This window comes from Microcebus murinus, chromosome 18 (assembly GCF_040939455.1).
Source record: "Microcebus murinus isolate Inina chromosome 18, M.murinus_Inina_mat1.0, whole genome shotgun sequence".
In the NCBI taxonomy this organism is placed as follows: Eukaryota; Metazoa; Chordata; class Mammalia; order Primates; family Cheirogaleidae; genus Microcebus; species Microcebus murinus.
Window position 1 is genome coordinate 45,280,980 of NC_134121.1, and position 283,908 is coordinate 45,564,887.

General features: G+C 47.5%; 8 protein-coding genes, 1 non-coding gene and 1 pseudogene across 26 annotated transcripts; 5 read left to right on the forward strand and 5 right to left on the reverse strand.

Annotated features, from left to right (window-relative positions):
- Positions 1-5,284: 5,284 nt before the first annotated feature.
- On the reverse strand, positions 5,285-19,576 carry SLC4A1 (solute carrier family 4 member 1 (Diego blood group)). The gene is made up of 20 exons (XM_012786713.3): positions 19,435-19,576; positions 16,519-16,601; positions 16,292-16,394; positions 15,264-15,325; positions 14,312-14,492; positions 14,081-14,216; positions 13,514-13,637; positions 13,268-13,352; positions 12,917-13,101; positions 12,171-12,381; positions 11,736-11,948; positions 11,420-11,568; positions 11,115-11,309; positions 9,813-9,986; positions 9,278-9,367; positions 8,608-8,774; positions 7,545-7,798; positions 6,475-6,644; positions 6,205-6,378; positions 5,285-5,601 (listed from the first exon to the last, which is right to left on the reverse strand). The coding sequence occupies exons 2-20, from the start codon at positions 16,531-16,533 to the stop codon at positions 5,521-5,523; spliced, it is 2,769 nt and encodes a 922-aa protein (XP_012642167.2). The 5' UTR covers positions 16,534-16,601; positions 19,435-19,576; the 3' UTR covers positions 5,285-5,520.
- A 26,010-nt stretch (positions 19,577-45,586) lies between these two features.
- RUNDC3A (RUN domain containing 3A) lies at positions 45,587-54,968 on the forward strand. Of its 7 annotated transcripts, none has more exons than XM_012786719.2 (11): positions 45,587-45,941; positions 49,583-49,698; positions 50,063-50,211; positions 50,379-50,464; positions 51,424-51,513; positions 51,618-51,698; positions 51,827-51,992; positions 52,084-52,241; positions 52,975-53,112; positions 53,226-53,332; positions 53,754-54,133. In XM_012786719.2, exons 1-11 carry the CDS (start codon positions 45,835-45,837, stop codon positions 53,771-53,773), a joined length of 1,218 nt encoding a protein of 405 aa, XP_012642173.1. In that variant the 5' UTR covers positions 45,587-45,834; the 3' UTR covers positions 53,774-54,133. The 7 variants fall into 7 exon arrangements, with proteins under 7 accessions (XP_012642173.1, XP_012642174.1, XP_075850726.1 ...); XM_012786720.2 differs by having other exon boundaries at positions 50,078-50,211; XM_012786717.2 differs by lacking the exon at positions 53,754-54,133 and adding an exon at positions 54,372-54,968 and having other exon boundaries at positions 45,589-45,941.
- Positions 54,969-55,690: 722 nt separating this feature from the next.
- Positions 55,691-60,786, reverse strand: SLC25A39 (solute carrier family 25 member 39). Of its 3 annotated transcripts, none has more exons than XM_012786723.3 (12): positions 60,367-60,786; positions 58,879-58,978; positions 58,697-58,756; positions 58,528-58,572; positions 58,158-58,291; positions 57,741-57,808; positions 57,487-57,611; positions 57,148-57,321; positions 56,748-56,857; positions 56,430-56,511; positions 56,260-56,340; positions 55,691-56,183 (listed from the first exon to the last, which is right to left on the reverse strand). In XM_012786723.3, the coding sequence occupies exons 2-12, from the start codon at positions 58,961-58,963 to the stop codon at positions 56,068-56,070; spliced, it is 1,080 nt and encodes a 359-aa protein (XP_012642177.1). In that variant the 5' UTR covers positions 58,964-58,978; positions 60,367-60,786; the 3' UTR covers positions 55,691-56,067. The 3 variants fall into 3 exon arrangements, with proteins under 3 accessions (XP_012642177.1, XP_012642179.1, XP_012642175.1); XM_012786725.3 differs by lacking the exon at positions 60,367-60,786 and adding an exon at positions 59,845-59,996 and having other exon boundaries at positions 58,158-58,267; XM_012786721.3 differs by lacking the exon at positions 60,367-60,786 and adding an exon at positions 59,845-59,996.
- Positions 60,787-75,912: 15,126 nt separating this feature from the next.
- On the forward strand, positions 75,913-82,765 carry GRN (granulin precursor). Of its 2 annotated transcripts, none has more exons than XM_012786727.2 (13): positions 75,913-76,055; positions 78,817-78,961; positions 79,076-79,201; positions 79,317-79,425; positions 79,843-79,955; positions 80,053-80,188; positions 80,305-80,429; positions 80,665-80,788; positions 81,044-81,141; positions 81,228-81,473; positions 81,689-81,904; positions 81,995-82,225; positions 82,314-82,765. In XM_012786727.2, exons 2-13 carry the CDS (start codon positions 78,824-78,826, stop codon positions 82,449-82,451), a joined length of 1,800 nt encoding a protein of 599 aa, XP_012642181.2. In that variant the 5' UTR covers positions 75,913-76,055; positions 78,817-78,823; the 3' UTR covers positions 82,452-82,765. The 2 variants fall into 2 exon arrangements, with proteins under 2 accessions (XP_012642181.2, XP_012642182.2); XM_012786728.3 differs by lacking the exon at positions 75,913-76,055 and adding an exon at positions 76,193-76,210.
- A 103-nt stretch (positions 82,766-82,868) lies between these two features.
- FAM171A2 (family with sequence similarity 171 member A2) lies at positions 82,869-92,695 on the reverse strand. Its single transcript, XM_020280981.2, has 8 exons — positions 92,440-92,695; positions 88,943-89,170; positions 88,629-88,721; positions 86,105-86,263; positions 85,832-86,011; positions 85,617-85,733; positions 85,371-85,497; positions 82,869-84,860 (listed from the first exon to the last, which is right to left on the reverse strand). Exons 1-8 carry the CDS (start codon positions 92,555-92,557, stop codon positions 83,402-83,404), a joined length of 2,481 nt encoding a protein of 826 aa, XP_020136570.1. The 5' UTR covers positions 92,558-92,695; the 3' UTR covers positions 82,869-83,401.
- A 3,195-nt stretch (positions 92,696-95,890) lies between these two features.
- Positions 95,891-110,313, reverse strand: ITGA2B (integrin subunit alpha 2b). Its single transcript, XM_012786729.2, has 30 exons — positions 110,043-110,313; positions 107,844-107,965; positions 107,658-107,755; positions 107,389-107,554; positions 107,072-107,121; positions 106,950-106,995; positions 106,728-106,856; positions 106,307-106,354; positions 106,107-106,150; positions 105,892-105,945; positions 105,699-105,751; positions 105,287-105,498; positions 102,723-102,905; positions 102,415-102,460; positions 102,205-102,309; positions 102,065-102,120; positions 101,820-101,971; positions 101,525-101,650; positions 101,054-101,121; positions 100,772-100,919; positions 99,599-99,691; positions 99,235-99,314; positions 98,849-98,929; positions 98,625-98,724; positions 98,370-98,522; positions 98,127-98,252; positions 97,636-97,749; positions 97,287-97,388; positions 96,970-97,086; positions 95,891-96,243 (listed from the first exon to the last, which is right to left on the reverse strand). The coding sequence occupies exons 1-30, from the start codon at positions 110,228-110,230 to the stop codon at positions 96,184-96,186; spliced, it is 3,120 nt and encodes a 1,039-aa protein (XP_012642183.2). The 5' UTR covers positions 110,231-110,313; the 3' UTR covers positions 95,891-96,183.
- Positions 109,478-109,545, forward strand: LOC142862237 (uncharacterized; annotated as a pseudogene).
- Positions 110,314-115,205: 4,892 nt separating the features above from the next.
- Positions 115,206-211,574, reverse strand: GPATCH8 (G-patch domain containing 8). Of its 9 annotated transcripts, none has more exons than XM_075994616.1 (10): positions 211,295-211,351; positions 187,051-187,125; positions 180,221-180,238; positions 177,766-177,838; positions 157,659-157,688; positions 155,535-155,602; positions 154,778-154,864; positions 142,663-142,806; positions 126,208-126,338; positions 115,216-121,492 (listed from the first exon to the last, which is right to left on the reverse strand). In XM_075994616.1, the coding sequence occupies exons 6-10, from the start codon at positions 155,559-155,561 to the stop codon at positions 117,616-117,618; spliced, it is 4,266 nt and encodes a 1,421-aa protein (XP_075850731.1). In that variant the 5' UTR covers positions 155,562-155,602; positions 157,659-157,688; positions 177,766-177,838; positions 180,221-180,238; positions 187,051-187,125; positions 211,295-211,351; the 3' UTR covers positions 115,216-117,615. The 9 variants fall into 9 exon arrangements, with proteins under 9 accessions (XP_075850733.1, XP_012642190.2, XP_012642191.2 ...); XM_075994615.1 differs by having other exon boundaries at positions 157,644-157,688; XM_012786733.2 differs by lacking the exon at positions 211,295-211,351 and adding an exon at positions 185,996-186,030 and having other exon boundaries at positions 157,644-157,688; positions 187,051-187,131.
- On the forward strand, positions 144,088-144,194 carry LOC142862245 (U6 spliceosomal RNA). The gene has a single exon (XR_012913321.1). It is a non-coding gene; the product is annotated as a U6 spliceosomal RNA (small nuclear RNA).
- A 36,902-nt stretch (positions 211,575-248,476) lies between the features above and the next one.
- Positions 248,477-250,593, forward strand: FZD2 (frizzled class receptor 2). Its single transcript, XM_012786648.3, has one exon. The coding sequence runs from the start codon at positions 248,801-248,803 to the stop codon at positions 250,496-250,498; it is 1,698 nt and encodes a 565-aa protein (XP_012642102.1). The 5' UTR covers positions 248,477-248,800; the 3' UTR covers positions 250,499-250,593.
- Positions 250,594-283,908: the final 33,315 nt, after the last annotated feature.

The window sequence follows — 283,908 nt, forward strand, 5'->3', positions numbered from 1 at the left end:
TTGATCCACAATAAAATTTAAAACACCAGTGACATATATTTTCATTAAGAATCTGTTCAGGTGGGGCGAGGTGGCTCACACCTGTAATCCTAGCACTCTGAGAGGCCAAAGCTGGAGGATCGTTTGAGCTCAGGAGTTCAAGACCAGCCTGAGCAAGAGCAAGACCCTGTCTCTACTAAAAATAGAAAGAAATTAATTGGCCAACTAAAAATATATAGAAAAAATTAGCTGGGCATGGTGGCACATGCTTGTAGTCCCAGGTACTCAGGAGGCTGAGGCAGAAGGATCGCTTGAGCCCAGGAGATTGAGGTTGCTGTGAGCTAGGCTGATAAGGCACTCTAGCCCAGGCAACAAAGTGAGACTCTGTCTCAAGAAAAAAAAAATCATAATAATCTGTTCAGAGAAAGAGATACAAAGTAAACAACTTAGAGTGGTTGCCTGCAGAGAGGGAAGAAAATAGCATGGATGAAAGAGAAGGAAGAAAGGAAGGAATGGAGGGAGGACAGGAAACAAGGAAGGTCAATGATAACTTGCCCTGATTTCGGTAGGAAGATTCACTTAATCTTCCGCATTTAAAGTCTGCAAGAATCATGCCTATAATCCTAGCACTTTGGGAGGCCAAGGCGGATGGATTGCTCAAGGTCAGGAGTTCAAAACCAGCTTGAGTGAGACCTGGTCTCTACTAAAAATAGAAATAAATTAATTGACCAACTAAAAATATACATACAAAAAATTAGCTGGGCATGGTGGCACATGCCTGTATTCCCAGCTACTCATGAGGCTGAGGCAGTAGGATCGCTTGAGCCCAGGAGATTGAGGTTGCTGTGAGCTAGGCTAATGCCAGGGCACTCACTCTAGCCTGGACAACAAAGTGAGACTGTCTCAAAAACAAAAAAACAAAAAAAAAGGAAACAAAAAAACCCAAATAAAGTCTGCAAGAAGGAGAAGAAAAAATTTGATATCCCCTATAAATCTACCACAGTGGCATCTTCATTTTTTTCTAAGCCTTGAACCCTCATTCCTGTACAAACTACTGTGTAAGTTCCAGTGTACCTGTCACCATGAGGGATACATCCCTTTGTTCCTTGCTTAAGAAATAGGAATGCTGGCACAGTGGTGCACGCCTGTAATCTCGGTGCTTTAGGAGGCCAAGGTGGGAGGATCACTTGAGGCCAAGAGTTTGAGGCCAGCCTGGGCAACATAGCGAGACCCACCTGTAGCCTTAGCTACTAGAGAAGCTGAGGTGGGAAACTCCCTTGAGGCCAGGAGTTCAGGTTCCAGGCTGCAGTGAGCTATGAAGGTGCCACTGTACTCTAGGCTGGGGGACAGAGTGAGACCCCCTTTGAAATAAATAAATAAATAAGAAACAGAAATGAATTTTTGCCTACTAAAAGGATAGGACCTCTAGACATAGGATATCATTTTATCCTCTCAGTAACATTGTCAGGTAAGTATCATTATCTTCATTTTACGGATGCATTTAGCCTCAGAGATTAGGTTATTTTTCCAACTCCTACTAAATCAGAAACCTGGTGTTCCAAACCCCTTGGCCTCAAAGGCCTCGGATCATGTGATATCATCAAATTGATCCAATAGCTTCATCGTAATTATTCTTTTTAAGGCCTGCCTAGGGGTCCATTAGATTGATGTAGGGTAATTTACTGTAATTTACTAACTGCTGTCCTATTTCTGAGTATTTGGGCTCTTTCTAATTTTTTGCTTTCATAGACAGCCCTGCGAAGTATCTTCAGGTACAGAGCTTTTTGATTCTGTTGAATTATTCCCTTACCACGGTGGGGTTACTCCGAGTTCACACACACAAGTGTGGACCTTATTACAGCAGCTCATTCACGTTGAGATCGTTTTCAGTAAAGGGTTGAATGGGTTTGCAGGATGTAAAACTCAGAGATTGCCAGGGAGCCTGTGAGTTGGGGGATTGGGGGAGGGGCAGGAAGCCAAGGGGAGTGAGGCCTCAGGCCAGGCAGGAAGTGGATTCATGAGGGCTTCACATGTCCCTACAGCCTTTCTTGTAGACTGTGGTCCAGCAGCCCCCTCTATGCCCTGTTACACCGCCCCCACCACTCCATCAAGAAGGCCCCAGAATCTTCTGTAAGTGGGTGGGAGGAGTGGGACTGGGGGGCAGAGGTCTGAGGTCTGCACCTGCTCGCCCGTCCTCCCCAGCTGGTTCATGCGGGCACATCACCTGGGGGTCCACTCAGAACGCAGATTCTTATTTCTCAGTTCTGGGGCTGGGCCTGGATTCCGCCTGCTGCTGCTGGTCCTCCAGCCCCACTGAGTAGCAATCTCCAAGGATTCTGGCCAGGGTTTTGTGGCCTCCCCTGCTGCCTAGAGCTCCTGGTACTGTCTCAGAATTGGGATAAAAACTTGGAGAAGGGGCTTAAGCCTTGGCAGGGGCGGAAAGTTGTTTCTCGAATTGAGGCAGCACTTATTCCCTAAGTCCGGATGTGATCAGCCGGATCTGCAAGAAAGAACTGGCTTCGCAGAAAACTGAGGCCCAGAGAGGGGACCTGCCTGCCGAGGGCCGCCCAGCCTGGCTCTGGGAGGGGGCTAGGAACCCTCTCAGCTGAGCCCTCTGCAGGTCTGTCTCATAGCCTGACTTCTGGGTGCATGATGGCGAGAAAGGGGGCCTGGCAAGCCCTGGGGACAGAGCCTGGGGACTGTGGGGACCGGCAGCTGCTGTGTGTGGGAGGCAGAACTGGGTGTAGAAGGCAGACACTGGGCCTGCTCTCCCTGGGGCAGAGGTATCTCTCCCTCTGGCACTCTGGCCGCTGCCTCGGCCTGGGAGGGGTCAGCCGGGGACAGGCAGTGAGTAAATATAGACCCAGGGAAGGAAGCTGGGCAGCCCAGCCCGGGGCTGACCTCTCGCTGGAGGTCAGGGGAGGGCGGGCAGGGATTACGTCTAGTCCTAGCACCCCCCTCTCGGGGTGGGCGACACCTGGCACGGGCACAGCAGCTCTCTAGAATTGCTGGAAGTGGGTGGGGGCACGAGGACAGAGCCTCCAGCGGGGATCGGGGTGAGGGCAAGTAGAAAGCTGATCAAGAGACTCTGTTCCTGTGTGACCCATTGCAAGTCTCGTTCCCTCTCTGGGCCTCCTGTTTTCTTCTTTGGTGATCTCTGTCAAAGGTGCTGTCCCACTTTTAATTCAGGATAAGGGGCTGACTGGTTCAAAGGGACTTGTTGGTCCACAGGTACAAGGGGAAGGGGACAAGGTCCCCTTACAGCCCCTACCCACCCCCATGGATCTTGCTTATTCAGGAAAGGAGGGATTCTCAGTGTACTCTCCCACCCAGTCTCTGGGTGCCGGCCCCCCAGCTGGGGCTCAGGGCCACCCCCAGCCTGGCTGTCCTTGCTACGTGGCTGCAGCCCTCCACCTGCCCCACACCAGGCGAATCATGTCCATCTAGTCCAGCCAAGACCCCTGGGCCCCCCAACTCTGGGAAAGGGAATTCAAGCAAGGCAGCCACTCCAACACAGACATGTTTATTGGCAAAACCTGTTCCCAAGTGTGGATGGGAAGGGCACTAGCAGAGTGAGAGATTTTTTTTTTTTTTATTCTTAGCAATGTTCAAGGAGCAGGGGTGTGTGTGTGTGTGTGTGTGTGTGTGTGTGTGTGTGTGTGTGTTGTTATTCCGATCAGAATAACAAGACCAGCAGCTCCCCCTCTGAAGCAGGCTCTGCACAAGCCAGGGCCTGACTTGCACTGTATCATTTAGTCCTTATAAGACTAAACCTTACAAGGTAGGTACCATTATCATTCCCATTTCACAGATGAGGAAACTGAGTCATAGAATGGTGAAGTGGTGAGAGGTGGGTATCAGTTTTCAGGGATTACCCCCCAGGAGCCTTCCATTGACTGAGCTAGCTAGGGAGTTACTAACAGTGACACCCCATGTTGGGCTGGCACCCCCTCCGCTAAGAGTCTGTGGCCCCTCAGTTGCTGGAGCCCACAGCCTCCTCTCTTTTCTGTCACTCCCTGATTCTCTTTTCTTTTTTTTGAGACAAAGTCTCACTTTGTTGCCCCGGCTAGAGTGCCATGGCATCAGCCTAGCTCACAGTAACCTCAGACTCCTGGGCTCAAGCAATCCTCCTGCCTCAGCCTCCCGAGTAGCTGGGACTACGGGCATGTGCCACCATGCCTGGCTAATTTTTTCTATATATTTTTAGTTGTCTGACTAATTTCTATTTTTAGTAGAGACAGGGTCTCGCTCTTGCTCAGGCTGGTCTCGAACTCCTGAGCTCAAACGATCCTCCCACCTCAGCCTCCCAGAGTGCTAGGATTACAGGGGTGAGCCACTGCGCCCGGCCCCACTCCCTGATTCTCATTACCCTCCCCCCACCACTTCCAGTTCTTTCAACTCTTTTTATATTTTTGTTTTATAAAAAAATAGATTGGCCCATGTTCTGGAGAGCCCACTGTCTCCTACCCCCATTGGTTGAATCTGGGTTTTCCCCAAGATTCAGTTTAGATGGCGTCAGGGACACTGAGTCTCAAATGGGGGGCCTGGGTGTGTGTGTGTGAAGCCAAAGTATGAAGAAAGCTCTTAGAAAATACACAATAAATTATGAATACAAACCTCCCCCTCCCCCTCCCTGTCTCAGCCCTCCCTTCCTGCCCTCCTCCCACCCCCCATCTAAATCTAGAACAGACTGTGCCTTGCCCCCAGCCCCCACCCCAGGGCAGGGTCTTGTCTCAGTCCCCTCTGTGTCCACAAGGTCCAGGGCCCTCAGTAAATGTTTATGGAATGAATGAATGAGTGAATTAATGAGCACTTGGAGGGAAGGAGCAGGCACTTAGAAGCCCTGAGTCCCGGCCCATTTGGATCCTCACCTCTACCTATCCCTCCCCGGACACCTCTCTCTGGCCCCAGAAAAGGGGAAGTAGGGGTTGGGAGAAGCTGGGGAAGGAGTAGTCAGCAGGGTCACTTCTGGGAAGGGAAGGTGGGTGACTGACAGAACAGAGCTCTGGCCTGAAAGTCAGAAGGCCTGGTTCAAATTCCAGCTGCACTGCTCAGGAGCTATGTGACCTTGGACAGGTCAAGGAATGATGACTACCGTCCTGTAACATGGGTATTACTATCAATATGCCCATTTTACAGAAGGGGAAGTAGAGGCTAAAAAGGTCAAGGGACTTGCCCAAGGTCACACAACAAGCACCACCACCCCTACCTCCCCCCTTGGCTTTTGCCCCTGTCTGTGCCATGAAGAGGTGGGGGTCAGATCTAAGTCTTCCAGCTAAGGGACCCCTATGGCAGCGTGGCAACAGGAGGGACAGTGGAGCCGATCCCCTCATGTGGGTCTTGTCAGCCATCTCCAGCCAGGAAAGCCAGTCTGCCCTTTGTGGAAGGTTCCCTGGACACCCCTTCCTTCCCCACCAACAGCCCTGGGGTCTCAGCTGCTGCCCCAGGAGGGGCCTGGAGTCCATGAGATGCCCATGAACTTCAGCTTCTCCTGGGAGGGTGTGGAAGCAGCATAGGGGGTCTGGGGCCTGGGCCTGCCCCTCACACGGGCATAGGCACTTGGTCGTATTCATCCAGACCTTCCTCCTCGTCAAAGGTCACCTTGGCATCATCTGCGTCCAGCTGCAGTGGGGGGAGGCAGGAAGGAGAGCGGTGAGAGGCCCGGGGGCCCGATGAGCCCTCCCGGGTGCTTCGAGGCACCTCTGGACATGGGAGAGGGTCTATTCTCTTTGAACCTTGGGCAAGTCTTGTTCTGTCCCCCCCCAGCCTCTAGGATTGGTCTAGAGGAATGGCTGTCAAAGGGGGAGGGGCCCTCGGGGACCTGGCACCCCAGCAGGGGAGGGCCCGCAGAGGGTGAGCAGGGGACCCCTTCCCGAGGCCAGCCCCACAGTGGCCTGTATCACGTCATGGAAGAATTCTATGAGAGGAGTGACTCTGTCCCAAATGATTTGGGGACCACAGGACTAGCCGCTCAGGGGTCGGGACACCTCCCGTGGCACACACAGCCTGTGTGCCTCTGAACGCTTTCTCCAGCCCTGTCATCCTGCCTCCCTTTACAGGCGAGCAAAACGGAGCTGCAGAGAGGTGAGGCCGCTTGCTCTGGACGTGGCAGGCTGGGACCCAGACACGAGCCCATACCCATGGTGCCGTCCTGCCTGCCCTAGTTCTGAGACGCATCCCGCATGCTACCCCGGCTCCTGTGCCCCGGGCCCGGCAGCCACTTACACACTGCAGCTCCAGGTTCTTGAAGATAAGTGGCAGCAGGAAGCGCCGCAGGGGCACAGTGAGGATGAGGACGAAGGGCAGGGCGAGTGAGGCGGGTGTGGACTTCACTACCCACAGCACCGCCAGGCAGATGATCTGGATGCCCGTGAACAGGTGCATGCGCCAGGTCACCACCTGCAGGCGGAGGCTGGGGTCAGTGCCCGCCCACCCCAGCACCCACCCACCCCACCCTAACCCCAGCCCGGCCGGGCGGCCAGGAGGGCCCTGTACCCGCTTGACGTAGGGCACATCCGGGTGGTACTTGGGTGGCTTGAGCAGAAGCAAGATGCGGTCAAAGAGCTGGATGCCGCTGAGGGATGTGACACCCATGTAGAGGAAGATGCCGAACAGCACAGCCAGGGGGATGCGCGACAGGATGGGCTCCATGAGGATGGACAGGCCTGCGGGGGGGCACACACACTCTCATCCCCGGGCGCCCAGTGGCCCTGCGCCAACGGGGCCAGGCCCCCGTCTGGGGCTGGGAATAAACAACAGGTGCCACATGGAGGCTTTTCTATGGGCCCTGTTAATAGGCATTATCCCCATTTTACAGATGAGGAAACAGGCTCAGAGAGGTGAACAACTCACCTAAGGCCACACAGCTAGCAGGGAGTCCAACTCCTGCCTGCCTGACTTAAGCCCACTCCCTTAACCTAGTGGGGGTCACAGAGCTCAGAGAAACACCTTCACCCTCACCCCAGCCCAGAACGCCCCTGTCACCCTCCAAACCCTAACCCTCCTCCAAGTCAACTTTACCTCCTTTCAGAAACTTCCCCAACCCGCCATCAGCGAGCACGGCACTGCCCACCCTAAGCCCGGCTGGACTCTCAGCTGCTCCAGAACAGGGATCAGCCCCACGACCCTCCTTCTGTCTTCTGCCCTGAGCCCCCCCGACTGTGCTGGAACATCGCACCTTGCATCAGCCATAGAGCAGCTGAGCTGTGAGAGAACTGGGGATATCTAGTGACCCCTATAACCATGCAGACAGGGAAACTGAGACCCGGAGACAAGGAGGGATACTGAGTTAGCAGCAGGGCAGGCTGGAACCCACAGTCCACTGCCCTTCTGTTGGACAAGCTCAGAAGGCAGGGTCTGGCCTGGAGATGGCCCCAGGGGTAGGGGACCCCCTTCCTCCCTGTTCAGATGCCATCCCAGTGCCTTGTGGATGCCAGGGGATGTGGGCAGTGGGTGTGTGGGGACCTGGCTGCAGCGTGGGCAGGGCTGGGGGCACTGGACCCTAAGGGCAGGATGGGGTGGGGGTGGGGCAGGAGGAGGGGGGAGGGGAGATAGCACTCACTCACCCACAAGCACAGAGACCAGGAGTCCGCTGATCCGTTGCTCCTTGACCTCCTGGATCTGGGCCGAAGCCCCTGGGGTGCTGGCCTTGCCCATGACCGTGAGGGCGTTGGCGTGGGTGACAGAACGCACCGTGGTGGCGCTGAGCCAGGGCATCCCAAAGAGGGCGGCCACCCCGCCCATGCCCACAACCAGCAGCAGGTCCATGTGGAAGCCGGAGCCCTTGACCATCTTGCGCTCAGGTTTGCTGATTATCAGCCTGGGGGAGGGGGGAGGTCAGGGGTCAGCCGGGCTCTCCCCCACCCCACCCCTCCGTCCCCTCCTTCTTCTCCACACTTGGGTGCCTCCAACCTTGGTTCTGTCTTCTGTGCCTTTCCCTCTGTGAGCTCTTGCTCCCCGCCCTCCCGCCCGGTGTGAGAACGCAGACTCTAAGAGCACGAATGTCTGCAGGATGTCGCAGCCGGAGTCACACAGGCTCACACTGCTTAAGCTCCTCGGCCTTCGCTTCTGCCCCTTCCAAGATCCAGCTCCTAATTTTATACTTTTCACTTTGCATTCTGTTTTTATTTTGCTTTGTTTTCTTTTCAGACAGGGTCTTGCTTTGTGACCCAAGCTGGAGTGCAGTGGCATGATCATAGTTCACCGTAACCTCAAATTCCTAGGCTCAAGTGATCCTCCTGCCTCAGCCTCCCAAGTAGTTGGGACCACAGGCATGTGCTGCCATACCTGGCTAATTTTTAAATTTTCTGTGGAGATGAAGTTTCTCTACATTGCCTAGGTTGGTCTTGAATTCCTGGGCTCAGGTGATCCTCCCGTCTTGGCCTCCTAAAGTGCTGGGATTACTGGCATAAGCCACTCCCAGCCTCATTTTGCATCCTTTTTCTTAAAAAGAGCTCTCCAAGTTCTATAACTTCAGGTCCCACAAAACGGACCTGGCCCTGAGCACTCATCCTTCCTGCTAGGCCACATGCCGCTGAGACTAGCTTGCAGTGCTCATCTTTTCCGGCCGGAGCCCCCCCTATTCCCTGCCTCTGACCCTCCTGCCCGGGCCCCCACCCTGTCTCTCACGTGGTGATCTGGGACTCGAGGAATATGAGGATGAAGACCAGCAGCGCAGGCAGGGCGGAGGCGAACATCATCCAGATGGGGAAGGGAGAAAACAAGCCCAGGGGGTGGATGACCCAGCCCCGGGCGGAGGAGTTGGACACCTGGAGGCCGTCGGGCACTGAGAGTTTCTGTGGGAGGGGCAGCTGGTGAGAACATCAGGGGCAGGGGGAGCCAGGATCCCGGGCATCAGGGGGTTGGGTGCGGGGCACTTGTTGGGCACCTGCTCTGAACCCAATCACTGCACTAATGCCTTTACACCGTCTGCTCGTTCCCAACTTTATGGATGAGGAAACCAGATCAGAGAGGTTATGCAGCTTGCCCTACACTGCACAGCTGTTTGGTGATATTCATGCCCAAATCTGTCTGACTCCAAAGCAGACTTTTTTCTACTGCCCTAGTTTAAGGCATAAAGGGGGCAACTGACCCAACCCCTTGCTTTGACCAGAGGGGTCCCGTGGGGCTGTGAGAAGAATATAGGGCTCTATAGGGCTCTCAGGGGAGGAAGGGAGGAGGTAGAGGTAGCCTAGCTGGCTTCAGGTTGGGGAACGCTATTCTGGGGAGGGGGCATGCTGGGGGAAGAAAATGAGGACCTGGGGGTTTCATGGGTGTGAGCGCTGGGAGGAGGGCTCACCTGGGTGTAGGTGTGCTCAATGAAGAAATCCACCAGAACCATGATCAGGATGGAGATGGGGACCCCGAAGTCCCCAATGACCCGACGCAGCTGGAGGGAAGCAAAGGGACCAGTGGTCGGTGGTTTCTCCCACCTCTTCCTCCCCCTCCTCACCCCTGCCCCACATCCACCCAGGGGCCCCGCTCTTCCCCGGGGGACACACTGGCATCCAGTGCCCTACCCTGCACCTTGACTGCACCTGCCTCCTTTCTTCTTCCCATGGCCCCGCCCCAGCCCTGGCCCCACAGCTTCTCCACCCCCTCCCAAGAACTGTCCTTCATTCCCCGCTGGGTTCTCAGCCTGAGCAAGCCAAGGAAGGGAGACAGCCTTGCATACAGAGAGAAACCCTGTGTAGGGAGAGAGCCAGGGAGGCTTGGGATTGGGAATGGAAATCTGGGAAAAGAAGGGGAACTGAGGGCACTGGGAAAGCTGGGGTGAGGTATTTGGGCTGAGATAGGGCAGGGTAGGCAAGGATGGGTGGGGAGGGTGTGCCGACCTTGCCAGGGAAGTAGGAGCTGTTCTTGAACTTGCGCAGCATCATGGCAAATAAGAAGGTGCCGGCCATGAGCACAAGGGAGAGGAGGGCTGTGTTGGGCAGGGGGCCCTGAGGTTTGGGCTTCATCGGCACATTGGAGTCATAATTCCCCTGCAGTGGGTGGTCCTGGAAAATCTGAAGCAGAAAACCAAGGCATCTTGTTTCCTCCCAGCCTTGGCGTGGGCTGGAAAGTGTCAGCTAAATCTACCCAGCACTGCCATTCCTGCCATCCTTCCTCCACCCATCCAACCATCATCCACCCATCCAACCATCATCCATCAATCATCCATCCATCATCCATCCATCCAACCATCATCCATCCATCATCCATCCATCCAACCATCATCCATCCAACCATCATCCACCCATCCACCCATCTTCCATCAATCATTTATCCATCATCCATCCAACCATCATCCACCCATCATCCATCCATCCAACCATCATCCACCCATCCATCCAACCAACCATCTTCCTCAACTGACATGGTAACTGAGGAGCAATGGGATTCTACAGAGTGGTTTTCAGGTGTAAAGACCAGGTTAGACTTGGGTGGGGCAGCCCACAGAGGCAATCAGTGTGTGTGTGTGTGTGTGTGTGTGTGTGTGTGTGTGTGTACATTCACACCAGGGCTGGGAGACAAGAGAAGCCTGGAGGATAGGAAACAATCGCCAGGGAAGTTTCTAAAAAGGGCTTAAAAGATCTGGACACAGAAAGCCCCACCAACCAACAGAATCAGGGAAGACACACAGCCTTCCAGCCTTCCTCCATATGAAAGGCAGACACCGAGGCAAGCACAGCTTAAGATGACATAAGCTAAAGGGGCAGGGTCCTGGGTCCGCAGGCCCTGCGGTTCTTGAGGACAAGTGCGGGAGAGGGAGTGAGGGGCTTCAGAGCCTCCCGAACCCACTGCCCTCGCTGTGCATGCACCGTCCCATGCCCATTAGTCACATGGCATGCGGTCATGAGCTGGCTGTGTGTGCACAGGCGCCCTCTCACGCTGCATAGTCAGGGCAAGAGTCCTGGGCCACAGGCAGCAGGCGTTGACACGTACAACACAGTCAACACAGTAGCACAGTCCTGTGTGCAGACATGTGACAACACACAGACACGTGTTCCCACTGTCATACGCACAAACACACGGTTACATGCACAGGTGGCCACAAGGCTGCACAAATGCCGTGCAGATGTGTGCAAGGACGTACAGTCACATGGTCTCATACAGAGTCTCACACGTGCAGTCGCGGCCCCCTGGGCCCCCACCTTGATCAGCTTGGAGAAGGTCTCATAGATGAAGATGAGAGAGATGAGGATGGAAAAGATCTCCTGGGTATAGCGGGAGATGAAGCGGACCAGGAAGCTGCCCTCGAAGGCCACCACCAGCACCACCAGCAGGATGAGCCAGAAGCCAATCCAGGCGCGGCCCACGATGTACTCCAGGTTGTTGCTCTCACAGAACTGCGGGGCGTGCAGGGGGAGTCAGGTCAGTCAGGGCCTCAGGCACCAGGCAGGTGGGGCCAGGGGTCAGTTACAGGGTCAGGGGCAGAGGGGGCCCAGGCCAGAGCTACCGAGAAGAAGGCTTCCTCGAACACCAGCAGGGGGCCTGAGAAGCCAACCACGAGCAGGGGCTGAGCCCCCAGCAGAGCGAAGAGAATGCCCTGCACCGCAGTCGAGATGAGCAGTTCCGACACCCCCATCTGGTTCCTGGTCTTCTCTCCTGTGGGTAGAGATCACAGTGGGGTCAAGGGCAGGAGATCATTTCCGGGGCCAATAGAGCAAGTCATGGGTAGGCGGTTGCAGGGGTCCAAAGGTCAGAAGTCCGGGCCCGAGGCAGAGGCCAGAGAGTCAGAAGTGAGAGTTAGGGGGACAGGTGTTGGCACTGACCCAAGAGGCCACCAAAGGTGATGGCAGGTGACAGGGCAGCAAAGTAGATGAAGATGACGGCAGCCAGGACCTGGGGGCTCAGTGCATCTGTGATGTCACTCAGGTAAAGGGGGTAGCGGCGCCGGACGTCACGCACCAGGCCTCCAAAGAGCCGCCCTGTCCGCTGCAGGGGGTCATCTGGGCCTCCAGGGCCCCCTGAGTCCTCAGCCAAGACTGTGGTGGAGGACAAGAGCATGGTCAGGGAGGGCAGCAGGGGGAGGCATGGGAGAGGGGAGTGGAGGGGGCGAGGGGGATTGTCTGATGGGAATAGGTGGCCGAGGAGGCTGGCATAGGGGGTGGTGATACAGGGGCACTTGGTGGGACAGCAGAGGCTGCGCTGGGTGTCTGAGGGTCTGTGGGGTCAGAGAGCCTTGGCTGGGCAGGGCAGGTACCTACCTAGGCCCTTATAGAAGCTGGGGTCTGGCTTGGCAGGGCTGGGTTGGTAGCGCTTCCGGAGCAGTGCCTGCTGCACAGGCACCAGACTCAGCAGGGCCTGCTCGGAGGGCATGTCCGTGGGGGGCAGCACCAGGCTGCTGTCCAGAAAGCCCTCCAGGGAGTGCACCAGATCCCCCCGGCTCTTGGCCAGGTAGGCATCTATGCGGAACACCTGGCGGCAGGAGAGAGGGTCAGGCTGCCTGGACCTGCTCAGCGGAAGGACCCAGGCATCTGCAGCCAGGGTCTGCAGGGACCAGACCCCTCTCGTCCAGCTCCCATTGCTGGGCACTGGGCTTCCTGCCCCTCTCCCACCCTGCTCCCAACTAAGCAAGGGCTCTGGGGAGACAGACGGGGGCCCTGGGTGGAGAAAGAAGGAGCTAAAGCTAACCAGGTGGGTCGGGAACACATGGAACGAGAACGACTAGGCCAGACCAAGCCGGACCTAAGCAGGTAGAACCAGGTCAGAGTGGGCCAGACTAGAGCAGCCAGGCCACAGCCAACCAGACTAAACCAGGCCACTCAGGCAGCAGAGGCCACACGACACACACCTGGGCTGCCCCTGGCCAGGTGGGACAGAAGCAGCTGAATTAGACTGAATGAGTCAAACTAGTGAACCTAAAGTGACCCGGGCTGGTCCAGAACAGAAAATGGGTGTCAACCACCACCCAGCCCCTGGGCTCCCCCAGCCCTCGTGGACCCCTCCTCACCCTCTCTGACATGAGGGTGGCAGCAGCCCGGCCGAGCTGGGTGTAGTCGGTGTGGGGCGCCTCCGGTCCCAGCAACACGAAGAGGAAGCGAACGGGCACCTGCAGCTGCACGGCCTCCTCCAGCTGCGCGGCCTCCCGCAGCCGCACGAAGCCCAGCACGGGCCGCTCCAGGAAGGCGGCGCGGCCTGTGGACGGGGACAAGGGGGTCAGGCCAGGCCGGGGGCGCCTGGGGGCAGTGAACTCAGGAGAGGGGCTGCGGGGGTCCAGGCTCAAGGAAGGGTGGGCTAGGCCAGGACCCGAGGCAGAAGCGGGGAGTGTGGAGGGATGAGGGGTAGAGACACCAGCTCTTACCCACGAGCACCAGGGTGGCCTCTGCATCCGGGGGAATCGCTTTCAGAATTTCAGATGGTGAGTGCCCACCAGGGCCCCCCTCTCCCTGTGGGAAGGAGCGTGGTGAGGGGGTCCCCAGGCCCCTCCGGACCCGGACCCGGGGGACCTGAGCATCCAGCCCCCTCTGCCCCTCCCCATTCTCACTTCTAACCACATTCAGACTGGAGACTTTCTGGCTCTCCCTACACACCCCTGTCGCGGCCTCACCTGCTGGCAGAAGAGCTGCGTTTCCAGCGAGGGCTGTTGCAGGAGCAGTGGCTGCGACACGTCCCCAGAGCGTTCCAGGACCGCAGGCTTCACACCCCCCAGGCTCTCCAGGTCTCCGGCATAGCTGAGGGACATGCAGGGGACGTGGGCTGAGCAAGCTGTTCAGGCTGGGCTATCAGTGGTGTGAGGGATCAAGGGTGGACATCAAGTGGGACTTCCCAGACCAGACCAGAGTGACCCAGGGGTGGAAGAATCAGAGCTCAAAGGACATTGTGGATATAAGTGGCCTCTATCGTGGGTGGCCTCCTTCTGGAATGACTAGGTGGGATCAAGAATGGATGGAGGAAAGGGCCTCGCGGGTCTGCCTTCCTGGGGACCAGCGGCTCCTGACTGTGAGCATGAAACATGGCCACCCTTTCTGAGGTGTCAGAGGTGGGCTCTGTAGTGGAGGGAAAGTGGGCCCCTGCCCCGATGGGCCAGCTGGACCCTGGGGGAGACCTTGGGCCAGGTGGGCTGGAGGGATGGGCCTGCTGGGTGTGGAATTCAGGCCCTGGCAGGCAGGGGCACCTGCGTTTGAGCAGCAGGGTCCTGAGCAGCCTCTCTCGGTCCTGAGGCCGGATCTGGTCCTCAAAGATAAACCTGTCCAGCAGTTCGTTGGCCACTCCAGCCAGAGAGGTCTCTGGCAGGTCCAGGAGGACAGTACCTGCAGGCAGTGGAGGGGTTAGTGGGGTGGCTGGACCACAGCCTCCACCAACAAAGCTCACATGCAGGGGTCCCAGAGGGGCCCAAGGGACTCACCCTTGGCAAAGACTCTCTGCAGCTCCAGGAGGCTCCAGAAGGTGAGGTAAGACAGGTGTGGGCGGCCCCAGGCCCCATCCTCACCCAGGTTCTCCTCCAGTCGCATCCAGTGTGCCACCTCCATCCATTGCAGCTCCTGGTTCTTCCTGTCCATCACCAACTCCTGCAGCTTCACGTAGACCTGTGGCCCCACCGGCCTGAGTTAGTCCCCAGGCGGGGCCGTGGGGGGACTGGAGGCCCAGGGCACAGTGGGCGTCAGCAGCCCTGGAGAGAGGCTTATAGGAGGCCCAGGGCCCTGGAGGGCCAGGGGCAGACCTTGAACTCAGAACATGGGAGAAGCTCGAGGGTCCCAGCATCCTGCCCAGGCCCTCAGCCCCTTTCAGAAGGCATTTGGAGAACCACTGGACCAAAAGGGGCGCAGCAGTGGCCACTGTGAGGGCAGAAAGGCATGGGAAGCTCAGGCCTGGTGGCCGAGGCTAGAGGGGCCTGGGGCATCATCAGGTCAGTCTCCTGCCTCCAAGATCGTTGAGTGGATGTGTGTCTCAGCATGTCCTGGGGCCAGGTGGCCACTCCCAGGGCCATAATTGAGGGCCAGCCCAAATTCCTAACCAGCTAGACAGGCTGGCGCCCAGCAGGGATCTGGGGGCCGGGCAGAGGAGAGCATGTATTGAATGCTGTGCATCCGCAGTGAGCACCTGACAGCCCAGCCAGGGCCTGGGGGCCTGCGACTCAGCCCTCAGCAGTCGGTTATCTCTGCCCAGGGACCTCCCCCAGGGGGCCCAGGTCTCCCTGTCAGTGGAGGTGTCCTCTTCCCTCCCACCTGTTTCCTGGGACCCCCGTTCTGTCAGTTCGAGAGACCTCCCCCAGCCTGCCTCTGCCCCGTTGCTCCTCCCTTCCCCTGGTGGGATGGTAGGTCCCAGAGGCAGCGTGGGAGAGAGAATCGGGTCCTCACCTCGCTCGTGCCTGGCTGTGATGTCGTGGCGTAGTCTGGGGCTGTCAGCTCAGTGAGGTCAGCTGAAAACCCAGCGGCTGGTTAGTGTCGTCCCCAACGATGCCCCTTGAGGCCCTTCTGCAACCGTCCACTCTGAGCCCCAGACGTGGCTTCCCACACCTGTCCTAACCCCAGCCTGGCACCCCCTAGCTGAGCCTCACCACCCCACCTGAGCCTTGTAGAGGACCCCTGAGATGCAGCTCAGGAGGCCTGGCCCCTCCTCAGTGATGCATGGAAGGGACCTCTCGAGGTGACTTGTGAGTCCTGAATGGCAACTTTCAGGACCCTCCTAGAAATGCCTCCTTCCCCTGCCACCTCTGGGGCCAGACTCCCTTCCCTCGCCCACCTGCCCACATGCCTCAACAAGCCCACCAGCCCGCCAGCTTCTCCCCGCCTGCAAGCTGAGCTCGGGCACCAGGGTGGGGGCAGCCTCTTATATCCCCCTCCCACCCCCAGTCCTCATTTCCCAGAGGGGCCTCTAAACTTCAATACCAATCACCAGCACTTAAGTCCTGTTGACAGTAAACAGGTCCCTGCCTGGGGCTCCCCACCTAAGACCTTGGACAGGCCAAAAAAGGTGGTGCCAGTTCCTGATGCCTTTCTGCCCAGGGGGGGTCCCCACAGCCCCTCATTCTCAGGACCTCTGGCCCCCAAGAGCAGGCCCAGTGTCTAGCCTGGAAGCTGGCATTAGGTGGGCACAGGTGGCATGTGTGCTTACGCCCTGGTCCCAGACGGGCCTGGTTGCCGTCTCACACATGGAAGGGGCACTGCGATGGGTGACTGCCCTGCCCCCGCCCAGTCACCTCCTGTGATCATTTCAAACAAAACGCTGTTTATCCTTCAATCAGCCAGAATTGTGGGGAGAACTGGCCAAGGGGCTGTGGACGGCTGGGGGGAGGATTGTGGAGAAGGGGAGAGGTCACGTTCCCCTGTGACCCTGTCCAGGACTCAGCAGCTCATCCCAGCAGAGGGAGGGAGATGGGGCTCACCTGCAGGCTCCGCCTCTTGGGGCGCCTCTTGGGGCGCAGAGATGCTTGGTTCTTCATATTCCCCCAGCTCCATAATATCCTCCAGCACCTCTTCGTAATCCTCCTGTGGGAAGCAGCCATCAAGGCTGGCTGTGAGGGGCTCTCCAAGTCCCCGTAAAGGTAGAAGGCCAGGGCCAGGTCCCCAGAGCCTCTAGGTAGGAGCATTGCAGATGCCAGGAAAGACCCACCTGCAAATCGGCCATGGTGCTGCCTTGAGTGTCCAGTCGTCCACGGCGATCCAAGCCCCCAGCATAACCCACACCGTGGGTCCCTGCAGAGAGGGGCACAGGCTGAGTGAGGCCCTCCCTGACCACTGTAATGCTCACTGACCCAGACTGTCATTTTCTGGTGACTGACTTGTATACTCACTGTCTGAGGGCACCTCTGGAAGGGAGGCCACATGAGCGCAAAGACCCTGCAGGTCTTTTTTTTTTTTTTCTATTCTTAAACCAGAAGACTCTGCAGATCTTAGTCCCCATGGAATCCCCTGCTCCCAGCAAAGTGGTTGCCACATGGTAGTTGCTCAATAAATATTTGTGGAATGACTGTAAGAATGGCTCCCTAAGGACTCCCAGTTGCAAACCTGGGCTCAGGGACTGGGGTGACAGGGTGACCAGGACCCAGCCAGAAGGCCACTGAGCCCTGGGCCTCAGTTTTCTCAGGCATGTCTCCAGCAGAGAGGAAGGTGTGCCTGCCCCAGGAATGGGAGGACAGGCCCAAGGGGAGGACAGGGATCTCTAAGGTGGCCCTAGTCTGGAGAGGGGGCTTCCTTTCCTCCCTCCCTGCCTGCAGCACAGGGCATTGTGGTGACAGGGACTTGGGTAGGGTTGACAAACGTGCCAGGGGACTGAGCTGAACAAGGCACGTTCCTCCTCTCAGGAAGCTTCCAGTCCATGAACCTGGGGCAACCTAAGTGTTCCCAGAAGTGACATGTTCCTCAAACACAAGTTATAAGGCTGAATGTGCTGAATGCTGAGGACCTGCGTGGCAGGAGGAAGAGCAGGACCTGGTGGGGCAGGGACCGGCTGGAGTGAGCCTGGAGGAGGGGTGGCTGGAGCTGGGCCTGGATGCACAGGTGGGCTGTGCAGGGCGGGGCTGGGGCCTGTGCTGGGCACAGGGAGCATGTGCAGCAAGGAGGGGCAGAGGCCTTCTTTCTGAGGAATGGGTAGTCCTGCAGTCCTTGGAGACAGGGAGAGGGGCATGACCCAGCCCCACCAGACTGGAAAAGGGAGGCAGGGCAAGTGACAGCCAGGCACTGGGGGGCAGGGCAAGTGACAGCCAGGGGAGGGTCCCAGAGCCTAAGGATGAGGCTGCCCCTACTGCAGGGCTTTTCCCTTGAGGACCGCGGCCACACATCTCTTTCTCTTTTCCGCCTCTCCTCCCTCCCTTCTCCCACCTTTAGTCTCTTTCCTCCTCTGTATTTGCCCATGTGCCCTCCTGGGCTTCTGAAGCTGAGTGGCCTCAAGGGTGTCTGAACGTCAGGTGCTGAAAGTCCCACCCAGGGAGCCGGGGTTGTGGCCTTGGTTTCCCATCTGGGGGCTGGGATGGTCAGAGGGGCCCTCCCGAGCTAGAGAATGCGGAGATCCCGGCTGCCACTCTGCCACTGGCTGGCCACATGCCATGGGCAGCTCTCAGCCTCTAGGCCTTAGTCATTCCATCTGTAATATGGGAGGGCCGTCCTGCCGGGGTTCTCAGACCCCAGTGAGAGAGAAGAGGGGAAAACGGAGGTGCCTTGAGTTCAGCCAGGGACTTACGGGGTGCACCCAAGACTCAGATTGCTGCCCCCACAAGCCCAGTCTGCCCCCCAGCTGCAGGCCTTGCTCTGCCTGGCACTGATAAGGGCCGATGGCTGCCCTGTGTTTGGAAGCCCACCAAACATCTGGCCCGCCAGCCAGCCAGGGCTGGGCCAGATAAGGGTAAGTGTGACATCTGGAGCCCAGGAGGTGGGGCACAGCCAGGGAGAGGCTGGGGGGTGACCAGATGACAGGGACAGCTCCACCCCTGTGTAATCACCACACTGCACAGAAAGCTGTCCTGCCTTATCTCTTACAATCCCCAAACACGCTGTGAAGTGAGTAATGCCATTAGCCCGTTTCACAGACGTGAAAGCTGAGGTTCCTAGAAGTTTACCTGTTTCTGTCGCCCAGCAGGTGGGCAGCAGAGGCAGGACTAAACCCCAGCCAGCCTGACTCCAGCGCTTCTGGAAGCACTACGCAGAATTGCCTCCCAGAAAAGAAACCAACTGCTAGTGGCTTAGAGTTAGTGGTTAACTAGCATGGACTCTGCAGTCCGTCTGCCTGGGTTCAAACCCCAGTCCCGCCATTCACTAACTGTGCGACTTTGGGCGAGTGACTCAAGCTCTCTGTGCCTGGATTTGCTCATCTGTCAAATGGGAATGATCAGACTAATTTACCTCCCTCATAGACCTGCAGTGAGCATTAAGGAAGTTGTATATAGGAGGCACTTACAACAGCCCCCAGCACTTAATGAGCTCTATGTAAATGTTTGCTGTCATTGTCCCTGACACTGGGGTCAAGGTCAGGTTTGCTATCTTCATTCCCTTCCCATTTGCCTTTGGTTCCCATGGAATTAGCCTGGGCTGAGTGTTTTAAGATACTCAGGTAGTGGGAGGCTCCACATTCCCCCACAAACACTCCCCAGGCTGGGGACAGTGCCAGGTCCCCCATGTAGACCCCTGAAATTGTCCCAGATGGGAAGCAGCGTCAGCTGACATCTGGCTTCCTAGGTGGGAGATAAGGTGGCCTGGGGACCCCCATCGCCAAGAAAGGAAGGGTCTTGGGTGGGTAAGCAGAATCCAGGCTGACAAGGGCTTGCCCCTGGAGGGGAGCAGGTTGGCCTCCTCACACACCAGCTGTGCGTCTCTGCTGCCATGAGCTGCCGGCCACCCTACTCTTCCCGGCTGCAGGTGCCAATGGGCCTGTGCCCTTTTGGGGTAACACACACGGTAACATTCTCACCCCACCCACCTGCACCCCCTTGGAGGTCGGCGGTGCCCACCTGGGCAGAGATTCAGGCTGGGCACCTGCAGAAACCCTCAGGGCAGGCGCCAAAGGACCACCCCAGCCCCTCCCTGCCCTGCTCACCTGCTTCTGAGTCTCAGGGTCCCTCGGCGCAGTCCTGCAGCCACAGGTGCCTTCTGCGACCAGCTGAGTTCACACCAACCAGCTGAGCTCACACCGGCTCTGACAGCACCAGCGCCCCAGGGGCAGCTTGCAAACCCCTGACTCATGCTCCCGCCTCCTATCTGCCCGCCCCATGGGACTGGGAGCCCCTGCCCACCCCCCGCTCCGCTCCCACCGGGTGCCCGGTAAACACAGTTATCTCTCACCCACATCTGGACAGCTGTGAGTCTGGCACACCCCACCCTGGCCTGGCCAGCCCCAAGGCCCCCTAGGGTTTTCCTGGGTCTTCCTTCGAGGATGAAGGTTTGATGGCTGGGTTCTCAGGGCTCCCGGTCCCCGGCAGGAAGGCACAGCTTCCGGAGGTCCCTGTCCTGCCTCTGTCCATCCTCCGCTCTGGCCCCAGGTGCCAGGGCAGCTTCTCGTCTCTCCTCTCCTTGCATTTGCCCTTAGGACTTGCTCCTCCTCTGCAGCCTTCCCTACAGGGACCTGCTCTGTGCACACACGGCCCAGGCAGTCCCTCTCCTCCTTGCCCCAGACCAGAGCACCCTAGCCACCCTCTCCCCAAGATCCCAGCCATCTCCGAAGAGCTGGCCCCCGGGTGCTAAGACGCTGACACTCAGTCAACCCGAAACAATGTCAGGTCAACAAAAACAATCATCCCCACACCGAGCTCTGGAGCTCACAAAGCCCCAATGTCTGGGCACACTGGCTCCTCTGTGGCAGCCCGGCCCAGGCCCCCAGGCCAGAGCAGCCGTATTCTCGGCCCCCGCCATGCCTCTCCCCCCCACCCAGTGGGACAGTCTCTCTGCTCCTGGGGGGTGGCCAGGGACTGGTCACCTGCTTCTAGGCTCTGGTTGCTAAAGAGACAGAGACTGGGCCGGGCGCGGTGGCTCAAGCCTGTAATCCTAGCACTCTGGGAGGCCGAGGCGGGCGGATTGCTCGAGGTCAGGAGTTCGAAACCAGCCTGAGCAAGAGCAAGACCCCGTCTCTACTATAAATAGAAAGAAATTAATTGGCCAACTAATATATATATATATATAATTAGCCGGGCATGGTGGCGCATGCCTGTAGTCCCAGCTACTCGGGAGGCTGAGGCAGAAGGATTGCTTGAGCCCAGGAGTTTGAGGTTGCTGTGAGCTAGGCTGACGCCACGGCACTCACTCTAGCCTGTGCAACAAAGTGAGACTCTGTCTCAAAAAAAAAAAAATAAATAAAAATAAAGAGACAGAGACTGAAAGATGAGTTCAGATCAGCACGAATGAAGAGAGGTTTTAGAGCAGACAAAAAGCATGTTGTGGACATCGCTCTGAGCTCAGAGAGAGGAACCTGCCCCAGCCCCGCTCCGGCACTGCCTGGCTGTGGGAACCTGGGCAAGTCCCTGGCCCTGTCTGAGCTTCCGTTTCCTCATCAATAAAGTGAGAGTGATGGGTGCCGTGGCCACCAGCCTTAAGTCCAGACTTAAGCAATAGAAGCTCGGGAAGCTCGGGGGCAGGGACGGAGAGATTGGCGTGGCTTGCAATTCCGCAGCCATTTACTGGTCTCCACCACAAGCCTGCGCTGCGCCGTGTCCTGCAGAGAGGACAGGGCAGGGCCTCTGTCCCAGGGACTGTGCCGGGCCCCTCACCTGGTGCTCACACTTAATCCTCACAAACCCCCATTTCACAGAGGAGGAAACTGAAGCAGCAGAGAGGTGAAGAGGCTTCCCAGGTGAAAAGAATGCCCATGAGCCGGGCGTGGTGGCATGAACCTGTAGTCCCAGCTACTCAGGAGGCCGAGGTGGGAGGATCATTATTGAGCCCAGGAGTTCATGACCAGCTGGGCTGGACAACATAGCTAGACCCCATCTCTAAAAACAAATATTGAAAATAAGAATGCCCAGTGAACCAGCACCTGCTCCATGCAGGGCACTGGGCCAAGCCCTCATGTGCATCATGTCGCTGTGCTCTCCAAGCCCCTCTGAGGCTGGCACTGTTTGTTATTGTTCATTCACCTCTTACAGATGACTTGCCCAAGGGCTCTGGGCCAATGAAGCCGAAGCTGGCATTCAGGCTGGCAAACTGCCAGGCTGGCAATACTGCATCCTGCCTGCCCCAAGCCTCTCCTGCCACCTGGGCCTTCATGCTAGTCAAGGACAGAGAGAGGCTCTGGCCAAGGGGGCTGGGCGGTGCCACCTCCCACTTCAGCTGGTGGGATCTGTCCCAAACTCTGGGGCCACACTGGGCTGGCTTCCTGTGGCCCCTGGCAGGGAGTGCCAAGTGAAGGCCCTGCCTTCCTGCCCCAGCCCAGCAGGCCCAGTCCCCTCTGCCTGTCCCCAGTCGAGAGTGCAGGGGAGCAATGGGGCACCTCTCCTGGGGGCCAGAAAGGACTGGCGGCTGGCTGGGGGACAAGAAGAGGAACACCTGTCTTAGGATTGCTGTGCAGGCACTGCCCCCTGCCAGCCCACCAGACACTCAGGCAGAGGCACAGCCACTTGGCGACTGGTCCTTTCCGCTCATACCACATGTTCTAGGTCATTCTCATTGCCCTGACTGAGTGTGGCTGTTTCTTCCCCAAGTGTGCCCAGCATCACATTTACATTTGTTTGTGCTTTTCTGGGAAGATGTGGGCTCCTGTCACTTGGACTGGGGTCAGTCCAATTCATCTGAAGGCCCCACGTGCCTGGCACTAGGCCTGGATAGGGAAGCAGGGAGGGAGGGACACTTGTCTCCTTTTAGCCCCTGGCTGGATGGAGATGGTCAGAAAGACTGGCATTTGGGGGACTTGAGCAGGGCCCCAGGACACTTTGAGAGGGTGTCTAGACTGGCCCTCCAGGGTCACACCCCCCCCCCCCAGCCCGGCCTCCCCTCCCCCTGGAGTCCTGCCACACGCACTCCGTACTCCGCCATTGCCTAAGACTAAGGGAGGAGCCTAGCGGGTTCCCTTCCAAGGTCATGGCTGTCCTTGTCTGGGTTTATGCTCACAGAAGTTTGCAGAAAGAGCCCGATGTCACAGATGTCAGCGGGAGTGGTGTGAGCCGAGGGCCGACCCCCTGGGGTGCTGTTCCAGACCACAGGGCCCCGGCCGTGGGTGGGGGCAGGTTGTCCCAGGGGAAGACGCTGTGGGCAGAAGGTGGATTTCTTTCGAAGGGACAAGACTTTCTCATTTTTTTGGTGGTCCTGGATGCAGTCAGCCCCCAAGGGAGAAGTGAGCAGGGAGAAGGGGGAAAGAGTAGAACAAGGAGTTCCGTCTGCCTGCGGTCTTTACAAGCCCTGTTCCCTCATCCTGAGACAACTTTCCTTCCACACTTGCTGGACCAAAGCTTCGCCCTTCAAGGCTCGCTGCTCGCATTCCTGATGCTGTGGCACCTCCCCTGCCTCGCAAAACTCCCCCCTGCACATTGAGAGGCCTCAGCCCAGAGCACGCCTGTGTCATTGCCCCCTGAGTCCTGCCAGGATGGTCCACAGTCCTGTCTCTCCTCCACAGACCCTGGTCCTGAGGACAGGGACCACTGCTCAGGCCCTCACGCCTGGCCCAGGGCTCTGCCTGCAGCTGACGGTTCGTACGCGCCTGCTGCCTTCACTGGAATCGACGCCAAAATCCATCCCTCACCCCTCTGACAAAAGTATCTGTGAGAAAACTAATATTTGAGCAAGGCCCTGTGAGTGACACATTAACAGTCTTATTTAATTTTAATCATTTCCCTAAACATGAGGAGCAAAGAAACAAACTCTGGGCCTCCTCCAGACCTCCCCACTCACTGGTTCTTCAAACCCCCAAACTGAGCTGCTTCCTTGAACTCCTAACCTCAAGCGATCCTCCCACCTAGGCCTCCCAGAGTGCTAGGATTACAGGCGTGAGCCACCGCGCCCGGCCTTGAGCTGCTTCCTTGATTCTTCTCCTTCCCTCACTCCCCCACCCCGGCTCCTGCTACCCGGTGTCTCTCAACGGTCCCATCCTCAGTTCTCCACCTCCACTGCCCACCCCCAGACCCACAGGGTCCTCCTCTGGTACCCCAGGAGTCTCTGGCCTGGCCTTCCCGCTTCACTGTGGCCCCTTACGGCGCAGGTGCCACACAGCAGTCAGATGATGAATGGAATCCGAAGCATAAATCAGGTTATATCACCACCATGTGTAAAATCCTTCATGGCTTCCCCACATGTGGGTAATGTCCATTCCCTCCTCTAGGCTTCTTACCACTCAGGTCTCAGGTCAAATGTTACCCCTGCAAAAGGCCCTTAGAGGGCCCGGTGCAGTGGCTCACACTTGTAATCCTAGCACTCTGGGAGGCCGAGGCCGGCAGATCATTTGAGTTTGGAGTTGGAAGCCAACCTGAGCAAGAGCCAGACCCCGTCTCTACTATAAATAGAAAGAAATTAATTGGCCAACGAAAAATATATAGAAAAAATTAGCCAGGCATGGTGGTGCATGCCTGTAGTCCCAGATACTTGGGGGGCTGAGGCAGAAGGATTGCTTGAGCCCAGGAGATTGAGGTTGCTGTGAGCTAGGCTGGCGCCATGGTACTCACTCTAGCCCAGGCAACAGAGCAAGACTCTGTCTCAAAAAAAAAAAAAAAAAAAAGGCTCTTAGAGGCCTTCTTTAACCACCCAATTAGACATAATCCCCAGCCACTCTATCACTGTGTCTAAGAATATCAGGATGGGCCGTGTGTGTGAGAAAACCCAAAATCTTAGTCGCTTAAGCAATATAGAAGTTTATTTCTCTTGCATGTAAATGTCTGAAGGTAGGAAGTCCCAGGCTGCCATGGTGTTCCACAGTGTCAGGGACTCCAACCGGGTACCTTTTATCTTGTAGCATCTGCAGCAGGTGGCAAAATGGTCCAAAATGGTTGCTTGAGCTTCAGCCATCACCTCTGCATTCCAGCCATCACCTCCTCCTCCAGGAAACAGGAGGAGATATGTGCCCCCTTCTTCCAGAGATTGCTTCTGCATACATCCCATTTGTCTGGACTTAGTTACTTGGCTACACTTATCATCAAGGGAGCCTGGGAAATGTAGTCTCTTTTTTTTTTTTTGAGACAGAGTCTCACTTTGTTGCCCAGTCTAGAATGCTGTGGCGTCAACCTAGCTCACAGCAACCTCAAACGCCTCATGGGCTCAAGTGATCCTCTTGCCTCAGCCTCCCGAGTAGCTGGGACTATAGGCATGTGCCACCATGCCCAGCTAATTTTTTATATACCCTTTTTTAGTTGTCCAGCTAATTTCTTTCTATTTTTTCTGTAGAGATGGGGTCTCACTCTTGCTCAGGCTGGTCTCCAACTCCTGAGCTCAAATGATCCACCTGCTTCGGCCTCCCAGAGTTCTAGGATTACAGGCATGAGCCACCGCGCCCGGCCACCTGGAATCTCTTAATGCCATTTCTCTGGGAAATTCCACCCCAAGTTCTCATTAATGTCATTCCTAGAGCCTCTAATGGGATCAACATAATACATGGTTGTTTGGGAAAAATTTCTGTAACCTTACTGCAAATCAATGGATGAGGATGTCCCATAGAATCCATGAAATAAATCCTGCTGGAATGAAGCACTGGATGAGGTCTGGAACTTCAGATGAACTGATCATTTTCTTTCAAACAAGAGAACTATCTAACTCATCAGGTGTCTCTCTTTACCTTGGCTGCTAGGAAACCTAGAGTTTGAATTCATCACCCAGAGGCAGCCCCAACTTCAGATGAAGTGCTGTAGTGAACAGAATACACATAATTTGGATCCAGAGAGCCTAAACTTGAGTCTCAGCCAATGTTCCTGTCAGCGAGACAGTCAAACTTCCCTGGACCTTAGAACACTCCCAAGTCACCTCTATCTTCCCGCCTGCCCTGGCCTGGCCTGCATTTCCTCATCCTTTTCAGTACCACCTCATCCATCACTAACCCCACTGTGGAGCCTCTGTCCCCAGGGGGTAAAGCACAGCTCACAGTTGTGGGGAGCTAGAGCCACTCTAGGATGGCTCACAAGTCCCCAGAGACCCAGGGGCTTCAAAATGAATGAGTCAACTAGAAGTTTCTTTCTTTTTTCTTTTCTTTATTATTATTATTATTATTATTTTTGAGACAGTCACACTCTGTTGCCCAGGTTGGAATGCAGTGGTGTTATCATAGCTCACTGTAACCTCCAACTCCTGGCTCAAGTTATCTGCATATGTAGGACTACAGGTACCAGGCCACCACACCTGGCTAATTATTAAAAATTTGTTGGCTGGGCAACGGTCACTCACGCCTGTAATCCTAGCACTCTGGGAGGCCAAGGCGGGAGGACAGCTCAAGGTCAGGAGTTCGAGACCAGCCTGAGCAAGAGGGAGACCCCCGTCTCTACTAAAAATGGAAAGAAATTAATTGGCCAACTAAAAATATAGAAAAAATTAGCTGGGCATGGTGGCACATGCCTACATTCCCAGCTACTTGGGAGGCTAAGGCAGAAGGATTGCTTGAGTCCAGAAGTTTGAGGTTGCTGTGAGCTGGGCTGATGCCATGGCACTCTAGCTGGGGTAACTGAGCAAGACTCTGTCTCAAAAAAAAAAAAAATTTGTTGTAGAGACAGAGTCTCTCTAAATTGCCCAGTCTGGTCTTTTTTTTTTTTTTTTTTTTTTGAGACAGAGTCACACTTTGTTGTCCAGGCTAGAGTGAGTGCCATGGCATCAGCCTAGCTCACAGCAACCTCAAACTCCTGGGCTCAAGCAATCCTCCTGCCTCAGCCTCCCGAGTAGCTGGGACTACAGGCATGTGCCACCACGCCCGGCTAATTTTTCTATATATATTAGTTGGCCAATTAATTTCTTCCTATTTATAGTAGAGACGGGATCTGGCTCTTGCTCAGGTTGGTTTCGAACTCCAAACTCAAAGGATCCGCTGGCCTCAGCCTCCCAGAGTGCTAGGATTACAGGCGTGACCCACCGCGCCCGGCCCCCAGTCTGGTCTTGAATTCCTGGCTCACGAGATCCTCCCATCTCAGTCTTCCAAAGTTCTGGGATTACAGGCATGAGTCACTGTACTGGGTTCAACCAGGAAGTTTCTGTTCCTTCACTTATTTATTCACCTACTCACACAAGGGTCATCAAAGAGAGTTTAGTCGTGGAAAAAGCCCCATCCCAGAGAGAGAGCCTGAAATCTGGGCTCTCTCCAGCTGTCTCTTCCCAATTAATTACCAACCTCTGACTCTTCGCTTCCTCATGGGTATAAAAAGACACTTTGCACAAAGACGGTCCTCAATAAGGTATGCTGTTTTTACTTAGCAGCCCGTTCTCAGTGAATCCTCATAATACTCGAAGAAAGTGGCACACAGAGAAGTGAAGTAACTTCTCCAAGATCACACAGCTCATAAGCAGTAGAGCTGGAACTGGATTTGCAAGCTGAATGCTAATAGAATTGGGATGGGGGGAAGGGAGGGAAAACCCTCCAGGAAATGGCTCTGCTCAGTAGGTGAGAGTTCAAGGTCAAACTGGCCAGAGAGAGCCAAGCACAGGTGGGGCAGCAGCGGACCGGAAATGGGGAATCGCTGTGCACTGTACCGACCCTGGCCTGGAGGGCTGGCCGGGCAAGGCAAGGCCCTCGGTTCCAGCACCGACTGACCACCTGGGAGTCGGAGGCTGAAGACTCCAGCTCTGCCCACTTAGGGCCCAAGAGTGGGGAGGACCGCCCCAGAAGGACCTGCAGGCGAGGCACAGACCTGAGGGGGAAAGCGGGGAGGATCTGTGGGTGGGGCGTGGGGGGAGGAGAACCTGGTGGGGTTCAGGAGCTGCTTATGGAGAGGACTCATATACCTGGGGGAGCTGTGCGTGGGGAGCCCTGTGCAGGACGGATGGCTCCCTGTTCCTTCCCCCACGGGGCGGGGAGGGTAGGGCACCTAGGGGCACCAGGGGCCCACTGACCCTGCACGCCTGGCTCCCTCCCACCCGGACCCTCCCAGTACCGGTGCAGCCTCTGGATAAAGTCCAAATTCCTCCCCTTGACCTGGCCCTGCCGCCTTCCCCAGCTCCAGGGGCTGTGAACTTGCTCTGGTCCCCAGCCTGCCCGCTGGTCCTCCTCTTCCCTTCATTCACCTCGTTAACTTTATTTTGTTTAATTCTTTTTTTTTTTCCCTTGAGACAGAGTCTCGCTTTGTTGCCCAGGCTAGAGTGAGTGCCATGGCGTCAGCCTAGCTCACAGCTACCTCAAACTCCTGGGCTCAAGCAATCCTACTGCCTCAGCCTCCCGAGTAGCTGGGACTACAGGCATGCACCACCATGCCTGGCTAATTTTTTCCTCTATATATTTGTTGGCCAATTAATTTCTTTCTATTTATAGTAGAGACGAGGTCTCGCTCTTGCTCAGGCTGATTTCGAACTCCTAACCTGGAGCAATCCGCCTGTCTTGGCCTCCCAGAGTGCTAGGATTACAGGCGTGAGCCACCGTGCCTGGACTCACCTTGTTAACTTTAAAGTGGAGCTTAGTCCCTTCTACAGTCCAGCCCCCTCCCCTTCTGGGCCCTCCCCTCTGCTGAAGCCTGTTGGGGACACCCACCCCGCCTTCCTCCCCTTCCTCTGGATCCTGAGGGCGGCCTGTGACTCAGTCCCCTCTGCTCAGGGTGGGGAGCTACTGTGTCCCTAGTGCATCTAGAAGGACACACTCTGCCCCCTCATGCTGTGAGAAGGGAACCCCAGCATTAAGCAGCACCCCCAATGCACTTTAAAAAAAAAACAACAAAACAACCAAGCACTGTGAACATATGTATCACTGCAGCTGTGACTGCGCAGCAGACCTTACCAGCCATAAGCGACCAGACCACCTGCACAGGCTGCGCTGGGTGGCTGGGGGAGGGGCGGGGAGGCGGGGCAGAGGGGAGATTGTGGGAGAATCTGTGTCTGGTGTCTCTGTGTTCCCTCAGAGTGTCCGTAAGGCAAGACGGTTGCTAGTGCTGCCCACGAGGGCAGAGGAAGGAGCTGTGGGTGATGGGCTTCCGTCTTCTCTCTGCCTTCCCTGTCTTGCCCGCCTGGTCTCCCTGAGGAATATTCTGGATTTCCTCTGCACACACCCTTCAGGGCAGGTAGGTCCCCACAGCAGTCCAGGCCTCCTGTCCCAGCCCGTCAGGGCCCCTTCCTTGCTGGGAAAGCTCTCCTTCTGACCTTCCTGGAGGAGGGGACAGCTGGTTACCCCAGAAAAGGGCCAAGCCCTGCCTCCAGGGCAGCCCCTTCCTTGGGGACAAGCTCCAGCCCTCCTCAGCCCCTCCTATCTGCTGAGCCAGATGTTTGGGGCTTCACGTGACAGCTGATGGCAGGGCCTGTCGCAGGGCCAGGGCCTGTGGGTGTGTCCAGCACTGTGTGCATGGGCTGGAGGGGTGGGTCTGGCATCTTACTAGCTGAGTGACCTTGACCAAGCCCCCAGACAACTCTGAAGTCTCAGGTTCTTCATCTGTCGCCTCCCGGAGAGGCCGTGCGGTGGGATGACATTGCGCAGGTAGCCCTCAGCACGGCGCAGGCACGCGGTTAAGCTCGATCAATGGCAGCTGTTGCCACTTTTAGGAGAAAAGCCCCAATCAGCACGGGTGTCCTGTGGGAGCCCTCCATTTACTGCACCCTGAGACCAGTGGCCCTGCCACCTCTGCCACATTCCCAGCAAGGGGGTAGAGCCTATAGATAGGCTGGCTCTGGGTCCAAAACCCCCAACCCTGGCTTCGCTTCCTTTGTGGCCTGTCCCAAAAATGGGACCTTGTGCTGCCCATCCTCCAGCCCAGCCGGAAGGCTGAGCTCTGAGAAGGCCTCCATTCCTCCTGCATGCCTCAGTCTCCCTGTGTGTGGGGAACCAATAAGACTCGAGCAGACTCAGCTCAGTGACTCTTTCCCCCCCAACAGCCTGGAGCCCCCAAGCCCAAGCTCCCCCTCCCTCCAGCTCCTTGGTTTTTTGTTTTGTTTTCTGAGACAGTGTCTCCCTCTTTCTTTCCTTCTTTCTTTTTTTTTTTTTTTGAGACAGAGTCTCACTTTGTTGCCCAGGTTAGAGTGAGTGCCGTGGCGTCAGCCTAGCTCACAGCAACCTCAAACTCCTGGGCTCAAGGGATCCTCCTGCCTCAGCCTCTCAAGCAGCTGGGACTACAGGCACATGCCTGGTTAATTTTTTCTATATATATTAGTTGGCCAATTAATTTCTTTCTATTTTTAGTAGAGACAGCGTCTTGCTCTTGCTCAGGCTGGTTTTGAACTCCTGACCTGGAGCAATCCGCCTGGCTTGGCCTCCCAGAGTGCTAGGATTACAGACGTGAGCCACCTCGCCCAGCCAGTGTCTTGCTCTTTTACTGGTCAGAGCACAGTGGCGTCATCATAGCTCACAGCAACCTCAAACTCCTGGGCTCCAGTGGTCCTCCTGCCTCAGCCTCCCAGGTAGCTGGGACTACAGGTGTTCACCACCACGCCAGGCTAATTTTTCTATTTTTAGTAAAGACAGGGTCTCGCTCTTGCTCAGAATGGTGTCAAGTCCTGCCTCTGCCTCCCAGAGTGCTAGGATTATAGACATGAGCCCCTGAGCCACTGGCCTCCTTGTTTCTTTTTGAACAGGGCAGCGAATCAGAATCCAGAGCCTCAACTTGTCCCTGCACTGGTTAATTTCATTGGTTCCCAGCCATCTGTGCTGCAGGGAGCCTGGGTGGGTGGCGTGGGGCGTAGGCAGCCCGGTCTGTTTTACCCAGGCCCCTATCACAGAACCAGGCACTGTCAGCTGAGAGACTTGGGAGGGGACAACATTAACCTATCTTGCTTTGGAAAAAAAAAATACTGGGTCTGATATCAGCCTGGGAGAGGAGGGGAGGAGGTTTCCAGACTGTGTCTCAGTTTAAACTTTGGAAACGAGGAATGGGGTTTCCCAGCCTCCACTTTGAGAAGGGGGGTTAGTTTATTTATTCATCCAGAGAGTTAATCCACAAACATTTATTTTGCACCTGCAATATGTCAGGGACTATGCTGGGCACCTGTGGATACACAAGCCTGAAACCCAGGGTAAGCGGGCTGAGCCTCTGAGTCAGGGGAGAGTAAAACCCCCAGGCCTGGGTCTGTGCAGAGAAACACAACAGCCTGTTGCCTGTGGGAGCCTCCCATCATTTTGGCCGGCAAAGCTCAGGAGTGAGCAGGAATTTCCTCCTGTGATTTAGCAGAGAAGTAGCCAGGTGGACTGGAAGCACGGTAGCAGGTGTGTCAATGAAGGAATAAGCCGGCAGCTTGGTGGCTCCTGCCATCCCTTCTCCATCTCAGACAGGAAGGCCTTGGAGGGCAGGTACCAAGAAGGACCGCCAGTAGCTGCAGTGTGTCATCCTCTGCCTCATCTGCCCAGCAGACGCCAGACCTTGCAGGACCCCACGGGGGTGTCCACTCACACCAGGACTCCTCACCAGGAGAGACACCACTCGGACTAAACACGGCCCCACACCCAGATGTTGCCTCTAATATATTCCCACTCAAAGGAAAAAGATTCCCAGGATTTTAATGGATTCTGTCCCGGGGTAGGATAAAGAAAGGATGGGCCGTGAGTGTCTGGTTGATCCCAGGAAGCATGAAAACTTTTGAGGATGTCAGGCGGGCAATGCTGAGAAGTCAGCTGTCAGGCAGAGACGGTTTGAGCACCAAGAACAGAAAGAGAATCAGGCTGACCTGAAATGAGCCAGGCGTGGAAAGCTTCGGGGCCACACGGACAGGAGGGCCGGAGGGTCAAAACGTGCTTGTAACCACAGCCAAGCGTCTGCAGGAGCATGGCCATGGGGACAGGAAATGAAGGCCAAAGAACAAGCAGGGACTGAAGAGATGTTTCTGCAGGATGACATTAAGCTCCTACTCCTCCATTTGTACTTTAAAGTGAGTTTAGATTATTGGAAATTCAGCACCGCAAAGAAGCCCTCAGCCGCCAGATAACCAGATTTAATATGGTTCGAATGATTTTATTGGTATATGTTTGGCCAATTGTTTAAGGTGTTTAGTGTTCAGAAAAACCAGCCATCATTGAATTGAATTGAATTCATTATTGAATTGAAGCAAAGTTGGCAGGGCCTAGATGACTGAGTTCCAATCCCAACTCTATCCCAGCTCTATCGCCTGTGTGACTTCAGGCAAGTTATTCCACCTCTCTGGGCTTTAGTCGCCTCAGCTGAAAACTGGGAGCCAGGTAATAATAATAGCTAGGGTAGTTCTGAGGATTAAATGAAGAATGCAGTCCGCAGTCTGTCCCTCCGGAGCTATCTTCTCCCTCCACTCCACATACCCACACAGCTTGGCCCTCCTCCAAGGTGCGCTGTCCCAGCCAATGACACCCCGTCCACCTGCTGCTCAAGCGGGAGTCCTGGGAACGACCTCTAAACTTCCACCTCATCTGGCCAATCACCAAGGAGCCTGCCGTTGGCTTCTCCGCAACTGGATGACCTTCTAAAGGCCACATGGGAGCCTGTCACCTCTGGCTAATATCCATCTGCTAACATTCAAATCCAGTAGCTTCATTCTTCCTTCTCATTCCCTGCCCCCTTCACATATACACCGAACTACATGTGGATCCTGCATGATTAGCACTCAGTAGGCACTCGATAAATGTTTGTTGAATGTGCATGCTGAAAGGTGATGATAAGAAGATTGGAAAACATATACCGCACAGTTCCCAATGGCAAAAGCTGGAAAAATTATAGACTTCAGAATAAAATAACCCTACTGTAGTCCCCTCTTATTTTCAGGGGATATATTCCAAGACCCCCAGTAGATGGTACTGACCCCTATTAATACTATGTTTTTTCACATACATATATACCTATGATAAAATTTAATTTATAAATCAGGCACAGTAAGAGATTGACAATAATAACTAATAAAATAGAACAATTATAACAATATATGATAATAAAAGTTACATGAATGTGGTCTCTCCCTCACACACACACACTCAAAATATTTGTACTCACCTATTATCTGACCATGGTTGACCGAAGGTAACTGAAACCCTGGTTAAATTAACCTTAACCACTGTATAAAACTCTCATAAGGGCCAGGCATGGTGGCTCACGCCTATAATCCTAGCACTCTGGGAGGCCGAGGCAGGAGGATTGCTTGAGCCCAGGAGTTTGAGGTTGCCGTGAGCTAGGCTGATGCCATGGCACTCTATGGAAATACTTCATAGCCTCAAGGGAGGAAAGATTTCTTTTCTTTTTATCTTTTTTTTTTTTTTTTTTTTTGAGATGGAGTCTTGGTCTGTCACCTGGGCTAGAATGTCATGACATCAGCCTAGCTCACAGCAACCTCAGACTCCTGGGCTCAAGTGATTCTCCTGCCTCAGCCTCCCGAGTAGCTAGGTTTACAGGTGCCTGCCAACATGCCTGGCGAATTTTGCTATTTTTAGTAGAGATGGAGTTTCACTCTTGCTCAGGCTGGTCTTGAACACTTGATCTCAAGGAATCCTCCTGCCTTGGCCATCCAGAGCGCTAGGATTACAGCTACTCAGGAGTTTGAGGTTGCTGTGAGCTAGGCTGATGCCACAGCACTCTAGCCCAGACTCTGTCTCAAGAAAGAAACAGAGACAGAGAGAGAGAGAGAGAAAGAGAAAGAAAGAAAGAAGAAAGAAAGAGAAAGAAATAACATCTTTATCGCGATATTAATAATTCACATACTGTAAAATTCACCCATTTAACGGTGTACAATTCAGTGGCTTTTAGTATTCACAATGTTTTGAAACCATCGCAGTCTCAGTTTAGAACATTTCCATCACACGGAAAAGAAAGTCCACACACATTAGCAGTCACTCCTCATTTCTCTCACCCCAAGACCTAGGCAACCACTTATTTACTTTCTGCCCCCATAGATTTGCCTATTCTGGACATTTCCTGTAAGTGTAATCATACCCTATAGGGTTTTTTTGTGTGTGTGTGACCAGCTTCTTTCGCTTAGCGTGATGTTTTTCAGGTATTCCCATGTTGTAGCATGTGTCAGTCCTTCATTCCCTTTTATTGCTAAATAATAATCCATTGTACATTCTATTTATCCATTCGTTAGCTTTTAGGTTGTTTCTACTTTTTGGCTGTGGTGACTACCACTGCTATGAACCGAACGCTTCTTGTACCATATGTAAACTGGTACGATGTTACTTACTGATGACAGTAAGTTAAAGATATTTTCCCAGTGGGGTGTTCCTGCAGGGTTTGAACCCTAGATTTCCATACCCACCGAGTGCTGCCCACTCAGTTACCATCAGGCATGGGATCAACAAGGGGGTCCCCTGAGCCTGGATTTATTCTTCTCTGCCCCCATGACATAGCACAACCCTATATCCTCATGATATCAGGGTCTATTACCCCTGCTGTCTTTGTCTGCTGGTCCTGCTGCCACATGGAGCTCAGAGTGATCATGAGAGAGGCATAGCTTTAGGTTGAGTATAATAGAATCCTTATTGGCTGGGCGAGGTGGCTCACGCCTGTAATCCTAGCAATCTGGGAGGCCGAGGCAGGTGGATCACTCAAGGTCAGAAGTTCGAGCAAGACCCCGTCTCTACTATAAATAGAAAGAAATTAATTGGTCAACTAATATATATAGAAAAAATGAGCTTGGCATGGTGGCGCATGCCTGTAGTCCCAGCTACTTGGGAGACTAAGGCAGGAGGATTGCTTGAGCCCAGGAAATTGAGGTTGCTGTGAGCTAGGCTGACGCCACAGCACTCACTCTAGCCTGAGCAACAAAGCGAGACTCTGTCTCAAAAAAAAAAAAAAAACAAAACAAAACACAAAAAATGAATCCTTATTGAGTGGCCTAGTAAGAGCATTCCCTCCACCCACCTATTACACCTGTGAATAGTCATTGTATTCCAGCCTGGGCAACATAGCAAGACCCCATCTCTTAAAAAAATAAAGTACGAGAATGAAACACAAATTCCACAGGACATCGCTGGGAATAGTGGTGAAGGGGACCACTCCAACTTCTACTCTTTTGTTGATAGAGTCGTGTATTCTAGCTATTGTGGACATAGAACCATATAATGATCATTGGTTCAAAGTAGACACTGTATCTTTAAGGACATCACCTAAACTCCAAGCCAGCAGATTCTGGGTGTTGTCGGATATGGTAAGACAGTGTATCTTGTGGTCTTGTGCCCATTGTCACATCTCCTTTATTATAAAGTGATTCCCTTTGTCCAAAGTGATGTTATGCGGGGCGAGGTGGCTCACGCCTATAATCCCAGCACTTTGAGAGGCCACGGCAGGGGGATTGCTTGAGCTCAGGAGTTTGGAGTTGAGATCAGCCTGAGCGAGACCCCATCTCTACAAAAAATTTAAAAAATTAGTCTGGTGCAGTCACATACACCTGTAGTCCTAGCTACTTGGGAGGCTGAGGCGGAGGATGGCTTGAACCCAGGACATGGAGGTTGTACTGAGCTATGATGATGCCATTGCACTCTAGTCTGGGCAACAGAGTGAGACTTTGTCTCAAAAAACAAAAAAGAAGAGAAAATCAGAAAACGAAGGTGATGTGATTCAGGATCTCACATTGATCAATCAGACACTCTGTGAACTCTTGGGTGGTAGGTAGTGGCGTTAGCTCGGATACCGTAGACAGGAAAGGCAAACACATGTCCAGATTACATATGAATCCCAGAAGGACAAATCAGCTCCTGTCCAGAGTGGAAGGGGACTGAACTTGGTTGGTCTCCTTGAAAACTGGGCTCAGAGGAGTCTCTGAGGCTCGCGGGTTGGACACTGAGCAGCAGCAGTGCTAGAGCAGCTTTCATGAGAGGACACCCTGCTGCTGAACTCGGGCATCACCCCAGTCCTCCATACCAGAGCTGCTCTGTTCACAGGCACGGTGAGTAATCGCTGGGTGGCTGAGAGTAGAAGCTGGATGGCAGCTCTTGGCCAAGCTGTCTTGCCCACCTGGTTGCTTGGTCCCTCTTCTGCCAAGAATGCCCAGCTCATGATGGGCACCTCTGAGCAGCTGCCCGGGGGTCAGGTCTCAGTAGCACATGAAATTTTAAAAGTTTGAATAATCCTCTGCTGCAGATGACATGGCCTTGCTCCAGAACATTTTGGGCTTGCCAGAGACTCTCCAGAGCATCCTATGAATCACAGATAGATGGCATCTGCTGGGTTACATGGGCCCAAGTGGCAGGGGAGTTTGCATTTTGGCCGGGACCTGAAAAACCTCCCGTTTTGGGCCCCAGTCAAAACCAGCAGCCTTCTGAATTACCTGGTAAGTTGGAATGGTATTTCCAAGTTTGGCATTTATTATCTCCAGTTTCTGAAGGGGCCTGCCAGGCTCTGGGTGTCTCTCTTAGTGGTAGCAGGTACGTGGTGGTGCCAGCCCGTGGACCCCTACACATTTCACAAAGATCCTTGTGTCTCCATAGGATTTATCCTCCACCCTCCGGCAAGCGAATATCTTGCTGCTTCCTGCTCACCAGAATTACTCAGTGTCATCAATATAGGAGACAGTGTAATGTTCTATGGAATACCAAGATGATCAAGGTCCCTTTGGAGTCTTGTTACAGAAAGCAGGAGAGTTTATACAGCCCTGGGGACAGACTGTGAATGTGTACTGCTGTCTCTCCTGAGCATAAGGGAACCGCTTCTAATCTTCCTTCCTTCACCAAATTAACAGCCTCATGCTAAATGGCAGGGGCTGTGTCGATCTGTTCTAAGGAAGCTAGCACATCTGGCCCAGCCTTCAATTGGGGCGACACTTGGTTATGTTCACCCGCATCTGCAATGATCCATCTGGATTTTGCAAGAGCCAGATTGGTGAGTTAAATGGAGATATCAAGGGACCACTGCTCCTGTGTCCTTTGTGAGTGACTATAATCACTGGCATTCTGCCTGGCATGGGGAATCACTTCTGATTTACTATCTTGGTGGAGGTGAGAGGCAGTTTCCACTTGACTGAATGGCTCTTATTTTAGGAAACTGGCGTGAGAGTTCTGCTAGCTGCTAAGTATATCTATTCCACTTACGTACTCAGGGACCAGGGAAATAACTACCAGGTGGGTCTGAGGCCAGGTCTCCTTCCATCACCTGGCTTCTGTATGTCCCTTTCTTTCTTTCTTTCTTTCTTTCTTTCTTTCTTTCTTTCTTTCTTTCTTTCTTTCTTTCTTTCTTTCTTTCTTTCTTTCTTTCTTTCTTTCTTTCTCTCTCTCTCTCTCTCTCTCTCTCTCTCTCTCTCTTTCTTTCTTTCTTTCTTTGAGACAGAGTTTCACTCTGTTTCCCTGAGTAGAGTGTCAGCCTAGATCGCAGCAAACTCAAACTCCTGGGCTCCAGTGATCCTCCTGCCTCAGCTTCCCAAGTAGCTGGGACTACAGGCACATGACACCATGCCCAGCTAATTTTTCTCTGTTTTTTCTTTTTCTTTTCTTTTCTTTTTTTGAGACTTGAGTCTCGTTTTGTTGCCCAAGCTAGAGTGCTGTGGCATCAGCCTAGCTCACAGCAACCTCAAACTCCTGGGCTCAAGTAATCCTACTGTTTCAGCCTCCCAAGTAGCTGGGACTACAGGCCACCATGCCCGGTTAATTTTTTCTATATACATTAGTTGGCCAATTAATTTCTTTCTATTTATAGAAGAGACGGGGATCTCGCTCTTGCTCAGGCTGGTTTTGAACTCCCGACCTTCAGCAATCCGCCCGCCTAGGCCTCCCAGAGTGAGTGCTAGGATTATAGGCGTGAGCCACCTCGCCCGGCCCCAGCTAATTTTTCTATTTTTATTTTTTTTGAGACAGAGTCTCACTTCTGTTGCCCAGGCTAGAGTGCCGTGGTGTCAGCTTAGCTCACAGCAACCTCAAACTTCTGGGCTCAAGCGATCCTCCTGCCTCAGCCTCCCGAGTAGCAGGGACCACAGGCATGTGCCACCATGCCTGGCTAATTTTTTCTATATATTTTTAGTTGGCCAATTAATTTCTTTCTATTTTTAGTAGAGACGGGGTCTCGCTCTTGCTCAGGCTGGTCTTGAACTCCTGACCTCGAGCAATCCACCCGCCTCGGCCTCCCAGAGTGCTAGGATTACAGGCGTGAGCCACCGCGCCCGGCCTAATTTTTCTATTTTTAGTAGAGACAGAGTCTCACTCTTGCTTAGGCTGGTCTTGAACTGCTGACCTCAAGCAATCTTCCTACCTCGGCCTTCCAGAGTACTAGGATTACAGGCATGAGCCAGCGTGCCCGACCTGTCCCACTTTAATATATGTCCATGATGGCAAGTTGGTCTCCTTAAGGATAAGTGGCAGCTTAGACTCTGTATCCAAAGTCTTGAAAGATCTGTGTATTCCCCTTTCCCCAGTGCACAGTTGCTCTGATAAACAGTTGTAAGCACCTTTAGGGGAAGAATGGGATAATTCCTATAATATAAACTTGGTGTAGCATTGCAAGATTCTTCCTGAGGGAACTGGCCTCCCCTTCAATCCACTGGCTCCATATCTGAAAAATGTTTTGTGTCTGGAAACTGGGTGAGGGGTCATAATTTTCCTTTGCAGTGGCTGACATCAGCCTCTGCTTTCTCATTCTTGCTTGTTTTTGTTTATATGTCAATAAATACCCTCCTTAGCTATCTAGGAACATCATGGTCTCTTGGTCATCACAATAAATCTCTGCTACCATTCTGGTCTTTCTGTACATATGGTAATCATGTCTGCCTAGCCTCTGACAACCAAGAGCTGCCACTTGGCCTCTGCTCTGGACTCCTGTCACACCCACTGACTCCAGGAAGCCTTGTTCCACAGCAGCTTCTACTACCATGAACTATGATCTGCAGAGGACAGCCACCACTGAGCTGCAAATGTCAGTGGCCTTCCACCAGCTAGTACATTTCTTACCACTTTATAGAAGAGAGTATTTATGGGCCCTCATGAAGAACACAGCAGGCTGGAGGATCTCTGGCCTTATATAATAATAATTCTATTCTGGCATGTCCACCTCACTGAACCTTTCCCCAGTATTCTCCCAAGGAAGTTTCAATATCTCTACCTCATTTGCTGTAACCCATAGTTTTTCCTAAACTTGGAGAACTATCCCAGAGGCATATTGCCACTAGCTTCAGGTGTCCTTGCCAAGCCTTTAAAATGTTAAATCCAGGCGGGGCACAGTGGCTCATGCCTGTAATCCTAGCATTCTGGGAGTCGAGGTGGGCAGATTGCTCAAGGTCAGGAGCTCGAAACCAGCCTGAGTAAGAGCGAGACCCCATCTCTACTAAAAATAGAAAGAAATTAATTGGTCAACTAAAAATATATAGAAAAAATTAGCCGGACATGGTGGTGCATGCCTGTGGTCCCAGCTGCTTGGAAGGCTGAGGCAGGAGGATTGCTTGAGCCTGGGAATTTTTTTTTTTGAGACAGAGTCTTGCTCTGTTACCCGGCTAGAGTGCTGTGGCATCAGCCTAGCTCACAGCAACTTCAAACTCCTGGGCTCAAGCAATCCTTCTGCCTCAGCCTCCTGAGTAGCTGGGACTACAGGCATGGGCCACCATGCCCAGCTAAAAAAAAAAAAAAAAAAATATATATATATATATATATATTTGGCCAATTAATTTCTTTCTATTTTTATAATAGAGACAGGGTCTCGCTCTTGCTCAGGCTGGTTTTGAACTCCTGATCTTGAGCAATCCGCCTGCTTCAGCCTCCCAGAGTGCTAGGATTATAGGCATGAGCCACGGCATCTGGCTGAGCCCTGGAATTTGAGGTTGCTGTGAGCTAGGCTGACACCACAGCACTCTACTCAGGGAAACAGAGTGAGATTCTGTCTCAAAAAAAAAAAAAAAATTAAATTCTCAGTCATGGGATAGTATCCTATATGGATAAACTCTCCCTTATTCATCCTTATATTCCACCCCCTGACCCTAGTCCAATACCCTCAAGGTCCATGCCCAAGCACATTCCCCTAGTGTCTGCTAGCAAATGTTAGCCAGCTCCTGCAGCTGTTTTGGTGAATGATCCCTGTGTTCCTGTAGCTGGGAAAGTACTTCCCCACTTGGTCTATGATGAGACTTGACCATAGGTATTGGTCTGGAATCACGAAGGGGAGTCAGGGTCAAGTCCTGAAGAGGCGAGTATTACCCTATGCAGTGTCAGCCTCAGACGAGGACTTTCACATTACCCAGGCAGGCGGAGGCCGCTCTCTTCCACCAAGGGTGAGAGGCCAGTTTTGCTGGCCCAAAGGATTCAGGATCATCTCAGGGGTCCAGAAAAGATGTCCCCATATCAGTTCTCAGGGTCCTACTCCTTTTCTATCAGGACCCTGACCTGCTAAGGCTTTAAATATATAACCCTGCTACTCTTACAATCAGATTATGGGACTGATTTTCAGCACAGTCTGCCCTGTGTGGGCTGCGGGAGATAACAGTTTCCTTAAACGCTGCCATGGGGGCCTTCTGGCTTTTACGCTCTTCCTTGAGTGGGTAGTTGGCTTATATGACTCCTTTTTTCCTTTAGCACTTTGATAGCATTTAACAGCAACCAACCAAATCCACAATCCCTATGGTTACCATGTTCCTCTTATATCTCAAATACTAGAGCTATTGCATAGGTCTTGTGTCCCTGTATACCATCCTCACTCACCGTGGTGAGAGTTTCGGTGACCATGACGGTGCAGCACTCCAGCGGGTGCTAGCGCTCCACGTACCTCGGCAACCGAATCTCTGCTGCCATGTGGGTGATGAATGATCCAATGCCAGAACCCTGTCCTGGGGGTCCGCTTCCTAGGACCACTGTGGATACCGGCTGCATTGATTTCTGTTCCCCTCCAGAAGTAGAATTTGAGCCAAGGATTCAAAGGCAAGTGTTTTTTTGTTTTGTTTTGTTTTTTTGAGAAGTGGTGCTAGGAACCATCAGTAAGTGAGAAAGTGAAACAGGAAGGCAGGGAGGCTCATAAAGGGTGTGTTATCAAGCAAGCTGAGAATATAGGTTCTGTCCAGTGCAGATGTAGTGAAAAAAAAAAAAAAAAAGAATGTGGACAACCAGAGCTTAGTCCTGTGGGGGAGCTCAGGATTATTATTATTAATGTAATAATAATAATGTGAGCTGCAAAACCATCTAGACGGAAAAGTGAGGGAGCTGGGGTATTTATCCACCACCCCTCATCAGTTATTGGCTGAGGGTTGCTAAGGATGGGAATGTAATCCCCCAGAGCTTTCAGACTCCCTGGCAGGCTCCAGTGCCCAGAGTCCTCAGGTAGAGTTGCTGGTTCTGGTACTTAGAAGTTCACCCAGTGTACCCAAGAGCTCAGGGAATATGGGAGGGTCATTGACAACAGTTATATCACGGGAGGAATCCTGTCACCGGGAGATTCAAGAATGATTCCACTAAGACAGAAGGTAAGACTCACACTTGGGCTAAGGGCAAAGTAGGGGGTTTACTTTCTGGGGTGACTGATTCAGAAAACCAAGGAGAAGTCGGATCACTACCAAAAAATGAAGGCAGGGAGGACTATGTCCAGAACCCAGAGGAGTCTCTCGTGTGTCTCTTCCTAATTCCAGGTCCAATGGTAAAAGTTAAAGAAAAATGATAACAACGCAGCCAGGAGTGGTGGCTCACACCTGTAATCCTAGCACTCTGGAGGCCAAGGCAGGACTGCTTCAGTTCAGGAGTTTGAGACCAGCCTGAGCAAGAATGAGACCTTATCTCTACTAAAAATAGAAAGAAATTAGCCAGGCAACTAAAAATAGAAAAAATTAGCTGGGTGTGATGGTACGCACCTGTAATTCCAGTTACTCTGGAGGCTGAGCCAGGAGGATCACTGGATCCCAGGAGTTTGAGGTTGCTGTGAGCTAAGCTGATGCCACAGCAATCTTGCCTGTGTCAACAGAGTGAGATTCTATCTAAAAAAAAAAAAAAAAATTATAACAATCCAATCCTGAGGATTCAGATTCTTCAAGAATGAAGGTTCACTTTGGTCACCTGACCTGTTTTAAAAAAACAAAACCCAAAAACAAATCCAGGTGCTGGCCAAGAGCAAAGCAAAAGGAAATGAGCTGTTGTAAAGCTTTGTGTTTGGCAGAACAAAAAACAAAATAAAAGATAAGGAAGAAAAAGGAAAAAAATAATAATAATAAAAAAGGAAATGAGCAATAGAAGAGAAAAGTTATAAATACCAGCCTCTGGTCAGTATTAGAAATAAAGATTGTAGAAGCTATGGGTCTGCCTGTCCATTCACTCAGCAAAAAAAAAAAAAAGAAAAAAAAAAAAAAAAAAGAAGCTATGGGTATTTCTTTTGCTTCTTTTATATTATAAATGCTCTCTAAATATTAATTTCCTCTACTCTTATTATTTTATATGAGGGTTGTTGTTGGTAGTGAATTTTATAATTTAATCTTTAGGTTACTCTAGGGGAAATAGGGCTGAACAGGAAGTATTAATATAACACAAAGAAGCTGGACATAGTGAGACCCCATCTTTAAAAAAATAAGAAAAATTAGCCAGTCATGGTGGTGGGCACCTATAGTCCCAGCTACTCAGGAGGCTGAGGCAGGAGGATTGTTTGAACCCAAGAGTTCGAGGCTGAAGGCTTTGAGCTATGATGTCACCACTGTACTACAGCCTGAGCAACAGGGCCCCACCTTTGGGCTCCTAGGGTGTGTTAATCCCTTTTACTCCCTCACCCTTGCTGATTCCTGTAGTTACTAGTTCTGCATTGTCTCCTAGTTTTCCTTCTCTTTTTGCCTTTTCTGTTCTCCAACTCTTATGTAACCAATTTCCTGTGTTAAATCCCCTCCATTTGAAATATATAATGTGGTTATGTATGTTTCTTGACTGAGCCCTTTCTGATACACAAAATTACATCAATGGTAGAATAGATAAATTGTGGTATAGACATACATTGGAATAGTATGCAAGGAACATGAATCTCTCAATGATAATACTGAGATAAGCAAGTCATATCTGAATTCACAGTAAGACTCCATTTCTGTAAAGTGTAAGCAGTGACAACACTAAAGTATATTCTTATTAATCCACACATAGGTGATAAAAATATAAATAAAAGCAAAAAAATGATTCTCACAAAAATCAGAATATGAAAAGGAACAAAGCTGGAGGACTCATACTTTCTGATTTTGAAACTTACTACAAAGCTACAGTTATCAAAATAGTGTGGTACTGGCATAAAGACAGACATATAGACCAATGGAACAGAATAGAAAGCTCAGAAGTAAACTCCCACATATATGATCAAACTATTTTTAAATTTTTTTATTTGATTTGATTTAGAGATGAGTTCTTGCTTTGTTGCCCAGGATGGACTTGAACTCCTGGGCTCAAGCAATCCTTCTTCCCATGTAGTGGGGACTACAAGCAGGTGCCGCCACACCCAGCCAATGATCAAATGATTTATGACAATAGTGCCTAGAACATTCAAGGGGGAAAGGCCAGGGTTTTCTTTAATTGTTTTTGTTTTAAGCAAATTATGTCAGGAAAATTGGATATCCACATGTACAAGGATGAAGTTGGCCCCATTTATAAAGAACCCAGATTTATTTCTTACAGTTATGGAGGCTTACAGTCCAAGGTCAAGGGGCCCAGATCTGGCAAGGACCTTCTTTCTACATTATCCCATGGTGGAAGGCTTCTGGGTAAGACAGCACCAAGGAGAGAGAGGGAGGCCAGAACTTATATTTTCATTAGAAACCCAATACCAAGGCCGGGCGAGGGGGCTCATGCCTGTAATCCTAGCACTCTGGGAGGCCGAGGTGGGCGGATTGCTCCAGGTCAGGAGTTTGAAACCAGCCTGAGCAAGAGCAAGACCCTGTCTCTACTATAAATAGAAAGAAATTAATTGGCCGACTAATATATATAGAAAAAATTAGCTAGGCATGGTGGCACATGCCTGTAGTCCCAGCTGCTTGGGAGGCTGAGGCAGAAGGATTGCTTGAGCCCAGGAGACTGAGGTTGCTGTGAGTGAGGCTGATGCCATGGCACTCACTCTAGCCTGGGCAACAAAGCGAGACTCTGTCTCAAATAAATAAATAATAAATAAATAAATAAATAAATAAATAAATAAATAAATAAATAAATAGAAAGAAATTAGCCTGGCCAGGTGCAGTGGCTCAAGCCAGTAATCCTAGCACTCTAGGAGGCCGAGGCTGGCGGATCGCTCAAGGTCAGGAGTTCGAAACCAGCCTGCGCAAGAGTGAGACCCCCCATCTCTACTAAAAATAGAAAGAAATTAATTAGATAACTAAAAATGCATATAGAAAAAATTAGCCGGGCATAGTGGCGCATGCCTGTAGTCCCAGCTACTCAGGAGGCTGAGACAGAAGGATTGCTTGAGCCCAGGAGTTTGAGGGTGCTGTGAGCTAGGCTGATGCCACGGCACTCTAGCGCGGGCAAGGGAGCGAGACTCTGTCTCAAAAAAAAACAAAAGCAAAATGTGGTATACCCATGCAAGGAAATATTACTCAGTCTTTAAAAGGAGGGAAATTCTGTAATATGCTACAGCATGGATGAAACTTGAGGACACGACACCAAGTGAAATAAGCCAGTCACAAATAAATAAATACTGTATGATTCCACTTACATGAAGTACTTTGAGTAGTTAAAATCATAGAGACAGAAAGTAGAATAGCGGTATCCAGGGACTGGGGGAAGGAGGAGTTACTCTTTAATGGGTGTAATTTCAGTTTCACAGGACAGAGAGTTGTGGAGATGGCTGGTGGTGATGGTTGCACAACATTATGAATGAATATAATACCATTGCATTGCACACTTAAAAAAGGTTAGAATGGTGAATGTTATGTTATGTGCATCTTACCACAATAAAAAACTGAAAACAACAACAACAAAATAACTCCCCCAAAACATCATAAGCACCCCACAGTCTGGAGTCAGGAAGATGATAAGAGGGACTTCTGTAGGTGAGGCAAGGGGAAGGAGACAGAGGGACCAAAAAGACCAAGACTGAGTCCCAGAGCTAAGAATTGAAGCTGAGGCTTGAGATTCCATGCTGGGAGGCATGGTGGCTCATCATCCTGCATTTGTGCTAACAGAGGGTCCCTGCCTGCTGGCATATTCAGACACACTTCTGAATCAGTGTGGAGACACTGGCTGTCCATGAGCACAGCAGAAGGTGAACTGAGTAGGCAGGAGGGTTGGAGAATAGCTATGAGCTGAGCCCTGGGATGAGCATTCCTGAGGGCAGATGGAGAAATTGAGTAGAGCCCCTTTAATCAGCACAGAAAGGCTTTCTGCGGGAGCTGGGGACTTCAATGAGGGAAAGGGGATCCAGCTGAGAATCCTGGAACAGGTTGAATAAAGGAACGGATCAGGAGGGAGCTAGGATGTGAGAGAGCAATAAGGAGGCCAAGGGCATCAGGAAGCCAAACTGTGCCTCCACTCCCCCCACCTCCACGTAAAATCTGCAACCAGTTTTGCAGGGCGCTCCTGGCCTTGCCCAGGATCAAAGACCCCATTCAGAGAGCATTGATGGCACCACGCAGCAATGGTGGCAGCCAAGGGGTTAACCTTAGGCAAGCTGGCCCTGGGGTGGTATGAGGGGTTGGCTGCCACCCCCTCCAGTTGCCTTGGCACCACCGTGGGCATCAGCTCTACCGCAGGGAACCTCCACAGAGTCCAGAGCCCTTAGCTGCCAGCCTGCTCCCCACTCTGGCCTGAGCGGTTCCAGGCACGGGGTTCCTATGGCTTGTCCTGCATTCCCATCCTCTACCCCAGGAGAGGCTGCCCGCCTCTGGCTGGTGCAGACAAGTCAAGCCCGGGCACAGACCCACAGATACGCAGTCACTCGACTGCTCCTTAGCCTCCTGGGTTAACAGCCTAGGGCCACCCGCGCTCCCGGAACGCAGCCCCCGCCTCGCTGGGAACCCCGCGGCGGCACGGGTGGGCGTGGGGGCGGGGCTGGGGCGAGGGTACGCGAGGTGAGGATCTCGGTTCCTGGGCAGCAGGGGGAGATGGGAGACAGACACCGACCACGGTCAGAAACGAGGGACTAGAAGGGTCGGAGCTCAGAGACGCCAGGCGAGGAATCCCGGCCTTGAGCGTGGGGGTGGAGCGCAGGCCCCCTCTTCCTCCTTCCAATCTCTGCGTCCCGGGGGACCCCCTCCGCCCTCTCTAGGGCCTCAGCCCGTCCCCCTCCCCCCAAACCCTGCACCCTCTGCGGATTGGTCCCCGGCCTGCTGGGGGGCGGGGCCCGAGGGCCCTGACGTCACTGGCCGAGGGGGGCGGGCGGCTGGGGGAGGGGGTGACGGGCCCCGGCTCAGCACCTCGGAGAGCTCCCTCCCCGGCCTTGTTTTGCTCGGGAATAGCCGCCCGGGCCGAGAGCAGGGGCCGGACACTGGGCGCAGAGGCAGGGGGATGGCCGTGATGGGGCTCAGGGGCCCTGGCGGGCAGAGGGCCCAGTCGTGATCCGGCGAGGGGTCCTGGGCGCCGGACGGGGTGGGGGGCAGCGGGCGGCGGCAGTTGTGGCCGCACATCTGGATGGAAGCGAGCTTTGTCCAGACCACCATGGCTCTGGGGCTGTCCTCCAAGAAAGCGTCTTCCCGCAACGTGGCCGTGGAGCGTAGGAACCTGATCACCGTGTGCAGGTGGGCGCCGCCGGCGGGCGGGGGATGGGTGGTCGGGAGAGGGCTTAGAGCGGGCTGCAGAAGCCTGGACTGAGCGTCCCCTTGGGAGCATCCACGGCCGCTGCGGAGCAAAGGGTTAAGAGGAGTGCGTCCACTGCCCCTCCTAGGCCCAGAACCCGGAGGGGGTTTGGAAGTCTGGTCCCTACCCTTCTAGGCCAGGCCCGGCCTATGCCGGGCCTGGGGCCTGGGGGTGAGGGCTGTCTAATTGGCACTGCAGCTTCCTGTGAGAACCAGGAAGTGACATGTGTGAGGGGGAGGGGTGGGGATGGTTGTCTCCCTTGCTGGGACAGGGTGGCAGGGTGGGCAGCAGGGAACCCATGAGGGGGACTGAATGCCCTCCAAGAGTACCCTCATTGCCACCCTGTCAGCCTGGCCTCTCCAGGATGGGCTTTCCTGGGACTTCATTCCCTGATTGAATCCCAGAGCAGGGATGGGCAGGGTCAACTGGGCATGTGGGCAAAGCCCCTGAGTCTCAGTCCCTCCCACTGCACATGCTGTGGGAGGGACTGAGAGCTTGGGGCTCCTGGGTTTCAGGAGAGGAGATTGGGAGGGCAGGGCCATTGGTCCCTGAGGGTGGAACTGTTGCAGGTTTGGGAGATTCTCCCACTTTCTTAGGGCCCAGGAAGTGGTTTTTCCCGCTTCAACCCTGCAGTGACTCACCCTCCCTGCCCTGCCCTGCCCAGGAAATGGCCAGGTGCTCAGCCACTGTTTCTGCAGCCCCTCCTCCACCCCATCCCCATTCACCTCTCCCACTGGGATCCCCAAGCCAGTTGCCTTCTCCACCTGCAACCCCCTGCCCTCATGCCCACAGGGTGTTGCCCTCTGAAGGCAGGTGCTCCTGGGGGCAGGGCTCAGTCGTCTTCCCTTGCCAGCCCCACCTGCCTGCACACAGGCCTCAGCCTTGCTCTTCCATGAATCAGTGCCCACCTGATGCCCTGGCTCCCATCCCTCCTTCTGGGGTCCTGGGCACACACAAGACCATACTGCGTCTTTCTCACAGCATGATGTCCTTAGTGCCTAGCACAGTGCTGTGCACACAGGCCTCCTTAAAAATGCTGGAACGTATGGAAGGAGTGAGTGCAGCAATGGCTCAACCCAAAGTGCAGGCCACTGTTCTACTCTCATCCCCCCAGGCCCTGCTGGTGTGGTGCAAAACAAAGATTTCAATCTCTGGGGCCAGATGGTCCTCGGTTGAAGCTCTTATTTCATTAGTTATAAGCTTCACAACCTTGGGGAAATCTCCTAACCACTTGGGACCCTGGGTGCCCCATCATCCCCATTTTGGATGTGGCAGCCACACCAAAGAATGGTGATGGCATAATCCATGCAGGAGCAGCCCAGTGTCGTTGCACAGAAACAGCCCTGTCCTGACGACACTCTTCCTGTCCCTCTCTTCTCTCTTCACTCACTAGGTTCCTGTCCTTTCTCTTGCCTGCCAGGATAGCTGAGACCCTTGAGTACGTGGGGGAAGGAGGGGACTCTCCTTGGCCAAGGCTGGAGAAGCAGAGATTCTGGGAGACTGGAGGGGGTTAGAGCTGGGGCGTGAAGGATAGAGTTTTGGGGGATCAGGGACATGACAGAGGCTCAGAAACCCCTTAGGCCCCTGCTGCCTCATCACTGTCACGTGGTTTGCCTACAGCTCCCAGAACAGTTCCCTTTAGCAGGCCATGGGTTCCCCTGGGCCCTGGCCTCCCTGTCTCCATGGTAACCTGCAGCAGCCGCTGCACTTCCTCACAGGGAGCACACCATGGGGTTCCGGGGGTGATGACCAGCTCTGCAGCACCCTGAGGACAGATACCAGATGGCTGCCACACTGAACCCAACCCTGGCCCCCATGGAGACCTGACCCAGATGACCAGGAGCAACTATCCAGTTGGTGGGGGCGCATAGTGAGGCCCAGATAATGCCCCAAACACAGGCTCCCTCCCGGCAGGGCCAGCTTCCCACGCAGGGCCCAGCACCTCACCACCCCTGCCCAGTAACCCATGTACCCCCACCTTCTCCCAGCCCTGCCTGGGATCTGAACCAAAGTTTAATGAGGCAGGTGTTACTGTGTTATTGTTTCTGTTTGCACTTGGGAAGAGTGGCCTCGGAGAGGGGACCAAGGCCATGTGAGTGTCACAAGGAAGCAGGATTTGAATCCAGCAGGCTGCCTCCCCCTAGTGCAACTCCAAGACTACCTAGCTCTGATCTCAGGCCAGACCAACTCTGGGGGGACAGACAGGCTCCACTGCACCACTGGCTTGATGACCTCAGAGGCCAGTGCTCCAGGGCTAGAGCCTTCTGGAGTGAAGCACAAAGGGTGGAGAAGCAGGGGCTGAGGGCCTCCCTAATAGTGACAGCCACTAGGATGCCACGAGATGTAGCAGGAAGAGCAAGGGCATTGGAATCAGACACACCTGCTTGACCCCTCATGAGCTGTGTGACTCTGAACAGATTGGTTAACCTCTTGGACTCAGTTTCTTTATCTGTAAAATGGGGATGAGGGTGCTAACAAGAGGTCCTACCTTCAAGGGCTGTGGTGATGATGGGTGAGGTGACACATGCAAAGTATGGTGCTTGGCATATCACAGGGCTTGATGAACACAGGAAGAAAAAAAGACAGTTCCAAGCAGCTGTCATATCCCTGGACACCCTGCCTCTGCTCTGCCACCCACAACAGGACAATAATGGGATGTTAGAGGCTGTGTCCTCATCGCTGCCCCCGCCCACTGCAGGGATGGCCGGTGGAGATTGCAGGGGTAGAGACTGCAGAGGGAGCCTGAGGCTTTGACAGCACTGTGGAGAGGCAGGGGCACCTTGGCTCCAGTCCCCCAGCTCCACTGGCTTGCCTGGGCTCCCTGAGAAGCCAGTGTCTGAGCCCCCAAACCCCTTCCAGGGATCTGCTGTCCATGTCCCCTCCCTGCACCTCCCCCTGCCCCCCACCCAGCTCTGCACTGCCTGTTCTGGGCAGCTGGTGTGTGGGAGGCTGAGCCAGGAAGGAAAAGGGGGAAGGGGACACCCGTATGCTGGGAGCCCACCTGGCCATCCACGCATACCCACACTCCATTGTGCATGGTGCCAGCTCACATGCCCTGGCACAGGTGACCCCTGTCCCCAAAATGGACTGAAGGTTGTTCTGGCAATAGCAGAAGACAGCTCAGGGCAGGAGCACAAACTGGCTTCTAACTCCTACTTGACTCCCAACACACACACACACACACAGGCACGCACGCACGGCGAATTCAACTCCAAAGGGTGGTGGAGGAGGAAGGGGCTCTTGGTGCATCATCTTCCCACCTATTGTGTCATCCCCTCTCATTCCTTGCTCCCGAAGTTTCCTTTCTGTCTCCTTTCCTGTCACCCACTTTGTCAATCAGTCTCCCACCTGTTACCCTCCCTCCCCACCTGCCACCCTCTCATGCCACATGATATGGCACCTCCATGGTCACTGTCATCTCACCTGTCTCTTCCTCTCTCCCCTCTGCCTCCCTACCACATCCAAACCCTTCCCGACACTTCTCTGCCCATTGCTTCCTCTCTCTGCCTGGCACCCTTCCCCTATCACCATCACCCTGTCTCCTCACCTGGCACCCCACTGTCCGTCTCCCTGCCCCACCCAGGTTCTCTGTGAAAACACTGCTGGAGAAGTACACAGCGGAGCCCATCGATGACTCATCTGAGGAGTTTGTTAATTTCGCAGCCATTTTAGAGCAGATCCTCAGCCACCGTTTCAAAGGTGGGCTCGGGATCCTGCCCTGCATTGCCTAGCTGTTCCGCCTCTCACCTTTAGCTACCAGCTGCCCCTGATGTACTCCATGGATTTCTGAACCCCATCGTTGACCCTGGCCCCCAATCTGGGCCATGCACAGACACTCATGCACAGAGCTGGGAAGTGGGGAGAGGTCTTCTGCCCACAGCCCCATCAATGGGCCTGCAGCTACCTGCTGGCATGCCCTTTGCATACATGCATGTATGTGCACATGCATTTGGGGGAGGCACTGTGTGTGTGTCTGCTTATCCTTATGCATGTGAGTACCCCGTAGCATGGGCCCTCTCCAGACTCCCTGGTCTTGCTGAGCCCTCTCCCTGCCCTGGCTCAGCCTGTGCCCCAGCAGGTCCAGTGAGCTGGTTCAGCTCAGACGGGCAGCGGGGCTTCTGGGACTATATCCGGCTGGCCTGCAGCAAAGTGCCCAACAACTGCGTGAGCAGCATTGAGAACATGGAGAACATCAGCACAGCCCGAGCCAAGGTGAGGGGCCCTGAGCGTGCAGGGAAGTGGGGAGAGGGGCCCTGCCTGCTCCTTGGTCCTTATCCCCTGCCCACAGCACTGGGGAGAAGGCTACACAAGAGGGTACACCCGATGCTGGACACGTGGATCCCTCTGGGGCAGCAAGCAAAGGTAAGCATGCCTTCCAGGGCAGGGCATGGATCCGAGTGGCACTGATGGAGAAGCGCATGTCCGAATACATCACCACAGCTCTGCGGGACACCCGGACCACCAGGTCAGACCTCTCAGGCAACTCAGACCAGAGGCCCCAGAATGCACGTTTATTGCCTAAACAGCTGATCCTTAAGTTCCTGCGGCAACTTCAGTACCTAGACTACAAGTCCCAGCATACAGTGCTAGTTTCCCTCTTCCAGCCTGGTCTAAAGTCCCGGAAATACACTTTTAGCACCACCACCATCACTTCCAAGTTCGATCCTATGGCCCATTACCCACCGTCATTGCCCCGCCCCAGCCCTGTCATGCATAACTCTGCCCTTGGACAACCTCTGGAGGAGCCTCAACCACGTGCCCTTTCACTTGTGGGCTTTGTTCCATGACTCCCAACACACAGTCCTACTGGCTCTCCAAACAGTGGCAGCAGGTCTGTACTTGCTACCCACGGACCAGAGTCCCAACGTGCAGGATTCAGTCCCAGGGCTGTGAGTTCACAAGGAGGCTTGGTCCCTGGGGCAAAGGGGTCCCAAGGCAGAATGTGGCAGTGTGGGAAGATGTGTTTGAAGCTGTCTGGGCACAGTGGGGGACAATACCTCCTGCTCCTAAGTGGCCACACCCAGTCCGATGTTTTCACTTGCATTCTATCCCCAGTCTATGCATTTCAGAGTTCACATCGACATAGTTTTGGAGCACCTATTGTATGCCAAGCACTAATGACTAAGACTCAGTTTTGTGATTTCAATGATCTGGATGACCCAGTACTTGGTGCAGAGAGGGTAGCTCAGAGGATTGGGGGAGTCTCTTCTCAGGAAATGCCCATGCTGGTGTAGGTGGGGACCAAGCTCTAGCCCCAGTGAGCCCCAGCCTGAGAGGGTGAGACAAGATCCACTCCTGAGTGGGATGGGGAGGGAGCTACCTCCTTCCTGCAGGACAGGTTTGTAGTAAGAGCCCAAGAGAAGTCCGGTGGGTGGGGGCTCCCTAGGAGATGCTGCACCCTGTGTCCTTCCCCTGGTCCCACAGACGGTTCTATGACTCTGGAGCCATCATGCTGCGGGAAGAAGCCACGGTCCTCACTGGGATGCTGATCGGACTGAGCGCCATCGACTTCAGGTGGGGTCTGCCTTGTGGTGGTGGTGGAGGGGGCTGCCTCCCGCACAATATCCACACCCCCATCCCCTCACACCGCCCCCAACCCTGTGGCTCCTCTGCCCCAGCTTCTGTCTAAAGGGTGAAGTCCTGGACGGGAAGACCCCCGTGGTCATCGATTACACGCCCTATCTAAAGTTCACCCAGAGGTGAGCAGCCCGATTATTGGGGTGGGTGCGCAGAGCAGGCACGGGGACATCTTGGTTCCACTGCCGAGGGGGCTGGCGTGGGCGCGCGGCGGGCGGGGGCGGGCCGTGCCCACTGGTCCCTCCCCCAGCTACGACTACCTGACGGACGAGGAGGAGCGGCACAGCGCCGAGAGCAGCACGAGCGAGGACAACTCGCCCGAGCACCCGTACCTGCCGCTCGTCACCGACGAGGACAGCTGGTACAGCAAGTGGCACAAGATGGAGCAGAAGTTCCGCATCGTCTATGCGCAGAAGGTGCGCGGCGGGGGCGGGCGGGGCGGGGGACAGGGCCCCGCGGGCCGCAGCCGGGACTGGCCCGGCTTGGGGCTGAGCCGGCGCCCCGCAGGGCTACCTGGAGGAGCTGGTGCGTCTGCGCGAGTCGCAGCTGAAGGACCTGGAGGCGGAGAACCGGCGGCTGCAGCTGCAGCTGGAGGAGGCGGCAGCGCAGAACCAGCGTGAGAAGCGGGAGCTGGAAGGCGTGATCCTGGAGCTGCAGGAGCAGCTGTGAGCGCCGCCGCCTGCCCTGCCCCTGCCCCGCCACCCCGACCACGTCACCCCGCTGCACCCCTTCATAGCCCCCATCGACTCTCGTATCGCCTTTCCTCGGATCTGGCCAGCCCCACCCCAAGATCCCCGCAATGACCTTCTAATATTGTCCTCAACATAAGATCCAGTGACTTCCAACAGCGCCACCTTCACCCTCAATTTACCGGCACCGGCCAGAGTGGCCATCCAACATTACTGCAGGGACCCAGCATTACTCACAAGGACCTCTGCTGTTACTCAGTGACCTTCAGCGTGACTGCGCCCTTCCCACTGCTCGGCACCCCTCCGATCTGCATCACAGGCCCTTGTCATCATCCACAGTGACCCCCGACCCAACCCTACCGATCCCTGTAACATTTCTTCCCTACACCTTTTGGTCACTCTGACTTTCCATCATGACCCCCCAAGACTCCAGGGATTCCACGCTTTTCTCCACTGATGCCCCATCACCCCAACTGACTCATACAGCACTCCATTACTCCCTCTAGCTGTGGGTGTTAGCGCCCATCACCCCTCCACCCCAGGGTCACGTCCATTGCCTTCCAGGACCTGCCGCACCGACCCCAACATGGTATCCCCACTTTTGCTATTCAGGTTTCTTTTCTAGGCCCTTCTCCACCCCTTGTTGAATCTCCCTTCCCCACGTGTCCTCCCACTCCCAGCAAGGCCTGACCCCTCCTCCCCCTCCCAGGACAGGTCTGATCCCCGGTGACCACGCCCCCCTGGCCCAGGGTTGCAAGGAGCTCACCACGCCCCTGGTCAACCAATGGCCTTCGCTGGGAACGCTCAATGGGGCGGAGGGTGCCAGCAACTCCAAGCTCTACCGGAGGTAAGTTCCAGCCAGGCCAGCCTCCGGCCTGAGTGCCAGTACCCCCGGGGAAGAAGGGCAACGCGACGTGGCGGCTGGCCCCTGCCGAACACCAGCTCTCTGCTCTGCTGCAGACACAGCTTCATGAGCTCGGAGCCGCTGTCAGCTGAAGCTAGTCTGAGTTCCGACTCCCAGCGCCTGGGAGAGGGCAAGCGGGATGAGGAGCCCTGGGGCCCCATCGGTGAGCGCCCCCAACCCGTCACCCAGCACCCTTCCAGGAAGGGCTGAGGCAAAGCCTTGGAACCAGGCTCTGTCCAGTTCCCTCATTCGCTCAGCCCTTTCTGAGAGCTTAGCACAGCAATTAAGAGCTTGGATTGGGATGTCAGGCAGAACCCATTGCAAATCCTGGCTGTGCCTCCCTGGCTATGTGAGCTCCACCAATCATTTCACCTTGCTGAGTCCATTTGCATCTGTAAAATGGGGGTGTCGATCAAAATAATCACCAGTGTCAGCATATGGTGAGGGTGCGATGGCTTTTTGGTGTCGTGACATCCTGAAGGGGCTCACAAACTGCGGGATTCCTCAGCCTGACTCGCTCTTGTCTCATGCACACTGTGTACTACTTGCCTGACCATTGTTTCCCCCTTTTCTTTGGCTGCCAGGAAGCTCAGAGCCAAATTAGTGGCTCCCTTCGAGCGAATGCCCAGGACTTCAACGCATGCATTTTGTGTTGACCTCACCCCTGGCTTCATCTTGGTTTTACCCATCCTAGTTTTCCCTGTGCCTGGATTTCCTGTCTTCTCTTTTTTATAACCAACCACACTGTATCGGATGACCCTAGATCTTCTCTAAGACAAGGCAGGCTGTGGACTTGTAACCCTGTCACACTGTGTTTGTGATTGTCTGTGTGTCTGTCTCCCCACCAGACTGTGAGCTCCGTGAGGGCAGGGACTGTGTCTCGTCCGTTCTCTGTATCCCCAGTGCTTGGAACAGAGCAAGTGCTCACTGCGTGTTTAATAAATGGACAAAGAGAGAGGATGAACCTCAGGGGGAGACAGAGACATAAACTGACGATTACAATACAGTGTCCCCAGCACTGTGCATGGCATGGGCAGGTGCTTAATTAAGGTCTAATTGAACATGGCAAATGCTCCAGAAGATATCAAGAAAGTCGGGGGAGGGGGGCGGGACACGAGGGCTGCCCCTCCTCTGCCCACCCCCTTCCCAACTCACACACATGCAGTCCCGTTGGCCCGGCCTCACCCACCCTCTCTCCCCAGGGAAGGACCCCACGCCCTCCATGCTGGGCCTCTGCGGCTCCCTGGCCTCCATCCCCAGCTGCAAGTCCCTGGCGAGCTTCAAATCCAACGAGTGCCTGGTGAGCGACAGTCCCGAGGGCAGCCCAGCACTGAGCCCCAGCTGAGGAACGGCATGGGCAGTGCCAGCCCCACCTGCCAGGGGCCATGGACATCTGCCACTTTTCTTCAAGTCCCCCAATCCAGGCCACCCTTCCAGAGAACGCTGCCCACCCAGCCAGGGATCTCTGGGGGAAGACAACCCCCTCCTCTTGCCTGTCTTAGCTTCTTGCAGAGGAGGCAGGGGCTGCAGCTGCAACAGGAAGTCAAGGGTACCAAGGTCATAGGAGTCCCCTGGGGAAGCCTGTTCCATTCTTCCAGTGACCCTATGCCTGGCCAGCTCCCTTCTGGACTCCCCTTCGCTCATCTCCCCGGCCCTCCTTAGGAGCTGGCGGCCCAGCCTCCTTTGCAGCCCCACGCCCCATGCCTTTCCTATTCTATGTGTCCCCTGGAGTCACTCCTTTCCCAGCGCCTGGGGCAGGGTGTCTGAGGGGATCAGATGAATAAAAACCAGAGGACTGAGGGCAGCCTCATCTGTGGGCAGCTGGATGGGGCCTGACCCACAACCAACGGCAGAAAGAACTAGCGCCGGCCCTGTGGGAGCAGGCGGGCCATAGCGCAAGGAGTGGTGGCTTTCGTACGAAGTGTCCCAAGTATTAGGTCTGCTCAGGGCTGGACCGAGACACATAAGCACCCATCAACCTGACATTCTTTAATAACTTGCTCAGACCCAGGCTGAGAGGAGGCTGAGCACCCCAGGGGAAGGATGGAGATGTGCTCTGGTGGGGCCCCATCCTTGACACTAGCCTGAGCAATTCAGCTTTGGCCCAAACTTGCAGACCCCACTCGACCCCGCCCACGTGCTCCCTGACACACAGCTGATGAGATGCTGGAACTCTGCTCCCCACCATCTCCAACAACCCTTGGGCCTCCCAAGGGTGCCTCTGCCAGCCTCACCTCCAGCCCAGTCACTCACCATCCCTGAGATGCCACCAGCCATAAGGCCAACTGTCAGGCCAGAGCCTGGCAGGTAAGCTACCCTTCTTCCTTTGCTGACACTGAAGTGTAAGTGGACCTTGCTAAGTTGGAGAGGTCCTCTTTGTGGGTGTCACCCCGGCAGCCACAGCCAGCCCAGGGCTCCTCCCAGGCCATCTCTTGCAATGAAGGGCCCACTTCCCCCACGCCCCCCTCCAAGGCGCACTTTCCCCAGCCACCCCAGGCCTCCACAGTCACAGGCACCAGGCACAAGTTCATCATCTTTAGACTTAAGGAATTAACAGGGGTGAGAGAGACTAAGCCAGGCCCAGGGTTTCTGGGCTCCTGGCGACAGGCCCAGCTACAGCAAACACAAAGGGAAACACAAAGCAGGGGTGTGGGGGACAGACAGCAGATTTGGTCTTGAACTTGGAGAGGGGGAAAGTGGTGATCCTCAGGAGTGGGGAGAAAGCTGTGTCTGAGGATGGCTTGGGCGGCCCCTAGGGCAGCCCTATCCCCCGGGGCTTGTCACCAAGAGAGAAGGGAAACAGCCCTCCCCTCCATGCTGAGGAAAAGGCACTTGGCTCAGTCTCCTCTTCCTGCTCGCCCTATCCGTGGAAAGACAGGGTCCTTGCTTCACTCCCCTTCAGCGGCCCAGGGGCCGGTCCTGGTTGAGCCTCTGGAAGAAGCTTTTGCCAAACTCGTAAGTGCTGATCATGATGGCGCAGGAGGGGGCGGCCTTGATGATCCTGGGGAGGAAGCCTGCGGCAGGAGGGGGCCAGGTCAGCGTCCACCCACCCAGGGCAGGACACACAGGTGCTTGCACACACACACTCACCTGCAAAGAGTCCCCTGGTGCCTGACTCAGCCCGGATCCTTCGCAGCAGCAGCCAGGTGGAGTCCACGTGCAGGGGTGTCACTGCAAACGCGAGGCGGCTCAGGCTCAGCAGACCCCACTTCACCTCGCTCACGCCCTGCCCACCCCACCCCTGCCAGGCCAGCCCTCACCTCTCACAGCCTCCATCGCTCCCAGTGCGACCTGGCGTTGGGTCTTCACCACGTCAAAGGGTAAAGTCAGCACCGCAGCTACCTGGGGGGGGGGTGGGGAAGGGCTCGATCCAGTCCCAGAACCCCCAGCCCCTGCATCCCAGGGGTTTCTGGGGCTGGGAGGGACAAGGGCCTCACAGGGTCTGGCAAAGAGAGCAAGCGTGCTCCCGCACACACAGCTTGTGCGCTACTATGTAGGGACTCGCCTCCCGGTATCTCCAACAACCCTCAGGCCCCCAGGACACCTCCAATAGCCTCACCTCCAGCCCAGTCACTCACCGTCCCTGAAATGCCGCCAGCCACAAAGCTGATGCCCACTGATGTCTGGTCCTTCGGCCTGAGCCCACTCAGCCAGCTCTTCACCAGCTCATAGTTGAACCAGTACAGGGCTGGGGGGCATACGCTCATTAGAGATGGGGGCAGGGAGGGAGGTGGGCCTCAGACCCCCCATCTTGCACTCCCTCCCAGTCACAAGGCTGTCTGCTATGTGCCAGGCCCTGTAACAGGTCCCTGTAGAGTTAGCTCACAGAAACCTGGGAAGATACTTTCCCATTTCACATATGAGAAAACTAAGGCTCAGAAAAGTGACTTCACGATCAGCAGTAACAAAGCAGGGACTTGGCAGTAGACCCTTGTGCATCATCACCCTTACCCTATCCCCTGCCCCCCAGGTGCCTACCTGAGAAGGGCACATCTCGAAGGGCAGTGGGACCCCAGCCCAGCCACAGTGAGCGCCAGCCTCCCTGAGCCACTGCAGCACGGACGCAGGCACCCAGCTCCCGGTATGACACATGCTGTGCCTGCAGCTTTGTGCGCATAAGCTCCAGGGGACTGATCACAGTCACAGTGCCCACTGCAGGGGGGATAATGGGGAGAGGTCAGGTCACAGGCCCTATGTGGCATCACCCAGCTGCTGCCCCAGGATCTGGGGGCCTGGAATACCCCCTCCCCCGCAGCCTGGCAGAGGCTGGGGCACAGGTGGGGACAGACGAGATGAAGGGCCCAGGGCTGTGCTCACGGCGGGCAAGTGCCCCAGCCACCATGGGTGCGTAGAGGTCAGAGATCAGGGCTCGAGCACACAGGAAAGCCTTGAGTTGGTCGTAGGCAGTGAAGTAGATGGCGGTAGCTGGCACAGTCATCACCCTGGGGATGTGGACAGTGGTTAGCTAGGACTCCTAAGGGAGTCTTATGCATCCCTGCCCAGCCAGCCAGTGGTGAGCAAGGGATCAGCGGGGACCAGGGGAGGACAATGCGCAGGACTAGGCTACTCACAGGGTGGCTGGGAGGCCGCTCCACAGGGTCCTGGTGCCCTCATGCCTCACAATCTTCACAAAGGCATCCTGGCCAAGCGGGGACGCCAGTCCAGGGGGAGGAAGATGGACATGAAGGAAGCCTGTGATGGGGCTGGCCCAAACTGGGCCTTTGCCTGATATTCTCAGCCTCTGCCCACAGCCCTGGGTCCTGCTGAGAGGCGGTCAGCCCCTCAGGCCTCCACATATGCAGTTCCCCAGTCAGGTGAACTCCTATTCACCCTTCAAAACCTCTTGGAGCCACTACCTTCTCTGTGAAGCCTTTACCAAACTGAATGGGCTACCTCCACATGCCTCGCACTACCCATTCTTTCCTGGGTCTGCTGCCTGGCCAGACTGAACCCCTGGGCAATGCTGTGGTCCCACAGCTGCTCCTCACCACGGTGCCAGTGAAGCGGGTAGGGTCCTGAAACCAGGTGGCACAGCGGGAACCATTTGGGCACAGGTACAGGGGCTCGAAGACACCATTGCAGTACAAAAGACACTTCCCTGTAGATCGGAGAGAAGAGGGCACTGGGGAAAGGCAGGGGGTATTAGGATGACAAGTCCCTGGAACCTTGCAGGGAGGTGGGGAGCCCCTACCCTGGAAGGCCAGCAGAGGCTGAGATCCCTGTGTGGACACTCTGCTGGCTGAGGTGACCTGGAAGTAGGTGCTGGTCCATGGTTATGGGACCCACTGGTGCCCTGGGGACACGGGGACTCTTCCTCCCCTGCACCCTCCCAGGCTTCCTATAGCTTGGGGCACTCACATTTGGCATAGGAGAGGTTCCAGAGTCTAGAGGAAGACACCAGCTCTAAAATATAAAGCAACCCCTCAAGTTAGGAGAGCCCCCCCACCCACCCCAGGAACCCCATCTCTGGGAGAGCCTTCTTTTGCCCAGGCACCACCTCCCATTGGCTCCAGGGTCAGGTACTCACCACTGGCCACTGATGGACGCTGAGACTGCAAGCGGACCTTCACCACATCGAGGGGTGTCACTGCAAGAGGAGGCAGGTCTACTCAGGACCCCACCTGTGACCCCTCCCCCAGGACCAAGCTGCCTCCAATGTCTGGTCTGCCCAATACCCAGCTGCCCGCATCCCACCTCCCCAGGTCTTACTGAAAAGGGAGGTGACCACAGCCCCAGCGCCTGAGGCCACCATATGTTGGAGGGGGCTGATGCCCCCGGGGTCCTGGTCAGCCATCTTGTAGTTTCAGTCCTGAAAACCAAACCTCAGTCAAATGGAGCACCAGCTCACAAAACAGAACTCAGCAGGAGCTGGGCCAGAAAGGAGGCACAGGCGCGGGACTTTAACCTCCCCCGCCCCCATCACTCACCAAGCATGAATTACCTCAATACCCTGACTAGGGCTTTCTAAAGTTAGCATCAGCCCCACTTTGCCAACCGGGAAACTAAGGCTCAGAGAGAGCAAGTGACCTGCCCAAGGTCACTCCGGGAGCAGTTTGGAAGGAAGCTAGCACAGCCATCCTTTGGCTAATGGTAATGATGGCCCAAGGCTGTTCCCTCAGCCCCATTACGTGCGCTAACGCTGCACCGCCTAAGCGCAGATCCGGGCTTCCGCCCTTCGGTCCAAATATCGAAACACCTGAGCCACCGCGCCCTCCACTCCAGCACCAGGCCCCGCGGCGGGCACGTGGAACCCCGAGGGCGGGCGTGGAGAGGTGGGACCGGGCCTCGAGGGAAACGGGTAAATGGATCTGATCAAGAAGGGCCCATCGCCCCCTCGGGCCTGCCGGCCGGGGTGCCCGGCGCTCCCCCGCACCCCACCTCGCGAGGCCACACGGGTCAGGCCCCGGCCTGGCTGGGAAGGAGTCCTTCTGCCCTCTGCCGCAAGTACAGGCCCGGGGCTCAGCCGGGAGGCTGGGGAGCAGGATCGGGGAAAAGGGATCTCTCCTCGACCCCCGGTGACACTCCCTGCCCCGGACCCGCCGCCGGGTGAGACAAACTACGTTGGCCTGACGGCCTGCGACTCTAGGCCCCCAGCCCCGGCTCCTGGGATCCCCGAGAGACCCTACTCCCGCCTCCGCCCTCAGCCAGCCCCAGACCCGGCCTCGCCCCGCCTACTTGGTTCTAGGCCGGTGTTCGCGCGGCGCGGCACCAGGGGCCGGGCCGGCCCATAGCCGCTCCGCGGCCGGTGCAGGCTCCGCGCGCTCGCCCAGCACCGAGGCCGACTCGGAAAGCCGCTGAGTCGGCCCCGCCCCCAGACCCCGCCGCACGGCCCCGCCCCCTGGAGGGCCGACCAGCTGCACGCCCGGAGAGCCGCAAGCTCCGCCCGCTCGCGACCTCGGCCCGGAACCCCCGTGCTCCCGCCCCTGCTCCCGCCGGCGCTCCTCGAGAGCTGCGGGCCAAGGTCGCGGTCTCCGCGTCGCGCTTGACCGGGCAGCGGCACTGCACTTGGCCGCGTATTCTCAGCAGCCCCACGCCCGACACCCGGCTGAGCGCCGCCGCGGGAGTCCCACTGCCCCTGCGAACGCTCGGGACGGCGAAAGTAACCGCGTCCCTCTGCCCAGCGCGCGCTGCGCGGCGGCGGCGGCGACCACGAGGCTTCAAGGCGAAGAAGATCAGGCAGCCGCGGCGCAAGTCTACCTGCCGGGCTGCCCGTCGAGGAGTCGCGGCCGCGCGGAGATTGGCCGGGCGGGATTCGCACCATCCCCGCTTGCAGGCGAGGGACGAGCCGCAGCTCAAAGCCAGTTCGCGCAGCGGCGGGCCCGGGGGCGCCTCGTGGCCCTCGGGCACGTTGCACCCGCGCTGCGTGGGGAGACAGGAAGCGACAGTGTTGCGTGGGCCATTCTCACGTCGTTGTCTCTTCCGAGTTCCAAAACTCCGGGTGGCTATTCACATGTGTTGCCTCATCTCACAGAAAGGAAGACAGGCCTGAAGCGACGAGCTTGGGATTCGGACCGGCCGCTGCTTTCACCCCCGCAGACTGCCTCCCAGGGCGGCGTTTCCGAACCCGCTTCTCGGGGGATGCGTTCCTCCCCGGGTCAGCCTCGCCCGGGAGACCCCACCGCCCGCCTCGCCTTTAAAACTTTAGCGCCGTCGGGAATATTTGTGCCAACACAGAAAACACGAACACGGGGTGCTAGCCTGCGTCTTTAAGAAGGGGTAGGCCGTGGCTTTTACGTCACTGTTTTCCCCGCCCCTCAGGCCCCAACTGGTTCTGTCCGGTGCTGGAGGCTCCCAGGCTGCCGGCTTAGCACGTGGATGCCGACAGGCCAACTATTAGCTTTCCCTGGGAAATGGCGGTAGTGCTCCTCACGGCTTGGCAACGCCAGCTTTGGGAAATGGGAGAGCGATCTGTGTGGCCTGTGAAGTGGTGCTGGTCAAAAGAGCGCTTTCCATTCCCTTCCATCCTTAAGCTGAGTTCAGAAATGGCACAAAATAATTTTTAAGGAAAGAACTCAGACCCCATTAAGGTTCTTTATCACCTCAAAGTTTTTGTTTACCTGGCACTTTCACAGCGAACAGCCAAGAGATTATTCTCCCCATTTTAAAGAGGAGGAAACTGAGGTTCTTGTGTATCACGACTTTCCTAGTGTGGAGTAAAACCCAGTTTGTCCCCAAACAGTCTCCTATTTTACAGCCGAGAAAAGGGGGGCCCCCAGAGGTCAATTGCACCAAGATCACCCAAATGAAAGAGCCAGAATTTGAACCCTCACCTGCCTGACCCAGACAGGTTCCCACCCTGTCCCCTTATCAATTGACACTCCGCTGCAGCAGCACCACTTGCATGCCACAAGAATAGAGGACATGGGAGGCAGGGACCTGGCTTCCCACCTTAGCTGCCACCTGCTAGCAGGTATCTTAAGGACTCCAAGCCTTGGCTTCATCATTTATAAAATGAGCCAAACTGGCTACAGAGCTCTGCTTTGCTAGGAGAGTGTGGATTAATGTCCCTCCCTGGAAGGTAGCTTTGGGCAATAACTATCAAAATTCTAAATCTAAACCCAGCCAGGCCACTTCTACGAATTTCTCTAGTCGCCTGCTCCCACAAGTGCAAAATGACATATGAACTCGGCCTTCGTCATTGCAGCCTTGTTTGTAACAACAGAATGCTCCTCAAAAGGGAACTGTTAATATCTACAATATCTCCTCATGAGGAGTACCACACGTGCTAGTAAGGGCTGCAGATCTCTACATCACAATGTAAAACAATCTCAAAGACAGTTAAACAGCAGGCCCTGAGAGGGAGCCCCACAGTCGCTCTGAACAGAAGCATTACACCCTCTAGGGGACATTTTTGAAATATTTGAGGCCATTGCCATTCCTGGTTGTCACAAGATTGGAGCTTCTGGCATCTGATGGATGACAGGTCAGGGATGCTAAGTGTTCAACAAGGACTTTCCAAAACAAGAATACCTCTCAGCTCTTCTCTTTCTGGACAATCACTTGCATGAGAAACTGTTTCATAATTGTCAGACCTGGAAGGTAGATCTATTTTACTCACATCTTTTTGTGAACAGTTTTAATATGGTGTACATTGAATTTTCCAGAAATAAAACCACCATGCAATCCTCAGGAAGTTTAGGCTTGGTCTTCATGAGACTTTTACCAAGGGCCAGGCATGGTGGCGCATGCCTGTAGTCCCAGCTACTTGGGAGGCTGAGGCAAGAGGATCACTTGAGCCCAGGAGTTGGAGGTGGCAGTGAGCTGTGGTGATGCCACTGCACTCTAGTTGCGGGGCAACAGAATGAGACTCTGTTTCAAAAAAAAACAAAGAACTTTACCAAGGATCATTTACCATTTCAGGAAATCTGGTCCTGGTGACCACTTGGCCTGTGTGAAGTGAGTCACTGACACAACACCCCAGTCACAGAGATCGTGTGTGTTTGTCAACTTACATTCTCATGTGTAGTCGAGCCTGATCTTCTACATGCAGAGATACATTATTTTATTATAAATTACTTTCTTTTTTTTTGAGACAGAGTCTCCCTTTGTTGCCCAGGCTAGAGTGAATGCCGTGGCGTCAGCCTAGCTCACAGCAACCTCAATCTCCTGGGCTCAAGCAATCTGCCTGCCTCGGCCTCCCAGAGTGCTGGGATTATAGGCGTGAGCCACTGCGCCCGGCCATAAATTACTTTCTTTTATTTTTCCTCTATCTTACAGCTTGGCCTTTCTACGGGTTTCTAAAAATCTTGTATGTAGTAAAATTATGTTATGATTATACTACGAATGTCATTTCTGTTTATTTATTTATTTGAGATGGAGTCTTGCTCTGTCACCTGGGCTAGAGTGCCATGGCATCAGCCTAGCTCACAGCAACCTCAAACTCCTGGGCTCAAGCAATCCTCCTGCCTCAGCCTCCTGAGTAGCTGGAACTACAGGCATGCACCACCACGTCCGGCCAATTTTTCTATTTTTAGTAGAGACAGGATCTCGCTGTTGCTCAGGCTGGTCCTGAGCTCCTGAGCTCAAGCAATCCTCCCGCCTTGGCCTCCCAGAGTGCTAGGATTACAGGTATTAGCCACCGAGCCCAGCCTGAATATCATTTCTGAATCTTAAAAGAGAGCTACAAAGCAGGTATTACCAAAAGCAGACTTTGAATCTGATTTTGTTAAGAACTTCGCAAAGAACCCCATGAGCCACCAAGCACCACACAATCCTGTGCGTTGGCATTGGCTGCCGGGGCTGCAGTTCCGGCTACCCAGTGTGACCCAAGCTGTCTGGAGTAAGCTGGCCACCAGACCAGTGTGCCAAAGGAGGAGCATTTGTTAGTTGGGCACACACCAAAGGCCAGGTCCATATGCGTTGCTCTCTTTTTTTTGTTGTGGAATTGGGTATTTCTCTTTCTTTTAAATTTTTGAGTGCTTGTTGTGAGCCAAATGCCACTGTAGGCACCTGGACACAGCAGGGAATAGGCTACAAAAGGTCCCTGCTCACACTTTCTAGTGCAGGAGACAAAAAAGAAACCGAGTAAATAAATAAGACAATTGCAGACAGCCGGGGCACCTGGAAGGGCAAAAAACAACAGGGTCATGTGACATAGAGTGCCTGGGCCAGACTAGAAATAGGGGAACCCAGGGGCTCAGGGAACATCCACAGAAATACACCCATGGTGGGGGCCAACAGAGGGTGGAGCAGGCTGGGGCGGAGGGAGGCATGCAGATGAGACATTGGAATGTCACATTAACTTAAATTGACAAACACAGGCTCTGGGTCACACCTGGATTCAGCCCAGCCATGTGACCTCAGGAAGGTTGCTTAACTTCCCTGAATCTTAGTTCTTTCATTATAAAACAGGAATGGTAATTGTAGCTACGTCAGAGGGTTGTGTTAAAGATTAAAGAGAAACTTAAAGATTAAACAAGAACCTGGCATATTATAAATCTCAACAAGCACTAGCAGGACCTACTTTTAATTTTATTGATTTATTTTGTAGAGACAGGTCTCCTATGTTGCCCAGGCTGGTCTCGAACTCCTGGCCTCTAGCCATCCTTCCGCCTTGGCCTCCCAAAGTGCTAGGATTACAGGCATGAGCCACTATACCTGGCAAGGACCTACTTTTTAAAAACACTGGGATCAAGTATGCCAGCAATTATCATAGCATAAGAGATTGAATTAAAGTCCCCTGGTACACACTGGAGTCCAGGTTTCTGTGCTAACTCACCTAGTCTTTCTGGGCCTCAGTTTATCCATCTGTAAACTGAAAACAATGATTCTCATGGCCTGATTCCTTCCTGGGACTGCTGAGGTTGAGAAGGTGGTTGGTGACTGGGAAAGGGGTCCCGGGTGGGCAGTTCCTTCCTCCCCTGGGCCCTCTTTGCAGCTTTCTCCTCTCTGGTCCTCTCTGTGCTCCTGCAGAGACTCTGACCTGACCTCTCTTAGCTGCTTGGGGAGGACAATTTCCTCACTGGGCCCTGGCCCATTGCTTCAGAGTCAGGTCACCATGTTAACAAGAGGAACTCCTTTGATGTTCTAGAAGGAATCCCTCCTGTTTTTAATGTGCCAGTTTACAAGATTTCTTCACATCCGTCATCCTATTTGAATCTCATATGACTGGGTAGAGGGCATGCAGGGGTCACTGTGTACTCATTTTAGAGATGAGGAAACCGAACCTTGGAGGAGTTAGTGGCCTGCACAAGTCACTTGGAGTAGATATCTCCTGGCTCCCAGGGGGCCTAACCAGAGGGGCTGGGGGCGCTGAGGGGAGCTGGGAGGGTTGGGAGGGAGGAGCAAGCAGTGAGCAGAGCTGCTGACAGCGTCCAGTGGGGCTGGTGACAAAAGCTCTGGGATCTGATTGCCTCGGACTCAGACGCCGACACCACACTGCCTAGCTGGCGACGCTGGATAAACCTCAGCATCTCGCGCATGGGTGGAACGGAGGCACGCAGAGCAGTCCTGACTGGCTCTCGCACTCCCGCCTCTGGCTCCCTAAGCTCACCAGCGCCCAGCCCTAACCGTCAGTGGGAGCCGACAGTGCCCACAACCCGAACTGTGCACGTGCTGCCCTGGACAGCAGCTGGGCGCTGCCTCCTAGAGTCCCCAAGCCCTGCAGGGACCACTTGGAGGCATAACTACCCCCAACCACACTCAAGTTCAGAAAAAGGCACAGAGTGGGGAGGGGTACTCGACATACCCACAGGGACGCAGGACACTGGCCGGAACACCAAAGGGGGCCTAACCCCTCTCGGGTCTTCCAGGCGTAGTGGCCAGCCCCTCCCAGGAGAAGGACACGGTGTTCTTAGATGTGGGTCCGGGGGGTGTCTGATGGAGGAACCGGGAAGGGGATGGGACCTCAGTCTCTGTCGTCTTTGTTTTGGTTGGGTTTTTTTCCTTTCCTTGCTAATGGGATCAGATTTTATATCATTAATTTTGTGAAATTTAACCAGAAAATGAATTCCTTTGTCCTAAATAAATGGAATTTGCTTGTCAAAATTCTTTCACACATAGGAGTGATAGAGAAGGACATGACAGTTTATTGAGAAACAACCGTGTGCCAGGCGCTTCATGTAGATGACTTACCACATTCGGTCCTCCAGAACGCCCTGGGTGTAGGTGCCCCATGTCACAGACGAAGGCACTGAGGGTCAAGGAAGTAAGCCACAGTCACCCAGCTGGCAAGAGGCAGGGCTAGAATTCGAGCACAGCAGGCGGTGAAGACGCCTTGGCTGCTCTGATCCCAGCCCACCGTCTGGGCCTGAGAGAAAAAGCTGACTCTTGTCCTCTGGCACCTGCCACCTGCCTGCCTGGGGAGAAAGATGAGAGGACAAGGGTGCTGCTTCTTCGTGTTAGAATTCAATTAAAATGTATTTGCATATGACATTTTGTTTAAAATAGTCACGGAATGAAAAAAACAGATGAAACAGGAGAGTGACCTGCCCACTGTCACTGGGCAAGTTCATGGCCTATACTTGGATGGAACATGGGTCTCCTGACTTCAGCTAGTTCCTCTGTCCCCAAATACCCTGCCACAGCCTCTAACCCGGGCACTGGCCTGTGGCTGCCTCCCCTCCCCCACCCCTCCCCCCAGCTCTGGTGTCCCTTTTTCCTCCCAAAAAGGGACACTCTGCCCTGAAATGGAGCATCCCCACCCCACCCCCACCTGTGCATTGGAACAGGTCCGGAAGGACACCCTGTCTGCTCCTGCCATCTCTGCCCCTTTGGCCTGTGGGGAGCTGGCCAGAAAGATGGAACTCCGGGGAGCAGGGGGTCATGTCCAGCGTGGGGGCTTCTGGAGACCTGGGCACAAGTCTCAGCTACTGCTTGAACTGAAAAACGCCTGCTGCTTTTAAAGCATTTTCAGTTGACAAAGCATTTTCCTATCCCTAATCCCTTTTGATCTTTATAATGAGGAAGGGACTCCCCGGGAATCTGCATTGCATTTAAAATTGGAGAGACAGAGATTGAGAGTGACCTGAGCCTACAGCCAGGACAGGCTGTATAATTTGCAGTGTCCAGTGCAAATGAAAGCATGGGGTCCTTTGTTAAAAAATTATCAAGAATTTCAAGACAGGCCGGGCACGGTGGCTCACGCCTGTAATCCTAGCACTCTGGGAGGCCGAGGCGGGCAGATCACTCGAGGTTAGGAGTTCGAAACCAGCCTGAGCAAGAGTGAGACCCCGTCTCAAAAGAAATTGATTGGCCAACTAAAATATAGAGAAAAAATTAGCCGGGCATGGTGGCGCATGTCTGTAGTCCCAGCTACTCAGGAGGCTGAGGCAGCAGGATTGCCTGAGCCCAGGAGTTTGAGGTTGCTGTGAGCGAGGCTGACGCCATGGCACTCACTCTAGCCTGGGCAACAAAGTGAGACTCTGTCTCAAAATAAAAGAATTTCAAGACAGCATTAAACAAACCACAGGCCTATTCGAAGCACGGGGCCCTGGTCACATGCCCATGAAGCCAGCCCTGCCAAGACCCAGAGCTCTGGCGTGGGCATTTTACTGCTTATAAACCCTCCAGCTTTGGCCTGAGCCTCCCTGAGCCTTGGTTTCCACTCCTGTGATGTGTGGAGTGCTGAGCACAATCTCCCTTCCAGGGGAGCTTTCCAGAACAGTTTAAAGCTCCCATCCCCTAGGTCTCCCCAAGTACCCTCTCCCCAAACCAGCCCTCCCAGCCTGGCTTCCTGGACTTGGCCCTCTCCCCTCCTCCACCCTTCAGAAGTCCAGAAAGGATGGGTGACTGTGTGACTCTGGACTCATCCAGTCTCCTGTGTCAAGCTAGGGTCGCGGGGTATGACTCAGCCTGTTCCTCATGGCTCCCTGGGACAGAGCTGGAGGCCAAGCCTGCAGGCACGCCTGTCGGGTGCCAGAGGATGAGAGCAGGTGGCTCAGGAACTGGGGCAACAATTGCTCACACCAGCATGACTCAAGAGGCCAGGGGAAAGAAGGGGTGGGGGCAGGGAAGCAGCTGTTTCTGTGCCCTCCCTCCAGCCTTGGCCTTGCAGGGTTGCCAGATTTAGCAAAGAGACAAGATGCCCAGGTAAGTTTGATTTTAGATGCACGATGAAGAATGTTTAAGTGTAAGTATGTCTCAAATATTGCATGGGACAGACTTACACTGAAAAAATGCACTTTTAATCTGAAATTCAAATTTAACTGGGCATTCTATATCTGGCAACTCAAGATCCTGAGAGTGGGGAAGCCCCCGCCCTGGGGCAGCTGTGGCTCCTCTATGGGGGTGGAATAGTGATTCCGAATGCAGAAAACCCTGAAGGGGCAAATGGAAGAACGAGAGAGGGTGAAAGACGGGGTAGGGGGACGGAGAGAAGCTGGCCAGGCCTTCGCCCAACGCTCACCTTGCAGAGTAGCGAGGGGCTGACCTGGAGGAAACTCTTATCCAAGGGACACACCAAACAGGAAGGAGGTGTGATTTCACCCACAGGGCCCTGTCCACTCCAGGGCTCTGTGTGACCTCCTGTCACTTATGATGCCTCAATTCGGGGTAGGGCTGGCAGCTGGGGCCCAGTATAGCTGGGGCTGCAGCAGGAATAGAAACAGACCAGGAAGTGCATATTTATAACTTAAACAAGGGGAAAGAAAGAAGAAGAAGAAAAAAGCAGAAGCCACAAAGGAAAAGATTGACCAATAGATTTCAGATGACATAACAACACAAAAGGCAACAGATTGGGAGAAAATGTCTGTAATATATATTAAAAATGTAATACCTAGAATATATAAACAGCTCTGACAGTTCAATAAGAAAGAGACAAACACTGCAGAAAAATGAGCAGAGGATAATGCAATGGTTAATTTTGTAAGTCTGGTTGGCTGGTGTTTCTGGATGAGATTCGGTTTACATCAGTGAACTTTGGGAAAGGAAATTGCCCTCCATGATGTGGATGGGCCTCACCCAATCAGTTAAAGGCCTGAATAAACAAATAAGCAAACAAACAAAAAAACACCGGCCTCCCCAAGCAAGAGGAATTCCCACCAGCGGACTGTTGGCCTTCAGACTTCAACTGCACCACTGGCCTCCTGAATCTCAAGATGGCCAGCCCACACTGAGGAATTAGGATGGTTATTATAAGAAAAACAGATGATAACAGAAGATAATGAGTATTGGTGAAGATAAGGAGAAATTCAAACCCATCTGCATGGCTGGTGGGAATGGAAAATAGTGCAGCTGCCTTGGAAAATGGTCTGGTAGTTGCTCGAAAGGTTAAACATAGAACTACCATATAACCCAGTAACTCTACTCTGAGGAGGAAATGAAAACATATGTTCACACAAAAACTAGTATAAGAATGTTCCCAGCAGCATTATTCATATAGGCAAACTATAAACAATTGACTAGATCAAGCAGAAGAAAAAATTTCTGGACTTGAAGACAAGTCTTTTGAAATAACACAGGCAGCCAAAACACAAATAAATAAAAATAAAAGAAAGAAAGAAAAAACAATAAAACAGAAGGAAGAAAGCCTATAGGATTTATGGGACACCAGTAAGTGAACAAATATTCGTATTACCTGCGATCCAGAAGGAGAAGAGGAGAAAGGAAAAGATATTTGCAAATCTGGATTCATCCCTTCTGGTATAGAGAGGAGGTTAGTTAGAGTTGGAATGGCCCTTCCAGGAACAATTGCTACTCAGAGAATATCAGACAAAGTTGAAGAACAGAACCTACTCAAGTAAGAAATGGGATGGGCGTGGTGGCTCACGCCTGTAATCCTAGCACTCTGGGAGGCCAAGGCGGGTGGATTGCTGGAGGTCAGGAGTTCAAAACCAGCCCGAGCAAGAGCAAGACCTCATCTCTACTATAAATAGAAAGAAATTAATTGGCCAACTAATATATATAGAAAAAAAAATTAGCCAGGCATGGTGGCACATGCCTGTAGTCCCAGCTACTCGGGAGGCTGAGGCAGGAGGATCACTTGAGCCCAGGAGATTGAGGTTGCTGTGAGCTAGGCTGACGCCATGGCACTCATTCTAGCCTGGGCAACAAAGTGAGCCTCTGTCTCAAAAAAAAAAAAAAAAAAAAAAAAAAAGAGTTAATGGGAACACCTCAGTGGACATATAGGAATAACATTAATTGGGTTTCAGGCAGGTGGGAGGGGGCAGGAGGGGATGGGTATATACAAACACAATGAATGAGATATGCAACGTTTGGGGGATGGTCATGCTTGAGGCTCTGACTCGAGGGGGGGCATGGGCAATATACGTAACCTTAACACTTGTACCCCCATAATACGCTAAAATAATAATAAAAAAAGAGTTAATGGGAAATCCTGAACCTAAAAAAAGTGAAAACATCCAAAATGTCCATTGACTGATGAATGATTAACATGTTATGCTTTAGCCATACAATGGAATATCGTTTGGCAGTGAAAAGAAATGACATACCTGGTATGAGATAAACTTGGAAAAAATGCAAAGTGAAATAAGCCAGTCACAGAAGATCACATTTTATAAAATTCCATTTATATGACATGTCCAAAATAGGCAAATCTATAGAGATAGAAAGCAGATAAGTGATTGACTAGAGCCGGAGAGGGCATGGAATAGGAAGTGACTCCTAAAGCCTTCTGGGGTGATGACAAAATGTTGTTAAATTGATTGTAGTGATGGTTGCACAACTCTGTTAATATATTAAGAACCATTGCATCACACACTTTAAAAGGGTGAATTTTATGGTATATGAGTCCTATCTCAATAAAGAAGTTATTATTAAAAAAATAAGGAAAGAAACTGGAAGGATTAGTCATGCTGACATGGAATGGTCTCCAAAGCGCATCATGAAGTGAAGTGTAAGGCGCAAACTGTAAAACATCACGTGCAGCATCCCATTTTTGTGTAAAGCATCCCATTTTTGTATTTGAGGCGGGGTCTCGCTGTTGCTGGGGCTGGAGTGCAGTGGCCTGATCGTAGCTCACTGTAACCTCACACACCTGGGCTGCCCTCTCCACACTGGAGCCAAAGTGGCCAGTAGAGGGTCAGGGGCATGGTGCCTACCTTGGCCTCAGGCTAAAGGCATTCAGGGAAGGAGGTGAGGCAGCAGCCTGGGCAGAGGTGGTTGCAGGTTAGGCCCTCACAGCTGGCCCCGGCAGCTGGGCGCAGGGCACCAGCAGGCAGGAGGGAGAGCAGCAGGGTTTGCAGCGGTGGCCAGCGATGCTTTTCCCAGGGACCGAGGAACCTCAGATGCAAATGCAAGGGTTGCAGGCAGTGATTTAGTTCCTTGTGAGCAAACCGGAAAGGGAGAGGGGTCAAGGTACTAACTGCCAGGCTGGGCAGGGGTGAGGCCTTGTGGGGAAAGCAGGATGAATCCTGGAAACCACAGGCCTGTCCAAAGGGAAGGGGACTGACTCAGGGAAGGGGACAAATAGGTACTGACCCCTTGATGTCATATCTCCTTATAACCCTGGGAATTTGCCTCTCTTTGGTACTCCTGTTCACAATAGGATAATTTGTCCTTATTTTTTTGTTTGTTTGTTTTGTTTATTTTTTGAGACAGAGTCTCGCTTTGTTGCCCAGGCTAGAGTGAGTGCCGTGGCGTCAGCCTAGCTCACAGCAACCTCAATCTCCTGGGCTCAAGCGATCCTGCTGCCTCAGCCGCCTGAGTAGCTGGGACTATAGGCATGCACCACCATAAGAGGGTAATTTTTTCTATATATTTTTAGTTGGCCAATTAATTTATTTCTATTTTTGGTAGAGATGTGGCTCTCACTCTTGCTCATACTGATTTTGAACTCTTGACCTTGAACAATCCACCCGTCTCAGCCTCCCAGAGTGCTAGGATTACAGGCATGATCCACCATGCCCAGCCTATACTTTGTCCTTGAGAACAAAAAGCAGTGGAAGGCCAGGCGAGGTGGCTCACGCCTGTAATCCTAGCACTCTGGGAGGCCGAGGCTGGTGGATTGCTCGAGGTCAGGAGTTCCAAACCAGCCTGAGCAAGAGCCAGACCCCATCTCTACTAAAAATAGAAATAAATTAATTGGCCAACTAATATATATAGAAAAAATTAGCTGGGCATGGTGGCGCATGCCTGTAGTCCCAGCTACTCGGGAGGCTGAGGCAGAAGGATTGCTTGAGCCAGGAGTTTGAGGTTGCTGTGGGCTAGGCTGACGCCACGACACTCACTCTAGCCTGAACAACAAAGCAAGAGTGTCTGAAAAATAAAAAAAATCAGTGGAAAAGATTCTTGAATTAGAGAGTTTAAGGACACTAGAAATACTCTTTTTTTTTTTTTTTTTTTTTTTGCCCAGCCTAGTGGTGTCAACATAGCTCACTGAAACCTCAAACTCCTAGGCTCCCGTGATCCTCCTGTCTCAGCCTCCTGAACAGGTCGAACTACAGACATGTGCGACCCCGCCTGGCTAATTTTTCTATTTTTTTTGTAGAGACGAGATCTCGATCATGCTCAGGTTATGGATGTATTCTTGAGGACCTTGGGAGATGTTCCACAGTCCTCAGGGGAACTGGATCCTCACTGCTGACGTGCCCCAGCTTTGTTACATCCATGTGACAAGCTCTTTTGGTAAATGTATGTCACACGTCCTTGCCATGGTAATCCAAGTAGCTGCATGATTCGAACGTTTCTGAATGCTCAGGTTCATATCTTTTTTTTTTTTTTTTTGAGACAGAGTCTCGCTTTGTTGCCTAGGCTAGAGTGAGTGCCATGGCGTCAGCCTAGCTCACAGCAACCTCAAACTTCTGGGCTCAAGCGATCCTCCTGCCTCAGCCTCCCGAGTAGCTGGGACTACAGGCATGAGCCACCATTCCCGGCTAATTTTTTTATATATATTAGTTGGCCAATTAGTTTCTTTCTATTTATAGTAGAGACGGGGTCTTGCTCTTGCTCAGGGCTGGTTTTGAACTCCCGACCTCGAGCAATCCACCCGCCTCAGCCTCCCAGAGAGCTAGGATTACAGGCGTGAGCCACCGCGCCCGGCTCATATCTTGACTATTAGTTTCTGTCCTTTAGGCACCCAGGACTGTTTGCCTCTATAGTTAATGTCCCTAGGATACTAGCCTTTAAAGCTCTTTACTCTGCTTTTTGCTATTTCTTTTTTCATTCAATGCTTTTAATCCTGGCTAAACTCAAAGTGACTGCTTCTGGAAACTTGAATGCACACACCCCCTAGTCTTCCTATAATCTACTGTTGCTGAGAAATCAGATAACAACAGTTAGTAAAAGTATATGAAATAAGAGAAAAAAGGCTCTGTGCAAGAAAAACTTTGAGCTCTCTCACAGAAGTTTGTGATCCTTAAGAAAAGAATAGAGTTTCCCAACCCCAGCACTATCAACATTTTGGGCAGAATAATTCTTTGTTGTGGGAGGTTGTCTGTGCATTGTAGGATGTTTATCAGGATGGTGGTCTCTACTCACCAGATGCCAGTACCCCTTCTCCCCAAGTGTGACAATTCAGAATGTTTCCAGACATTGCCAAATGTCACTGGTGGGCAAAATTGTCCCTGTGTGAGAATCACTGCTTCGAAGTTCAGACTTTGTGGTCCCTGTTTCAGTTAGTTTAGGGATTTTTTTCCTGCTCGTATTTTTCTCTGGTTTTGTGTAGTTGTGATTAAGTTCATTTATTGATTTGCCTAACATTTCATGAAAATCGCTCGCGTGTGTGTTGCAATAGAAGCATAGGCTATACTCCCTAGCCTCTGAATACACAGGAAGGAAAATAAGCACAAATGTGTCACCAGGGCACACGTTTGTCCTAGACCCTCTGCAGGCGCCTCATCCACTCTCTGGACGCTCTCTAGCACCAGGTTAAGGGCGCCTGCCACAGGACCCCATGCTCAGCCACTCCTTCCCCGCTCCTGCCTGGCCTCAGCTCAAGCTCCTGGTGCAGCCTGCAGGGCTCTCCTCCCGCTCCGTGTAAGCGAACGCTGCCCTTCCTCCGCCGCCCAGCACCAGGCTTTCCCTGGACCTCTCCTCCCTCTTGGCCCATCTCCCATCACCAGTCTCTGCCTGGCCCAGGCCCTTTGGCACTGAGCAGTCTGGCTCTTGTCACTGGCTAATCTGGTCTGTGTGTACATTTTCTCTCCTCACCCACCATACCAATTCCTCGAAGGCAAGGCCGACTGAGACAAGGAAGCCACTTCCGCTGTCAGCTCCCACCCAGACCAGCCTGTGCCAGGTACCCAGCAGCTCCTCAAGCCCACTGGCATTGAATGTGGCATTCAATCCCTGCCAAGGCTTCCCTTCCCATCTGGTTTCCTAGGGCTCTTTCCAACAACCCCTTCCCACCTGCCAGTTTAAACCCTTCCAGACTGTCGGCTCAAGGAGGTGTTCCCAAGGTGGAATGAAATTTCTTCCTCACCTGCAGCCAATCTTCCGCCTGGCCCTACACACGTCTACAGCACCTGGCAAATGACTTTGTACCTTAAATTAGATTTAGTCTGAGTTTGTCCCTCTTCCTGCCATGAGTACCTTGAGGAAAGGGCTTGGGGAACCATTATCATTTTTTTTTTTTTTTGAGACAGAGTCTTGCTCTGTTGCCCAGGCTAGAGTGCCATGGCATCAGCCTAGCTCACAGCAATCTCAATCTCCTGGACTCAAGCGATCCTCCTGCCTCAGCCTCCCAAGTAGCTGGGACTACAGGCATGTGCCACCATGCCTGGCTAATATTTTCTATCTATTTTTAGTTGCCCAGCTAATGTCTTTCTATTTTTAGTAGAGACAGTGTCTCACTCTTGCTCAAGGTGGTCTTGAACTCCTGAGCTCAAAGGATCCGCCCTGCTCGGTCTCCCGGAGTGCTAGGATTACAGATGTGAGCCACCACGCCTGGCCTTTTTAATTAATTAATTAATTTATTATTTTTTTAAGAGACAGAGTTTCGGCTGGGTGTGGTGACTCATGCCTGTAATCCTAGCACTCTGGGAGGCTGAGCAGGGCAGATCCTTTGAGCTCTGAGCTCAGGAATTCAAGACCAGCCTGAGCAAGAGTGAGACCCTGTCTCTACTAAAAAATATATATAGAAATAAATTAGCTGGACAACTATATATATATATATATATATATATTAGCCAGGCATGGTGGCGCATGCCTGTAGTCCCAGCTACTCAGGAGGCTGAGGCAGGAGGATCGCTTGAGCCCAGGAGTTTGAGGTTGCTATGAGCTAGGCTGATGCCACGGCACTCTAACCTGGGCAACAGGTGAGACTCTGTCTCAAAAAATAAATAAATAAAAAAGGGACAGAGTTTCACTCTGTCCCAAACTGGATTGCAGTGGTGTGATCACAGCTCACTGTAGCCGAACTCCTAGCTCCAGCAATCCTCCTGCCTTAGCCAGGACTGCAGGCATGCACCATCAGTAGCCAGGACTACAGGCATGCACCATCATGCCCAGCTAATTTTTAAACTTTTTTTTTAGAGGCAGGTTTCCCTATGTTGCTCAGGCTGGTTTTGAATTCCTGGCCTCAAGCGATCCTCCCTCACCGGCCTCCCAAAGTGCTGGGAGTACAGGCGTGAGCCCCCGCGCCCGCCTAGGGACTGTTTATCTTTGTCCTCACAGACACCCTCAACTCCTTCTGGGGCTGCCTAGCATTTCATCCAAGGATGCTGAATAGAATAGAAAAGGATGCACAAGCTGGGCGCGGTGGCTCACGCCTGTAATCCTAGCACTCTGGGAGACGGAGGTGGGTGGATTACTCAAGGTTAGGAGTTCAAAACCAGCCTGAACAAGAGCGAGACCCCAGTCTCTACTATAAATAAAAAGAAATTAATTGGCCAACTAATATATATATAGAAAAAATTAGCCGGGCATGGTGGCACATGCCTGTAGTCCCAGGTACTCGGGAGGCTGAGGCAATAGGATTGCTTGAGGCCAGGAGTTTGAGGTTTCTGTGAACTAGGCTGACGCCACGGCACTCACTCTAGCGTGGGCAACAAAGCGAGACTCTGTCGCAAAAAAAAAAATAAAATAAAAAGGATGCACAAATATCCCAAATCCAGAAGCAGACATCCTGGAAACGCCTTTGACCTAACTCCCTAGAAGGAGCAGTCCCCTGGGGTGTCAATGTCCCCAGACACGCGCCGTGATCTCTAGCAAACTCTCCCAGGCTCCCGCAGGATTAGGGGAAAACGTCAAGGCAAGCACCTGCCGCCTGCTGATGCGGACCGTGGTGTCACATGATTCTCTAATCACATGATCCCTAGAAACCGGGTGTAGGGAGAGAGAGGAAGCGGGGGAGGAGAGTGAATAGAGTAGGGAAAAGAAACACAGCATTCCTGGATGGCCCCGCCTCCATGTCGATGAGTAACCAACGGGAGCGCGGCAGCCTGGGCCCCCGGCCAATGGCAACTGAGGTGGGCGGGCCATCGCACCCAGGGTCCGTAGTCCGGGAGCTGGCCTCCGGCTGCTGCCCAGGGAGCCCGGACCCGACGCAGGTAGGAGTGCGGCCGCGCAGACCTTCCGCCCGCCCCTGCCCAGGGGCCCGGCCAGGGCCGTGTGGGCTTGACGTTCCTCTGGAGTCTCAGCTGGGAGACACGAGAAGACCCGCTTACAGAAACTCCTTTGGGGGCTTCTGATGCACTGGAGGGAGGTGTGTGGGGGGAATCAGCACTAATTGCAGTGACCCCCATTAGAAGGGGGCTCTCTCCCCAGCATCCCGGGAGACTGAGCCCGCTCCCCTAAAGCAGGGACCACCCATTCCTGAGCCAGCTTCTCCCCCTGTCGGCAGGTGCCGGCTTTTCCCCTGTGGCGTTGTGGTGGGTGGTCCCTGCGGCGCTTGGAGCCGGAGAGGCGCCAGCCCCTGGTCGGGGAGCTCGGAGGGGCTGGGAGCGGGACTCGAGACCTTGGCTTCCCAAAGGTGGTAGGGACTTGGGAGTGGTGACTGAAGCCCTTCGGTGTGTCTGGGTTTTCCTTCGTAGGGGGTGGGACGAGCTGACTTCCGCCTCTCCCCGCCACTTTTTCCTGCTCTTTCGCAGCCGAGTTGGCTCCCCTTTGGGGAATTTCCTCTCCCCTTGGCATTCGGAGTTTGGGGGCTGCCACCTAGTGGAAGCGTCTGACGGAGCAGGGTCTTGAAGAGGCTCGGGTTCCCCTGGGTTGTTTTGGCAGTGTCGGGTATGGGTGATGAGAGGCTGTAGCTCCCAACCCTGCGGAGAGGAATCGACCCCCTCTGCCCCACGTCCTGTGTGCGCGTGCGTGTATTCAGTAGACACACGCTCTACTCCTAGCCTCAGGATAAACAGGGAACTCACCGGAGTGTCAATGCTCCTGTGCAGACAGGCACTGCTTCCCAACAAGCTAGGGCAGCGCGATGGCCTGCTGAGGGTTGAGGCTGAACGCCCAGGAAGCAGGGGGGCCAGCTGGAGCCCGCTGTGGTGGCCTCTTGGGGATGTTCTTTGAGTTAGGGGAGGGGGCACTTGAAGAAAGCCATCGAAGGAGAGGGGATCTGGGTGAGTGGGGGGCGGGGTGGATTTCCTGCATCTGCTCCCCAGCAGTGTCCACACAGACAAGGAGCAGTTTCTGAGGCCCTTAACATCCATCGCTGGCAATTCTAGGACTAGGACCCAAGTGCAATTTCCAGGCAATCCCTGCACCCCCATTTCTGTCCTGACTGTTGCATCTAGCCCCCTGGGGTTTGGGGCCCATTCCTAGGCACTGCCCAGGGTGCCACTTGCGAGATGAACCCAGGTCCAATGTGCTCTGGAGACATCAAAGCCGGTCTCTGTGCCTTTTTTGGTTGTTGTTATTGTTAGAGACAGGGTCTCCCTTTGTTGCCCAGGCTGGAGTGTAGTGGTGTGATCACAGCTCACTGCAGCCTCCAACTCTTGGGCTCAAGAGATGGTCTTGTCTCAGCCTCCCAAGTAGCTAGGGCTACAGGCAGGTTCTACCATGCTGGGCTAAGTTTTTTTTTTTTTTTTTTTTTTTTTTGGGCTAAGTTTTGTTTTAAATGAAATGGGATCTGGTATGTTGCTCAGAACCCAGGGATACAGAGGAAGGCTGACTGTACTTAGTATCTCTGAGCTTCAGTGTCCTTGAAAAGTAAGGGAAGTGATTGAGGTGGCATGCACCTGTATTCCCAGCTACTAGGGGCGCTGAGGCGGGAGGGTCACTTGAGCCCAGGAGTTCAAGTCCAGCCTGGACAACATAGGCCCCCATCTCTAAAAATAAAAGTAAAGGTAATAATTACTACATTGGATAGTTGTTGCAAAGAAATAAAATAATGGAGAGTGTTGTCACTGGCTCCCAAGAGGTTCATGAAACATTACTGTTTTTGCTCCTCCAGGCAGGGTAACACCTCTAGGGCTGCCCTTTGAGCTACTGAGCTTGGGGGAAGGAGTATGGAGGAAGTGAGAGGCTGTGTTCCTCCTGCTGACTCAGATGGGCAGCCCAGTAGGCAGATGTGGTTCCTCCACATGTAGCTGATTTTCACTTCTAGGGTAGAGGGAGAAGCGGGGTGGGTGGTGGTGGTATATTTGGGGAGTCTGAAAGGGCCCTGATGGTGTTGGGGACCCTCAGAATACAGGTGTCTTAAAGCCTGACCCAGCCTCTGTGTCCTCTTCCCTAGACAACAAGGAGGGGACAGTTGTGGGCAGGTGGTGATTGGCCTCTGGGGAAGGCAGCCCAGATTCCACTGGCCACCATACTTCCTTTTTCACAACTTTCTCAATGCTGTGGTTTCCCATGTCATCACAGGGCTGCTCCCCCTGCCAAGGCCTTAGTGGGGCTCAGGTATGAGCACAGTGTCAGGTGAGGGCCATCTGGAGGGGCTGGCTACTCCCTCCCTGTACCCCAGCCCTGCCCTTTCCCATGGCTACTGATGTCTTTCCCCTACCCCTGGAGGTGGCCTACCTCCCCATAGATCAGACCCACAAAAATCACATCTCCCTGACTGTCACAGGCCTACATCTATCTACACACTCGCTCAGAGAGACTTGGGTGCCAGGCCATGTGTTGGGAACTCAGACCCACACATACACGCATGCCAGTATTCATGCTCATGGTGTGCACGTGCAGGTGCATGTGTGACACACAGGGAGGACACGGTAGAAAGCTTTCAACCTCCACAGCGTTCTGCCTGCCTGAAGAGGTTCAGGTAGTCCTGGGCCTGGACATTGGCCCAGGGCTATGTGATTGAGTGGCCTCAGAATTGAGGACAGCATGGGCTTAAGCTAGTTGCCAGATGATCCTTGGTTTTTGCAGGTGGACCATGTGGACCCTAGTGAGCTGGGTGGCCCTAGTGGCAGGGCTGGTGGCTGGAACACAGTGCCCAGATGGTCAGCTCTGCCCTGTGGCCTGCTGCCTGGACCCAGGAGGAGCCAGCTACAGCTGCTGCAATCCAGTTCTGGTGAGCGCCCTTCACCCCAGGCAAGAGCTGGCAGACTCAGTTTTCCCAAAGGGTCATCTTGGACTGGTCAGAGGTGGCGGCCAGGCACAGGCCTTTTCTGCCCTTTCTTCCCAGGATCCACGGCCCATGGCACTGAGCAGGCGTCTGGGCATACCCTGCCAGACTGATGCCCATTGCTCTGCTGGCTACTCCTGCCTTCGCACTGTCTTGGGGACTTCCAGTTGCTGCCCATTCTCAAAGGTGAGGGTGCCATTAGTTTGATGGAAGGGCTCAGGTCTGCATTTGCACTTTTCCTGCACTCCCCTAGCCCCAGGGAAAAGTGCCTCACTGATGCAGGCTTCTCTGTGTCCCACAGGCCGTGTCTTGCGCGGATGGTCACCACTGCTGCCCACGGGGCTTCCACTGCAGTGCTGATGGCCGATCCTGCTTCCGAAGAGCGGGTGTGGCAGGGTCACAGGTGGAGGGTAGGTGGATGGGCACCATGTGCAGCCTGGTGCATCCAGGACCCCAGCCAGCCAGGTGGCCCCAATTCCAGCTCTGGTGCCCTCATTCATGTGGCATCTGTACTAACCAACCACCTATTCTGGACAGAGGGGCAGCTCTGGGGATAGTAGGGGATAGAAGAGAATGCAGGACTCCAGGCCAGGTCCAGGGATTGCGGGATTGGAGGAGGTTGACCCACTGTCCAGTCTTGCTGAGGCAGGGACCAGTGTGTGAGGAGGGTGGCTTTAGGGGTGCCTGGGAGATCACCAAGCTCTAGTACCACCCCACCCCCTGCAGCTAGGCCTGCAGGCCCTGGTACACCTGCTCCGTGAGTGATGGGGGATGACCTTCACCGGCTGGGTTGGTGAAATCCCGATCCTGCATCATCCTGTCCACAGATAACAACCCCCTGGGTGCTGTCCAGTGCCCCGGGAACCAATTCGAATGCCCCAACTCCTCTACGTGCTGCCTTATGGTTGATGGCTCCTGGGGATGCTGCCCCATGCCCCAGGTACAGGTCTGGGGAGATGGGGGCATGTGGAAGGTGGCAGCGGCAGAGCTAGGGGCTGGGGCTGGGAAGGGACTGAGTCAAGATCATCTCTTCCTAGGCTTCTTGCTGCAAAGACAGGGTGCACTGCTGTCCCCATGGTGCCTCCTGTGACCTGGTTAATGCCCACTGCATCACACCTGAGGGCACCCACCCCCTGGCAAAGAAGATCCCTGCACAGAGGACTAACCGGGCAGGTGAGGAGGGAGAGCGGGGGCTGGGAGCCAGAGCGAGGCCTTATCTGACTCCAGCTGGGAGAAGTCCCCCCACCCCCACCCTGGTGGCTGCCCCTCATGCCTCACTCCTCTTCCAGTGGCTTTGTCTACCTCGGTCATGTCTAACTCGGTCCTGTGCCCCGATGGTCGGTCCCAGTGCCCTGATGGTTCTACCTGCTGTGAGCTGCCCAGTGGGAAGTATGGCTGCTGCCCAATGCCCAACGTGAGTGAGGGGCTGGAGCCAGCTTGGCTGTGTGCCCTCAGCCACCTGGCCTGGCACACGCCTTGCAGGGGCTCCAGGGGCTGGGGCGGGCTGGCTGGTTGCTGGGAGCCTGGCTGACTCAGGACTCATGCCACCCCCTAGTGGGGAATTGGGGCAGTGCCAGCCGTCAGCCTGTCTGCTCCCTGCACACAACTGAGACTGGAAGTCACAAAGACCCGCCCTTGTTCCCACGCAGGCCATCTGCTGCTCTGACCACCTGCACTGCTGTCCTCAGGACACTGTGTGTGACCTGAGCCAGAGTAAGTGCATCTCCAAGGAGAACACTACGGACCTCCTCACCAAGCTGCCAGCACACACAGGTACCGGGGGCAGGCCACAGACCTCATTCCACCTGCACCCCAAGGAGGGGCTGGCCGCCACACTGTTCTGGGCACAGGTCTGGGGGTGGGGCTCCCTTTCCTCCCCCTAGGTCTGACATCAGGCTAACTGTAGGGTGGCATCAGTGGTAACCTCCATCCTCACCACCTGTTTCCAGCTGTGGAGCTGGCAAAGGGTGGGTAGCCCTGAGGGTCTCTGGTGTCACTGCTGACCTGTCCTCTTTGCCTCGCTCACAGTGCAGGAAGTGAAGTGTGACATGGAGGTGAGCTGCCCAGATGGCTACACCTGCTGCCGCCTACAGACAGGGGCCTGGGGCTGTTGCCCTTTTACCCAGGTACCCAGGAATGGGCGTGGGTAGACGAGCAGAGGTGGCAACCAGCTAGGGCCCTGTGCCCACTGTCCCTTCTCCATCCATCCCAGGCTGTGTGCTGTGAGGACCACATACACTGCTGCCCAGAGGGGTTTAGGTGTGACACAGAGAAGGGCACCTGTGAACTGGGGCGCTACCAGTTGCCCTGGATGGAGAAGGCCCCTGCCTACCACAGCCTGCCAGACCTACAAGCCATGAAGAGTGATGTCCACTGTGATAACTTCACCAGCTGTCCCTCTGCCAGTACCTGCTGCAAACTCCTGTCTGGGCAGTGGGGCTGCTGTCCTGTCCCAAAGGTGCATGAGTAAGGGGACAGCACTGGGGGGGCAGTGGCTTGGCCTGGGCTGGTGGGTGGCCAGACTCCTACCGCTTTGTTCCTCTGTGCTCTGCCTGGGTGATAGGTGACACCCAGCTCTGTGAGCTGTGAGCAGGAGAGGCGGGCTGGGGTAGCTTGGGGCTCAGCACTGCGCCCTACATAGTAGTAGACCACCCCTTCTTGCCCTCCCCCCAGGCTGTCTGCTGTGTGGACCATCAGCACTGCTGTCCCCAGGGCTACACGTGCACGGCCAAGGGGCAGTGTCAGAGGGGGAACAGGATAGTGGCTGGATTGGAGAAGACACCTGCCCGCCCCAGAGACATTGGCTGTGACCAGCACACCAGCTGCCCCGTGGGGCAGACCTGCTGCCCAAGCCTGAGAGGGGGCTGGGCCTGCTGCCAGTTGCCCCATGTGAGTGCCTGCTCCCCCTGGCCCCCCCTGCATAAGGGAGCTAAGTCCAGCAGGACAGGAGCGTAAGCGTAATGTCATCCCCCCACCCAGGCTGTGTGCTGCGAGGATCGCCAGCATTGCTGCCCGGCTGGGTACACCTGCAACGTGAAGGCCCGGTCCTGTGAGAAGGAAGTAGCCTCTGCCCAGCCCACTGCCCGCCTGGCCCAGGGGCCTCGAGTGGGTGTGAGGGACGTGGAGTGCGGGGCAGGGCACTTCTGCCACGATAACCAGACCTGCTGCCGAGACAGCCGAGGGGGCTGGGCCTGCTGTCCCTACAGCCAGGTCAGTGTCACCCCCCACCCTTGGGCTGGTCATGGCTGTGGGCCAGGTCCTGCCTTGTCCAACCCTCTCACCCCCTCTGACCATGCAGGGCACGTGTTGTGCGGATCAGCGTCACTGCTGTCCTGCTGGCTTCCGCTGTGGGGCCAGGGGCACCAAGTGTTTTCGCAGGGGGACCCTGCGCTGGGACACCCCCTTGAGGAACCCAGCCCCGAGACAGCTGCTGTGAGGGACAGGACTGAAGACACTCCACAGCCCTCGGGACCCTGCTCAGCGGGTGCCCACTGCTCAGGCCTCCCAGCACCTGTCCCCACCCACATCCTCCCACCCACCATGCTGAGTCCTTCCAGCACATGGGGGGTGGGGCCTCACTCTAAGGCCTTCCCTATCAGAAGGGGGGCTGTGGCGAAAGCCACGTTACAAGCTGCCGTGCCCTCCCCCAATTTCTGTGGACCCTGTGGCCAGGTGCTGTTCCCTATCCACAGGAGTGTGTGTGTGTGTGTGTGTGTGTGTGCGCCCAATAAAGTTTGTACACTTTCTTAACAGTGTCTGATTTGGCCACCCTGCCTGCCCTCTCCAGGGGCCCCCTGAGCAGGGGTCCTCATCCAGTGCCAACATCCCCCCACCCCACAGAAGGACACACGTGTCAACCTCACCAGTTTTATATTTGCTGTTGCTCACGACGGCCCCATCACATTACCCCCTAGTCCCCAGAGCTGCTCCAGCCACCAGCCCTGTGACATCGTAGCCCAGAGGTGGGCTAGTCAGCAAGCAGCACCCCCTCCCCTCCCAGGGGTCCACAGGGAACGCCCCCTCCCTTCCCAGCCCTTACACTAGCAGCTCAGGCTGGGCCGCCCCTCTGCTTCCCCACAATAGAGCTTTCTATGTACAGCCACGTCTATACAGGCACTGCTTCCCCCCCAGCCCTCCTCCCCAGCACCTCCCAGTGGGGGGCCGGACCCTCCCTCCCCTGGCTTGGAGGCAGACACAGGGTCCCTTCCCAAGACATTACCCAGCACATACCACAGACCGGCTCCGCAGGCCCCCGGGCACCTTTCCGCCGGAGGTGGGGCTAAGAGCGAGGGCCCCCGCAGGCCCCTGGGGAGCGCACCCTGGGCACCGGCCCGGGTGGAAGGGGCGGGGGCAGAGCCCGAGGCGGCTCCAGGCCCGGCGGTGACACTACTTGACGTTGAACACCATGAGCGGCCGCTCCTCCCGCCGCTGCCATGGGCTCTTCTTGTCGCCCGCCTCGTCGCCCACCTCCGCCCCCAGCTCGTCCTCCGGGCTGGTGAGTGAGTCGCGTCGAAGCTCGCTGGCGCTGCTGCGGGAGCTGTCCCCGCGGCTGCGGCCCCGCCCCCGGGGCACCGTGGCCGCCCGGCCCTCGGGCGCCGCCACCTCGTCCAGCAGCGGCGTCAGCGAGTTGTCCTCCGGGGAGCAGAGGCCGGTGCGGCTCTCGCTGCTGCTCGGCTCGGTGTCCTCGCTGAGCGCCAGGCGCGGGGGCGCGGGCGGCGGCGGGGCGGCGGGCGGGATGCGCTCCCGCTCCTCCCGCGGGGGCCGGCGGCGCGCGGGCCGCGCCTCGTGCACGTCGACGCCCGAGTCCAGGCTGGCGTCGGTGCTGCGGCCCCCGCCGCCCGCCTGCAGGTCGATGTAGGAGTGGCGCACTTGCGAGTTGGAGCGCCCGTCGAGGGACACGAACCAGGCGCGCGGGTGGGGCTTCACGCCCAGTTCCAGCAGCTTCTTCTCGGTCAGCGCCTGCAGCTCCCCGTTGAGCTGCGCCATGGTGGACTCGTTGAACAGCACCGGGATGGTCACGGAGCCGCTGACGGGCGCCGAGCGCCCGCCCCCCCAGCCCTCGCCGCCGCCACCCACGCCGCCCTCGCCCCCCGCGCCCGAGTGGCCCTGCATCAGCGGGCGCTGGGGGTCGGGCTGGGGAAAAGGGCGCGCGGGGCCGGGGGCCGCGCCCTCGGGCGGGGCAGGCTCGTCGCCTACGCCCGCGGCGCCCGCCTCGCCGCCGAGGCGCACGTAGTGCGCGGGGATCACCAGGGTGGGCATCACGTTGCGGTAGACATTGTCCTTGAGGTGGTCGATGGAGCCGCAGAAGATGAGCTGCCCCGCCTGGCTGAGCGACGGCGGCCGCGCCAGCTGGTCCACCGACTGCGACAGCAGGAAGTCGGGGGTCTTGCTCTCGGCCGCCCCCTTGTGGCCCAGGTAGTGATCGAAGGGCGGCGGCGGCGAGGGCGGCTCGTGCAGGAAGGCCGCGGCCCCCGAGGGCCCCCGCCGGTACTCCTCCAGGCCCGGCTCCAGCCCGCCAGGACCCTCGACCGAGCGGGCGCCCTTGAGAGCGGCACCCTCGCCCCCGCGGGCACCCGAAGGCTCGGCTGCCGGGCGGCTGGCAGAGCGCGGCTTGGCGCGGAAAAAGTCGTCCCGGGAGGCAGCCAAGTCCCGGGAGCTGGAGAAGGCCGAGTGGAGGGGGCCTGGAGGCGGAGCCTCGGGGTCCCCCGACGGGGCGGGCTCCAGGGGTCCCCCACAGATGAGGTGGAGCTGGGACATCGAAGTGGCCTGATCTCGTTTGTTACCGTCGGAGGGTCCGGAGAGCTGCAGCTTGCGGTGCTGTTGCCGGGGCTTTAGGCAGCGCCTCCTAGGGAGGAGGGAGCAGACGGGGATCCTCAGGAAAAGGGGAGGCCCAGAGTTGCTCCCTAACAACTTGCAAGGTGAGGGAGGGGCGCAGTTGGAGGGCTGGGGAGAATGCCTGGGCCCATTCAGCAGCTGTGCACGTTTGTGTTCCCCTGGGGTGAACTGTGCGCTCCTCTGCCAGTGGGAGGTGCCGCAAGAACCTGGAAAGAGCACCTCAGCCAGCAGGGTGTCTGGCCTGGGGTCTCCTGGCAGCGAGAGCGGGGCTGGAAGGAGCAGCCACAGCTCACCACAGGAGGCGCTGGCCTGCAGGTCCTGCCTCCTGCCCGCCCCCGCCCCCCACTCCACTGCCCCTCCTAAGCCACCAGTCTTTCAGGGCTTTGCATGTGCATATGAAGTCCTTTCCGTTCAACATTTGAGGACCAGAGTTGTGTTTTATGCACGTGTGGGGCCCAGTGCCCAGCGCAGGACCAGGCACAGTGCGGCCCCAGTGCGCAGAGAGGAGCTGGGTGCTCACCGGCAGTAGTAGATGAGCAGACACAGCAGGATGAGCAGCAGCAGGGCCAGGGCTGCCAGGATGGTGAGCAGGAAGATGGTGTGGTAGGTGCCAATGTCCTGGATGCCCGATGTGATGGTGACCAGCCCTGTGCCAGGCGAGGGCTTAGCATTCAGGTGTGGACACTCTTCCTGCCTTTGAGGAGGAGTGCACTCTCCCGCCTCCCTCTCCCCCACTCCCCCACCCCCACTGACCCACTGCTCTCACCAGCTGTGGGGGAGGCCATGGCAGCCACCCAGTACCCCAGCTGGGGGGAGACGAAGGTCCAGTAGAGCTGCCGGCCTTCCTTCCGGATCACGCCAGTGCCATTGCGTACCCACAGCCCTGGGAGAGGCAGCGGTTGGATCAAACTCAATGTCCTTCCCATCTCAGTCCCACTTTCCTCCCCCAGCTCCAGCCCCGCAACCCCTGGAGGCACTTACCACTCTTGGGGTCGAACCTCCAGGCTGGAATACTGGTGCCCACAGCAAGGGCACGTGCCTCTGAGGGCACAGGCAGGGACAGGTGAATGGGACCTGAGAGCGGCACCTCTGTCCCATTACCTGTTAGCAGGTGCACACTCACAGCAGCCAAGGGCATCAGCTCCAGCCAGGAGCCATTGCCTGAGGGAAGATGACACAAAGGCTGAGGGCTAATCCTGGGGCAGTGGCAAGGGGTTTCGGGGAGACCGCTTCCATGCCAGGCATCCGGCATACCTGAGCTGGACGCCTCGGTGCCCAGGAAGGCAGGGAAAGCCCGCATTTCCTGCTGGGTGCTGGCAGGTGTGAGCAAGGCCCAGAGCTGGCTGTAGGTGGAGCTGACAGGTAGGCGGGCAGCCCGGCGCTGGAACTGCACCCAGGGCTGGGAGCGGGCACCTGGATGGAGAGAGGGGGTGCAGTAGCCTGGCCAGGGACAAGGTTTCCCAGGCACCAGAGCAGAAAGCCAGTATCCAAGGAGATGGGGAGCCATTGGGTCAGGCCAGTTGGGAAGGCCAGGGAGGGTGATCCCCTGGGGAGAGACCTGGGCAATCATAGAATGTTAACCTGGCAGGGACATGGACCGGGAATTGCTGTGTGACCCTCAGCAAGTTACTCGCTCTCTTGGAAACACTTTTTCCTTAAAAACCTATAAAATGCTGAGGTTCGGATCATCAGGCAATTGTATTGTCTACAGCGCAGCATGCACTGGGTCAGATACCAGGATGCAAAGATGAGTAAGACAGCTCCCTGCCTTCAAGTTCACAGTCTAGCGTGGTGCCATCCCTTCCAGTACGTACTAGAACTCGCTGCTATGCTGGGAATGTTCTTGTACTGCCCATTACGGTACCCGCTAGGCACATGTGGCCGTGAAACATTTGTGGCTGGTGTGACTGAAGAACTGGATTTATTAATATTATTAATTTTTAAGAATTTAATGAATTTTTAATTTAAATCATTTCAATTTAAACAGACACATGTAGCTAGTGGCTACTGCATTAGAAGCTTAGGTCATATGCACATGTGCACATGTGTTGGGGTGGAAGGGACAAACATGTAAACAGAATTCCAATGCAGTACGGCCATAGCTAACATTTATGAAGCTTTAACAGGGGTCCTCAAACTTTTTAAACAGGGGGCCAGTTCACTGTCCCTCAGACCGTTGGGGGGCCGTTGGAGAGTGCGGCACACATTCCACACATGTGCACTGTGGGCCCGGGACGAGTCGGCTGCTAAGCAGGACAGGCAGCAGCGGCAAAAACACCTGGCGGGCCGGATAAATGTCCTCGGCGGGCCACATGTGGCCCACGGGCCGTAGTGTGAGGACTCCTGGTTTAAGATATACTGGACGCTGTTACCTATATTAACTCTTATAATTAGGACAATAGCCCCTGAAGTAGGTGCCTTTATTATTATTAACCCCATTGTATAGGTGCAGAAATGGAGGCAGAAGTTCAGTAACTTGCCCAAGGTCACAACCTCAAGCCTGGATTAAAGCCCAGCCTCTCGCCCACCCTTCCATCCGGCCTCGCAGTTAAAACAGAGGGACGCAGGGGCCTGGGGGAGCTTGGCCACCAGCTCGGGGAAGCCCCCATGGAGTCTCGCAGGATGAGTAAGACTCAGCCAGGAAAGGGAGAAAGGTCCAGAGGCCTGGGGCAGCGGCTGTCCAGGAACTGCAGAGGCAGGTGACCAGAGTGCAGGGCCAGCGTGCAGCTGCTGTCCGGTCCCTGAGGGCCCTGCCAGCTCTGGAAAGGGGCCTGCACTTTGTACTGAGGGCTTTAAGCTAGCAGATAACCTGTCTATTGGGCATTTTAGAAACCTTCAGGGACATTTAGAAGCCTCTGGAGCAGAGTGATGAAGATGAGCACACAAGAGCTTGGTGACAAGGGCTCCAGCTGAGAATATAAACTGGGAAGGGGTTTCTCCCACTCCAAACCCCACTGTGGCTCTCTAGCATTAGCCGGGTGGAGTCTGGCTCACTCACTGTCCCCTTCTGCCCTTCACCTCGATGGCTCCCCCAGGCCTTCCTCTCCGGGGAAGATACCTTTGCTCCCCCTTCACTCCCGCGTCCACACGGTCTCACTGTTCCCTTCAGCAAGCTCTCACCGGCCTGGCTACGCTTGCAGGGTAGGGTTGTCTCAGCACTGAAAGCAGCTGCCCTCTACTCCACTGCCCTGCCTGCTCTGTAACCACTTCAGGGTTTGCAGTGATCTGTCTGCCTGCTTGTCTGAGAACTCCACGAGGCAGGGAGCAGGTCTTCGTCACTACCGCTCCTCGGCACTGGCCACGATGCCTGGCACAGTGTAAGTGCTCAAGCAAGTACTAGTTACTGAGACTGAAAGCTTGTGGGTGGACAAGGACCACTGTGGGATTGCTGTGCCTTGTACTTATAGGGGTAGAGCACCTGTGGCCTTCAAACATAGCCAGGCACACAGCAGGTGCACAACTAACCCATGTAGATCCACTAAGGATAAGGGTGGCAGGGAGGTAGGAATAGAGGGAGAATAGAAACCACGAGAAGCCCCAATAACTATAAACATTTATTGAACACCTTCTATGCTGTTTTTATTTTCCATGTTTGATGTTATTTCATCTTTACCTTAATTTGATCCTTCCACATGTTACAAATGAACAAGTTATGGTTCGGAGAGGTTAAGTGACTTGCTCAAGGGCACCCAGCTAATATGTAAAGTAGCAGAAGTCTCCATACCCAGGTCGGGGGAAGGAAGAGGCGCTGGGGTGGGATCGGGAGAAGGAGCCTTACCAGGAGAGCCTAGGAGGATGTGCACAAGGTCCTCATAGAGGATGAGGGTGGCCGGCCGCTCAGGGAGTAGGTAGAGGCTGACGGATGCATACACTGCAGGAGGGGTGGCCTGTCAGCTCCAGAAAAAGCCACCCCCCACCAGGCGCCCCCTCCATCTGAGTCCCAGTGGCTTCACCCTCCCTCAGCCCCCTCTGCGTACCCCAGCCCAGAAGCAGCTGCTGGACAGCCTGCCCCTCCGCCCCCAAGGACTATTTTGGGAAGGGGCTGACGCAGGGTCAGCTGCTGTCCCCCCCCCAACCTGCCCCTGCACTCACAGGGCAGCTTGTCAACACGCCAGGGCACAGAGTTGGTGAGGAAGCCAGGGCGGGCAGCAGTGACCAGCACCCAGGTGCCCAGGCGGTAACTGAGGGGCAGAGTGGCCACGCCCTCTGAGTCTGTGGTGCCAGCCGCCAGCAGAGTCCGGTTCCCAAACACGTCCACTGAGGCCCGGGCCAGAGGCACCAGCTCCCCGCTCACATACACCTGCACCTTGATCAGGATCTCTGTGGGCAAGATGGAGTGAGGGGAGTGAAGAGGGAGGGGGAAGAGAACAGGAGGAGCCCCAAGATCAGAGGAAGGGGTCTTGGTTGGGAAGGGCTTTGGGTTGAGGCTAAAGAAGGTATGGTAAGAGCCAGTAACTATAGAGCTTAAACCTCACATTGGCCCGTGAGGTAGGTGGGACCATTACTGTATTTCATCAAGTCTAACACATGCACTTTGTCACATTTGAACATTTCTGAACTCAGCCTATGTCTATGCTTGATGATGTCATAATTACAATTGGCAGCATTTTTTCCTTTCATACTGGTACATGAGATAATGGTGCATCGTACAGTCAATGGTGTATTAGATTTGATAAAATATGCCTTTAGCCCATTTTACAGTTAAGAAAACTGAGGCTCAAAAGTTTAGATACTTGCATTACAGTTAAGTGGGAGATCTGGGATCTGAACCTGGCAGTCTGCCTCTAGAACATAAATTCTTAACCAGTGGATCCTACAAGACCAGTGTCAGGAGAGGAGAAGGAAGGGAGGGCTGAGAAAGGATGAACAAGTGGAGAAGCAGAGATCTGCAGGGGGAGAGGAGGGAGGTCAAGACCCAGCAGTTTGGAAAGGAGGGTGGAGGCTAGTTTAGAGTTTGGGTTCTCAGGGAAAAGTTGAGAAGGGGATACTAGGGAACTGGTCATTCCCATGATTCATCCTCTTCCCAGAATCCTTTGCACAAGACTGTGTCCCTTCAGACTTAGGGCTACTCACTCCAACCCTGTGCCCAAACAAGTACCCCCTGCCCCTCCCTCTCACATGCACAGCCTGCCCCCTCCCAGCTGGTCCGCTACAGTCAGTCACCATGGCAACGCCCTCATTCCTCCCAGGAGATCAGGCAGGGAGCTGGGGCCCTGGCAAGGGGAAGGAGATGGGGTGGGGCGACCCAGGCCTGAGGGAAGCTGGTGTGGAGGGGCCAGGAAGGGAAGTCCAAGCCTTTTGCTTTCCAGGGGAGCCTCTACCCTAGCCCCAGGACAGTCCAGCCAGGCTATCCTGCAGGTGTCCTGGGCTCAGCGGGGTGATAGGGGAGAGACAAGGCCTTCCCCAGGGAGCCTCTGTGACCCCTTCCCACATAGCATGGCCCCTCCCTCAAGAAACAGCTCACTCCTACCTTGCTGCTAATAGTGGGTGTCATGCCTGGAAAGGAACAGAGGCCCAGGAGGCAGGTGGGGAGTGGGCTGGGTGCTGGATGCAAACCTAGGGGAGCCTGGGTAGACAAGGAAGAGTCTAGAGCTGAGAGCAGCAGGGCACAGGGAGGTCAGGGGGCTCTGTGGAGACTTCGGGAAGGGGAAGGCCTTAGAGTAGAGCTTGACACTCAACAGTGACAGGTGTCTTATCTCTGGCTTCCAACCAGGGGCCAGCACCACGCCTGCCCCTGGCATCCCATCCAGCTGTTCCCCTGAGCCCACCACCCCCTCCCCTCCCAGGCAAGAGCCCAGCCCTGCTGGCTGGGTGCATGCACTTGGCCTACTCTCTGGCTCTCCAAGGAGCTGGCGGCCTCCCCCCTCCACCACCACCCAGTAGGAATTCTGAGAAGCTAGAAGGGCCTGGCCAATCCCCACCCCTAGCCTAGGCTAGGAGCAGCTGGACAGAGCAGCTGGGAAGAGGGGACCCAGAGGTCTGAAATACTGTCATTTGTGGGAATGCCTTGGGTTCAAGAGCCAAAGCCTCAGAAGAGGGAAGGGGCAGGGAAAAAAAAACAAAAAACAGGGGTGGGCAGGTAAGGCCTCAGTGCCAAGCTTAGGTGCCCTAGCAGTTCCCTTCTCCCCTCCCCTCAACCTGGGCTCCCAGCCAGCTGCCTGAGAGAGCCCCTATCCCGGCTCTATTCCAGCCAATTCCCCGGGCCCTCTCCCTGGGGTGCAGGGACTTGAGGGAGGAGCTTCCTGGGAAACTAGGGCCTCTTCCTATGAAGCAAAGCCTTTCTCCTCCCCCGGGGAGCAGGGTAGACTGAGGCACCGGGAGACCATTCCCATCCCTCAAAGCCTGGCATTCCACACAGTAGCCCTGCCTGCTCTGGGGCTTCAGCCCTGCCTCATTCCAGGAGGAAATCCCACCTCCCCCCTTCATCCGGACCCCACTTCCCTCATCCAGACCCCGCCACCCTGCTTTTCCTGCCAGCTCCTTGGTGGTGGTAGGGGCTGGAGAGGTGTGGAGAACACTGGGCAGGCAGGGAAGGCGAGAGCAGTCGCCAGGGTGGCAGGGCAGGAGGCTGGGAAGTGGGCGCAGGGCTGTTGTGGGTGGGAGCCCCTGAGCGGCCACGCCAGGGTGTGGGGTGTGGGGTGTGGGGCGTGGAGCCCCGGTCTTGCTCTCCCGCTGCGGGAGCCCGCCCCACCCCCACCTAACACACCCACCTGGGCCCGGTGAGGCGCTGGGAGGGTCTCCACTGCAAAGGAGAGGTGACATGAGGAGGGGGTGGTCTGGGGGTGGGCAGGCTACAGGAATGGCAGAAGGCTTGCTGGACGCGAACCCAGGCACCTGCCCTCCCAGCCGGCACTGCCCGTAGCCAGCCAGCTCAGCATGGCTCCGCGACCACAGCCCTGCCATGCGCCTTGAGCTGGGAATCACAATGTACCCCTTTTCTCAGAGCCCCCTAACTGCAGGCCCTTCTCCATCATGGGCTGATCAGCGTTTATTTGGTGCACCCCAAATTCTAAACCCGGGGGCAGGCTGGGGGCTGTGAGCCCACAGGGCGAAGAACCCCATTAGAGCAGTCAATCCCGCCCACAGCCTCACCCACTCCCCCTTCTCCCCTCCCCCCTTCAAACCCAGCTCTAGGCGCCCAGCCCCCGTCCCGGCCTAGGGTGGCAGCCGATGCCCGCGCCCCCACCCAGCAGGGGTCGGGAGCGAGGGACCCGCAGGGGGCTGCGGAGCCGGCGCCCGCCCCAGCCCGCCCCTGGGCGGGTGTCTTCGGTAGACAATGGCTCGGGCAGCAGCGCCTCGCGGACCAGGAGGGAGGAAAACAAGTCGGGAGGGGGCGGCGGCGGCGGCGGCGAGCCTGTGGACCCCCGCCCTGCCATTGTGTCTCCCCGAGACCCCCACTCCGGACGGCCTCCGTCTCCCCCATTCCTCTGTCCCCCACAATCGCCGACCCCAGGTCGCCTAGCTTCCCCCACCCAAATCCAGGCAGCAGAATACCCCCAATTCACGAGCGCCGCGAAAAGGGGGCTGGCAGACGGGGGTCTGACCAGGGCGCAGGCCCGTGATCGCGGCCCCTCCCGGCGAAGACTCACCCTGCGGGCTGGGGGGCTCCGGCGGCGACTTGCCGGGAGCCCGGGAGGCGCCGCCGAGCAGCAGCCCCAGCAGCGGCAGCAGCCGCGCGAGGACGCTGGGGCCACTCGGCGGCGGCATCGCGGGGCTCGGCCCGGCCCTAGCGGTCCATGGCTGCCGCCCAGCCCCGCTCGGCCGGCCCGGCTCGGCCCCAGCTCTGCGCCGCCCGCGCTGCTCCGGCTCGCGCTCCGGCTGCGGCGCCCGCTCAGCGCGATTGTCTCCGCCGGAGCCGCCGCCAGCGCCCCCTGCAGGCGGCGCGCCACACCGCGGGCCCCCCGGCGCCGCCCCCTCTCGGCCCCGCGCCGCCCGCCGCCCGCAGACCCTCAGCGCTGCCCACCGCCGGCCCACCGCGCAGCCACCACCCCGCGCTCTCGACGGCGAGCTGCAGGGGACCGCAGTGATTAGGGTCCCATCGCAAGGGTTCTTGGGGAGTTCGAGAACCCCCGAAATTTGGTGCAAAATTCGGAGGAAGGATGATGCTAAACAACACACTCTCAGAAAGGTACAATCACGAGGGTCTCAAAGTGTAAGAACCTCCTGTTCTAAGGCCCCCGCTCCGCACACTCACGCAGTGCTAGGGCGCTAGCTGCGCAGCCCACTTCTGAGCCTCTTACGAAGCCAGGGGCAAGCACTGAGCATTGTGGTCCTCAGTCTTCCTTTTTCTTTTTTAGATAGTCTTGCTCTGTCACTTGGGCTACAGTGCCTTGGCCGTCAGCCTAGCTCACAGCAACCTCAAACTCCTCCTGCCGCAGCCTCCCGAGTAGCTGGGACTACAGGCATGCGCCACCATGCCCGGTTAATTTTTTTTTTTTTCTATTTTTAGTAGAGATGGGATCTCGCTCTTGCTCAGGCTGATCTAGAACTCCTGAGCTCAAGGGATCCTCCCCCCTCGGCCTCCCAGAGTGCTAGGATTACAGGCTTGAGCCACGGTGCCCAGCCCTCAATCTTCCTTTAAAATGGGAGTTGTAATACTCTCTACCGAGTAGGGCGGTTGTAACATGAAAGGAGACGATGATGTAAAGGGTCTAGCACAGCCTGACGAGCAGGGGTGCGTAAATGGCGCTGTTGTGGGTCCAGGGAAGGTGAGGGCTCACCTCTGCCCAGGTACTCAGGTCCATTGCTGGGCAGGAGTAAACGTTAGGAAGCTTTTCTGGAGGTGGAAGCAGCCTTTCTCTCCTGCGGAGAATAACCATTTGGTCCAGCTGGTTCTGGCTTTCTGAATGACAAATGAGGGCTCTTCCTTTTTCCTCAGCCATTGAACCCACAAGACAGCAGCTGGCCTGCCCTGCCCCACACCAAGCTCTCTTTCCTTCCAGTTCAATATTTCTGGCTGTGGTATCACTCAGTTTCCACGTGGCCAAATCCTCATCTAATCTGGTATCCCTCTCCTGGCTCTCTCTGGCTTGTTACCCTCTCTCGCAGTGTGATGCCCAGGAGGGGACTGGACACTTAGGGCAGGTAGGGACCTTATCCCCAGAGAGCAGCAGGCTTCCCTCCTGGTTGGGTCCACTGGTTGTGTCTTCTGACCTTGTTATTTATAAGCATGTAGACAAAACAAAACCACCATTCTCTCCCTCTCCCTCTCTCTCTCTCTTCTTCCTTCCTTTCTTTCCTTCCTTTTTTCTTTTTCTGTTTCTTCCTTCCTTCCTTTATCCCTTCCTTCCTCCTTCCCTTTCTCTGTTTCTTTTTAACAGAAATTTCCATCTAATCAGACTTCCCAGTCCTATTATTGTGTAACAAATTTTTTGGAAGCTCAGCACAGGACTTAGCACTCATCCCTGGTGAATTTCATCTTGTTGGTTTCAACCCAACTTTACAATCTGTCAAGGCTGCCTTGAATCTGCTTCAGTCACCCATTGTATTGGAGCTGGCTCCCCGAGGCAGCCATCTGCAGGGTGAAGTGGCTTCCTCTGCCTCCATTCGAAGGGCTCATGACTTTGCCAGGCAGCCCAGGGCCAGGGTGGAGCTTTGGGACACCCCCATAGAGATCTCCTTCAGCTTTATGGGACTTGTTCAGGTCTAAATCTGAGTCTTTATGATCCAGCTCACATTTCTTCTGTCTTGTCTAAAAGGACAAATGCCAAATGCTTTGCTGGATCAAAACAAGTGGTCTGGGGCCATCCAATTGCAATGACAGAAGGGGGAGGGGATTTGGCTGGTGCTTAAGGATCATGGCTTAATTTTTTCTTAAATGCTCACGTGTCACCCAGCTAGAAACCTGTTCTGAAACTTGCCATGCATGGATGTCAAATTATTCTTTTCAGAATTTACCATTTATCCCTTTAGGCAAAATGAAATACCAGCAGCTCTTGTGAGGTAAGCCTGTTCATCAGTGGCTTCCCCAGCACTTAGCATCAAGTCCAAAGTCCTCTCCAAGGTCACAGGGTGTGCCTGTCTGCCCCCCACCTCATCTCCCGCACCCCTCAGCAACCCACCTCCAGCCACATGGGCTTCCTTGTTGCTGAGTAAACACACTAAGCCTGCACCTTCCTCAGCCTCTCCGATGTCTGCTCCTTCTGCCCCAAACACTTTATCCATGCAGCCTCGGGCCAGTCCCTCATTCTCGCTCACCCCATCAGGGAGGCCTTCCCTGACCACACTACCTAAATATCAACCGCCTCCCTACACCCACGGACATCCTTTCACCATCTCCTTACCTGTATTTTCACTCACAGCACTGACCAACACTTATTTATTTACTTTTGACCTCCATTTGCATGTAAGTTCCATGAGGACAGGGACTTCACTTTGTTCACTTCAATCCCAGCTCTGGAATAGTACCAGGCACAAGGCGGGTGCTCACTAAATATTAATTGAACACATGAATCAACAAATCCCTCAGGAATACAGGGGACCTCGCCACCTCTGTCCCCGACTCCAGTCGCCCCAGTTGGAGGGTTGTCTTCCATTCCTCACCCTCTCTCCTGGCTGAAGACCTTTCTTGGTGGGGAAGCAGGAAGAGCAGGGTAGCCAGGGAGCAATGTCTGCTCCCCTCTCCCGTGTCACACTGCCTTCCTCAGGCTAAGGGCTTAGCCAGCCTCCCTCTGCCCCTTCTCACTCCAAACACAGCTTTCAAGGCATTTTTTGGTAGGAAGGCAGGGAGAGCATGTTATTTCCCCAAGCCTCAGGTCATTATGAAGTTTACCTCTTCAAAATCATTAATATATATACATATATATATATAATTATAATTCAAGCTGCCTACCAGGGACCCCACCTTCTCTGATGCTCCCACCCCCATCCTACCCATCCTCAGACACACCCACTCCCCAACCCTCCCATCCCACCCCTGCCCCATCTCTCCTGGAGGCCATGCCCCCTGTCTCCTTCATTTCTGTCATACCTGCCCTCCCAACCCCACCATGCTCTACTCCCTGACACTCCCCAAAGGTGGTGATTTGCAACCTTTGCCCTGGCAGAGACCCTCTCTGCTCACACTTCCACCAGCCTAGGTTCCCCCTTCTCCCCTGGCCTTAAAGGAAGACAGCATGCTGGGGTTTGGGACTTAGCCTCTTTATTAGGCTAAGGAAAGGGGGTGGAAAGGGGGAAAGGGGGTGGCCCAGTGTGTTGGGAGGGGAAGAACACCAGCAGGGCCCAATGGAACAGCTCCGACCCATGGGTATGAGAGCTCCAAGGCAACTCAGTGGAGAAGGGGCACGGCAGGCACCACACCCAGCCTTCCCGCTAGAACAGAGCGGGCTGTGCTGTCACTCCTCCTCTTCATCTTCTTCTTCCAGGGGTGGCTGATTCCGCTTGAAGAAGCCAAGCTGGGGGTGCACAGAGGCCAGGGTCAGTGTATAGAGATGATCCTTAGGCCCCCAAGCGTCGGTAAGGAAGTATGCTAGAAGCCAGCCAGCTATGAGGTCCTCTCCCTGGACCAGCACAGAACACAGACCCCACTGTGTGCACAAATAGAGGCCTTTCGCCATTTAGGGAGAATGCATGTAACAAATAGTTGATTTTCCTTTTTCAATTTTTGGCTTTTCTCCCCTGAATTTTTCTTAAATACTGAAGTTTGTGTCTATAAGACTCAAGCACATTATGATATGTGTTTGGCTATTATAGGTCTAATGTGTGGTTTTCCCTAAAAGCACCATGTCGTCCCAGGGCATGGACACTTGTCTCCAGGTGCAGAGGAGTGGCTGACCCTCCAGGGCCTCTAAGGAGGAAGGAGCAGGGTCTGGACTAGTCCTTGGGTCTCCTGCCTCACTCGAGGGCAAGGACAGAGCTGTGAGAAGGTGAACTCTGTCCTCCTCAGCCAGCAACTCCTGAAGGCAAGACTCATTCCCTGTGACTGTTTGGGGGGGCTAAAGGCCTTAGGATTCCAGGTGCCACCCTTCCAGGGCTTTGTGCCTGGAAGAGGTCCCCTGGAGAATGACATTCTAATAGTGGAGACACAGACCTTCAGCTACCATCTCTCTCTGCCCCCCTGTGAGGTAGGGCAGGGCCAAGCCTGTGCCCGCCTGGGGACCCCACCCTCCTTCATGCCTCACCTTCCACATGGCCAGGACCAGGAGGGTGAGCAGCAGCAGGCCGCCCAGCGCGCCCACCAGCACCCACCAGATTGGAACAGGCCTTTCCTCAGGCACCCGAAGCAGCTTTGTCCGCACCTGGGGGCAAACCCACGTGTCTCCTCAGTCATCTTGACACCTGCCTTTCACAAAGACTTAAACCTGGGGCTGGTGACCCCACGACCCCCCATACCACCTCTTAGACCCAGGGAGGCCCCGCCCCCATCCCTGCTGGGCACTGCCGCAGGAAGACCAGTGGGTCCTGCAGGACTCATCTCTGCTCCGCCCTCCACTCTCACCACGGCTTCCCCGCTGGGCAGGCTGAGCGCGGGCACCGCGTAGGGAAGGGAGGAGACGTTGAACCAAGCGTGGGACTGTAGCTCAAACTGATCCAGGGGCCTCTGCATGGGGTGGGGGTGAAAGCTATTTACACCCACGGGAGACCTATTAGTTGCGGGAGTCCAAGCCCCAGACAGCCCGCTGCCCCCTCCCCTGCCCCTGACTAATCCCGCCTGCTGGAGACCTCCTTCGTCAGTCTTGACTTAGCTCCTTTTCCGCCCCCTGAAGCCCCGTCTCTCCCCTGAGCAAACTCTGTCCCGCCTCGGAAGGCCCCGCCCCGGCCCCGCCCGCCCCGCCCCGCCCCCCCACCTGGCGGAGGCTGGGCAGCCACAGGAAGGCCAGCACGGTGACCATGGCCCGCTGCCCGCGCGCCATCTCCTGCAGCTCACACTGCACCACCGTACAGGGCGCCGAGTCGCAGCTCTGAGGGGACGAGTCATCAGTCCTCAGCCCCTCCTGGTCCATCATCACCCCCTCACCCCAAGGACCCAACACAGAGGGAGCCAGGGAGGTTGGGAGGCTGGGCTTGCTCACATACTCCCAGAGATGCGGGGACAGGGCTGGAAGAAGTGGGTCATCCTACAGCGTTCGATACCCAGATTTTTTGTAGCCTTGCCTTGGCATTTTTTTTTCATTTTCTTTAATGCACTGGAAAGCTTCAAAAGGCCAAGTGCCTCTCATCCCGCCCTAGCTACGAGTCAGCATACCCCTTCCTATTCACCTGGAGTGCTTGGGTGGCCCACCTGAGGCTCGCATCACACTCTGGGCCCCTCTAGCTGGAGAACACACAGCCTGCTCACCACGAGAACCAGGTCCTGAAGCTTCGAGGGCTGCTTGGGCCCTGGGGGTACGGCGTGTCTGCGGTCCCGCCGGTGATGCCCAGGGTGGCTGGGGGAAGGGCTGGGGGTGGGCAGCCTCCAGTCCAGCTGGGGAGGCAAAGCAGCACTCAGGCCCGGTGGTCTGTCCATCTACCCCATCCAGAGGTGCCCCAGTGGTGGGTTGGGGGCCTCCCCAATAGCTCTTTCTCCCACCCAGGCTCTCACCTTGAGAGGGTTGGGGGAGGGCTGTGGGGAGCACTCAAGGCCCCCCTGCGGCTGTATGTCCAGGATGTAGAGCAGGTCAGAGGGCTGAGACTGGCTGGGGAGGTGGATGCTGAGGCGGAGGCCACTCACAGTCCCAGGGCCATTGTTGTGGAGCTGGGGGTGGGGGGGATGGCAGGACGGCAGGGGGCTCCACATCCAGCCCACAGCTCTTAAGACCCTCTCACCTCATCCCTAGACCCAGAGGCTTCTCCCTACCTCATAGGTGTGCTCCACTTTGGGGCCCAGGCTGTCCGAGCTGTCCTGCTCCCTGTCACCTTCTTCTGCCGCCACCACCAGGGAGGCTGGAAAGGAGTTCCTACAGGTGCCCAAGCCCCCCAGAGAGAGTGTGATCCCCTGACTGGCCTTTGGAGGGCCCCCCAGAGCCCCATGAACTTTAGAGCCCTGCCTGCCATCTCCCTTTTCCAGCCCTGGCCTCTCACCCTCGCAGTTCCACTTGGGCCTCTGCCCGGATCGGCACATTCAGCTGCACAGTCTCGCTGTTTGGATTCTGGCTGTTTTTGCTAGAGGGGAGGGGGTTCAGAGAAGCAGGTCAGTGACACCAGCCCAGTGACTCTCTGGGGTGAGGCCAAAATTTTAGATGGCTCAGGGAGAGCTAATTCCACAAACAGCATGCCACACTGGAGTTAGATCTGGGAAAGAACTTCCTCTAGGTCTCCAAGACTCAGACACAAGTCTCTGAGGAACAAAGGGAACAGGGAGGTCTGAAGACCAGGATCTCAGAAGACCCTTCTGTGCAGAAGGGGCCTGAGGGTCTCTGCATCAAGGTCATGTATGGGATGGGGGTGGGTAGGAGTGCTCCCAGTACCTCCTGATCTGCAGCTGGAAGGACACATAATCTCCAGCCTCTTCCAGGTTCCCCACGCTCACCAACATCGTGATTCCTATCTGGGAGACAGGGAGAGCCAAAGTCACTGCGCACATGCCCACGCTGGGCAGCCCTGCCCTGAAAGTGGCATCTAGTCCGCACCCTCCAAAGTCACCGTTATTATCTCTGTTTTACCTAGAAGCCCATTCAGAGGGGGAAAGTCACTCACCCAAGAGCACGCTGCTGGGGAGCGTGATGACAGGATTCCAGCCCAGAGCTATCTGACTCTCAAACCCAGCCCCTAAAACCTGGCTGTCCACCAGTCCCTGGTGGAGACCCAGCACCCAGGACTCAGTGGCCTCACCCGGGCGTTCTTCTTCATGGGGTTGCCCAGCTCACACAGCACCACCTTGGTCTCATTCTCCTTCTTCTGGTTACAGGTGAGCCTCTCAAAGCCCTTCAGGGAGGCAGTTCCGAGAAAGAAGTTGGTTACGGATCATCCTGTATATACTTAAGCTCCCTTGGAAAGTCTGGAAAAGACTTGTGTGCCAGGGTGCGAGGGAGGGTTTCCTGGGGTGAAATTTCAAGGGACTGTTACGTTCTGTTATATGTATTGCTGTAGCACTTTATTATTTTTTTTATGAATTTTCATTTTGGAAATAAAAAAAACATAAAACATTACATAGGGTATGACTCCATTGATCAAATAAAAAATAAATATAGGCTGGGCATGGTGGCTCACGCCTGTAATCCTAGCACTCTGGGAGGCCCAGGCGGGTGGATCGTTTGAGCTTAGGAGTTTGAGACCAGCCTGAGCAAGAGCAAGACCCCGTCTCTTTAAAAAAGAAAGAAAGAAAGAAAGAAATAATAAATATATACCTATGTGAGTGCCTGTCAATGTTGGGAAAAAAGACTAGAAGGAAATCCATCTAATGTTTATTTTATTTTATTTTATTTTATTTTATTTTATTTTATTTTATTTTTGAGACAGAGTCTCACTCTGTTGCCAGAGCTAGAGTGCTGTGGCGTCAGCCTAGCTCACAGCAACCTCAAACTCCTGGGCTCAAGCAATCCTCCTGCCTCAGCCTCCCGAGTAGCTGGGACTACAGGCATGCGCCACCATGCCCGGCTAATTTTTTCTATATATATTTTTAGTTGGCCAATTAATTTCTTTCTATTTTTAGTAGAGACAGGGTCTTGTTCCTGTTTCGAACTCCTGACCTTGAGTGATCCTCCCATCTTGGCCTCCCAGGGTGCTAGGATTACATGTGTGAGCCACTGCGCCGGCCATGAAATCCATCCAATGTTAACAGAGGTTCCTGTTAACATTTGGTTCTCGAGCCATTTTGAGGGGTTTTATAATAGGGCTCATGAATTTTGTGCCATTAGCAAGTATTCGTCTTCCAAATTAAAAAGAAAACTTACATCTTTTATAGCAAAGCACAAGAGAAGGAAGGGGGAGCTCTCAGGGGGGAGATGAGAGTCAAGGCTCTGGGTCCCCCAGGTCCCCGGCAATGCTGGCAGGGTGTGGCCTCACCTCCACGTTGCTCAGGGCCTGCATGTAGTGGGCCCCGGCGGGCAGGCGGGTGGCCAGCTCCGCCTCGTAGGCCCCCTCGCCCTTGTTGGCTGCATCCATCTGCAGCTCGAGCACATTATCTGCCCCAACTAGGAGCGGGGAGCCCGTCCTGTAGGGGGAAAAGGTGAAGCCAGGGAGACTGGGTCCAGGCCCAGGGGCTGGGAGGAGGGGAGGGGACCCAGGTGGGGAGCGGGTATCACTGGGGCAGAGAGGGCCAGGGGAGAGCAGGGTGGGAGGCCTCACACGTTGGCATTGAGCTGAAGCTGGGGCACACACACATTGTCTTCCCCACAGTCCAGGACGATGCGGGTCTAGAGGGGACACAGCAGGGTGTGCAGGTGAGCTGGGAGCATGTGAAGTTGGGGGGTCACATCAGGGTTAGGAAAACAACATTGGGCTTGGGGTTCACATCAGGGTTTAGGGACTAAGAAGATCTGAGGATGAAAGGGAGTTTGGAGATGACGTCAGGGCTTTGGGGTTTATAGAAAGGTTTAGGACAATGTCAGTTTTGTTGGTGATATCAGGGCTTATGGATTTACATCAGAGTTTAGGGGATATTGAGATTTTGCAGTTTTCATTAGGGTTTAGAGTGACATCAGATACTAGAGGTGACATCAAGGTTTTGGGGTTCATGTTATGACTTGGGCACTAACCCTAACCCTGACTTTTTATCAGGGGTCCTGCACCTCCTTGCCTGCCCCTGCTTGTCCCTACCTGCTCCTGGACATGAGTGTCTCCATGCAGCACGACAGCAGGGGCTAGTTCAGTCTCCTTGGGGGGCAGGGACACATTGAGGCTGAGCACGATGGGACTTAGCTTGTCCCGGAAGTCTGCCTCATCCTAGGAGGAGAGCAAGAGTCAGGGCATCTTGCTACCATGCACACCCACCTTCTCCTGCCAGTTGGCACCACATTCTACTGACCACCCCTGGATCCTCAGCACCCAGCCCAGTGCCCTAGGGCAGATGAGCTCCGCACACTCAGCCCTGCCAACCTCCACCTGCACATACTCGAAGGAAGGCGGTGGTGGTTTGGCAGATGGGGCTGCGCTTTCCTCCCAGGTCCAGGTTCAAGGTGGTGCTCGCCTGTTGAGAGCTCAGGAGGAGCACCCGCCGGCCCTGGCGGGGCTTCTGCCTGTCCAGCTGCAGCTCGGCATTCAGGTCTGGCAGGGCAAGCACAAAGAGTCAGGATCTCCCTGGCCAGCCTCCAGAGGAGCCCAGGCCCACCTCCCTCCTGTGCCCTCCATGCCACTCACGCAGCTTCTGAGGAATGTTGTGCCCAGTGGCTCCCACACACATCTGGATATTGAAGCTGCAAAGACACGAGTGGGGCTCAGGGGCAAGGGCCTTTCTGAGGTCCCAGATCCTGCCTGGCCCATGCCCTCCGCCTCCTCACCAGCTCACTGGTGTCTTTGTCTGGGGCAGGACACAGTTCTTCACAGTAGGATTCAGTGAATCTTGTACCAACAACTGGACAGTGGCTATCACCACTGGCTGAGCTCTGATAGGATGGATGGGAAGAGGCTTGCCATTGTGGCCTGTCCTGGCCCAGCCTCCTCGGATGGTATGGGCCCTTCCCCACCCTGCCCCTGGGGCCAGTGCTCACCTGTACACAGCCACCTTGTTGGCCCCATAAGCTCCCACCAGCAGGTCTATAGACATTGCAGGAGGGGTCAGAATTAGCAAGTAGAGAGGGCATGGGGTCCTCACTGCATCTTCCCAGGGGTTTCCCATACTGCTCTCCTCATTGGAGGTTTGACCTGGCTCCCCCGGCATCCCAGCTGTACAGACGGGCCAGAGCCCATAGCGGGGCACCAGGTCAGGCATGGGCCCCTGGCTGTATCTCTCAGTACTTCCAACAAATGCCCAAGGGCCTTTCTTGGGCATTTCTAGCTGGTGGCAGTCCAGGGTCACCTGGGTATCCGTTGTCATCGATGTCTACAGCACCTCGAAGGGAGAAGCCAAAGCCAGAGCCTGGGGGGAAGGGGCTGTCCAGAACCTGGGAGGGGTGTGAGCTCAGGCCCTCACTCTGACCCAGGAACACCAGCACCTGGCCCCAACCACTGGGACCCCCATAGGGGGCAGCCACTGCAACATCTGGAAGGAGTAACAGAAAGGGAGTGGCCATTTATTATTGAATCTCCCCAGGGGACTTTGTAAAAACTTTCCTGAGCTCCATCTCTGGACAGATCCCAGGAGACCAGGAAAGGGCCCTCCCCTCCAGGAGTTTACAGTCAGGTGGGTGAGAGCCCTGTGAAGTAGAGTTGTTATTAAACAGTAACAGTCCTCACTATTTACTGAGGAAACCATACTGACAAGATTTCATTTAATCCTGAAAATTTGGCATTATTATTCCCATTTTAGATGAAAAAACTGACTCAGAGCCCATGCCATGGGCTCATCATCAATAATAATTTTTAAGATAACCTTTGAAAACTTGTTAATCATCATAATCTTATTATTTTGTAAGAGTTCTTTGCATATGACAGGAATTAAGATCTTTGATATGTATGTTCCAACTAACTGTCTTTGTTTTCTGACTTTGCTTATTGTATGTTTTCTGTGCAATTTTTTTATTTTAAATATCTTTATTGATATTTCTGATCAAGTTATACAGAGCTCATCTGAACAGACCATACTCTGACCATGGTCCTATCTGCAGGCCCTGGGCTTCCACTCTCTCCTGATCTTTGGTCTCCTCATCTCTTCATTTATTTCCTGACCATTTGATCACCCTTGCCATCTCCTCAGCCTCCTTGTCCCATTGCCAGTCCTAGGCAAGCCTGGCCAGACTGCACCTTGGACTAGTTCAACCCAGGGTTGCTGGAGAGACAGAACAGATTAGAGTGCCACGAATTCCTGATCTCCAGCCTTCACTAGGAGCCTCGACGCTGCCTGCAGGCAGCCTTGCAGGGCCAGTTCCTTCTCCCAGTCTGCTCAACACCTATTTCTCTTTTTAGATATGCCAGCTTGTTAAGTTGCCCAGGCTGGATTTGAACTCCTGGAGCTCAAGTGATCCTCCTGCCTCAGACTCTCTAGTAGCTAGCTAGGACTACAGGTGTGTGCCACCGTACCTGGCTCTAGCACCTATTTCCAACCTTCTCCATTTGGTCAATTTCCCAGCCCCCCACTTCCTTCAGTGGGTGACCTCATCTCTTCACAGACCAACTGTTGTGCTGTAAGTCCACACCTACTTTCTTTCCTCTTTCCCCACCTGACCCTGGAATAGGTGTCCCTCCTTTACACTGCCACTGGGCTGAGTGCTCTCCGGCTCCAGGCATCACAGGGACATCCACTGGCTCATCCCCCCATTTCCCATTTTCTTCTTTCACATTTGACCTACTCCATATTCTTTCAAATGGAAATATTTTTCCTTTGACTCTCATCTCCTTTCCGCGATCATCTTTTCTCCTGTTCCTTTCATGAAGGAAAAAGCTTGTGCTCTGCCCGGCTCTCCATGTACAGCAGAGCGCCACCATCAGGTCACACTTCCTGTGGGCCAGATGGGTGGTTGTGTGGGGCTGGGCTATTCAAACCGGTCGAAAGAGCTGTCTACCCTGGCTGCCTCCAATTCTTCACCTCCATTCATACCTTGCTCCATGGCATTCTGATTTCTGTCCCTATCCTGGCCTGAATCAGTTCTTGTCACTGTCACCAATGACCTCCTTCTTGCTAAAGCCCATGGATATTTCTCCAGCCCCATCTAATGGTGCCTTTCAGCAGCAGCAGCAGGAGCCGCTGACTCCCTCTTCCTCCCGCTTGAAGCACTGTCTTCCTTGAGTTCTGGGCCATCAGATCTCCTGGTTTTCCACCTTTCCAGACACTCTTCTGTCATCTTTCCAGACTCACTCCTCTGGGAGTCTCCTAAATGCTCGTGCTCCCCAGGACTATCTCGGGCCTCTTCTCATTTCTCAAGCTCCCAGGACCTCATCTACCCTCCCCAATCCGCTATTTCCTACTCAGACCTCTCTCCTGGAAGGGGAGGAAGCTACACCCAACTGTCCTCTGGATATTGCCACCTAATACTCCCAAGCCTTTCGAGCTCCCCAGGTCCAGAACTGATCTCCCTCCTCACCAGACCTGCTGTGTGGCCTGAGGGGCAGGCAGTGAAGAGCATCACATCACACCCACCTAACTTCTCTCTCTCCTTTAGCCCTACATCCGGTCTGCCATCAAGTCCTACTAATCTAAGTCCTAAATATCTGTGAAGTCACCCTCATCTCTAACTCTGCTACCAAAATCCACATCCAGGTGTTCACCATCTCTCGCCTGGATTAAGGCAGACACATCCTAACAGGTCACCTTTAGCTCATCTGTCTGCTCTCCATTCAGCGGTCCCCATGTGTAAACCACATTTATGATGGAGTCACTCCCTGCTTAAAGCCCATCCTTTCTCCAGTTGCCCTAAGGTCAAGTCCATGCTTTTCGTTGTGGCTGTTAACCCCTCTGCAGCAAGCTGGGTTCCTCTCTTCCCTCACCATTGTAGCCATCCCGGTTGAGGTCGCCCAGAGGCGCAATGGCAGAGCCAAATCGCCCATAGAGCTGTGTGCCGGTCAGCAGGAGGCTGGGGGAGCCCAGGGCGTGGGGACTTCTGGGCTGCAGGAACAAGTACACACGCCCCACTTCGGCCAGCTTGCGGTCTGCCCGGCTCTCCATGTACAGTGGGGCACCCACTAGCAGGTCGTGCCTCCTGCGGGCCAGATGGGTGGTTACTCGGGGCTGGGCTAGGGGGATGTTGGGGCTAGGGCTAAATCTCACCCACCTTTGCTCTCCCGCTCCCTTGGGTGGACCCGTGAGGATGGGGGCTAGGAAAGTAAGAGACTGAGGGCAGCTCCTGCCTCTGGTAATTGGGGACCCAATTGGGTAGGGGTGGAGAGTGTCCCTCCTCACCCATCCCCGTTGACGTCAGTGACGGCTACTGAGTGCCCGAAATACGAAGCCATCTGCAAGAAGATGAGAAGCATCTTAATTCACGGCACCTGACCCTGCACCCTCTCTTAGATATTGGCCCTCAGATCCCGCGAAATATTCTGGGGTCTCAGTTGCCCGGCTTTGGCCACTGCCGTCGAGACCCGGCCCCTACCTGCTCTCCGTGCAGCCGGTGCAGCGTTCGGAAGTATGAGTCCAAAATTTCCACCTGCACAGACAGTGCACCGGCGCACATCATTCTTGTTCCCTACCGCAGCCTCCCGCCCCAGTGGAGAAAGGACAAGAGGTTTGGGGGAAGCAGGGGTTGTCACCCTGAGGACTGGGGTTGGGGGCTTCGGGATGCTGCGCCGCAGGGCGGGGGGCACTCACCGCTCCCAGGGTCCAGCTCCAAGTAGGGGCACCGAAGACATACTCTGGGGAGAGCCATAGAACCTTGTCCCTCCCGCTCCCCATTGCCCGCCCAGGGGAAACTTTGGTTCAGGGGAGATTTCCGTACCCAGGGGAGATTTCAGGGAGGTGCTCCTCCCGTACTGGGCTTCCCAACCCCCGCCCCTAAGGGAATTTCTTGCCTGTAGTTCTGAGATCCCCGTCGAATTCGCCCACGGCCACTGAGTACCCTGAGGACACAGCGCTAATTAGTCTTTAAAGGAGAGCTAGACAGGAGCAGACGAGGACAAGGAGCCAGGGAACTGAAAAGTCATCCAGCCCAAACCCTGCATTGTGCAGATGAGAAAACTGAGGCCATCAAGACGCCAAGACCTGCCCAAGGACTGCACTGCGAGTCCACGGCGGGAAGGGAGAGGTGGGGTGCATGGGAGTTGGGCAGTCTGCGGGGGAGCCACAGGAGCAGAGGGAGGAAGACGCCGTAGGCACTGGGGCTGGCCAGCCAGGGTTGTCACGGAGGCTCCCTCAGGGGCAGGACCTGACCGGCTGCGGTGGGTGGGGCCCCTTGGGGTGTTGGGAAGCCTGGAAGGGAGATGCCAGGGTTACCCCGGTAGCCGTCGAACCACTCTGGGCTGCTGGAGTCCAAGGTGAAGCTCTGGGTGGGCACGTTCCACAAAAGGGTGCCCGGGCGGTAACTCGAGATGATATTGGCAATTGGAGCCCGGGCCAGGAGACCTAGGGCGCGAGGGACAGGGGTTGTGGGGGTCCAGACGCCTGGGGTCTTCCCAGGCAGCGAAAAGGCAAAGAGGTGTACGGATAGGCGCGTACCTACGAAAAAGTAGCCGCCAGGAGCCCCAAGCACCAGTTCTCCAGCCTGAAAGGGAAGCCCTGAAGGTGAGAGGGGACCCTGTTCAGGGGCTGCCCCCGCGCCGCTTTTGCTCCCTACTTGCCTGGGTGACCACTGAGCTGAAGCCGGCTTCGCAGTAGCGCTTGTCCCGGTCTAGAGGAGGCAAGGAGGAGGGGTCGGCGAAGGGGCGGACCAAGCAGAGTGCACTGAAGGTTGGAGCAGGGTACCCGCGGAATCAAATAGGGGCGCGGCCATGGGGTATCATATAGAGGCGTGGCCTTGAATCGGCGGGGCGCGGCGCGGCGGGGCCAGAACCTGGGCCTTTGGGTGGCCACATCCAATGTACGGTCAGGGGCATCGGGGGAGGGCGGAGCTAGGCGGTTGCGAGAGGGCGGGGCCAAAACGTAGGGCGGAGCTTACCATAATGAGTTTTTGCGTAAACGCCGCTCATGGTGTTCGCTCGGCAGGGGGAGTACTCCGCGCGGCCGCCGTTTTGGAGCTGAGCCAAGAAGCAGCCACCAACAGGCGTCTTCTCAGCCTCCTCGGTCTTTTCTAGGGCGTTCCAGTGCTGCCAGGGGGCGCAAGCCTGGAGCAGGGCCACAGGAGAGTGGGGAAGGGCGCGAGACTTGGGCTTTCCCCCATGTTCCTGCCCCCAACTGTTCCCTGTGCCCTGTACCGCGGGGGCCCACCACAATGATGTCGCGCCAGCTGACGACCGACGCTCCCAGCCCTTGCCGGATCTTGAATGTTTGCAAAATTTGGGAGCCTACGTTTCGGGTCTCATCACCTGGAGGGAACAATAAGGGGTCGGGTCGCTGAAGCCGCTGCCCTAGTCCCTCTGGTCCCCTCCCTTTCTCTCTTTGACTGGGACTCACTGAGGTCGAAGAGCAGTGAGGTGCACTGGCCGCCCTCGGCCCTCCAGGGACACAGGAACACGCCACCCGTCTCCTCTTGGCTGGGGCTCAGGGCCCGCGGGGCGCCCACCACGATGGACACACTGAATAGGAAAGCTGGGTGAGCAGGCGCAGACTCCGGCTATCGCAGGCCCCACTGTCCAGAAGGCGGTGTGGTATGGGGAGGGGCACTGGACCATCTCTCCTCAATGAAACCTCACAAATTCTCTTCGTTTTATAGTCAGTGAAACTGACTGTCAGCGAGAGAAATCACGTGTTTGAAGTAATCCAGTGAATGGAAAGTAAAGTTGGGACTGCAACCATTTGGTTTGATTTGAACATAAGGGGTTTGATATCTTTGCTGAAAAAGACCTCTTAAACTCTGTACCCCATCTCCACCCTTCCACTTCCAGCAAAAACCAGGGATTCACCTGCTCGCTAGAACGCCTGTCTTGACTGTTACCAGACCCCTTCTTGAGAGCTGGTTTTAATGGTGAGGATTGAGGGAAGCTAGAGGGTACCTCGAAAGTGGGAGGCGGGGTGCAGACAGAACCGAGGATCCTAGCAGATCTAGTTTTCTAAAAACTTATTTTTATTTTTAAAATTTTTTGTAGAGATGGGTCTCACTATGTTTCCCAGGTTGATCTCCAGTTCCTAGCCTCAAGCAATCCTCCCCTGTCTCCTAGGACTTCTAAAGTGCTGGGATTACAGGGGTGAGCCATAGTGCTGGGCCAGATCTAGGTTTAAATCATAGTTCAGATGTATGTACATTAGGAATAATAAATACCAACTAATCTATGCTGTCAGAAGGAGGATTAAATGTAATAAACGTATGAGTGACAGCATGGTCCCAGTCATCATGCTTTTGAAAAAATGCTATAATTTTTTTAGCATGCAGGATGTTTAAGTAGTGCCCATGGCACTTTCTGGTAGAAAGGAGGGGGAGAAGTAGGAGTGGGCAGTGGAAGGAGCCAAGCTGAGATTCAGGGCCAATAACAGCATGGCCAATGCCTGGGAGCTCTACAGCTAGAAGGATCCTTCAGAATTGTCCAGAGTTGACCCAGAGGCCGGGCGCAGTGGCTCACGCCTGTAATCCTAGCTCTTGGGAGGCCGAGGCGGGCGGATTGCTCAAGGTCAGGAGTTCAAAACCAGCCTGAGCAAGAGCGAGACCCCATCTCTACTATAAATAGAAAGAAATTAATTGGCCAACTGATATATATATATATATAAAATTAGCCGGGCATGGTGGCTCATGCCTGTAGTCCCAGCTACTCGGGAGGCTGAGGCAGAAGGATGGCTCGAGCCCAGGAGTTTGAGGTTGCTGTGAGCTAGGCTGACGCCATGGCACTCACTCTAGCCTGGACAACAAAGCGAGACTCTGTCAAAAAAAAAAAAAAAAGAGTTGACCCAGGAGGGCTGGACCTTTAACTCCCTTCTCATCGATCAGTCATTGGATGTGGGCCACAGTGGGAAGGGGACTTCATTTTGGGTGAAGTGGCTCTCTTCAGCAGAGGAAGTACCCCAATTAGCTGAAGGCTTGAAGGCTACCTGCCATTGCTACACCCCAAAGGCAGGCTGCGCAGTGTCCACCACAATTAAGTACCTCAGGCATGCTCTGGTTTCTCTTCAAAATAAACAAATCTTTTGCCTTTTACTAAAGATTTCTGTGGAGAGGAACATTAAAAAAAAAAAAGAGTAGCTCAGGGTATACAGCTATGAGGAGCCAGGACTGATCAATACTAACCATTAATGATCTATTGCTTTTCAAATATCTATAATTTTGATAGGGATGAAGGGAATGGATTAGAAAAGCAGGATGGGGTGTTAGACAATTTTACAGTTTTGCAAATCAATTATAGAACATGGGCTCCTCTCCGTTTTTTGAGGTGTTGAGGGTGGAATGGGTCATACAGCTAACCCTTTGGGGGGAAAAAGACATCAACTTTTGTCTTTCCTTTGTTCTTGCTGTAGTTTCAGTGCCCATCTCCCCCTTGGTGCTCCTCCCTGACCCCTTCACCTGAACTGGTCCCTCCCCAGCATTCCTGATAAGAGCTCAACCTGAACAGACCCCAGAAACCACTTTGCTCAACCGCTATCACAAATGGGGAATTTGAGGCCCACAGAAAGTGATGGGGAGGGGTCCTTCTCTCTCTCAACACCCAAACTTCCCCCAGGGCTCACCTCCCATGGCTGTCCTTGTGGAAGTCCAATGAAAACCCAAAGTGGCTGGCATTGGGGCCTGTATAGAAGGTGAGCTGCACTGGATCCAGGTTCAAGGCCCAGGCAGGAGGGGCAGCACCAGGTCCTGAGAGCAGCAGCGCCCACTCCAGAAGCCAGAGGGCATGTAGTAGACACAAAGCTCTGGCCATCCTCCTTCTCCTGAAGCTCCTAGGCAGTAATGGACCAGATCCTTCCTCTTCCCTTCAGTTTCCACTACAGGAAGTCTTTTTTTTTTTTTTTTTTTTTTTTTTTTTTTTTTTTTTATCAAGCTGGAACCCAAAGTAACTTGCTGAGCAGTGGGCAGAGCAAAGGGCTATAGCCCCTGGACCCATATGGTCTCTAGGATTAAGAAAAAGGGGATGAGGCCACCCTGGGGGGTGGATGCTTATGGCTGAAAGCCATGACTCCTCCCTTTTCCTGAGAGCAGTTTATAACCAAGTCCTGTTGGCTCTGCCTCAGCTATGTCTCTTGAATCTTAACCCCAGCTATACTACCACCATGCTAGTCTGACCTACCATCACTTTCTGCTTGGGATGGTGGAGTTGTGAACTAACAGGTCCATACAGCTCTACTCTAGGCCACGTTCTCCTCCCTTCCTTCATCCAGCTGGCTGCACTGCTGTGGCACTTTGTGACTTGGCCAGAGGTGGGGGAAGGAAGCTGCTGCTGCTGCCCCCTGATATGACCTGAGGCTGCTGTATCTTTTTGGATAAGCCATTTATCCACTTCCTCCTTCTATGGCCTTGGGCAGCCTCAGCCAGCCATATTAGCACAGCAGCATTCTGAAGTCTCAGTGTTTTCGCACCAGTGGAGCCAGTGTGAGGGACTTGGTGGTGAATGGATTTTGGCCAAAGGGGCAAGGAGATGGGGATAAAGTGGAGTCATTCCAGGGTATTTTGGCTCATAGGCTCTGAGATTATCTATTAGCTGCTTAAAGGCAGGCTCTCACTCCTTTTGGGGTGATGGAGTTCTTGTCCAACCACCAAGACTTGATTCTGGTGGTATTTTGCTTAGGAGAAGCCTCCCGACTCCTCAGGCTGGCCTCCTGAGCTAACACACAAGGGCACGGCACTGATTCTCTGTTTAGTCACAGTCTGTTCACAAGATTGTGTGAATGGGCTCCTTTCTGCAGCCCCAGAGCCTAGCCAAGAGTCCAACATGCAGTAGGTCAAGACCTGACTGAATGGAAGCACACACTAAGGATGGAAGATGCAAACATACAGTGACAGTGGAAAGAAATGTTTTGAGCAGAAAGGCAAGGTCATTTTCTTTTTTTTTCTTATATAGAGACAGGGTCTCCACTCTGCTGTCCAGGCTGGAGTGCAGTGTGCATGACTACGCCCAGCTAATTTTTAAATTTTTTTGTAGAGAGGTCTATGTTGCTCAGGCTGGTCTCAAACTCCTGGCCTTAGGCAATCCTCTTGCGTGGGCCTCCCAATGCACTAGGATTATAGGTATGAGCTACTGCACCCAGCTGGCAAAGTAATTTTCTATGGAGTGCCAAGACTTACTGGCACTTATGCCTTCCCAAGAAAGCAGGTTCTCAGGAAGCAGAGTCAAGAGGTCTGCTAGGGGTAAAGGAACATAGCCACATCCTCCTTTTGATTTCTATTTTCTGATCACACTTAACCATAGCCTTATCCTGCTCAACCACTTTGTGCCATTCTGAGTACCCTCAGCTCCTCCCTTCCCCCTCATACTTTACCACTTCAGCACATAGTCAAGAATCCAATTCTTTACTAGGCTTGAAGCTCCCTGAATTTTAGTATGGGCTTTTTTTCTTCTCTTGGTGACAGAGTCTCACTCTGTCGCTCCAGCTAGTGTGCTGTGGCGTCAGCACAGCTCACTGCAACCTCAAACTCCTGGGCTTAAGCCATCCTCCCATCTCAGCCTCCCAAGTAGTAGCTGGGATTACAGGCACACACCGCCATGCCTGGTTAATTTTTCTATTTTTTGTAGAAAAGAGGTCTCATTCTTGCTCAGGTTGGTCTCAAACTCCTAGCTTAAGCGATCCTGCCACCTTGGACTCCGAAAGTGCCAGAATTACAGGCATGAGCCACTGCACACGACTTAGTCTGGGCTTTCTTCACTGCTGAATTCCCAGTACCAAGTTCATGGGAGGCACATAATTTGTGAGGATGAATACTTAACTCAGTCTTCTACTTACCCTCCATCCTCCCATTGTCCTCAACTGAGTGATTACTGTATTACTGGTGTATTCTGTAAACTTACATTTCACTCAAGGTTTCAATAAGTACTTACTCTGTTTGAGGCATGGTAAAGGATACAAAGGTAACCAGCAAGGATCCTTAACAAACTTAGTCCAGAGGAAGTTAAGACATAAACAATATAACTGCAGCAGAGTGATAGTGAAGCATGCCTTGAAAAAGATACAATGAAAGTCATTTATATCACTGCTCTTAACAACCCTATGAAATAGGTACGATCAATTTTATAACAGCAAAAATTGTGGCACAAGAGAATTTTAGGTAAATTGCCCAAGTTTATACAGCCAATAGATGGCAAAACTAGGATTCAAACACAGGTTGCAGTTGAAGTTACCTTTTGTCAGAGAATGGAGTTTTTAGGCATGCGGAATAACATAAGCAGAGAGAACAGCAAAAGAACAGAGGTGCATTATAGGGAATGGCAAGTAGTTGTCTCACTATAGAGTGCTTAAAGGGGTAGACTGAGGCATGAGGGTGAAAAGGAAGTCTGGGACCAAGTAACTGGAGGTCCTTGAATGCCATATTAAGGAATTTGAACTTTAATTTGTAGGAGACAGAAAATCATAAAGACTTTTACAGAATCAGTAATTGGATGTGTCAAAGGTAACTCAAAGCTTTGGTGCCTGCCTGGCTGGTAGAGGAGTGGTACCATTAACTAAAACTAAAAGCACAGGTGGAGGGAGGTTCAGATTTGAGAAAGGAGAGGAGTTAGGTATTCAATATGGATTGTGTTCCTTTGGTGTCAGAGCTGGGTTGATCTCCCTTCTAGACAGAGGGCAGAGGAATGCTGACATATCGTTCTCATTTTCCTATCCCATCAACCAGAGTGCTAGAATCCCTCAATGAACTTATAGTTCTGTTAAGCCTTCATTTGGTCAGTTTTTTTTGTTTTGTTTTTTTTTTTTTTTTGAGACAGGATGTCACTCTGTTGCCCAGGCTGGAGTGCAGCAGTACCATCATAGCTCACTGCAACCTCAAACTCATGGGCTTAAGTGATCCTCCTGCCTCAGCCTCCTGAGTAGCTGGGATTTCAGGAACGTGCCACCATGCCTGGCAAATTTTTTATGGAGACAAGGTCTCATCATGTTGCTCAGGATGGGCTCAAACTCCTGGCCTCAAGTGACTCTCCTGCCCCAGCCTCCCAAAGTGTTAGAATTACAGGCATGAGCCACCACGCCCAGCCAGGTTAACAATTACTGAACTTCTACTGTATGCCTGGCACTGAGCTAGGTGATGTAGAGGTTAGAGAGAAAAAAAAAATTAATCATTTTTGAGTATTTCCTTGGTAAATCTTGATGTATAATCCTCTGCTAATGGTTTTTTTTTTTGAGACAGTCTCACTCTGTTGACCGGGCTAGAGTGAGTGCCATGGCGTCAGCATAGCTCACAGCAACCTCAAACTCCTGGGCTCAAGCAATCCTTCTGCCTCAGCTTCCCAAGTAGCTGGGACTACAGGCATGCGCCACCATGCCCGGCTCATTTTTTGTATATATATTAGTTGGTCAATTAATTTTTCTATTTCTAGTAGAGACGGGGTCTCACTCTTGCTCAGGCTGGTTTCGAACTCCTGACCTGGAGCAATCCGCCCGCCTCGGCCTCCCAGAGTGCTAGGATTACAGGTTTGAGCCCCTGTGCCTGGCCCTGGTAATGGTTTTACTTTGCTCATATTTTTCTTGAACATATAATCAAAATGTTTACTATGTATTCAACTCTATGTAAGACACCCAAAAGGGAGGAAAGAAGAAGTATAAGAATCAGTCCCTGTCCTCTTGAGAGGTCACAATGTTACTGGAATTGCACTTAGATTCTGAAACACCAGTAAGTTTACATGGGACAGAGAATTAGATCCTAGAGTCAGAGAGGCCAGCCAAGAAAATGCTGCAATAATTCAGACATGAGTTGATGAGGGTAAGCCGAAGTTATCTCTGGCAAAGAAGAATGGAAATGGTTGACAAGGCCTGATTAGTCATCAAAGGTATAGAGAGAGTACTTCCATGTTTCCAGCTAGGTGGCTGAGGCCTTGTCAGAACAAGGCAGCCACACATAACTTTACATAACATATTCTATATAGGCCAGTCTGCCTGTTTCACTTGTCATCTTCCCTGCTCTCAGAAAATCACTTTATTTTCTAACACCCTTTCTTTAGGGGCAGGGATCTTTGCTATTTTAGACAGGCAGATCTGAGAACCCAGCCTTTGGTTCAAGTTGAAGAGCTTCTCTTTAATTGAGGAGAGAACACAGCTGTATCAAAGGGAGTAGAAAAGAAACAGACACTGCAAAAGGGGAAATTAACCACAACAAATCTATGCTAGCTTTCCACACTAAATGTTCCCTGCCTCTTTTGTGTGTGTGTGTGTGTGTGTGTTTTGACATAGAAGACCAGGTAGGGGCTTTTAGCTTCTCAGTAACAATTAGAGCATGTTTCCTTATACCAGGTATAGGTGCTCAAACATCATAGTAATATTAAAGGGCTGAGGACAGTAATTCAAGCCTGGTATACAGAACTCCACCTGGAGGGAAAAGGCCAGGCAGATGACTCTGGATTACTCTTGTAATCCCATTGTCCACAATCCTAAAATTCAAAGCCATAAATTCCATATCCATTTAGTGAGCACCTACATGCCATGTATTCTATTATATACAAATTATTTATCTAAAATGGAAAAAAAGGAAAAAGAATATTCTTGTGGGAAAGATGGAGTGGAAAGGAGGTATATATACATTCTAAGACATCTACCTAAGACTGAGAGAAACTTAACTATTACTTCCTCCCACAACCATAATTCTTTCCTCTCTCCTTGGGCAGCCTGAGCCTTCAGAAGCACAATTCCAAATACCTCAAACTGGTTCACAGAAATTTATTCCTTGACTGCTTCAAATAAGATATTATTTATAACCCTTCCCAACTTGAGTAGACGGGGCAACAATCATGACAAACTCTGCTAAGTTTCCACAAATCATTGGTTTATTAGAAAGTTTCTTTCCCTCATTTTACAGCATATATATCTATATCATATGTGATAAAGTTAAATACAATCTGTTATGCTTGTAAGTAAGGATAGGTTATTTTGTTTTTCCTTTTTCTTTTTTTTAAGTTTTAAAATCACTATTCTGGAAGTTAAAGAAACTGCCCCCAGGAAGGCAGAGAGGTGGCCAGAGTATGGCTCAATCTACAAGCTAATGGGAAGCAGCACAAAAATGTTAATACTGCATTATTTAAATATTTACATGGGCTGAAAGCAAAGAAAAATGAGTTCCTTCACTTCAAACAGATGGTTTCATTTTCCCAGTGCTAGTTAGCCAAAAAATGATGTTTCTAAATCAGAAAAAGAGCACTGAACAGGTAGGAGGGGGGCTCAGTCAAGAGCCTGTTTGCCCAACACTTGCTTCTCATAAACTCAAAATCTTTCTCTTTTGGGAATTTGAGAAGAAAGGCCAGAAACACAGAGTGTTGGCCCACGTAAGTATGGTTTGCTTTTCCTGTCAAGTGACCACATAACCAATTCTAGACACAGGAGTAGGTAGAAAAATGCCAAAAAGGGAACTGCTAACTATACCAAAGGAGATGAGACCTGCAATACAAGCACCTTTGGGTCAGTGTGTTAATTACGGCTGAGAGTCTGGGTGAAAGGCAAGAAGAGGGGAAAAGAGGCTGAGGTGGTAATTCCTCTGGTCAGCGTCACTGGAGAAAAGAAAAAAAGAACCTCTACTGCTTAAACTGAGCCGGGCAGAAGGCATGGAAACTATGAAGCAAAAGAACTTAAAAGTTATCTATGAATGTGCTCACCTCCCAACAAAAGGAGGGAAAAACTATCCCCACTCTATCATCCTCCAGTCTACTTCTATTTCACTTTCTAGCCAACCCAAAAGGCACATTTAAAAAAGAAAAAAAATGTCAGAGAGGGCTAAGTACTAGGAAGGCAAATAGACTGCCTGGAACAAGGTACCCAGGGAAACCCAGGAATCTCCCCAGACAACCACTCAATCTCACTGCTTCCAGAGAGTAAAGCTGTTGAATCTCCCCCTCCTCCTCTGTGGGGTCCACCTGTTTCTCTGTATAAAAAGAAAGTACATGAAGGAGATTCAGAACTGACTATCCATCTAACACCCCCAGCTGACTGCTGCCCATTAGCTCAGAAATCCCAGTGCTGGGGGTACCACTTACTGCAAATTACTTAACATTGTGTCCCAGCAAAAAATGTTTTTTAACATTTTATAGTTAACTTCAAAAAATACATGAGCTTGATAAAATATACATGCTTAGTCATTTTTGCATCTAGCAGAAAACAAATACTTTATTGTTTTCATTTTATAACCTTTAAAGTTTCTTAATTCAACTAGGTCAAACATATTTACACAAAGCCACCAGAACAAGGATCACTTAAAGAGCTGGATGTAAAAAATATTATTGCAGTATACTACAAATATGGAACCTTTTTTATATGAGCTACAAAAAGCAGCATTTATGTTTATAGAGTTCAGTGCAATTTTTTACATTAAAAAATCCTATAAATTAAGAAGAAACCATCAACACGACAGAAGAAAATACACCCTTCAGACACATGAGCTCCTCTCTGGGGAAGCACATGGGTGACTCTATGTTTCGCATAGCTTCTATTCATGATAAGATCTTCTTTTCTGGGATATGCAGATGCCTCTTCTAGGATAAGGGACACCAGGATAACAGTGCCAAATATGTGGCTCTGTTTATGTGGGAAGTGGATTGAATTGCAGCCTGAGTTGCATCTGGTTATAGGTCAGACTCCCTTTTCACCTCACCTGTGATAACATAAGGTAACCAAGGGATGGTCAAAGATACTGCCCAAAAGTAGTAGTGCTTTCACCATCAGAGGAACAGCTTGGTCTTCCTTGTGGCACTGAGAAGGCAGGACCAGAAGGGCCCAGGGCAAGTGCTTTGGTGACAACACGCAGCCAGAGAGGAGGAAAATGTTCTAAAATTTATAGGGGAAGAGCAGAGGATACAAAGTAGAGGGAGTGGGGGGACTATCTAAACTTGACAGTTTGGAGATGTTGCTGCAGATGGGTGGGTAGCACTTACTGGTGTTCCTTAGTTTGGAAACACAGGAGAGGAGGGAAAAATAGAAAGGAGGAAAGGAAAAAAATCCCTGATAGTAAACTCAAAGCAAACTTCAAATCTAAACCCACCCCTGCAAGCCAAAACTCTATTCTTTGGCTGTCAGACACTGCCCATTCCAGCTTCTACTTGCTGGTATTAATGGCTCAATACCCCCAAGGGAAGATTTATGGGTTTCCCTTCCTGGCCCTATCTAAGATCCCATCCCCCAACTATGTGCCATGGCTAGGGGGGTGCTGCAGGTCCTGACCTGAGAAGATGGGGTGAAGTAACGGGTGAAGGTGGAGGGCAGTGGCAGCTGCTGCAGCAGGCCGTGGGGCCAGTAGGGTAGGGTAGAGGGCAGCATGTGGGACAGGGTGGAAGGTGAAGGGCCCAGGATGGATGGCTGATGCAGGAATGATGTGGATAGGATGGCTAGCGAGAAAGGTGGCAGGGTGGCCAGGGATGATTGAGTGAGTGAGGTGGGACAAGGAAATGGGGGTCAGATGGGGCTGGGGAATATGGTGTACCTGGGCAAGTGGTTGGGGATGAGGGTGGGGGTGAATGCCAATAGCAGCAGCAGCTGCTGCAGCATGATGTTGTAAGATGGCATGCTGAACAGTTGTGATGGAGGTGGCAGAGGCTGTGGCTGGCTGCTGAATGTGGATGGGCTGCAGGGCTGGTGTGGCTGGGGCCAGGGCAGCTGAGGCTGGAAAGGCCTTTACTTGCTTGGCTAGAAGCTGCTGCTGGATGTGTTGCTGAGCAGCCTGCTGGAGCTTGCTGTACTTCTCCATCTCCTCAGGAGTGAAGGTGATGGGCTGGCTCTCCAGGGGGGCCAGTGAAGCATCCTCAGCCCCATCTGTTGACTCAATACTAGGTTCCCCACTGGGAGGTGCGTAACTGGGGAAGTGCTCAAGGTCTGGTGCTATAGGCAGCAAAGTGGATTCCACAGGGCCTGGCTGACTGCCACTATCCAGGGATTCTAGGGTGTCCCCATCACTGGGGTCAGGGAGGTAGTTATGGGAGATGGTTGGGTCCCCAGGGTAGCAGTCAGAGTGTGCTGGCGTGCCTAGTGGAGCCACAGGGTGATCAGCAGTAGCTTCTTCAGACTTTGGCTCTTCTGGGGGTGGGTCTGATAAGGGGCCAGCTGTTTCCTCTGAGGGGAACTGATGCCCAAATGAGGCATCACTACTCCCTGGGGGGCCCTCTTCCGTCTCTGACTGCTCTTGCTCTTCCCCCCTTTCCAAGCCAGACTCTTCACATTTCTTGTTGGGCTTTCGGGTAGCTGGGAGCTTCCCTATCAGCGGAAGGACAGGCTTATTGCCAAGACAGGGGGGGAGCTTGGGCCCAAAGTAACCTTGAGGGGGGTCCTTGAGCTTGAGCCCAGCTTTACTAGGGGTGGCCTGCACCTCCTCACTCACACTGGATTTCCTCTCCACTTTCCTTGACTGGATCTTCTCCAACAGCAGTTTGGCAGTGACAGAATTCTTGTCTTCAGGGCTGCAGTCACTTTCTGACCCCCTTCCTGTGCCAATGTTGCTGTTTTGGGAGGGTGGTCCTGTCCCTTTACTGTCATCTCCTCTGCCATCATCTTTCTTCCCAGGACCTTCTCCTCGGCCTGATCGGAAATAGTGGGGGGACTGGGAACGGTAGATCTTAGAACGAATGAAGTCTCGATGCCCAGAACGCCTCTCCTCAGGGCTTTCGTGACCCCAAGATCCCTTCCTGGAGCCTGATCTCTGGGAAGGGCTCCTGGTGCTGCGGCTGCGGTCTCGGCTATAGCTCCGGCTCCGTTGCCAGCTGTGGGCTGTGGTGCTACGGCTTCTCCGCTTGCTCCGACTGCGACTACAACTGCTGCTGCGGCTGCGTCCCCGAGATCTTGAGCGTTCTCTGGTATGACTCCGAGATCGGCTTCGGGACTGGCTGCAACTGAGGCTATAATCATCATCAGAAGATGAGTATTTGTGCCGTTTGGATCGGTGCTTGGAGCTGGCATAGTCTGAGTCATCTGAGTCGTGGGAGCGCTTGGAGTGCCTTCGTGATCGATCACTATAATCACTGTAGCTGTCATCAGAATAGCTGTGCTGCCTACTATAGCAGCTCTGGTCTGAAGAAGCATCTGAACTACTTGAGTAAGAATGCCGGGAGGAACGATGTGAGGAATGGCGCCGGCCAGACCGTGAGCGGCTACGGGAATGCTCGCTGCCTGAGTCTTCCTCCTCTTCCTCTTCACTGTACTGGGATGGAGATTTCTGGTGCAACCGGCGTGATGAAGCATCATCGCTATCCTCATCTCCACTACTGGGTCGGCTTCGATGGCTAGACCGGCTGCTCCGTTTGGTGCCAGCTCTTCGCTGGCAGGATGAAGTTGGAAGTTCACCTTTGTGTTTCCTCCCACCATGATCTTGGGAGCTGCTGCCACCCCCACCTTCATCCTTCTTGCCACTGTTTCCTTCTTCAGCTGGGAGGGATCGCTGCTGGGAGTCATCTTGAGCTCGCCGCCGTCTTCTTGGTGGTGCAGGACTGCCACTCCCAGGAGGTTCTGGTTTCGGTCCTCGTTCAGAATCTGCTGGGGCTGATGACTTATTCTTCTTTCGTTTTCGTTTCTTGCGCTTCTTAGACTTCTCCCCAGACTCTGCCTTAGAGCTTTTCTCTTCTGGGTCAGCCTTGTGTTTACGTTTGTGTTTGCTGGATTTTTTGTGCTTCTTTTTCTTTTTGTGTCGATGGGACTTCCCAGATCGTTCTTTCTTGCTAGGAAGGCTTCTCCCTGTGTCTTCTGTCTCTGACCCATGGCTGCCCCCAGGTTCCTGCTTGTTTAGGCCACTACAGGCAGATCCTGAAGCAGGTGCATCCATTTTGCCTCCTGAGGAATGTACAACTTTCTCTCCCCCTTCCTTGTTTTTAATTGACTCACCAGAATCTAGGCCTTGGAAATGGTCCTTTGAGGAGCTTCCTATATCCTTTGGTTTTTCTGTCCCTTTACCTCTGGCATCTTTGTTCCTTGAAAGTTTAAAGTCAAAGTATAGAGGGTTACAACTGTATGAAATGGAGGGTTCTGCCTTGGTGAAAATTAATAGTTCAGATGGCCACTGGAGGGCAGTGCTTTCATCTTTGCTCAAAACTGGGAAGAAGGGACCAGTAGGATGTTTGGGTCCCTCCTGGCTTTCTTTCCCTGTTGGGATGGCTGGAGAGGTTTCTTTAGAAGGATTAGACTCACACATTTGGACTTCTGAAGGCTTCTGGCTTTGAACCTCTAAATTCTCATCACTTACATCCCCTCCTATTGCCTTCTTTGCCTCAGCTTTGCTTCCAGGCTCTGAGGACTCGGTCATACTGGTTTCCTTCTGCTGCTCGGAGACTTCACTAACTGTCTTTTCTGCTCCCTGGCTTGCTGCCATCTTGATGCAGCCTTTAGGCTTTGGAGAACTGCCTTTTCTGCTCTCTGGGGCATTCTTTGGATGTGTGCTATTGTCACTTTCCATTTGTTCACTGGCTCTCATAAAGAGCAGGAAGGGAAAATTAGGTTTTACTTTGCAGTGTGCTGGAGGGATATAGTGGTAATACTCTGGCTCTGTAGCCCCAGCACCTTCTTCTCGCTTCATCCTTTTTAACTTGGATAATGTTGAGGCAAGGGACCCTCCATCCTGAGTGTCTTCATCCTCTTTTTTACCATCAAGATTACTGCTACCATCAGAGTCTCCCACCTTTTGCAGTCCTTGTTCAGAACCCTTCTCATCAGATTTTGTTCCATCTTCAGAGGGCCCTTCCTCTGCATGGTCCTTGAAAACTGATGCTATTGATTCAAGTTTGACAGGAGCCTTCTTGGCAAAGGAAAATGATACTCCCAATTTTTGCAGTGGGGTCCCCAGATTATTCTTAATGCCAAAGCTGATGCCTTGGGAGCCTAACCCAGGAGCCTGTGTCAGTCCAGTGGTATTAGTGATTTGTACTGCAGTGAAAGGGCCTCCTTTATCTGTGGAGAATTCAGATCCTAGGCCACAAGTAGCACCTGTGCCACTATTTGTAGCTGATTCATCCTTATCATCTTCTCCACCTTCTTCATCTATAGCCACTGTGGTTGGTCTAAACATGGGGCCACTTCCAGGTGCACTACACAAAGGTTTAGAAAAATAAAAAACAAAAAACAAGTTTAAGAGTACATTACATACATCTCATCAAATACTCATTCATCTTAGGTAGGTCTCAAAGACACTGAGTGGTGGTCATTTCTTAGCCCTACACTAATGAATGGAACTTTCTCAGGGGAGGGTAGTCAAAATCTCACTCTGTCAATCTACCAAGCTAAATTCCCAGTGCAGCCAGTTACTGCTATTTCTTTTTAAGCTGTCTAAAATACAAAAAAGGCTTATCTCACAATTCAAATATCCCATCATTACTATATGGTACAGTCTACCATTACCTGTTTCTGATCTCATTTCTTTTTTTATTTTTTGAGATACGGTTGCTCTGTTGCCCCAGCTAGAGTACAGTGGCATCATAGCAACCTCTAAGTCCTGGGCTCAAGTGATCCTCCTGCCTCAGGCTCCTGAATAGATGGGATTACAGGTGCAAGCCCCTGCATCTGGCTTATTTTTCTATTGTTAGTAGAGATGGGGTCTCAAACTCGTGACCTCAAGCTATCCTCCCACCTTGGCTTCGCAGAGTACTAGGATTACAGACATGAGCGACCGTGCCCGGCCCATCATTCCTTTTATTTTTTCCTTTGAGATAGGGTCTCACTCTGTTGCCCATGGCAGAATGCAGTGGTATCATCATAGGTCACTGCAACCTCAAACTCCTGGGCTCAAGTGATCCTTCTGCTTCAGCCTCCCGAATAGCTGGGATTACAGGTGTGCACCACCATGGTTGGCTAATTTTTCTATTTTTTGTGGAGACGAGGTGTCTTGCTATGTTGCTCAGGCTGGTCCTCAACTCCTGGCCTTAAGTGATCCTCCTGCTTTGGCCTCCCAAAGTGCTAATAGTTGTGAGCCACTGCCCCTGGCCTAATTTCATTTTTTATTCTATAATCCTACCTATTAGTATGCAATAAACATACTGCGGTACATCTATTCACAAAGGTTGCATTTCATTCAGTCAAGGAAAAACAATCTAATTTCCCCTATGCTTTCAAATTTTATTTTAAAAAAATGTACATATTCTGAGTTAAACATAGTTAGAAACCTCCACTGTGCTACTCTATGACAGTCTATGGCCAGTATGTCTGTTGCAGAAACTTAAAAAGTCTGTGCCCATCTCCTGGGCACCACCTCTAAGCATTTTGCTTTGGTTTTGTGGTGGTTCTGGGCAGTTAGTACTATGGTCATAATGCTACTACATACTCTTTCAGCTTTGACAAAAGGAACATTGGGGAGCCTCAATGCCAGTGTTTTAAACCACCTATACTGTCTGAAATTTTTATAGTATGTAGACTATATAGGTATATCCCCTGAATTCCACATCAAGAACTAAATAGAGGCTGGGTGTGGTGGCTCATGCCTGTAATCCTAGCACTCTGGGGGGGCCAAAGTGGGCAGATTGCTCAAGGTCAGGAGTTTGAAACCAGCCTGAGCAAGAGCGAGACCCCGTCTCTACTATAAAGAAATTAATTGGCCAACTAATATATATAGAAAAAATGAGCCGGGCATGGTGGTGCATACCTGTAGTCCCAGCTACTTGGGAGGCTGAGGCAGCAGGATTGCTTGAGCCCAGGAGTTTGAGGTTGCTGAGCTAGGCTGATGCCACGGCACTCACTCTAGCCTGGGCAACAAAGCAAGACTCTGTTTCAAAAAAAAAAAAAAAAAAAAAAAAAAAAAAGAACTAAATAGAATTGGCTATCTATTTGGATGATGTCCTTGTTGTCTGAATCCTAGCTATTAGCTGTACTCAACTCAGGGACCGAATATATTTGGATAATGTGGTAACCCTTGCTGTCTAAACTCCTGCTATTAGAAGATGGAAACCCAATAGATTTGGATAGCAAGAGATACTTACACTGTGTTATGAAATCTACCTCCTATAGCAAAAAACAAACAAAAACCTAAAACCCCTCAAATTGATTAAAAGGGGGATTCATTTCAATCTTTTGCTTAGTCTTTGCCATGTTACTTCAATAATACTTACTATGGGGCCATGCATTACTCCTAGGACAATGAAATACCTGATGATGAATCAAAACCTTTTTTTCTTCTCCTGAGATTACTTGGTGATCTTTTAACTGTTCATTTATAAAGCAGAACAGAAAGTCATTCCTGAAGAAAAACATGCATTAAAATATGTCCAGAACTAGAAAGTGTCCTGGTGTACGTATTTTAAGGGGTACGGTACCCTTGCTGCATGCCCCAGAGGAATATGTTTACTACATACAGAGTTGCCAAAGAAGGAATTGGAACCAATTTATAGGCAGTTTAACTCAATATTAGCACTCATAGGTTGATTTTGTTTCAAAACTTACACTGTATGTGTTCTCTCCCTTCCTTCTCTTCCAAAACACAAATAAATAAGTAAAAAAGAATCTAAAGACAAAGTGCAAGAACTTGGGAACTCTGACCCCTAATTTGCTGTAAACTTTTAAAAGCCATAATCATGGTTTCTCCTTCTTCTGTAATCAGTTCCTTCTTTTGGTCCTGAATAGCCATTAAAAACAAACAAGGGTTCCTAAGTCTTTTTGATTTTCATCACATACCTCACGAATCCTATAGCATCTTCAAATGCTCAAAGATACGGTCCCTAGAAGTCTGGGGGGGGGGGCGAATTCTACCAAGGCAAACACCAGCCAAAAAATTGATAATCAGAAAAAAACATAAAGGAATATTAAAAAGAACATTGAAAGCAGAAACAAATGACTAGAATTCCGTAGATTTTAGATTATTTGGTACTAACTGTATAGTACTTAAAAGGCAGTTATAACACTTGAATCTGTGTCCCAGTGCTTTTTAGCTATGAAATAGAATACTATGCTTTTCTATATGAGAGGAATGTTGGAAAATGGGAATAGTGGCATGAAATGTAATCTTCAATGTGCTAGGCACTCCTTTAAGCACTTCTGAGGCAATAACTCAGTTAGTTCTCACAACTGTAAGAAGTAAACTATCATTATCCTCATCTTAAAGATAAGGAAACTGAGGCATAGAGTTTAGATATAACCTAAGTCACAGATAGTAAGAAGGATACGGCCTCAAAAGTGTGCATACTTAATCCACATATTATACTCCAAGTCATAGATATGCTTTTAGTTTGAAAGAAGGATCTATTAAAAAATCTTAAGAAACTAGGCCGGGCGTGGTGGCTCATGCCTGTAATCCTAGCACTTTGGGAGGCCGAGGCAGGCGGATTGCTCAAGGTCAGGAGTTTGAAACCAGCCTGAGCGACACCCCGTCTCTACCAAAAATAGAAATAAATTAATTGACCAACTAAAAATATATATACAAAAAATTAGCTGGGCATGGTGGCACATGCCTGTAGTCCCAGCTACTCGGGAGGCTGAGGCAGTAGGATCGCTGAGCCCCGGAGATTGAGGTTGCTGTGAGCCAGGCTGACGCCATGGCACTTACTCTAGCCTGGGCAACAAAGTGAGACTGCCTCAAAAAAAAAAAAAAAAAAAAAAAATCTTAAGAAACTAGAAGACATTAAGCAAAATAAACCAGGAATAGAAAATTAAACACCGCATGTTTTCATTCATATGTGGAAGCTAAAAAAAGTTGATCTCATAGCAGTAAAAAGCAGAACAAAGGATACTAGAGGCTGAAAAGGGTAGGAAGAAAAGGGATAGGGAGAGATTTGTTACAGCTGCAGTTCCCAACCTGAGGCCGCTGACCAAGCCAGCAAAGCTTCACCTGCACCCACAGCTGCTCCCGATCGCTGGCATCACTGCCCAAGCTCCCAAGCCCCTCCCTGCCAGGGAGATGAGCGGTGGCATCAGACCCACATAGGAGCATGAAGCCCATTGCAAACTGCACATGAGAGGGATCTGGGGATCCCCATGAGAATCCAATGCCTGATGATCTGAGGTGGAGCCAGATAGCAGTGACCTCCTACAAGCCTGGTGGGTGGAAAAACTGTCTTCCACGAAACTGGTCCTTGGTGTCAAAAAGGTTGGGGGGACCACTGTGTTAAAGGATACAACATTACAGGTACGTAGGAGGGATTAAGTTCCAGTGTTTTATACCACTGCAGGATGACTGGTTAACAATAATATATAGTTTCAAATAATTAGAAGGAGGACAGTGAAATGTTTCCAACACAAAGAAATGATTAACGTTTGAGATGACAAATATGCTAGTTACCCTGATCTGATCACTGTATGTTATATGTATTGAAACATCACTACGGACCCCATGAATATGTATGATTATTTGTCAATTAAAATATTAATGTTCTGGCCGGGCGCTGTGGCTCACGCCTGTAATCCTAGCTCTTGGGAGGCCGAGGCGGGCGGATTGCTCAAGGTCAGGAGTTCAAAACCAGCCTGAGCAAGAGCGAGACCCCGTCTCTACTATAAACAGAAAGAAATTGATTGGCCAACTGATATATATATATAAAAAAAAAAAATTAGCCGGGCATAGTGGCGCATGCCTGTAGTCCCAGCTACTCGGGAGGCTGAGGCAGAAGGATCACTCAAGCCCAGGAGTTTGAGGTTGCTGTGAGCTAGGCTGACGCCACGGCACTCACTCTAGCCTGGACAACAAAGTGAGACTCTGTCTCAAAAAAAAAAAAAAATATATTAATGTTCATAATTCTTAAATCTAAAATTATGATCTTATATTTATAATTTTAAATTTTATGAATTATAATTTTCTGTAGAACCCTCTGAGAGAAAATATCCTCACCATTCAGCTTGTTTTCTTTGCTCTGCCAACTCATGGAGCCGCCGAAGGGCCTTTTCCTGTTTTTTCTCATCCTTGCGGGATCTTGAAGAGACATTTCGAGCAAACTCTCTCTGCTTGAGATCTTTTAATCTCTGAGTTAACAGAAAAAAAGAAACAGAGGGTAGGTGATTTAGAATAACTTGAGGATCTGAAAGCAAAGCCTTTAGAATATTTACCCTCAACCAATGGTTATAGTACTAGTACAGAATACATTATTATATTCTCTTATGGTGATTGAAAACACAATGGCTGATTACTTTGGCTATAACACTTGGAGCATCTGCATTTCTAATTAAGACAGCATTTAGTTTGCCTTATCAGGCAAAATAAAATGATTTCAAAAGCAACAAGCAAATTTTAGAACACTGGGAGGAAAGAAAAAGGACTATTTAATCATTCACTCTTCCAGGATGCAAAACTAGACAAACAGAACATGAGATAAACTGTAATAACACAAGCCAAGAGAACAGAAAGGGGTTAGGCTAGTACAGAGAATTACCCAGGTATAAAATCTTAGAAAGCAATGTACAGCTTACATGGGGAAGGGTTGAGGGGGGGTGGTATTTGAATTAGAAGTAACAAGTAGAAAGCATACTTTTATTTCACCATAAAAAGGTGTTATTTCTTTTCAGCATGAACAGGTGTTATTTCTTTTCAGCATGAACAGAGGTTTCCTGTAACTACTAAACAAACCTAAGAGAGGTCTTCCAATGCTAGCATGTTCAGAGCTCACCAGTCTGACCACTTTCACTTGGTCAGTCTGTTTTAAATAGTATGTGTAGCTTTTCATTCCTTCATGGCCCTAAGAGGAACATTCAGGGGATGAGGAGGGAGAACAGAGATAAGTCAAAGATTTTATTACTTAAAATCCAGTTAACAGAATGGGTCTTTTATTCTCAGAAGCTACTGTATAATTTTCCTTAAAATAAAAGAAACAACCACCAAAAAAGAACAATGCCATGACACACTGATGACAGAGTCCAGACACATCTATCTGCAATGAAGACAGAACTAAAATTATCTTCAACACATCAGCTAATATAAAAAACAAAAACAAAAGCAAAACATACACATTAGCCTATACTTTTACAACAGCACTGGGGAAAGGAATTTGACCCAATATAAAGTGGACATTGCTTTGTGGAAAGGCATCATGTTCAACAAACAGAGGACTTTTCATACCTAATACTTATGAAATGTGTTTTGAATCTTTTTAAATTGAGAGGGGGAAGGGTAGAAAGACACACACAAATAAAGATATACAGCTAAAGACACTAGTAGAAAAACTCACTCTTGTGATCTGGGCTCCCAAATTAGAAGGATTTGCTTTCAATACATCAGCTGAAAATGTCACATCACAAAGAAAAAAAAGTAAAAAATAAAACAAGAGTAGAAGAGAAAAAAAAATAAAGCAAGCATTACTACACAAGCTCTCTTAGTGAATCTGCAAACTATTATAATGAATAATCAGGGACAAAGCCATCAACTATAAAAGGGCTGGGGAGAAGGGAAGCACCTGTACAACATATATATGTGCACATACACACAGACTGACACAGTAATCCCACCTAGATAAATGACACTATTTATATTTCTTTCAGGAAAAAAATCTTTACAGAACTTTGGAAAAGACCACTATGGTCTAAAAGCTTTTAGTCTTGTTTTCATTTACCTTTATTTTAAGGAAGATCAAGTAATCAAAGCTGGCAAAACTGTTACTGAGCCTGGCTGCCCACAATTAAGATTTTTATAAAACCACTTCAAGATGAAGGATCAACTATTTTAAGTAAATATGAATCCCAATTTCCTCCTTCTGAGGGGAATGGGGCAAAGAGAAAGAGCCCATCAGGCCTATTATATAAATATTTTAGACCACAAAGCTACTCTTTTCTTCCCCAAACATTTAACAGGCTTCCTAGCCAAGATTTAAATAGAACGTATGTTTTTCTCATGTCTGCCATCTTCTCTCTAGCCACCTCATAAGCCTGCAAAATCCTCCCAGGCCTAGTCATTTCCTCCCCTCTTACAAATACTTCATTACTTTTAGGAGGCATTTTTCAAACTACAGGACACTGTCCAAAAGAGCAATCATTTTATCAAAGTCTAGAGTGTCTAGACTGAATCAGAGATTAGGTTTTCTAAACATTCAGCAGTTACTTGGTACATCCTTGAAGTTGAAGGAATAGGACCATGTCCACATCATCCTGAAGACATCCTACCTCAAACTCCTACCACAGGTATATACAATTGGAGGTAGAGATGGAAGAAAATGGGATGACATCAATAAAACAAATCCAAATTGGAGGCTCCCTCTGGCAAACCTATCCTAGTACTCTACAAAGTTTAGCAAACTCCCACATCACCTTTACAAACTTTATAGTGAAGTCTGGGATCTCAAGAGTAGAATTGGGAACTTTAAGAATTTTAATCTTAACCTTATTGACAGTGCTCAGCAAACTCTCCCAAACCTAATATGTACATCTGAGGTTTCTCTTGGATGAGTATATTCTGATGATAAAAAAGGCAAGACACAGGTTTTTGTTTTTGAAGAGATGGGGTCTCACTATGTTGCCCTGGCTGTAGTGCAGTGGCTATTCACAGGCATGATTCCACTACTGATCATCATGGGAGCTCTGACCTGCTGTTTCTGACCTGAGCTGGTTGACCCCTCCTAGGGAAAACCGGTAGTCCCCTGCTCCCAGATGCCATCATACTGATGTCTAATTTAGTGTGGACACGTGAACAGCATGGCACATTACAGCCTACAACCCCTGGGCTCAAGTGATCCTCCAGCTTTGGCCTCTCAAGTAGGTGGGACTATAGGTGCGCACCACCACGCCTGGCCAAGACATGGGTTTTAAGGTTCACATTTTCCTTTACCTAGAATGAAGGCCTAACTCCAAGTCTCTCCTGCCTACTCAAGGTCAAACTAAATTCCCCTCACAAAGTCTCTACTGACCCTTCATAAGACAGGATTGTTCTTTCTGAAATATCCCTAGTAGAACTTTATCATAGCACTCATCTAGCAGCCATCATATTTTGCTCTCTGGCCAGTTATTCCTGTCTTTCAGAAAGGCAGTTTGTATAAAGCTTCAGAGTCAGAAAGACCTTAGTTTGAATCCATTAATTACTAGCTAAGTGATTTCACCTCTCTGACTTCCAGTTCCCTCATTAGAAAAATGGGGCTATCAACAGATTTGCAAGATTAAATATAAAAATAAATAGGAAGCATTTAATAAGTCACAACTTTTCAATACTGCCTCCCTTTTGTTTTGTTTGAGACAAAGTCTTGCTCTGTTGCCTGGGGGTAGAGTGCCGTGGTGTCAGCCTAGCTCACAGCAACCTCAAACTCCTAGGCTCAAGCGATCCTTCTGCTTCAGCCTCTTGAGTAGCTGGGACTACAGGCTCGCACCACCATGACTGGCTAATTTTTTCTATTTTTAGCAGAGATGGAGTCTCGCTCTTGCTCAGGCTGGTCTCAAACTCCTGATCTCAAGCAATCTTCCTGCCTCAGCCTCCCAGAGTGCTAGGATTATAGGTGTAAGCCACTATGCCCAGCCTGCCTCCCCTTTGTATGGGGCAGGTTCTATGGCTTATCTTTATAACCAACTCTGCAGTGCCTGGAATAGTACTAAGTCTATATTTATCCAGTAAATGCTCGATGAATAATTTGGTTTAAACATTAGATTCTTCATTTTTCCCCAAATAATTTTTTCTACCATTTGTAGGAAAAATTGACATTAAATACTCTTAACTCCTCTAGGGACATATTCAAGTTATATAAGAAGGTCTTCTTAACTATCACTCTCAGACAGTAAGGAAGTCTCATAATTACTTAGAGAAACAAAAAGCCTGAAATTTTAAACCCCTTACTTCTGCATAGAATTGGGCCAAATGGCAAGAAAGATACTGACCAGAAACTTCTCAACTTCCTATCTAAAAAGTAATTTTTATAAAGGTACAAGGCCCTAATCAGAGTTTTCCAAAATTGCCTATTTTACTCCAAAAGGCTACCAAGGTCTGGCTCATTTGCCACTGAATGCCCATATGAAATTCTGTGAATTGCACTTTTCTCATAAATTCTAAAGAGGAACACAACTTTAGACAACTTCTTCAGGTGAGAAAAGAGGAGAAACATGCCTGCATACCAAAGGAGAGATAGAACTCACATACGACCAAAACTGGCAGACATGTCATCGATGTCTTGTCAGAGGCTGAGCAAATTCCACACCATACACAAAAATTCAAGTCAGACAGACACCAGACTGGGAAACGGTCTAATCTGAATGGGTTTAGTTAACCATTTAAACTGACTCAAAAGCTCTGACTATGGCCTTATCTCTGAAAATCATAAAGTATGCTTTCTGAAGAGTTACTAATAAAGTATCTTATTAGCTACTGAAGCTTATTAACAAAAATTTGAGGCACATGACACATTTTTAGTTAGGTAATATTTTGGTTCAAGGAAAGGAGACTAAACCTCACTCAAAATGAAAGGATGTGAAAATTCCACTTTCCTGAAAAATCAATAGCATTTTCCCCAAAAAGCATACATTTGTGGCATGGTACCAAACTGAAGGAACATTCCCCACACCCATTCACACAGTGGCGGGATTTCCAATAAACTTTGCAAAAGACCAGTAGAGAGGGAAGACCTTAACAAATGATCCAGTTAAGGATCCACATTAAAGACCACCTCAATGGAATTGATGTTATGGCTCTTTAAAAAAAAAAAAAAAAGCTTAAACAGCATTATGTTGCAGAAAAATGTTTTACTCTGGACACAAACTTCTGCTCTACTAACTCTGAACAGATTAAGCCAAGGTAATGTGAATTGGGTAAATCTGAATATGGGTAATAAATCTGCAGAAAAGGTTCATCCAAACAGCTACCTACTTCTCTTTAAATGCCAACTTCATAAGCTGAAACATTTTGCCTCAGAGAATCTATTAAAAAAAGGGAACTGTGACAATCAGGCTTTGTAGAAGATCATCCTTTAAATGGCCCTCAAGAAATACGGCTTCTTTCTACAGTGGTTAGAACTTTTAAGACAGTTATTGCCCTGTCAATAGTGAGGAGCAGCTGTGTTCCTGCTAAACTATGTTTGAGTTGGGAATGAATGAGACAGATACTTCTGCACACAGTTTTTCCCAACAACAAAAGATAATAAGGGTCTGAGTCTATAAAATCTTTTTTGTGTCTTTTGGTGCTACACCTTTCTATCAATAACAAAATTTGATACTAGGAGTTTATATTTGATTGAGTACAAGGAATAAGTCTGATTATCTTTCTCAAGTATTTAAAATCTATTATCTAAATTTAAATAAAAACCACTGTTTCCATGTTGAAAGGAATTTTAAGCACCAGATAATGGGCAGAATTTAAGGCAGAGTATTTTCTATTGCCATTAAAAATCCTATGCTCTATATTTACTCTGCTCTGAAGAGAAAACCTGATTTTGTCTTTAGAGTCAAAATATTATCCATGGTTTCTTTCTCTCACCAGATAGCAATTCCACTCTTTCAAACATGGATCAAGACTTAGTCTTCCTTTGTAACTAACTCTCCAATGCACACATTGCTATTTATGGCACAAAAGAGATGCTCAATAAATATTTATCAAACTGGTATTGGTTTTAAAATGAGTTGTTTGGAGAAGGAACAAACATATATATACTTTTTTTTGCATTATTTGTTGGTTATGAACAGAGCTGGGAAATAAAGAAGGGATGGTTGTTTGTATCCTGACCTTTATTTCTGGCTAAGGATAACCTGGTCTTCTTCGAACCTCAACCATTCCTTTTCCTCTGTGTCAACAATCTTGTGTACCAAAACCACAGCCTCCTTTCTTCACTGTTTTTTGCCTTCCTTTCATAACAAAAATAATAATGTAGGTCTCCTCTCCCCTCCCAAACTGAAATAATCATGCTATAATTGTTGCTTGGCCAGGTTACCCTGATTCAGTGTTGGACACTTCCGGATAAGACCATCCAGGACATCACCACGTGATGAGGGAGGAAAAAGACTGGTAGAAAATACAGAAAGTCCAGCATTAAACTACCCAGGGAAGGAAGATTATATATGAATGGTTGGGGAAATCCAAGTTACTGGATACTAGATGTAATTCTTTCTTTTAGCATATGCATATCAGTAAGTGATAAAAATTATTTTTTTTCAGTAAGAGAAAACCAAATATTTGTTAACAGAGAAAACTAAATACTAATGCCAACTACAGATATTGAAAAAATGAGAGAAAAATAAATTACAAATTATTTTTGCTGGATAAGAGTAGGACTTCTTATGACAATACTTATGATTAATGCCCAATTGCTTTGTAACATAATGACTATTAATATCATTAGGTAGATATCAATTTAATAAGTCAAAAAATTACCAGGTAATACTTGCTTTGCTATGCTCAAGAATTCAGCAAACAGCCTTGTATGGTATATTCTTTAAAGCACCAGGTATTCCTGCTTCAAGGTATTTATATATATGTATATAGATACACAAATGAATATACATAAACACATATGTATATGTAGTATATATTTTCACAACCACCACCATGAAAATTTAAGCTGGATGAGATTTTAAAAATAACTGAGATATAATTTATATACCCTAAAATTCACTCATTTACATGTCCAATTCAGTAGGTTTTAGTACATTATTAGAATTGTGTAACCATCACCACTAATTTTAGAACATTTTCATCCTACCCCCAAAAGAAACTCCATATCTATAAGCAGTTACTCTTCATTCCCCCTCTGCCTAGCCTCAAGAAATCACTAATCAGGCCGGGCGCGGTGGCTCAAGCCTGTAATCCTAGCTCTCTGGGAGGCCGAGGCGGGTGGATTGCTCGAGGTCAGGAGTTCGAAACCAGCCTGAGCAAGAGCCAGACCCCGTCTCTACTGTAAATAGAAAGAAATTAATTGGCCAACTAATACATATAGGAAAATGAGCCAGGCATGGTGGCGCATGCCTGTAGTCCCAGCTACTTGGGAGGCTGAGGCAGAAGGATTGCTTGAGCCCAGGAGTTTGAGGTTGCTGTGAGCTAGGCTAACGCCACGGCACTCACTCTAGCCTAGGCAACAAAGCGAGACTCTGTCTCAAAAAAAAAAAAAAAAAAAAAAAGAAATCACTAATCTGCTTTCTGTCTCTATATATTCATTTATTCTAGACTTTTTATATGAATGAAATCATACAATATGGAATCTTTTGTGACTCACTTCTTTCACTTCGTATATTATTTCCAAGGTTCATGCATGTCATATATACCAGTAAATCTTTCCTTTTTATTGTTGAATATTATTCCATTGTATGGAATAATACATTTTCTCCATTCATCAGTTGATAGACATTTGGGTTCTTTCCACTTTTAGGCTATGCTGAATAATGCTGCTGTACACATTCTTATACAAGTTTTTGTGTGAACATATGTATGTTTTCATTTTTTTTGGATATGGACTGGTCTTATGGTAACTATTATTTTCCAGAAGGGCTACACTATCTCACTATCTTATTAGTAATATAGGAGGGTTGTAATTTCTCTGTATTCCCCTTAAATACTTATTGTATCTTTTTTATTTTAGCTACCCTAGTGGGTGTAAAATGGTATAATATTGTGGTTTTGTTGATAGAGGTATTTTTTTTTTTTTTTTGAGACAGGGTCTCACTTTGTTGCCCAGGCTAGAGTGAGTGACGTGGCATCAGCCTAGCTCACAGCAACCTCAAACTCCTGGGCTCAAGCAATCCTACTGCCTCAGCCTCCCGAGTAGCTAGGACTACAGGCATGCGCCACCGTGCCCGGCTAATTTTTTCTATATATATTAGTTGGCCAATTAATTTCTTTCTATTTATAGTAGAGACAGGGTCTCTCTCTTGCTCAGGCTGGTTTCGAACTCCTGACCTCGAGCAATCTGCCTGCCTTGGCCTCCCAGAGTGTTAGGATTACAGGCGTGAGCCACTGTGCCTGGCAAGAGGTTTCTTTTTTTTAAGAGACAAAGTCTTGCTCTGTTGCCCAGGCTGGAGTGCAGTAGCATGATCATAATGATCATAGCGTTCTGTAGCCTCACATGCCTGGGCTTAGGGATCCTCTTGCCTCAGCCTGCCAAGTAGCTGGGACTACAGGCTCATACCACCATGGCTGGCTAGTTTTTTTTATATATTGTAAAGAAGAAGTCTCATTATGTTGCTGGGCTGGAAGATAATGAGTTTTAAGTATACTGGTTGAGAATCCCTTATCTGAAATACTTGGGATTAGAAGTGTTTCAGATTTTAGACTTTCAGATTTTGGAATATTTACATTGTCTACTTATTGCTGAGAATCCCAAATCTGAAAATCTAAAATAGTCCAGTGAACATTTCCTTTGAGTGTCATGTTGGTGCTCAAAATCTTTTGAATTGCTTGGAGCATTTTAGATTTTGGATTTTTGGATTTAGGATGCTCAACCTGTATCTATATAGCCCTCCAGATCATATCTGAAGACAAAGATTTACCCTTTGTGTAAAATTTGAAAGAACATAATTTATAAGAGCTGCTTAGGCCCAAAGCAAATGGAACAGCAGAACTCCAGTTTGGAGCTCTCTTTACAGCACTGTCATTCTCAAACTTATTATTATTTAGGTTACTTAAACCTTTCAGAATACAATGGAACACATAGCCTAATCCCAGAATTTCCACCACAGGGCATCACCATGATCAATTTAAGTGTATAGTAGCAGAAAGGTTAAAAGTGCAGAACATGAATAAGGTAGAACCATTTTTATTCGCAATTTGGATTGTATGCCAAGATGAACATCTAGAAAAACATAATAAGAAAATGCCAAGTTAGCCTGCAACATTAACTCCTAAAGAGTCTGTTTAAGGTTACCCATACTCACAAAAGCAGACAGCTCCCCTAAGAAGACATAGATTTTTCCAAAGTTAACTAGGTTGTGATTGTTGGGTATAACAAGTCTACTCCCAACACAAGCAGAGGTGGGTAAGCACTTAAGCTTTAACAGGTGAAAGGGCGGAAAACATTCTCAATTTTTGGAAGACAGGCCAAATGATGCCACATCTCTTGTTAAAGCAGTTCCAAAGAAAATGGCATCCATAGTGGTATAAAGCACCACTGAATCTAACATTTTCACCTATTAAATGTTATTGAATAAAACTGCATGCCCAAGTTCTGAGATGCATCTCTCTCTTCACACTTCTTTTGCTTCTCAGAACATAATCTCTTCAGAAGTGAACTATACTATTTAACGTTTATGCAGCTCTGGATTCATAAGTACTTTATGATTCTCAAACTAATTTTATAGCTTTGCCAATACTTTTTAGTTTTCTAAGGATAAACATTACGTAAATAGTCAAAATACAAGGCCGGGCGCAGTGGCTCACGCCTGTAATCCTAGCACTCTGGGAGGCCCAGGCGGGCGGATTGCTCGAGGCCAGGAGTTTAAAACCAGCCTGAGCAAGAGCGAGACCTCGCCTCTACTATAAATGGAAAGAAATTAATTGGCCAACTAAAAATATATACAAAAAAAACTAGCCGGGCATGGTGGTGCATGCCTGTAGTCCCAGCTATTCTGTCTCAAAAAAAAAAAAAAAAAGTCAAAATACAGAGTACCTATGGAATATCTCCATGGGTATCTGATCTTGGTGGTTTCACTTCATAGAAACGTAATTTTCTTTTTATTTTAGCTGTAGAATTATCTTTTTTCACCTTGCCTTTTTTATATTGAATGTCAAAGCAGCACTGAAAAAGGAACCCAGTCTGCATTTCTTCGAATCTGAATTGGCTTGGTAGAGATCCAATTGGTTTTAATGTGCTTACTGTCCTGATGCTATATATATCAAATATATAGAAGACAAATGTTGTAAAACATCTTGAGAGGCAAAAATCCAATCAGTAAACAGTGAAAATTCAAGTGGAAAGTGACCACTCCAAAATTCAATGAAGTCCTGTGAAGTTGAAACATGATTATTCCTTCCATCACCAAGAAAATTCTCAGAAAATACTTCAATTCAGAACCTTTTTCATTTTTGAATGAGAAAAACTCTAAAATTTCTGTCCCTTGGTAATATACATTACTGAGTACTGAAATAGTCAACTAAGTAATGCTCTCAAAATGCAGTTCAAACAGTTTAAAGTTAACTAAATCATATAGTAATAGATTCTATTCCATACAATTGAGAATAGAGAAGTCACTGATGGCTGCTACAAGCTTCATCTGTTTTAGTTCAGCTATTTAAAGCTTAGGAAACTACTACTTTTATTAACAGCTGAAAGAGACCTTGGTATTAAAGACTTCAGTCTTTTTAGAAAATGTAAAAAGTACAGGAGTTTTCATACTTAGGCTATTTTAGCAGAAAGAAGAGGGAGGCTGAAGTATTCTTTCCTTTGATTAAGATATTGATTCCTTGTACAAGTCAAGGGAATTTCTTAAGCTGCTTTAATAGTACCAGATTTTGATGACTGGATCAGACTACCAGAGATTGAATTTGCAAGGAGGTTGGTCCCAATACTAACAGTAAGAAGGCAGCTTTTCAATGTGCTACTTCCCCAGTGTTAGTCAGAACCCATGGGAACCTGTGTGGAAAGTATGGAAAGGTCTAGGCCTGAGTCATAAACTCAAATGTTTAGAGGCGTTCAGCAGGCATCATAATGAGTCGCCCAGATTGGTGCAAGAGAAAAGATGAAGCAGAGACCACAGCTAGTTGGAGAATAAGCAAAAAGACAGCAAATATTCAGCTCCAGTCGATTATATTGAAATCTAGGCCCAATGTCTTCAGATATTTCAATTTTTCAAAACAAGCCAAATTATGTAAAATCTAATTTTAAAAAATTGGGAACCAATTGAAATAAAGAGGGGAAAAACTAACACCATGAAGGCTAGATATATCTGTCAGACAATTTGTGATCTCTTGCTTATTTACTAGAAGGACCCTTAGTGCCACAAACAGAAGAGGATAAGATTGGAAGAATCCTGAGTAGGTAACAAGGTACCAAGAAAGAAGCCAAAAAAAAAAAATAAATAAAAAAGTGTTAAAATAAGGCACTATTAATGTGCTGTTACAGATTTACTTCTGGGAAAGAGAATATTCTTTGGACTTTGAATTTTAAGCCCCCTGAAAAGCTAAGGAAAATGATATCCACTGTCATATCCACTTGAAGACAAGTTTTTAAAAAAGACATGCAAAATAATTAAAGAGGCAACGAGGTAGGATAAAAAAATCTTTAGTTTCAGAGTTAACAGTAACTTATATTAAGCCAACAAAGGTAGCTGATGATCAGTGCTAATGTTTATTGAGCACTTAGGCACATCAGAACTAATTTATATAAAATGGAATCATATATTGGGTTATCTCTTCAGAAATAGAAAGGCCTACTCTTGGAGATTTCAAAATGCATTAAAATTGATCACCTGAAAACTAGGGTTAAATTACTAAAAAGAGCCAAAATGTCTAATTACCTTTTACAACTTTGAAGATTAAGCTGGGCCGTAATATTTTTGTATTAACAACTCTTAACAAAATCTTAGAAAATTTACAGGGAGAGGCATATAACATTCCCCTCCCCCCCCAAAAAATCACCATGAATGAGTGACCATGTAGCTCCTTTTTGAGAGATCATTTGTGCTTAATAAAAGTAAAGGTATGTTTAGGTTCCTGCCTCTACTAGTTTACCACCAACAGATTATTTCTCTAAAAATTTTAATGGTGAAAATTTGATGGAAGATGTAAACTAGGGATTACTAACACAGGGTTGAAAGTACTTACCTATTATCTCAGATTCATAATAATCCTGTGTGCCTTCCTGGAAGACAAGACAGGGTGTCTTTATGATTTTAGAGAATAAATTTGGTAAAATGGTAGGTCCATTTGTATGGTAAGCTCATGTCCATCAAAGAGGAATGAAAAATTTGCCTTTCCTCCTATTAGGGGTTAACTGTGTTGCACCCGGTCAATTAAAGGTTTCTTAGAAATTCTAAGTGCAAGGAAGAGTTGAAATCTAAAAAATTTTAGTATTATGCTTTTACTGGTTTATATATTCATAACATTCTCTTTTTTTTGAGACAGTCTTGCTTTGTTGCCCAGGCTAGAATGAGTGCCATGGAGTCAGACTAGCTCACAGCAACCTCAAACTCCTGGGCTCAAGCAATCCTACTGCCTCAGCCTCCCAAGTGGCTGGGACTACAGAAATTTTTTCTATATCTATTAGTTGGCCAATGAATTTTCTTTCTATTTATAGTAGAGACGGGGTCTCGCTCTTGCTCAGGTTGGTTTCAAACTCCTGACCTCGAGCAATCTGCCCACCTCAGCCTCCCAGAGTGCTAGGATTACAGGCGTGAGCCACTGCGCCCAGCCCATAACATTCTTTTTAAAGATTTTACCATTTGCAGCATGAAGAAAGGTGAAAAAGCCTACATTTCAACAAAATGAAGAACACTCCACCAAAAACAAAACAAAAAACAAGCTCATGCTACATCTGTTCTTTTTCATTTTTTTCTGAGACAGGGTCTTGCTTTGTTACCTGGGATAGAGTGCAGTGGCATCACCATAGCTCACTGTAACCTCAAACTTCTGGGCTCAAGCCATCCTTCTGCCTCAGCATCCTGAGATCTGGGACTACAGGCATTTATCACCACACCCAGCTAATTTTTCTATTTTTTGTAGAGACTAGGTCTTGCTCCTGTTCGGGCTGGTCTCAAACTCCAGAGCTCAAGCAATCCTCCTGCCTTGGGCTCCCAAAGTGCTAGGATTACAGGTACAAGCCACTGCGCCTCGCCTGTATCTGTTCTTTTTTTTAATAACTAAGATGACCTTTGGATTAAGTGAAGAAATAAACTCACATGCATTCATTAATCAAACCATCTAAAGATATTTCCCAGACCAGGGATCACAGACATACTCTATATTAGTGGATAGGTAGTCCTTGAAGTTCTCTATGAGAAATCCTTAATTTTGTGTTTTTATTTTGATGATAATCTCAAAAAGAGTAATAGTTGAATATTCTGCATAATCTAGATGAGCACTTTATAAATGTTTACAACATAACTGGGGATATAAAATGATAATGATTTGCTTGTACTAAGCAAAAGCGAAACGATACACCACAATATCTTATATATTTAAAAGTTTTTCAGTAGTTCCAATATAACAGGGTTTTCAACCGGTATTTATTTTGTTTGTTTGTTTTGAGACAGGGTCTTGCTCTGTTGCCCGGATTAGAGTACAGCGGCATCATAGCTCACTGCAACCTCAAATCCCTGGGCTCACATGATCTTCCTGCCTCAGCCTCTCAAGTAGCTAGAACTAACCAGAAGTGTGTGCCACCACGCCCAGTTAATTTTTCTCATTTTTTGTACTGCTGGGGTCTTGTTACTGCTCAGACTGGTCTCGAATTCCTGGCCTCAAGTGATCCTCCCACCTTGGTCTCCCAAAGTGCTAGGATTACAGACATGAGCTACCACATCCAACCCTCAACACTATAGATTGCCACTTTTCCTCTCCATTTTGAGGAGCTTTCCTGTACACTGCAGGATGTTTAGCAGAACCTCTGGCCTCTACCCACTAGATGCCAGTAGCATCATCCCCTAGTTGTCACAACCAAAAATGTCTGCTGACATTGCCAAGTGCCCCCTGGGGCACAAAATCTCCCCAGGTTGAAAACCACTGCAATAGAGAAAAGCAGTGAGAGAACTGAGCCAATATAAGGTGTATGGGAGAATAAACATGTCAAACTCAAATGAACCACAGTTGTAACAATTTCTACTACACTCACACTGAGAGCAAAATCATTAAAACATCATATATCACATGAAATTGATGTTGCCAATGTGAATTGCATTAGTTCTGTACTTTTTCTTCACATTTAATTTGTAAATCTGCTTTGCTTTGATAGAATTTTTCCCCTTAAAAAGCAAGTCCTTTTTTCCTTATGTTTGAGGAAGAAAAAAGGAAAGGGAAAGGAAAGGAAGGAAAGAAAGAAAGAAGCAAGTCTTTACATTTCAGTATAGGTACCTTTAAAAAAAAAAGGCAATTCTATACATTATTCAAGTTGTTTTTATCTTTACACTCAAGGTCTTCCTCTGTCATTCAGGCTGGAATACAGTGGCCTGATCATAGCTCACTTTAGCCTCAAACTCCTGGGCTCAAGTGCTACTCCTGCTTTAGCCTTCCAAGTAGCTAGGACTTACAAAGGTACACGACACTGCACTCAGTTAATTAAACAAATTTTTTTATTTTTAGAAATGTATGATTCACCTCGCCTGGCCCATTATTCTGGTTTACTTTTCCTAGTATACTTTTCTTCTAGTTGAGACTTTACTCGAAAGTCCTTTCTAAATGTTCTTTTTGTGACTAAAGTATCTTCTGGGGTCTTTTAATATATCACAGACACTTCTTGTTTTTTTTTTTTTTAAGACAGAGTCTCACTCTGTTGCCCAGGCTAGAGTGCTGTGGCATCAGCCTAGCTCACAGCAACCTCACACTCCTGGGCTCAAGGAATCCTCCTGCCTCAGCCTCTTGAGTAGCTGGGACTACAGGTATGCGCCACCATGCCCGGCTAATTTTTCTATATATATTAGTTGGCCAATTAATTTCTTTCTATTTATAGTAGAGACGGGGTCTCGCTCTTGCTCAGGCTGGTTTCGAACTCCTGACCTCAAGCAATCCTCCTGCCTCGGCCTCCCAGAGTGCTAGGATTACAAGCATGAGCCACTGCGTCCGGCCAACGATGATTCTTTGAAAGAGTAACAATCAATATATCTTGTCCATATATATGATCTCTAAATTTCTCTTCTTTGAATCAGGCAGAGCTTATAATAAATATATTAAAACAATATCCAAAAGTATGTAATAAGTCGAAATGTTGTCTTGAATACAATGCTATCACAGTGGAAGAATCTTAATTGGTTAGGTGTGGTTAAATACAGAAGAGATTGTTGCAAAAAAGTGTAATACCACAACTAGCCTATAAACTCTACCTACCTATTCTAGTATGAGCAAAACTTGGTCAAAGATTGCCTTTTACCTGTGCACTGAAATCTTAGGTTGGTTGGAAGATGAAGGGTAAAAAATAAAATCTTCGTTCAATAGGTCCAGCTTAAGAAATATCATTCCAGCAACGCTCATAAATTTTCCAAGTTTAACAAATACAATTATTATACCCTCCCCAAGACCTAGCAAATAATGTTAAAGTCACCCAAGATCGAATGGCTTGAAATTCTTTAATAAGCCACAACTGTCCTATAGACCAAATGATTCATTTCCCCCTACTAAAATCTCCCAGGGGAATTACTGCCATTTTTCAAATACCAGTAACTAGTTAGGTACAAATTTCTTCTCTAAAACAATAGAAAAAAAAAAAGACTATAAAGAAAATATAATTCATTTCTCAGCTCTTCAACATGCAGCATGAGAGTTTTATGTTGAAGTCAAGACAGCATCTGATTTTATTTTCTTTCTCAAGATTTATCTACCTTCCAAGGTATACTAAATAACAAAATGACTTCCTGATAGGAAATAGTAGCCAATAAACATGAACTCTTCCAAATAGAAGTTGAAAAAGGCCACAGTCTGGGATAGGATACCTCTTCAAAAGTTCTAACATGTTCAGAAAAGGGAAGAAATGGAAATAAAGCTCCCAATGATTCTCAGCTGAATTACCAAATTAAAGTTTAGGAATCACTCAAAATCAAAAACATTATACAAGATTTATAAAACACAATTCTTCATTCTACTTTAACACATTGACTGCCACAGTAGAAAACAAAATTTTTTCCTTGGGGCCATGGTGTTTATTATGAAAACAGAATATAAACTTTGGAAACAAAACGATCCTTTCTAATTTAATGAAAACTTTGTTATTTTTTATTGTTTTCTGTGTTTTTTTGATAAAAAGATATAAAAACTTGAAAATTAGTAATGTAAAAAGTAATGTGAAAACTTGAAAAATAGTTCATAAGGGTAAAGTGTTTTCCTTGACTCATCAGGCTTCAGTGTAATTTAAAGGTAAGCACAAATAGAAAAAAGAAATTTCTTGACTTCTATTCATTTAATCCACGTTTTTAGAATTAAATTGTCAATATTAACTAACAATAAGAACATCAACAAGTAAGATTTTCATGAACCAACTGCAGGGGTTTGCCCAGGTTTTGCTTCATGAGGCCCCAGGCTCAAAACTAGCTTCAGTTAAATACAACTCACATGGCAGTTAATGTGTTAAACAGTGGGGGAAAAGATAGGAGGCGTCTATTATCAAGATTTCTGCCACTGGAAAAAAAATCAAGTATGTCATATGATCTCGGATAAAGATTGGCAGACACAAAAACCAGAGACGCCAAGTTTTTTGGGTATGCTCATAAAATTCAACACTTAACAATAAAGTATCTTTTTCTTTGTTAGGAAGTAACTATTCCTCACCTGCTTGTGTGCATGATCATAGGAGTTGATATGGTTGTCAAATTCCTGATGTTTCTGATATTGCTTATCACAGAGTTCACAGTAAAAGTTGGCTCTGAGGTCTTCTAAGGCTTTGGCAATTGCCTTCTCTTTGTCAACATAATCCTGTAAGAATCACAAAATACAAACAAACAAAAAAATGAACTTAGTAGAATTTTAAGTGAATGTTATTTAAAAAAAAAAAAAGTCTACCTGAGAAGAGAAACAAGAGCTTTTCATAAAATTTAGTGGTACCAACCAAAGCTAGATGAAACACAAATGACAATCTGGTGGAGTAATATGTGTATGGCTATACTAACAGTTGGCTTCAAGTAAATAAATGTTTAGAAGAGTTTAATTTTCCTTCACTTTTGGCAATATGGTAGACTAGATACTCTGGCATCCCCATTTCCTACCTTTGGCTAAAAACCAACCACATTCAATAAAATAATTTTTATTGTATTGCCAGAACCACAGAAAGTAAGAAAATCCCCAAGAGGGGCAACAGGCGAGGAGAAGAGAAAAAAACAAAACCAAACCTCAGCTATGGGCCAGGCCTAATGGCTCACGCCTGTAATCCCAGCACTCCGGGAGGCCAAGGTGGGAGGATCGTTTGTGCTCAGGAGTTCAAGACCAGCTCCTGAGCAAGAGAGAGACCCCGTGTCTCTACTAAAAATAGAAAGAAATTACCTGGACAACTAAAAAATATATAGAAAAAATTAGCCGGGCATGGTGGCATATGCCTGTAGTTCCAGCTACTCGGGAGGCTAAGACAGGATTGCTTAAGCCCAGGAGTTTGAGGTTGCTGTGAACTAGGCTGATACCACAGCACTCTAGCCAGGGCAACAGAGTAAGACTCTGTCTCAAAAAAACAACAATAAAACAAAAAAAACTCAGCTATGATCTAGGTCTGAAACTGAAATCAGAGCTCCAAAGAGAAAGTGCTCTCCTTCAGACATATGGGTGAAACTGGGGCTTAGGCTTTGAGCAAGGTGGAGAGCTAAACCTGAGATCTGTCATTAAACAAAAGAACACGGAAGGAAGTGGGCTGAAGAGATCCTAGGAGCTCTGTGTCTTGGCAGAGGGAACCAAAAATCTTCTCAGAAAGCATCTTCAATTTTGTCCCTAAAAATTTTCCTAGATTAAGTTTAACTAGTAATTACAATTAAGTATCACCACCATACACATAGGAAATAAATCTATCATAAGATTTATCTTCTGAGAGTCGGAAGAAATAAGCAACAAATTTAGGCCCCTAAGATCTCAGATATAGTCTGTTACAGAATATAAAGCAAATATAAATTGTTTAAAGTAGAATTACAACAATGAGCAAGCATAAAACACTATAAAAAATGAGGCAAACTATAGAAAGAATTGAGACTTTTTCAACTTAAAAACATAATTGTAGTGCTTGCTTCGGCAGCACATATACTAAAATTGGAACGATACAGAGAAGATTAGCATGGCCCCTGCGCAAGGATGACATGCAAATTCGTGAAGCGTTCCATAAAAACAAAACAAACAAAACCACATAATTGTAGAAAATAACCCCTCACCCAAATAAAAACCCCTAAAACAGATTAGATACAGCTCAAAAGAGATGTAATAAGGTGATAAAAATGTTCTGGAATCAGATCATAGGAATAGTTGCATAATCTTGTGGAATATACCAAAAACCACTGAATTGTAGATGTTAAAAGGGTGAATTTTATGGTATGTAAATTATATCTCAATTTTTTTTCAAAAACAGATGTAAACTAGAAGACAGATTAAAATAAATTACTTGGCTAGATGCAGTGGCTCACGCCTGTAATCCTAGTATTCTGAGAGGCGGAGGCAGGAGGATTGCTCAAGGTCAGGAGCTCGAAGCCGGCCTGAGCAAGAGTGAGACCTCGTCTCTACTAGAAATAAAAAACGAAATTAATTGGCCAACTAAAAATATATAGAAAAAATTAGCTGAACACGGTGGCACATGCCTGTAGTCCTAGCTACTTGGGAGGCTGAGGCAGAAGAATTGCTTGAGCCCAGGAACTTGAGGTTACTGTGAGCTAGGCTGACGCCATGGTACTCTAGCCCAGGGAAGAGAGTGAGACTCTGTCTCAAAAGAATAAATAAATAAATTACTGAAATTGTAGCACAGAGACAAGGAAACAGATAATAATGAAAATGAGGTTAAGAGTCATGGAGAACAGAATAATACATATACAACTGAAACCCCAGAAACAGAGAATGAAGCATAGATGAAAGTAAAATATTTGAAGATATAAAGGTTGAGGTTTTTCCAAACCAATGAAAGACAAGATTCCACAGACACAGGATGTACAAAGTATACCAAGCAAGCTAAATAAAACAAAATACCTATCTAAACACACTCTGGTGAAATACAAGGGACCAAAGTTAACAAAATCATAAAACTACCCAGAAAAAAAAATATCACCTACAATCAGACTAGCAGCAGATTCAAAAGCAACAACAGAAACTATAGTGGAATAATATCTACAGTGTGCTAAAAGAAAATATTTTTACTTACATACCAAATGAAAATACTTTTCAGAATTGATGAAACGAAGGCATTTCAGATAACAAAGTTGACTACACAGATTCATAAAAAAGAAATTTCTGCTGGACATGGTGTTTCACGCCTGTAATCCCAGTGACTTGGGAGAAATGCTTGAGCCCAGGAGTTTGAGGTTGCTATGAGCTGTGATACCCCACTGCACTCTACCTGTGGCAACAGAGTGAGACTCTGTCTAAAAAAAAGGAAAAAAAGTAAGCTAGGGGTGGTATTCATAGTTCCAGCCACTGGAGAGGCTAAGGCAGGATGATCACTTGAGCCCAAGAGTTCCAAACTGCAGTAAGCTATGATTGTACCACTGCATGCAAGCCTGGGTAGCAGAGTGAGACCCTGTTTCTAAAAAATAAATACATATTTTAAAAATCTTCTAAAGCAGTATTTTTGAAACCGTAGATTGTGACCCACTAGTAGGTCATGGTATCAATTTCATAGATTGTAATAGGCATAAAAAAAGAGAAAAAACAAGAACAGAAAAATAGTTTATTGCACATAATAAGGGTAAATATTGTTTTGCAAAACTTTTGTTTCAGGTAAGTGTATGTGGTTGCAATATTAAACGTGTTTCTTACTATGGACTTGAAAGTCACTGTTTTAAGGATGTACTTTAGGGAAGAGGAAAACTGATTCCAGAAAAAGGTCTGAAATACTAAAAGTAAATGATAAACAATGAAATTAATAAATATATAGGTTGTTAATAATAATATAACAGTAACAAAACTATAACTTCTAGTTTGCAGGACGAAAAAGGGATAAAAGCAAAATGGTAGCTAATATAGCAAATATAATAGGAGAGGTTGTTTGAAGCTGAAAGTGTTCTAGAATCCTACTGGTTGGGATAGAATTAACTGTAGACTTTGTTAAATTAAGCATAACTTATATTAAAATTTCAAGAGTAATCATTAGAAGATCAGAGGTAGTAAAGGAGGAAAGAATAAGAAAACTTCAATTTTATAAAGGTAAGATGAGACCATAAAGACACACAGTTCAGGAAAGTAGAAAGTAAAAAGTTGGTAGAACACATTTATGAGTAATCATAAGAAATATAAATGTACTAAAAAACTGTCAGAAAAACAAAGTCCAACTACATGTTGATTAAAAGAGATATACCCCCAAAACATGATGAATTGGAAAGATGAGAGATACAGAATGGGAAAAGATATGTCAGACAAGTACTAATCTGAAAAGGTTGTGCATTCCTAATATGAAAATTAAAAATCTAAAATGCTCCAAAATCCAAGACTTTTTTGAGCACTGACATGATGTTCAAAGAAAATACTTATTGGAGCAGTTCAGATTCTGGACATTTTGGATTAAGATATTGAACTGATAAGTATGATGCAAATATTCCAAACTCTGAAATCCAGAACACTTCTGGTCCCAAGCATTTTGGATAAGGATGCTCAACCTGTGTTATTATTTCCAGTTTTTTGACTTTTTTATTTTTTCTTTCAATTTCAGTTTGGATAATTTCCATTAACTTGTCTTCAAATTTACTCATTCTATCTTCTGTTTCTAGTCTTCTGATAATAAGCAACTGAACCAATTCTTCACCTTTGATACTGTATTTTTCTTCTTGCTAGGTGATTTAATTCATTTCCTGTGACATTAGATATCCATATGCCGATCTCTCTCAAACCTATATCTCTTGCTGAGACAACCCCACATTCCAGAGTTGAATATTTTGATGGCTATCTTCACTGGCTATACATCAGGCACCACATATTTAAGATACCCCAAATGAAACTCATCCCATCTAGACAATCTGTTCTTTCATCTTTATTTCCTTTATATCTTTCACGTCTAATCAATTACCGGGTATTGTTTTGTTTTGTTTGTTTGTTTTTAGACAGAGTCTTGCTCTGTTGCCCCAGGTAGGGTACAGTGGTGTAATCATAGCTCATTGCAACCCCAAACTCCTGGGCTCAAACGATCCTCTTACCTCAGCCTCCCCAGTAGCTGGGACTATAGGTACATACCACCACACCCAGCTAATTTTTCTATTTTTAGTAGATATGGGGTTTTGCTCTTGCTCAGGCTGGTCTCAAACTCTGGACCTCAAGCAATCTTCCTGCCTCAGCCTCCTAGAGTGCTAGGATTACAGGTCTTAGCCTCCTTGTCTGGCCCAATTACCAGTTTTTTAATCAACCTATTATTAGTATATGACAGAAGGTGGTTAAAAAATATTCCAAGATGTTATATTGCCCATGGGAAAGGTAAAGTAAAATCTGGTAAGTTAGTATATACATTGCAATTTCTAGGGAAACTACTAAAATAACAGTAAGAGTATGATAAAAACAATCAATCCAACAACAAAAAAAGTAAAAATAAAGAGAAAAAGAAGCAGGGGGAAAAAGAACAAAAAGAGAAGGCAAGATGACAGATTTAAATCTAAATATGTCAGAAATGACATTAACTATACTTAGATTAAATGCTCCAATTAAGATACTGGGGAGCCAGGCATGGTGGTTCATGCCTATAATCCCAGCACTTTGGGAGGCTGAGGTGGAAGGATTCCTTGAGGCTAGGAGTTCAAGACAGCCTGGGCAACATAGTAAGACCTTGTCTCTAAAGGGGAAAAAAAAAAAAAAAAAAAAAAGAAAGGAAGAGAGGAGAGGGAGAGGGAGAGGGAGAGGGAGAGGGAGAGGGAGAGGGAGAGGGAGAGGGAGAGGGAGAGGGAGAGGGAGAGGGAGAGGGAGAGGGAGAGGGAGAGGGAGAGGGAGAGGGAGAGGGAGAGGAGAGGGAGAGGAGAGGAGAGAAGAGAAGACCCTAGGGAAAAGAGAGTTTAGAAGACTAGATTTAAAAACTACAAACGTGGCAAATCCGCTGGCTAGGGGAATTTAATAAAATGCTTTTTTGGGGACATCTATTAAGACCATCATATAAAATTTTTCCCTTTAATCTCTTAATGTGGTTGGTTATATAAATTGATTTCTATCACTAAATCAATCTTGCATTTGTGGGTTAACTTGGTCATATCTTGATAGATTTTGTTAGTGTTTTAAGATCTGCAACTGTGTTAGGAATGACAGTGACATATAATTATTCTCTGTACTGTCCTTCTCAGGTTTTAGCATCAAGGTTATACTAGTCTCTCATTAAATGAGCCAGTTTTTCGTTTTCAATTCTCCGGAAGATTAGAAATTGTTGGTTAAAATTAAAATTATTTATTCTGTGAAATTTGATAGAACTCACTAGTTCTATTATTTGGGATTTATAGAAATTTTTTTTTTAAACTACAGATTCAATTTATCTAATAGTTATAGAATTATTCAGCTTTTCTATTTCCTCTTGAATCTATTTTAGCAAGTTTTTTTTAGGAATTTATCCACTTTAATTTTTGCATTTAATGGCATAAAGTTATTCATAATATTTTTATTTAATCTTTGATTGCTCACTACATCTGTAATTATGTCTTTTTTGTTATTGAAATTGGTTTTCTATGTTTCCCCCTTTAATATCACCAGTGTGTCAAAGAACTTTTAGCTTTGTAATTTGTTTTCTGTTTCATTCACTTTTGTTCTTTATTCTTTCTTTTTACATTCTTTGTGTTTATTTTGCTACTCTGTTTCTAACTTTGTGAAAGGAATGTTTACTTCATTTATATCCAACCTTTCTTTTTTTCTAATTAATATAAGCATTTAAGGATGTATATTTGCTATCAATTATCATTCTGCTTTAGCTTACCCTACATCTAGTATTTTCATCTTTCAGTCTAAAATTCTTTCCAAACCACTGTGATTTCTTTGACTGATGGATTATGTAAAAATGTCTCTTAATTTCCAAATACAAGGTCTTTCTTTCTTTCTTCTTTCTTTCTTTCTTTCTTTCTTTCTTTCTTTCTTTCTTTCTTTCTTTCTTTCTTTCTTTCTTTCTTTCTTTCTTTCTTTCTTTCTTTCTTTCTTTCTTTCTTTCTTTCTTTTTTTTTTTTTTTTTTTTTTTTTTTTTTTTTTTTTGAGACAGAGTCTCGCTTTCTTGCCCAGGCTAGAGTGAGTGCCGTGGCGTCAGCCTAGCTCACAGCAACCTCAAACTCCTGGGCTCAGGCGATCCTCCTGCCTCAGCCTCCCGAGTAGCTGGGACTACAGGCACGAGCCACCATGCCCAGCTGATTTTTTTATATTATATATATTAGTTGGCCAATTGATTTCTTTCTATTTTTATGGTAGAGACTGGGTCTCGCTCAGGCTGGTTTTGAACTCCTGACCTTGAGCAATCTGCCCGCCTCGGTCTCCCAGAGTGCTAGGATTACAGGCGTGAGCCACCGCACCCTTTTTCTTTTTTTTGAGACAGAGTCTCACTCTGTTGCCTTGGCTAGAGTGCCATGGCGTCAGCCTAGCTCACAGCAACCTCAAACTCCTGGGCTCAAGCGATCTTCCTGCTTCAGCCTCCCGAGTAGCTGGGACTACAGGCATGCATCACCATGCCTGGCTAATTTTTTCTATATATATTTTTAGTTGGCCAATTAATTACTTTCTGTTTTTAGTAGAGAGGGAGTCTCGCTCTTGCTGAGGCTGGCTTCAAACTCCTGACCTTGAGCGTTCTGTCCTCGTTGGCCTCCCAGAGCGCTAGGATTATAGGCGTGAGCCACCGGGCCTGGCCTGTTTCCAAATACAAGGTTTTTCTTATTACATTTTTAAAATTGATTGTTTTACAGCTTGATAACTTGATTTCATTTCTTTGAAATTTGCTGATACGTGGTTTATGACCCCAGATATAACCAAATAAAATTTTGTTTAAATAAATGTTCCACATGTTTAAAATTTCTTATTTTCAAAGTAATTGGGTACATAGTTCTATATAACCACTAGGTAAAATTTGCTACTTGTGTTGTTCAAATCTTATAAATATCCTTGCTAACTTTTTTTCTCTGCTTTTTCCATCAATTACTGAGAGAGGTATGCTACAATCTCCTAATATCATGATGGTGGATACAACATTTCTCCTTACAGTTCTGTCAGTTTTTGATTTATATATTTTGAGGCAATGCTATTAAGTGTATACAAATTTAATAGTGTTTATCTTAGTGATGAAGTGAACTCTAGCAATAAACTATATACTTTAATGTCTATTTTATCTGACAATAACTACAACCAACTTTGTTTAGATTTGCCTGGTATGTATCTTCCAACCCTTATATTTTCAGCCTGTCTGTAAACTTACATTTTAGGTACATCTCTGATAAACAGCACAGAGTTGGATTTTTTTTTTTTTTTAATTCAGTTTAACAATCTTTGCTCTCTTTACTGGAGGATTTATTTAGTGAAATGGTTTCCAAACGTGTCTGCATATGGGAATCACCTGGGAAATTTGAAAAAATAGTAATGCTTGTGTCCCACCCCTGGAGATTGTAACTTAATCGGTCCAGGGTACACTCTAGGCTTCATGATTTTTAAACATCTCCAGGTGACTGTACTGTACACACAAGTTTGAGAACTAGTGAGTTAGTCTATTCACATTTAATGTAATTACTGTTATGTTTGGTTACTATCTACCACCTTATTTTATGCTTTTAAGTATCCTAAGTTTAATAAATTTCCTTTTCTCTCATTTCTTCTTTCAGATAATCCTAATTCCCTTATTTTCCTCCCAGAGATAATAAAGACCTTAGAACACAAGGACCTTACTTCATTTACTCACTTCCAAACTCATATTATTGCTTTCATGAATTTTAATTCTTGGTTTCTTTTAACCCCATAAGACTGATTTCTTATATAACACTTATTTTACATTTACCTGATTACTTACCATTTTCTGTATTCACCATTCATTCTTATATCTCAAACCTTCTTCCTGGGATCACTTTCCTTCTGAAGTACATCCTTTTATCATTCTTTTTAGTGAAGGTCTCACCAAATCTAGTGGATTCTCACAGATTTTGTTTATCTAAAAATACTTTTATTTCACTCTCATTCTTTTGGTATATGATTTCAGTTGGCATATACTTCTAGGTTGGCAGAAACTTTCTCTGCCTACATCATTCCAGTATCTTCTGGTTTCTGAGAGGGCAGCTTTGAGAAGTAATCAGTTTGTTATTCCTTTAGAGAAAATCATTTTTTCACTAGACCACTTTTAAGATCTCTGCAACTTTACTTTAGTGTCCTAAAGTTTCGAAAGGATGTGTCTACATTTGGATTTTTTTTTTTTATGAGACAGGGTCTTGGCTCTGTTGCACTGGGAGGCTGGTGTGTGGTGGTGAGGTCATAGCTCACTGTAACCTCCAACTCCTGGGCTCAAGTGATCCTCCTGACTCAGCCTCCCAAGGAGCTAGGACTACAAGCACATGCCACCCTACCTGGCCAATTTTTTAAATTTTTTTGTAGAGACTGGATCTCACTATGTTACCCAGGCTGGCCTTGAACTCCTAGGCACAAGCAATCCTCCCGCCCCACCACGCCCATCCTGGATTTTATTTATCTGGTTTGGGATTCTTACATTTCTAATTTGGTATCTTTTGTAAGTGCTAAAAAATCCTAGCCATTATCTCTTCAAATACTATTTCTGCCTCGTTCTTTCTCTTTCTTTTAGAATGTCACTCTTTATATTAGAACTTTTCATTCTATATTCCATGTTTCTTAACTTCCCTTTTACAATTCCATTTGTTTCTAATAAGCACCTGGGAAAATTACCAGTCTGGGATCACTTTAAACTAAAATTGCAATTTGAGGTTTTCTGAACTATCCAGTGAAAATGGATCTCAGATCCAAAGTGAGGACCACTTTGTGGTAATAAAGTCTCAGACAGACAAAAGCTGCTCTGTGAACACTTTTCTGCTTATAAATGATATTATTTTCTTACTAGTCCTTCTGCAGGAAAATGGGAGGTGAGGCAAGTTAACTTGTGGTATACCCTTAAAATAAGACCATAGCCCTTTGAGGTCCCACCTTTATAAGGAGTGCCTATTATGTTCTCTACATGGACAAAGCTCTAGTCTTTTTTCTACAACAACCCCCACGAAGGACTTGACAACTAAAAGCTCGAGTTTGTTGGGTTTGGAAAATGCCATGCTCTTAGTGAAAAAATGATCTTACTGTTCAAATTATCTCATTCGATTTTGGCCTATTAAGTCCTTCCTATCTTGCCCACTCTTACACGTTTTTTGTTTTGTTTTGTTTTTGAGACAGAGTCTCACTCTGTTGCCTGGGCTAGAGTGCAGTGGCATCAGCCTAGCTCACAGCAACCTCAAACTCCTGGGCTCAAGCAATCCTCCTGCTTCAGCCTCCCAAGTAGCTGGGACTACAGGCATGCGCCACCATGCCTGGCTAATTTTTTCTATATGTATTAGTTGGCCAATTTCTTTCTATTTATAGTAGAGAGGGGGTCTCACTCTTGCTCAGGCTGGTTTCGAACTCCTGACCTCGAGCAATCCGCCCGCCTCGGCCTCCTAGAGTGCTAGGATTACAGGCGTGAGCCACCGCACCTGGCCTAAAATAAACTCTTGAGATCCAATGAATGAATGGCAAGTAATGCTGTCATGTTTAGCAACCACAGACTGAATTAAGCAATAAAATAATTGTGTTTGGATGAGACTCTGAATAACTAAAGATACCACATTAAATATATTTTTCAAATTCAGTATTTAAAGGCAGGAAAAAAAGTTCCCCAAAAATACAAGGAGGCTCAGATACTTACCACATATAATGTGGAGGAGGAAGGAGAAGGGCATTTAACTACTAACTGTATTAAAGAAAAAAATTACCTCCCACAGCTGCTATTTCCTAAAATTTCTTTCCATTACTGCTTGGAGTAGGTATAACAAAGAGGTAGAGAAAATGCCTTTTTCTTCATGCACATTCATTTAGAATCTTAAAACAGGTACAATCAACTCTAGATTTATACTTCCTTCACAGAGTCTATAATCACTTAAAAATGATCCAGACAAGCACTAAAAATTCAAAACAGAAACAAACACCTTCAAGTCTTTAGCTAGTTAATTTACTATATACTCAATTTTATATATATCTTAGAAACAAAAGGAAACAACAAATCCTTGATTTCCAAGACTGACAACTGATTCTTATTGCCCAGGTTGGTGTACCACTCCTTTCCCTTTTTCTCACCAATTTAGGAAATTCAAGGTACCTAGACTAAATCCACAGGAAGTTCAAATCAGTTGTAAGACTTCATAAAATCCCTATAGATCTCTGGGTAACTCACCCAATAGACAGACTATACCTTCTCTTCTCCTTTTTATGGTAGAACAGATTTTAAAAAATAAATCCTTTTTCTCTTTTCCCACCTTAAGTATTGTGACCAAAATCAGTTTCTATATGATAATCTTAATCATGCCTATTTCTTATTTTCAAATTTACCTATTTTATGGTAGAGATTAGGCACACTATAACACCTTGAAAGGCATGTTCCTTGGCAGCCTTTTTGAAAGCTAACTTACAACATGTTCTAAACTGCAGTTTTCAATAACTAGCCTCTTTAGAAAGGAAAATACTAAAAGAGCAAATTCAACCTGATACTTGCATAGGACAAGATGAATCTCTGCTTTAGAACTGAGTTTAATTAACAATGAACCAAAAAAAGGTCTCAATTTGTCATTCTTTTTTTTTTTTGAGACAGAGTCTCGCTTTGTTGCCCAGGCTAGAGTGAGTGCCGTGGCGTCAGCCTAGCTCACAGCAACCTCAAACTACTGGGCTCAAGGGATCCGCCTGCCTCAGCCTCCCAAGTAGCTGGGACTACAGGCATGTGCCACCATGCCCGGCTAATTTTTTGTATATATTAGTTGGCCAATTAATTTCTTTCTATTTATAGTAGAGACGGGGTCTCGCTCTTGCTCAGGCTGGTTTCGAACTCTTGACCTCGAGCAATCCGCCCGCCTCGGCCTCCCAGAGAGCTAGGATTACAGGCGTGAGCCACCGCGCCCGGCCTCAATTTGTCATTCTTAAAATACTTCATCCATTAAAAAAAAAAAAAAAAAAAAGATCACCAGCAAACTGGTATTAACTGATCAACACCTAAGTGGACATACAAGAATAACATTTATCCTGTGTCAGGCAGGTGGTGGGGGAGGGGATGGGTATATACATACATAATGAGTGCAATGGGTACCAACTGGGAGATGGGCACGCTTGAAGCTCTGACTTGAGGGAGTAGGGGAGGCAAGGGCAATATACATAACCTTAACATATGTACCCTCATAATATGCTGAAAAATAAATAAATAAAAATAAAATTAAAAAAAAAAGAAAAGCCTTATTAATTGCTAGCAAGCTCTCAAAGCACTCTTAACTAATAATTTTTACTACTACTACTACTTGACTACCTACTGTATACCAGGCATTGTTTTTTTCAAACACACTAATGTAATCTTCTCAACAGACTTATGAGGTAGGTTTTATTTTCTCTGCAGTTTTTACAGAAGCAATAAATAAGAATATAACAGAAACCTGAGATCTACTACTAATCACCACCAAATGTGAAACAAACGCTGTCATGAATGGAGATGCTCTGCACCAAAAATGAGTCTCTCTTCTTCAGTGTGAGCACTCCCCACACAAGAATGGTTTCATTTAAGTACCTTGTACTTTTGTCTCAGCTCTTCCGTGTCTTCTTTTTCCACTTCCAGGACACGGCGACGTTCAGTAGCATCTTCAGCATAATCAAGCTTGACAAAAAATAGATACAATTAGTATTAATTCCTAAAGTACCCCAACATTAGCTATGATAAAGTTATTTATACAATCACAGTATTGTTTGAAAACAAAAAAACCTTTCTATTTTGCTCAGCTACAGCTTGCTTTATTGCCATCCCACAGAGAAAACAGCATGCAAAATAGTTCATTAATCCTTTTATGCTGGTAGTTCCTAATACGCACATCTATGGGTAACAGCCCTCTCACTTCATTGTTCACTACCAAAGAATTAAAAGTAAAGAGAAAATATTTTAAGCAATGAAAAGCAAGTATCACTGATGACAGCTGTACACAACTGTACCAGGGCAAGGCTTCTACCACAGCAAATATTTTAAGAGTTGAGCAACAGTGGCTACCAAAACAAGCACTAGGGCCTGGGTCTAAGTCTGATCTTGCCTTGCTGTATAACCCTGGGCAAACCACTTCTTTGTGTCCCAGTTGAAACGAGGGCATTGTTTACATCCTATATGCCTCAAAAGTAGCACAAAATGAGAATGTAAAATATATTTTTTAGCTGCTCAAAGAAAAATATTAAAACTACATATCATTTGATAAATGCATTATTGCACTGGCATCTGAATTTGGAATTAATATCAATTTTAAATGCCCCATAAAACTCATGAGTTAATGAGATCAATTTACCTCCATTTCCATGCGGCCCATGCCCATAACATCATACTTGACAACGATTGGAATAGGATCTGTTCTCCCTGTAACAGGAACACATAATCAAGGTAAGATGCCAAGTCAAGCCAACAACTCACTTTACACATTGGGTTTGGGTGGTTAGAGATCTTGCCTTGGAGTGCAGAGACCAGAAAGCTACAGTGAACCAAACACAAGCCATTCTCACAGCTTACACCCAAACCCTTCTTTCCTACTTTAAACCCATCTAGCCACCTTGATTGACCTTCCATTTGGGATAGTTCTTGATTACTATGGTAAAATTAAATTAATAAGTAATGCAAAAAGCAATTCTAAGCAATGGCACCAGGAGGTTCAAAATTTTAAACTTTAAAAGTTACTTTTTAAAAAGATCCCTGAATAACTTTCCATCAAGAATCACTTCACTCTGTCCACTGATATCCTCCCACACACACTTTTAAAACTGGTAATAAATATCTCAACTGACATGCTTAAATAGAAAAAGCACATATTCAAACATGATGCAGTACGCTAAATTGTTTTGTTTGTTTTTAAGAGACGCTGTACAATTAAATGGGACTGTGAAAAGTTTAAAGAAAAATGTCCTTAGGGACAAAGAATAGTTTTACTTTTAAACTGGTGCTCTGAAGTCCCATGTCCTAGTGTGGATTTAACACTAGTTGCAGTAATCGGTAAGCTGTGAAAAGGACTAGTTGCGAAGAAAATTGACTTTAAACTAATCGATCTATGCTGGAGATTTTAAAAATAAATGTATATTTAATCCACTCATAACCAGCCAAACAAAGCAAAATGGGGCAGACAAGCACTTTACTACCACAGCTGTTTTACATCACAACTTGCGCTTTTTATTGTGATGTAAGCCCACTGGAAAGAGGACTTACCTTATCCGTTGTACACCTTTAGTGAAAAAACACAATGTTTACTTCCCTTATCATTTCACTCAGGCTGGTGTAAACAATTGGTTTTTTGTTGTTGTTATACACACATATATATTATACCTTTGGGCTAAACACTGAGTTTTGTCAGGCTAATCTGAGGTGCTACCAAAAATAAAAAAGTTTTTTTTTAAATAAATGCCATGATCATGACTGGTTTTGGTCCTGCAGAAAAAAGAAGAAAGAAATCATTTTCAAAATGATCAGCAACTGCTTGTATCCAGTTGCTTTCTATTTGTGGGATTAATTTTTTGTCTTTAAGATGTAATGAAAAACAAATTCAGAAGTTTTACTTATCACCAATATTCCATTATTGTTTTTAAACAATAAATAGGAAGATAATAATTATCAGCAAAAAAAAAACCCCCCAAAAAACTGTTTTAGTAAATAAACATCCCATGCCAGGGGAAAAAAAAAAAAAAAAAGAAAGGAAGAAAGAAAAAGAAAGCTTCTAGAATATAGCCTTCTTTTAGATACCATAAAGACTGCCAGAAAAACAAAATGAAAATGCAACACTACCTTATGCCCAATGGTATAATAAATAAGCAGTGACTGCAATCTTTAGCAAAAGGACCAAATTAAAGACAGGTTATAAAAATGACTTCCTAGGTGCAATATCACTTTCATAACGTCTCAATCAGGGATTTACTGGTAAAAACAAATGGTCCAATGAAAGAATTGAAAAGAAATGTCATAGAAATTTACTTTATTTTGGTATCTTTTTTTGATCTGTCAGAATTAATTTTGTTAAGAATCAAAGTTTTGGTATAAATTCATTACCTCTGTAAACCCCTGTTTATAAACTCTGCATTAGTACTTTTGCCTTCTAAGGCAGTCAAAGTTTGTTTTAATTTATTTATAAATTGCAGTAGCAAGTGCTAGTGCCCATTATATTGTAGGGAAATCAAGTTTTTGACAGTATTAGAATTTAATGTTTTAACTGATTTTGTTGGCATTTCTAACACAAACAGATACATCCCTTCTTAACATTACCCTTTAATGAACAAGGATCAGACAAGTTGCATAAGGAAAGGAAAGGAAAATGAAAAAGACCAAGCAGAAGGATGAAGGCTACAACAGAGAAAGTAAGCCTAACATATTGGTGCACTGATGACAAAAGGAGTAATTCAGTCTGAAAATAAAAAATTACCACTGCTAAGTTTACCATCACCACAACAAGTCCAGGATCATAATGCTGTAAAAAAGAAACACCATTTGTTAGGCAGAAACCATCAGGGTAGGAAACAGGCCTTCTAGCAGGCAGACAGGACGGGGTAAAGTAACAATTGGGCTTTGTCCCTCCCCCAATTTCAGCTGGGGACAGAGGAAGGACATTTTGTGCTGCAGCAGCTGTTCTCATGCTGGTCAGACCAGGGTGTGAGATTTTTGTACTGCTACTTGAGAACATGAACCACCTCCTCTTCAATAATGCAGGGGGTAGGGTGTCAGTTTAAAGAGAGAGAACTAGCTCTAGCTTCCAATCTCTCATTTAACTATTCATTCTGGTAAATCAGTATTCAGGGCCCAAGGTGGGACTTTTCCTTAAAAGAAATCACATCAAAGACTCAATCAGATCAACTGGACAGTGATCAAGTCATTTGTTTCACCAAAAGAACTCTAGGAAGCTTGGGGGAGGAGGGTGTCCTCAAGACCTCTCTAAATATATATAAAACAATTAAGAGGCCTAGAAAATAACCTTAGATCTTTAGTGCTCGAAGAATTTGTACATTTGAATTCTGTTATACATGAATACAACTCGTAAGTGGCTCTCCTCAGAACCTTGCTTTCTGTTAATGAAGACTTCCCAGGCCCACCAAGATCTTTCTGCACACAACAAAGCCAACCTTTGAAGGACAGTGTCAGAGAAACTCCAGAAAAAATGGCATCAAAAGAGCTGTCATATTTAAAATTACTCCACTCAGAGTTAACTCACAGAAAATAAACAGTCTGACTTTCAAAGCGATCTGAAGGTGACATTACTGTCTAGGCCAAGTAGTACTTTCATAATATTATTAAAGAGGATACAGACCAGGGAAAAATCCCGGTGGGAAAAGACACCAAACAGTATATACAGAAAGAGGCTGCAGCATTTAAAAAAAAAAAAAATCCCTCAAGATATTCATTTGCTATCAATGATAAATCCTATCAAAAAGAACATCACTTAAAATACCCGAGTAACAATTTGTAGTGATGACTTTTCGCAAGGTAGGTAGCAACATAACGTCTGTTAATATGTATTCTCTAGAAAACTCAACTTCTTTTTAAAATAAAATGAACTAAGTCCAGGTTCTATATTTACTGGTTTCTTTTAAAGTCAGACAAATATTATTTAAAATCTATTCAAATACTGAGAAATTTTTTGCTGTTTATTTCACTCCAAAGGAGCTTCAACCAGAACACTAAATACCCTTCTTAAAAGAAACTGTCTCCCTCAGTGTCAAAATCTATAGTCACTATGACTGTACTCTGGCCAAATGGAGAAGGAGAAAAGAAAAAAAAAAAAAAAAAAGAAAGCACATGCCAAATCAAGAATGTGCCAACACTGATGTATTCATCTGATGAAAAAACCTGATACTCATATTTTCTAAATCAAAACTTGAAATGATGTTTCACTAACTGGAATTTTACTGTCTGTCTGTATTTTAAAGGGTACTTCTGCTTCTATAATAATAGAAGTTCCTAAATGCTTATATATGTAGGTCTTGCTAAAATGTGAAGGCATTATGACTTATAACTAAAGAGAGAATAAGGGCAAATATAAAAATCCATTGATTGTCTATAGCTACCCTGTCACGGAGAACAATCTCACAAGAATCAGTTTTGATTTTTAAAATGCCTAAGGATATATACCAATCTACAAAAAACTGAACTACAGAGAATTTTTTTTTTTGGAGAAACGCTATTTTTAAAGAGACAAACTCTAGGAATAGAATAACTGAAAAGAATATATTAAAGGACAATCATAATCTAATAATCAGACACATTCAAGAAACAAAAGAAGAAGCTTCTAAGCTGATTAACACACACATGGATTGTTAACAGATATAAGAATACTTGTTGTCTAAGAACACAGTTTATCCCTGCTTCCTTTCCCCTGACAGAGAATTGTTCAACACAAATATTTATAACAAATATTTACTGAGTCCCTACTACATAGTAGGCACTGTTCTAGGCACTGGGCATATAGTGGTGATCAAAAAACAGTGCCATGCCCCATGAATTACCTATAATTAGGCAAAACAATCTTACCAACTTAACTTCTGGCATGAGAAGGGAAGAAAGAACATTTGTGGAACTAATGCATAAGCAGTTCAAAAAGCTTAAAATGTCTAAAGTCATCTTTAAAGACTGACCTTAATAAAGTAGAAGTAAATATAAAAGCCACCAAAAAGTCACAAAATCAACTTCTAAAAGATCAAACTGATAAATGTCAAGAACCTATGCCGACATCTGTAAAGCTATTTATTTATTTCTTCTTTTTTTTTTCTTTTTTTTTAACGTAATCAAGATGTTTGTATTATTTCTTCTTTTAAGTAACTGAAATATATATATGTGAATTCAAGAATAAAGCATTAGATGGATGATTATTCTCTGATTTGCAAAAGTAGTCAAAATAAGACTCTAAATAAAATAAGCCACGTTGGTGCATTTAAATATAATTTCATTTATTAAATCAGTGATCACATACAACTTTCAGAAACACTGAATAAAAAATGGTACATCTATTTCCAAATCAAAGCTTTACTTTTGCATATGTCTCCTTAAAATGATAGTCTTCCGTGGCCTAAAAACAATGATTATTTTCAGCATCATTCAGATATTTTTCTAAGTAACTGTAAGATATATGCTACCTCTCAGGAAACACCGAGCACATTAATTTCTCTACAAAGTTTTTAAGGTTAAAAGAAAGACTTTCTGCTCGAAACAGACTTCAAATTACCCAGTACTACAAAAACTAACTATATTCTTGCCACGGCCTGTTTAATGACGGATATAACAAACAGATTAACTTGATTTTCAAAACGGTTGTTTCCTAAGGCACAGAAGTTTCATTGTGACCTAAAGGAATCTCCATCTGATACTTTCCAAAGTATCAGAGCTGGCTTTCTAGGATAAAATAGTTCAATTTTAATCATATAAGAAAATATAACCAAATATATTAATAAATAGGGACAAAGGTGAGGCAAAAAGGCTTTAGTGAAAGTGTTGCAGAATCAGAATGTTAAGCCTGGAAAGGATATCGCATCCAGGGATGACATGAGATTGTCTAACCCTTAGAAGATGCAATAAAGAGAATTCATGAGGTACTTAACACATTAACTGCCCTGTGAGCTGTATTTAACTCACACTAGTTTTGAGCCCAGGGCCTCCGGAAGCATATGTAACTCATGTCTCCTTACCTCAGGAACCACGCTGGGAGCCACATGAATTATTTTTCAAGTTGCATGTAATTCACACACAGAAAACAATTTAAAAAATTATTTTTTTTAACTAAATTATAAAAGATTTTGTTTTTGAAATTTTTATTCTATTTTTGTAATAACACATCGTGGCTCCAAGGGAAAAAAACAGTTTCTAGTGTGGCAGTTAATGTGTTAAATTTTTTTTAAAATCACCTAAAGGAAATCACACTTTTCTCTGAGATACAACTGTTCTGGTTAAAATTATACTGACTTGCTGAAGGTTAGTCTCATGCTAACCACTATACTAAGATCAATTTATTTTTTAAATGGGAAAATCAATTCAATAAATACACTTTTGAGGTAAAATAGTCCAAAGCATGGGTCTTAAGGGAAAGAAAAAAAAACAATAAAAGGTCCTTAGCGTAGAAAAAAATTGAAGTGTTAATACTTTTGTGTCCTGAGTTTTACTTATGTTTGTGTCCTGAATACCTAACTAACATAGTACATGGGACAGAGTAGCTTTTAACTAAAAACTATTTGTTGTCTCAGAGTGGGTCTGAAACTTGTTCAGCTGTAAATATTTAGTCATCATAGTGCTTTCTGCTTAACATCACAACATACTGATGATTTTAATCGAAGAATTATTTTATCAAGTAGGACACAGGACTGTATTATATAGGTCTACATATCTCAAAAAATACCCAAGCTGTTATAACGGAATATTTGAGTTTTATAATACTGTTCATTAGGCCGGGCGCTGTGGCTCACGCCTGTAATCCTAGCTCTTGGGAGGCCGAGGCGGGCGGATTGCTCAAGGTCAGGAGTTCAAAACCAGCCTGAGCAAGAGCGAGACCCCGTCTCTACTATAAATAGAAAGAAATTAATTGGCCAACTGATATATATATAAAAAATTAGCCGGGCATGGTGGCGCATGCCTGTAGTCCCAGCTACCTGGGAGGCTGAGGCAGAAGGATCACTCGAGCCCAGGAGTTTGAGGTTGCTGTGAGGTAGGCTGACGCCACGGCACTCACTCTAGCTTGGGCAACAAAGTGAGACTCTGTCTCAAAAAAATAAAAAAATAAAAAAATAATACTGTTCATTAGAAGCTTGTTCAATTTGTTTTTTGTCATCACTCACCAGTAGTCAAAGGGAAGCACGCATCAAATGTTTAATAAAAAATACTTGAGAAAGAACTTAAACTCAGTATCTGTCGACAAAAAACTTTTATAAAAATCTGAATTGGAAAGTTGCTTCAACCAATTTCAGTGATGGAAAATCTCAAGTTAGCTCTCATAATAATGATTTTCCAGGAAATTAGTTTAGGGTAACTAGTTTATTCAAAATTCTGAAAACACTGGCCGGGCGCGGTGGCTCACGCCTGTAATCCTAGCTCTCTGGGAGGCCGAGGCGGGCGAATCGCTCGAGGTCGGGAGTTCGAAACCAGCCTGAGCAAGAGCGAGACCCCGTCTCTACTATAAATAGAAAGAAACTAATTGGCCAACTAATATATATAGAAAAAATTAGCCGGGCATGGTGGCTCATGCCTGTAGTCCCAGCTACTTGGGAGGCTGAGACAGAAGGATCGCTTGAGCCTAGGAGTTTGAGGTTGCTGTGAGCTAGGCTGACGCCACGGCACTCACTCTAGCCTAGGCAACAAAGCAAGACTCTGTCTCAAAAAAAAAAAAAAAAAAAAAAAAAAATTCTGAAAACAATTTTCCCTTTTTTAAAAAACAGTCCCTAGTGAAAACTAATTAGTACACTCCTATGCACATGTAGGTGGATCAAAAATTACCAAATTACTCCAATCTACATAGACATTTCTTAATTAAAGAATCCAAAAGAATGTCACATCTCTTAAAGAATCCAAAAATGCCACTTTTAAAGGGCAGCAACATGGAACTGAGGGGATCTGAATTATAGTTCTCTTATTAATTGGGCATGTGATATATTGTTATGTTAGTTTCATGATCCCAAACTAAAGGAGTTAGACAGACCAGTTTATGTGGTTCATTTCAATTCTGAAGTTTGAAGAGTAGAAAATATTTGAGTAAAAATATTTGGGGGAACTATGTAGACAGTGGCCAATCCTATGGTATTGTAAGAATCCAACAATCAAATGCCTTCTTAAGAACTATATTATCTTACTACTGGTTACATTTTCCATAACTACACTGAGAATTTTTTACTATTCCAGTATCATTCTATAACCCTAAAAGACTTTCCAGTTTCATTTAAACTTTCTATAATAACCCTCCCGACAATTTCATTTTTAATTTCCTTCTATATTTTTCTACGTGGTCCCTACAAAGGCTGGGCTACAAATCTCAGTTCTCCAACAAGAGATATTATCTAAACATCCGTGTAAATTTTGACAACTAGAGCCGGAGTCTCAGCAGCCTTACCTGCAAAATAAAAATATTATCCTACTTTTAGGACAGTATATAGGATCAAAGAGATAACAAATGAAAGAAGCTTTTTAGAATGCTCCTCAAGGCTTCAGAAAATTAAAAAAAAGTTAGTATTCTTTTTATTTCCAAATTTGGGGTTTTTGAAAATAAATACCTCAAAATCAAAGATACTCTAAAACAGAAGCTATGATAAATTCTAGATGTTTTACATACAATTTGGTGGTAATGAAACCCCATTTACAGATGGAAAAAATTATTACCTAGGATGGATATTCAAAGTGTTACTCAAAGTCCTTCCCATATATTATTCCATCAAGCAAATTAGCAACTACTGAGTTTGATTTTTTTTTCTTTTTTTGAGACAGAGTCTCACTCTGTTGCCTAGGCTAGAGTGCTGTGGCCTAGCTCACACAACCTCAAACTCCTGGACTCAAGCGATTCTCCTATCTCAGCGTCCTGAGTAGCTAGGACTACAGGTGTGCACAACCATATCTGGCTAACTTCTTTCTATTTTTAGTAGAGATGGGGTCTCACTCTTGCTGAGGCTGGTCTCAAACTCCTGAGCTCAAGTGATCCTCTGGTCTCGGTCTCCCAAAGTGCTAGGATTACAGGTGTGAGCAACCACACCTGGCAGACTATTGAGTTTGAAAAGCAATGTTATACAAATATTAAAACATGCCAAAATAATGAATTTAAAGAAACAATTTTAGCAAGACTTTATCCAAATTAAACATATAGTTCAGGTTATCTAAGGAAATTAATTTAGGGCCAGACACAGTGGCTCACGCCTGTAATCCTAACACTCAGGGAGGCTGAGGCGGAAGGACTGCTTGAGCTCAGGAGTTCAAGATCGGCTGTGCAAGAGTGAGACCCATTCTCTACTGAAAATAGGAGTATTAACTGGGTGTTGTGGTGCACACCTGTACTCCCAGCTACTTGGGAGGCTGAGGCAGGAGGATCGCTTGAGTCTAAGAGTTTCAGGTTGCTGTGAGCTACGATGACACCACTGCACTCTACCCAGGGTGATACATTTTGCATGAGTAAAAGAACCAACTGTCCACCCTACTTGCTATAATGAAGGTGATTTGCTTAGAAGCCTATTTGACTCATATGGTCCAAAGCAATTGTTTTCTAGTCACATCCATTCCATTTGCATTTTAATTTTGGAGGGAGGAGCTTATTTAACATATAATTTCCTGAACCCTAACCTAGATCCCTTAGTTGTGCTGGTCAGAATCTACATTTTTAACAAGCACTAAAATGATTCTGCTGAGAACCCTAAGTCTAATGAAAACACCACTGAAAGAGAGGTCAGAAGAATTGGGCTGTAATCATAGCTCTTATCCTTAGTGGTTTTAACTCAGATATTAACACTTAAATTTCTCAATCTTTTAAGTGGCATTATATCCGTCTTTATATACTGAGGAGACAAGTAAGAGAGACACACAGGTATAGGCCGGGTGCCATGGCTCACACCTATAATCTTAGCACTCTGAAGGCCAAGGAGTATTGCTTGAAGTCAGTAGTTCAAGAACAGCCTGAGCAAGAGTGAGACTGTCCCTACAAAAAATAGAAAAATTAGCTGGGTGTGGTGGCATGGACTGTAGTCCTAGCTATTTGTGAGGCCAAGGTAGGAGAATTGCTTGAGCCCAGCCCAGGAGTTTGAGGTTGCAATGACCTATGATGAAGCCACTGCACTGCAGCCTGGGCAACAAAGGGAGACTTTGTCTCAAAAAAAAGAGGAGAGGAGAGGGGAGGGGAGGAGAGGGGAGAGAGGAGAGGAGAGGAGAGGGGAGAGGAGACAGGAGGGGAAGGGGGAGGGGAGAGGGGAGGGGAGAGAGGAGGGTAGGGGAGGGGGAGGGGAAGGGAGAGGGGAGGGGAAGGAAGGGGGAGGGGAGGAGAGGGGAGGGGGAGGGGAGGAGAGGAGAGGGGAAGAGGAGGGGAGGGGAGGAGAGGGGAGGGGGAGGGAAGGGGAGGGGGGAGGGGAGAGGAGAAGAGAGGAGGGGAGGGGAGGGGAGGAAAGGGGAGAGGGGAGGGGAGGAGAGGAGAAAGATGTGGGTATATAAAACATATATGCCATGATATTTAATTCCTGAAACCCTCCAAAACTTTTCAAAATGTGGGTATATTGAGCATAGTTGCAGAGCTACAATTTAAACCCAAGCCAAATTTAAAATGAGGGCACAGTGGTAACCTGTGGGTCAAATACAAGCCTGGTATACGTTTTGTTTATTTTACATTATTTTAAACTTCAAGCCAACATTTATCAATTAGAAAATTTCACAGAAAAAATATGAATTTCTGGCTCCCTTTAAAATTTCAGAAGATCTGGAACACTGATGCTACAATCTTAATCAGCAGGTACTGAGTGGCAATTATTACTCTCTAAACATGGAACATCTCATACCACTTCCTATTATCTCACATTCAGTCAGCTTCAACCATGTTATGTTACCACCTGGCCCCAACTTCTACTTCAAGGTCTACATTCTTTGCTCCCTCCTTCTGAACTCCCACTGGATTTTCTCATTTGAGAGCTATCTATTTCAAAGGTTTGGGAAGATACATTGAAAATGGAAATACTGGATTTTTTTTTTTTCAGAGACAGGGTCTCACTCTGTATGTAAACCCATCCTGGAATACACAGGCACAATAACAGCTCACTAACATTGAACTTCTGGGATCAATCCTCCCAACTTAGCCACCCGAGTAGCTAGGACTACATGCATACACAACTGTGCCTACCTAATTTTTTTTATTTTTTGTAGAGATGGGGTCTCACCATATTGCCCAGGCTGGTCTCAAACTCTTGGCCTCAAGCTATCCTCCTGCCTCAGCCTCCTAAGTGCTGAGATTACAGGCATGGGCCACTGTACCTGGTAAAAGATTAGATTCAAAACTAGTAAACTACATTTATATAAGAAAGAATATTATTTTGTTCTCTGTTTTTGAGACAGGGTCTTGCTCTGTCAGCCAGGCTGCAGTGTAGTTGCACTGTTGTAGCTGAATGCAGCCTCCAACTCCTGGGCTCAAGCAATCCTCCTGCCTCAGCTGCCCCCCAACAAATAACTGGGACACGCCCAGCTAATTTTCTTATTTTTTGTAGAAATGGGGGTCTCGTTATTGCCGAGGCTGATCTTTAACTCTGATAAGGTCTGATCTTTAACTTCTGGCATCAAGCCATCCTCCTGCCTTGGCCTCCCAAAGTGCTGGGGTTACAGATGTGAGCCACCATGCCCAACCTGTTCTCTTTTCTAAATGCTTAAGTCCCATTATTTTGAATTTTGGCAGTAATTTTTTAATTAACTCTTTTATCTTTTTCTTTAATAAAATAGATTTCTTATAAAACATACTTTTTGCTTTGTATTCTTATCATTTTTACATTTCATCCTACTTCAAAATACCAGTACTTCTCATGGAAGAATGAAGAGATTCCAATAATGCATAGATACCTATGTTCCATGTATCTGTTAGCAAGTGTAGATGGACAGATGTGAAATAGTTGCTTGCTTCCTTATTCTCACAGAGACTTTTCACTTCCTAATCATTAAAGAAATAAATTGAAATTCTAAGTTAAGCTGCTCAATTTTCTATTAAGCCCTCACAGTTAACTTTCACTTCAGAATTTCAATAGTCATTCTACTGTATTAAATTTGTTACATTTGTCTCCAGATAAGCATAAGCCTCGGCAGGATAGATGTTATATCTTATTCACTGTTGAAGACTTAGTACAGATTTGGCTCATTCTAAGGATTCAATAAACATAAGCAGAATACAAAACAAGAAAAGCAACAACAGAGAGCACATGAATACACAGTAATTACTATCCTATAGGAGCTCATAGTCTAATATGAGTAATAGAGACACATAAACAAAAATTATACAAGATAGAATATTTTAAAATGCCACAGGAGGGAAATATAAAATGTAAGAAGAAACCTGTGAGGAAATAAAAGTATGAGACAGAAATTACAGTATTCACCTCCCCCCCAGACAATAACTATCCCTAAAAATTTGGCGAAAGTTCTTGCCAATTAATTTAGCCTTAAGTTTCTAGTGAATTTATACTAATCATGAATAATATATATGACCACTTCAAGTGCTCTAAGAAAATACATCACATTCAGAGTTAACTCCCATTTTTCTCACCAGAATAACTACTGTGTATTTCAATTCTGTAGTACTGGTGTTTCTCACTACCATCCCTTCTGTCTAGGAAACAGAAGTGAGTTAGCACCTATAATATAGGTACATTATAGCATGTTGATTAAAAGCACAGATTTTGGCACCATCATTCTACCACTTGATATAAGAGCTTTGGCAAATTATTGTTCAGAATATCAATTTCCTCCTCTATAAAATGGGAATCATATCTACATCAAAGAGAATTTAAATTTGATTACCCATGTACAAGCACTCAGCAAACATTTAAATGCTGGCTACTATAAAGTAACACTAAATACAGTGAATAGGAGCTTGTTAGTTAGACACATGTATGAACTGACTATATACTGGGCTTCATAGTTGATTTGTTTTAGCATCTTTCATATCTGTATGTTCTTTTCCATTTCCATTGCTATCATTCTATCGTAAGCTCTTATCTATTCATACCCAGACAACTTTCTAAATGGTTTTCCATCTCCATCTTCAGACATACTTTTACTAGGCTAGTATTTTATTTCCACTACAAATTTTTTCTGGCTGGTATAATGGAAAGAGCATTAGATTGTAAAACAAAGAATTTGCATTTGGGTTTCTACACTATCACCAAGCCATTTTGGAATCCTAAACCTAAATTTCTTCATCTGTAAATGACGTTTAGATTCAATTACCTTTAATATCTCTTCTTGCTATAAACGTCTATACCTCTCCTCTGATTGAAAATTGCTTTTGGCTTACAAAATAAATTGGAGCAGTATTAAAGCCTTCCATATTCAGTGTGCTAGTTAAAAGCATGAGTTTTTGAGCCCAAAAGACCAAAGTTTGAACCCTGATTCTGTAGTTTATTTGCTTATCCTTGGGCAACTTACTGGGCGCTTCTCTACGTCTCAGTTTCTTCTACAAAATGGAAAATAACAGTAATTACCTCACAAGGTTGTTATAAGAATTAAATAAGATATTTGGTAAGTGCTTAGCACATAGTAAACAATAAATATGAGATTTGTATCTATTCTAACCAATCTCTCATTACTGCCTTCTAGTTATAGTTTTCAAACTATTCCTGGAGACCTAGAACTCTGCTTCAACCAAAACTACTGTGTGAGTTTCCCTCTTTCTCTTTTACATATTGAGGTTTCACAATTGAAAAAATGTATTTGGAGTGGTTCCTTCTGTTAAAAAATATATGAAATCCACTGCACTATGGATAGTCTCTGCTCCAACTAGCTATGCCTACTTTGTCAACTGCCACTACACCTGGTAAACATTAGTATATCCTGTCTTTGGTAAAAGCTATTCCTCCCTCCTCAAGAATTCTCTGTGAAATCTTCCTTAGTCATTCCTTCTTTTGAGCTCTTAGAGCATTTACTCTTAGGGGTTTCCCCTTTTATCTCCCAAAATAAATGGCAAACTCTCTGAAAGTAAGAGCAGTATCTTATAACATTATATATCCCCTTATTTATGGTTTCCTGAACAGTAAGTGTTCAATAAATGTGCAACTAATTCTTTACCAGTGAGTGCCTCTTGTAAAGTATCCTACCATGATTAATATCCAATGTGTGGTTTCACTCTGTCTTTTCTAACTAAAAATAGGTACTAGAACAATAAAATAGCCAACTACACGTATCTGTGCTAAATCTTCATTTGAAAGTTTTGCCACCTTTTTTTTTTAATAGAGACAGAGGTCTTGCTATGTTGCTCAGGCTGGACTTGAACTCCTGAGCTCAAATGATCCTCCCACATCAGCCTCCTAAAGTAGCTAGGAACACAGGCATGTGCCATTGTATCTGGCTTCCACTCCTTGCTGATTGCTATTTGGCCACAACTTAACTCACATTTAATGTTTTTTTTTTTTTTTTTGGAGACAGAGTCTCATTCTGTTGTCCAAGCTATACTGCAGTGGCATCATCATAGCTCACTGCAGCCTCCAACTCCTAGGCTCAAGTGATTCTCCTGCCTCAGCCTCCTGAGTGGCTGGGACTACAGGTCACACCACCAAGCCCAGCTAATTTTCATTTTCGTTTTTGTAGAGATGTGACCTTGCTATCACCCAGGCCGGTCTTGAACTCCTGGAGGATCAAGAGATCCTCCCACTTCTGCCTCCCCATGTGCTAGGATCTTTAAATGCGACAATCTCTGTGCTGAGAAACAAGTAGTCTCTTTTTATACAGTGTCTGAGTTCACCATTCCCCTTCTATCTCCTCTCCTCCAATCCCTTCCCTTTACTGTTTTAGCCCTAAAACCTAGATCTCTTACTGTAGTCTACCAACTCTGACTAATTTAGATTATTCTCTGGGCCTCATCTCTATTGCTTATATTTTTCCACTAAGGTCAAAGGCTCTATAGAACCTGTATCTTACTAAATTTGATTTAGTGAATAATTTGATTTGTAAAATTTGATTTGTGAATAAATAAAATTATGCTTGCCTTTGGCAACTGTATAAATACTCCAAGTCCCATTTAATAAGTGCAGAGGCTATTATGGCTACATGCTCCTTTGGGTAGATCAGCTGTGTGTATAACTTAGCCTTTCTGACAATCCGTACCTTGCTTTGTGATCTGGGGGGAGCTACATGTTTCCTGTCCTCCCCCAACCCACTCCTGTTTTCAGTATCAGTATTTTCTGAGAAGAAAAAAATGTATAAAGGTAGAAACACTGATTTCAAAGTCAGGCTTACATTTGAATGGCAGAGACTTAACAGCTATGTGACCATTCCAAAACTGTTTCACTTTATAAAATGAGCCCACTAATACCTATTTCATTAAATGGGACAATGCAAAACATCTAGATTCTAGATCAGTATTTGGCACATAATGTGTACGCAGTGTTATTTCCTTTTTCCAAAGGAAAACATAAATTTCAAAGGGAAAATTAAGTAGAAGGACAACTTAGCTTTTGCAAAGACCCTATCCATAAAAATATATCTATGTCACTATAATATTAAGGGGAAGCTGTTTTTTCTCAACCAAAGAATGGGTTTTCTTAAGAAGTTAGTGAAGTTTTAAAGACCAACATTCTGATTTTAAAATAAAGTCAAAATTGTAACACTACATATTTCTACTCTACTGTACTGAATTCCAAGTCTAGTTTTCCTTTAGTCATGAAATATAGCATAAACATTGTTGAGACCTATCCAATGGAGGCCTTACCCTACTAAATTCACCATTTATTTCCTAGAGTGAGAAGGGGGTATACATACATAAAACCAAAGAAATAGACCCAACTCTGCTCTGCTTTGATTCTGCCTACTCTAGGTCTTTTCTGAAACAATTATTTTCTACATTTTTTGAATAGTAATACAAGTATATAATATCAAACTCCAAAAAATACATTAAAAAAGCAACTCAGTTTCCCTCAGAGATCCATCTTTACAAAGATTTTTTTCTGCATGGTCAAACAAACACAAACATAAATATACAGGCACAGCTGTATGCCTACAGAATATACTCTTAAAGTTTCACAGTAGAATGTCTTAGTTTTAATACCAGAACTAACAGAATGTTCATCTCTCTCAACACATTTTCAGCCAATAATTTTATATGATAAAGTTTTAATGTTTCGGCCGGGCGCGGTGGCTCACGCCTGTAATCCTAGCTCTCTGGGAGGCCAAGGCGGGCGGATTGCTCAAGGTCAGGAGTTCGAAACTAGCCTGAACAAGAGTGAGACCCCGTCTCTACTATAAATAGAAAGAAATTAATTGGCCAACTAATATATATAGAAAAAAATTAGCTGGGCATGGTGGCGCATGCCTGTAGTCCCAGCTACTCGGGAGGCTGAGGCAGGAGGATTGCTTGAGCCCAGGAGTTTGAGGTTGCTGTGAGCTAGGCTGATGCCATGGCACTCACTCTAGCCTGGACAACAAAGCGAGACTCTGTCTCAAAAAAAAAAAAAAATTTAATGTTTCAATCTCAAAAACTTAATACAATGTTCTTAAAAAGATGAGTGAGGAATCTGGAAACACATTTCAAATAAAATATAGAACTCTGAAAAAGCTACTTCAGTATCAACAAAAGGGATGTATGTACACATTATTGCACAAAAAGCAACTGTGTGTTAATAACCATAACAATTACTTATTAATCAGGAAGAAAAGTTTAAGTATTTTATATCCTAAATTTTTTAAAAATTTTACCCATAGGTGGCTTTCTATGTCAGTTGTTTTGAGAACTAGTTAAAAATTGGACTTGACATGCAATCCATTTAAAATAATGGAAATAGATTCCCAGGTAAGGTTTTCACAAAGAAAGTCTGATTTTCAGGAACAAAATACTAATATTAAGCAGGAGATGCATATACCTATAGATTTATTACCATTTAACACAAATGTTAGTTTACACACTGTTCTGCACCTTGTTTTCACTTAATATGTTAGAAATTGTTCTATGCATATTGAGTATATTCCAAACTACTTCAGTCCTTTGAAAGCTGCAGTTTCCCTTTATACCATTTTAGTATTCTATTTCTTCAAACCTAAAATGCCAATAACCATAAAACACATTATTTTATGTGTCACTAAGAAATTTAAAGGCTGCCAATTATAAAACTATAATACCACTGATAAGATGCATCTGATTTTAGCTTTATTAAAATACAAAAAAGATGTCTTAGAATCAATGACATGTGGTGGACTGTTTCCAATCTTTTGTTATATTAATTATATATTAATCTTTTGATATAATGAATACCCTCAATCATATATTATTTTTTGCATTACAAGAATTTAAGTTTAGGCTAGATAATTAGAATTGTTGGATTCAAGGATACATGCATTTTAATTTTTATCCAATTATTCTCTGTAGTGGTTTTACCAATTTATATTCTCATTGTTATAATATAACTAACTACATGTTTTCCCCTAATCTGACTAGGCTAATTTTTTTTTTTATCTTTTCCTATTCAAGTGATTATCTTGTAGTTTAATAAACACATCTCTTACTACAAGAAGGGTTACTTTTCTGTACATAGTGTTCATCTACCCTTTTCTATTTACTTTGTATACTTTGTGATAAGTATTTCTCAAACTGATAAATACATGAAGAAAAGTCCTTAGATTATAAGATATCACAGATATGTTTTTTGACTCAGTTTATGATGTAATACAGCCAAAGTTATCCTTTTCTTAATGGCTTCTAGGTTTTGGGTTAAACTTGGAAAAGCTTTTCTAACTCAAAAATTATTTTTAAAATAATTCTACCATGGCCGGGCGCTGTGGCTCACGCCTGTAATCCTAGCTCTTGGGAGGCCGAGGCGGGCGGATTGCTCAAGGTCAGGAGTTCAAAACCAGCCTGAGCAAGAGCGAGACCCCGTCTCTACTATAAAAATAGAAAGAAATTAATTGGCCAACTGATATATATATAAAAAATTAGCCGGGCATGGTGGCACATGCCTGTAGTCCCAGCTACTCGGGAGGCTGAGGCAGGAGGATCGCTTGAGCCCAGGAGTTTGAGGTTGCTGTGAGCTAGGCTGATGCCACGGCACTCACTCTAGCCTGGACAACAAAGCGAGACTCTGTCTCAAAAAAAAAAAAAAAATAATAATAATAATAATAATAATTCTACCATTGCTCATCCTAATAATTTTTTTTTTTTTTTTGGTAAGAAATGGGGTCTGGCTGTGGCACCCAGGCTATAATGCAGTGGTGTAATCATAGCTCACCGTAGTCTCAAACTCCTGGGCTCAAGCAACCCTCCTGCTTCAGCCTCCCAAGTAGCTGGGACTACAGGTGGGTGCCACCACACCAGGCTAAGTTTTCTATTTTTGTAGAGAAGGGTATCTTTTTCTTGCTCAGCCTGGTCTTAACTCCTGAGGTCAAGCGATCCTCCCGCCTTAGCCTCCCCAAATGCTAGTATTACAGGAGTGAGCCAGTCCAGATCTTATATTTCTAAATGTTGTCAACACACCGTCTTCATACCCTATACCAACTACTTTTACACAAAAATAAATGAGAATCCCTACTTTCAAGGAGCTTGAAGCAATCTGTCAACTAAATATTCAGAATGATCACATACTTCATTTTAAGCATGAAAGGAATATATAGAAGTAAAACATGGTCCTTGATCTCAAGAAACCTTCAAAGGTCTATTCAGTTAAAAAAAGCAAGACTTGGGGGCCTGGAAAATAAACTCGAACATCAGGAATCATATCTTATTCACTCTGTCTGTCTTACGCTATTAATGCCTGGTATAAGTAGAATATATTGTTTTGTCAGTAAATATTTGCTGGTTGTCTAAATGTATTGATTGAATCTTCTAGATAGGGTGAAATATGAAATAACATCAGAACCCATACATTTTTCCCAGGGGCTCAGCTTTTGTTTGCGACCAAAGAAGGAGCCATGTCATCAAATAACCCTTAGACAAGGTAACAAAGAAAGCTCAGGCACCGTTCCTGGGCTACATCTACTGACTAAATGTATTTTATAGCAAAATAAAGATTTGGAGCTACAGTCCATTATATTTCAAAGCTGCCAGGAGGTTATAAAACAATTTCCAGAACCGAATCCAGTCTAACTGCCACAAAATACAACTATCACTTACTGTTGCTTAATTCTAAATTAAACACATCTTTTGCCTCTACAATAAGCAATTGTCCATAATATTTCACAATAACAGGGCTTTATGTTGTTTCCTTCAGATACCTTGTCAATATATCTTTTCTACTATAGGTCTTTTATTTTTTTAATACTATCATTAATCTGCCATATACAATAGAAGTTCTTTTCTTAAAACTTCTAAGATATTTAATAAATACTAAGGGAGAACAAAAGGTAATTATAAGAAAATTTGGCTAGGTGTGATGGCTCACACCTATAATCCAAGCACTTTGGGAGGCCAAGATGGGAGGATCACTTGAGCCCCGGAGTTCAAGACCAGCCTAAGCAAGAGTGAGACCCTGTCTGTACAAAAAAGAGAAAAGTTAATGGCATCACATAAGCCCAGGAATATGAGGTTGCAGTGAGCTACGGTGATGCCACTGCACTCTAGCCCAGGAGACAGAGAAAGACCCTATCTCAAAAAAAAAAAAAAGAAGGAAGGAAGAGAGGAAGGGAGGAAAAGTTCAAGTACAAAAATAAACCCAGTTTTCAAGGTATAATTTTATATCCTCTGACAGATAACTTCATTCCGAGCCAGCATGCCCTATTCCCCAATCTATCCAGTGACTAGATACATGCACTGGAGCCCCAAGGACTGGAACTGTTTGCAAAAGGTTTGCATGAATGGAAATAATTTTTAAAACTTTGACAAAAAACCCCAAAGAGACTAGATTTAAATTTTAGTAGATGCTTGCATGTTATATATGTTAGAGAGTCCTAAACTCAAATAAATGCAAAGAACATACAAAGCGTAAGCCTAGAAATTACATGCAGTGACTAGTTTACAAAATACCAAGAAGGCATTATCACTTACACTGGGAGCAACAGGACTTTCCTTGGTGGTTATTTATAGCAAAGGTTTAATACAGTCAAAGAAATCTGTCATAAATTGCCTCAATATGCCATAAATGTGGTTATATTCTAGGTCAAATCATGTGGGTGTTACAGAAAGAGCTACATGAAAGAAACCAGTATGATGCCTGTATACTGTTGAATCTGACACTAAGAAATAGCGAGCCATTTATAAAACAAACTTGACCATTAATATTGGAAACAGAATAAGGTTCCATTCTTTTTGAAAGGTAAAGAGCCATTTAAAACAGATGGACTTCATACCAACAAAGTGAATATACTTAACACTACTGAACTGTACATTTAAAAATAGTTAAGAAGGTAAATTCTGTTATCTTTTTAACCACAATTTTTTAAAAATCTTCAAATATGCTTCAAATTTCTCTTGTATTTTTCCTTTTTTTTTTTTGGAGACAGAGTCTTGCTTTGTTGTCTGGGCTAGAGTGAGTGGCGTGGCATCAGCCTAGCTCACAGCAACCTCAAACTCCTAGGCTCAAGCAATCCTCCTGCCTCAGCCTCCCAAGTAACTGGGACTACAGGCATGCGCCACCATGCCCGGCTAATTTTTTCTTTCATTATTAGTTGACTAGCTAATTTTTTCTATTTTTAGTAGAGACGGGGTCTCGCTCTTTCTCAAGCTGGTCTCGAACTCCTGAGCTCAAGGAATCCTCCTGCCTCAGCCTCCCAGAGCTAGGATTACAGGTGTGAGCCACTGCACCTGGCCATTGTACTTTTTTTTTTTTTTTGAGACAGAGTCTCACTTTGTTGTCCAGGCTAGAGTGAGTGCCGTGGCGTCAGCCTAGCTCACAGCAACCTCAAACTCCTGGGCTCAAGCGATCCTCCTGCCTCAGCCTCCCGAGTAGCTGGGACTACAGGCATGCGCCACCATGCCCGGCTAATTTTTTTTTTATATATATATCAGTTGGCCAATTAATTTCTTTGTATTTATAGTAGAGACGGGGTCTCGCTCTTGCTCAGGCTGGTTTTGAACTCCTGACCTTGAGCAATCCGCCCGCCTCGGCCTCCCAAGAGCTAGGATTACAGGCGTGAGCCACAGCGCCCGGCCCATTGTATTTTTAAATGAATAACAGATTTGAGTTATTGAGTGCTTACTATATATGCCCATTACCATATATGTCCATTACCATGCAGGTAAAATATGAATAAAACCTAATTTCTCTTTTCAAGAAGCTCAAAGCTTAAAGAGAACCAAAATTCTAAAGTCTTCTTAAAAACAAAAATTAGTAACAACTTTGGATCATCCAAAATAGGTGAGTATCCATTTACCTATCCTTTCTTAAAAACTCTCTCCCCCACCCCCTCCCTCTCTGCAAGTTCTAGTTGTACTCTGAAGTCTCTGATGCTTAAACTGAAAAGTCTTGGGATTCAAACAGATTTGCTAGCCCTTATGAAATTCACCCATCCTGTGTGGCTAAACAAAGAGAGTAACAATCAACAATATTCCTGGGCATCCTTGAATAGAATGGGTCTTTCAAACTGGAGGGAAGAGTAAATTTAGTCTCATGACCTCCTTCTGAGCAATCATCTCCACTCAATTCAATACAATCCAACTATGCAAAACACTGGGACACATTATATTTAAAAACCATCTCTATTTCAATCCTGGTTACCCTATCTCTTTTCTGGACTCCATAAAATCTGTGGTCTATGCTATATAAATTGTTCTTAGTCATATAGTATTCTTCGTATTGCTTGCAAAGAGTCCTTGTGCCACTTGGAAAACAAGTTTAAAGCTAATCAAATCTATCTCCCCAAAAGAATAGGTTATTGCTTAGTAATAAATATTCCATCAAAATATATTTATTGAGCATCTCCTGTGTGTCACCACTGAACAGAATTTGCAGCAGTACAATTTTAAAAGTACAATTTTAATGACTGAAATATCCTATTTCATGCCTTGTCTGCTTGTTCATCTTAACATACTGGTATTGATTAGACTTCCACATTCAAATTGTGAAAATCCATTTCCAAAATTCAAAAAATTAGTCAACAGCACACCTCTCCCCAAAAGTCCCCTTAAACAATGAGACCTTCCATGACCAGATGTATATAAAGGCACAATGATTCCCCATCATTTCTGAGGTAGCAGTCACATCACATCTGCAAAAAACAAACAGTATCTCTTCAATTTGAGAGAGCTAAAAGTGAATGTAGTTGGTTGGTTTCCATCCAACAAAGAAGTCAGAAGCAGAAATATTAGTATTCTGTTTTTATCCAAATGACTGGTACAGTTAAACGGAATAATAAATACAATGGAAACTTTAAGCCATACATTTTCCAGAGCTTGATCTGAACCCTAGAAATGGCTCCTCTGCTCCGAGAGTTCTAGGAAAGCTCTGCTTTCATTTATTTCTCCAGTGGGTTAATTTTCACTAAAGAGCGAAAGAGCCGGGGCAATCACCAGCTTCGAGGAGAATTTAGAAGGATGAAAGTTAAAATCTGCTGTTGAATGATTCTCTTTATAATACTGAAGCCACAATACAACATCACTAAATGGCACAAAGAAAGCACATTCTGATACTATGTATTCCTTTTACTCCACCCATCTATCACTTCCACCAAAAAAATTTAAAACAGGTTGAGCCACACAAAATATGTTCGACTTGAAAGTTTTAATGACATAGCAGCTTACTCTTGCACATTACTGGCAAATATGGAGGTTTAACAGAGACTTAAAATATGGCTATAGGAAAAATAGACTATTCTAGGGAGGAAAAGGCAGGGGGGAAAAACCCAAACACTTTTAAAAAAGACAACAAATAAACTCAGGTATAAGATCTGAATCAGAAATATAGTTTTCTTTCTTTCTTTTTCTTTGGTAAATTTTAAAAACTTACCCTGAAGAGATTTTCCCAATCCCTGGCCCAGCTTCCACCCATGTTTCTGGAGTAAGCGGTGTCCAATATTATCCTGACAGATAGAACAGAGAGACAAACCAAAAATATTCCAATAATATATTCTTCCCTTCCTAGTGACATTTAAACAAGTGATGAGCAAGAGATAATTCTACAAATATGCATGCAAAAGGTGCTAATAATAGGGTAAAATGTGCCCAATAAAAGGGACATTAATGTAAAAAGAAATGCTGGCTAGTATTTTATATGGAAAGAACATATGGGGGTAAGGGTCCTTTCTGATGGTGTGCTGGGCAACTTTTATACATAACACTTTAAAAAGGAGAAAAAAGGGAAGGGGAAAAGGGTAGAATACATTTATGAAGTTTTAAAACTAACATTAAAATGCATAAGATCAAGGTACTTAATACAGTCATATCCACCACCTAAACAGCACCACTTTAAGATTTTTTTTTTTTTCAAAAAGAAAATCTACATTGTGTTTTAGTTATTTTATGTGTCAGGCTTTCATGATACATAGGAAGGTGTAAGTGTAAGACTGCCCCACCACTAGAAATGAAAAAACAATCAGAGCAAAATCCAGGCTAGACTTGATTGGTTTTTTTATATATATAAATATATATAATATAAATATTTAACTAGCATGCAGCCAATATTAAACTGAAAAAACAGTGAGGTTAGTAAAACAAGAAATTAAGTTGATTAAACAGAAAAATAAAATGAGCTCAAGCACAGACTGAGTGATGCATTTCAACATGTAGTCTAACAAAAATGCTAAGATGTTAGAATGAAACAGGCCTAGCAATAAGTTAACAGTAAAGAACCATTAGTGCATGTAGGGGGGAAAAACCAACATACATAATGTCTCATCTTCCCAGGAGGACACTGGAAAAGGCATTTCAATGTAAATTGTATGAAAAAAACACCAGAAACAACAATTAAATATCAGCGTTTATTTAAGGGGTTAAGGTATCAAAAACATCTGCAGCCCTTTGTCCAAGTCTTTGCTTTTTATAGTTATTGTGAAGCACCAAGAAGATAAAGCTAAAACAACTACTGTTAACAGAAAAAGTGTTAACAGAGAAAATGTCATCCAAAGGCAACACTGAAAAATCCCAAACACAAAGTATTCTGTATGTATTAAAATGTAATTTATAGTATAATCTAGTATCACCATTTGAAAATTAAGCTAACAAAACCACAAATCTCTGCATTAAAACCAAGTATCTCAGCCTAGCCATACTGGCCCATGCCTGTTATCCTAGCACTTTGGGAGGCTCAGGCAAGAGGGTCACTTGAGGCCAGGAATGTGAAGCTGCAGTGAGCTATCATGATGCCACTGCACTTTAGCCCAGGCAACAGAGCAAGACCCTGTCTCAAACAAAACAAAACCCTAAGTATCTTTCATATTAAACTGTCTTCCAATTCCATACTCAATGATAAAATGCTCTCTGATGTCACAGAGGAAAAACATCATTTTACTGTGATTTTCTCTGACAGAGAGTTAGAAGACTATTAAGCCTGCCCAATGCTTTGTGTTTTTTGGTTTTTTTTGTTGTTGTTGTTTTGAAAAAAGGACAAGTTTATTATGGCATGCAAACTAGAAAACCAGGATGAGCAGGTGATTATTTCATCACTGGGGGGAAAATCAGGACACTTTGTAAAAAACAAAAAGTAAAGGCAAAGTATAATGAAAAATTTGTTTTTAAAATAAAACATTATTTTTAAAATATATATATAATCATCATAGAGCAAAAAGTTCACTACAAATTATTTCTGCTAAGAACTGAAATAATTAGCAACATTATGGTACGTGTAATCCCAAGTGATGACTTCTACATTATTAGACATCACAAAAATTTAATCCAACAGTGTTGCAGCTGCTAATGCTTCATGCTTTCTCCTCTCCCAATTGAACTGCTAGTAAAAGCATTCCCTTATTTAGTGTCTTAACTATTTACAAATAACTTCATTATTAAAAAAAGATTAAAAGTCTTAATATAAGTTAGCAGAAAATGGAAAAGTAAAGAAAGAGGCCCTTATTTTACTACTATGAAAACAAACTTACCTGTACATAAAATCCTTATTTCATATCATAATTCCTACAACTGAGTAATTCTGGAAAGGATAGGGATAGCAAAATGATTCTAAGAGCATATGGTTGATTAAGTTATTGTTTGATCTCTTAACAGACTAATGTTGTAACTATACTTGGCATGAAGATTTAGATATTAAACAATGCTGACAAAAATTGTTGCTCCCACCCCATTTTGGTTTTGGTTTTTTGTTCTAAAGAAAACTCTATCTTTCACTAAGTGGAGATGAGACATTATGCTGACTGTGTTATATTATGAATGCACTAAAATAAACAGACAGATGAAGCAGTATGCTATTTCCAAAAGCAGTGCAAGTGGAGTGAAAGCATTTCCATACGAACCTGGCTTTAAAAACTGGGCTGTCAAAAGAACAGTTAAATGTAACACAAAGTAAGAAACTGTCCAATCACTAATGGTCGTTTTTTTTTTTTTGTCTTGTTTTCAATTCACTGCTTGCAAGTAATGTATTTATTAAAGAAGACTGAAAGCATAAGTAAATTCACGAGTCAAGACCAGCTGAGAGATTCAAGAGCAGCATGTTGTGACTGACAACAGTGAAAGGAAAAGCAAATGTTAAAGGGAGAGGGAGAAAAAAGAAAACTTTAGGGTTATACACATTAGCACCACTTTTACAAAACCACTCAAGAGGATGGCTGTCACCTTTTCAGAAAAAAGCTATTGATACAAAATGGTAATGGCATTTCTCTTCCAAAAGTTTAGGTTAAAACTGTTCTTTAATTAAATCCACTTTCCCAAGTATGAATAGGCATTGAAATGTTGGTGGCTATATTAAAATATTTAACATGCCACTCTAAGCTCTTCTGATTATAATAAAGGCAACAGAAACATCTCCCAGAATCTCTTCCCATCACCAACTTCTTAGAGTAAATGAATGACTAATACAAAAAAATCTGGATCATTCCTATCACTTCAAACTACCTGCCTTTGGAGGAAAAAAGGCAGTTCTGTGACTCTGCAAAAAGGGCTAGTATTCAGTATGGTCCCCTTTCCTACCAAAGAAAAGAAAAAAGGTTTTATAAACACTCATCAAAAACTCAGTAGGCTTAAGGAGGATGGATAACACAAGTAAGACACACCAAAATAACTTATAACAAAGTAGAACAAACCAGACTTGTCTACCTCTGAAATGATGAAAACTTTCACTGCACAACCACAAGGAACTCAATCACCCACTTGTAGAAAATAAGCCATCTATTCTGTTTAGGGTTGTGATTTTTGCCAATTATTCTCATGGATGCTATTTATAACAGTAAGGTGGCACAAGTAACTTTTCGCTCACACAAGTAATTTAGACAATGAGCACTAAATTTACTTCTAAAATAGTAACTAAAAAAATTTTTTTTAAATAGTAACTCTGAAATCAGTCACTATTACCAGTGGTTATAAATCTTTGACTTTTGGTTTTTAAATACAATATATAATCTGGGGTTTAACACATTGCCACACTAGAAAAAATTTTATTTTCCTTGGGGCCATGGTGTTTTATTATAAAAACAGAATAAAAACTTGGAAAACAAAACAATCTGTCATCATTTAATGAAAATGGTTTTTTTGTTTTTATTTTGTTTTTTACTGTTTTCTGTGCTTGCATTATATGCACCTTGAAAAACAGTTCTCCAGGCTACCATGGTAAAGAGAACTGTGACTTACATATGCTTCATGAGACCCTGGGCTCAAAACTAGTGTGAGTTAAGGCAGGGCGCCTTAATCCTAGCACTCTGGGAAGCCAAGGTGGGTGGATCAGCGGGTGGATCGTTTGAGCTCAGGAGTTCGAGACCAGCCTGAGCAAAAGTGAAACCCCATCTCTACTAAAAATAGAAAGAAATTAATTGAACAGCTAAAAATATATAGAAAAAATTAGCCACGCATGACGGTGCATGCCTGTAATCCCAGCTACTCGGGAGGCTAAGGCAGAAGGATTGCTTGAGCCCAGGAGTTTGAGATTACTGTGAGGTAGGCTGATGCCAAGGCACTCTAGCCTGGGTAACAACGTGAGACTCTGTCTCAAAAAAAAACAAAAACAAAAACAAAAGAAAACTAGTGTGCGTTAAATACAACTAACCTGGCAGTTAATGTGTTAATTATAATCTCATACAACCATAAACAACTTATGGAAATTTTTTTCTTTTATAAAGCAATCTGGTTTATAACTAACAAAGATACATGATAGTGGTAGGCTGTTTATAATTTAAATGTAGATGGAAGAATTGTGAGGAAATTCTAATTTTAAATTAATAAGGCAACTGAATTTTGACCAAGAGTGGGAAGCAAAAAGCTGATTTTCTACATAATTCATAAAGAGTTCCCATCTATTTGTTACTCTCTCTGCTCAAGACACCAAAATGGTGGCAGTGTAGTATGTTCTTTAGCTGCAAATGAAGTTTTAATTCTGGTTAAACCACAAAGCTGAGCTGAAAATCTAAACTTTTTTCACCTAGATTACCTCAGTTGGCCTTTATTTATTTTTTTTCTATTTCTGCTCTTAAATGTTACACTTTATCCTTTGTTCCTGTCTATTAAATGTGAAAGAGGGATATAATTTTTAAATGGGAAGACCTTTGAAGGCAAGAAATGTATATTATAAACTAACTATATGCTAAAAATATAATATCAGCAATTAAAAATACCTCATTATTAACTGTTTCAGCTATTCCTCAACATTTTTATTTATTATTTAAATATCAACTAGAAACTTTTCCAGGAACACCTCTCTGCTCCATGAAGTTGTATACCACCAGAGTAACAATGACCATTTTGGTTACAGCACCACCAATTTATATGATGGGAGCCTGCCAAAACACAGATAAAATTTTATTGTATGGAGCTGACTACAAGTTTTTATAGTAGGAAACAAAATATCACATCTCAAGAGAAAACTATACTACAGGTATGTCAATGAATGGATGAATATTAATTCCATACTGAATTTTCTTTTAGTTGACAGCCACATTCAATTTATACCATTTATCCCATTTTCAACAGTGACAAAAATGTAAGTCTCTTGAGTGGATTGTAAGCTTTGCTGATTGTGTATTAAAGATTCTATAAGCAAGAACCAAATGCTACTAGGTGAACCCATGCAAACAACAAGTTGTAAAAAGTCCCAAAACAAAAAAATCTATAGCTTACTACAGATGACACAATGAGGACTAGAGAGAAAAGCCATATAGTAATGCTACACCATTCAGCTCCAAGAAGCACAATATTTATAGTGCAGTCCACATATGGTCACTGCTAAATATCAAATCAGCAGTCTTATAGAGTTACAGTTTGGAACTAATGGAGTCCACAGATCTAAACAGATATGCAACATGACAAAACCCAAATATACAAATACTTCTAAATCCCTAGATGACAAAACTAAACATCAGCGACTGGAGTTTGAAAACTTACACTAATTTTTAAAACCTGTTCCATTAACCTGACAACTATAAATACAGGATTTTGATCAGGTACAGCAAAGACCAACTAATGGCTGATGGGTAGCTGTACTTTCAACTGCAAAAATGGCAACATATTTTAAGTCAATGATGCAGGCATTTTGTCTTCTATGTAGCTTAAAATCATTCTTTCATCTGATTTCTCATCTTCTAAGTCTGATAAAGGTCATGATGGACCATAAATAACATCAACCAATTCTTGAAACTATAATGGAATCCTAGCCTGGACTATGGCTGTAGATCAAGCTTTCTAAATATTTTATCTTTAAGTATGTGGAGGTCAGAATTATATTGGCTAGGACCTAAAAATCTCTTAAAGCAATAATGACTTTTAAAATTCTAGTTCAAAAAGTTTTTGTGATAAGGATAAAATGTTAACACTTTCCAATTTCTCTTTAATTCAGATAATCAAGCTGTCTAGCAATTCTTTCATAATTTTCTTAGAAAGGTGGTCGATTCTTGAGCAGAAATCTTACTGAAAGATATACGGTTGGTTGAAATAGAGAAGGAAAAATAAAACTTTAAAACAAATATTACTAAATACTTTACAAATGATGGATTTTGATGTGTTTTCAACAACTGCCTACTGAAATTGAAATACTTGTATCATCTCACTAACAAATCTAGGCTTTAGAAGTCCACTAAAAGCATAATACATTATTATATCTTTGTTTTTCATTTCCCATCCTGTTGGTTTGCATCAAATTTACCCTACTACAAAACAAAAAGACCTTAATCCTATACTCACAATAACCCTTCACACAGGCATATTCTTGGCACAAACCTGTGCAGAGACTTCCACGGTTACCAGCTGCTGCAGATTACCTTTGTTAAAAAAAAAAAAATGACTAGACCTTTAGCTCCTGCAATGATCTGTAGACTCCCAAAGCTGCATATTTCCAGCCACTTTTGAGTTGCATGCTGTAGCAAAACAGTCAGCACCTCTCAATAGATATTGCTGCAGAGAAAGATTTTGATTCGGCAGACTCTTTACTGTGTTAGAAGCAACGCCATTTCCCCCAAGAACAAAACAGCTCAACATAGCCAGCCAGCCATATAATTCATTATTTACTTATTATTTGGTGGGCATTCCTGAGGTGATAGGGGACTTCTTTTCTTGGAGGGGGCATCAGTGGGGGGAGAGGGAACACTATCCTAATTTTATGCCAACCATTATAGGAGTTTCTTTTAAAACTTTAAATTTTATTAGGTAGCAGAAATAAGATCCTTCCTATCTGTGTGTCCTACTTCTATCTAACACAATGTAGGCTATGAAGTTCCTTCTACAACTACCTAAACTACCACTTCACAAATAATGCATATATTTATTTATTTCAGGAGTAAATTTTAATTAGAAGTATAATATATTAATATAATATACATTTCTAAGCATACATTTATTTATAAGAAAATTAAATATCCAGTCTGAGTACTATACCATTTGCTATTTTAAATGGAAAAGACACACTATTTAATGAATAAGGCATATGTCAATTCTACTCCTATTCATTGAGATTACTCAACAATGATTTTACTCAATCAGACTGTTTCTTTTTGAGACAGTCTCGCTTTGTTGCCCAGGCTACAGTGAGTGCCATGGCGTCAGCCTAGCTCACAGCAATCTCAAACTCCTGGGCTCAAGCGATCCTCCTGCCTCAGCCTCCCGAGTAGCTGGGACTACAGGCATGCACCACCATGCCTGGCTGATTTTTTCTATATATATTAGTTGGCCAATTAATTTCTTTCTATTTTATAGTAGAGTCGGGGTCTTGCTCTTGCTCAGGCTGGTTTCGAACTCCTGACCATGAGCAATCCGCCCCCCTTGGCCTCCCAGAATGCTAGGATTACAGGCATGAGCCACCATGCCCGGCCAATCAGACTGTTTCTGAGTGTTCTTCCTATGATACGTGATGGAAAAAATCCTGGACACTGTGAGAGGTAAAATAGCATTATTCTCATGTGCCACAGGAATGAGTTTTCTAAAAATCTTTCAACATAGCCCTAAAAGAGGGAGTTAAAAATGTTAAATATTTAATTTAGTGGTTTTTAAAAATCTTTGTTGAGTATAGTAATAATGAATACTCGGCTGCAAATTTAGTCTAATTAAATTTCCTGCTACTGTCAAGTCAGCATATCCACAAAACTATAGCTTGTATAAGAATATTAACTAACCATGCACCTGGCACAATATGGTATTGGGGCCTTGCTTCTGACAATTCTGTTCTTAAACTTCGACCACCCAAAAAAATATTTAAAGAGGAAAAATTAAATTATTTTTCAAGTACAAGATACTGATCTAACCTACAGATTTCACTACAAAATTCTGCCTTGTGATAATCCACAAGATAATGTGGAATAAGGCACAAACTTCAGTGATTTTTAAGTTAGCAAAGTGGGCGTGGCATTTTCTCCTTACGTCAAAACACAAAACTGGACATTCAGCAAAACATCAAATGTGAATTCTCCCTCTGCAGCATTATCACATGCGTCATCAAGTACTGCCATGCCTAAGTCTAGCATCATGCCAGCACATTAAGACAGAAAGTACTATATGCAGTGTTCACTGGACCAGAAGGACAGAAATAAGAAGGGGAGTTGGGGGAGAAAGAAACCCTAGAGAAGAAATTAAAAAAAGGCAGACCGTGCAATACAAACCAGATCATGGCTGCTTAGCTAATATGGGCCAACTGCTGTGGAAGAAAAATGTCGAACACCCCAAGTTGTGTAAATTTCTATAAACATCTAAACACACACACAAACACACACAACACCAACCTAATTAGGAACATAAATATATGTTGATCCTTTACTATGTTACAATTTTAAAACAAACACTGTAAGTTAAAATATCTGTGCTCTCTAAATTGCCTTCTTATTTTCCTTAGGAAAAAAAAATAGTGTTTCTTAAAGGGGGAGTGGGGATTGTCTTGACTGTTACAAAGATTAAGATTCCTTCTTAGACTTTTCCCCCATTCAAGTTTTACCAATAACTCAACTGAAACCCTTATAAAATATGTATACAATCACAAATATTAAATGCTGACAATGACAAGTTTAGACATTTTAACAATGGATTGTGTTGTTTTAAAATAATGTATTTTTCAAAATGAAAATGTTCAAAAATTAAGAAGATTTTTAAAAATTAAGAGCCAGGTAAATAAATCTATTTGTTCTACTGCTTGATATCATAGATGTCTAAAACTAAGCAGTGGAAAAGAGAAATAAACAACTTTTGACAAAAACCAGACATTTCTTAAGCTACAGAGACCAAGTTTACCATGTTTCACAAGAGTCTGGTAAATAAAACATATTATTTCTTAACTGTTTCTAATGGAACATTTCATACATGAGTATACCGCCCAGGAAAGGTGAACCTATTATATTAAAGGATCAAAATACATTTCACTCCTTTATTCAATTACAAAAACATTAAACTTAAACTTGCTACCTTTAATAGAATATCAATACAGGCCAAATAGATATTTTTCTATAAAATTCTAATTTGTTTCTAGATTATTTTTGGACTGATTGCTCAACATATTAAATATTAGGTTATATCCAAAACTATATCTGATTACTGTAGGGCATGCAAGAAAATAGCTCTAAACTGTACTATCAGTTACTAATAAATTTTAACTTCATTCACATCAAGTGTCACACGAATACTACCTAACTGGCTAAGACCCAAAATTAAGCACTGATCATCTTACCGATTCTATAGGCTTGTCAAGTGATGCTTGTTCAATTTCCAAGTGTCCTTCTTCATATTGATCAAAGTGATTACCCTGAAAAAGACAACTACAGTTATTTTTTAAAAAATAATTGTAAAATTATTAATATCCTAACCAAACTAGGGGTTATTTTTAACCCTTTTTTAAACCTAAAAGGAGACTCTACAATCATTCTTCAGTAGACAATCAAAACTGCACAGCAAATTCAGACTTTTTAAAAATCTGTAAGAACAACGTATTAGGAGGGTAAGATCTGTAATCTGAACTCTTCTTCCCCTGAAAAGTGTTGAAATTGTAAACCAAGACAATATCAACCATTTGGGATATCAATTCTTTCTCAGACTGACTACATTAGGAACACTGCAGAATCTTAAAAACAAAGGGCCATGCGGTTTTACTTTCATAAACAATATTGTACTGGATTTTTTTTTTTTTTTTGAGACAGTCTCACTCTGTTGCCCAGGCTAGACTGCCGTCACATCACCTTAGCTCACAGCTATCTCAAACTCCTGTGCTCAGGCAATCTCCTGCCTCAGCCTCCCAAGTATCTGGGACTACAGGCATGCACCACCATGCCCAGCTAATTTTTTCTATATATTTTAAGTTGTCCAGCTAATTTCTTTCTATTTTTCAGTAGAGATGGGGTCTCGCTCTTGCTCAGGCTGGTCTCGAACTCCTGCGCTCAAACAATGCGTCTGTCTCAGCTTCCCAGAGTACTAGGATTACAGGCGTAAGCCACGACTCCCGACCTGTACTGAATTTTTTTAAAGGCTGGCAAGAGGATGTATTGAATTTTTAATACTAAAGAAAATAAGTCACAATAGAAGAATGCAAATAAAATCTATAATACTGTTCAATTGATAACATTATTTTTAACTAAAACTGCTAAAACATTCAACTTAAAATGATCAATTGCTACCACTCAGGTTTTCAAGGAATTAAAAAACAACCTCTCAACAGTTTCCAAATGCAACTATTCTTCAAGATGATCTACCAAGCAAGATAAACATGCCTGTATAATGCAACATTTGGTCATAATCAAGCAAGCTGTCACTTAACTCAAATATGTCAAAACAGTTTAACAAATAGGTGCAGGCCATTCACAGTGGTTCATGCCTGTAATCCTCGACTCTGGGAGGCTGAGGCAGGAGGATTCCTTAAGCTCAGGAGTTCAGGACCAGCCTGAGCAAAAGCAAGACCCCATCACTACTAAAAATAGAAAAATTAGCCAGGTGGTGGTTCACAACTGCAGTCCCAGCTACTCAGGAGGTTAAGGCTGGAGGACTACTAGAGTACAGGAGTTGGAGGTTGCAGTGAGCTACAATGACACAACTGCACTCTACCTAGAGTGACAGAGTAAGACTCTGTCTCCAAAACAAAAAAAAAAAACCCAAATGATAGGTATAGAACGAACGATAGGTATAGAATGATAAGGTATAGAAAGAACTAGGAAGTTCTTTCTAATCATGGTTTTCTCAGATCTCCCTGCTTCACTAGGAAGGAATAGGTCATAATGTGACTTTACACTGAAATACTGATTTTCTGGTTCCATTGTTGTTACAAAGTAGAGGGCATGAAGATTTGTGGGTCCCAAATTGACCTAAGTCAAGATAGTAAAGATGTCAGTCTTTCAGTCTAGCCTAAATTAATTCAGTGTATGGAATGAAATGATAATTTGATAAACCTAATAAAGTTACTCTGCTTTTTCAAGTAAAATTAAAATTCTAGCTGAAGAAATGAAAGTTGATAGAGAGCACTAACATATAATTTGCCACATTTTATCATAAATATTAGGTCTCCCTCACCAGACTATGAAATCCTTAAGGACAAGAACTGAGTCTTGTTTATCTCTTATAAACCTAATAACTTAATATGGTGGCTAAACATTAGAGGACAATTAAGTACTAAAACTGTGTGGTAGTGATGAAGTATATTTCTGGAACTATTAGGTTACTGAGTATGAAATGTCCAATTTCCTTAAGTACTAAGTTTGACAGTTACTATCTCTGACATTTCAATTTGACACTTCTTGTTTTATTTTTATTATGAAGGTATATCCTCAGTCTTTCAAATGCACTCACTGTTTGGCTTGTGATTATCTTTCAAAATTTTTATAGAGCAACTTCTGTGATCATGAATAAGTAAAAACTTGGTGTTATTTTCAAATATGAATTCCACTGTGGAACCAATGCAGTGCAGACAGCTGGACATATCAACGAAGCGTTTGAGAAGGATGTGGCTAATGAACGCACAGTACATCAATGGTTTGAGAAGTTTCGTTCTGGTGATTTTAATCTTGAAAATGAGCCACGTGGGAGACCTGACACCAAGGTGGTTAATGATGATCTGAAAGTTGTAGTGGAAGTGAATCCATCTCTACCTATGCGTGAATTAGCAGCAAGGTTTGACATTACTATTCCAACAAAATTGGACCATTTGAAACAAATCAGCAAGGTAAGGATAATGGATAGATGGGTTCCGCATGAATTAAATGAGCATAAGAAGAGAAATAGTCTCAAAGCTTGCCTTTCCTTGCTGTCACGACATACAGGCAAACCATTTCTACACCGTATTGTTATGTGTGATGAAAAGTGGATTCTTTTTGACAATTGCAAGTGTTCAGCACAATGGTTAGATAAAGATAAAGTGCCAAAACATAGTCCAAAACCAAATATTCATCAAAAAAAGCTAATAGTGTCTGGTTGGTGGTCCAGCATTGGTATTATCCACTACAGCTTCATGAAATCTGGTCAAGCGATTACAGCTGATGTCTATTGCAATCACTTGGATGAAATGATGAGGAGGCTTGTTATAAAGCAGCCGAAACTAGGCAACAGAGACAGGCCAATCCTCTTGCAAGACAATGCTGGACCATATAGAGCACAAACAATGCTGCTCAAACTATGGAGGCTAGACTTGGAAGCTGTCATCCACCATATTCACCAGACCTTGCACCAGGTGACTACCAATTCCTCCAGGCTTTGGACCACTTCTTGCAAAGAAAAATATTCAATTCTCAACAAGCTGTGGAAAACACCTTTTGCAATTTCATCACCACTTGCTCTCTAGGTTTCTTTACCGCTGGCATAAGATGGCAAAACTGTGTCAATAGTTTGACAGTTTGATGTGCTCATTCTTTAATAGTACTGCTTCCTGTTTAAGATGTAATAAACTAAACTTTTGATTTGAAATTGGACGTTTCATATTTAACGACCTAATAGATGGTGGTGGTGATGGTTGTACAATATTGTTAATGTACTTAATGCCACTGAACTGTACACTTTAAAAAAAAGGGAGGGGTCTCACTATGTTGACCAGGCTGGCTTCAAACTCATGGGTTCAAGTGATCCTCCTGTCTCATCCTGGGACTATAGGCATCGCACCACCATGAATGACTTGAACTGTATACTTTTAAATGGTTAAAACAGGTCAGGCACAGTGGCTCATGCCTGTAATCCCAGCACTTCAGGAGGCCAAGGCAGGAGAAACACCTGAGGCCAGGAGTGTGAGACGAGCCTGGGCAACATAGCGAAGCCCCATTTCTACAAAAAACAGAAAAATTAGTTGGGTATGGTGATGAATGCTAGAAGTCTCAGCTACACGGGAGACTGAGGCAGGAGTATCACTTTAGCCCAGAAGTTTGAGGTTACAGTGAGCTATGATGATGCCACTGCACTCTAGCATGGGTGACCGAGCAAGACCCCTGTCTCGGGAAAAAAAACCCAAAAATCCCAAAAGCAAAAACTAAAAAAGAAATCTTAAGTATCTGATTTTAGTGATGGCAGCAGACTTTTAAAAGCCTATAAAGAAATAGTCCACAAATAAGCTGGGCATGGTGGCTCATGCCTGTAGTCCTAGCCTACCAGGGAGGCTGAGGCCAGAGGACCGCTTGAGCCAAGAAGTTCAAGATTACAGTAAGCTATTGTGGAGGGGAAGGACATACCTCTAACCCTTGCTAGGGAGAGGCAAAGATATAAAATGCAACCAAAATGTTTGTACTCTCATATTTTCTTGAAATTAAAAAAAAAAAGATTACAGGAAGCTATGATCGAACCTCTGCACTACAGCCTGAGTGACAGAGACCCTGTCTCTAAAAGAAAGAAAAAAAAAGGTACAAATAATCATAATGAACTTTGTGAATTGAGAGACTGCTTACCAACATTTATGTATCTGTTTGATTTGTCCTAATAAATAAGCCAATTAGCTACATTTGAAAAATGTAAAAGCTGTTTATATTTTTCACTGATTAAAACATACCCTTTTAGGCCGGGCGCTGTGGCTCACGCCTGTAATCCTAGCTCTTGGGAGGCCGAGGCGGGCGGATTGCTCAAGGTCAGGAGTTCAAAACCAGCCTGAGCAAGAGCGAGACCCCGTCTCTACTATAAATAGAAAGAAATTAATTGGCCAACTGATATATATATGTAAAAAATTAGCCGGGCATGGTGGCGCATGCCTGTAGTCCCAGCTACTCGGGAGGCTGAGGCAGAAGGATCACTCAAGCCCAGGAGTTTGAGGTTGCTGTGAGCTAGGCTGACGCCACGGCACTCACTCTAGCCTGGACAACAAAGTGAGACTCTGTCTCAAAAAAAAAAAAAAAAAAAAAAAACATACCCTTTTAAAAATTAGGAAACACAACACTAAATCACAAAGAAATAAACACCTATCACCCAAAAGAAGTAATTTTCATTTAATACATCTTTTTTTTTTCTTTCAGACAGAGTGTTGCTTTGTTGCCCAGGCGAGAGTAAGTGTCATGGCATCAGCCTAGCTCACAGGAACCTCAAACTCCTGGGCTCAAGCAATCCTACTGCCTTAGCCTCCTGAGTAGCTGGGACTATAGGCATGTGCCACCATGCCCGGCTAATTTTTTCTATATATATTAGTTGGCCAATTAATTTCTTTCTATTTATAGTAGAGATGGGGTCTCGCTCTTGCTCAGGCTGGTTTTGAACACCTGACCACGAGCAATCCGCCCGCTTCAGCTTCCCAGAGTGCTAGGATTACAGGCGTGAGCCACCGCGTCCAGCCCATTCAATACATCTTTGATCTGAATTCTTTAAACTGGTTATCACCCATTCTAAGTCCTATTTTTATTAGTAACTCACTGTATGACATCAAGCAAATCACATCATATTTTTCATTCTGCCTTTATTTATAAAGTGAAGAACTTGAACTAGGCCCCCTTTTTGTTTTTTGACAGTCTCACTGTTGCCTGGGCTAGAGTGCCATTGCATCAGCCTAGCTCACAGCAACCTCCGACTCCTGGGCTCAAGCAATCCTACTGCCTCAGCCTCCCAAGTAGCTGGGACTACAGGCATGCACCACCATGCCCAGCTTAGGCACTCTTTTATGTCATTTCTTGGTCTAAAATTCCACAAATTTGTAGATTTATGCTGAATTAAATTAAACTTACCCTATAGAAAAAGGCTAATTGACTGTTTTAAAGTTAACACAAAAACATTAAGACCATCAACTCCTACACAAAAGCAAAATGTTAACCACAACGGAAGTAATCTTTGGTACTAAAGCATAAAACATTTTCTACCTAGCCCCAAAATAATTGCAGCCTCATCACAATGACATAAAAACCAACTAAAAGTAAACAAAAAACTAGGTAATTTTGGGTTTGGTAATGACTCTTAGATACCAAAGGCACAATCGAAGAAAGAAAGAAGTGATAAGCTAGACTTCATTAAAATTTAAAACTTATGCTCTGCAAAAGACATTGTCAAGAGAATGAGAAGACAACTCAGTCTGGCAGTTTCTTACAAAACTAAACATTTTTACCATACAACCCAGCAATCATACTCCTTAGTATTTACCCAAAGGAGTCGAAAACTTATGTCTACACAAAAACCTGCACACAGACATTTGTAACAGCTTTATATGTTCATAATTGCCAAAACTTGGCAGCAACCAAGGTGTTCTTCAGTAGGTAAATGGATAAACTGTGATACGGTCAATGGAATATTATTCAGCACTAAAATGAAATGAGCCATCAAGCCATGAAAAGACATGGAGAAAACTTGGTTACATATTACTAAGCTAAAGATGACAATCTGAAAAGGCTACATACATACTATGATTCCAAATATATGACATTCTGAAAAAAGGCAAAACTATTGAAACAGTGAAACAATAAGTGGTTGCCAGGGATCTGAGAGGAAGAAGGGATGAACAGGTGAAGCATGGGGGATTTTAGGACAGTGAAACTATTCTCTATGATACTATAGTGATAGATAAATGTCATTATACATTTGTGAAAACCCATAGAACTATGACACCAAGAGTGAACCCTAATATAAACTGTGGACTTTGGCTGATAATGATGTGTCAATGTTGGTTCATGTACTGTAACAAATGTATCGTAACAAATGTACAGGATGTTGATGATGGGGAAGGCTGTGCCTCTGAAGGGGGGAACACTCTGTATTTTGAGGTCAACTTTGTTGTGAACCTAAAACTACTTGAAAAATTAAAATCTATGTATTTTTTAAAAGTAAACAACACAAAAGTTAATAATTAGAATAAACCCATATTCAACATCTTTAAAGCATTTCTTCCAAACAGCATGTCCACTTTAAAACTTTACTACATTCCATTGTGAGCATATACCAAAAAAAGAAAAAAAGAAAAAAAAAAAAATAAAAAAAAATAAAACTTTACTACAAAACTTTAAAGTAACAAACTGATCAATAATAGTTAGCTCTCTAAGGAATGAAATGGAGAAAGGCAGGCTTTCATTTTTTACTTGTAACAATGTAGCCTGAACTTTTAACAATATCCTCGTTTACATTTGTGTTGTTTTTAACTATATATTTTAGCCAGGAGCAGTGGCTCACACCTATAATCCTAGCACCTTGGGAGGCTGAGAGTGGAGGATCACTTAAGGCCAATACGAGCCTTGGCATGATAGTGAAACCCTGTCTCTAAAAAAATAGAAAAATTAGCCAGGTGGGGTGGTGCATGCAAGTCCCAGCTACTCCGGAGGCTGAGACAGGAGGATCACTTGAGCCCAGGAGTTGGAGGTTACAGTGAGCTATGATAGAGCCACTGCACTCCAGCCTAGGTGGCACAGCAAGACCCCGTCTCCAGAAGGAAAAAAAGAAAAGAAAATTGATACAGAGATTAACTCACAAATTCACAAAGGCTTCTTCTTAGTCCCATATTCCCACCACCATAGTATACAAGACCAAAAGACTTAAAAAAGAATAACCTTGCCTCCATAATTCTGAAACAATATTCTCTATAGAAAGCAGAATTAGCCAGGTGAAGTTGCTCACACCTGTAGTATCAGCTACTTGGGAGGCTAAGATGGGAGGACTGCTTGGGGCCAGGAGTTTAAGACCAGCCTGGGTAGCAAGATCCCATGGTCTAAAAATAATATTAATAGATAAAAACTTTTTTAAAAAGAAAGCAGAATTAGTCAATCTTCTAGTTATAAAAGACAATGAAAAACTGAACTGTTACAGACTGGAGGAGACAAAGAAGAAATAACTAAATGCAATCAATGTGGAATCTTGGATCCTAGAATAAAAAAGACATTATTAGAAAAACTGGTAAAATTCAAATAAGGTGTGTGGTTTAGTTAATAAACTCTGTACCAGAGTTAATTTCCTAGTTTTGATAATTGTATTATTGTTATTGTATGGGTATTGCAGTAAGGGAAGATGGGCGAGTGGAATTCTCTACTGTTTTTGCAATTATTCTATAAATCTAAAATTACTTTGAAACAAAAACTTTCTAGATATGAATAATCTTCAAGACATATTATTAAGAGGGAAAAAGGGCCAGGTGAGGTGGCTCATGCCTATAATCCTAGCAGTCTGGCAGGCCAAGGCTGGAGGATTGCTTGAGGCCAGGAGTTGGAGACCAGCTAAGCAAGAGTGAGACCTGTTCTCTACTGAAAATAGAAAAATTGAGCCCAGGAGTTTGAGGTTGCAGTGAGCTATAATGACACTACTGCACTCTAGTCCAGGCAATGGACGGTGGGGGGGGGGGGGTGTGTGTCAAAGTGCTGGTAAATGTGCTTGCATGCTACCCTCTGTGAGATGGTAAAGGTAGAGAATGTTTGTATATGGATAATGCATCTGTGAAAAAAACTCCCCTCTCCACCAATTGGAAATAGTGGTTGTCTTTGAGAAGGGTAACTAAGTGGTTTACTTTCCACTCTGAATTCCTTTTGTCTCTTTTGAATGTTATACTGGAAAAGCAAAAAGAAGAGGAGGAAGAAGGAAAACGTTGATTTCAAACTCCTAGCTCACAACTACAGTAGTAGTAATGATGATGATGTGGTGGTAATAATATTTTATTTCTTGACTCCCCACCAGCCCCCCCAAAATTTTTAAGTCATTCTGATGAACTTAGATTTATTAGGATCATTCTTTCTAAAAACAGCATGACATCTCAGCAAAACAGGCCTCAAGGCAGGATCGCAGCAAGAGATTTGGAAATCACAGGAATAGAAAAATAATATAGACGTAGAAATAATTGAGATGGAGACAAAGTGCAGTTTAAAGTGATGGGGGAGTCAGGGGTCCTCCAGCATTTCCATGAGCTGTGAGGCCCGAGTGAAATCCCTCATCAATATTTACTGTTACAGCAAATAGTTGTCTTTTGTTAAAGAACTAACGTGTACAGCTCATTCTTTGAGGTTTCCAGGGGAACCTTACCCAATTCTGTCTTACAAGAATAGATGGTTACAAAATTTTTCTAGGATAATGTTAAGCCCTAAGTTAGAAACAGACCTAGCTGAGCATACAAATTAAAGATAAAATGTATAAAATGAGAACACTGAGTCTGTGTACTACTCTAATCTACTTCTTCTAAACACAGAGACATGTAGTCAGGAGTAAAGCAGGAATAGCCTTGAAGTTTAAGATAGTTCCAGCTGCATGTTATCTGCTGGGCAGGCATTTTAATCAGCTTCTCTGCCAAGGACCCAAACCGAGCTTCTACCTTGCAAAAAAGCTCAAGGCAATGGCCAGCAGCAAAGAAGAAATGTTTCTGTGCAGACACACCCCCTTTACAATGCCTGTCTTTGTTGGAAGCAGCTTCTATTCTGTGAACATGTCCACACATTCCTTCAAGGCAAAGCCCTGCAAAACTCCTGAAACCTTTCACGTCTCTTAGCCTGTTTTCCCAACAACATCTGAATATCCGAAGGCCTGGACAGGATTTGAAGTTTTTGCCACTGCTTTACCTTGCTTTGAAAACCTCACTTAGATCTCTAGAAGCCCTTTAGAGCTAGATAATCATATAACGTACCATACAAATGAGGGCAGTTTGAGAGTAAAAAGGGGTGCTAATGGTAATTATTCCAGGACAAAATGCATAAACCAAAACACATGGTCATCCTAGTAAAAATTCACAGATCCTATGTTAGAGCATTCCTAAAATTTAGTCTTAATGATGACTACTTGGAACATTTTTTCCATTATCTAAATCAACTCTTCCTTTGTCAATAGTATCTGCTTTCAGGGTAGAAATATAGCTTTTCATTTATACTGATCAAAAATTTAAGCTCAAAAGGATCAGGCCAGAAGCAATTTCACTTTTCTAAAAAAATGTGTTAAAGATTTTTAAATGCACACATATGTACACATACACCCAGCTGACTTTCCTTCAACTGCCTCCTCTCTCCAAAAAAAGGTCCAATTTGTGACAAGTCTAATTGCAAAGGAGTACAACCTGGCTGACCTGCCCTGCATGTTATTAAAATACTCTAGTTCCTTACAGGTCAAGGATTCTGCTTCCAAACACAGGACAAATGCGGACACTGCTCTATTACAAATTTAGCTGTGGTGATCATTTAAGTATAAATAGAGACAGGGATTGCACTAAATTTATCCAGATAAGTGGAATCTTAGTTGCTAACCAGTGTTGTTTTTGGCATCCACATAATCCCACAGATGTACCCTTTATGTGATTAAGTATTGGTAATTAGCAGGGAGAAATTAGAGCTGGATTATCAGGACAACTCTTTTTTTTTTTTGAGACAGAGTCTCGCTTTCTTGCCTAGGCTAGAGTGAGTGCCGTAGCGTCAGCCTAGCTCACAGCAACCTCAAACTCCTGGGCTCAAGCGATCCTACTGCCTCAGCCTCCCAAGTTGCTGAGACTACAGGCACGAGCCACCATGCCTGGCTAATTTTATATATATATATATATTAGTTGGCCAATTAATTTCTTTCTATTTTTATAGTAGAGACGGGGTCTCGCTCAGGCTGGTTTTGAACTCCTGACCTTGAGCAATCCGCCCGCCTCGGCCTCCCAGAGTGCTAGGATTACAAGCGTGAGCCACCGCGCCCGGCAGGACAACTCTTAAAGATCACAATTAACAGCCCATAATCTCAAACGGCAAAACACAAAATTGAAACTTCATAAGAGTTGATCTTATTCTCCACCCACTTTCTATAACTGTTAAAATTTAATATAATTTATTTTAAGGCTGGGCAAGGTGGCTCACACTTGTAATCACAGCACTTTGGGAGGCCAAGGAATGAGGACTGCTTGAGGCCAGCCTGGGCAACATAATGAGGCACTGTTTCTACAAAAAAAAAAAAAAAAAAAAAAAAAAAAAAAAAAGAACCCCAAATCAAATAATTAGCCAGGTGTGGTGGTACATGCCTATAGTCAAAGCCACTAGGAAAGGTGAGGCAGGAGGAGGCCTTGGGTGACAGAGCAAGACCCTGTCTCTAAAAAAGAAATTTTTTTATTTTTAATGAAAAATATTGCCCAAAGAAAGTGGATTCTAAATTTCTGATAGTCAAATCAATTATTAACATATGGGTTACACTTACATGGAGAAAAATTTTAAAGCCCATCTGACTTTTCCCATCAAGATTAGGCCTGAATCAACTCTGAAGCAGGTGGGGGGGGGTTTTGTTTTGTTTCTGAGACAGGGTCTCACGCTCTGTCACCCAAGTTATTGTGCAATGGCACAATCATAGCTCACTGCAAGCTCCAGAGTAGCTGGGACTATAGGTGGGCACCACCCCTAGCAATTTCTTTCTTTCTTTTTTTTTTTTTTAAGAGATGGGGTCTAGCTACACTGCCCAGGTTGGTCTTGAACTCTTGGCCTCAAGGGATCCTTCCACCTCAGCCTCCAGAGTAGCTGGGACTATAAGTGTGCACCACCATGCCTAGCAATTTATTTTATTTTATTTTTAGAGATGGGGTCTGGCTATGCTGCCCAGGTTGGTCTTGAACTCCTGGCCTCAAGTGATCCTCCCATGTTGACCTTCCCAAGTGCTGGGATTACAGATGTGAGTCACCTGTCCGGCCTAAAGCAGTTTTATCTTTGGCAGTATATTGTACCATTCATGTTAACACCTGTCTCTGGCTATTAAGCTCCATACTGTACACCTTCCTGTCTCTCCCTGCTCTAAATCTCACCAACTAAAATTTTTTCTTTTGTACTGTATGTATCATTATTCCTTTAGAGATTGTCTAATGTTATTGAGTGGATATAATAACCATAGCCCTATCTCACAACTCAAGTAACATACTTGTTTATATATTGAACTTTTAAAATTCAAAACATATAATCATGCTGATTTAAACTGTCATGGACAAAAAAATAGTATGTTTAGCAGATAGAACCAGATAAGATAGCTTCATATTCCATCTGTGAACAAACTCAGTCCTCCTCTGTCACCAAATAAATAAGACTTCATCTCTATCTCTCTCTCCCCTACACATTCCAAATAAAATTCTAGCCTAAATGATGAAATTTAAAAAGAAAATGCCCCATGAGGAAAAACTTATCCAAAAATAAATGGACCTCCTGAGAATTGTTGGTGGCATTTCACTAATATACTTAAAATTTATTTCAATTTAGAAGGTAGAAAACACCACTGTGATCAATTCCTTATAAACTCAATTCTTCACTGTTGTTTCCATAATTACAGTCTTATTTTAAATTTCCAGTATATTATTATAAAAACCAAAGCCCTCTGAAGTCAGAGACACCAGAAATCATTTCCTAGTTGTACAACCTTGGGAAAATTACCAAAATCTCTCTCTATGCCCATTCCTCCCCATCCCCCTATAAAATCCACTATAGTACTGCCACATAGTTTGTGAGGTTTAAAGAGGTACAAAGTAATAAATTATTATTTTAAAGCACTGTTGAGACCAGTCAATAACCCAGAGGAAGAAATTTCCCTTATAAGTTCAATTGTATGTAAATTGGTAGGAAAGACAATTGGCTAACAATCTCAGCAAATAACTAAGAATCTGAAAACACATAACATAGGGTCAAGGGTATGAACATATCATACACTCCTCTAAAAATATATGTACACCCATTTCACATAAATTTTATGGATAATTTGATTAGGACAAGAAAGAACTGGTTTCCAAAAAAAGCACTGCACTGAAAAATTAACTTTTAGCTGGAGGTGGTGGCATATATATACATACCTGTAGTCCCAGCTACTCAGGAGGTTAACGCAAGATCACATAAGCCCAGGACTTCAAATTCAGCCGGAGCAACATAGTGAGACTATCTCTATTTAAAATGTATATATACATTATATCATTGGATAAGATTATAGGCTCATGCCTATATCCTAGCTCTCTGGGAGGCCACGGCAGATAGATCGTTTGAGCTCAGGAGTTCGAAATCAACCTGAGCAAGAGCGAGACCCCGTCTCTACTATAAATAGAAAGAAATTAATTGGCCAACTAATATGTATAGAAAAAAATTAGCCGGGCATGGTGGCACATGCCTGTAGTCCCAGCTACTTGGAAGGCTGAGGCAGCAGGACTGCTTGAGCCCAGGAGATTGAGGTTCCTGTGAGCTAGGCTGATGCCACAGCACTCACTCTAGCCTGGACAACAAAGTGAGACTCTAATAGTGCATAACATAGTGCCTAACACAGAGTAAGTGCTCTGTGCTCAAAAATAAATAAATAAATAAAATGTATATAAATGATAACTTTTAAAAACTCCATGGGAGAAATTGACCTTTTCCAGAAATGCATGCAAAATACAGCCAACAATTCTTGAGGCATTCAAAAAGGCAGGGAGGTGGCTGCCTGATGGCTCACACCTATAATCCTAGCTCTCTGGAGGCCGAGGTGGGAGGATTGCTCAAGGTCAGGAGTTTGAAACCGGCCTGAGCAAGAGCAAGACACTGTCTCTACAATAAACAGAAAGAAATTAATTGGCCAACTAATATATATATATATAAATATATATGTTAGTTATATATATATATATATATATATATATATATATATATATATATCTCAACTGTGCATCGTGGTGCATGCCTGTAGTCCCAGCTACTCGGGAGGCTGAGGCAGTAGGATTGCTTGGGGCCAGGAGTTTGAGATTGCTGTGAGCTAGGCTGATGCCATGGCACTCTAGCCAGGGCAACAGAGTGAGACTCTGTCTCAAAAAGAAAAAAAGAAAAGAAACTAACAGTTCAACTTAGATAATCCATGGCAGAGCATGGAGTTGAGCTCCCAAGTCTGGACATTCTTCTCAGAATCTAAAAAGCCTCTCCATCCTACACACACGCCGTTATTCAACCACTAATTCAAATATGTGAGCAACTTCTATGTGCCAGACCCTGACGCAAGACTAGAAAAATGAATAAAACAAGACTTTGTATTCAAGTTCTAAGTCCAGATAAGATAAAACAAATTATAAAAAGTATACAAAAGAAGAGGTAGAACAACACAGTGGTTAAAGGCTGAGATGGGTCCAAACTACCTGAAAGCTAGCTCTTTGACTTGTGGGCTGTGTGACCTTGGATAAGTTTCTGATTTGCGGACAATAATAGAATCCACTTTATAGGGCTACTGGGAGATTACATGAGATAATAGTGCATAACATAGTGCCTAACACAGAGTAAGTGCTCTGTGCTCTGTTAGCTGCTACTATTGCTAGTAAAAGTGTTATTACTAAAATATGACCAAAGCTCTCTGGGAGTAAAGAAAATTAAGCAATTAACTCTGCCTAGGGAAGATGTTAGAGGTGACATCAAATTGAGTCTTGAAGAATGAGTAGGGACTTGCTAGAGAAAGACCATTCTAGATAGCTAAGAGCATATGCAAAAGCAATAATGGTGGCTCACGCCTGTAATCATAGCATTCTGGGAGGCCGAGGCCTGAGCCAGAGCAAGACCCTGTCTCTACTAAAAATAGAAAGAAATTAACTGGCCAACTAAAAATAGGAAAAATTAGCCAGGCATGGTGGCACGTGCCTGTAGTCCCAGCTACTGGGGAGGCTGAGGCAGAAGGATCGCTTGAGCCCAGGAGTTTGAGGTTGCTGTGAGCTAGGCTGATGCCACGGCACTCTAGCCCAGGCAACAGAGTGAGACTCTGTCTCAAAAAAATAAAATAAAATAAATTAAAAAAAACAAAAGCAATAATGAAAGAGTCTACTGTATCTAGGTAACAAAAGAAACCACAGGATGGCAGAATGTAGAGAAAAGAAAAAAGATATAGTTGTTAAAATGGCACCAGACAGTTAAGAGTTTTACAAGCTAAGTTAGTGGGTTTGGATCTTATACCTCAGACATCAGGAACCATAGGGAAAGTCACATCTTAGGAGAGAGTGAGGTTCAAATCTGAGTTTACTATGTGGCCTCAATTTCTCTGAGCCTCAGTTTTTCATCTGCAAAATGGGGTATTAGCACCACCCGGTTTGAGGGTTACTTAGATAAATATCTCTAAGATGCCTTGGCACCAGGCCTGGCATGTAATATGTAATGAACAATTAGTAGCTGACATTATCCTCACCAGATATATCACAGCAGTCAACTTTTGAAGGTATAATGGCCAAGGTTAAGTTTATAGTACCCTAACTTGACAGTATCCAGCGGAAGTACCATTCTCCTCTCCAACCTACTCTTTTACTGGAACAAATGGACTGATTTTTGTCTTGTTATCCTTTTATGAGGCCACGCTAAAAAATGGGCACTGAAATGTTTGGGAAATGGACTGGGATTTTCTGCTAGACCCATACACAGTGAAAAGACCAGCAAGAGGTCATAAATAACCAATTAAGTTTGTAACACTGAGATGTTTCTGAAACAAAAAATATAATCTTTAATAAACATACCATTTCCTACCAGTTTATTATTAACTGGCCAAAAATGCTGCCATGTATTAAAGAGAACAATGCTTTGCATACTGTAAATAATACCAATACTTATTTCTTTGAAGAGAAGCCAATGTATATACCACAGTAGAAAGAACACTATAAAAAAAAATCCACCAGGCATGGTGGTGCACGACTATAGTCCCAACTACAGTCTGACAAGGCTGAGGCTGAGGGAAGGGAGCCACTGGAGCCCACAAGTTCAAGTCCAGCCTGGGCAACCTAGGAAGACTCCCCCAATTCCACCCTGTCCCATCTCATCTGTTAAAAAAAAAAAGAAAAGAAAAAGAGAAGTCAGAAGATCAAACTTCAGCTCTACACTAGGCAAAAAACTTATTTGGTCCTCAGTTTCTTCATTTATAAAATAGGGTTACTACCTATTCTATTTACTTCAATGAATTACTAGAAGAATCAAAAACAAACATATATAAAGAGCACTTACTAAATCATGACAGTATACAACTATACTATGTTACCATTCTCATATCCAGATCAGATTATCTTACAACACCCTGGTACCTCAGTTTCTTAACTTCTTCTCCTAAAATGATTTTCTCCTCCATTCTGCTTTAGACATGTACTTCCATGGTCATTAATGACAATCTAAACCCTTCCATAAACTCTATTTCAAACACTATCCTCCTCAACTACCACCTTCTATCTTTCTAGCTCATTCTCTAGCACTCCCAACTCTAACAACTCTTAAACCCCATCAGAACCTAAAATCCACTGATCCTGCCAACTTTTCACCCCTCACCAGGGCAGCTGCCACACCTGCCACATCCCCCCAAAGTCCTCATTTATCTCCTTACCAAGCTTAAAATCACAGTCTACTATTGTAATAACTCCCTTGTTATTGTAGTAACTCTCTACTTCATTACCCTTATTCACATTAACTCTGGTTAACAGAGACTGGTTATCAGAACTTTAACTGTATGGTTATAGCAGAACTAACACAACTATAACTGAATTAATCTTCCTGTAAGAAAGAATGGTTTAATATCTCTCCCTCAGCTTAAGCACCTTAAATAGCCAGTGCATTCCTGCTTAAAGTATTCAAATAAAACTTATCTTTGCAGCCCTTTCACTTTTTCCCTATGCCCAATGATTTATTCATTGCACTAAAACAAAAAACAAAACAAAACAAAAAAATTCTAGGCTAGGTATGGTGGCTCATGCCTGTGATCCTAGCACTCTGGGAGGCCAAGGCAGGAGGATCACTCAAGCTCAGGAGTTTGAGACCAGCCTGAGCAAGAGTGAGACCCCATCTCTACTAGAAATAGAAAGAAATTAATTGGCCAACTAAAAATATATAGAAAAAATTAGCCGGGCATGGTGACGCATGCCTATAGTCCCAGCTACTCAGGAGGCTAAAGCAGAAAGATTGCTTGAGCCCAGGAGTTTGAGGTTGCTGTGAGCTAGGCTGATGCCACTGCACTCTAGCCCAGGCAACAGAGTAAGACTGTCTCAAAAAAAAAAAAAAAAAAAAAAAAAGAGTTGGAGGTCGCAATGAGCTATCTCTGGCCACTGCACTCCAACATGGGTGACAGAGCCAGACCCTATTTCTGAAAAAAATAAAAATAAATAAAAGTAAATTCTGGGCCGGGCGCTGTGGCTCACGCCTGTAATCCTAGCTCTTGGGAGGCCGAGGCGGGCGGATTGCTCAAGGTCAGGAGTTCAAAACCAGCCTGAGCAAGAGCGAGACCCCGTCTCTACTATAAATAGAAAGAAATTAATTGGCCAACTGATATATATATAAAAAAAATTAGCCGGGCATGGTGGCGCATGCCTGTAGTCCCAGCTACCCGGGAGGCTGAGGCAGAAGGATCACTTGAGCCCAGGAGTTTGAGGTTGCTGTGAGCTAGGCTGACGCCACGGCACTCACTCTAGCCTGGGCAACAAAGCGAGACTCTGTCTCAAAAAAAAAAAAAGTAAATTCTGTTGTAACACTTCTTTTACTTTTGCCCTGGCTATTTTCTCCAACTGATGTCCTTCTATTCATTTCCTTTGCAAGGATGCAATCTCATCCTTAAAAGTCCAGTTTAAATGTTAATTTTTTTTATAAAAGCATGCCTGCTTTAAGGAGTCTCTCCTTTTCTTAGCGTTTTGTATTTATTAACTATACTATTCATCTAATAGCCATGCTGGGCTTATAAGTAATGAACTAAACATTATTGTTATTTTTGTTATCTCACCATCTAGAACAAAATTTCCTCAGAATAAAAAACTACTTAACCAACTTCCCATATAGACATACTTACACTGTATATACTTCTTAGTACAACCACTATTCAAATGTTGTTTTACTTAACACATTAACTGCCACATGAATTGTATTTAACCCATGCTAGTTTTGAGCCCGGGGCCTTGTGAAGCAAAACCCTGCAGCTGGGTCATGAAAACCTTACTTGCTAATGTTCTTACTGTTACAATTAATATTGACAAATTAATTCTAAAAATGTAGATTAAATGAAGTCAATAAATTTCATTTTTCATTAAATTTTTCATTAAGTTAGAAAGGATCGTTTTATTTTCAAAGTTTTTATTCTATTTTCATAATAAAACACTGTGATCCTAAAGAAAATAAATTTTTTTTTCTAGTGTGGTAATGTGTTAAGCAAATTTTCAAAAATTATTCTATATGCTACAAACTATTCTCAAGGTAAATATAACCCTTGGTATCTCCTGCACAGATGATATCCTAAAGCAATATTAAACCAATTATATTTTCAACCACTTTTGCCCTTTCTTTTAAAACACCTCATAACCTTATAGCTTTACTCATAGCAACAAGAGAAATTACTGACACTATAGCATATATCCACAAGCAGCAGCTTTAGCTTCTGCTCTAGTCAAGACCTACAGTACCAAATTAATTTGATTTTGATCAACACTACCTATAAAAGGATGAAAATTAAGCTTTTTTCTCATTAATTCTGGAAAAATGGTACGTGAACCATAGATAGGTACTGACTCTTCCAACAATTATTAAAATCTCAGTCAGAAAATTCAATCATCCACTTTTTTCTGTTACAGTTTTAAACCTGGAGAGCTGTTTTATGTTTCAATTTTATAAAATACTGAGATGAATTGGAATTTGTCTTTGAACACTGTAATTGCCAAAGTGTGGCAAGGATAACAAAAATAATTGGAATCTCATAAGACAAGAGAAAATGTAATATTACAAGGATACTTTCTGGTTATTTGAGTGACACACAACACAGAATTTATCTTACCTCAAAACTGTCACAAAAAAAATTGATGTTGGCTGGCTCAGTGGCTCATACCTGTAATCCTAGCACTCTGGGAGGCCCAGGCGGACAGATAGCTTGAGCTCAGGAGTTAGAGACCAGGCTGAGCAAGAGCAAGACCCTATCTCTACCAAAAATAGGAAAAATTAGCCAGACATGGTAGTGCATGACTGTAGTCCCAGCTACTTGGGAGGCTGAGGCAGATGGATCGCTTGAGTCCAGGAGTTTGAGGTTGCTGTGAGCTAGGCTGACACCAGGGCACTCTAGCCTAGGCAACAGAGTGAGACTTTGTCTCAAAAAAAAAAAAAAAAAAAAAAAAGAATTGAGGCAAATAATAGGAAACTCCTGTTTTGCTCCCAAACAACTTTAATTCCTAACCATCTATAGTACTTATTAAATATCATGTGCTATTAACCTACATACAATGCCAAGGCAACTTAAGCTACTTTTTCTTCCATACATTTCCAAATTAGTTACGAAATACTAAACACATTTGTTTAAATCCCAAAGGAATAGGTTAGCATAAACGCCCATACAGTGTATGCCTTCTTTTGGCCTTGGCATTCTTAACTATTAGCACTGACTAATACAATATGCACTAAGCACATTTGGTTAGACTTTCACAGTTAAATGGACAATTCACTTTTTATAAGTGGAAAATCATTACAACATTCTCTGGTGTTCACTGCAATATCAAATCAATGACTTCTTTCAGTATTTGTGGTGGTCATTTGTAATTCCTTTGGTAATTACCATGAATCTGCTTTCACTTAATACTAAATGGCAATGCTAATATGAAAAGAGAATTAATGCCAGACATACAAGCAAAAGTATCAAATTGTTTCAGGAAAGGAATTTTAATAGAATTCAAGAACTGGATATTTACATCAAGTAGAATCCATTTTCATTAATAAAATGCTAGAAACTGTGTAAGTCACAAAAACAAAGATGAAACCTCTGCATGGGTTTCAGATCCATAATTTAAGATTTCATGAACTTCTGCTACTCCTTTTCAGAAAATGGTAATCTTGACCACATCAAGAAAACACTGTCCTTTTTAAAAATGTTATCATGGACCCAAATAGAAATCACATGTAAACCTATCTCATCTATGAAGCAGCATAATCAGGATAGCTAATTATATATGTGTTTTAAAAATTCTTAAGTCACAAATTTTAGCTTCAGTTACATAATTTATCATAAAGACCTGAGAAAATGTGATAAAAGAATCCCTCTGCAGTACAACCTGCATAGAAGAAAAATGAAAGAATACAACAGGGACACCTGTTTTTCTATCACTTTAACTGTACTAGAATAGCCCTAAAATAGTAATCACCCTAATGGCATATTTGCCCAGATCTGTGTCTTCTTGACCTCCCTTGCCTACTCTGAAAACAAATAAGTATACTATCGCATGAAGCCCTATGATCACAGTTCTTCTCAAACCCAATTTCTCTCCAATACATCTTATGTCCTTCTCTGTGATGTTATTTGTTGGTTATTTCCCACATTTTAAAAGAGATTTTTGCCTTAAATATATACCATTTACCCTTCAAATCACCTCCAGGGAAATGTCTCTTATGCTGACCTTACTTTGGTCACTCTTGACCCCAGAGAATATGTTAAAGAGTATCATTCTGCATTTGCTAATAAGCATTTCAATTTAGCATCAGTATTTTGAAACTGGTACAGCCTTGGTTCCACCTATCATCCTATGGAAACAGGAACAGTAATGATTTTGTAAAAGTTTCGATATCCCAAGTAAGCCAAGCTGACATTAATTTTCATGGCTTGTGGCATTTCTTTCAGATGACAGGAGAGAAACCCAGAAACATTAGAACACTTGCCTATGTGTCATCTGGCATGCCTGCATTAGAATGCCAACTCTATTACACAGTAGCACATAGAAAATACACTAATATACTTCTGTGACTTAAATATCTTAAAACTACGAACCTCCCCACTTAATGGTCTCAACTAAGAATTTCCCAAGGGTCACATCCTGGTATCACATATGAAACATGAAGAGGAATCCTACAAACATACTACACAAAAAGGTAACACATGACTTGCTTATTGCTATTTACCATTAAAACTACATATGTATGGGAGGCTGAGGCAGTAGGATCGCTGAGCCCCAGAGATTGAGGTTGCTGTGAGCCAGGCTGACGCCACGGCACTCACTCTAGCCTGGGCAACAAAGTGAGACTGTCTCAAAAAAAAAAAAAAAAAAAAAACTACATATGTAGATTATAGAAAGTTCTTAGACAATTTCTATATTTTTACCATGACCTTTAAGATAATATTTCTTGTTTCTCTCATCACCTTATCACTCACTAATCTATCACTGTAGTTTCTTTTCATTAGAAATCTAATGCAGAGAACACTTGGAACAAGAATCTTCACTCCTCTGCAGGTACACACACAAAGAACATTTCCTCACTGGCATTCAGCTGCCATCATCAATAATAGCTGCATAACCATGAAATGCTAAGCACTGTATCTTAATGGCATCTTACAGCTGTACATCACTGTACAAACAAAACTTTCTCTAATGAAGCTATAATCCAAAGTGTTGAATACACCTGTATCTTAAGTTATATATTTTACATTAGTTTGTGTTACTCTTCAATCTGTAAACAAATATCTCTTAACCTGGTAAATACTGGCAGAAGTAATGTCTCATTCAGAAATTGAGGTCAGATTCTTAAAGGAGTAGTTAAAAACTCTTAAAACATTTTAAAAAGTAAATACATCAGCCTAGATTACTAAGATTTCCAAAGACAAAAATCACTTAAAAAGGCTAGACAAAAGAATGTCTAAACTGGAACAGTTAACAATATATCCTCTATGACACAGTGTAACTTATCACTGTCAGAAGCCTTCCAAGAAGCCCCTGGGAGACTAACAAGTAACAAATCCGGACAAAAGAGAATAGAGTAGAAACTGTGATCCTATCACCTTTCCAAAAGCTCACTTATTCTTTGTGACCTATAAGTTTATCCTACACATTTGATGACTCAATTACAGCTATAGAAAATATATAACTGCCATCAGCAGACATAATGGTCATGAGTCCAAAAGCCAATCGGACTCCAGGCTCTGCCATTTAACTGGTATGTGTACTTGGCCAAGTTACTCTCTGTGCCTCAGCTGCCCCCTCTGAAAATGTGAGTAATATTACCTACCTCCTAGGGTTATTGTGAAGATTATGACATAATACACATAAAGCCTCTCCTGTTTGTTATTATAATAAAGTTACCAAGTTTTTAAAAAATGTATGTCCCTGATAATGATGACTGTCTACAATTATAAGTGTTTCAAATGGCATACCACAGTAAAGTTTCTCACTATATTAAACAAAACACCTTTGAAACTTGAGGTGTTCACAAATTCTGAAAGTGAGCCCAACTCTCTGACTCCACACTAAGTTCAAGAGACAAACTCTCCAAAATTTGCCCTTGGTGGCAAACTGGTATAAAGAGTGAAATTCTACAATTTTAATTATCCTGCCAAATTAAAGGCAAAGAAAATGATAGTCATCTAGAACTTATACCAACAGAAAAATTTCCAGTGCTATAAATGCTATAAGATCTGCTTAAAGCAACAGGATCTATCCACTATGTTTGGATTATGGCTTTGTTTTCAAGTGTAGTCAGTGGTTTCCCTTCATTTATCACTTAAAACCTTAAAAGGAGGCCATATTTAATTCTGAGTAACCTGAAGTTGAAAAATGTTTCACATACATTATTCACAGGCACATCCTATTACATTACATTCCCTCTCCAATAACTTTAAATCAAAAGATATTATTAATGAAATTCTACCTGTATTTTTCCCTTTATTAAAACATCCAGAAAAAAACTCACTTTATGTATTTTTAAATGAATGCTTTTTAGAAATGTTGGCATAGCAACTTACAAAAGTTTTAACATTTTATAACTGTCCAAAAGATTTCCATCCTCAATACCCTATTTATCCAAAATGCTAGGACATTCAAATTTTAAAAACCAACATTTTCCTGGCTGATCCAATACAGGAGGTGGTTCTTTCAACATAAAGGCAGAAAATAAAGTTAAAATATATGTAGTATCTTTAAAGAACTACCAAGCAACCATTATTGGGTTTTACATTAACCCAACTAAAGTATCAGACAAACGGTCATTTTACTTAGAAGTTGGATACTGAAAAAGTAGAAGCTAGCCTTTTCAATTTTTTCAGGCAGCAGCATTCATATTTCACTATCCAATTTTCAAAATCTTCATTCAAAGCCCTGAAAATTCTATGTCTTTGTTAAGTCTGCTGCAATTCTGTGGCTGACAGTTATTTTCCTCACAACTTAATTGTCCATATTATCTATTTTTAATTTTATTAGGTCACCTTGAAATTGTCTCCTCTGAAAAGCATTTGAGGTTTCTAGTTATCAATACATCTCTTTAAAAATTACCAATAAAGCTCATACACCTTGTTACGTACTCATGTTTTATGGTGTTTGCTTAAAAACAAAAATCACGTTTCTCAGGGATCAAATGGTTAATATGAACTGCTTCAAACTTCAGTGAACCTGCATTATATCCTTCAAACACCTTGAGATTTTGTATTATACTGCAGCTATACAGCAGGCGCATGATCACAAGGCTTTTCAACAGCCCCCAGATCCCTTACTGCTGCAAAACTTCTCATGAGCGTTCTCCCTACCAGACTTAACAATGTTATGTTAAAACTGGTAAACTACTTTACTTGTTTTATTTGCCAACCCAATCACCTCAGGGAATTCAATCCCTTTAAACTGCCTGCTGAAACACATATAAAGTATTCCCATATTACTATGAGTAAGATCTAGAGTTGGATAAAAACTTGAGTTCTGAGGTTCATCCTCTGACCCAAATTGCAGTTGCCAGGATATGCGGTAGTAATGCGGTGGTTTCTTTATAACTCTGAAGATGTATTTTATCTAGAAATAGCCAATCTCTACTAAATTCCTGTTAGTCTCCAAGATTTCCGCGGTAAATGCTCAACAGCAAGGTATTTTAAACAGCCAAAAGACGAGTTATTCTAATTTGGCCTTTATTTTTTCCTCAATAAAGCTTGCCATCACAAGGGCGTTTTTCCATACCAATATTTGCGAATGAAGATAGAAAAATCAAGCTTTTGGCACTAGTTACACACGCTCGGAAGGCCCATTATTATTAGGCTTCTTACAAATCTTTCGAAGTAGGATTTGAGGTTAAGGTCACATTGGACCATAGTCCTGAAAGACTTAAGTGTTTTCCAAGCCCAATTAATGACCTCGTAACAAAAGCAACATTTATGTCCTAGGAAATCTCAATGTTTGACTAATCAAGAGAGCGTCTGCTAACTAAGGCAACCTTTTTCCCAAGCAAGGAAAGGAAAAATAGACAATGAAAGGGATTTATTTATCAGAGTGAAGAAAAAGGGGAGAAGGATCCCAAGAAGATCCGTGCGAGCGAAATCCAGAGGTTTGGAAGCCCTGGCCTCAGGAACACTCGCTTCAAGCCCTTCCAGCCCAACCCAACCCTCTTTTCCCCTGGGACCAGTCCTTGCCGGCACAAACCGGGCAGACGCCGAGGAGACAGCACAGTGCCCAGGCTGGGGTTCCGAAACCCGACGCAAAACAGGCGGAAGCCGCAAACCTGGCGGCCTGAGTTTAAGAGGCGAGAGAATGCGGGGTGAGAGGAGATGCGCCTCAAGCTGGGAGGCCCCTGGAGAAATCAAGAACGAGCCGGCTCGAAAGCAGAAGCAGAGCCCAGAAGGAAAGACGGCTGGAAGCCGGGGATGAAGGAGGTTCTGGGCTGGACCAGCGCCTTCCCTGGTTCCTCAGCGACGCCAGTGTTTACCTGAAAGTCTCGGTCCTCGTTGAAGCGGGAGAAGCGGTCCGCCATTTTGCCGCCTTCACTCCTCTCAGGACGACGCTCTCCGGTTCGCTCCTTCCCTCCCGCGACACCCGCCCCTCCCCGGTTCCCCGCCTCCTCCCACGCCCACTGGGCGCGCGCAGCCGGGGGAGGGAGGGAGCGAGCGAGAATGCGCGTCCTGACAGGAGCCCCGCGGGCGCAGGCGCCTGCCAGCCCTAGAGGCGGAACCTTCCCTCGCGTCCCCACTCCGCGCGCGGCCCAGGGCAAACCCGGCGGCTGCGCGTGCGCACTCGCGCCCGAAAGCCGCAAGCGCTTCCGGAGGGAAAGGTCACAGGGGGCACGTTGGGGGTGGATCTGGATGTTTTCCACCTGCTCACTTCCCCGGGTGCGATATTTTTTTTTTTTTTTTTTTTGCTGTTACTTCCCTCAGTACGCGGAAGTCCATCCTGTACTTTATTCACCAAATAGTATTAACGTTGTGGTTGAAAGCGCGGACTTTAGAGCCAGACTGCTTGGCTTCGAATCTCAGTTCACCCTGAGGATTAAACGGTTAACAGACAGGAAAGAATATTTTCTCATATGGCTTTCATTCCTGTGGGAGACATCAGATAACTAATAAAAGAATGATATAATTTTAAATATTAATGGGTGCCACAAAAAATAAAACTGGATGCAGTGGTGAGAGGGACGACCTCTAAAACGACCTTTGACCTGAGGCACAGCGAGGGGCCCCCAGCCTTGGGGCATAGAGAACTTTATGCCTTAAGGCCCACGGACTACAAAGTGCTTGCCATTTTCAAAGCAATCCTTTGAGAGAAGTATTTCTCAAGGGACAGAAGTTGATCTAAATGAACTAAAGTTCTCTGGGCTTCCGTTTCCTTTTTATAAAATAAGGAAATTGAATTTAGTCATGTCTACTGCTCCTGCCTAACATTGTGTAGGTCAAGAATTGTATTTTTCCATCCTATGACTTTCTGAGGACCTCACCCACAGCCCTTTAGCACTCTTAGCCAAAATATATAAAGCTCATAGGAAGGGTGGCAGGACTTCCCTGCTTCTGAAAAGAATAGTTGACTGAAATCACACAATGGAAAAATGGTCCTTACACTACCCTGAAAGAGTTAAATGGAATGTAGTTTTTTGGAGGAAGGGAGTGTATCTTCTATTCTTTTGTTACCCTCTGCCCTACCCAACCTTCAGCCCAAGCTCCCTATCTAAGGGGAGATAGGGCACACAGAACTCAAACATGGAAAAGACACTTTAAGGTGCATGTGATAGATTGAATCCTTTGGATACACCCCATGTTTACCTCTTTTCCCTCTCAAAACCCCACTAAAATGACAGGAAAGGAATAAAAAGGGCATTTTTAAACTCACAGGACAAAGAGACCTGGAGGAGGGACAATAGCAGACAGCAGATGACAACAACATTTTGGAAACTGGAGAACATAGATAAATGGAAATGGCTTTAGTAGAATGGAGAAAACTAAGTTATGGAGTGGAGGAAGCCAGGAAAGAAGTTAATTAATGCTAAAATGCCCCAGAAAGGCTTAGGAGTTGGATGCATTGGATGCACCTGGTACCACTGAAAGTGAGGGTGGAGATGGAGCGGAAAGCAGGAAAACTGGTTACAAGGCAATTTAAGGAGCAGTTAGACTCTAAATCCCTTTTCCTACTTAGGAAGCAAACTGAAGATTTTCATTCTGGAAAAGACAAACCAGAGAGATTGGACTTTAACATACCTGGCATTGGCCGGGCACAGTGGTTCACGCCTGTAATCCTAGCACTCTGGGAGGCCGAGGCGGGCGGATTGCTCGAGGCCAGGAGTTTAAAACCAGCCTGAGCAAGAGCGAGACCCCGTCTCTACTATAAATAGAAACAAATTAATTGGCCAACTAATATATATAGAAAAAATTAGCCGGGCATGGTGGCACATGCCTGTAGTCCCAGCTACTCGGGAGGCTGAGGCAAGAGGATTGCTTGAGCCCAGGAGTTTGAGGTTGCTATGAGCTAGGCTGACACCATGGCACTCACTCTAGCCTGGGCAACAAAGTGAAACTCTGTCTCAAAAAAAAAAAAACAAAGAAAACATAGCTGAGGAGGTGATACCATGCTAAAGATGAGAGGATTTAATTAAATTAAATTTAATTCTGGTCAGAGAGTCAGACATCTCCCAACAAGAGACCATAGGAACCCTCTCTGGGAAACTGGCTTAGGGAAGAAAAACCTTCATGCATCAACAATGGGAGCATGGTGAGGGGGGTGTCTCCTCAACATAAAGATAACGTTCTTACACAAGTACCCTATAGAGAAGTCCATCATTCAGGAAGCCTGATCCACACAGAGCTTCCACTCAGCTTTTTAGTGTCTTCACTCTTACCTATGAATAGATAGCCAAGGATTACCAGACATTTGAAGGGAACCTGTAACAGGAAAAACAGAAACACACCCCTCCAAGAAAAGGAATTCATAGGAACCAGAGATAATGAAAGGAACAGAAGAAATCATCAAAATAATTATAATCAATATCCACAGAGATATAAGATCTCATCTGGTTTTTGGGTTTTTTGTCATTTGTTTGTTTTTGAGACAGAGTCTTACTCTGTCTCCCTGGCTAGAGCACTGTGTCATCAGCCTAGCTCACAGCAACCTCAAACTCCTGGGCTAAAGCAATCCTTCTGCCTCAGCCTCCCAAGTAGCTGGGACTACAGGCATGTACCACCACACCCAGCTAATTTTTGCTATTTTTTTAGTAGAGACAGAGTCTGCTCTTACTCAGGCTGGTCTCAAACTCCTGAGCTCAAGGATCCTCCTGCATTGGCCTCCCAGACTGCTAGGATTACAAGCATGAGCCACTACGCCCAGCCTTAAGATCTCATCTGGATACTAGGAAACACATCAGGGAATAAGGGACTACAGTAAGGTGCATGAGATGCCAAAAGAAAAAAAAGAATATTTAGAGTTTAAAAAAGAACTTTTGCATGCTAAATGAAATATTCAATAGAAGGTTTAGAAAATAAAATTGAGGAAATCTCCCAGGAAACAGTGTAGAAAGACACCTGGTCCAAGCCACCATCACTTTGTCTTGAATTATTGCAGTAGTTTCTAATCATTCTGCTTCTACTCCACCAGCGTACACACTACAAAGGCACTATGTGATCCTGTTAAAGGTCAACCAGATCACATTAGCCCCCTGCTCCTACCCTCAGTGGTTTTCCATGTCATTCACAATATGAAGTTCACCTATCACCACCTCACCTCTCAGACTTCATCTTCCTCTCTGCCTCCCTGCTTCCCTTCTCTCTCCTGGCTGTACCTGGATCCCACCAGGACCTCTCCTGCCTCAGCCTGCCCCACATACTGGCTTATATATTTGATGTTCTTTCTGTCTATCATTCTTTTCCAGATATCTACATGGCTTGCCCCCTCATCTTCTGGTCTTTGTTCAAAAACTACTTTCTCAGTGAGATCTTCCCTGATCACCATATTTAAAATAGAGCCCCGTGTTCTGAGCTCCCTAGCATCTTTCCCTAATTGTATCTTTCTCCACAGTACTCTTCACTTTCTAATGTATAATGTAAACTCTATGAGGGCAGGGATTTTTCTTAGTTTTGTTCCTTTCTCTCTCCTCAGCTCCTAGAACAATGACTGGCACATAGTGGGCACTAAATAAAAAGTCATTTAATGGATGAGATGGAAAATAGGAAAGAACAGATAAGAACATGTGAAGATTAATCCAATATCTGAATAGTATTAATAGGATTTCCAGAAATAGGGGAAAAACGGAAGGAAAAGCATATTAAAAAGCTGCATATATTGGCACACACCTGTAGTCCCAGCTACACCGTAGGCTGAGGTGGGAGGATAGCTTGAGCCCATGAGTTTGAGGCCATAGTGCATTATGATCATGCCTGTGAATAGCTGCTGCGCTCCAGCCTGGGTAACATGGCAAGAGCCCCATCTCTTTAAAATAAAAAAAAAGAAAGAAAGAAAGAAAAGACAGAAAGCATATTTTCTGGTGGTCTAGTAAAAAATAGTTTTGTTTTAATTTTAAAAAGCATGGTAGGCTGGGCTTGGAGGCACAAGCCTGTAGTCCCAGATACTCAGGAGGATGAGGCAGGAGGATGGCTTGAACCCAGGAGTTTGAGGTTGTAGTGAGCTATGTTGATGCCACTATACTCTAGCCTGGCCAACAGAGCAAGACTCTGTCTAAAAAACAAAACAGATCATTCTCTTGGGAAAACCTACTGACAATGATAAAGTGCCCAGATTTATAAGGGTTGCTTATGCAACTCAAATTTCATCCAGCTCAGGGGCTGTTGACATTGATAAACCACTCAACTTTTGTTTGTTTGTTTAAAAAAAAAGCATATTTTTTTTTTTTTTTTTTTTTTTTTTTTTGAGACAGAGTCTCACTTTGTTGTCCAGGCTAGAGTGAGTGCCGTGGCGTCAGCCTAGCTCACAGCAACCTCAAACTCCTGGGCTCAAGCGATCCTCCTGCCTCAGCCTCCCGAGTAGCTGGGACTACAGGTATGCGCCACCATGCCCGGCTTATTTTTTATATATATATCAGTTGGCCAATTAATTTCTTTCTATTTATAGTAGAGACGGGGTCTCGCTCTTGCTCAGGCTGGTTTTGAACTCCTGACCTTGAGCAATCCGCCCGCCTCGGCCTCCCAAGAGCTAGGATTACAGGTGTGAGCCACAGCACCCGGCCAAAAAAAAAAGCATATTAAAGAAATAATTTGTAAACATTTTCTAGTACTAAGGGCCTGAGTTCTGAATTAAGAGTGCCCAGGACAACAGATGAAAAATAATTTTCCACCAGGTATAGCATTGTGAAATTTCAAGGCATATGGGACAAAGAGAACCTCCTAAAGGTTTCCAGAGAGGAAAAATAGGTCACATATGAAGGACTGGCAATTGGAATGATGTTGTGCTTCACCGGAGGAGAGGAGACTGGGAAGTAACACACGGAAGATTCTAGGGCAGGATGGTTTCCAACCTAGAATCTATACCCAGCCAAACCATTAATCAACTGTGAAAGAGAAAGATGACTTTTTTAGACCGGCAAGCTTTCAAAAAAATTTACTTCCCATGCACTCTTTCTCTGGAAGCCACTGAAGGATGTTTCGCAGCAAAACAAGAAAGTAAAACAAGAGAGAGAGGATCTTGAAATTCAGAAAGCATAGATCCAACCTAAGAAAGAAGCAAAGAGAATTCCCAGGGTGGCAGTGTAGAGAAATTCCAGGATGACAGCTGTATAGCAGGCCTAAGACACACCCAGTCCAGATGAGAACAGGAGGACAGAGGCCCCAGGAAGGCTGTCTGCAAGGCAAAAAGGAATCTGGTAGAATATCTAGTGTGTGTAAAAAAGAGATTTACCCTTCTTTAAAGTATTTAAGGAAAGGTCAGTGACCAGAATATAGAAAACTAAGCAAATTTTTAAAAGGCAATTAATTTCAGGGGGCATAAATTGTGAGAAAAAAGTGTAATCACAGTAATCATCTATACCACATGGCTCAATGGTGAATACTATTTCTAATCACAATACTATAAACACTGAATATTGATCTACAACAAAAATGTTTGATAGAAGTATAATATGAGACTATGGGAAGAGGAGGGGGAGATAGTTTAAGAGATCTACATCTTCTTCCATGTTAGGAACTCAATTTAAGAAATCGAGAAATATTAGTATGAGCATATTATTTATAAATAAGGAATATTTAGAAATAAGCATGATAAAAATAAGGAAGAAATAGCTAAAAGAGTTGAAAGTGATTGCCTCCAAGGACCAGGAATTGGGGTGAGAAGCACTAGTATTAACTAATATTTATTGACCACTTACTACATGGCAGGCCTTGTTTGAAGCACTTAGTATCATTTAAGTAGTTTAATCCCCACAGCAGACTGGATGATGTGACATGAATGCCTGATCCCTAGCCACTACCTACCTAGGTACTTAAGTCTTTGTGTTTTCAGTTATAGAAACATACATTGAGTGTCATGGTCAAGATGCTACAGGAGACACAAAGATGAACAGGAAAATATTTCTTCTGGGGTTTAAGACCTAAGACCTTGGCATCAAGTAAACTTGGATTTTAGACTCACCTCTGTCACTACAAATAGTCCCTGTCAATAATATATGAATATAATAATACAAGAAAAAAATACATGAACATTTTCCAGAACTGAAGGACTTGAGAGTTGGCTCTACACCGGGCACTATGCTAAACATGGATTATCAAAGTAATTTTTATCAACCTAAGAGTCAGGAAACTTGATTAGCCCCATTTTCCAAATGGCAAAACTGAGGCTTAGAAATAAGAAACTTGCCCTGACTTCTGTAGCTGTGAAAGATAACAGCCAGGTTGTATGATGCTGGTCAAGTCCCTTAGCAGCTGGTCAATTTTCCTTCTCAGTATATCTGGAGAAATAACACCCACCTCACATGGTTGTTGGAAGAATTATGTTAACTATTTTTATCTAAGGTACCCAACAGTCCCTGGCTATCATAAACTCCTGAAAAGTGATAGCCACTATTATTATTATTATTATGGTTATTCTTAATAACCATAGATCTATCATAGATGATAGATCTAAAGAATTTGATGTCATCTTTTAGGCAGGTGCTGGGGAGGCATTCTAGGTTTTTGGACAGAGGAGTGATGTGAGCAGAGCATGTTTTAGAATGGGAGCTAATTTAAAGCCAGTACTCACAGATACAGCTGCAGCAGATGTTAAAATAGTAAAAAGTTTCCAACTTTTAGTAAATAGAACTGCCTATTAATCATAGATTATATGATTAGCTCTGGGCTCAAGTGATCCTCTCAAATAGCTAGGGCTACAGGTACACACCACCATGACCAGCTAGCTTTTTTATTTTATAAGGGGTGGGTCTTACTATATTGCCCAGGTTCATCTCAATCTCCTGGCCTTGAGGGATCATTACACCTTGGCCTCCCAAAGTGCTGGGATTATAGGCATGAGCCATTGCACCTGGCCAGAACCAGGTCAATTCTGATAGGGGTTGTGGGAGTACAACCCCAGCAGGTTGTTAAATTCCTTGTTTTTGTTAACATTTTTTGCCCAATTTTGTTCTGAAAATTTTCAAACATACAGAAAAGTTAAACAACAGTGAACATCCATATACTATTCATTTAGATTCTTCAATTCTTTTCTTTTTTTAACTAGGGAATTTTGAATTATTTATTTTTTACTTCTTTTATTTTCATTTCAGCATATTATGGAGGTATAATAATTATTTTTTTAAAATTGTGGTTAAATATACATAATAAAATCTACCATTTTGGGGTGTATACTTCAGGACTCTTCAATTCTTAAAATGCCACTTTTACTTTTTCTCCCTCTGTACATGTGTTGATGTTTTGGGTTTTTCTCCAGAACCATTTGAAAGTAAGTTACAGATATTCTGGCACTTCATAGCTAAATACTTTTAGCATGTGTTACCAAAGAATAAAAACATCCATCTCCATAACCACAAAACCATTATGACACTCAAGAAATGCAGCACTGATGCAATAATGTTATCTAATATAAGGTCCATATTCAAAGTCCTCCAACTTGGGTCGTTATAGCTACTTGCTTTTGATCCAGGATCCAATCAAGGATCAGGCATTATTTTTAGCTATCATGTTTCTTCAATATTTTTTGGTCTACAACAGTTCCATTGATTTTGGTTGTCTTTTGTGGCATTAACATCTTTAGAGCCCGGGCTTGGTGGCTCACGTCTGTAATCCTAGCTATCTGGGAGGCCGAGGCAGGCAGATCGTTTGAGCTCAGGAGTTCGAGACCAGCCTGAGCAAGAGCGAGACCCCGTCTCTACTATAAATAGAAAGAAATTAATTGGCCAACTAATATATATAGAAAACATTAGCTGGGCATGGTGGCGCATGCCTGTAGTCCCAGCTACTCGGGAGGCTGAGGCAGGAGGATTGCTTGAGCCCAGGAGTTTGAGGTTGCTGTGAGCTAGGCTGATGCCACGGCACTCACTCTAGCCTGGGCAATAAAGTGAGACTCTGTCTCAAAAAACAAAACAAAACAAAAAACATCTTTAGAGCTCAGGCCCGTTGTTTTGTAGTATGTCTTTCAATTGGGATCTGTCTGGCTCATGACTAGATTCAGGTTAAACATTTTGCAAGAATGCTAACTAGGTGACACTGTGTTCTTCTCTGTGTGCCACAGGAAGAGGCACATGGTATCCATGTGTCCCCATTATCAGTGATGTTGAGTTTCATTTCTTGGTTAAGGTGTTGTCACCTTACATTGCTCCATTGTAAAGGCTGGTACTTTGAGACCACGTGAATATCTTATTTTTCAACAACCTATCACTCAACAGTTTTATCTGTTGAGGAACTGACGATCCTTACCTGAATCATTTATTGCAAACAATAGTTACAAAATGATAATTCCCTAAATGTATCATTTCTTCTACATTTTTTAGTAGAAATTCTATAAAGAAGAGCTTCTCCCCCTGTCCTTCACCTTTTCAGGATATCACTGTGGACTCATGGATTTTTTTTTCAACTTTAAAATCCAATATTGTCATTATTATTTTTTTTTGAGACAAAGTCTCACTTTGTCACCCGGGCTAGAGTGCAGTAGTGGCAGCATCATAGCTCACTGTAACCTCAAACTCCGAGGCTCAAGCAATCCTCCTGCCTCTCAGCCTCCCAAATTGCTGGGAGTATGGGTGTGTGCCACCACGCCTGGCTAATTTTTCTATTTTTTGTAGAGATGGGGTCTCAATGTTGCTCATGCTGGTCTTGAACTCCTGGCCTCAAGCAATCTTCCCACCTCAGTCTCCCAAAGTGCTAGGATTACAGGTGTGAGCCACCATGCCCAGCCAAGGTCAAGTAATTTGCTCATGGTCACACAACTAAGATTCAAACATGGTCTGTCCTTCCCTGCAAGCCCAGAGGAAAGACAGGGGAACATAAGTGTGTGAATTGGATGGAATTAAAGCAGTGAGTAGAAAGGAGCATTTTTCAAAGGAAAGCAAGACCCCTCTGGCAGGCGGCCAGTAAACTAGACTAGTTTCCTGGAATTAATTTTTCAGTATATTCTTTTATTCATCAAATATTTATCATGTGTCTAGTGAATCAGCTCTGCTCTAGGAGCTAGAGACATCAAGGTGACCATGGCAGGAAAGGTCCTTATTCTGGAGTTTATGTTCTGGCTAGGGGAGTAGGTGAGGAGACAGACAATATACAAGTAAACAAATGAGATCATTCCAGGCAGAGTGAGGTGTGAAGAAGATAATAACACTTAATGATGTGATAGAGAAGAACTGGAGAAGGCTACTTTAAATTCAGTAACAGTCAGGTGAGACCTCTGGAGGAGGTGACATTTGAGCCGAGAGCTGTTTGTTATAAACTAGGGCAGAGCATTCCAGGCAGAGGTACAGCCCAAGCTAGGCTAGCAGCAGGTGCAAGTCATTTCCACTTGCACAGGGACCCACACTTGGTTTCGTGCTCTGTTGTGTTAAAACTCTTAATAAGATTTTTTTTTTTAAAAGGACAGGGTCTTGCTCTGTTACCAGGGCTGGAGTGCAATGGCATCATCATAGCTCACTGCAACCTCAAACACCTGGGCCTAAGCCATCCTATTGCCTCAGCCTCCTGAGTAGCTGAGACTTCAGACACATGCCACCATACCCAGCTAATTTTTTTCATATTTTATAGAGACAGGGTCTATTTTGCTCTGGCTAGTCTCAAATTCCTGGGCTTGAGTGATCCTCCTGTTTCAGCCTCCCAAAGTGCTAGGATTACAGGTGTGAGCCACCTCACCCAGAATTTCCCCCAGCCGAAATTCTTAGTAATTTTTAAATGAGGGCCCCACATTTTCATTTTTCACTGGGTTCCACATATTATGAAGCCAGTTCTGTTTCGAGGCACCACAAGAAGAGGTGGAAAAGAGGTTTCAGAGGTGACGTGGAGAAGTGGTGCAGGGGCCAGCTCGCTTCAAGGCCAGGACCTTGAAGTCATCATAAAGGGCTGGAGCTTATTCTGTACATGAGGGAAGCCTTCGACAGATTTAGAGAAGAAAAGCAACGTGACCTTATGTACGTTGTCCAGAGATCCACCACTGCTTATGCTGCCATTTTCAAGAGACCCATCGTTGTGTGTATGGGGAGTATGGGTGGTACGGGGACAAGAACAGCAGTGGGGAGACCAGATAAGATGCTGTTACAGTCATTTCCATGTGAGATGATAGATGATGTGGCCTACGATGGTGACAGTAGAAATAGAGAGGGGCCAAGTTTAAGACAGATTTTGAAGGTGACTTGGCAAGAAGAAAACACATTAGATGTTGGAGATGAGAAATAGGGTGGAATGAAGAATGGCTCCCAGCTTCCTACTGTGAGTAACCAGGTGGAACATAGAGTCCTTTACTGAGATTGGGAGGGTTGGGTGGGGGAGGGAGAAGTTTGGGAGGGTTTCAAGAGTTGCATTTTGCACATGCTAAATCAGAGATGTCTCTGAGTTTAAATGGAGATGAAAAAATCAATTGTCTATGTGGATCTTGGGTTTAGAAGAGATTCTCAAAGTAGTGGGACCAGAATGACAAGAGAGTGCTTGTGAAAAACACAGATTACTGTGCCCACCCAGTTGTACCAAGTCAGAGTACCATTCCCAAGCCCATTCCCAAGCCATGACTCTTATGCCCATGAAAATCTGAGGCTGACTGCTTTAGGAGTTTCTAGGAGGCAAGGAGCTGTGGCAGTCACCTTCCCTCTACAGACTGGCCAGGCTATCTGATGAAATAATCACCTACAGTGACCTAGTGAATATTAACCTAGGAATGGCCTATGCTAGGACATAACCTAGGGATGGCCTATGCTAGGACTGTGAATGGCCCCTGACCCCCAGGAGCACCCAGACTCTGTGGGAAACAGACCTGATTTAGATGTGATCCTCAATGTCCGTGGGTCAGGTGTAGGGATAGGAAGGCGTCTGTAAGGGTCACAGTGTGGGCTGTGACCCTTAATAGGAAGTGATGAAGGTCTAAACTAGATTTTTTTTCCTTTTTATTCTTTTTAAACAACATTATCACATATCAGCATAAACAATTTTACCTAAATTCATAGGTATAATCGTATCTTCCACACTTTTTTAACAGTAGTCTTCTTTTTTTAAACTTGGCTTTTTCTCTCCTTCTCCCCCAACCAGGTAACCCACGTCCATGACTCAGTTTGTATTCATCCATTTTTTTTTTCTTTTTTTCTTTTTCTGCTTTTTTCTGAGACAGGGTTTTTCTCTGTCACCTGGGATGGAGTACAGTGACATCATCAAGCTCACTTTAGCTTCAAACTCCTGAGCTCAAGCAGTCCTCCTGCCTCAGCTTCCCAAGTTGCTGAGACCACAGGTGTGCCCCACCATGCCTGGCTTTTTTTTTTTTTTTTTTGGTAGATATGGAGTCTTGCTATGTTTCCCAGGCTGACATCCACTTTTTAATCCTCATATAATTGTATATATACACACACATATATATGTGTGTACATAAAATATAAGGGGTTTGTCATTGTCAACTTTCCAAAAACAAGATCACACTATTCACACTTTTTGCATCTTGCTTTTCTTACTCAACAATGCCTCATGAAAATCCCTCCAAGACAATTGGTACAGCTTTCACTCTTTTTTTTTTTTTTTTTTTTTTTTTGAGACAGAGTCTCACTTTTTTGCCCAGGTTAGAGTGAGTGCCGTGGCGTCAGCCTAGCTCACAGCAACCGCAAACTCCTGGGCTCAAGCAATCCTACTGCCTCAACCTCCCAAGTAGCTGGGACTACAGGCATGCACCACCATGCCCAGCTAATTTTTTCTACATATATTAGTTGGCCAATTAATTTCTTTCTATATTTAGTAGAGACGGGGTCTTGTTCTTGCTCAGGCTAGTTTCGAACTCCTGACCTCGAAATCCACTCGCCTCGGCCTCCCAGAGTGCTAGGATTACAGGCGTGAGCCACCGCGCCCGGCCAGCTTTCACTCTTAAAGATTGCATAATATTCTGTTGTATGGCTGTCCCCATGTATTCAACCATTCACTGATGGGCATTCACTCTGTCTCCAGTGTCTTTGCAACTAACTAATCCTACACTGAGCATCCTTATATTGTACACATCTTTATGTATTTGTGGTTTTATTCCCTTTGAATAGATTTCTAAGAGGGATTGCTTGGTTAAAGAGTGGATATAGGTTTTTTAAATTTTATTTTATTTTTTTGAGACAGGGTCCTGCTCTGTCACCCTGATTGTAGTGCAGTGGTGTCATCATAGCTCACTGCAACCTCAAACTCTTGGGTTCAGGTGAGCCCCTGCCTCAGCCTCCTGAGTAGCTGGTACTACAGGCTCCAGCCACCACACCTGGCTAATTTTTTCTATTTTTGGTAGAGATGGGATCTCACTCTTGCTCAGGCTGGTCTTGAACTCCTGAGCTCATGCCATCTTCCCGCCTCGGCCTCCTGGAGTGCTAGGATTATAGGTGGGAGCCACCGAGCCCAGCCTAAGAGAAGATATGATTTTAATAGATGTTGCCAGGTTTCTTTCTGGAAAAGCTGCACCACCCTCCTCTTCTCCCATATTTAAGAGTGCACCTTTCTCCACATTCTTGCCAGGAATCAGTGTCTTAGCTACCTTTAATTTTGGTCAGTCTGGTGGATATAAAGTGACATCTTATAGCTGGGTACAGTGGCATGCACCTGTAGTCCCAGCTACTCAGGAGGCTGGGCAGGGGGACTGCTTGAGCCCAGGAGTTTGAGGCTAAATGCACTATGATTGCACCTGTGAATAGCCACTGCACTCCAGCCTGGGCAACTTAGCAAGACCCCTCTCTAGAAAAAAAAGTGGCATCTTATTGTCACTTACTTGATTGTGTATTTATTTCCCTGTCTACTTGCGAATTTGAGTCTATTTTTATAATTGTTCTTCCATGAATTGCCCATTCATAACCTTGCCATTTTTCTATGGGGTTATCTTTTTCTCGTCAATTTGTAAGATCTTTGTGTATAGTAGAGCTGTTAACCCATGACTTGCCATCTACATTACAAATTTTCTTCTAAATCTACTATTCTCCTAATGACTGTGTTTATGTTCTATTTTTCTACCCAAAAGTATTTTAACTTTTATGTAGTCAATATTTATATCTTTTTCTTTTCCTGCTGTAGCTTTTCAGTTTTCAATCTTGGTTAATATTTTCCCACTCTCATATTAATAAATCATATATGCAGGCTCCTATATTTGAATACTATATTTTATGAATTTATTTTTTACATTTAAGATTTTAATCCATCTGGGGTTTATTTTTGTATACATTATAAGATAAAGCTCTAATTTTATTTTCTTCCACTTGGAAAGCCTGCTATGGTGAAATCATTTTTATTCTTTTCCCACTTAACTGAACAACATTTTGTGCTATATTTTAGAATCTCATTCTCATAAATAGTGGTACTTATTTCTGGATTCTCTATTCTATTCTTCTGATTGATTTGTCTAGTCACATATCAACGCTACATCAATTTAATTGTGAAGCTCCGTGGTTTGTTCTGATACTCGGTAAGGCAAGTCCTTCCTTATGCTCTTCTTTTTATAAACTTTAGTTGGCACTCGTTATCGTTTTTGTTTTGTTTTGTTTTTGATTTCGTGTTTTTAGACAGAATCTCCCTCTGTCACCCGAGCTAGAGTGCCGTGCTGTCAGCCTAGCTCACAGCAACCTCAAATTCCTGGGCTTAAGCAATCCTCCTGCCTCAACCTTCCAATTAGCTGGGACTATAGCGGTGCACCACCACGCGCCGCTAATTTTTTTTTTTTTTCTATTTTTAGTTGCCCGGCTAATTTTTTTTCTATTGTTAGTATAGATGGGGCTCTCGCTCTTGCTCAGGCTGGTCTCGAACCCCTGACCTCAAGCGATCCTCCCGCCTCAACCTCCAAGAGTGCTAGGATTACAGGCGTGAGCCAGCGCGCCTGGCCTCCCTGCTCCACCCCTTGCACGATTTTTTTGAGCTGCGAATGCTTGAGGAGAGCGGATGGAAAGAGCATTTCGGGAGATAGCACACACAGCAAAGGCAAAAAGATTAAGGCAAGAGAAGCGACAGTGGCCCAGGAACCGGAATTAGGCGGGGCACCGCCCCTTACCACGGGGCTCAAAAGGAGACGTGACAGGGAGAGGATTGGAGGGGAGGTCTTTCACCTTACCCTGTTTGGGGTCTTGGGGACTGAAAGAGAGCCCAACCTGGGACAGTCACATTCCTTCATGCCCAGTGAAGTTCTGGCCCGACCTCGAAGTGCGGGAACGGCTCCCAGGTCTGCAATGGATATGCGCGTGCTGCCACCTACAGTGGTGCTGAGGCAACGCAGTCGCCTTCGAGCCGCCTCGCCTGCTCCAGGTAAACAACGTCCATACCCAAGCTCCTGCCAGCAGCCTCCAGCTCTGGAGAGGAGGTCCCTTGGGCGCCAGTAGGGGCTTAATGCAGCAGTGCGGGGACAGAGGGTCTTAACCTGCACCAACAAATGCCTGGTCAGGTACCAGAAACTGCTTCAAACCTACTGAACCCGTCGGGTGCGGTGGCTCACGTGTGTAATCTTAGAACTCTGGGAGACTGACGCGGGAGGATTGTTTGAGCTCAGGAGTTCAAGACCAGCCTGAGCAAAGGTGACATCCCGTCTCTAAAAAAAAAATTACAAACCTACTGAACCTACTCTCCCCCAACCATGCCACACCCCCTGATTTGCCAAGATTTAAAGTCACTAATCGGAGGTATTCCTGCCTTCCTAGAGCTGATCATCTATGGTGGGAGACAATAAGTCAATCCCTAAGTTATTGGGTAAGTAAACAATGCCAGAAAGATCCCAAGGTGCTGCCACTGAATGGGAGACAATCGGTTCTAGTCCTGGGGTAGGAGAGCTCGCCAGAGGCAGGACAGAGCAGGCTGATGGAAGAGGTGGAACTAGAGGTGGCCCTGAGAGACCACCAGCAAAGGCAGAACACGCAGGCAGCACAGGGAATGAGGAGGATGCCAGGACTTCCACTTCCAGTAATGACAGGCTAAGGCACTCAGATCAACCCTCCCATTAAAAACAAATACAAATGCTGGATAAATATATATATATATTTTTAATATCCTTAACTGGGGGGGGGGAGGAATGTCCAAAAATTTTAAAAACTAAAATATCCTTAACAATATCACAGATATTTGATTAGAGAGGTGAATTTCCAGGCCAAAGCCTAAGGGAAAATGGGACCCCAGAAAGGCATTGGAAGATAGAGCAGAGGAAATTACCCAGGATGCAGAAAAGAGGGGCAAAAAGAGAACAGTTTTAGAGACATGGCAGGTATGTTGAAAAGGTCTAACATAGTTTAATCAGAGTTCTAGAAGGAAAGAATAAGAGAATGTGGCAAGGGCAAGATTTCAAAAGATAATGTCTGAGAATTTCTCAGTTCAATGAGGCATCAATCCATAAGTCTGGAAGCCCAAAGAATCCCAGGCAGGATAATAAGAGAGAATCCACATGTAGATACATCACAATGAAACTTTATTTATTTATTCACAGGATCTTGTTCTGTCACCTAGGCTGCAGTGCAGCAGTGCTACTCACTGCAGGCTAGAACTCCTGGGCTCAAGCGATCCTCCTGCCTCAGCCTCCCGAGTAGCTGGGACTACAGGCGAGTACCACCATGCCCAACCAATTTATTTTTGGTAGAAATGGGGGTCTTATTATGTTGCCCAGGTGGATCTCAAACTCCTAGCCTCAAATTATCCTCCCGCTTTGACTTTCCAAAATGTTGAGATTACAGGCATGAGCCACCATGCCCGGCCCTATAGGCTCCTTCCTGCCAGCCAAGTCACTCTCGAGACTCTCCTTGCTGGCTTGTTGTAGCAAGCAGCCACGCTGGGCATGATGATTAGTTTTACGTGTTAGCCTGGCTAGGCTATTGTATCCAGTTATTCAATCAAACACTAATCTAGATGTTGCTGTGGTGGTATTTTGTAGATGTAGTTGATATCCACTAGCAGTTGAACTTCAAATAAAGATTCTCCTAAACAATGGCGGTGGGTCTCATCCAATCTGTTGACAGGCTTAAGAACAAAACTAAAGTTTTCCAGTGAAAGAAAGAAGAAATTCTGCCACAAGACTGTGGCATCAGCTGCTGCCTAAGAGTTTCCAGCCTGCCAGTCTCCCCTATGCATTTCAGACTTGCCAGCCCCTACAATCCTGTAAGCCAATTCCTTGAAATAAATGTGTGTGTGTGTGTGTGTGTCCTCCTGTTTCTCTGGAGTTCTGTGACTGATACATTGGGAAAGCCCATGTGGAAAGGAACTGCCTTCAGCTGACAGCCAGCAAGAAGCTGGAACCCTCAGTCCTATGCCCGCGAGGAAATGAATTCTGTCAACAACCTGAACAAATTTAGAAGCACATTCTGCAGTCAAAGCTCTAGATGAGAACACAGTCTGGCTGACACCTTGAATGCAGCCTTGTGAGACCTTTAGCAGAGAACCCAGCTAAGCCATGCCTGGACGTCTAACCCACAGAAACTATCGGATAATAAATGTGTGTCGTTTTAAACCATTAAGTTTGTGATGATTGGTTCTGCAGAAATCAAAAATGAATACACTTTCCCATCTGTAAAAGGAGGAAAATAACAATAGTCATCTCATAGGGCCAAGATGGGGCTTAAGTGAGATGATCCAAGAGTGTGCTTAGCATGGTGCCTGCCATGTATTTAGTGCATGTCAGGGTGCAGGACATGGCACCCCAAAATATGGCACCTTGGAGGTAGGTCACTCTCCGACCTTCTCTGGTCTTTCTGTGTGAAAGCTGTCCATGAAAGAATTCTCTGACCCATCTCCCCTGAAAGTAGTCATAAGACCCTCCCGTGACAGATGTCCTGCCTCATAGCCAGGGGATAGGAGAGCAGGATGAAGGAATGTCATACACAGACACAGAGAAGAATCTGAAAAAACACACCTCACTGAGTTCCTCCCCAGTTTATTACGATTTATTGGATCACACCCCTTTTTCTCTAATCATGTTGCCCCACAACTATCCACTTCTTTCATCAGACTAGCATAAAAATACCATTTTCCCTGGGTCTTTGGGCTTAATTTCTGAAGCCTCCTGTGTCACATAAAACTTTGGTTAAATAAATTTGTTAAGCCTTTTTCTTGTTAATCTGTCTTTTGTTATAGTGGTGTCAGTCACCAACCTTGTAAAAAGGTGAGGGGGAGACATTACTTTTTCTCCTCTACAGGCACAACAAATCAATAAATGATTGATTTTTAAAAAACTATTTAGCAGTGGTCCAAGAATCAGAAACAGAAGCACCAGGACTTACCATATCTCATGTCGGGAGGGGGAGAAATGGTCTCGATTATTTCAGAGAAACCGTGGGTAGCATGGTGGTTCAGTGCACACACTCTGCAGCTGGACTGAACAGTTCATTCTGGCTCTTCCATCTGTCAGCTGTGTCACATCAGCCAGGTGACTTAAACCATTTTGTGCCTCAGTTTCCTTAACTGTAAAATAACATAAGAATAGCATCTGGCACATAGTAGGGCTATATAAGCATTAGCTGCTAGTATTATTATTTGTCTCTAACCCCTAGCAAAAGGATTTAATATAGTACAAGTTCATCTCTACAAACTGTGAGCAAATAAAGATGAAGCAATAGGTGATTACACTTCAGGTGTTCCTCATTTTGCATAAGCTTTCTATGCTCTCATTAAGAAACTGCAATTGGCCGAGCGTGGTGGCTGGTGCCTGTAATCCTAGTACTCTGTGAGGCTGAGGCAGGTGGATCAGGAGTTCGAAACCAGCCTGAGCAAGAGTGAGACCACCCCCCCCCCGTCTCTACTAAAAATAGAAGTAAATTAATTGGCCAACTAAAAATCTACAGAAAAAATTAGCCAGGCATGGTGGTGTGTGCCTGTAGTCCCAGCTACTCGGGAGGCTGAAGCAGAAGGATTGCTTGGGGCCAGGAGTTTGAGGTCGCTGTGAGCTGGGCTGATGCCACGGCACTCTAGCCCAGGCAACAGAGTGAGACTCTGTCTTAAAAAAAAATTGCGATTGTGTGATCTTCCTGGGGCTATTTGGGAAATAGAAAGGACCACAGCCAGCACAGAACTTTCTGTGCACAGAATTTTATCACCCACTGCCCAAATCTCTGCGACCACTCACTCTTGAGGCTACCCCCAGGCCCCAAGTACAGCAGAGGGCGCTGTGGGCTCAAAATGCAATCCTCAGCTGCTTCCCTCCCAAGGAGGCCTGGAAGGGACAGTCCCGGCCAGGGGCAATAGGCCTGACTCCAATCAGACCCTTTGTCCCAACTAGTTCCTCTCTCCAAGCACTCAGCAAACTCCACATCACCCACTGCTGCTCACTGGTTTTCCGAACCTCACCCTGCTCCATGAAGCGTTTCCAGCCCTGTGAGCTCCAGAACCTTCATCTCAGCGATGAATCATCCAGGCCGTATGCTGCTCTGTTACTGTTTCCAAATTCCATGGCAGCACAGCTGTAAACCTCCAGAGAGCCTCTGCCACCCACAGCCTGCTTGTCTTCCGTCCTGGTCCAACTTCTCCAGACAAAGCTCACTCGCCCCACCCAGCTCTCACTTCTGCCTCAATCTGCTAATTGTTAGGGGCTGAGGTTAGCATCCTGCAGAGATGAAGACCAATAACCATTACAGAGCACCTACTGCATGCCACACATTGTTCTAAGCCTTTCACCTAATCCTCACAACAACTCTATGAGGGTTGTTAGGCCTGTTTTACAGGTGAAACGGTTAAGGCACAGTGGTTAAGGGACATACCTAAGGTCACATAAGCTAGTGGTTCAGTTAGTATTCAAACCCATGCTGTCCGGTTCCGACAACTGGGCTTTTTAAACAAGATGTTATCTGGACTTTTCATATAGACCTGGGGCTCCCTCCTTGTTCTCTTGAACTGCAAAATGTACACTAAATTCCAAAGACTGAGTTTGAAAAAAAAGTACAATACAACATTAATAATTTTATATTGATTACATACATGTGGAAATGATACTATTTCAGATCTGCTGGGTTAAATAAAATGTAACTTATTTTATTTTTTAGAGATGGGGGTCTCACTGTATCACCCAGGCTGAACTTGAACTCCTGGGCTTACAAGATCCTCCTGCCTGGGCCTCCTGAATAGCTAGGACTATTGGCATGCACCACCACGCCTAACTACACTATATCATTAAAATTAATTTCACCTGTTTCTTTTTACTTTTTAAAATGCAGTTACTAGAACATATTAAATGGCATATGTGACTTGCATTCTATTTCTGTGGGGCAGAGGTGCTCTGGGAGCGCTCAGCTCAGTGGAGGGACAGACAGGATAATCCAAATAATTTTAAAGCAAGTGGTTTGTGTTCTGAGAAGTGAGAACAACATAGGGTAGGAGCCCAGAGGTGGGGACCCCTTGAGGAGGGGGTTTCAGGGAGGCTGTCTCAGTGGGGACAGGTTCCAGCTGGATTTCCAAGGACCTGCAGGGTTCTGCCCTGGTGAGAAGAGCAGTGGCGACAGCAAAGCCAAACAGCAGAGAGTCTGGAGGGAGCCCAGTGACCCAGACCCTGGGGGCCTTGACTATGGGCCAGAGGGAGGGGCTGTCACCAGGATGGGGTTCCAGATGCCTCAGGTTGGGGAGGGTCTGGGCCTTGAGGAACTGGGGAAATTGCCAGGCAGGAATGGGAGACGGGGCCAGTAAGCTGCAGGGCCCCTGCCTCTTTCTTCCTCTGCCTCCAATGCCCGCCCCGCCCCCTCTGCTGCTCAGGGAGGATGTGGTGGACAAACCTTGAGGAGGTGGACTGTGGGAGGACAGCTCCTGAGGAGAATTTCCTGCCTTTGGCTCGTGACTGCTTCCTGCCCAGGGCTCCCCACACTTGACCCCCATTACATGCCTTCCTCCCAGGGGAGTTGGTGGCCTCCAGGGCTTCGCAGATTTTCAGCAAGGCAAAGGAGGCAGGTCCCAGGTGTCCAGATGTGCAGTCCTGCGGGTGAGGGGGGCTTCCGAGGAGCTAGAATCCAGGCCATGCATCGACACTGGCAGGGACAGATTTTGGTGGAGGGAGCCCCAGACTGTGCCCCTGTCCCTGGGGCTCGGAGCTCAGCCCTAGCTTTCCTTCCTTCCCTGTGGCCAGCTGACTTCTTGGGCCCCCTCACCTCCAGGTGGGAACTCCTCCAATCCCTGAATTCCTTCTTTCATTTAGGGGTTACTTTTTCTTCCCAAACAGAGGTTGGGTACTTCTGAAGGGAAAGGGGGAAATTCCAGTGCAAATTCTACAGGAAACAGGAGGGATTCCTGCTCTAGAACCACCTGGGGCATCAATACCCCTTCCTCCCCGAGAGTCAGTCTGCACTTTTCTCCCCAGTTCTGAGGTGGGAGACCAGGTTCCAAGGATGTGAGTTTTGAGACCCCTCAAAGGTTGGTAAAAGGAGTCAAATCTTTCTTTTTTATTTCCTAAACCTAAACCATGCCCCGCCCCCATTTACAGGGGTAGTGGACTTAAAATGGGGAGAGGATTGCCCAACACAGCCCAGTCCACCTCAGCAACTGTGAGCCTCCTGCTGCGCCCCTAAACCAGCCCTGCCCTATTCCTTTCCTAAGTCCTAGGAGATGCCCTTCACTGCCACCATCCAACTCGGAATCCTGACGCCTCCAAAAAGGCTGTGCTGGGGGCTGAGATGACCTCGCCTTGCCTTACTCACCCCTTAATGGCCAGCAGGAGCACAGCGTGTTTGTTGTACATCTCACCCCACCCCCTACAGACCTTACAGGCCCTTTAAGGCCAGGGCAGAATTCCCTTAAAGGATGGGGAGCTTCTCTTCCAGGCATGCTCAGTCTTGAACCTGTGGGTATAGAGAGTGCAGACCTAGCTGGCCCCCCACTTCCTGCCAGCTGGAGCCCCCACTGGACCCAGGGCTCCCTCTGGTGGGGACAGGGAAAGCTTACGGAAGACTTGGGGGGAAAGGAGAGGAGGACCCCAGAGGAAACTAAAGTGGGTCAAGGGCCTAGAGTGGAACCTGAGACCCTGCCCCTTCCTCTCGCCCCACCCCTCTGCCCTTCTGGGGACCAGACACCCAGGATTTGTGTGAGTCTAAAACAGGCTCTGGGATTCCATCTCCTCTTTTTCTCTTTCCAAGCTTGCGCCATGCTGCCTGGCTGCTGTGAATCAGAGGGCTCTGGGTCCCCAGCCCTACACCAAGGCCCCTCTGAACGAAGGAGAAGCCCAAATTGCAGCATCAGGGGTCAGGCCAGCCAGGGGAGAAGAGGTGAGCCCCTGACATCCAGGACAGAGCCACCTCTCCCCCAACCACCTCACACCCCTGTACCGCCAGCTCACCCTCACATCGCCTTCAAAAAGCCGCTCTTCCCTCTGTCTCTCCCCTCCTACTGACCCAAAAGCTAAGCCTGATTTGGAGAGGGGCTGGCAAGTGGGAAGGGACAGTGTGGGCTAAGGATGGGGTCCCCCAGCCTGGCAACTCCAGCTGCACATTCCCACCCCCACCCCAAGCACCCTAGGTTTGGCCCCTCTGGGCGCCTTGTTCTTACTTCAGGGAAGCCAAAGGACTAGTCTGCAGGCTGGGGGTGGGAAGTGAAGGAGGGCGGGGAGCCCAGGCTGGGAGGCTGCAGAGGGTTGAAGGCTGGGTTTAGGAGGTGAGGGCAAGCGTCCCTCTCAGCCCCATGGGGGGATATGCAAAGAATTGCTAATTGCAACTAAACGAGGCCTCGGCGTGGGGGAAGGGGCAGTCTCCCGGCTGTCAGGGGCTACCGCCTCTTTGAGTGCCCGGGTAAGGCCAGGCCAGCCCGCTCTTCTCATGTAAAGCAGCTTTTTGTCTGGGGGAGCCAGGGCTGGGGCCAGGGGCTAGGGAAGGGGCCCAAGCCATTAGCAAGTTTCTTGTTCCCCAGAAAGGGAGAAGGGTGCTGAGCCCCCTCAGAGTGAGAACACCCCCCCCTTCTCCACTCTCAGGCTTTTTGTGTGGGGGTTGATGGGGTGCTGTCCAGCAGGAGGGGGTGGGCCTGGGATCCAGCACACCCCCACGCTGGGCTGTGGGAAAAAACAGAGCACAAAGAAGGGGGCCGGCCCAGCTGAGTTGGGAGACAGGGCAGCTCCGATCCAGGGATACCCTGAGGTTGAAGTACCCATCCCAGGAGCCCCTTCTCCCCAGAGAATGTCCCAAGTGGCCACACGTATCTTATCTGGTCATCTCAGCCCAGTTCAGACTTTCTCACCCACTTTGCAAACTTTCCCTAACCTTTTGTACTGTGGGGGGTGGGTCTTGAGGAGCGAAGGCTACTTTCTAACTAAGCCTAACCTGAGGGAGAAGAAGGCATCAAACCTTTGGAGAAACCCTTGCTGTAAATATAGGGACATGTGAATAATGCTTCCAGACACCCTGGGGCCATAAAACCTGTTAAAGACCTGAGAGACCTGCTTTCTAATTCAGATGCCCCATTTTATGAGCTTCCGTAAATACGGACAAGTTATATAACCTATTGAGCCTCAGTTTTCTCATCTGTAAAATAGGGATAACAATAACGTCCTCTTAATATCCTTGTGCAGATATACAGAGATGCAAAGCACCCTGCATGGCAGTCCCTAGTTATCAGTGTGTCCTCTTCCCTACCATGGAACATCTGTACACATATACTCCAGGGATAATGATACCTCACATTCATATAATACTTTACAATTTTCCAGCATAAACATGCAAAGAACAGGCTTTTCCCCCCCATATTTGATTGGTGGCAAAACCAAGATTCTAAGAGGGTAAGTTCTACCCCAGTGCTTGTCCCACTCCATAGTGTGGCCTCAGAGAGCCCATCTCACAGACTAGACAAATGGAGCCCAGGGCCAGAGCAAAACCTGCCAAGGACTGTCACACTCCAAGGGACCACCCAGGGGTTCTCAGTTGCACAGCTTGTCTTAGTTGCCACCTGGCCTCTTCCCCTAAATCAATGCTTGTATGGAAACTTTAGCACCATGTGGGTCCCCTTCATTCAGTTCCACAAAGGGGTCCTTGAGAAGCAGAGGGCTGGCTGGAGGGTAGGAAGGGTTGTCCCTTCCCCTCCCACCTGGGAAACCTCTTGAATGAAATCTTCCACTCTTGGAGGCAGCAGGAGACACAAGTGAAATAGCTGGGTCAGTTCCTTCCTTCCTCCTTTTCCCGCTGGAAGTCTGCTTGTTCATCCAGGAGTGTCTTCTTTCTTCCTTCCCTGCAATTTTGGGGACCCTGTGGTCTATCTATCCATCCCCATGTGACACCCTGGCTGGGCCCCTATTCTCCCAGCCCCTTAGCCAGGTAACCCTGCCTGCCAGACACCCAGGGGCTCCTGGTCCCAGAGGGCCTTCGCCAAGGGGCTCTGGTGTTGGGCCAGTGCCTTGCTCACTGCCCGGCTCCCTCCCCACAGGCCCCTAATCCATCTCACCCAGCAGGAAGCCCTTAAGCTGCCTTTTCAGCGGCCTTCCCCAGCCTGCTGCGGGCTCTGTGCCTTTCTATACCACCCTTGGCAGGAGCTGTGTTATACAAGCTGGAGAGAGAGGCCCCTGCAAAGAGGTCATCGTGCCTAAGGCAGCTTCCAGCTCCAGCAGCCTCTCCTCCCTGGTCTCCTCCCCAGGGCTCCCCGTCTAGTATACTGCCTGGGCATCCCAGGGAACTGCCAGTCCTGGCTCACTTATATCAAAGGCCCAGGTGAGGGGAGAGATGCTAGGAGGACAGTGGGCAGAAGGCCAGGGACTCTTGGGAAGTGTGGCAGGCAGGAGGAGCCCCTCTGGCTCTGTGCCACCTGTCCTTTTGGCTGGTCTCACCATCTTTCCTCTGATTCTAGCTCCTGCCCCCAGCTCCTCGCAGCCCACTCACAGCCTTCTCAGACTCAGGTATGCGGCTAGACTGGGAACACGGAGAGCGTGAGCCTTGGAGACCACTGCAGCTGAGTGTTTCAGACAGGAACAGAGCCAGGCCAAGACGAGGGGAGGAGTGGGGGGCAGGGGAAACCTCCAGGTTCTGTCTCTCTTCCTGGGTTGTATTTGGGTGTCTACTTGTCACTCCCGGGGTGAAGACCTCACAGCTTGGACCATTCTAGGACAGGCTTGATTTCAAACCCTCAATCCCATGGCTCCTGCAGGTATACTCTTACTGGTTCTGATTTTTTTTTTTTTTTTTTTTTTTGAGACAGAGTCTTGCTTTCTTGCCTAGGCTAGAGTGAGTGCCGTGGCGTCAGCCTAGCTCACAGCAACCTCAAACTCCTGGGCTCAAGCGATCCTCCTGCCTCAGCCTCCCGAGTAGCTGGGACTACAGGCACGAGCCACCATGCCCGGCTGATTTTTATATATATATTAGTTGGCCAATTAATTTCTTTCTATTTTTATGGTAGAGACGGGGTCTCGCTCAGGCTGGTTTTGAACTCCTGACCTTGAGCAATCCGCCCGCCTCGGCCTCCCAGAGTGCTAGGATTACAGGCGTGAGCCACCGCGCCCGGCCTGGTTCTGATTTTTTAGCTTGGAAAACATGGTTCTTGTATGGCTTAGTCCCTGCCCTGCCCTCAACCTTTCCCTCCCCTCTCTCTCCAGGAAAAAAATCTCCCCATCTAGGCTCCTTTGCCAAAGCCCAAACCCCAGTCCAGCCTCCCAATCTCACTCCAGGAAGCCAGCCTGTTGCTGGCTGGGAGTGGTTAGAGCAGAGTTGGGGGTGCCTCTGGGAGGTCTGTTTGTAGTTCAGATTCCTCTCATTCCAGGCGCAGCAGGCTCTCTCCAAGGGAAGGGCCTGGGATAGGGGGCGGAGATCCTTGGGGCACACGCTGCAGGGAAGGAAGGCTTCCTGGGGAGAGGAGGGATGTGTGTTTTTTCCTCCTTCTAGTGACCCCATCTGTGGGGTAGGACCATAGGACTTACTGCTCCCAATTCCGTCTTTGAGTCCCCCTTCCAGCTGCCTCAATATTAGGGTCCCTCCCAAGGGGCCTGAAAGGAGATATTTAGAGCTGAGGCCCTGATCTCTTTCTTTGCTTCCGAATGAGTCAATTTCCCTCCTTTTGGGATGTTTAGAGATGTTTGGAAGAGTTGAGGGGGGTTCTCAAAAGAGGGATGCCTGGAGAGTGATTGGGTCAACTCCAGCTTCAAAGAGACCAAGTCAGTCTGTTCCCAAAGCTGAAGTTCCCTGCAGATATTTATTTTACACCAGAATTAGCGTATTTGTCCATCTAGACTAGCAACCCCGAGGCCACAGAATTCCTGAAGGATTAATCAGAGTGACCCAGCCATAGGAGAAAGCAACCTGAAACCTCCAACCTCCAGGGTCATAGAAGTCTGACACTTGCCTCAACTCCCTGAAAAACTTCCTTCTCTAGCTGCCCCTACCTGATCTAGGGAGAGGAGGAAAAACAAACACTAAAGACTTGTATTGAGTATCCCCTAAGTGAAGTTACTTATCCCTTCTATCTTATCTTCTAACCCTTTGAGAGAGAAGATTAATATCCTCATCCTATAGATGAAGAGTCTGAGCTTCAGAAAGCTTGAGTGTCCTATCCAGGGGAACGTAGCAAGGAAGTAGAATTAACTCTGTCGAGTCCATGTTCAGGCTGATCCAAGTCCCTGCCTGGCCCCACCACATGCCCCACAACTGGTCTGCCTGCTCAGGCCTCCAGGCTGATCTGCTTTGAGGTTTACAAGGCAACGGGTACCGCCCAATCTCCTTTCCCAAAGCATTTGTCCCTACAAATCCATTTTCTCATTCAGTTCTCACTCCAGAGGGGACAGGACAGATTTATTGTGCCCATTGCACATACTAAACTATGAGATTAGAAACTGACCCTCAAAGAAGCAAAATGACCCATCAAAGGTCAGAAAGCTACTAAGCACCAAGGCCAGGACCCAAACACTTTGGTGTCCCATGTCCACTCAGTCGGTTCACACCATGATGTCAGATTTGTGCACTTTCCTCCTCAGACTGGAGACCAGAACATGTTTGCAATTAAACATGGCTTCAAGGAACTAGATAATCTTGTGAAACTGGAGGCTAGAAATCATCGGGGCCCTGGAAAGCTGGCTTGCTCATTTCTCCTCCTCAGAGTTCAGCTTCTTTCCTCCCTAAGTGTGGGTTCCCTGGGGCAAAATGTTCCAGAAAGGGACTTGGGCTGGCTGTCAGGGGGAGGTGCCTGAGTCTCTAGACTACCCAACCCCCGGGAGCTCTTCAGACCTTGCCCTACTTATAGAGCGAACTGATTCATTTGACAAATTTTTCCTGAATGCCTATGGTATGCCAGGCGCTAGTGGGTGCACAAAAACTACGACAACACAGCCTCTGCCCTCAAGAGACTATGTTGGGCTGGGCACAGTGGCTCACTCCTGTAATCCTAGCACTCTGGGAGGTGGAGGAGGTGGGAGGATCTCTTGAGGTCAGGAGTTGAGAGCAGCCTGGGCAAGAGTGAGACTCTGTCTCTACTAAAAATAGAAAAAATTAGCTGGGCAACTAAAAATAGAAACAAAAAAAATTAGCCGGGTGTAGTGGTGAGCGCCTATAATCCCAGCTACTCAGGAGGCTGAGGCAGGAAGATCGATTGAGCCCAGGAGTTTGAGGTTGCTGTGAGCTAGGCAGATGCCAGGGCACTCACTCTAGCCCGGGGAACAAAGTGAGACTGTCTCAAAAAAAAAAAAAAAAAAAAAAAAAGAGAGAAATTGTTGGGAATGAGGAGTAGTTAGACATACATAAGTAATGCATATCAAATGCTAACTGCCATAAGATAAACATAAACTCAGAGAAAGGAGGGGGTGGTGGTGTCAGTGAAGCACCACAGGAAGGGGCTTTCAAGGATCTACAGTGGTGGAAGAGGGTAGAAAGGGTCCATTGGGGCAAGGACAAAAAGTGTACCAAGTATTATTCTGCTCTGGTTCATGGGTGAAGTCAGGATTTGGAAAAAACAGAAACCATTCTAGGTGTTTTGTGCAAAAACATTTTTTTTTTTTTTGAGACAGAGTTTCACTCTGTGTTGACAGGGTTGGGGTGCAGTAGCCTCATCATAGCTCACAGAACCTCAAACTCCTGGGTTCAAACTATCCTCCTGCCTCAGCCTTCTCGGTAGCTGGGACTACTGATGTGTAACACCCCACCCAGCTAATTTTTCTGTTTTTTGTAGAAACTATTGTCCAGGCTGGTCTTGAACTTCTGGTCTCAAGTGATCTTGCTTCAGCTGCAAAAGGGGATTTAATACAGGTTCTATAGACTGAATTCTGTCCCCACAAAAATTCATATGTTGAAGCCCTAACTCCCAGTGTGACTGTATTTGGAGACAGGGTTTTTAGGAGGTAATGAAGGTTAAATGAGTTCAGAAGGATGAGGTACTAATCTGATAGATTGGTGGCCTTATAAGAAACTCTCTCTCTCTCTTTCTTTCTCTCCCTCTCCCTCTCTCCCCTTCACTTCTCCCTGTCCCCAAGGGCAGCACTGAGGAAAGATCACAAGAACACACAGTGGAGAAGGGAGCCCTCTGCAAGCCAGGAAAAGAGCCCTTACCAGAACCCAACCATGCTGGCACCCTGATCTCAGACTTCCAGCTTCCAGAACCGAGAGAAAACAAATTTTTAATTGTATTTTGTTATGGCAGTCCAAGCTAGACAATAGGGAACTAGGTGCTTATAAAATCGCTGGATGGACTGGAGGAGCAGACTCTACAATGAAGCCACAGAAATGATCCTCCAGTAGGAGCTGCCACCTCTGCCACAAGCAGGTAGGGCGATGAGGAGGCTGCTGCTCAAACTAAGCCAAGGATGCAGGCCCAGAGCTGCACCTGGGAATCAGTGCCACTGCGGCTACTGCTGTCACAGACACTGAACACTGGGTGCTACTGCAAGAAAAACGCCATCTCCAGGGCCTTGCCTGCCAGCAGAAATAGTCAGAGAAGCATGGCCTCATTTTCCCTTCCACCTTCCAAATCTCAAAAAAGTACATTTTGCATCCAGAACTCTAGCTGCAAGGGAGGCTGGGAGATGAGGTTTTTGGCTCCCAACCTCTGCAGTACAGGAAAGAGGTGGGATTGGATGCTGAGAGCCAATCCGTCCACTTCCATCACAGTGGGGAGGGTATGGTAGAGTTAATGCTGGGAAGAGCCATTGAGGTTAGATTTTAAAGGGCCTTGAGTGGGCCAGGCACGGTGGCTCATGCCTATAATCCTAGCACTCTGGGAGGCCCAGGTGGGCAGATTGCTTGAGGTCAGGAGTTAGAAACCAGCCTGAGCAAGAGTGAGACCCTGTCTCTACTATAAATATAAAGAAATTAATTGGTCAACTAATATATATATATAGAAAAAATTAGCCGGGCATGTGGTGCATGCCTGTAGTCCCAGCTACTTGGGAGGCTTGAGCTCAGGAGTTTGAGCTTGCTGTGAGCTAGGCTGACGCCACGGCACTCACTCTAGCCTGGGCAACAAAGTGAGACTCTGTCTCAAAAATAATAATAATAAAAATAAATAAAATAAAATAAAGGGCCTTAAGTGTGTTGGAGTAGGGGACAGAGCAGGACTAGGTAGCTGCCAAGAGTAACCAGTGTTCTGAAAGCTGAGTGGTCTGGAAGGCAGATAGTTCTAGAGTGTGCTTAAGGATCACTTGGAGATTATAAATTTGGATCAGTGGTCAGGGCCCAAGAATCTGTATTCCTAGCAGGCAAACCCCAGCCCTGCATTGCTGAAAACTGGTGCAGTGGAGGCTTGGGAGAAAGAGGCTCTGTCTAGAACCCAGGAGTTCAGGGGCTTAAAGCCCCTCCGTGCTATACCTGCATGGCGCTGGCCAGCGACACACAGAAGCCTTCCCTAAGCTATGACTCACTTTGTTCTGAATGTCAACTCTGGCCCGGGGGCTTAGGATCTTCAGGATCCTATTTTGATTGCAGGGGTTTGGTTAGAGAGAGTCTTAAACTTTGAGGAGTTTAAGCATCTGACAGAGAAGAAGAGTGAAACAGAGACAACAAGGGAGGAAGGGAGGAGGGAGGTAGCTCTTCTACCCAAAATGGCCTTCAGCCCCCACCACAAACCAGTGTTGTCCACAGCTCACACTGAATTGCAACGCAAAATAGTCGGTTAAAATAGATTTTTCTTTTTCTTCTCAGTCATTCTCTTTTCTTGGCTCTTACTACCCATCCCCAGCCCCCACGGCCCCCAGTTCTGAGAGGAAGGCCATAGACAGATGAAAAAGCCCTGGCCTCCTCCCCTCAGCGCCCCCATCCCAGCCCCAAGCCAGAGCAGGGCTAAGTCTGCCTGGGCTGGGCTGCCTGAGCTACTGGCCTTCCCTGCTTCCCAGGGGTACCCCCTACCCAGTTCCTGAGATGCAGGGGGGCCTTCAGAAGTGTCTGCAAGCCTGGCTTAGCCAGGGTCCCCCAGGCCTTCCTCCTCCGGCTGATTCTCCCCAGATAAGGGCAGGCTTGCAGGTTGGGGGAGGGGGTCAGTGCCCCCATCAAAGTTCAGGGAAGGAGGGGGAGTGGGCAAGGGTGGGGGTAGTTGTCGAGCCAGGTCCTTGCTAGTAAATCAAAGTTGGTTTCCCAGATGGAGTTGCAGCCGCTTTGATTTCTCAAGGCGCCCCCTCCCCCTCTGCTGCCTCCCCTCACCCCTAGCTCCACGGTTTCAATTCCTCCCTGAAAAGCAGCGGGGCCTCCTTTCAAACCAGCCCAGCTCCTCCAACTCCCAACAACAGCTTCAGTTACAGGAAAGGGAAAGGGGAGGGGGTGAGGTGGCCCAGCCTGCAGGGAAAGAAGAGAAATTCTGGGAGAAGTGAGGGGGAGAAGGGAGAGTGGAAAGAGAGGAGGCGGAGTGAGCCGGGGGCCAGGATGGAGCAGTGTGCTCCGCTGGAGCAGGAGGGGAGCCCCAGCCCAGTCAACCTGCCTCAGTCCTCCCTCCGCAGCGAGCACCCCACACCCACCACCCTGGAGGGCCCTCCACACCCACAAGCCTATGATTCAGGCTCTCCTGTTCCTCTCCTCTTGGTGTTAGGTTCCAGAAGGTTCTGGGAGACAAAATATTGAACCTATTCATTCCATGGACACTTATTTCCCTGATCTAGAAGGCAGAGTCACCCCAAGAACCTCACTAACCTCATCCAGCACTGATTTTTCAGCCTCGTTTTCTGTCTGCTCTGCGCCAGCCCACCCTTTCCTCTTGCTCAGCCTAGGCCTGGGCTAATTAAAGTCCTTAATTAATAGATCATCTGTTATATCTGTTTAATCCTTTTATGGCCCATTTTGGCTTGCAGAGCCCTTGGGGCAGGGTGCTGGAGAGATAAAGGGGATGACAGCTGTACCCTGCCAAGTCTCCTCTCCCTCTGCCCCAAAGCCAGAGCAGCCTTGGACCGAGGGGCAGGGTGAGGTGCACTGGAGGGACCCACAAGTGCGTGGGAAGTGGCGCCCCAGGAGTCCTAGATCTCCTGGTTATTCTGTGGCCAGTTTTAAGGGCCATTTCCCTGCGAGCTAAATGGAGGGTGGAGTTCAGGGAGAGGGAATTTGGTATCTCACCTGAAGGTGGATTCAAGGTCTTGGCGGACAGGTGGACAGGCCCCGGAGAGGGGAGGAAAGGTTAAGTTCGCCTAAAGCAGGGGAAAACCAAAACCGTGTGGGACAGGGGAGGGGGTAGTCAACTATTAATAGATTCTCTGAAGGTCAGACCTGTTGTCCACAAAGTGTCTAGGACCTATCCCATGTAGAGTAGAATGTCGTTGCCTAGAGAATAAAATCTTTGAGTCTTATAGTATGTGAAATTATATCCTCTTCCTCACTCCCTGCCTCCTAAACATGCACACAACCCTTCCCCCTTTAGGGTTGGGGGGGACCTCAGCGGGAAGGAAAGAACACTGACCCAGAATTGAGGAAACAAGCAGGGGACTGTCCTCTGCCAGGGCTTCTTGGAGCAGGGGCATTCCCTGGAGTGTCACCATACCAGGCATTATCCCTTAGAAGAGCCATGCAGAGGACGGAGAGAGAGGACAGTTTCTCTGGAAGGAATGGGCTCCCGTGGTAAGGACTGAAGGGACAGGGAACACATGCAATTACAGGGACATACACAACTACTGTGCCTGTGGCAAGATGAAAGGGCAGCGACAGGAGGATCTGAGGGCGGGTGGGGAGCCCTGGGCTGGGAGTGGTCTTCTGTGCTCTCTTCTCCTGAGCCTGCCTGTGTGTGTTGGACATTGCCAACTGGCTGTCATTTCACTCATTTGTGACAAGCAAGCCTTTCATCTTGTTTGGGTGGCATTAAGCAAGGACAGTTTCAATGATCTGAACATAGTATTTGCACAGCCCGCTACATCTGGCCCAAAGGTAAAATCAATAAATAGTTTGATGATCCCTTTACACAGATGAGAAAGCAAAAGCTAAGGAAGGGAAAGTGACTCGCCTGAGGCTACCGGGCCAGGGTGGGTGGAGCCAGGCCTGCAGCCCAGACATTCTGAGCCCCAGACCAGGTTTCTTTCCTCTCTGTCAGCTATTTTCTCTGCTCTCCTGTCATGTTGAGATTTCTGCTCCAGCAAACCCCTCCTTCCATGCCATGGAATGGAGTGTGGGGCAGATTTACAGTGGGCACCCAACAATTATCCCAGATATCAGATTTATAAGGTGAGATGATTGACAGTAGTGTCTCAGGATTTGGGGGAGAAGTGGCACTTCTGTGTCTCAGGGACACCGAGGCTCCCGGTCCACAGCAGAAGCCTAAGACCAAGCAGAAATGATCATTAGGGAGGAGCAGCAGACCCTGGCCCTCTAGACTGTAGACTCCATGAAGCTGGAGACTGAGTCTCTGCAGACTGTCTGCTTTGCATGCAGCAGGTGCTCAATAATTTGTTGGATAAAAATAATAGCTACTATTTACCAAGTTTTTAGGGTAGCACAAGGTTACAGTGAGTACCATATACTATTTCATTGAATTCTCACAACCAAAACAGGGTTAATAAAAATTCTAACTTGTGGTGGGGCACACAGTGGCTCATGTCTGTAATCTTAGCACTTTGGAAGGCCAAGGTGGGAGGATCACTTGAAGCCAGGAGTTTGAGACCAGCCTAGGCAATAGTGACACTCTGTCTCTACAAAGAGTAAAAAAGTTAGCCAGGCGTGGTGGTGCACGTCTGTAGTCTGAGCTACTTGGGAGGCTGAGACAGGAGCATCACTTGAGCCCAGGAGTTTGAGGTTGCAGTGAGCTATGATGATGACACTGTACTCTATCCTGGGCAACAGAGACCCTGCATCCAAAAAAAAGGAAAAAGAAAAAGAAAAAAGAAAGAAAGAAATCTAACTTAAGGCTCCCAGACCTGCAAGAGAAGAGTCTCAGCCTTGTGACATATTCATGTTGGCTAGAATCTAGAATCACTCCTGGCCTGATTACTCCTCAGTTTCCCTCCTCCTTGGCCCCATGGCCCTTAAATGTGGGTATCTGCCCAAGCTTTGGCCTTCCCACCCAGTTGGTCTTCCCTGCATGATCTTCATCATGCTCATACCTCCAACCATAGGCTAAAAGTACCAGATCTAAATCTAGCCCAAAGCTCCCACCTGCGCACTGGCTTAGAATATCCACCTGCCTACTGGACACCTTCTTATGGATGTACCACAGGCTCAGCCTTGCTTGACTGTGCTCATTATCTGCCCTTTCCCTGTGCTCCCTAAGCTGGATAATGGATCAGGGCACCTAGGTCAGAAGCCTTGGTTTGTCTCCTCCCTTACTCTCTCTCCTTATGGTCCATACTGCCACATTCCAGTTCCTGCCCTCTCCACCTCTCGCCTGGTCTCTTGTGATCAATCCCTAACTGATATCTCAGGTTTCCCCCATCATGTTCCTCAAAGCTGCCCGAGTGTGATCTTTCCTAAACTCTCCAGTGCAGGCCCATCTCCAGGAGCCCAGACTAGTGCAAGATGCCTTAAATCCCTGCCTACTTAGAGCCTCCTCAGCCATCACTCTTGGAGATGCATGTGGGGCTCTAACAGGGCCAAGGTACTTGTGCACCCTGCCCATTCCTTCTGTTTCACCCGATCACCACGCCCTGCCCTGGCACACGTGAAGAGGCAGGTTGGCAGAGTGGAAAGTGCTGTGGGCCTGCAATCTGAAGATGTGGGTTCTGGTCCTGTTCATACTCAGGTCCCTCACATGAAAGGCAAGAGTAATCATGAAATATTGTGATTTCTCCGTATTTCATGTACAAATGCTAGACAAATGTAAGATCTTTGTGGAGTCACTTTTCTTCTAGGCTACTGTAAACTCTTGAAGGGCAGATGTGCTATCTTTCTCTGCATTCTTCACAGCACCTACTAGGGTGGTTTGGAAACGGAACAAAAGTGTGTTGAAGGAATGAAACCTTGACAGAGTGAATGGAAGAATGTCCTGTGTTTCCATTCTCCAGCTCCAGCTTTCCATCTGCCTTGGGGGAGGGCGCTAGGGAAGGGATGACTGTCATGTAGGCCTGGCCCTAGGGCAGGAAAACAGGTTTGTCATGGAAATAAATTGAAGATGCTGTGTTTACATTGGACATTTGCACTCAATTTCCTATCAGACTGTGAGTTTCCTAAGTGGGGCATAGGAGTCTGTCTTATTCATTTTTGTTTCCACCACTTAGCTGCAGGGCTTGGTACCAGCTCTAAAGATGCCTACAGGTGGCCTAGGTGGGAGGACAGAAGGAGCAACAGCTCAGGGTCAGATGTGGCCCTGTGGAAAAGAGAGAGGACAACTTGAGGGGACAATTTCCCATCCCTAATCTGCTCTCAAGAAAATGGGCTTGTAGGTAGAATAAATAAGGGTAGAATGGAAATGGGATAGAGAGAAAAAAGGCATATCCTCCTCATTTTGTTTTGTTTAATTTTTAATTATTATGGGTACATAATTGTTATATATCTTTATAAGGCACATGTGATTTTTTTTTTTTTTTTTGAGACAGAGTCTCACTTTATTGCCCAGGCTAGAGTGAGTGCCATGGCGACAGCCTAGCTTACAGCAACCTCAAACTCCTGGGCTCAAGCAATCCTGCTGCCTCAACCTCCCAAGTAGCTGGGACTACAGGCATGCACCACCATGCCCGGCTAATTTTTTCTATATATATTAGTTGGCCAATTAATTTCTTTCTATTTATAGTAGAGACGGAGTCTCGCTCTTGATCAGGCTAGTTTCGAACTCCTGACCTCAAGCAATCTGCCTGCTTCGGTCTCCCAGAGTGCTAGGATTACAGGTGTGAGCCACCGCACCTGGCCACACATGTGATGTTTTGATACAGGGATACAATGTGAATTAACCAAATCAGGATAATTGGAGTATCCATGACTTCAGTAATTTATCATTTTTTTCTTTGTGTTAGGAACATTTCAATTCCACTCTTTAAATTATTTCAAAGTATACCCTAACTTATTGTTGATTATAGTCACTTTTTGTGCTATCAAATATTGTTCATTCTATCTATCTAACTATATTTTTGCACCTATTAACCATCCCAACTTATCCCCCTCCACATTACCCTTCCCAGCCTCTATTAACCATTTTTCTACTCTCTGTCTCCATTAGATCAATTGTTAGGTTTTTTGTTTTTGTAGGGTTTTTTTGTTTTTTTTTGAGACAGGGTCTTGCTCTGTTGCCCGGGCTAGAGTGCCATGGAGTCAGCCTACTTCACAGCAACCTCAAACTCCTGGGCTCAAGCAATCCTTCTGCTTCAGCCTCCCGAGTAGCTGGGACTATAGGCATGTGCCACCATGCCCAGCTAATTTTTTATATATATATTTTTAGTTGGTCAATTAATTTCTTTCTATTTTTAGTAGAGATGGGGTCTCACTCTTGCTCAGGCTGGTCTTGAACTCCTGACCTCGAGAGATCCTCCCACCTTAGCCTCCCAGAGTGCTAGCAATTGTTTTTAATATTTAGCTCCCACATATGAGTGAGAACATGCAAGATTTATCTTTCTGTGCTTGGCTTATTTCACTGAACATAAAGTTCTCTAGTTCCATTCATGTTGTTGCAAATGGCAGGATTTCACTGTTTTTTTTTTTTTTTTAGTGTGGCTATGTAGTATTCCATTGTATATATGTACCACAATTTCTTTATCCATTTATCCATTGATGGACACTTAGGTTGATTCCAAATCTTTGCTATTGCAAATCGTGCTGCAATAAACATGGGAGTGCAGGTATCTTTTTGATAAATTGAATTCTCCTCCTCTGGGTATATAGTCAGTAGTGGGATTGCTGGGTCATAGGGTAGTTCTATTTTTAGTTTTTTAAGGAACCTCCATACTGTTTTCCATAGTTGCACTAATTTACATTCCCACCAACAGTGTACAAGGGTTCCCCTTTCTCCGTATCCTTGCCAGCATTTCTTATTGCCTGTCTTTTGATAAAAGGCATTTTAACTGGTTCTTCTGACTTTAAAGGAAACCTTTCTTTCCAGAGGAGGGAAAAGGCAACTTCTCCAAGATACAACAAGGAGCATTTTGAAGTTGTAAAGAACCTGAAAATCTTTATATTATTTATTCAATCAGGAAAAAAAATTTTTTTTTGAATCCTATCAAACCTGGATCCCTTGTATTTATCTACTTATTTTCTTTCCTTTCCCCACCCATTTCTTCTTTCTTTTAAATTTCTTTTTGCTGCTGCTGTTGTTTAAAGCAATCTTTTTCTATATTAGAGCAGGAAACAGTTCTCCAGGCTGGGAGGATTTGGCCCATACTGAGAAGCAAAGGGGGTTTCTAAACCCAATTTTCTTTCTTCTTTTTAAGTCTTCCCACCCCTTTCAGTCCAGAGAGACAACAGAAATAATTGATCCATCAGCCAGTACCAGATCCAGGAGATTTACATACAAATTCCTCCTCTCCTTCCCGGACCCCCTCTCAAATTTAAAATCCTAGAAGAGGGGAAAAAAGAAAAAGAAATTTCTTTCTAAACTAGCAGGAACTCTGCGGGCCACCCTCACCCCACAACCAGGTGAGAGAGGGGGAGAAGGGGAATAATACACCACAGCCTCCTCCCTCGCCACGCACACCACCCCTTTTCTGGTGTGGAATCACTTAAGGTTTGGGTAAAACTCCCCTCTCTCCCTGGAGACTTATCTGGAAGCTTTTAGGGGTCGGAGGCAGAGGTGGGGAAGCAGAAGGAGAATTCCCCCAAACACTTGTCAGGCCTAAAAGAGTCGTCTCTTTACTTAAAACTGCCCGTCACCCCCCAACCCTCCACCATTAATTTTCGATTAAGACCTCCTCCTTACGGCAACTAAACTTTACTTTGCATAATTAAGATTTGCCTCGGAAGAAGCGGGCGGGAGAAGCCGAAGCTCCGGGCCATTCTCCTTCACCTCGCCAACACCTCCCCCCCAAAACCCTCTAGCTCCGGGCCTCGGAGTTCCTGAGTTTTCTCACTTTGAGGTGCCACCGAACACAAAGAACCATAATGGGCTCCTTTGTGCTCGCTACGGGGCAATTACGCCTGGGAGTCCGGGTCCCTTTAAGAGCCCCTTAAAGAGACAGGCTCCCTTTTTTTTTTTGCAGAGGGTTATTTAAGGGTGTGTGTAGGGGGAGGGAAGGGGCGGACTCCTAGGGGGGTCTACGTGTAAACTGAAGTGAACCTTTTGCCTGGGCTCATGAGAAGGGGCGGAGAGAAAAGGCTTTGTAAACTGTTAGGTTGTAAGTCTCTTGGTTTGGGGGTTTTAAAAAGTTTTTAACTTGAGATTTTTCACTTGACTTGAAAAACTGGACTGGAATAGGTGGGGTTCGAGCAGCCGGGGCCGGGGCAAGGATTTACAGAGCCCCTACGGGCAGAGCGCCTGGGCCCCGGGAGAGAGCGACCAGGGTCGAGTAGCCGGGCCCACCGCGGCTCGGGAGCGTGCGCGTCTCGGGATGCGGCCGCGGCGACTCGGGGAAACCCGGGCTGGGCAGACAGCGCCGAATGTAATAATAGCTGTCTCTTTAAAAAGCAAAAGGAGGGGGAAAGTTTTCTTGGCATCTGGTTTCTGATCTCATTATGTTGTGGTCGGCCAATCCGGCCCTCGGGGCTGGTCCTCGGGTTTGAATCTGATTGGCCGAGAGCACATTTTGGGACGGTGCGTAGAGCTCGACGGGGCGGTTTCAAGGATCCCTTTTTTGGGGGGCTGAGGAGAGGGCGGGGCCGCCAGCGGGGGCCCCCTTGAAACGGACTAATTGGGATCCGAGAGGCCGAGGTGAGGGCTGGAGGAGGCACAAAGGAGTCGCTGGGTGGAGAGGGAGGGGAGCGGGGGAGCTGAGAGGCGAGAGGCGGAGAGAGGGCAGCGGCGCGCGGCGTGCCGGGTGGCTCAGTCGGACCGCGGCGAGCTAGCTGGCGGGCGCGCCGCCCCCTCCCCCGCCCGGCCTCCCCAACTCTGAGGCCGCGAGCAAAGTTTGCTAAGCGGCGCGGGAGGCGGCGGCCGCAGCTAGGAGGCGGCGGGGAAGGCGCGCGGTCTCGGGGTTGGGGGCGGGGGCGGGGGGGCGCCCAGGAGCCGGGTGGGGGGCGGCGGCCAGCATGCGGCCCCGCAGCGCCCTGCCCCGCCTGCTGCTGCCGCTGCTGCTGCTGCCCGCCGCCGGGCCGGCCCAGTTCCACGGGGAGAAGGGCATCTCCATCCCGGACCACGGCTTCTGCCAGCCCATCTCCATCCCGCTGTGCACGGACATCGCCTACAACCAGACCATCATGCCCAACCTTCTGGGCCATACAAACCAGGAGGACGCGGGCCTGGAGGTGCACCAGTTCTATCCGCTGGTAAAGGTGCAGTGCTCGCCCGAACTGCGCTTCTTCCTGTGCTCCATGTACGCACCCGTGTGCACCGTGCTGGAACAGGCCATCCCGCCGTGCCGCTCCATCTGCGAGCGCGCGCGCCAGGGCTGCGAGGCGCTCATGAACAAGTTTGGTTTCCAGTGGCCCGAGCGCCTGCGTTGCGAGCACTTCCCGCGCCACGGCGCCGAGCAGATCTGCGTGGGCCAGAACCACTCAGAGGACGGAGCCCCGGCACTGCTTACCACCGCGCCGCCGCAGGGACTGCAGCCGGGCGCCGGCGGCACCCCTGGTGGCCCTGGCGGCGGCGGTGCGCCCCCACGCTACGCCACGCTGGAACACCCGTTCCACTGCCCGCGCGTCCTCAAGGTGCCATCCTATCTCAGCTACAAGTTTCTGGGTGAGCGCGATTGTGCAGCGCCCTGCGAACCGGCGCGGCCGGACGGCTCTATGTTCTTCTCTCAGGAGGAGACGCGTTTTGCGCGCCTCTGGATCCTCACCTGGTCGGTGCTGTGCTGTGCCTCCACCTTCTTTACTGTCACCACGTACTTGGTGGACATGCAGCGCTTCCGCTACCCAGAGCGGCCTATCATTTTTCTGTCGGGCTGCTACACTATGGTGTCGGTGGCCTATATCGCTGGCTTCGTGCTCCAGGAGCGCGTGGTGTGCAACGAGCGATTCTCCGAGGACGGTTACCGCACAGTGGTGCAGGGCACCAAGAAGGAGGGCTGCACCATCCTCTTCATGATGCTGTACTTCTTCAGCATGGCTAGCTCCATCTGGTGGGTCATCCTGTCGCTCACCTGGTTTCTGGCAGCCGGCATGAAGTGGGGCCACGAGGCCATCGAGGCCAATTCGCAGTACTTCCACCTGGCCGCCTGGGCCGTGCCCGCCGTCAAGACCATCACCATCCTGGCCATGGGCCAGATCGACGGCGACCTGCTGAGCGGCGTGTGCTTTGTGGGCCTCAACAGCCTGGACCCGCTGCGGGGTTTCGTGCTGGCGCCGCTATTCGTGTACCTGTTCATCGGCACGTCCTTCCTCCTGGCTGGTTTCGTGTCACTCTTCCGCATCCGCACTATCATGAAGCACGATGGCACCAAGACAGAGAAGCTGGAGCGGCTCATGGTGCGCATCGGAGTCTTCTCTGTCCTCTACACGGTGCCCGCCACCATCGTCATAGCCTGCTACTTCTACGAGCAGGCCTTCCGCGAGCACTGGGAGCGCTCGTGGGTGAGCCAGCACTGCAAGAGCCTGGCCATCCCGTGCCCGGCGCACTACACGCCGCGCATGTCGCCCGACTTCACCGTCTACATGATCAAATACCTCATGACGCTCATCGTGGGCATCACGTCGGGCTTCTGGATCTGGTCGGGCAAGACGCTGCACTCCTGGAGGAAGTTCTACACCCGCCTCACCAACAGCCGGCACGGCGAGACCACCGTGTGAGGGGCGCCCCCGGCCGGGCACCGCTCTTTCCTTCGTCCTGGGGGGGCTCCTACAGACTCCTTATTTTATTTTTTTAAATAAAGAACAATCGAAACCATTCTTTTTTAGGTTTGCTTTTTAAAGAGAACTCTGCCCTACACCCCCACAAGGTTTGTAATTAAAACTGTAAATAGTCTTTGTAAATTTAATTATATATTTTCTATTTAAAAGAATAAAGGGGGGAAGAAAACCCCACAGCGGTTAGGGCTCCAGGGCTGAAGAGTGCGGGGCGGGGAGGAGGTGAAGGGGGAGTTGGGGAGGCCCGTCCTTTCTTAAATGCCCTTTAAAAACTGCCAGTCCTTGGTTGGAATTTTGGGGTGTTGCGCAGGGCCGGCCCGCTGGGAGAGGCACCCAGCCTGAGCACTGTTTTTGGTGGCTGTGAGGAGTTGGGAGTTTGCTCCATTCAACTTTCTATAAAAGCCACATTTGCGAGCCTCCTCACAGACGCGGGGCCTGTGAACGCTGCTGGATATTTTTGAACAAGATTTGGTTCGTTTTGTTTTGTTTTATTTCTCTTTCCCCCTTTCTTTCTCTCCTCACTTGTCCTGTCTCCACTCGATCTTTGGAAACTTCCCAACCGAGATGAAGACGTGGAAAAAAAAAAACAGGGGAGGGCGGTGTGCTGGTGGGGAGAGGGCGGAGATGGGCTGAGGAGCGGCCTTCACCCCCTGGCCCACTCCCCTGCAGGCTGGAAGATCTTTCTCCTCTGACTTTTCTTTTCAACCGGCTGCACCAAGCGCTTAGAGTGGGCAGAAAATGCTTTGTGAGGTGTGTTTTGAAACCAACACCCCCCTACACCCAACATGCACACTTCCTTGAGAACTGAGCCTGACTGCCTGCATTTTTAGGGGAAGCATTAGCTTTTGAGCATTTGTTTGCAAAGTTTGGGGGTTTGAGATCTCCTCGCACCTTCTCTCTTTCCCTGGTCTGGTGTCTCCCCAATCGAAAATCTCTGGCATTCAGGTTAGCAGTGTGTGGGTTTTTGTTGTTGTTGGGCACTTATTTTTTTTTCAAAAAGCAATAAAAATGGGTTGGGTTGGAGGGAGAGGACTGATGGGCTGGTGAGGTTTTTAGTTTTTCTTTGACAAAAGACTGGTTTCTTTAAAACTTGTCCAGAAGGAAAAAAATAAAAGGTGGGTATCTTTGCTTTAGAAGAAGGCTCTGGACAGGCTCTTTGTGGCTGTGGGGGTGGGGTTGAGTGTTTACAAGACTTTCTATATCGCAAGATTGATAGAATGTTTGTAACAGATGTTTCTTATCTTCTCCCTACCCCCCACAAATTAAAGTCAAGACTTTTCTTAAGTTAGCTGCCTAAGAAGTGATGTATAATATAAAGTATCTGCTGGTATGAGGATTCCAGTTTCCAACACACATCATATGCCTCAACTATTTGGAATATCTTAGAATTTTAATTCCAAAACATTGAAGACCAGTATGCCACATAACTCAATTTTCACCATCTCTTGTTTCTTGATAGTGCAAATTAAAAGCTAATAATCATAATAATAAAGTGCATTTAATTATCTTAGAGAGATCTAGCCCTTTAATTGTGTTTAACAGGGTTGTAACATTTTATTAGTTTAACCAAACCACACCACCTCCTCCCCTCTCCCCATTACCTAGTTGGTTGGGGGTGGGGCAGAGAAGAGTGTTCCCAGCCCCAGAGGCTGCTTTTTTAGCTAAATGGTTGTGAAGAAAATGGTGCCTTACTATCCTTTGTTGGCCTTCTTAGGGACTTGGGAGAAAGTAAGTTAGAACACTTACTTCCAAGTGTTTGCTTGTGTTAGTTTATGTTGGGGGAGGGGAACTGGAAATGTTTGGTGGTAATTGAAGTCATATGTGGGGCTTTGTTTGGTATTGTATGAAGCCTAAGGATTTCAGCAAAGCCCCCATCCCAAAATATATAATATCCTCTTCCCCAAATCCTTTGTGTTGGTGGCTACTTAAACCTAGTTTTTTTTATTAAATGATGATGAGTGTGAAATCTCAACATAAGGCTACCTCAACTATCAAAGCAGCAGGCAGGGAGAGGTGTCACCGGCCCAGCTCCATTTGTTGCGAGATTCTAAAGGAACCCCACAAGGGCTGCAGGAAAGAGTTAAATTACAAACAAATTGTGTGTCTCTGCAGGTAATAATGGCGAAAGCCCCTGAATCCATTAGGGTTTTCTAGTCCCTGGGATTGAGTCCAGTGGGAAGAGGAGTGCTGTGGTCTCTGTGGAAGATTTGGGGAGAATCTCTTGCACCTCTAAGCGCCCCCAGGATGTTAGCTCTCTGTGCGTGCTTTGGGCACATTTGTCCCTGGGCCCTCACGCTGGTGGTGGACTAGCAACCCCCGCCTCAAAGTCTCCTGCCACACAGGGGAAGAGGACCTGAGACACGTACAGAATAGGTTTTATGACTAGGGAGGAGGATAGATTATAAGGTAATTGCCTCTTTGGGAAAGAATAGATCTCATAGATCCCTCCCCTTCTTCCAGGGGGGCAGCCAGGGACTGAATTACCCTCCAGGAGGTTGTGGAGGAACACTCCCCCTACACCCAGCCCCCATTCCTTTAAAGAGGCAACTCTTAGAAGAAGGGAAGCTTTAGACCACAGTGGGGGGTTTAGGCTAGTGGGGAGAACTGTCCTGGAGGGAGATGCAGAGGTGACTCACCTGAGCTCACTGCCACTCTGGGAGAGGGTGTCTCCACTCCCTTGTTCAGAAAAACCCAGTCAAAAAGGCCTTGGAGGTCTGCTTGTGCAGATTTCTAGGTCGCCCCATGGGTGGAAAGGGTTTCCACGTTGTAAGTGGGTTGGTCCCTCTGGAAGAGGGAGGCTTTGTGTTTGGTGGAGGGTCAGGGCCAAGAAGGAAATCCCCTCACCTGAGGCCGGCCCCTGGGCTCAGGGCAGGTCTCAGGCCGCAGCTGGTTTCTACCTGCTCTCCTGCCCTCACCCCATCCCACAAAGGAGCAACACTGCTGGTTCTCAAGGTCCTGGGCGGGACATTTGTCCTGGAGACTCCCTCTCCTGTGGATCAGACTTTCCTCCTGAAATCTTTTCCACTAGTTACAAACTGTTTGCCCTTTAAGAGGATCCTTTAAGAGCTAGCCCCTGAAAAGGCCACTAACGTTTTCCAAGACAAAATTCTTCTCCCTGGAAGAGTGAGGATTGGGTTTTGCTCAGTGGGATCCGGAGCTGCCAGACTTCTGGATTATTCCAGAAACCTCTCCAAGGGAGTGTTGGGGCTCCTGATCTGAGCTGGATTCTGAAAGTGGGGAGAGGCTGTCCAGGCGCCAGGGGCACATACCTAGGTAGGCGAGTCCTCCCCTCTGCAATCTGGCTGTTCTCTGTACCTGACTCCCTTCCTCCTCTAGGTCACCCTCCTCACCTCTAAAGGAATCTTAATCTTCTGGGGGCCACTGAGAATATGAAAAAATTTTGGACCTCTTCCTGGAAAAAAAAAATGGCCAGATTCGCATGAACACACAATATTTTGTGTAACTTTAGGAGGTTTCTGGACCATCAATCCGTACCCTCTCCCCTCCCTCCTCACACACCCAAGCTAGTTTTCCAGCCCCTGGTCTAGACATTCCCAGTCCTGATTGCTGCCTGTCTCCACTTCTGCAAGAGACAGCCTTCACCTTCCCAGAATTCAACAACCCCAGTCTCCAGTCACCTCTGCTGCTAAAATGGGAATGAGGAAGGAAAACCTCTGGGCCTACAAAATCAGGAGCACCCCTAAACCAGGTTATTGACTCAGTCCCATCCTGCCCCTCACTCATGTAACAATCGTGATGCAGCAGAATGGAATACGAATGTGTAACACTTTTGTAGTTGGGGTAAAAAGGAGAAAGATGTATAGAGAGAGACCATGCATGGAAGGCAGAGGCTTTGGCATGTTTTGGTTCGACTCACTGCTGTAGCAGCCTTGAGCACTTGTGTGCAGAAGTTTCCTAACCCCTGAGTCCCAGTGTCCTCATGTAAAAAGGTGCTAGTACCTGTCTGGCAAGGTGGTTGTGAGGATTAGATGGGAAGATGCATGCATAGAGCCAGCACATAGTGGAGGTTCAATAAATTGTAGCACTTTTGTAATTACTTAGGATAAATTTCTAAAAATAGAAACACCGACTCAAAGGATGTGCATTTCTTGAGGGCTTTTTAAACCTGTCATTACGGATAGTTTGAATAGAATGATTTCCTGTGCTCCCAGTTTTTCTACCTGACTCTGGGTGCCAGCCCAGTGTCTAGCGGCTCCTCAGGGTGGTGGTGGGCAGTGTTTTTCTCCCTCTCTCTCCCCTGATTAGGACAGAAATGTCTTACTCGCCTGAGTGAGCAGGGCACACATGCAGGGCGGGTGGGCGCTCTCTCCAGCCGGCTTTGAAGCTGGCTAATTAGGGCTGGGGCTGTCACAGCTGGCTTCCCCTGCGCCTCCCCCTGCCCCAGCCCCTCACAGTCTGAGAGCCCCAACCCAGCTGCCTTGCCTTCCACTGCAGACTTGTGGCTCCCCCAAGCCAGCTGGGAAGGCCCCAGGGTTTGAGGCCTGGGAGGGCTGAGGTGAATGAAAGCAACGGAGAAAGGACAAGATGGGACTTGGGACATGGAACAGGCCCATAGACCACTGGGTTTCGAGAGGACTGCCTACCCCTGGGACCCCTCCTTACTCCCATGAAGCCTGGAAAGGAGCCGGCCTGGGCTGGGGGCTGAGCCCTGGGCCCTTTGTTTGAAAGCCAAAGCTTTCTAAAGGCTCCAGCCTCCCAACCTGGCCCTTATAATTAGCCCCAATCAGAGTGTTTATGTTGGGGCCTACTGCGGAACTCAGAGCCCCATGATTTCATTCCAAACCTGGGGGAAGAGGGGGGCGAAAGGGATTTGTGTGGGGACAAGCTAAAAAAGAAGGTGGGGGTTGAAAGTGATGAGAAGGAGGCCTGGGAGAAGGGGAGAGGAAGAGGGCTAGGACGGGGAGGACAGCCAGCCTCTGTTTGGCTATCACGGGAAAGAGGACCCCTCCCAGAGTGGCGGGTGCTCCAGCAGCCTGACCTTGGGCCAAGCCTGCCCGCCTTCTGGGCAGGCTCTGTGGGTGGGTGGGCTTATGCCAATCGGAAATGGCTTGGATATAATTAACTCAACTAATCACCAGCCTCAGCCCTATGGGAGGGGAGGGTACAGCCCAGAGCCACGGCCCCCCAGGAAGCTCCCCCCACCGTCTGTCTCCCCACTCTCCCTCCTCTGACTGGGGCCTGGGGTGTGCCAGGCTCCGCAGCTGCTTCAGATGGAGGTGGGGGGGGCAAGGGAGGGGATGTTCTTATCTCTGGCCTCATGGGGGATGGGACAGGAGGAAATGTGCCTGAACTGGCAGGTTGGGGGGCGACTGCAGAAATTGCAGTGGGAGGGTTGGGGAGAGGATTCCCAGCCACTGCTGCCAGGTGGCACTGGGTGTGCCCACACTCCAGTAGCATTTCCCTCCTGTCTAGGCCTCCCAGAGCACTCTCTGGGGTGCGATATGGCTTGTAGGGAATTCTGTGTACTGGGTTTAGTGTTCTGGGTTGTGGGGCAGAGTGTGAGGTCTGAGCTCATAACGCCCTTGCTCACAATCCCAGGAGGCCCCCAAGGGGCATCCAAACTCCCTTCCTCCCTCCGCACACGAAGCTTCTCACCATCTGGCTCTTCCCTCCCTAGTCTCATGTCCCACCCACTCTTCCCTGCACACCTGTGCTCTGGCCTTGGAACTCTTAGCTTCTCAGTCCAACCATGCTTCATGGCTTCGTACACACCGTTCCTATGGCTCAAACACCCTTCCACTCCTCTCTTCTGGACTTTAACTACCAGTGCCTCGGAGCTTAGACCAGATGGCTCCTTTGCAGACAGCCAGACCCCTGGTCAGTCCTCTGACACCCTCTGTCCCCAGCACTGTGTTCTCACTTGTCAGAGCGCATGATGTGATTGTTAGTTATTTGCCTCCTTTCTTGTATGTGACCTCCTTGAGGAGAGTCTGTGTTTGGAGTCTTTTATTCTGTATCTCAGAACCTAACAAGATCCCTGGCTAGGTGGGTACCCAAAGTCACAGGCCCCGGAGCCAGGCTACCAGTACTTGAATCCTGCTTCAGCCACTTGCTAGCTGTTGACTTTGAGCAAGTTAATTAACTTCTCTGCATATTGCCTGTCCATGGAGATAGTAATTGTACTTACCTTGCAACTGGTATGAGGATTCAACAAACTAACTCCAAGTGTTTAAAACAGTGCCTGGCACATAGTAAGTACTTAAGACATGCTAGTTATGCTTATTCATTTATGTCGTTGGCTCAGTGAATGTGTAGTTAGTGCTTACCATGAGTTAGGCACTTGCTAAGCTCTGAAGGAGCACAAACTGAGTCCCTGCCCACATGCAGCTTACTGTCTAGTTTGTTTAATGAATAAATGAATAGATAAATATGAGGTGTGGTACTTGTGAGTTATGTTTTATTAAATAAGCTCATATAAGTGTCTGAAGATGTGTCTAGTACAAATATAGTCATTATGTATCTATTTGGATAGTGGAAAACAAGCAATGAAATTGGGGACAAACCCTTATAAACCTAACATATGTAATGGTGTTTGGAGCACGTGGAAAATCTTGTCCCGGACAGAGGGCCCTAGAATCCTCCTTGCCAATCTTCACTGCCAATGGGAATGTTAACATTTTTTTCTGGCCAGGTTCATGCCTGTAATCATGGTACTTTGGAAGGCTGAGGCGGGAGGATCCCTTGAGGCCAGGAGTTTGAGACTAGCCTGAGCAACATAGTGAGACTGGCTTTCTACAAAAAAAGAAATAAAAATAAAAAAATAATCAAACAAAGAAAAAAAACCCCTCGGCTTGGCAGCCCATACTTGTAGTCCTAGCTACTCCAGAGGTTGAGGCAAGAGGATCCCTTGGGCCCAGGAATTCGTGCTACTGCACTGTACCCTGTAACTCATTAATTAATGAATGAACCAGTAAGATGTTACAACCAGTTCAAAGGACAATTCAAAGAGCAGAGACCTATTTAGGTCATCAAGAATGATTAAGTAAATTTGCTTAATAGATGCCAAATTGGGCAAAAACCACAATTGCATCTCCAGGAGACAATTTGCATTTCTATGGACAAGAATCGTTTCTATTATTATCAGTTATCTGAGCTATAATGTAGCTCAAGAGGTAACATACAAGGACAGGCAATAATCTTTTTGACCATTTTAAGGTCTTTCATAACTTTCCTTCACAAGAAGTTCGGTACTGTGTACTCCTATATTTTAAGATGACAGGTACCACTCACCCCTTCCAATCAGAGCTTTAGCACCAGTGGGGAGCCCAGTGCCATCCAGAGAGCTGGTAACCCTCCAGCCACTGCTGGCTGGCACAACCTTTGTCCACCTATCCTTCCCCACCTCTAGCTCCCTGCCTCCTTTCTCCCTTGCCATATTCTTTGCTGCTCCACAATCACATCCCCTCTAATTGTGTAGCTCACATGTTCACCCATCTACGTGGTGGCCACCATTTATTGAATGCCTGTACTTTTCTATGTGGCAGACCCTCAACATTCATAATATCATTTAATGTTCATTGAATAACCATTGAATGAGTGCTATGTTTTGTTTTTTTAAGAAATGGGATCTTGCTCTGTTGTCCAGGCTGAAGAGCAACGGCACAATCATACCTCACTGTAACCTCAAACACCTGGGCTCAAGCATACTCCCACCTTGGCCTCCCAGAATGCTGGGATTATAGGTGTGAGCCAGTGTGCCTGGCCATCAAATGACAGCATATTAAAATAACTGAAGTTTATGGAAACCACTGTTTTTTTTTTTTTTTTTGAGACAGAGTCTCACTTTGTTGCCCAGGCTAGAGTGAGTGCCGTGGCGTCAGCCTCGCTCACAGCAACCTCAATCTCCTGGGCTCAAGCGATCCTCCTGCCTCAGCCTCCCGAGTAGCTGGGACTACAGGCATGCGCCACCATGCCCGGCCAATTTTTTGTATATATATTTTTAGTTGGTCAATTAATTTCTTTCTATTTTTGGTAGAGACGGGGTCTCGCTCAGGCTGGTTTCGAACTCCTGACCTTGAGCTATCCGCCCGCCTCGGCCTCCCAAAGTGCTAGGATTACAGGCGTGAGCCACCGTGCCCAGCCCGGAAACCACTGTTTTAAGGCCATCAAACTAGCCAGAGCAGAGCAAAGACAGACTCTTAACCACAATACCGGAGATAGCAAGTGGGGTTATTTTTCATGCCAACTGTAATTAATTGGGTGGCTGCCTAGAGCATTGTGTTGAGAAGAATCATGAGACGTCCTCTTGGTTTAGTGGGAGATAGTGCTGACATCTACTAGTGATGTCTGCCATGGTCATAGAATCAAGGAATGTAAGGGTTGGCAAGCATGCCAGATATTTGCCAGGCTGGCTTTATACTATATTGTCTCCTGCATTGTCTCCTGAACATTTTTCTGATGTTGCTGATGGCAGCTTCTCTCTTTAAGGCCTGAGACCTTGGTGTCTGGATCATAATGCTAGTTTTCTAGGCCTTTGCTGCTCAAAGTGTGATGCCAACTGCCTTCAGGGCCCCACCCTTCACCCCTCTAACAGTGCCATCATCTGGGAGCTTGTTAGAAAAGCAGGATTTTTTTGGGTTTGACCTCCTATCTTCTCAATCAGAAGCTCCATTTTAAAAAGATTCCCCAGAGATCTGTTTGCACATTCAAGTGTGAGGCGCACTGGTCTGGGGACCTCTTTTCTCATACATCTGCCCCCACTTCAGCAGCCAGAATCATTTCTTCCAGGAAGGTGCTGGCTCAGGCCCAGGTCTAAGTATTTCCAACAGACCCTAACACTTAACCCAACGCTTACAGACTATTTCAGCTGAGGCACGAAGACTTTAAGACAACCACCCCCAAATGGAAAAACCTTGCAGAATTCTCTGGTTTTTCCCACTATGGGTATGAGGGTCTGGGGGTCTGCTGGCCACGCCTCTACAGCACCACGTCCTTTCCTGTTTCCAGAGACTCTGCAGATTCTTAACTCCTCAAGAATCCAGCCCTAACTTTCTACCATGGCCTTTGAAACCTTTGCCCCTTCTCATAGGGGCCCAGGGAGTTGGGGTGGAGTTGGATAGTGCGGAGATATGGAGGAGAAATAGTTCCTGAATCTGGGAGGAATAGCTGCTCATTCAGTCATTAGATCAACCAGCATTTGTTAAGACCTATCATCTCTTGAGCCCAGGGTCTTGCATTATTGCCTAGGCTAGAGTGCAATGGTGTCATCATAGCTCACTGAAACCTCAAACTCCTGAGCTCAAGTGATCCTCCTGCCTCAGCCTCCCGAGTAGCTAGGACTATAGGCACAAGCCACTGTGGCCAGCTTGATATAATAACAATTTTTTAAAAAAAACTTTATTTTAGGAACTGCCATACTGTTTTCTATAGCAGCTATACCATTTTACATTCCTACCAACAGTACACAAGGATTCCAATTTCTCTACATCCCCACCACCTCACCAACACTTGTTATTGTCTGTTTTTTTTAATTAGCTTTCATTTTTTTTTTTTAGAAGACAGGGTCTCACTATATTTCCCAGGCTGGTCTTGAACTCCCGGACTCAAGCTATCTTTCTGCCTCAACCTCCTGAGTAGCTGGGATTACAAGCATGACCCACCATGCCCGGCTCCACTTCATTCTTTTGTGTGCATGGCTATCCAATTTTCCCAGCACCACTTGTTGAAAATATTATCCTTTCCCCATGAATGGTCTTGGCACCCTTGTCAAAAATCATTTGACCATATATGTGAGAGTTTATTTCTGGGCTTTCTATAATGAGCTCAGTTGTGAACATATTTACTTTGAGAAAGAAATGCGCAGTAGACAGTTGGAAATGTAGTTCTGATGCAGACAAGAGTTGGGAGCTAGAGCTATAGTTTGGGCACTGACATCGTCCCTGCCTTCTGGAGTTCTTGCGTGATAGACAGGGACAGAAACATACACAAATAGATGTGATCTACAAGAGGGCAAGTTACATGCTATGTGGCTATGAGCAAAGTGCCATGAAAAGAAAGATGAAGGAGCAGGTAGTCCATGATGGTAGTAGGTACCCCATAAACAAAGAGCACTGACAGCTGATCTCTCTGTGGACTGGGACACCTATACAGGTAGAGTACCTGGAAACATGCATGGTATGCTGGATGAGGGGAGAGAGAACATGAGTTCAAGGAAGATAAATCTGGAAGGGCAAGTGAGGGGGGAGATAGTGGAATGCTTTAATGCAAAGTCAAGGAGACTGGGCTTTATGCTGTAGTTATAGAAAAACCAGTGGAAGCTTTCAGGAGGAAATAGGTAGATGCATAAAGAATGGATGGGCAATTGTTTTGCATTACTTTCTTCCTTTTGATATAAACCAGCTTCTTCACTCATTTGCATGCATGCTTGTGTACACACAAATACACATACATGGCTTTTTCTGCCTGGATCCCAGTTCCATGTCTTGGTTCTACATTGTAAGTACCTTATCGCTGTTCTCCAACTAGGCAGTTGACTTGAATTTTTGGCCACATAATCTTCTTTCCTTTCTTTGTTCTTTCCTTCCTTTCTTTCTACATTCTTGAGATATAACATAGAGTAAAATGCATAAAGTACATTTTAATTTTAAGTACAGTTTCAGGAATTTTTACATGTGTCTATACTCACATAAACACTACTTCACTCTAGATACAGGACATTTTCTTCCTGTCACCTTCCAGTGAGTCCTACACTAGAGGCAAACACTATTCTGACTTCTATCATTATTAATTTTGCCTGTTACAGACCTTCTAGAAAACAAATCATATACTATGTCCTCTTTTGTATCTAATGTCTATGGGATTCATCCACGTGGTTGAATCACATAATTTCTTACAGTAAAACTCTCCCCGTCATGCTCAAAGATTAGTTTTCTGAGCTGCTACAGCTTTTAAACCCACATACCTTCCTTCTCTTCCTCTCTCCTTCTTTGCTTCCTTCTTCCTTTCTCCCTTTCTTCCCTGCATCTGTGCACAGTCAGTCCCTTTGCACAGGTGCTAGGGAAGCAGCAGTGAGCAGTGCTGCCTTGGTCCCTGCCCAGCTGGAAGTGTGTGCTCTGGTGGGAGGGACAGGGACAGGGGAAGAACCAGGCAATGACACTAGAATGTGATGAGCGCAATGCTAGAAAAGTCAAGGGTACCATGGGAATTTGTGAAAGAGGCATCACACCCGAATTTAGGGACCTCAGAAGACTTCCTGGAGGAAAGGATAACTAAGCTGAGACCTGAGGGATGAATAGAGTGTGGTGAGCAATCGCCTGTGCAAAAGCTGCAATGCGAGAGAGAAAATGGTGCTTTTGAAGAACTGCAAGAAGTTCAAAGATGTTCCACTTGACTGGAACACAGAGTGCAAAGTTGGGAAGAGCGCTTGCAGGGCAGATCTCGAAGGGCCTCCTAAGCTCCATTAAGGAGTCCAGACTTTACCCGGGGAGCCACGGGCCCTCACTGAGGAGTTTTCAGTAGAACAGTGACACGATGAGGATTTGGTTTATTTATTATTAAATTTGATTTTGAGTCAATTTTTTTTTAAAAGAGTTTGGCTCTCGCTATGTTCCTCAGGCTGGCATTGAACTCCTGGGCTCAAGGGATCCTCCCCCCTCAGCCTCTTGAGTATCTGGGACTACAGGTGTGTACCACCATGCCCAGCTGAATTTGAGTCAAATTTTAAAAGGCATTTTAGTTTTTGGAAAGGTACACACTTGGTACAAAAGGGCACATAGTGAGGCACACGTCCCCCTGGCTCTCCCGTCCCTGGGCCACCCAGTTCTTTGCAGGTGAGGTTTTGGAGTGCTCATTGTGGCTGCCAGGTGGAAAGCAACATGGTGATGAAACAAGAGTGGAAATGGGACACTTTTAGGAAGGTGTTAAGCTTTGCAGGTAAGAGAGGATAGTAATAGTGACTGTGCAAATGATTTCAGAGACATTGAGGAAACATAAATAACAGCACTTGGGGACTGATTAGACACGGGGTATGAGAAAGGAAGTTAAGGATGACGCCCAGGGAGGAGGAGGCACTAGCCTGTTGGTGAGCCAGAAAGAAACAACAGGGGAGCTGGGCTGCACAGAGGGCAGCAGCGATGCCTTTGCCTCACTCGCACGTGCAGCTTGGTCCGCTTTCCCTCTCCTTGAGTCAGGGTGGCCTGTGACTTGCTGTGACCAATAATATGCAGCAACACGGATGCCCTAAGAGCTCAGGTCTAGGTCTTTTATTTTGAGACAGAGTCTCGCTTTGTTGCCTGGGCTAGAGTGAGTGCTATGGCGTCAGCCTAGCTCACAGCAACCTCAAACTCCTGGGCTCAAGAGATCCTCCTGCCTCAGCCTCCTGGGTAGCTGGGACTACAGGTGTGAGCCACCACGCCTGGCTAATTTTTTTGTTTCAGTTTTAGTTGACTGGCTAATTTCTTTCTATTTTTAGTAGAGACAGGGTCTCGCTCTTGCTCAGGCTGGTCTCGAACTCCTGAGCTCAAGCAATCCTCTCACCTGGGCCTTCCAGAGTGCTAGGATTACAGGCATGAGCCACTGCGCCCGGCCCAAGTCTAGGTCTTTAAGTGACTTGGCAGCTTCTAGTTTTGCCTTCTTGGAAGCCAGTCACCATGTAAAGAAGTCCTACCACCCTGGTGGAAAGAGAAGCCCTGGAGGATGGAAGACTAGGAAGGGAGAGAGAGAGGCCCAGCCAGCCCCTATCTCTTCCAGCTCGCCCCACCCCGTGGAGGTGCCAGACACGTTAGTGAAGCCATCTTGCATGCGCCAGAACCAGCCAACACCATGCGGAGCCGAGGCAAGCTGTGCACAGTGAACACTGCTGGAATCGCAGAATTGTGTGCTGTTGTTTTATGCCACTCAGTTTTGGGGTGGACTGTTACTCAATAGGTAACTGAAAGGGGGAGGGGGCAAAGAGACTGTGCATTCAGTTTCTTGCCCATCCACACCTTAGAGTTCCAAAACCATGGTCGTCTGCTTTCTTCTTTCAGAAGTGTCCCTGCTAAACACCCACAGCTTAGCAGTCCAGAGCTTCTGTCTAGGAGTTTCAGGTGTCCGGTCTGTTTTCTCTCGGGTGCCCACACAAACAGCTCCAACTACAATTGCATGTTGATTGCTCTGTTTCCTTGGGTCAGTTTAGGGTCGGTTCCAATCCACCTTTGGTTTGAGGAAGGAATTTTTGTTTTCTGGCTTCATACCCCTGGGGAAATGTGATTTCTTGGTATTCTTCAGTTTCCAACACAGAGCCAAATACAAAGTAGCTGTTCACTAAATGCCAGGTGGATGGCCAGATGGGGCTCCCTCGGGTAGAGTCCTAAAGGGGGTCTGATTCCTTTAGGTCCCCCCCTAAAGCCCTTCGGCTTCTGCAAAGGAGAAGGTGTCACTCACCCTCTGGTCCTGTAGCTTGGGCAGAGATATAAATTAGTGATGCGTTAAAGGGCTCACACACCATGAGAGCGCCATCCCCTGGGTGACTCTGCTAGGAAGCTGGTGATGTGACATGCCCGGCAGTGTGACTGATGGGGACCAAGACCTGGAGAGGTCTGTCTGCATTCCTCAGCAGAGGCCCGGGGAGGGGCGTGTTTGCCCCTGTACATGAGGGAAGGAGGGTGAAAGGCGAGGGGCCCTTGCTCTTTGACTCAGTGACCCTCTTCTCTCCTAACCCAGGACTGCTGGGAGCTCAGCAGTCGCGATAATCTGCCTCATCTGTCACCACGGTGTGGAGCACTCGGCCTCCCTACAGCCTGGGGCTCCCCAGGACAGGAACCATACCCCTTTCTCTGCATTTCCCCTCCAGGCCAGGCAGAGCTGGGGACCCTCCATGCTTTCCCGGTTGCATGGGGACTGCACTCTTGTCACTAATTTCTATCTCCACCCAAGCTACGGGACCAGAGGGTGAGGTGAGACCTTCTCTGCAGAAATGGAGCAACTGAAGGGCTTTAGGTGGGGACAGGAATGGTGGCCCCTCCAGAGCCCTATTTCCTGTGGCTCTGAGGGGATGGAGCCTCCTCCCTAAGTCCCCCAACCCAGCTCTTGTCACAGTGGAATCTGAGAAGGGACTCAGGAGAGACTGACTCTTCCCCAACCTTCTCATATTCAAGGGGAGGAAACTGAGGCCCAGGTGAGGGAAGTGACATGTCCACAGGTCCCAGCTGGTCCATGGCAGAGCTGAGGCCAGGACCCACTGCCCTGATGTCTTGACTCCCAGGCCGGTGCCCTCTGCTGCCCGCATAGTCAGTGAGGGCTCTAACCTCACTCACCTCCCTTTTCTCTGCACTCCCTTTCTCTTTTCAGCTTCTCTCTGGCACAAACCCCTTGGTGGGGAGACTCTAACTCGGGGGAGGGTGGCCAGCCGGCAGCCGATCTGAGTGTGGACTTACAGCATCTCTGAACGCCGGCCGGTGTGCGTGGCTGCACACCCTCATCCACTTCCGCACGCCGCCAAGCAGGGCCGCTTTACCCAGCGACTGCTGCCTGGCCCCCACGACACACGCACACACGGGAGTCGCACGTACCGCCATGGGGGGGCGTGTGTGCTCTCCACGAGTCCCCCACTCAGGTGGGCTCTGGCACCAATACGGGTCACAGGACTCTGTCCCTGGCCTCAGCCCTTGGTGTCCACAGCTGGCATAACTGGGAGGCACAGGTCAAGGACAGCTGAATGACGCGTCTGGCCCGGGATCCAGAGGTGGGAAAGAGAAGACAGGTTCAGAACCACCATCAGCACAGGCGCATCTTTGTCCCACTTAGGACTCTGGCCACTGGGTCCCTAAATGTCACTCCCTGGGTGGATAATGGGAAGGTGAGAACCCCATTTTCCTTTTTCCTGCTCCCTTTGCCACCCTTCCCCCTTCCAGATAAGAATCTGTTTGAACTAAGCTCCTGCCAGGCCATGGAGTCCTCAGAGACATAGCGGGATCTCTTCAAACACAAGGGGAGATGGCACTGCCTGGTGAGACAAATTAGGCAAGAAGGAGCTGGGCCCCTGGTACCTACTGTTGGGAGTGTGAGCAGTGCTGGGGGAAGGGTGGCCGGCAGAGAGCAGGCGGGGGAGGGGCAGGTAGGGCAGGAACTGAGATGTCCCTTCAGAATTTGTTCACCTCTTCCCTTCTCCTCTCCTCCCGCCCCACCCCCAGCCCCAGCCATTCCACTGCCCCCCACCTCTGGAAAAGCTGAATTGGGATTCGATCCCCAGCCAGTTGCCAAAGTTCCGGAGCAGCTGTCCCAGGCTTGGGGGGAGGAGGCCAGGAATGCTGGGGCTGAGGCCTGGGCCGCCCCAGACAGAGCCGGCTCTGAATTCTGGGAATGTTTGTGCAGCTGGAGCCCATTAGGGGAGGGAGCCGGGCGCTTATTAATCCCAGCCTTGTTCCCCAGGAGGGGCCAGGGCCTTGCACACGAGTGGAGGGGGAGGGGGCTCTGCTAAGGGAGGCCAGGCCCCAGCCCGCAGCCCCCTGCTTGCTGGAGTCTCAGACAGGAGCTTGGAGATCGGCCGGCCGGCACCTCGCTGGCATGTGGGTGCACGTGTGCGTGTGTGTGCTCACCCACACGTGCGGGGACATGAGTGTGCAGGCGGTGTGGCGCCCTGAGCGGATCTGGGATCATAGTGAGGTCTGACGGAAAGTGCTCCCACCTGGGGAGGCAGTGGTCCTGGGGGGGGCTGTATACTCAGGGATCCTCACCTTGGCTCAAGACCTCCTGCTGCCTGGCTCCCTAACTAGTGGAGGAAGAGGAGGAGCAGGGCATGAATTCGTGTTGCCTGAGTGTTTGAATGTGTGTGCAAGCAGCGCTGAGGAGTGAGTGTGGAGGCAGGCCCCCACATGCAGCTCTGAGGGCCATGTTCTGCAACAAGTACGGGGGATGCCATTTACCGAGACTCCAATATGAGGAGCACCCCCTGGGGTTGTGCAGTGCACAACCTGCTCAACCACCCACAGTGCTCCTGGGTGTAGGCTGGGATTCTAGGGGCCTGGGTGTGGTTCCAGACTGGCACAGCTTGTAAGATGTGGTATAAAGGGTGGTGGCACTGAAACCAAAAAACGGGCTGGCATGGCGTTCCAGCCTGGCTGACTAGCTGTGGGGCCTTGGATCCATTTCGCAATCTCTCTGAGCCTTACTTCCTCTCTGCACGCATCGAATAGGGTCTGTCCTATGTACTCATGCTAGTGCCATGGAGGTGGCAGAGGAAGCACTGCTCGCCAGCCGGTTACACGCGTGTTCTTAGGGCGACATCTGTGACGGCGCCCTGTGCACTGCAAGGCCCAGCACTGTGTGGGAGGCAGCTGTGACTGGGTCCTCTGGGACAGAGCTGAGGTCCCCTTTACTTACTGTCCTCACTCAGACCCTGACACATCTCCAGCTGGGGCTGGGGCTGTCAGATGCTCAGGTGATGATACCAGAAAGGTTCCAGAGAGGACTCTACTCAGACGGACGTGGGAAGGTTGGGAGCTGTGACAAAAGTCCCAGCACCCTTTTGGAAAACAGGAGGAAGTCTCCACACGGTCCTTACAGAGAGGGTCAGCTCTGACGGCCTTTGCGGAACAGCAGTCCCAGCTCTCAGTGGGAGGTGGTGAGGGCTGGCACAGGGGCACCGGGCAGGGGGCGGGGAGGGCACATGTGGGGCAGGGACCAGGGGTGGCTTTGGAGAGGTGGCCATCTGCCTTAGCCATCCCCAGAGGCCTTGGCCAAGGGGAGGAAGAAAGCTCCCCTTTGACGCCTATGTCCACAAGACTGCCTTGGTTCAGAGGGTCCACTTAGGTACAGTGAGGTCCCTTTAAAATTTTAGAGGATTTCCCAGGAGGGCTGGGAGGGACAGGAACCACAGAAAACCAAGGCTGGTAGTTACTGTGATGAAAAACTGAAATCTTGGGATGGGCAAGGAATGGGAACAGCCATCTGAGAATCCCTAAGTCATGTCCCAAGGCGATAACCTCAATGGCTTCAAATGCCACCAGCCATTTCAGGCATAGTCACTGAACTGGGGACTCCTTGTCGAGGGGCCATCCTGCTCCTGAGGTCTAACACCAGGGCTGTCTCAGCTGCAGAGAACTGTGGAGGTGAGAAGGAGATACGCACAACTCTGGGGGCTCACTTCCTGCCTTTACGGACCCCAGTCTAATAGAGAAGATGACCCCTGCCCCCAGGAAGCTCCTATTCTAAAGGAAGGGAGAAGTCATCTGTCCTCTGCCCTTGGGCTATCCCTTAGTGTGATGGTGGAGGCAGGACACACACACACACACACACACAGTAGAGTGGCTATGAGGTGAACTCATAAACCAGTCATAGGCAGTCGGGAGCCGTGGAGTGAGCGACAGGGGAGATGAAGTGGGGAGTTAACTAAGGGAGCTCCCTGGAGGAAGGCCCCAGGTACTAGAGGGGACCACAGCAGGTTATGGGGACACTTTTCTCTGCACAGACCCCCCTGACTACTGTCCCCTGGGGGAGGTCTGTGGGAAGAGCATTGGACTGGGAGATCAGGTCGTGCTGGGCTCTGACACCAGTTTGCTGTGTGACACTGGGCAAGACACAACCTCTCTGAGCTTGTAAAATGTCAAGCCTGCCCTAGCTGGTCCCTCAGATCCTTCCAGCTTTAGCATCCTGGACTTCTTGGACCAGCCCTTTCACCCCTGCTTCCTCTCCCTCAGGGCCTCCCCACCGCTGCCCTTCCTCTGGCCTTCCATTTGGTCTCTCCTGAGGCAGGTGGTCCCGCCAGCTGCTTGGCCTGTATGGAGATGAGATCCCACCCACAGCGTGGGGTGGTGTTAGGTGGGGGCTCTGGGGCAAGGACCTGACTGTCAACAGCTTTTCCCGAAATCCTCTGGAAGGGGAGACTTGTGGGGAGGGAGAGGAGGGTTCAGGAGGTGTCCTGGTTCAGGCTGTGGTGGGTCTGGGTCCCTTGGGGAGGTCTGTCATGGAAAAACAGATTGAACTCCACTTCGCCTGTGCTTGGGGACACTGGGGCTAGCATTGGGCCAGGCCGGTGGTTCCTGCAGCTGCTGGGTGTGCTTGTAGTGAGGGAGGTGGAAGGGGGTGCGGATTGGAAGGGACAGCTGGGTCTGCCAGAAAGCCTTGCCTGACACCCCTCCCGAGATGCCATTCCTCGCCTCACACACCCGGGCTGTGACGAGGGGGTGCTCTCCACCCACCCAAAGCAAGAGGCCAGACAGAGACCACGGAGAGAGGAGAGAGGGGCTGGCCTGCGGGAGCCGGGTCATTTCCATCTTTGCACATTTCTATCAGAAAGGCTTCCACGAAAATCGCTTGGGTGACACAGAGGAGGTGGCAGTAGATGACGACTGGGTGGCTGGATGGAGGACTCACCTGTTTGCACCCATTCAGCCTAGAGCACGTCCCACCAGCCTTCTGCCTCTGCAGCACTGGTTCTCAGCCTGAGCGTCCTAAGCATCGCCTGTTAAACCACATAGCGCATGAGGCTGGCCTCGCTTCTGCCATGTTGATTCAGTAGGTCTAGGTGCGGGCTGAGAACTTGAATTCCCAGCCAGTTCCCGGAGATGCTGATGCTGCTGGTCCACTGGCCCCCCGTGGGCCGCGCTCTAATCCTTTCCCCCTCCCTGATCAGCTGTCTCATCCCTCTCCCATCCCCTGCCCGCCTGTCCCCCACCCCTCCCTAAGCACAAGCCACCCCAGCTGTTAGGGGCTAAGCACATGGCAGGGGCAGACGCGCGGTGGGAGAGTGTGTGGGAGCCAAGTGGGGGTGTGTAGCTGGGCCCAGCCTGGCTGCTTCTGTCTAACCCAGGCCCCAGCAACATGCTGGGGCGATTCTCTATCCTCCTCTTTCCTCTCTTCCCTGGCACAGTGACCCTCAGCCCGGGGCGTCCTGGGAATTCACAGGTGGACCAAGCATCGCCTGCAGACCGCACACTTGCCACCGTGGCCTGTGCGGGTCTGTGCCCTGATGCTCTTCCAATGTGTGCAGAGGCTGCTGTGATGAAAAGACATAAAATTATCTTAAAACTCTTAATGAATTTATACTTTCTTAACTTTCAAAAAATTATAAGATCTATCCGACTTAACGAAACATAACTGACTTTTTGTCAAGGTGATTTTCCCTGAGATGAATGGTTCTTGACATGACCTATGAGAGCCTGCAAGGCTTGGTCTGGGCTGTAGTTCAGCCTCCTCCAGATCCCTCTCCCTCCCTCCCAAATGGACTTCGTTCCCTCTGGCCACAGGGCCTTTTCACTTGCTGTTCCTTCTGCCTGCAATAAGCTGCCTCACTTCACACCCACTCCCTCCACTCCTTGGCCTGCTCACATCTTACTTTTCCCTTAAACCTGGACTAATTGCTTCCTTAGGGAGTCTTTCCCCTCCCCATGGCCATGTCAATTCCCGTATTAGAGGTTCTCGTATACATAAACTTACCCCTCTGCCCCCAGCCCTTAAGAGTTTCGTGGTTTTTTTTTCTTTTTTTTTTGAGATAGAGTTTCACTTTGTTGCCCGGGCTAGAGTGCCGTGGTGTCAGCCTAGCTCATAGCAACCTCAGACTCCTGGGTTCAAACCATCCTCCTGCCTCAGCCTCCTGAGTAGCTGGGACTACAGGCATGTGCCACCATGCCTGGCCAATTTTTTTTCCTATATATTTTAAGTTGGCCAATTAATTTCTTTCTATTTTTAGTAGAGATGGAGTCTTGCTGTAGCTCAGAACTGGTCTTGAACTCCTGTCCTCGAGCAATCCTCCCGCCTCAGCCTCCCAGAGTGCTAGGATTACAGGCATGTGCCACCCCGCCCGGCCTTCGTTTGTTTTTTTGAGATGGAGTCTCCTACCATTGCCCAGGCTGGAGTGCGGTGGCACATTCATAGCTCCCTGCAGCCTGGACTCCTGGGCTCAAGTGATCCTCCCACCTCAGCCTCCCAAAGTGTGGGACTACCAGCGTGAGCCACCGCCTTACGTTGTTTAATTGGTGAATAAAAAGATCACCTCCACAGTCGGAGGCAATAGCCAGGGACTTGCGGCCAACTTGGCACCAAAGATAAAAGTTAAAAACAAACTATACTGCTGCTTTGTGGACTTTTCTGACCACCTGTTCTCAAAGGTAGACCATAGATAGCTTTGGCTCCCAAGGTGGAGGTGAGGGAGGAGACAGGTGATTGGCAGGCAGCCACAATCACAAAGTAGTGGGAGTGGGGAGGAAGGCAGGAAGATGGAGAAGGGCAGAGGGAAGAGAAGGGAGAGGAGAAAGCAGGGAGACAGACGCGAGATGGAGAGGAGAAAAAAGAATCCGTAGAGGAGACAGAGGACAAAGCCCTCTTAGGACAGAGCTAAGGGAAGGGCTCTCCAGAGGGGTCGGTGGGGTCAAAGGGGTGTCATCTGACTGCCTTGCTTTGTGACCTCCTCGCCACTCTTGGCCACCTTCTCTCTTTCTCGCCCCAGCTCCCTCCCCTTCTGCCCCAGGAGCTGGGCTAGTTTATTTTCCTTGGGAAGCCTTCCTGAAAGGGGAGCCTGGTTTTCCTGACACATGAAAAGTGTCTCAGACTGCTGTCTGACCCTTCCTGCAGAGCCCAGCTCCAGGGAGTTTGTTTGACAAGCAGTCACACACGTGGACACAGGCCGGCATCCTGGCACATGGCACACACATGCACCCAGGGAGCCCAGGGTGAGTCTGGGAGTTGCGTGACCACAAACATGTACACACGCACGCACCCCTACATGTAGAATGAGATATAAGGCACATGTTCCCAAAGCACGCCCCCAGCACGTGACCTCACTCGCTCACACACAAGACATTGTTCCAGACACCCAAGTGTGCCCATTTCTCCTCCTCACTGTGCCCTTGGTGGTGACAGGAGTTAGAGTGAGGGACACATGTGGCGTGAGTGGCTGGTGTGGCCCAGGGCCAGCTGCAGCTTCTCCCTGAGTCAGAGGAGGAGCCCCGGGCCAGAGGGGCCACCCACTGCGTCGGAGTGGGTCCTCCCTCGCCTGTGGGTGGGAGGTGGGATGTCTGTGTCCTCAGGGCCTCCTGACTTCAGGCTCTTTTGGAGTCAAGCCGCCATCTACTTCCATGGAGCCCTCCCTTGCACACACACTTCCAGATACCCAGGTCCACACCCGCAGGGCCCATATATATTGGTCAATATTGATCGATATAGAAATATATATTGATCCTAGCACCTACCATGTGCTACCTGCCAGGTACTTAATGCACAATAACTATATTTAATATGTCTAACAACTCTGTGGAGAGCCCTCTATCCTTCCCTTAGGGATGGAGAAGCTGAGGTTTGCCCCATTCATAGAGTCGATGAGGCCAAGGAGTGGGATTCGATCCCAGGTCTGTCTGCTGCCAAGTCCACGGTCTTGAACGCCGTGCCGCACTGCTCCAACTTCACTTACCTCACTGTCTTCAGCTGTAAAAATACCTACCCCAAAGGCTTTCCAGGAAGGAATTGAGATGATTTTATAAAATGGCCTAGCACAATGCCTGGTACATACGGAGCATTTGAAAATTTGGTTTCTTTTCTCCTTGGGGTTCCTGGGGGGAAAAGGGGGGTGTGGAACACTCCCCCTGACCATCGGGAGAGGCTTTGGCAGCAAGGAGCATGTGGGCAGGGTCTGCAAGGAGGCAGAAGCAGAAGCCACCCCCCCCTCAACGCTGGGAAGCTGGTGGTCATCACGCCGCACCCCCAGTGCTCACCGACGCTAGCCCACCCGAGCTGGGGGCCTGGAGAGGACAAGAAATGTCCCCACCTACTGCGTGTCCTCCTTCTGCATGACACCCCCAGGAAAAGGAGGCATTCCCAGACTCCCAAACAGGAGGAAAGGAAGGGGCTGGGGGAGGGCGGGGGAGGGGCTGTCACACACTGAAGCCTTTGTGGGGTTCCCAAGCGTCTAGGTGGAAACACTTCATATATCAAATGTGTTTGTCCCTCCCTGGGGAAGGTGGGGGCAAGAGGGAGGGAGGGGAGTCTGGGCCTTTGGCAAGAGCCTAGGGCTGAAATAGGAAACACCGGTGTGTAACCCGAGTGGACTGAGGGGGCTGCCGGAACCTTTTTTGAGGAGCTGACCTTCTGGGATGCCCACTCGGAGCCTTTGATTCCCCTTCTCCAGGCCCCTGTTCACTGTGCAGCCCCCTCCCCAACACAGGCACAGCAGCCCGGCCCCTGGGCTCTCCCTGCCTGCATCTGCCCCCTGCTCACTCCCTGGGCTGCCCCTCTGTCCTCCCTCCATCCCTTACCATAAATAACCCTGCTCTCCCCACACGCTCCTGTCTTCTACACCCAGCGCTGGGTGAGTCCCTGGGACCTTGGCCTCCCTTTCGCCTGTCCCAGGATCCTAGCTGCCCCCAGCCCCGCTCAAGCTCCCAACCCAGCCAACGTGATGGTACCGGGCCAGGCTGAGAGCCACCGACCTGCGAAGGGGATTTTGGAAAAGTTAGCATTCTTCCTTTATTTATTCAAGAAATATTCGAGGGCCTGTAAATGCCAGATACTCAGCTAGCTGCTGAAGCCCTCAAGGAGCTCTCAGTTATTAAGACCCTCAGGCTCTGGGCAAGAGGGTTCCTGTTCTGGAGCCTATTCTGGGAGCCTCCAGTTGCGCCCCAGCCCACGGAGCAAAGATTCAGTGGGATGTGCTTACCTGAGCCTGCACAGCCTGTCCACCCTCCCTTCTAGACCCTGCTCTGGGTGCCTGGCGCAGGGCTGTGTGAAACCATAGTGGAGCCTGAGACATTAAAAAAAAAATCAGTCATACTGATCCTGTCTTTATTTTAAAAGTTGATATTTTGTTTATTACAGATTTTTTGCATTAATTTTGATTTTTAAAACATGGTGTTAAAATATCATTTATCTTTATTACTGTGGGGTTTTTTTTTTGGTGCACCTTAAATTTTGCACCTGAGGTGAGGTCCTCACTTGACTCACCCTTGTCCTGGTCCTCTCTTGGTCTCTGGAATTCCCTGGCCAAGTGACCCCAGCCTATTTCCAAGGACCGAGGAGCCCCTTGCCCCATCCATCCTCCTGAGGACGGCCAAGCTGCAAGGGCCCTCAGGGTTGCGGGGTGGTCTAGGGGTGGCTGCCTATAGGGGTAGGTGGCACTTGCACACATGGGCTGGTCCAAGGGGGAGCAGACAGGACCTGCTGGTGTGACAAGAAGGCAGGTAGGCAGAGGAGGGAGCAGCTCCGTCATGTTCCAGGGCAAGACTCACTATGAGAGGCTATCGGTCAAGGTAAGAGGACAGGATATATTTTATTTAGTAGTTTGCTTGATTTATTAGTTATAAATATTTGGAAATTTTGTTTGTGGCCTTTTGTTTGTGCTCTTGGCCCAAACCCTACAAATGTTAAAGGTAGGCCTGCTTGCAGGGATGGGGGGTCGAGGGACAAAGGTTATCAGGATGGAGTAAGCCAGACTGGCACACGCACTGCTGTCCCCCTGAATTGCCCACCTTTGCTCCTCTCTTCCCACCATCACCAACTCCAGCCCATCCTGTGAGTCCCTGTCCTCTCTGAAGTCATCAGTGGTCCCTGCTGCCCTGCTGACCTCTCTCCTCCACACCGGTGGCTTTTATTGTGAGTCTCACTCCCCGGGCCCTCGCCCACACTGCCTGGTAACGGCCCCCCAAAAGCTATGTTGTACCATGGGCTAACGTTTGGGGGTGTGTGCTGCATCTGGGGAGCTGGGACATCGGAGTTTTGACTACGTATCATTTCATTCTTCATGTTCCCTGCAGTGTTTCGAGTGGGTTTGGACTTAGCCAGAGACCTAGGGTTGACGCTGGCCCTGTTTCTTGTTAGCTATGTGACCTTGAGCAAGTTAACCCCTTTGAGTCTTGGATTTCCCATATATAAAATGGGATAATAAGGCCCGTCTGGCAGAGTGCTGTGAACATAAGAGGTAATATATAGAAAGGGACTGACAATGTAGACAGTCAATACAATGTTAACCATAATGATTATATTATTGCACGTAATATATTCATAGGTAGTTTACATTTATTATGTGCCCACTATTATACTATTAATATAACCATTATATATAACTAAAGGCATTATGAAAATTAAATGATTGAATGGGACAGTTGGGGCTGAGGAAAGCAAGGGAGTGGGAATGGATCCCTTCTGACTTGAGGCTCTGCTAAGGACAGAGAGAGACTGAGGAAGCTTGGAAAGAGGTTGCTTTAGTAAGGGGACCCTTGGACCCTGCAGTTCCTCCCTGGGCTTTTGGCACAGGAGTCAGCAACACAAGCCTCAGAATTAATCCTTGCACGTGGCTAAAGCCTCTTGACGCTGAGCGCTTCAGTTAGCCGCTCCAGCCACACCCTTGGCATAACCCTGTCCCTGTGCTGCTAGCGGAGCAGCTGTGCACCGGCCCCACCTCCAGCTGCTGTGGAGTTGGCCAGTCTTCCCAACCTCCCGCCGACACACCCCAGAGTGCCTGCCCAGGAGAAACTACAGGAACGGAGGGCTGGAGGGCGGTGGACAGGATCCCAGCTCCTAGGACCACCCACCCTGACCTCCTCCCCTATAATCATAACCAAAAACGTGTTTCCAAGGGATTAGCGACTATGCAGGGGTGTTGATCACCAACGCTCAGCGCAACCAATGGTTTTAATCACCAGCTGCAGCCACATTAACATTACTAACTAATGAGCAGTCTGCAAAGGTGGGGTGCGCATAGAGCGAGAGGCTGGGGTGCAGAGGGAGGCACCTGCTGTATGACTGAGCCAAGGGGCCACCCTGCGAGAGGGTGGCTCAAAACTACATTCCCTCCTAACCAGGAGACAAGTTCCTTAGGCCATTAAAGACACTGTTTAAAGATGGGGAGCCTATGCTCAGGCATTCTGAATTTCCACATGTTGGGGTGAACCCCTAGTTAGGCTCCCCATAGGAGAGTCCATACAACAGGGAGCTCGCCCTTGCCTAGCCAAGGTCCTAGACAGGAGCTTCCTGTAAAGACCTCACTCTTGGTTCACAAGTGTGTGCAGAAGTGCAGGAGATTCCGACTTAAAGCCTTGCCCATTGTCCCTGCCTGGCAGGGACAATAGCTGAGTCCACTCCTAATCTCAACTCCATCTCTCGAAGCAGGGCTCTTATTTTCACCAAGGAAATGGAGACTTCTATGGCTTCTAGGAATGCCACAGCCCAGAAGGAATCTGTCCCTGCATGTCATGGTTGTAACCTTTTGTGTTCACTAGCTGGTTACCAAAGACCTGACCCTGTTACACATATACACCCTCATCCCTTTTGTCTGTCTGTCTGTCTGTCTCTCTCCCTCCCTGTGTCTCTTTCCTTCCTTTGCTCCTGTTCTAGCAAATGGCCGAGGCCTAGAGTTGGTGGCTTTTTCACCCAAGCAGATTTTTTCCTGGGGAGACTCCTAGGAGCTCCCCCTTCCCCCAGGCCATGAGCTCTGTGTCCTCACTGTCAGCCCCATCCACCTCACCTGGACACAGCTCTTCTCTGTGTGCTCACCCTGGGCTAGGCACTGGGGAACGAGTCGCAGGAAGAAGGGGACATGCTGGAACCTGCAGAAACTCAGCAGTAAGAAAGGTACAGATTCCAGAGCCAAATGGAGCCAAATGGAAATTCAAATAGCCTGAGTACACATCCAGTTAATCAGGCTAAAAGAAAAGAGAGGAAAAGGCCGGGCACGGTGGCTCATGCCTGTAATCCTAGCACTCTGGGAGGCTGAGGTGAAAGGATCACTTGATCTCAGGAGTTCAAGACCAGCCTGAGCAAGAGTGAGACTCTGCCTCTACAAAAAATTAGCCAGGCGTGTTGGCACTCGCCTGCAGAACCCAGCAACTCGGGAGGCTGAGGCAGGAGGATCACTTCAGCCCAGGAGTTTGAGGTTGCTCTGAGCTATGATGATGCCATGGCCCTCTAGCCCGGGCAACAGAGTAAGACCCTGTCTCCAAAAAAAAAAAAAAAAGAAAAGAAAAGGGAGGAAAGGCCCTTCTGAAGAAGAACCACACTGGTGTAGAAGGAGCCGGGGACCAGAGCTAGAGCAGCAGAGCTAAGAAGGTGAGATGGACTTTAGAGAGCCATTTGCGTGGGGAGAGCCCATGGCTTCTATGATGAGGGCTGGTATGGAAGGGGAGTGGACAGTATGGCCTTTGACCTCTGGAAGCCCAGACTAAAACATCTGACATACATGTGAGGGGAATAGAGGCTCCTCTGTGGGGCCTCGGGCAGGGGAGAAGGCAGCCTCCCTTTTTGTGCACCTACGCCCCAGGTAGAGGCAGGCATGGGGGAGATGGTGTCCTGGGGGCAGGGGCCACGGAAATTGTCCCTCCACCTTCCCAACCTGCCATCTAAAACCCCAGGGTCTCAGCAGCCCCTCCTACCCCACCCACACAGCTGGTGACAGCAGAACCATCTCTGAAATAAACACCGTATAAGAACAACAACCCCCAGAAACTCCAAAGGGGCTTTGATGTTGGGGCCAAGGGTTTTGACTAAACAAACTGGAAGCTATTTAGGCCGGAGATGGCTGCAGCAGTGCTGCAGCAGCTGCAATGGGAAATCGAGTCAGACTCCCAGGAGTCACCCAGCCAGCCACCTTGCGATCTCAGACACCAGTCCAGAGAGGCAAGGGTGTGTGCCTCTCCCCTGCTTTCCTCCTTCCTCCTGCCAGAAGGGCTGGACCATCTAAGGCCACCGTGTCCACTGGGCAAATGCCAAGCTGTGCAGCAGATGGGTGAGCAGTCAGGCCACTGCTGTGTCCTCTTCTCCTCTCCCCCGTTAAGCCCCCAGAACACATGTCCAGTGCGCTCCACTGCCACCGTGTCTTCTCCCCATCCAGTCCTTCCTGAAAATTTCTTTGTAATGAACAACTAATTTGGGAAATAAATCTTGCCCCAGTCCAAAAAGTCCTTAGCCCTGTAATGGCCACCTCTGCACTGGCACTGAGGATGGCCAGCCCCAACTAAAGAGTGTGATTCCCTCCCTAGAGAGCGGACTCGTGAGGGCAGGAACTATGTCTCGTTCATGTCCGTGTCCCCATATCTAGCATAGGTATTCAATAGGTGTTTGTTGAATGAACAAATGAACAAATGGGGGGGATTCATGGAGGGTTAAAGTCCTTACTAAATCATAAGCCTCAGTTTCCTCTGTAAAAAGCTAATACCTAGCTCACCTACCTAAATACACACACACACACACACACACACACACACACACACACACGCATGCACACATATTGATACAAAAATCTGTGCAAAGGGCCAGCTGGGGTCTGACGTGAAGCAGGTACACAATAGCTACACTTGCTATGATTTAGGCTACTTCCCAATTGGTCTATGTCATTTGCAGGGAAATTCACAATTGTGAATGTGCACAGAGGGGTTTAGAAGAAAGGGGCTTGATACTCCTTCCAGGGTGGAGATTGAGGAAGGAAAGCAACAAGAACCCCCTCCCCTGCCCAGCCTTCACAGTGTGGAGAGAGCTGAACGAACCTGGAAGCATGGGGTAAACTGAGGCTTTATCTGCAGCCCTAAAAGGGTCCCTCTACCCTGTACAGAAGTCCTCCCTCACTATCTGCGCTGGCTGTGCTCTGGCTGCATTCTGTCCCTCACATCCTCTCCCTGAAGGCCATCTGCCTTCCTGCCTTTTAAAAAATCTTAATTATTGTTTTACATGTAATCACCAAGTCTTGAGTAATAAGATCCTAAAAGAGCCGAGGTCTCTCCAAGCGGGACTGAATCTCACAACGGAAAAAAAAAACCAGGGAGCCACTCGCAGAGGCCCAGACGCACGCTCACGCCCTTTCCCGCATGCACGCACATGCGCAGAGTCCTAAACGCTGACAAAGAAGCACACACACACAGGCGTGCCACACAAACACACACGCGCACACTAGACATACACACACGCTGTCTCAAACACAAGTGTCTACACAAATACACACTCAGACACATATTATGTACTAACAAAGAAACCCCAACAAAGCAGCGCACACACACAGACTCACAGGAGGCCCGATGACTGTATTTCAAGCTTCACCTCCCAACCCAAGCCCAAAAATCTGTCTCCAATTATCTGGCCCGTGTTGAGAGCAACAGGAAGTCCAGAGCTGCCTCTGTCTTCTGTGGGAGATGCCGGGATTGAAGCCATTTCTCCATCATTGGAAAACAAAAGCTGCCTGGCCTTGCCTCCCTCTCCCTGCCTCCAAGTCAGCTGGAGCTAGGGGGTGTGGGCGGGAGGTGCAGGCGGGTAGGGGAAGGGAGGTGTCAAACCAAGTCTAAAAGCAGCTTGACGGGCCTGGGCATGAGCCTTCCCGCCTTCCTCCAAAACACTGAATAGGGAAATCAACTGGGAGAGGGAGAGGGACAGGGACAGGCCTATAATGGGGACTTGGGAATCAGTAAGGACCCTAGACACCAGCTTCATGGGGTGCCCAAGCAGCACAGTGGAACCAGCAGACCTACGATTAGAAGACCTGGGCTTGGGTCCCAAATCTGCAGTAAGCCAGCCGCCAGTGATTTCACTTCTCAGAACCTGACTTAGAAAATGGAGCTAATTGGCTGGATGCCGTAGCTCACGCCTGTAATCCTATCACTTTGGGAGGCTGAGATGGGAGGATTGCTTGAGGCCAGGAGTTCGAGATCAGCCTGAGCAACATTACCAGACTCCGTCGCTATATAAAGAATAGAAAGATTAGCCAGATGTGCTGACACGTGCCTGCAGTCCCAGCTACTCAGGAGGCTGACGTGATCACTTGAGCCCAGGAATTTGAGGTTACTGTGAGCTCTGATGACACCACTACACTCTAGCCCGGGCAAGAGAGTGAGACCCTGTCTCAAAAACAAAAAAGGGAAAATGGAAGTAATAACAGCACCACCACTTATAGGGTGGCTGTGAATTGTAAGTGACTAGTGCTTGTGTAGCTGGGGAAAATGACCACACCAATGTCATTATTGGCTATGAGATGGTGTCCTAACTTGTGTAAGTGGCCGATCTTCTCCCAAACTAGGTAGTTCTCCTTCTGCTCATCCAGATGCACTTGGCTAATCCCACAGAAGAGAAAATACTGTCCCAAGAAACCTGAGTCGGCTTCTTTACTCGTCCGCCCTTGGTAGATGGAGCAGGTCTCACCGCACCCAAGGCTTTCTCACGCGCCTGCACAGCCACCACCACTGTGCCCACTCCCAACCTTCCCCATGACATCCGGAGTCGGCGGGAGTGGCTTGGGGTAGTAGACACTTGATTTGGGGGCCCTTCCTGTTCTTAAAGATACCTAACCCAGGGGTAGCTTCCCCTAATTCAGCTCAGCATTAACTTCCCTGGACAATTTCCCTGGACAATGGACACATTTTCCACCTGGCTTTGTGGAACCCTAAGGAGTGTTAGAAATTGTGACCATATATGTGTGATGGTTTGCACAAGGGCTTTAAGAAAGGAGCTTTTAAAGGATTCTGGCCCCCTCCATGATTCAGAATTGTCAAAATCTGCTTCTAGACAGTCTTGCCACAATGCCAAATCGCCCTCTGTAGCTTCGGCATTTTGCAGCATGTGCAATTGAGAACATATTGCTCTGTAAAACAGTCTTTCATTGTTTTAGTCTAAGTTCCCCGACCAGACTGGGAGTTCCCAGGGACCAAACGCTGTCTCCCTCTCAGACAGGGAGTTCTGGGTCACCCTCTCAACACTCTGGTCAGGTCTTGCCCCAAGAATGAAGGAGAGCAGGACCGTGTGACAGCTAGAATTGGAGACAGCAAAGATCCGCAGTCCCTCCCTGTGCCTTCAGAGTGAGATGATCTCCTCTGAGATCCAGACTGCAGTGAGCACTCAAAGTAGAGGGAATCCGAGGCCGATGTAGTAAGATGGAACAGGAAGACTGCCCCTTGTGCAGTGAAAGATCTGATGGGCATATGTGGGTCATGGGAAACAGTAAAGTGATGAGGAGGAAACTGTGGGGGTAGGAGGAGAGGAGAAGGAGATGAAAGAGGTATCTGAGTGCCACAAGGTCAGGAACACCATTCAGCAGAGGAAGAAAATGAGTGAGCCCTGTATGGCTGTAGTCCCCAACCTGGCGTGGCCTGTTAGGGACCAGCCACAGAGCTCCGCCACCCCCCACCCCCACCTCATCCATGGAAAATTCTCCTTCTATGACCCTCAGGAAGGAAGGGGGAGCACAGCAGGCAGTGAGCGCCAGTGAGGGAGGGAGCTTCATCTGTGTTCACAGCCTCGCCGGATCGCTCACCTCACCGCGGAGCTCCGCCACCCCATCTGCCCCCCCATTCTGTGGAAAAATTATCTTCCATGAAACCAGTCCCTGGTGCCAAAAAGGTTGGGGACCCGCTGCTGTAGGGGACCCTGCCTGATTCTCACTGACTCCAGAGCTTGGGTTTGGGTCCCCATAGTGGGTCCACGGAGACCCAAGTGCCAAGTCTCTGGGCTGAGTCTCCTGATGGCTCCTTCTGTCTTGCAAAGCACAAAGAGGGCAAATTCCCCTGGCCCAGGCTCGCAACACAGGACTGCTTAACATGTGGGATTCCCACTGTGGGGTTAAGGGGTGTGAAATAGTCCGGCTCAGGAATGAAAAGGCCCCGACTCTGCTTGCCTGGTCTGGACCTCAGAGGGCTGCTCATGGGGCCGAGCACGGTCCGGGCGGCCCTGCTGTGAAGGCCGAGCCCAGAGATCCAGCTTTCCAGACTGCAGCAGTGAGTCACAGTCTAACAATGTTATCTGTCAAGTGCTGCAGCGCCCTGGGCTGGCCGTGCCCGTAGCCTCCTGCAGCCTGGATGCTTGCTGGGTCTTACAAACCTGGAGGTCATGCCGGTGGCTTTGCTGTGCGCTCCCCACCGGCCGCAGCTCCAGATGTTACTTTCAGTACAGTCGGTCTAATGGGGGAACCCAGCCGGAGAGATGAGTCAAAGGTGGAAAATGCAGGAAATAGGGGGCAGCTTTTCCAAAATTTGAGTCCAGAACTTAAGAATTAGGGCAAGGAAAAGCAGAGGAAAAGAACTGGGGCAAAGAAGGCTGGATTGTATGGCGTTTAACATAAGAGGTCAAGAGCGTTTATATACTAAAAAACATTGAATTATTAATACATGCTTTAGAAGGGTAAACTTTATGATATATATATATACATATATATCATAAAGAAGGGATATATATATTATTAGAAGGGTAAACTTTATGATATATATATATATATATATATATAAACTGTTTTTTTTAAGGAGTGTCTGGGTAGAAGGCGAGTGAGTCTGTCCCTGGGGGAAGGCAATGACGCTGTGTGCAGTGGGCGGGGGGATGGATAAGATGGTTAGAAGGACCTGGCTGCCTCCAGGTTCAGAGGGATCTGGGTTTGGACTAAAGCAGTGGTGTCTGTGAAGAGGATGAGGTTGGGACCATTGTCTGCCCAGGAAGATCCAAGGCCTATGCAGAATTTTTCAGCTCTGCTAGTCTTCAATCTCCATCCCCGATACCCAGAAACACCACCACCTCACGTGACCCCTTCCACTGATTCAGAAAGCAGAAAGCGCTTTATAGTGTACAAACAACCTTGAACTCCACCCCCAGCAATTAATGTGTGGCATGCATTTAACCCCCATTTCTGGCTCATTATGTCCTCACTCTTTTTTTCCTTATTCCCACTTTGAAATGGATGCTATTTTTACATTTTATGTATCTTTTAAGCATCTGTAAATCTATCCCACAAAAGGCAGGCTATAAATAACATTTTAAAAATATAATTTGCAAAATATTCTCATATACATTTTCTCTTTTTTATTTTATTTTTATTTTTTCTTAGAGACAGGATCTGTCACCCAGGCTGGAGTGCAGCAGTGAGATCATAGCTCACCATATCCCTGAACTCCTGGGCTCAAACAAACCTTCCACATCAGCCTCCCAAGTAGCTGGGACTACAGGTGCCCACTACCATACCTGGCTCATTTTTTATTTTTTGTAGAGACAGGGTCTCGCTATGTTGCCCAGGCTGGTCTCGAACTCCTGGCCTCAAGCAATCGTCCCACCTAAGCCTCCCAAAGTGTTAGGAAATACCACGCCTCACCCATTTTCTCTTTTGATGCTCAGAAAAGCCCACGTGGAAGGTAGAGAAGGTGTAGCTATGTCTATTTTTAGACTGTCAGAGATTAAGGGGCTTGGTCAAGGTCATCTGTCTGTTGAATGGTGGAGTAAGGACTAAGATTCAGGTATTCTAATTCCATGGTCCCACTTTTTTCCTCTGTGGAAGGCACCAGAATAAATCCCCAGAGGAGGACCAGGTTGTCTTCCTCCGGCGTTGCCAGTGCACACGTCACCATGTCACCACCCAACTCAGCACACAAGCCTTTAACCGAGAAGTTTCTGTGCCCAGCTGCTCATGCAGGGGAGACCAGGCCCGGAGCAGAGAGCTGGCTCTCCTCTCTCCTGTCCTGGGGAGAAGGACACACAAGCCTGACTGGGGAGCCGAGCTCGAAAGGCGGGGGATCAGAACAGGTGTCTGTGGGGCAGTTATGTTTGGAAAGGACCCTGAAGGATATGTAAAATGTATATCTTTCTTTTTTTAAAGAAAACCCTTATTACCCTTACTTTCCACGAAGGGTGGTGGGAAGAGAGACAGAGGAGCGCGTGAGTGGTGGGCGCGAGGGAAGAGGCACTTGGTCTCGGCAGGGGCAGCAGAGCCGGGACAGAGGCACGGGCGGCAATGCGGGCACACTGGAGAAACGTGCAGTGACTCAGTTCGATGGGAGCGTGAGGTAGTGGAAAAAAGGCCTGGAAAGGTGGGCTGGAGCCATATCATGGAGGCCCTTAAATTCCAAGCTAAGGAATTTGCACTTCATTTAGTAGGCCAGGGGAACCTCCAGGAGTGACTGGATTAGAAGTGTGCTTTAGGAGGAAAACTCCTGCAGATGAGCTGGAGGTCCTGTTATGTTAGTTAAGCTGCTACAGAATGATGTGGTCTCCTCAGTGATGGCATTCTTGGGACCTGGAAGGCTGGGAGAGAGCCATTCAAAATTTAAAAGTCACGTGTTGATCCTGCTTTTATTCTGAAGAGAGAACCTCTAGTGGATTCCCAGCCCCAGGGAGAAGGCATGAAAAGGAGCAGTTACCCTGCCAGGCAGATCAGACTCATCCTGTCAAAGTAAAGTGCTCTGGGACTGCAAAGAAACAGGGAGTTGAGAAACGGTTCAGCGATTTTCTACATAGAAGAAAGAACATGGATCCCAATTTCTTCTCTGCTCCACTTTAATCTAAATAGTAATGCTAGCAAATGTATTTTATGTTGAGCTTAATCTGAGGAAATTTCAACTAGCCAGTCATGAAGCAAACAACAGCTGTTTAACACACCCAGGTCCCTGCCACGGTGTCCACTTTCCTGATACCCCAGAGGGGAGAGCATGAGAGGACTGAAGCACTCACTGACCCGTTGGCCTGGGGGAGTCTGGGGAGCCCAA

Coding starts and splice junctions, on each gene's coding strand:
- FAM171A2 (XM_020280981.2), bottom strand. CDS start 92,557: ATGCCGCCGCCGAGTGGCCCCAGCGTCCTCGCGCGGCTGCTGCCGCTG. Junction 89,171..92,439: donor GGAGCCCCCCAGCCCGCAGG/GTGAGTCTTCGC, acceptor TCTTGCCCACAG/AGATCCTGATCAAGGTGCAG. Junction 85,498..85,616: donor CATGGCCTCCCCCACAGCTG/GTGAGAGCAGTG, acceptor CGCCTGGCACAG/GGCTGGTCACCATCACATCG.
- FZD2 (XM_012786648.3), top strand. CDS start 248,801: ATGCGGCCCCGCAGCGCCCTGCCCCGCCTGCTGCTGCCGCTGCTGCTG.
- ITGA2B (XM_012786729.2), bottom strand. CDS start 110,230: ATGGCCAGAGCTTTGTGTCTACTACATGCCCTCTGGCTTCTGGAGTGG. Junction 107,555..107,657: donor GCTGGCGCGACATCATTGTG/GTGGGCCCCCGC, acceptor GCCCTGCTCCAG/GCTTGCGCCCCCTGGCAGCA. Junction 105,499..105,698: donor ACTGACGTCAACGGGGATGG/GTGAGGAGGGAC, acceptor TCTGGCCCGCAG/GAGGCACGACCTGCTAGTGG.
- GPATCH8 (XM_012786732.2), bottom strand. CDS start 211,339: ATGGCGGACCGCTTCTCCCGCTTCAACGAGGACCGAGACTTTCAG. Junction 142,807..154,777: donor AGCTGAGACAAAAGTACAAG/GTACTTAAATGA, acceptor TGATTCTTACAG/GATTATGTTGACAAAGAGAA. Junction 121,493..126,207: donor CAAAGAAAACAAGCTGAATG/GTGAGGATATTT, acceptor ACCTTTGTGTAG/TGCACCTGGAAGTGGCCCCA.
- SLC25A39 (XM_012786723.3), bottom strand. CDS start 58,963: ATGGCTGACCAGGACCCCGGGGGCATCAGCCCCCTCCAACATATGGTG. Junction 57,809..58,157: donor CCCGCTTCACTGGCACCGTG/GTGAGGAGCAGC, acceptor CCGCTTGGCCAG/GATGCCTTTGTGAAGATTGT. Junction 56,341..56,429: donor AGCGATGGAGGCTGTGAGAG/GTGAGGGCTGGC, acceptor TCGCGTTTGCAG/TGACACCCCTGCACGTGGAC.
- SLC4A1 (XM_012786713.3), bottom strand. Junction 13,353..13,513: donor CGCAGCTCTTCTGCCAGCAG/GTGAGGCCGCGA, acceptor TCCTTCCCACAG/GGAGAGGGGGGCCCTGGTGG. Junction 9,368..9,812: donor GCTCCTACTTCCCTGGCAAG/GTCGGCACACCC, acceptor GCTTCCCTCCAG/CTGCGTCGGGTCATTGGGGA.
- RUNDC3A (XM_075994611.1), top strand. CDS start 45,835: ATGGAAGCGAGCTTTGTCCAGACCACCATGGCTCTGGGGCTGTCCTCC. Junction 45,942..49,582: donor AACCTGATCACCGTGTGCAG/GTGGGCGCCGCC, acceptor TGCCCCACCCAG/GTTCTCTGTGAAAACACTGC. Junction 51,699..51,826: donor TATCTAAAGTTCACCCAGAG/GTGAGCAGCCCG, acceptor TCCCTCCCCCAG/CTACGACTACCTGACGGACG.
- GRN (XM_012786727.2), top strand. CDS start 78,824: ATGTGGACCCTAGTGAGCTGGGTGGCCCTAGTGGCAGGGCTGGTGGCT. Junction 78,962..79,075: donor GCTGCTGCAATCCAGTTCTG/GTGAGCGCCCTT, acceptor CTTTCTTCCCAG/GATCCACGGCCCATGGCACT. Junction 80,789..81,043: donor CAAGCTGCCAGCACACACAG/GTACCGGGGGCA, acceptor CCTCGCTCACAG/TGCAGGAAGTGAAGTGTGAC.